We start from the raw sequence: 268,868 nt of genomic DNA, 5'->3' as shown, positions 1-268,868 counted from the left end.
CTCAAATTCCCATGTGCCCTTCCCAACCATTTACAGCTAAGTGTGCCAGCTCAACACACCACCACCCCCCGCCCCTCGCGCACACACACACATCGGCCCCACACCCTGATCCCACCTGCTGTCTGGATGGGAATTCCTGTCAGCCTGTGTGTGTGTCTGTGTGTGTGTGTCGACAGGCTGCTGTGTCATGAACAAGCTGCTGTCTGGACTTGATGCAGTTTTATTCCACGCTCTCAAAAATAATGTTACAACATGATACATACAGGTGGTTTGCATTGGCCCCGTTTCACGTAGTTTCCACTGTGAATCACCCGTCTGCATTGACACCATCTAATTGTCTCTGACTAAAGGTCCACATCAGCTGCTGGCATTGTGTTATACCGACATGACACCACAATCTGTCGCTTGGTCTTGTTGATTAAGCGAGCTCAAGTCTCTCTGGCGGTGTATGAAGTCCACAGCTCCATGACTTGAGTCAGAGTATTGATTCCACTGATCAAATAATACTTTTTAGTAGGGTTTAAGTACCAGAGCTAAAAAGCTCATAAAAAGAGCCATAAAACTGCAATTCAATAAGCAAATTGTCAAGTTTGGTCATGCTACACACAATGGACATTTGAAACAAGATGAATCTTTCAATATTTGTAGCTAAATGTTGAAACATGAATTTCAGATGAGGTCAGATCGATGGTTCATCTTTAACCAACACATCATTAGGAAACTGCCAGGACCAAACTGAGTTGTCCAAACATAACTGACAGTGTAGGTGTTGGCTGTGTGTGTTCTTTTTTGTTGTCGTTGTTGTTGTTTCCAGTGATGGAAAGCAAATGGTCTATCGCTTTTTCAAAATAAAAGACAATTCAATTGATTCTGCTGACTCAAAGCTCTGCTTCAAAATAAGAATACCTCATAAAATTTCCAGTGGAATATTAAAGCAGAAGTAAGCGCAATGTTTGTGTTAATATAAGTCTTAAATAGTTATATCTTCCGACAGCAATCACTTATATAGAGTGTTTGGTCTGAAACACGGGTCTGTCAGTCACTCTGCTCTGCTGTAAGCCGAGGAGAAAACTTTCCTTGTATCCTACAACCTTTATCCAATGAGGAGAGAGAACGGCATAAAGGAGCGGTCCTCTCTGTGTGTAGCCAAGGGATGCGCGTGAATGTGGTGACGTAGGGACGAGGGCGGGGACTGCTAACTCCATCGGCTGACAAGAAGTTAGCCAAAACGACCGGATCGCTTACTTCTGCTTTAAAATGAATGAATTTAATGAATTACAAAAACCTAGTTGCTGTCCACCGATGATTTAAAATTTGCTGTTTAGGCCTACATATTTTGACTAAAGTCAACCCTTTTATCAGAGTTAATCTATGATTGACTATGATGACTATCACTGGGACCTGTTCCTTTACTAGGGTGAAGTTTTGGCTAGTGTAGTATGACACACTCTCACAGACACACACAAACTCACACACAAACTCACACACACACACACACACACACACACACACACACACACACACACACACACACACACACACACACACACACACACACACACACACACACACACACACAGAGGCAGATTGTTTTTCTTCCTTTCCTTTTGTTGCCAGCCCTTTCACCAGCTGCTCTGTGACTGCTGCTGCTGTGCTGAGTAATGTCAGCATGTGTTCAAGTGAGAGCACGGCTGTGAAGGGAAACCAGTCCTGCTGACTTCAGCAGCTCTCTCGTGTGTTTGGGGGCTGGTTCGAGTTGTCGATGGCCTACAAATACTAAGAGATATTCACTGATTTGGAATCTGATTCAGAGCAGTATGGGGGGTGGGGGGGGGTTGTCAGGTAATCTGGCATTGTTATTCATTTTCACAAGCTGGTTGCTCTCAGTTGAATATTCGAAAGCTTGAGCAGCCTTTAAAGGTTACCTAATGTGATAAAAGCCAATATTTTTCCCCAAGATTACTCAACTGGTGAGTCTTATTTGCACTAGTGGTGGTTCTATATAAATGTAAGGGAGACAAGGGATGGTTGTAACAGGACATTTCTTCTGTCTGTGTCTTAACTTAGTGTGTTCAAAATGTAATTAACTACTGTTATAAACATGTCTGGTCAAGCCTCAAACACAAATGTGCCAATTCACCACATGGTCCAGGTTGGTTGTAACATAAACTAGGATGAAATTTGACATTGTGGTATGAGGATATTGCTATCCAGGTAGCAGCTGACACGTTAGCACCAACAACTGGCATGTAAAATATCTACATACATAGACTTATAATAAACATGAAATAAGTTTGAAGATGTTAACAACAGAGCAGGCAGTGTTATTGGAAAATTGAATAATGTAAAAAAAAAAAAACAAGAAAAAAAACAACAACAACACTAGGCCTACTTTCTCGTCTCAATTTTGTTTATGTTCCCCCTCAATAATCTGTCAGTTGTGGCCACGACTCGCTGGCACAGTTTACAACTAACACATTGGCATTGACAGCTAGCATGAAAAATAAACTTGAACAATAAACAAAATGACATAACAGTTTAAAGATGTGGAATAAAGTCTAAATTGAGCATGAAATTAAAATTGTTAGGCTACAACCAAAACTTGTTATCCAACTTCAGCTGCACTTTTGCCTGTTGCCATGATAAGCAAATGTAAGCATGCTAAACTAAGACAGTGACCATGTTAAACAATTTAGGCTACCCGTTGAACATCTGCGTGTTAACATTGTCATTTTGAGTATGTTCAGCATTTAGCTCAGTCAGTGTCTCTTTGCCGTGTTTAGGTGGAAACTAAATGCCAAAGATATCTTCATGACACTCATTTCTAATTAGATGTGTTTGTCTCCAAACTGGTTTCAGCTTTGTCTTGTTTTAAGTGTTGTAATGTTTTATTGTGTAGTTGATAAACAATGATATAAGGGGAAATTAATTCCTATCAGACAATCCTATCAAATACCGAGTCCTGCCCCTGATCAACATTCAGCTAAATAAATCTGGCCTATCCCAATATCAGTATAGGCTACTATTACTGCAGCTCCTGTACCCCAAAAATATAAATTCTCTCCTACATATTTTGAATTAGTTTTCTTTGTTACGTTTCCTTTTACTTTCCTCCTGACTTAGTAAATGTACAACAGAATTATTGACAATATTTTTATAGCCTACTACCTGTATATAGTATTTTTAGACTCATGCCAGTTACAAATGTTCACAAAGCGACATGATTGTCCCAGTGACCTTTATCTGTGTAGGAAAAAAAAAAAAAAAAGACAGTGACAGTGCGGTGTTGTGTGGCACCGCTTCCTGAATGACCACATTCCTGTTGAACAGATTGGCCAGGTAAACTCAGGCGCTCTGAGATGTTATAGAGCCCTCCCTCTCTTTGCTGTTGTGTGTGGGTGTGTACCTGCAGGCTTCAGGCTGTTGCTGAAACACACAGACACTTGCTTGGTGGAGCAGGAGGAAGGATCTCTGTGGAAATATCCTGCTTGATTTTGTAATTATTTCATCGACAGGTAGGAGCATTATTGTATGGTTAAAGACGCAGATGAGTTGAGTCCAGGTTTAGTCTACAGCTGCTCTGCACGTGAGTGGTTTCAAACTGGCAGAACACACAACTACAAGGAAGTGATCATTCTTTATTTAACGTATCACAGCTTAAAACTGTGTGAAGCAGTCGCTTACAACATGTTTTTTTCTCACAAAGTGAAAGTACCGAAACTCTTTTCTCTCACATTGTCAAAGTGTAACTTGAGGCACAGCAGATAACAGGTAACAGGTGTGATAGGTGGATCTGACTGCTAATGAGGTCAGAGTTTCAGGCCCGCGGCATGAACAACAATGCTGTCTTCCATCGCTGCTTCTAATGTTAGTGTCTTCACTATTCTTCTGATGAGTGGTCCCTCCGATATAAGAATTACCTCTGAGGATATAGTATGTTTGTTTGCATCACTGATATTGCTCTGTAGCTTCCCTGCTAACTACTGCACCGTTCCCCCCTTTATCTCTTGCTGTTTGAAGACTTGAACTGTGTTGACAGTAGCGACAGGAAAGCACTGGTTAATATTATGTGTCTGAAGGCGAAATCATCAAGGAAACTGTTATTTTGTTACTTACTTGCCTTTTAAGACTCACAATATAGCTATATCCCTGACATCAGCCTTTTTCCAAATATGGGGGACTTGTGACTTGTGACAACACTTGTGTACCTTTTGACCTCATAGGGTGGATGCTTTAATAACAATCTCCAGTAATAGGCCTATTGCCAAATGTTTCATTAGTTTGTATTGCTAATCTGTTGTTTGTGTTGTGTGTGCATATCATTCAGCCACAGTGAAGAGGAGTTATTAATGTGAATTTGATGAAGGAAAAAAAAAAAAAAAAAAGCGCAGCACATCCTGTCATTCATACAGGTCTTCAAAATATTATTTAGAATAACATGCACCGTTGTTTTGCAATGGCTTTTATGTGAATCACCAACACAGTTACAGACTATAAATGGTTTGGTTGATTTACATCATAGACTAACTGGTCCTGCTGGTTGGGGTTAGGTCACTTGTATTTCTTGTTCTTCTTGGTAAGTATAGGAGCAATTAGTATTGAGAGTAGTGAAATGATGACTACGGCTCAACGTGAGACATAATGTTTGAAAGGCAAAGTGACATAAATGAATTCAACTAAATTCATAAACAAAATGAACTTTGTTCAAATCCATATACTCTAATGCTGGTGAACTATCTATAGATCCTGTTGTGTGGTTGATATTACTGATCCAGGTTGTTAATTTTGTCTCTTATCCCATGGATGCTTCCTTTTTTCTCTTAAAGACTTAATAACACAGACAATAGCAGACATTTGATGTCATGCTACAATGACATTGTTTACTCAGCATGGACAGGAACAACTTCAAACACCCTCAGAAATGTCCACCATGCTTTAAAGATTTAACATTACAGAGGAGGGTTTTACAGAACAACATATTTTCTGTTTTGAAGATGATATGTCTTCTGTTTAGTTGACATTATCAAGATAACTTACCAAACTACATGGAGGACTTGTGATTGATTGTGGGCATTACTGATTTTGGTCAGTGCACTGTATTCCCCTTCATCACTTGTTGTTTGAGTAAGACTGGTCACTACTGCAACTACAACAATATAATTTAAATATTCTGTAAAACCAACAATGTACTAAATATCACACACATATTGTGAAATCTTTTTTTTGCTGCACATCATTGATGAAACTGGTGCTTTTCTATTCTCTTCTCCAGATCATCCTGAACGAACCAAGTCTGAGCATTTACACTCCAGGTATGTAATCAATCCTTGAGCTGAAATGTATATATATTTGAACTTTTTTATGTGGCGGATCCAGTAGCAGTAGCAGTTAGTCTATAGTTTCACCGAAACTCCCACACAAAACAGGGCACTATCCCTTTAACAGTGAGATCTGCTGATGATGAGGTTGTGAATGGACCAAACAATGAACACATCTATCCTCACTGAGTGACAGAGCAAAAGTCAACATGAGGATCGACCCCATGCTGCTTTTTTTTAATAGTTGTTTAGTTACACATAAACAGAAGAACGAATCAGGCAAATCATTTAAAAACACAGGTGATGACAGATCACGCAGGAGGTCTCTGGTCTGAACAGCTGTGTGTTTACAACTTCACTAATCAGTTAGGAGGGGGAGGACTGTTGGTCTTTTCCCCCTGGTAGTTTAGATCATCCTCCTGCAGTCGGCCCTTAATGAGCAGGATGTGTGTTAATGATGAGCCTCCCCCCTGTGTTTACTGTAGCTTTGGTGAAGTGACTGCTGGCACAGATTAGAAAGAGTCATGTCAGTTTAATCTCTGCTCTAATCATATAGAGAGAGGAAAAAGGAAGAAGAAAGGGAGTCTTAAGATGATGACAATGCTGGAATGAAGTGCTGATATTAAAGGATTAGAAACGGATCTACAACCCTGTGAGGAAAACAGATGAGATTTAACAAAGAGGAGATTGCTAGGTCACTATCTGGAGATGATGTCATGTAGAATAGTTAACGCTCGTTGAAATTTACTGACACCCTGTTCCTGTGAGGTAGGTGGATTTGATAATGTGCAGGATGTTCAGGGATGTTCCTGTTTTTGTTTTTTTTACTGGATGTTATGTTTTGTGATAGAAACCTGTGGCAATGGTTCAGTTTGCTTTATCTGCATGTAGTTTTGCCATTGTTCAACAGAAAAGCACAAGTGAAAACACATTTTCCTGACTAAAGCCTTTTTACTGCCCTTTAAACTAAATAAGGGCTTTTATTTTGTAGATTTCAGCTCCATCCGTGCACTCTAAGCAGAAAGAGAGAAATGTTTCTCACGTTGCTTGCACCACTTCCAGCACTGTTTATCTTAGTGAGCAAAATTTTGCACCTTTAGCAATTAGCCTACACCTTACACTAAAATGTACTATCTATCATACCGTATAGCATCATATTACGAATTCATAGACATTTTTTAAATCTTTCTTTTTTGATCATTTTGGGTCATAGTTGTTTTATTTTTTGCAGCCTTTTCCTCTTTTTTTTGTTTTGCCAATCCCTCTCCACAGCTTTGAGCCATTTCCCCTCATTTTATGTCTATATTTCCTTCATTTTTCCATTTGATTTATTCTTCCTCCTTTTAAACCTCTTGTCTGTGCATAAACTGGCACCAACAGTATAAAGCAGCTGCATGGAGAGAAAGAGAGTGTATTGTGTGATCCTGACCGGGGTCAAGTAAAGAGATTTCTTTTTAATAGCTGAGTCACCACATAGGTATGAGCCCAGTCTCGACTGTCTGTGTCCCACACCTCAGTGATTAATGTGTTTCCTGCTCTGCTCTGTTTTCCAGCCAAGGTCCTCTGTCTTCTATACGAGCTGCTATCAAACGAAGTAAGTGACTCGAAACTGACACCAATGATAAAGGGTTTATTCCTTAAATTGGCTTTGTGCTGTTTTATTTGAAGTATAACTCGGCCTATCAAAGTGTATTTGACAAAAATGTTGGCAGCACTTTTTTGTGGTTTTGATCTATAGTTTGTTTGTATGTGTTTTAATAATGTGATCTATTTTCTCCGTTCTGCAGCAAGAGCAAACTCTCAGTGTGACCATACCAGAGATAGACGGTAATGTAAATACAGTTTGGTCATGTTGACCTCTTCACTATATCATTTGATTGTCTCTCAGGTTTTTACAGCATCTTTGTGGTTTGTCTTTCAGGCGACCAGAGATCACCATCGTCGCAGCAGAACCTCTTGCCGGCAACAACTGGTTCCCAGGAGCCTCTGTGGTTTTCCCTCCTCCTCAGGCAGGCTGGTCTTCAGGCCTCCAACCCGTCTCCCAGGTAGACTTCATCTGACCGACTTAAATGAACAATGCAAAAAAAAAAAAAAAAAAAGCAAACTGAGCATAAAAAACATCAATAGCATGGCCATTGCTAGAGTCTTCCTGACACAAAATAGAAATTAGATTTTTTAAATATATATATTTCCTTAATATAGCGGGGTGTTCTGTTTTCATTTTTGTTCTATTTTTCATTTTATTTCCCAACGGGACTGTCTGACTAATGTTTCAGAGTCTCTGAGGGAAATTACATTTTGATTTTTTTTGGGGACCAAAAATAAGTCCAATATAAACATGCTCAGTATAAAAATACTAGACTAAGGCCATAAATGAAACCCCCAATGTCAGTGAGTCCCTAGTAAAACTCTTGACCTTAATAACCTCAATAGCACTCATTGTATAATACAGTACATTACTAAATTATCCCAACACAGTCAACATGTACCCATAAGTTTAAGATGTTGTAGTATATAGGAAAATAATGAAAGTGTGTGTTTGTGTGTGTGACTCAGCCCCCACCATCCTATGACCAGGTGATTCAAGAGAAGACCCAGGAAGAACAGATAGTCAAGCCCACCGCAGCCCCGCGCCGGCCCACCTGCACCACCACATGTGCCACACAGACTGACCCTGTGAGGGATGATACCACTACCACCACCAATACCACTATCACTGTTCCACAGTCGGCTGAGAAAAGACCTGATGGTGAGGCGTGAGTGTTTCTGTGTCAGTTTCCAGTTTTGTTTTGTTTCTGCTTCACATGTGACTTCTATTTCTATTTATTTCCAGGTAGAAAACCTCAAAAACCACCCAGGCCATCGCTGCCTAAACCAGTGAACAAAGAACCTGTTACTGCTTCTGATAGGAAGGTGGGATCAAACACAAAGACAACCACAACCACATCCACAAACACTGACAACCAAAGTGCCTCTAAATCTGACGTAGAGCAACACAGCCGAGCAGATCCCACTCACACATGCACCAGATCTGTCACTGTACACTGGGATATTCCTGCAGCCCCTGTCTCTACCCCTGCTGTTCCTGCTGAAGCAACTCCCTCTCCATCAGACTCAGAACTCGGTCAACGCCCCGTTCCACTTCCTCGTACAAAATCCCGAAAACAGGCGACTGCAGAACAGGTCAAATCTCCAACTTTGATTGAGCTCAGTGAAAATTGTGACGGTGCTCTCTCTGATCTCGAGGATACATCATCAAATACGTATTTAAAGGAATTATTGGAGGTATTCAGCGCAGAGAGCCAGTGTGAGGAGGACGGTGACATTGTTGACCAGTCGGACGAGGCCTCTCAAGGTGACGATGCGGTTGGCGAGATGAGCATCAACGGTCAACGTAATATTCGAGCCAAGATCCAGGCCTTCGAGAGCCAGACCAGCACCGACGACGGAGGTGTAGCCGAACCAGTCAAACCAGAACCTCTGCCACGAAAACCCAGCATCAAACCCCCGGTGGCTGCTAAACCTTCAGTGGCTCTTAAACCACAGTTTAACAACAATGCAGATGATTACTATGAGTACATATCATCTGCAAATGTATCCCAAGACAATACACCGGCCCAGAGACCTGAGCCCCCTAAAAAACCCGTGGGAATGTCCATAAAAAAGGAACTAGAGATCTTACACAGCAAAGCGGCCATCTCCAACAGATCACGCCCCTCGGTGCTGACTAGAGCCAACAGCATCTATGAAGACGAACCTTCACCACTTCCCCCCGTACCTCCAGTGAAACCTGCGAAGGAGCCTCTCAAACCCAATCTGAACATCAACAACCACAACTCGGCCTCCATCCCCTCTGAGAATGAGTTTATGAACACTGTATCAGGTAAGTCTATGGTGTAAGATTAAATATAGTGTGGTATATTTAGATTATTATTTTGGTTATTGATTAATCCCCTGTTTTATAATAATAGCAAACTAACATTTTAAGTAAAAATCCAGTCTGAATTTCTAATGGTTTTCTGTCTTCACCTCTCAGATTAGTTTTGATTATCTACAGTCATGTAAAATATGAACCACTTTTTGTCAAAAAAGTGTTTTTTCAAGTCACACTGACCTTTAAAGGGACAACGAGGAGTTTCTATTCGGTTATAAAAAAAGTCTCACGTTAATGTGGATGAATCTCCGCTACCCACACTTGTTAATGGGCCCATTTTCGATAAATATATCGTTCTGTCTCTATCGTTATTTTGTTATTATTAGTGGTGGCGGAAGTGCTGGTCGAGCCGACCAGCGTTTCCTTCGTTGCGAATCATGAGAATAACGCAGCCGCATCGCCGTTTATGGTCGGAACTACGGTGGTATGTGAACCTCTTTGAACCTCTGACTTTAATTATTGATGAATGAAAACATGAGTCCGTCTTGCGCCCGGTCAAAGAAATGTACGGTGCGCGCGGAGGCTCATAAATGTAGTGTGAAAACGCTTCGCTTTTCCAAAACTCCTCGTTGTCCCTTTAACCTTGAACTTTGTACCAAATCTGAAAGGGTTGCTTTGAGGAGTACTATAGAAATTTCATTTACAAGGCCAAGTGTCTCTTTGTTCAGATCATATCCCAGTCAAGCCTCAGCGTAACGTGGACAGCAATGGAAGCGTGGTCCCCAGACCAAGTGTATCACGGAGACCAACCACCATCAGGGTTCCCAGCAAAACCGGTTCAGGTCAGTCCAGCACACTTTATATGACACCTAAGATATTAACACTCATAATGTTCATTTTGACGTCCGTTTATGGAATAGTCGAAAACATGTTCTCAGTACGTTATGGTAATGACAGACTTCTTCTCAAACTCAGACAATTTTCAGGACAGTCCTCCGCCTCTCCCTGTCCAGAAGCCTGTAGGCTCATTAAAACGACAAAGCACAACACCCACCCTGCCATCACAGGTAAGACCTCCATCACTCAGTGCAGTTACAAACCCACTAACTAACCCTTACCGCAAACTGCATTTATGTACACAGCATACTCAAACATTAGATCTTTAGAATTAAAGTTATTTAACATTAACTTTACATGTATTTCAAGAATTAATCCAGAAATCTTTTGTCTAATTAAAGCAGAAGTAAGCGATATTTTTGTGTTAATATAAGTCTTAAATAGTTATATCTTCCCACAGCAATCACTTACATAGAGTGTTTGGACCGAAACACGGGTCTCTCAGTCACTCTGCTCTGCTCTGAGCCGAGGACAAAACTTTTCTCGTATCCTACAATTTTTATCCAATGAGGAGAGAGAACGGCATGAAGGGCTGTGTGTGCAGCCAAGGGATGCGCATGAATGTGGTGACGTAGGGACGAGGACCAATAGATCCATGACGAGGGCGGGGGCTGCTAACTCCATCGGCTGACAAGACGTTATGGTGCGTTCAAGGCAACTCGTAACTCGTGTTTTTCTGACCTGTGAAGTCGTACCAGTTTGATCTGGTACGAGTTCACGGGTCGGAAGTTACGAGTGGCCGTTATAGTGACTTTCACAGGTAAAACAGGTCGGAAAAACACGAGTGGGTTGCCTGGAATGCTACAAAGTCGTAAGTCGTGACTTGAAGCTGTAATTTATGGTTTCAAAAGCCTGCCTGGAACGCAGCATTAGCCAAAACGACCGGATCGCTCACTTCTGCTTTAAAAATGTTGTTTCATAAGTGTAGATCTACTTATACACAGTGATGTGGTGCGTTTGTTGCCCTGAAAAAGTCTCTGTCAGCTGAGGATATTACCTGCTTCATTTCCTCTGCTTTCCACAAACAAGTAAACTATTGTAGCCCCATGAACACACTGCCTTCAGTTGTGCCTGAATGTTTTGTGTTGTTGTGTGGTTGCCATGGTTTGCAGGAGTGTTTACTGGGTCTGTTTTAGTAATAATAAAAATCTGTTTTCTGCAGGAGTCTCTCCAGTTTGGGTCAGAGCCATTGCTTCCACCTCGGTAAGTGAGAGGCGTAGAAAAAGTTCAGTTTAAAATGCTGGTGCACTTTGTAAAGATGCAACTTTACTCAACTTTTTACGATGCCGTTGCTTCACAGGACGCAGATTACAAACAAAGTCCTCCCACCTCGCCCACCTCCGGCCAAAACAGGCCCGGGAAGACCCCCTCCACCCAAACTCAAGACCACAGGTCGATCTGCCTCAGTACCAGCGCCTAAACCCCAGGCACAGAAGCCCCAGAGGAAAGGCCTTGTCTTACCTCCAAGGCCCAACCCAGGCCACCGTCTCTACAACAAGTACACTGTAAGAGAAATCCCACTTGCACACCTGCGTTCTGGGATCACATGTCCTAGTACCAGCTTGGTGACATTTCAATTTTTTATTTTTTATTTTGCTTTCTTCCTCCAGTTTGAGCTTCCCCATGGAATCGCAGACTCGGACTACAATGGGAGCAACACAGGAGAACTGTCATTTCAGGTGACTAAACAGTTTACATGGCCTCTACATTAATGTGCATTACTTTAAACATAAACACACAACAGGGGAGACCGGGACGGTTATAACATAACATGAGTCACTTGTAACCCTTCAGTCAGGAACAAGAATTACCTAACTGACTCCATACCGTCTCATTTAGTCCTTACTCCACAAAACAACCTGTGACTGAGGATGGTTGGTTGGATGGTTGGATTAGCCTACATAAGGGAGGAAAAAACTAATTGAGATGATATTTTTTGTAACATCATTGCCTACTTTGTAGCTTGGTAGATAAACTTGTGTCATGTTGTATAAAGATATATTTCAGGTAAGCAGGCCTACTTTGTGCTAACGTGTTAGCTGTTATTTGTTATTTGTTTTTTTAGACAGAAACAACTAATTAAGCTGATTTCACTTAATTAATTTTTGTAAGAGGTGCCTGCTGCTTTGTAATTCATTTCTTCAAACTCATGTCATGCTTTATAGTGAGTCGAAGTAGATATTTTTCAGGCTAGTTGCAAGTGTAGATACAGTACATAGCTGTTAAAGCTAACTCACAGCTACTAGTGACATATTATTTTAGCAAAAAAAACTAATTGATGTATTTTATTCACTTTGTTTATTTTTGGTGCTTTGCTTTGTAGTTAAACTTTTCAACTTTGAAATAGAGATAGAATATTTCAGGCTCATTGTCTCAGCTAGTTCAGCCGGATAAGGCGGATAAGTGATTCACATTCAAAAATGCTGACTGAAATGTTAAAAATGTTACAAGCGTCCTCAGTCTACCCTACATTTTTTTAAGTCTTAGTGTCACAGCCTCCCTTCAGGAGCTAGTACTGTATCTAAAACCTGTCTGTTGGTTCTGTCAATAGAAAAATGAAGTGCTTCTGCTGCTAGAGGAGATTGACCATGATACATTTGAGTGCCAAGTTGGAGAGGCCAGAGGAAGAGTCCACAAGTCTCGCATGAAGGTTATAACACCTCTCTCCTCAGATGTGTCCCCACAGGTAAGTTGTCTGATACTTGAGCCTCACTTTTTCTTCTGTGCTCTTTAGTGAGCTCAGATACATGAACCTCTAGGTATTTTTTGTTCTCCCTCAGCAGGGTGCCGGACCGAGTGCACCAGGACATGGGCAGAAGGTGCAGGTTATACATGACTTCATCCCAGGTGAAGCATTTGTTTTTGTTGTTTTTACGACTGAGATGTGCAATGAGATGAAGATGCAATAGCATATTTAAAAAAGAATAGTTTGGCATTTTGGGGAAATACTTGCATTCACTTTCTTTCAGAGAAGTACATGACAAGACTGATGCCACTCTTATAAAAAACAATACTTCCTTGAATATTAAGGTCTTTAGTTCTGCATTGTTCATTTTTTAAATGTAGACAATGGCTGCTTGAAAACAGAAAATCAAAAGATTTGGAGGTTTTGTTTGAGTGTTGATTATTTTTTGATACCAATAGACAGCTGATGTGTGTTTTCTTCACATAGAGGGTCCAGGAGAGCTGGGTCTAAGAGCAGGAGACATTGTGACCGGTGTGGAGAAAGTGGACAATGAGTGGTACAGAGGCACCGTCAGGGGGTCTACTGGTTTCTTCCCAATCAATTTTGTCAAAGTCGTGGTAAGTTTCAGCTATTGAAATTCTTAGAAAGCACTGATTGGAGGTCTGTGACTTACAAATGTATATGATGGGAGTAAATCCATTTTAAATTCTTTTTGTAGTCAGACTCACCAAAAACCCTCCCTAAAAGGAAACCAAAGCTGCCATCTACAGTCAGGTACCATTCTCACTTAATAACATACTGTATCTGCATATAACCTTTTACAAGCTCACCTGAACTAACCTGAAGCGTCCCTCTGCCCTGTGAAGTGGTCCAAGGTGTGCGGCGAGGTTTGACTTTGAGGGGGAGCACAGTGACGAGCTGTCTTTCTCTGAGGGAGACGTGATCCAGCTGAAGGAGTACATTGGACAGGAATGGGCCCGGGGACAGGTCGGCGCCACAACTGGAATCTTCCCCCTTAACTTTGTGGAGGTGATTGAAGATCTGCCGCCACCTCCGAGCCAGCAGAAGACGCAGACTCAGCCTGGCAAAGTCGCGCTGCCTGGTATGGTACCTGAAAGCACCACAACAAAGTCACAAACAACTTTTTATTCATAAAGAGAAACTCAGTTGATTGTACTTTAATTAGCTAACTTTGACTTTGATATTTGCACATTATCCTACTGAACCTCAGTCAAAACAAGAGTGTTTGTGTCCTTCAGTATGGATCTCTTTCCATCCTTTTCTTTTGTGTTGGTTTGCATCTCCCTCTAGCTGTGGCACGTTAGGAATCCGTGCTTCTGTTTGTGTTTCATTAAATCGTTGTTTACAAAAGGTTTTTCTACATGAAACACCCACACACCACTATGTCTGTAGTCAGGAGTACAGAAAAGCTGTTGCGATGTCATGACTTGACATCCTCTAAAATGTTTAATTCTCTTTGTACTATGACAATAAACTTCCTTATGCTGTTTAATATGTACCTGGTGGTGTTTAAGGAGTCAAATATAATTTGTTTACAAAAAGTAAACTCCACAAAGTTGTACTTCCTCAAAATACAGTGGACTTCAGTGTCCTCCACTACATTGGCTTTAGATTAACTACCACAGAGTTGATTCACACTTTTATTATCCTGCCAGGATGTTTTATGCTTTTCATCTTTAACAACCCAGACATCTTTTCCCCCACAGGGATGACGGCTTCTTCAAGTGCTAGCTCTGGGGTTTCCAAACCCACTCAGGTAGCTAATATTTCAATGAGCGGTAACATATTGTTTTGTTAGTGTTGTATTGTGTAAGATTAATTTAATCGTGTTTACTTTGTAGGCGCCTCAGTCCAAAGTGGTCTGGGTGGTGGCTTTGTACGACTACGCTGGGAAATCAGAAGAAGACCTGTCCTTTCAGCAGGGTGACTGCATCCTGGTCACCCAGTGCCTTAATGATGAATGGAGCTGTGGACGGCTCCACGGCAAAGAGGGCATGTTCCCCACAGCGTTCGTCGAGAGCTGTGCAGGTATGAAGACCTCACCGTGCTGGTATGATGAAGTTAATGTCTTCTGCAGAGAGGACCAAGCTTTGGTTTTATCCTGAAGTACAGAAGTCAAGGAAAATAACTTTTTGTCCACTCATGACATATGTAAGGCCATTGGTGTCATGCTACACTTTTTATCTCGTCGTAAACACATATTAGATTATAATGCCCACATTTTAGGGTATTTGTCTTCATGTGCGCTCTGCAGGATGTACGATATGCTGCAACGACTGATTTCAGTATTGATTTGCCTGATTAGAATATGACTGCAAAACAACTGAACGGTAAAACTGCCGAATACAATTACTAAAGCTCATCTTCAGATCATTTACTTTGCCTGATAAAAGGTGCAAAACTTCATAAGACAAATTGCAAAATAACAACAAATAAGAATGTGGGAGTTGGTGTAAATCAGCTTTGTAAATAAAAAGTAGGCTAACTATATTGGGGTGGCAATAGAATAACCTGTTGCTCATTTTAACCACTCGCTGTTTCAGCTATGCAAGTTTACAGTACAAACATGATGATTCTTCATAAATTGACTGACTTTTACTGTGTGTAGCCCCCTCAGCAGGTCAGCAGCCGCAGCACAGCCACCAAAAGGAAGCAGCTGGTGGTCAGAGAGCCAGGGCGCAGTATAACTTCACGTCAGACTGTGATGAAGAGCTCTCTCTGCAGGTAGTAGGAGTGTAATTCACACAGAGCAAGTATCATCTCAACACACCACCGTCCACACAAGCCCTGATTTCTTCCTCTTTTACAGACGGGGGACATTATAACCAACCTGGAGTCTGTTGATGAAGAATGGTTCCTGGGTGATTTGAAGGGGAAACGAGCCCTGGTCCCTAAAAACTATGTGCAAGTCCTGTGATAGTGACATGTGGCCTGAAGACCAGAGGGGAAACAAGATCAGAGTCAGGTCTGAAGTGACCTGTCTCCAACTGGAATGCAGTATTTTCATCTCCAAGTAGTGCATCATATTTTATAATCTGCAGCAACAGCTGAAAGTGTTTACTGAATAATTTACCATAGCAATAAATGAATATTAGATTAAAGCTTGCTGGCAATGTACATATGCTGGACTTTCATTCAGTCTCACTGTGATTTCTTCACCATTTGCACCACCTAGTGGTTTGTCTCCTCCTTTCACACCCCACACAATTATTTCATCACCTCCACTGGACCACAGAGTTCACATCCAAACTATGTTCTAACCTATTATCACAAATTTGTCAGATTTCTAATTTGAACAAAAATTAGTAAACATACCTATTTACAGGGGTGCAAACTCATCAGGGGTAAAAAAGGTGACCAGATACCGACCCCCTAGGGGCGGGGGGGCATGCCCCCCCGGGGAATTTAAAAAAAAAAATCAACTTTAAAGGTGAATTTACAGTCAATTTTAGCATGAGACTAGGGTCCAGATTTACTCAGGTTTGCACAGCTTTTGCTCCTGTTAAACCTGCACAATCTGTCTCTCTGTGTTTGGTTTTGAAACATGTGAAGAGGGTCTTCAGCCTATGCAGGTTTAGCATGAGCAAAAGCTGTGCAAAACTTGGAGAATCTGTCCCTTGATGTCCATCAGATGAACCTTGCAAACCTTGCCTTCAAACTAAATAACATTTAATACAGACTGACTGGTTCATTGTGAAACATTTATTTATTGATGTAAATGTGTTTTCTGTAGGCTACGTAGGCTATGCTCCGAGGCAGCGCTGCTCTTTCTGTCCAATAACACACATGAAGCTTAAAAATGCCACAGGTTACATAAAACATATTAAGCGGCAGTATTTAAAAGATGTTCAAGCAAACGGTTCGGTTCACGGTTTTGTGGTCATGGTTTTCGGTTCGGTTTTGTATACTTTGATCGTTGGGAAAATCAATCATGTCTTGTATATTCAGGTTAAAACTGAAAGAATGAGGCGGTCTGACATCTGATACATCATTGTGACAGTCTGGGGTTAAAAGTAGGTGATCTGGTGGCAAGCGAGGAGACATTGATAGTTCCATCATGTTTTAATTTATTGGGCAAATAAAGTTATCTAACAAATGCTAAGAACAATTAGATATTCACTGAAATATATAACCTATATTTATTAATTGTGGTTCTTACAAAAAATATATCTTATAAAATATAAAAGCTAAAATGTCTCTTAAAGCTCTGCCCCTTTAATTAGTGCATACGAAATAATTTAACTTTAGCCTATACTACTTTTACAACCACATTATTTACCAGCAACATAAAGTGAAACAGAGGCAGAGGTGTCCTGCCACAGTCAGTCAACCTCCTCCTCCTGCTGCTGCTGCTGAACAGGTCGCACTGGAGCTAGTCTCGCTCGCCAGACCCTCCTCCAGAGAAGGAGACACTGGAGCTAATTAATGCTAAATGCGCTAATCGCTAATTGGCCGCGATCCCGATCATCACACACACGCGGTCCCATACAGCAGAGCAGACCTAAACAACACTGCTGGCGTATCTTCTAGCTCCGACTCTTTCACTCGCCATGCTCAAAAAGTCGCGTTAGTTAGTCTGTATTAAAAGTGAAGCTTCAGGTGTGTATTGCTGGACAGAAGAGGAGCGCTGCCACCACTCGTTGTCATCCAGATAAGGTGCATGCGCCTTAAAGAGACAGGTGCATCGGCTCGGCTCGGCTCGCCTCGCCGGACCCCCCCCCCCCTCTCAAATTTTTTTTATTGCGGATTTACACGAATCACACAAATGACCAATTTGGGATCCAAAACGGCGAATTTCGCCGAAAGGTGACGAGTTTGCACCCCTGTATTTAACAAAGTCAGATTTAAATACAGTTCAGGATCATTACGCTAAATGAATAGACCTGAACAAGTTCAACTTTGAAGAACTATACCCTCAAGAATGATTCGAGTCTCAGACTACGAGGCTTAGTTTCTGTCAGGCTCATGGATTCAATTCCATAGCTTGTACAAGTTGTGTGACCATGTGTACAAATGTTTTAGTCCCATTGACACAACACACAAATAACAGAAAACAGTACAGGATGTTGGTCATTTACATTTTTTATTAAATCTGTCAGGGTGTTTTTTAGACGGTCTCCTGGATGGGGGGCTCGTAGCCGTCAGCCCTCTCCACCTTGGCTCCAGTGTCGTCACCAGTTGCCTTTGTGGCACTGCCGGCACCGCCCTCACCGTGTAGCTCCATCAGTTTGCCCACTGCAAAAAAAAATAAAAATACAGACAAGAAGATTTTAACTCACTGATCTTAAATGCAAAAGGTCACTATTAAAAAGCTAGATGTTGAAAACACAAAAAACCGAGATCATTATGTCATGAAAGGGAACATCAGGTGATCTCAATGGTGGTAATCATGTGTTCATATGGGACCGAAACAGTTTGTCATCATGTGTTCCCACAAGTGGAAATGGAGGAAGATGACAGAAACTGTTTGTGCTGCAAAAATCACTTACACTCAAACTTGGGCTTCTTAAGCATCTTGACCTTGCGGACATAGACGTCGTGTAGGGGGTAGATGGACTGGCAGGCCTTCTCAATGTCCTTTCCAACACTGTCGGGGATCCTGTAACACAACACAATACACAACTCGATGAAAAACATGGTCACTAGGCTTTTTCCAGACATAACAAGTCTCCATTTATATATTTTTTACATCAACCGGCTATACATGAATGGATGCGTTGTCTGAGATATCTACAAGAGGTGACACTGTCATGCAACAACTGGAACATTTGGACAGAGGCTTTGTTTGAACATGCAACAAAGAAATCATCGATGTTTGATCAGGGGGCAGGAGAAACAGTTCAGGACTTACAGCTTGTTGACGACTTCCTTCAGGTCGTTGGTCTGAACCTCACGGGTCATGATCTCCATCATCTTCTTGCGGATCTGGCGAACCTGCTGGTGCTGGGCGTAGGAGGTCTTTCTGATCTGGTTGGTGCGCTTCTTTGTGAAACCCACGCAGAACAGACGCAGAAGGTAGCCGTCGGTGGTCTTGACATCCACGTGGGCTTCGATCATGGTCTAAGTGGAAAGAAAACATCCGTACCCGTTAGACTTCATGTTGTATCCCATCCACCACAGCCTGCCACCTTTTTATTTGAGATAAAGCTCATCTTCTCTCAACCAGCTTCTTAACTCATTTCCTCCACACAAAATACATTTTCAGAACCCCTGTCGTTTCATTCACTTCGTACTTGGGATGATAATTTATTTCACGCCTTATAAATAACATGTTTATGAAAGTACAGGTTGTATTAAGTTGGTGAGGGATGGATAACCTAACCTTTTCTCTCATTGCCACAGGGCTCAGCTACTTCCCAAACTCAAACCATAAGAAGCCTTTAGGTTGTACTGTGACTGAGGCAACTGATAATCAAGAGCTTCCAACACTGAGGAACAAAGATGCACAACATGGAGTCAACTGAAGACCCTCAACTTTGCTCCTGTAGAGTTTACATGAACACTCAACCTTACATTCACCATCATGGTTTGAGACTCAGATCTGAAGATGCAGAGTATAGTGCAGAACACCTTTTGACCAATGCTTACAGAGGAATAACCATCTTTGAGACATTACTCAACAGTTATCAGTGATATGTCACAGCCATCTTAAAATTTTAAGTCAATTTACAATAGACTCCAATAAAAAAAAAAACACAAAGATTTTATCCATTACCTAACATTCTTCCCATCACTCCAATCATCACTCCAAATCCATCACTGTGTGTGTTGAGATGATACTTGCTCAACCACAAATGGCTGTCACAAAATTTTACTTCTAATGCTTCTGCCAAAATCTAAATTAAATCATCCATGTCCTTTTCTGGCAATATCCACAAAGTTACATTCAGAAATTTGTCTGCATACTCCTCACTCCATGTTGACTGTAATGCTCATTAATTACATAATCACTGCCATGCCCATCAGATGCTCTCACAGACAGTACAACATTTTTTAACCAACAATTCAAAAATCATACTGCAGTTCCCCACTGTCACTGTTTTAGTGTACACTTTTTTCAATTACCTCTCCATAGTAACTAACCTGTCAGTATTTAATATTAAAAAACTGACCTTTTTGACACTGTGCCCTAATCATAACTTGTTGCGAACACACTGACCATAATGAGATATATTCAGAAGCAATGATCATAATTACCTGCCACTTCTTGACCATTGAGCACATCTTGTCACGGGTCAGGTCCATGCCGTGGAAGTTGGTCAGGCAGTTCTTGCCCTGAACGTCTTCAGTGATGAGCTTGAATTTACGGAAGGCGACCTCGTCGTTCTGCAGGTCAGCGAGGCTCACCTCGAACACACGTCCCTTAAGACCATCAGAGGCGATTCCTAGATGATTGAAAGACAACGGAGTTAAGCCAAAAAAAAATTAAAAGCAACAGAAAGGCTGAAATGGATGGCGATAATCTCTGGAATTGGTTTAATCGTGGTAAAGGGAAAATCAGCTGATCTCGTAAGTATAATCAGCAACCATCATTTGGGACCTAAACAGTTTGTCATCATGTGTTCCCATTTCATAACCACAAACATCCAATCACATGACAGGGCTCCAGACTGCCCCTAAAATTTGAGACATACATTTCTCATCTACTTTTGTGTAGGCAACCAGTAAATTTGCTGTTTTATTTTTAACACTAGTGAAATGTGGAAGGGATGACTCAAAGTATATAACATAACAAGGGGCAGGCCAATGTGTGTGAGGATCATGAATGAAGAGGAAATGTGAATATTTGCTTTGTAAGTCCATTTACAGTGTGCTCCCCTAAATTTTCTGCTTGCGCTGCTAAAAATTTTGAATTGGGGGCCACTGTACTCCTGGTATGAAAGGTTAGTCTGGGGCCCTGCATGAGTATCCCTACAACATGGTGAATACTCTATAGTTGTATCTGCAGAATAACTTAAGGTCTCATTAACACACTTATAAATTACATTCATCCTGTCCATCCCATGAAGCTTTTCTGTACTCAACACCAGCCTGACATACAGCAGACAGCTGACTAAACGTCACTGCACGTTTACATACACAATCAATCAATCAGTCATAACACAATGAAGACTTACTGGTTCCCTGAGTCCTGGTGACCAAGGTCTTGCCAAGATTGCGGATGTTGAACATGGCTGGTGCCTTGACATCATACCAGTCCTTCTTGGAGAAAGGGTCCACACTGTAAGAGAGATAGAGAGTCAAATACATTACATAGGAATAACTTATCAGGTTTCGCCACCAGCAGCGTCCATAATACGGATGAAGGCGTGCAGACAGTGCATGCTTCACCGGACCAACTAGCTGCCAATGACACCACCTCGGTTAGCAGCGCATGTACGGTTAGCTTTAATGCTAGCCGACACCTCCAGCGATTCACTTAACTGGCTTCACCATAACATCCAGACAGTTTGGTTGTGCGTATTGCAATTTATCAATTGGCTACCTGAGGTTTTGACTGCCATGTTGATGGCCAAGCTTAACGTTAGCTCAAGCCATGCTAACATTTGGTAGCCCTTTAGCCTGTAACATTACACTCTCTAATAGTGGGGGGCAGACTCTCACTGCTCTCCGTGTTTTATTTCAAGACAGAAAATCCTCAAAATAAAAAATACCAGTCGTGACTAACTCAGCTTAATGTGGACTAAACGAGTAAATGGGACTCAGCAGCGTGGTTTGACTCCATCCAGCGCCGCTGAGGCCGGCGGCGGCTACGACGAGACTAGGCACCGGCCTGAAGATTATCCATCTAAAATCGGCTTCATCCTCCACATTTTTCACACCGGAGTTACATCGGTGGAACACGCAAAGCCTATTTCGTGTAACCGTGTGTGAATTAGCTACTTACATCTTCTTTTTGGCACCTTTTTTGCCGCCTTTGGTCAGCCTCTTATTCTTGCCGACTGCCATGTTGGCTACAGGGAGTGAAAGAGGAGGAAACTCGAAATCGCGCGAGAATTAAAAGAGACAGTCCGAGGTCGTGAGATTTGTTTCATCTCGCGAGTCCTCGTCGCTTCTTTTTTTTTTTTCTTTGGCGCTCCCTGCTGGCAAAAGGTTTACAGTGTAAATCAAACTTCGTGGAGACAAAAAAATAAAAAATAAAATAAATACTTTGATGATTTTTTTTTTTTTTTTTTTTTTACAATTATAAGAACAACTCAATACTTAATTGTGAATATTAATGTCCAGGAATTTACGCATCTATTGAACATAGACCACACACCTACACAGTAAGTCAGTATGTGTTTTTGAGTAGGCTAATATAAGCGATTTGTATCACCTTGAATCATTTAAACAACTTTGGTAATAAGAAATTCATAATACTTGGTTAGGCAATACCAAAACATGAAAATCACAAACTTGCAAAATGAATCAATTGATTACCCAATGAAATAAAGATCACAACATACCGCCTTGCATTAAGGCAGTGAATGTTAGAACTACAGGCAATTAGGGATCATCAGATGTATAAACTCTTAGATGTTTTTAGGAGAGAGGCATTAATTACTCAGCCAGAACATCTTTAATAATACAGTCAGAGTCATAAAAACAATGCAATAATGAATATGGACTTTTATTAATTAGAAAACACCAAATCAATATTTGACAGTTGTTGTTTGTGCTTGGAATGAACTTAATTTTTAAAAAGAAAAAAATCACTCGTGTTTTTATGTCTCTGAATCTCAATTAAAAAATGTAACTTTAACTGAAAAACAAATTATCTCAAAGCCAGTATTCAATTCAATATCTAATTCAAACAACGTCAGTTTTTGTTGACACGCCACCTACAAAATTTTTTCATTTCAAATCAAAGTAACAAATATCGGTGATTCACGTGAATCACAAAAGGATATGCACCATCCTGGTCCAGCCCATCAGGACAAACCCGTCTGTAGGTGTGTTAACAAGTCGTGCAGGTATTATACAGCCCAACTGTTAATGTATCAAAGGGAAGATGATAATCACACCTAACTGAACTTAATGTCAGCTGCATCAGCTGTACATGTAATGCTCCTTTATTGAGGGTTTTTTATTTGTACGTTTGTATATTAGGGTTTATTTGTTGGGTTTCTTGAATCTGTTTGAATGGTTGATAATATATTGTTATGTTGTTATTGAACAGTATAGGATACGCAGCAGTGTTTCTGTTATTGAGAGTGTCTTCACTGATATAATAAACGACCATGCTACTGCAGGTAGTTTGTGTACCTGTCCCTTTTTTAGTATCTCCTTGTGTTCTGTGCCTTTTGTTTTCATCTCATCCAAATATCTGCTTTGTTGTTTAAAAAACATGCCATGATTAAACTGCTGGCTTTAATGAAAGGCTCTGACTTTTGAACATTTCCATTGTTACCAGCAATGTATGTTTTTTGTTTTCCGTATCTAAATGAGTCTTCTGCACTTTGTTTGAGACACTGTCTGAAAGTAAATATTTTGCATGTGCTCAGCAGCTCAGTGTTGTTTTTTAACACAAGAATTTGCAGAAATCACGCTGCTGGGATAGTAAGACTTCCAGGTGGGATGGCTGGAAGGGAGCAAAAGACGATTACAGTAAAACATTGATATGAGACTGCATGAGGTCTCATTACTGTATCTCCATAGAGCCAAGTTAGAAAAAATAACAAGGCAGAGTTTGTGCTCAGTTTAAAGGTCAGGAAAAGCTTCCTTCTCAAAGACTTATTTAAATAAGTCTACAGTGACCAAGTCTGCTGATTTCAGGTCATTACATCAGAGACAAGGCCGGTGTCTCATGGGTGGTGCTGCTGGCTTCCATGACTCCCAGGATCCCTGAGGGCTCCGCTACACTTTACTGGGAGGTCATAACAGTGACGCCAGCTGCCTCTGTGGCAACAACACTCGACGCTGCCTAGCCATCCTGCAGAGCGCACATGAAGTCAACAGAATAAGAGCACACAGAGAAGACAAATACTCTAAAATGTTATAATTGAATTTGTGTAGAGGATTATATCACTTTTCTAGATCATATTATCTTCATGCAATGATGGACACACAGAAGACACTCAGCTGTGTGAAGATCTTACGGGTTATTGGTGATTTAAAAAAGGCGAGCAGTGCAGAACTGTCACTTTGCTTTAATGTTTGGTTTCCATTGCCTTAGCATGCAGACATCTGTCAATGTGCGGGCGTGCAGCAGAAAAACAAAGTCATGCATGTATTTCAAACCCCCGCTCTGTGTTTTCTCACAGCATAAAGCTATGCCTGTGGTTGTTCTACATATTACATTGCCTTAAGGTAAAGATACAAGATTCCCTCTGGGAGTTCACAGTCGGGTAAAAATGTGTTTGTTTGTCATTTATGGGATTTTATTCATCTGTCATATTCTAAGCTGTGACTTTAAACTACTGTTTGCTAAATTTTCTCATAATTAGCCTATCTTTAAAAAAAAAAAAAAGGTTTTGTGATGTAATGCAGGTCAAACTATCACCCAGATCAGTTTCTTAAGAGCCCACGTTTCTTATTGCAGTGATGCTACTGTACAGGAAATGACACCAACACACTTCTATAAAGTCACTATAAAAAGGTCTTTATTGATGTTATCACAATCACAATCACAATCACAATCACAATCACAATCACAATCACAATCAAATGTTCCAACAATAACAGGCTATATCGTAGTCAATGTCAAATGCTTAACATCAAAATCAAATTAGCTTTCTGGGGGATTAGGCTTTCTATTGCAGTATTTAAAAAAAAATGCACTTGAACTAATTGACAGTGAGTCATACTGTCTGTAGGCTACTTTCATGGATATAAATAATGGGATAGGTAAAGTGTATCAGCTTAAAAGAGAATACATTTTAACTTAAAGCAGAAGTAAGTGATATATTTGTGTTAATATAAGTCTTAAATAGTTATATCTTCCGACAGCAATCACTTACATAGAGTGTTTGGACCGAAACACGGGTCTGTCAGTCACTCTGCTCTGCACTGAGCCGAGGAGAAAACTTTTCTCGTATCCTACAGTTTTTATCCAATGAGGAGAGAGAACGGCATGCAGGGCTGTGTGTGCAGCCAAGGGACGCCGTGAATGTGGTGACGTAGGGACGAGGACTGTTATGGTGCGTTCAAGGCAGCCCGTAACTCGTGTTTTTCCGACCTGTGAAGTTGTACCAGTTCAATCTGGTACGAGTTCATGGGTCGGAAGTTACGAGTGGCCGTTATAGTGCATTTTCACTGGTAAAACCATAGACTGTAAAAAGAATGGACGTAGCGTCCGTGACGTCACCCATTGGTTTGGAGGAGTCTGTTTTGTGCCGCTACTACGGGGGTTTGAGCCGCGCCATGTTGGATTCTACTTGCCATATTTGGAGCGGTGCGGCCGTTGGCCGGCCGAGGGCCCGCCCACTGGCCTCGTAGCAGCGGTCGCCGGACCTGTCACTCAACGGTTCTGCGCCCTGATTGGCCAGAACTTTAAACCTAATAACAGTAAAACTGTAGAGTTTTAAAAAAATTCACCCCCCTCAGAGTGTGTGCGGGGGTAGAAACTATCGATTGAGACCAAAAAAATGAAATGTACCAGGCTGTAAATATGTTTTTTAAAGCTGTAAAATCGGCTATTTTAACATGGGGCTCAACTGGAGTTGCTCCCTTCTGGAGCCAGCCCCCAGCGACAGCCGGGGGTATTGCAGCTTTTTGAACGCGGAAGTGAGCTTCACTTCTCAGACCGACAACTGCCCCCTTGGGTAAAACAGGTCGGAAAAACACGAGTGGGTTGCCTGGAACGCTACAAAGTCGTAAGTTGTGACCTGAAGCTGTAATTTACGGTTTCAAAAGCCTGCCTAGAACGCAGCATTAGCCAGAACGACCGGATCGCTTACTTCTGCTTTAACTATTGGGTTCTGCTAAAATGTAGCCTCAAAGTTGTCTCTTTTGTGAGTGTTTTTCATTATAATGTTGATTTTTTAAATTATTATTATTACTACTGTGGCATTGATGTATTCGTGTCTTTTTGTTGCTATTTGATTTACTCTCTAAAAGGAAACCCAGCTTTCAAGGAAGATCATTTATATGTATTTAAAATTGAAAATTACATAGAAGACAGAAGAGGCATAATATTGTTGAAATTGCACCTACTTTTTTTTATCAAGAAATTTCGGGTAGTTCATAATGTGTCTTGTAAAAAGATAGTCCATTAACTGTAAACATCTTAATAATGTAGCCTACTACTAAAACAAAGGGGGGAAAAATCAAAGTTATTTTAATTTATAGGTTATCATGCTATTATTTCATGGTCCGGGCCACTTGAGATCAAAATGAGTTTAATTGACATCCCTGCTTTAGACTAAGGCTGTATTCGAAACCGCATACTATACTGCTAGTACGTACTGATTTGGCCAAAATGTAGTATGTAGTATGCAGTATGCGAACAAAAGCAAAATCTGCAGTATGCGAAAAGTTCCCGGATGTCGTACTGATTCGGAAAATATCTCCAGTATGCATCTGACCAGTCTACATCGCCTACTGTATCCCACAATGCAATGCTCCCCTGACGTCCTAACGTAACCAGAGCGTAACCAAAGACGGTAGTGTAGCCGTGTACCGTAACTATAGTTTAATAAAATAAAACTTAATGCAGACTGATCGGTTCATTGTAAAATATTTATTTATTTTTTTGTAAATGTGGTGATTTCTGTACATAACGTTAGGCTCCAGAGCCCCGAGGCAGCGCTGCTTACACACAAGAAGCTTCACTTTACATTCAAACAAACTAACTTAATGCTACTGCCACAATTGTTAGATTTCATCAATGAGACCAACATTTTTCTCCTAAAAATAATTTAACCAGCCGGTGGTAAACCTTTAAAAACCTGCGGGTAAGTTAATTAGCGAGGGTTTTCTCCTCCGGAATGACGTCGTAGTGCTGGCCGGCCGAGCACGTCAGGAGCCGGGCTGCTGCCTCTGTGATGTCCCGGTCGCTGCGGAGCTTCACTTCTCCGAAAAACATCGGAGCGAACTTTTAAACAGCCGTCGTTTGGATAAACTGGCCGTATATTTGGGGTCTTAACAGTTACTTTCTCGCACGAAAAAATATTAAAACTTAATAAAGTTACATAATTACAGCGCTAGAGCGAGAAATAAAACAGCTTTTAGCCTGTTTTACAGCTACTGCTACCGGTTGCTGTGAAATGCATTCTGGGAAACTCGTATACTGCATACTGCGGTGATAACGGCGTCGGTCAGCTGAAGCAGCATACTGAATCCCACATTCAGTATGCAGTATACAGTACATATAACGCAGTATGTAGTAGGCAGTACGGTAGTATGCGGTTTCGAAAACAGCCTAAGACTAGGCTTAGGCTATAACTAAAAGACAAAAGGGGTCCAACAGCACGTTTTCGCCGTGGGGCCGCGAAACGAGTAAATCCGGCTCTGATCGGACTAACTGACATGTTTATTTTAACCAAGTCCCCAGTGTGTGTGTGTGTGTCGCGCTAGAAAAGCCACCTGAGCGACACACACACACACACACACACACACACACACACACACACACACACACACACACACACACACACACACACACACACACACACACACACACACACACCTGCCACCGACCGACCGGAGTATGAATAAACCCAGCTCCGCACTGCGCATGCTCCGCTCACTCAAGGGCTATAGCTACTGTCATGGCGGTGGCGAAGCTGAAGCTGCCGGGGTAAATCAGGAAGAGAAAGCGGCGGCGCAGCTGTGGGTCAACGCTGACATTTAAACCAAGTCCGTGGAGTTTGCCGGGTGGAAGAACCGGACCGGAGCGGACCCTCTCACCCGCGTCGCTTTTACCGACCTGTCCCGCGGAGCCGCTGACGGACTTACCCCCCCTCCACCAGCAGCACCGAGTCTCCACCAACCTCTCTCTCTCTCCAGTTTGTGAGTTTAATACAGCGCGTTTACCTGTCAAGTGTGTGGAGTCAGTGACAATAGCAACTTCCACTGCTGTGCGGAGATAGGCTATAGGCTATTACAAAAAAGAAAGAAAGAAAAGAAAAGAAAAGAAAGAAAAGTCTCCGTATCCTCGTTTGGCATTTGAGGTGGAGTAAATTGGTTAAGGACGAGTTCCGCTTCACCTGCGGCTCCCCTCCTCGTTACCTGCAGCTCTCCTCCTCTTCTCCTTCTCCTTCTTCCTTCCTCGCGGCTTTTTAATCCACCAGTCTGCTATCAAGTTACGGAGCAGGAGAGAGGAGCAGTTCACTGACTGACTGACTGACTGACTGAGGAGTGAAGCGGTGACATTTCCAGTCTTTACCGAATTCAATTTGCGCTCTCTCTGTCTCTGTCTTTTTTTTGTTAGGATAATTTGCTCCACTTTCGAGGTTCCTTTTTGTTTTTGGATGGGGAGGGAAACGATCTGTAGACTGTCAACAACAACAACTCAGCCGAAGAGGACATAGACTCCTCTTTTTTTTCTCCCCCTGCTGCTGCTGCTGCTGCACTGTCACCGCTGAGGGGGGAAGGTGAACAGGTGCCTTACCTGTGAACGCCACCTGTCCCGTCCTCTTTGCTTCCGTAGCAATGGCTAGTAGCGAGGAGACGACGGCGGCGGCTGCGGCGACGCGCGCTGCGCAGCCAGGTGATGGTGGTGATGGAAAGGACGGGAGATCGGGATCGGGCGCCATGGCTCTCAACCCCGCAGTGCCCATCAGGGGGATACGGATGAAATTCGCCGTGCTGGCCGGCCTGGTGGAAGTTGGGGAAGTTTCCAACCGAGACATTGTGGAGACCGTCTTCAACCTGGTAAGCTGCTTAAGTGAGCTCTCAGAATAGGCCTTAGAGATAGCAGCACTATAGTCACGGTGGAGGAGGACTGACAGTGACATGTAGACGCCTGGACAAGTCTGACATCATCTTTCACATTTATGAAAAGGTGTAAAGAAGAAGAAGAAAAAGAAATAGGCCTAGATGACATATTCTAGAAACACTTGTGTGTGTTTTTTTTTATAATGACTTACTGGTGAGCGGCCCACTGTGGAAATAGTACTAAATGAGTCACAGGCCAAATGTCTTCTCTATGGTTGCCCTTTTTATCCTTTTATGACACACTATTTTTATTCATCATAAGGCTACACACCAAATGGCACTGAGCTACAGGAGGGGCTGGGTTCCTCGGAGGACTTTAAGTGCAGAAACTACTCTTTTGCCCTTGTTTAGGCTGAAATATTAATATTGCACAGTCTCTCATTTGGGCACATTTGTCCTTTTTTTGTGTGTGTGGGTGGGGTGGGGTTGTTTCTTCAGACTACGATTACAACAAACACACTGTTCCTCACTTTCTAATTGAATCAGACATGATGAACATAATAGCAGAGTAGCTGTTACAGTTAATCAGACAGTGCTTTTTTGGATATACTGTATCCAGGTCAGTCATTGTGTGTGTGTGTGTGTATGCCTTATCTGTCTACTACCTGTTGGCCACCCTAAAAAAAACCCCTATCCAGCTCTTTCTGACTGCTGCACTGTGATATCCCTCTGGCTGCCTGAGTTATGAAATGATTTCGCGTAAGTGAATGAATGAAACTACTCCTAACAAGGAAGTTCAGCGTGAATAGACAGAGCATGCTCAGCTACTAGAGAGAGTTTGGCCGGTTGGCTCGCGGGAGGAGAGAAGAGGAGAGGTGAGGGTGAAACCTGCAAAACTGCTTTGTCACAGTGGCAACACAATGGTGTCCTTTTTTTTTTAGAGAGGCAGGCTCATCCTCCATGGCAGTAGTCATGAAGTTAACTCCAACACCAACCCCCACAGTGCAGGCAAAGGAAGTGTATTAGAGACCACGCTTCTCCTCATGTCATGTAGTTGCAGCTTTGTTGGATACAAAGCTATTCCATCTTCCAACTTATGTGAAAACCATCAGGTCTGTGTAACAAAAAAACACACACAGGTGCAGATTTTCACTAGCTATACTGCTTTATGTTCTTGTTTTGTTGCAGTCCTCTTCAAGCAGCACAGACAACATCATGTAGGTCTACAACCAACAGCCTTATGCATTTTGCTCATTAAATCTCACAATCATACGTTACATTACATTCAAACAATATTGAGGAAAAGCTGCACATAAATTAATTTTGTGCTTGAAAAATGAACCGCTTGGGAAAAACCCCCAGTTACAGTTAATTTTCTGTCAAGCTACTAATTGATTACTTGAGTAATAATGTCAGTTTTAGCACTGAGCGGTTTCACAGTGATGTGGTTCCTTAGTTACATTAATTGCATTTTATTGAAGATGACGCTCACTTTGTGAGTGGCTCATGTTGTGGTTTTCTGCAAAGAAACGTGACTGTGCCAATATGAAAAGAAATATCATCAGTGTTGTTTTCAGCTGCAAAATCAGCTACCAATAAATACATGTGTTATTATGTTTTTCTTTTTCGTTGGGGAAAAAGTCACTTGTATTTCACTGAAAAGAGAGGCAGGAGAGACAGGCACGTGTTTTGACAGACACATCAGAGTGCGGCTCAGCATGTGTCCCTGGGATGTTCATGTTTAGCATAGCCAGTGTCATTTTAGGGGCTTTGAGAGATGGTACAATGCATTTCATTATGCTTACCACCCTCAACACACAGTCTGTCATGCCCTTCACATCCACGGCTCATCCTCCACTTGGGCGATAATCTGATTCATCACAGAGGCCAGGGTCTTCTCTTTAGTTGTGTGTCATTTTGCAGGCTCACTGCATGAGTCCTGCACTGGCTTTGGCTCAGTTCAACATTTTCAACGTTTTCTCAAGGGGTTTTTTAATCTGAAAACATGAATAATGTGACTGAAAGCAGTGGTGGTGACGACTTGTGACACAAGGGGCTGGGGCTATAAACATTAGGATTCACTTGTTTGAAATAAAGCAGCTCATTATGGTGACTTTGTCTTTGCCTGGACTCAGGAGGATATTAAAGAGTCAGGATGAATGAATCTCATAACTGTAGTCAAAGGAGTGGTCTCTCGTACGTAGCTGTGGGTTTTTCTAACCCCCTCTTGGTACATGTGGTGGATACAAGGTAACATGTTGTGTCAGGTGAAAGTGAAAGTAAAGCAGGGTAAACCAGAGCTTCATGAAGCCTCGTCTTTAAAAAGACTTGACATTTGCCCTGATATCTATAATATTTCTGATTAAGAAAAAATCTTAACATGTCTGTGTGGTGGAAGTATCCAAAACACACAATCGCACATTAAGTGTAGTTACGGACTGTCTTATATTTAACTACCTGTTTAAAACAGGGTCAAAGGACTGGAAGCAATGAACTTTACCCCACGTGGACTTAGTATTAAATACATTTTTTCCCCCCATGCATGGAAATCAAACATAAGCCGCTTCTATCACAGTTTTTTTTTTGTAGTTTTCCAATGTCTCACTCGTGTGAATAGCATTTGGCATGTTTGCAGCAGAAGTTTGTTGACCTCAGGTAGTTATGATACACCTGTAATAGCCCATCCACACAGGTGCTTCGCCCTGGTCTCAGGTGTGTGGCTGTGTATGATAGGGCTGCTTAATTGTGGAAAGAAATCATCATCACAATTATTTTTCAGTCACATTGACATCATTTGGTATGCTTTACTCATTGATTTTGGAAGCACCACACGTTCATTGAATTTAAAAACTCTTCTTTCTTGAACTTTGATTATAATTCAACAGAAAAATAAATACTTATCATATTGAGTATCTCTTTTTTAATCAGCTACAAGCAATGTGTTTTAAAGGGCTATTCCCAACAGTGACAGATATGTGTAGTATTCTGTCACTGTTGCTGTTTATTTTGTGGCATCCCCCCCAAAAATGTTTGGGTTTAGATAAGACACTTGGCAGCAGGTATCAGCTCCTAAGATCACACAAACTGATGGTAGGATATGTTTCTTACACAACACAAGAGGACCGGTGAACAACTGCAGCAAGCCGCAGAAAACCACTGGAGACCTATTTCTGGCCACCTGTCAGATGTGAAGTCCAATGGTCACTGGTGTTTTGTGGCTGCGGCGAGGTGAGCCAGCTCCCAGGAATAAGAGTCGAGTCTTTTGAGCTTGGTAAATGTTTTACTTTGCTCACACCAGTCGCTCACACACAGTCGGTGTATTTGTGTGCGTGTGTGTGTTTGTGGGCAACTGCTTGCTTACAGCGCCAGGACTCGGTGTTACAGGAAGCAGCATTGTTTTGGTTTTCTTGGTCTAGTATAACTTAAACAATATGCTGAGAGCTGCAAGGAGCTGCAGCGTGTGAGGTGCTAAATACTCAGTCAGCTTTGTCTGCAGCAAACCTTCCTGACTGATGTCTCCTCCGTACACTCTGATGTCAGCCGGCAGAGAACAGCAGCACACAGACAATATTGAAAGTACATGTTTGTGCAGAGATAATTTGCCGTTGTGATGCATGACAACACATAATAGTTGTACAGGATACAAAAAGAGATGAGTCAGAACCAAAGATTTCCACTTGTACAATATTAGTGTTCCCTCGCTCTTAGTTTATGATCTTGTTGTAGGACACCACAGAGGCCAATATCACTGAGGCGTCCTCATGGAAATCCTGTAACCATGAAATGAAAATATGAAAGAGTAACACTCCGGTGAGCTTAGGAAGGCCGCTCATGGGACAGAAAACGTACTCGGAACAAGACTCTGCGGTATCATTTACCCATGAGATCTGTTGCTCTGTCAACTCGTGCTTTCAGGTGTTTATAAAACAAGGACGTCTTCGTCAGTCTGCTCTGACAAAAGACAGTAGAGCCTGACGATATCTGACCTCCGTTCATTCCTTTATGTTCTGAGATCATACTGTCATGCACATAAGTCGAGCAACAGTTTAACTTAACCCAGTTTCAATGTAAGGCCTGACAGACTTTACTGACTTCACCTGGTTAATGACTGAGTGTGAGAGGCAGAGACAGGACAGCCCTTTGTGACAAGTCACGTAAAACCTGTTGTATACAATTGTAGGTTTGGGATTTCTGATTTTCCACTCTCTATTCCCTTCCCTCACTCCCTATTTGCAAACAAACTAATTTTGTTGGATCAGATCTCATGAAAGGAGAATCTGAATTTATCATCATTATCATGTGGCCTTAGGACTGACAACGGCCTTGAATCGCCTGTGACTCTGTGTTTATACTGTCGTGTCCCGTCTTTTTCCCATAGTACCAAATGTTAGGGTTTGATCCTTTTGTGCTTGCTTGTTAATCGTTTTTCCTCCACCTTATTTCTTTGGTTTTATGGCAGTCCTTTACCTTTTTTTTTTCTTTCTTTCTCTTTTTTAATTGTGCTTCCAGGCAAGCCTTGGTAACCACAGTAACCCCATGTTTAATATCACAATGCTCTGAACTTTAGGTTACTTCTCTCAGGGCATAGTGTGCAGAAATGTGGAACGTGTGCACTTGGAGCCCTCATGTCCTGAATTGCACCTCTTTGTCTGAGAGTAGTGGGAGTGGGAGTGGGAGTGGGACCCTACAGACTCTTTTGGGGCTCTGTAAACCATTGACCAGTGGGAAGGTCTGTGAGGAGCCACACCCATCATCCCATGTGTCTGTGTGTCAGTGGAGCTGCAGCCGTGGTCCGCAGAAACCACAGGTATTTGTGCACATGGTTGTGTTTATGTTATTGTTAATTTCCCCTGAAGAGTTTTCTACATTACATTAAGGCTCTGTTTGTTTCCTCATGATGTCGAGTGCCAACGCAGAAAGTCTGTAACTAAGGGCAACCACTGGCTTAACTCAGTGATTTGTGTATCTTGTAAGGATTCACTTATTTCCATTTATCTCCATTTCCAAATGGACCAAATTTCACCAGTCCGCATCCCAGTGCCTCACAGAACAAAATTCTTCTGTTTTCTAGTAGATAAACAAGTCTTGTTCTAATAGATAAATGTTTTTTGTTAGAACAGGATTTGTATTTTCAAATGTTTAATGCCTAATTTTGTGTTCTCTTTTCTTTCTTTTTTTTTACTATTGAACACACACCTTGCACTTAAACTGCCAGCCTAAAGTCTGTGTATTAAATCTATATTAGCCTCTAGCTATAGCTTGAAAGTCTTCTTGTGTTTCTGCTCTTTAAATATTTCATATCATCTGCATGTATTTAGTTTCTTTTGGAAGAAGAAGTAGAAACCTTGTTTTGCTCTAGATTTCTTTTTCTGTAGTTCTATTTGTGTCGAAGAGAAATTTTGGATTCCTTTTTTTTGTTCAGTATTATTTTAAGGTGTCAGTCTTTGTCTCCGTGTGTCTGAACATGCACAGCATCAGTTTTAAGGTGTGTTGGTGCCCACTTTATCATCTGTCGTATTGATGTTGACTCAGAAGATCCTCCTTTGAGATCAGCTGTCATAAGTGAAATTAATTGTTCTAAGCTGCTTTTTCACTGTGTGTGTGTGTTTTTTTTTTAATTGTCTATTTAGTATTTGTATTACTCATAGCTGCAGGGAAGAATCATGCAAATAGGTCTGGGGTTTGTAATACATCAGGTCTTGATAGTGTGTAATTGATTTGAAGAGGATGGCTGCAATTGGATTATGAGAAAATGTATAAACCTGAGTTTTCCATGAAGGTTTAATGCAGCCACTCTAGATTTTTTATTTTTTGCCATTTTGAGGAACTTCATAACCATATTTTCCCACTAGTTTAAATGTTATGAGTGAGCTGAGCTTTTATTCTTCAATCAAGCTTTCTGCACTGTAGGGGAACGGCAAAGATCATGAGTTGTGAGAGATACGAATGTCCTTTTTAAAACCAGTAATCACAGACATAACATTAAAAATGAAGTCCCAGAAGATCAAGTCTAATGCCCAGCCCTTCCTATATGGATGCGCATAAGATGTGAACAGGAATGCACCAAGCGCACAGACTCTCCCTTCAGTTGCGCGCGTCCTAACACAAGTGTCAGGGGAGTGAGGGCGATCCTTGTCCTCTCTCCAGGCGTGCTTTGCCCTCTGTGGCGGTAACAAAGAGCCCCTCTAATCTGACACATGAATGAAACCCTATCTGCTTCTCTCTGCTTCTATCTGTCGCATCAGCCCAATTCCACGGTCACACCTTTCCCCCTCTTTCTGTGCTGTAGCTAGAAGCTGTTTGAAACACTTGAGGGCCGTCGTCTGAATTAAGCATGACGGGACACGTGACTGGTTTTATTTTCCACATCACCATCGCAGCTCGTTGTGTCTGTAAATGACCTTTTTTTTTAATTTATTCTCTGGACTAGAGAAGGCATTTTTTGGCTGTAACTCCTTGTTGACAGTTGTAGCAGCGAAATCAACACGATGAGCATCTTGAGGCCGAACACACAGGTTTGATCAGCCAGCTTGTTATTTTGCTGTTACTGGCTCTGAACTGTTACAACTGGGATGTCTGTTTTTTTTTTTTTGTTTACTTACACTGTGTCACTATTTAGCCCCTGAGCAGATCAGATAATGCCCCCATCATGCCTCATCACCTGCTGCGTGCTGACAAACAGGCAGATGGCCTTGGGATTCAACATCGTTTAGAAGAGATGTATGTAGGTCCAGGGGGCTGTGTTATGTAACACAAATTAAAAAAGATAATTGCATGAGAAAGCTTGAGTTACACTTGGAAAAGTGAAATATCTCTGGGACAAAAACTTGAACAGAAACTCTGATGTGACTTGTTAGCACTGTTGTGAGCAGCCCATATTGCAGACTGTTTGTTTTCACATCGTTCTTTGGACAGAGTAGATTGCAGGGCTTGTTCCATATGGCGGTTTAGTGCTTCGGAGTTGTTTTTGTCTTTTCCTCCTAATTGTAATAAGACTTGGACAACAGAGTCGATGCAGGGTTAAGGTTATTTCGTGCCTATCTGTCACAAAATTGCGACAATGGGCACAGAAAAATCAATTACCGTCATTGTTTTGACATGTTTCAGCTCAGTGAGCATGAGTCTAATTATAAATTTGCTTGAATTTTGAGGACTTATTTGACTAATTGGGTTTTTTGTATACACTCGCTAAACGTGTGCAGAATATTTTTCCATCAGACATGCTTTTCAAAAGTGTAAGTGTAGATAACACATCTGTTGTTTACTTTAACGTTGGTTTTAAAAGCCATGGGAATAAATCCCAATTGCTTAGGCGAGATGATTTGAGAAAAATCCACAATTTATGTCATTGTATTGTTTTAATGTTTGTGGCCTTATGTCCCTTTTCATTAGCTTTCAAAAATGAAGCGCTGTGTGTTTTTGAGTGTTGTACCTGCACCAATAGCAGGAGCTACTTTCAATTCAAGCCACTAAACTGCAGGTGTGCCGGTTAAATGGTTGCGAGTTGAGTGAAAGATTAACTTGTTCCAGTTACTCTCCTCTCCTCGGTGCAGTTTCAGGAAAGCTCGCCTGCCTCTTAGCCCACATCTCTCTTCGATTGTTGTTTCTTCTATAAACAATGCCAGCTCACAAAGGCATTTTGATAGAACACCACTGGTTGTGTTTGGAGGAAGCTGGGAACAGGAACTGTTGGTGGAAACCAGCAGCCTGATAATTAAACTCTACCCCTGAGTCAGCCACAGGGGCAATGAGAACGTGCACGGCCCCTGCCTCCACTGGAGACCACTGGGCTGCTGTGACGTTTGGAGACGGACAAGCCGAGTGTAAGAGGCTCAATATGCTGTGTCGGACTTTTGACTGCAGGTCATGTAAGAGAAACCCCACACCTTTATTAACAGAAAGGAAAAGATATCAATGTGAAAACTAAGAGGCAGAACAGAATTAAAAGGCTTGGGTATTATGTTACACAGTTAACTCCTAAAAGCCTTCCTCCTCTTGTTATTAATAGTGACACAACTCACTTCAAACTCTGAAGATAAACACTGATCAATGATAATTTGTCACCTCCTAAGTCGTTCTCTAATGTGCGATACAGTTTCCACACCCGTCGGTGTATAATCAAGTGAGTAATATCATATCTGATCTCAGAACAGTGGAAGCTGAGTCTAAGAGCACCTTGATGAGCACACAATGTATAGTAGGTACTGTAACTATAGCTTGGTTCCTGTTGGAGCCAAGGTTTATCCACAGTGCACAAGTGTAAATGTGGAAAAAAGAGAAAAAGCGCTCCTCCATCTTCTTGAGAAGACCCAGACTTTGTCAACCAGACACAGCTATGGCCATGAAAATGATTATGAATGGCTGACCGGCTGGCAGTCAGCCTATAGCTTCCAGACACAACAGCCCCCCTGCAGCCACAGGAGGGTCAGTGAGTTAGTGAGCAGTTCTGACATGTGAAAAAGAGAAATCGCTTTCACTTTGCCGTGGTTCTTTGTGATCTTTCCTGACTGCACATCACTGATGCAGACTAATGCTATACCATTAAGAGAATAGCTGCGGTCAGAGGAGGTCAATCCAGGTGGATCTGTCAGGCAGGGGGCGATAATCTCATCACCAAATAAAACCAAATCTGTCTGGAGGGTACAGGTTGATATTACATTAAGTAAATAAAACATGTGTAGGATGATTTCAGTACATTTTATCTTCCATGGCACAGCTTTGAAGACATGTTTTTAGGGTTTCACAGGGGCTCATGGCTGCACTGAGCAGATTTCACATGTTGGCAACACAAAAAGACAGTATGGCTCCATTCCTTGTGGTTTATGGCTGTGAGTGGAGAGCAGAACAAAAGTAGTCCTGTGCTGTTTTTGGTAATACTTAGACCTTTTGTCTTGATAAAATGCTTTTTTTGTGGCTGTTAATGGTTTTCCATTTCCCCTGTCAACGTTTTGGATTTTTTTCCCCTCCTGCTGAGTTCAGAGAAAATGGGAAACATGGAGTTTGAGAGACTGAATCGTCGTCTCTGCTGCAGCACTTTGAGTTTTGACTTAATGACTTGACTTCACTGGTGTTAGCCTTATGTATGGACACACACACATGCACACATGCACACACACAACACTTCAGTGGGCTTTTACATGATCTCTTTGACCTTGACTGTAGGGGTCATTGCTGACGGAAAGGTTGTGTACATTGAGTGGATATTAGATGCACCTTGCAATTTAATGAAAACACAGGTTGCACACGTACGCACACCATGCAACCCCTGTTGACATGTTGAGAAACTATACTGGCGCTTTTGGCTCAGAAAGAATTGGTATTAACCTCCTGGCCCACTGTCTTCTCTTCACAGTGCGGGGTGTAATGACATGCTAATGCTGCTTGCCTGTTGGCCAAGTTTCAGTGTGGGATGCAGGAAAAAAAAAAAGGTGTGAATATTAAAACATAATAAGAAATGCAGCCCCCTTTGTGAAAGAAATATAACGATGAAGCCTGAAGCTGCTGCTCACCTTCGTCCCTGTGGTGCAGATTTTCTCAGGGGAAGACGCTCAGTGCTGAAATCCCAACACATTTTCCCTCTCTTGTGTTTTGTGGCACCATATTCTGCTTCTTCCTTGATTTAATGCAAATTAATTAATACCGTTTATATGTTTAAGACACATTTCTTTCCAAATGTTTTATGAAGCTGCATCTTAGTTGTTGGTGTCTTGTGAGGATGAAATGGATTTTTAGTGGTCCTATTAATAATCTCACATATATCATGCCCCTTTTGCATTTTGCAGTATGACCCAGAGTTGTGCTTTTCATTTAGTGATGCCTCGGTGTTCTACTGAACGACTCAGACGCTCCTTTGTTCCTGCAGCAGTCAGATATTTTAACCACAAATAGCGGCTGTCTATTGTTGTTGTTGTTGTTGTTGTTGTTGTTGTTTTTTTTTTATCTTCTGGAGGTGTATATTTATTTATTTATCCTTGCCTATATTAATATCAATTTAAATCACTTGCTCTGAGCAGCCTACTCTGTTGTATGAAGTATCCAATCATGTTGATAAGTTTTGTGCAATGGTATGGAAATGTTTGTATTGTTTGTTAAGTGATGTTTGTGTTTTTATTGCGTGGCAAAGCAGTTTCCCCTTGGGGATCAATAAAGTTTTCTAATCTAATTTCAAAGGAAACCAGGATATATATCACTGCCATCACTGTTTTTCAATGAGTGTGCTTTATGCTCCTCCAGTGCAGATTTTAATAGTAGACCTTTCTTCACTTCTCTGCCCTTTGCTCATTTAATTGCATTAATCTTTGTCACTGACTTTCAACGCAATATGAAGGGGTCAGTTGCGAAACAAGAACACTATTTGTAGATGGCTCCTACTGGTGCAATGCACAGTCACACATCATCATTACAAATGGATACAACTGGTTTACATGCAGTCAGTAGTATAATGACACCTGCTTGTGATCTGGGAAGGAAATGGGGCATTAAGAGGTCAAAGGTGATTCCTCCACACTGGCGACAGGCAGGATCGGAGGCATTCTGCTTTTGTGTTGTACGTCGTTATGTCTGTACAGAGATATCTCAGTAAAGCCTTGAATTAATACAAACATTCAATAAACTGTTTGGTTTTAGAGGTCAGATGCTGCGTTCGAGACAAGTCGGAACTCAGAATCTCCCAGTTGAAAACTCTGTGTTCCGACTTCAAAGCGTTTGAGATGCACCACGCCAGAATAACCAAAAACATGGCGGACCAGGACAAACTTTGCATTCAAAGTGCTTCACATAAGGCATAAAAACATTACAAGGGGGCACCAAAACAATTAAAAAAGAAAGTTTTAATGTGTTTTGGCATCTAAATGCATTTTCATTGATGTTTTACCATTGCCGGTGTGGTTCTGCACGGGTGCAGACTGTTGTGTGATGTCACACAACTGATTCTCTGTGAAGTCGGGCTAGATTTTTTTCTCCAACTTCGCCAAGTGGGATCTCCGACTTGAGGGGCCGTTCGATTGCACTTTTTCAAGTAGGAGGTTGGAAACACCCAAGTTCCGACTTGTCTCAAATGCAGCAAAAGGTCAAGTTCACGGTGAACTAGTCTGAGTGGCAGAGGAACACAACCACATAATTCTGGCTTTTGCTAATATTCAGTTGATTTCCTATAGGTGCTTTCTCTAGTCTAGTCCATTATGTTCAATAGCTTTCACAGGATAGCTCACTATGCTCCACACACTGGGCCATGGTACGATTCACAGATAGGTGGTGGTGGTGGTGGTGATATCCAACCATGTTTTACTGCAAACAAATCAACCTTGTGTAACTGGGCTGTTGCTGAATACTGACACAATGGTCACCATTTAGGAGTTTTTTCCCCTCCCAGCATGTAAGCAAATGCTTCAGTGTCAGCTCAGCCTGTAGCGTACTCCTCTGTATTAGTCATGGGATAGACTGCATGATTCTGCTCCTCTTAAAGGGATAGTTCAACATTTTGGCAAATTGGCCCATTGCCATAATCGCTATAGTCATAGCAGTAGGTTCATTACCTTTAATTGTAGGTGTAAGCTATTTTCAGTACGGCGGAGCGCAGCAGCTGGCTGCTCAGAGCTACGCTATGGAGGCTAATGGAATTTCTTGGTTTCCCTCATTAAACTCATCAAATTCAACATCCCAAAACTCCACAGCGCTTTTGTAGACAGGTTGTGACCTGCACAACCACCACGCTATGAGATAATGACGGAACGATACGAAACGGAGCCGTTTTCGAGGTAAATACAGGGTAAATACGGAGACTGCTTGCTGAAAAACTGTCCCTGAACGCAACGCGCATCAGCGGTTTTGTATGAATTTACCTCGAAAACGGCTCCGTTTCGTATCGTTCCGTCATTATCTCATAGCGTGGTGGTTGTGCAGCTCACAACTTGTCTACAAAAGCGCTGTGGAGTTTTGGGATTTTGTATTTGATGAGTTTGATGAGGGAAACCAAGAAATTCCCTTAGCCTCCATAGCGTAGCTCTGAGCAGCCTGCTGCTGCGCTCCGCTGTACTAAAAATAGCTTACACCTACAATTAAAGGTAACGAACCTACTGCTATGACTATAGCAATTATGGCAATGGGCCAATTTGCCAAAATGTTGAACTATCCCTTTAAGAGGTCATTTGCTTTTGTTTGTCTTTGTCAAAACTTTTTAGTGCGCATTTTACCCAGCTGTGTAAATTAATAAAACTAGGTTACGTTGAGTTGAAACTCGAAGTGTTTTTTCAATTATATGCACGTTAGCAGGCTTTAACCTGCGTTGTGTGCATCCAAGACCATGATTTGTATTAAGTGTCATGACTCATTGGAATTTTAGATGTGTGACTGTCTAAACCTGTAGGAGTCCTTGTGATGTTCGTTCTGAAGTTGAAGAAGTCCCATGAAGGCATCACTGAAATATCGTGTCCAAAAGAATGAGACATATGGATGGATGGACAACCTGAAAACAATATGCCCATGGTTTAAAAACACTGCGGAGACATAATACAATCACTTTATTTTGATTTCCAGCACTGGATCTCTTTATTTTAGACACAAACTAACAAGAGAGACATCCATATTCTTCAGATGCTCACTGTGCACGCCTTTGTGGTTTGACCTAATATCTTGTTCAGCTTATTTAGGCTCCAGCAGTAGCTTACTGTAACTGTAGACCCAATTTTTTGATCTGGTCGACTCCTATGTCTTGGTCTATTACGGAGTCATACAGTACTGTGGGTCAAACCGAGCTGCTCCACAGATCAGTAGTTACACTGAATCCATGCCAAAAAGAATTAAAACATCCATGAAACGCCTTTTTAAAATCATCAAATTAATGAGCAAACAAATGCAAATGACCCAGACAGACGAACACTGAGGCCTGAATAGTCTTTGCTCTTCTAAATCTGTGTTGGCCCTCAAGTGAGCAGAGCTGAGACAGCCGGCCCTTGGCCGAACCCGACTGCCGACCCCTAGATGGTTCATCTCCCCTTGACCTGGTTTTGCACTCGCTGCATCAGCAATTCATCTGTTGCCAAGGTTTGGCACGCATTGGGAATACAAGCTACACATGAGAGATGCGGCCCCGTAAATAAGAGCAGCAGAATCAATTGTAACACAGTGTTTACAGCAGCAAAACCCGAGTTTCTGTCTTGACAGCTGGGATAGGATGTTTTATTTTGACAGGTCAACCAGATTTTTACATTCAGGCTTGATATGATGTCTTTGTTTCTTTTTTTCTATTGTCTTGGCTGTGTACAGTCAGCACTGCCTGACTGACCACACTATCCATCCCTTTTTAAGAAAGTAAAACTTTCTTATCAATCTGTTCCTTCACCGTAACTATCTGCCCTGCTGGAAGGTTTCAGTGGCTCACTAACCTCAGCAGGAAACTTCCCACTTCCTAAGTCCCATGAAATTTCTGTTATATCGGCTTTTTAAACAGTAATTGGTTCCAAACTAGTCAGTAGTGTCCTTTTATTTCTTATGATGTGCGTTCCCTCTTCTGTTACCGCAGATATTTAAGAGTTCTGACATTAACTGCCTTGTTAAAATAAAGTAAACTTACTGAATGAAGTCTTTCCATTTTCATTATTATTCTAATAAAGCCTCGGCACAATGTCTTTATTATATACACATAGCAGTTGGTTAGGATCCTCATGAAAAATGTTCTCATGGTTTGACTGCGGGCTGCACTTTAGGAGGGGGAGGAAGAGTTGAAAATATTTTGGCGCATACACTAATGAACTTGTTGGAGTAGGTTCAGTTTAAGGCAATACATTCCACACACAGATCTCCTCCTTTTCCTTGAAAAGCAGGAGATCACGTTTCGTCCCTAATGGAAGAACTTTTGCATATTTCAAAAATATGTACACAACAAATTCTGGCCTTGGGAATAAACTCCCTGAGAGTTAAAATCAGATCAATGTGAGTGTATACTGTATGTGAGACCACCAGAAACACTCAAGGGCAGAGTTACAGAAAACCTTTTTCCATTCAGCTCAAACTGAATACTTGTTTCCCATGCAGAGTGAAGTGCAACTTGTAGCTTGAGTTAATTTAAACTCACAGTTGATGCTTATGCGTGTCATTTAACACTTGTGTGGTTAGTCTTTCAAAATACATGTGGAAATGACAACAAAAACACCAGACTGAGCCACTACCCTCACTACCAGTGCTGCATGAATATGTGTTTAACAGTGTGAAGCTGATAACTGATAAACTACGCAGTTTTGTTTTCTTACCGTTGAAGTGATCCATTCGTCAGTGTTGCATCAGGTACCAGGCATCTGGTCTGTCAAGGAGGCTGAGTTACAGCCAGTAAATTACACAGCTGAGGATAATCGGCTTTCTTCTGATCTCTGGACCATTACCTGTGATTTACTCTGCTCTGTGCACCAGGGAACTATTTCCATCTTTCTTGATTTCAGGTTGTTGTAAAGGTGCTCTTGGGGAGGAGAGGGGAGGGGCTAACAAACATAACCGCTGCTTTTAAGCTGCCTCATCAACACAGACAGGACCAAAAACATCACCAAAGCAACTGGCATAGCCTATAGCCTAACTGTGTAAAACAACATTGATGTTAGTTTCTTGTTTTTTATAATAGTTGCCAGTTGTCAAGTGCTGCCAGGGTGTATTTTCCTCTAATGAATTAATGGTATTATAACACTCCTAATGCACTTGTTTTATGTTTTATTCTATTTATTTTTTACTTTTATGACAGAAGATGGTTTTTAGTTTTACATTCAATTGGTGTCTGTTGTACCGAACCCGTACCGAACCAAGACTTTTGTGTACCATTAAACTGCTAGAACCCGCACAATGTATCGTTGGTATATGGATGTAGTACAGTATATGTCAAGTGCAACAGACAAAGCACTGTATGAATGTGTGTGTGAATGGGTGAATGTGACCAACAGTGTAAAGCGCTGTTTGATCCTAGAGACTAGTAGGAAAGTGAAAGTCCATTTACCATTTAAATGAACTGTGTTTTTAAGTTTAGTCATACTGTTAAATTGATATTGAGATCAACATGACATTTTTAGCTCAGCATTTTAGCAGTGAGGCAGATTACGTTAAAACCTTGTTATTTCTCTTTGCTTTGCAATTGACGAGCAGCTCCTCGTCTCGTCGGCTGTCGACAGATGAGATGCAGCTCATCTGCAGTGTGATGATCTATGAACAACATGTAGAGACGCGAGCAGCTGTTTGTCGAGGCTATCTCCGAGTAAACCCACAAACTTCCCCCACAGGGGTTTCATTGAGACCGTTTGCCTTTTAGTCTGTTTTTATCATGTTCAGCTTCCGATGTCAGAGTCTTTGAACGAGCAACCATACATGAAGATGTTTGATGTGTGGGTATCTGATATAGTCTACTTGCCAGCCCATAGGGCCCCATTGTGAACCCGGAAATGTTGAGTACCCCAAAGTTTTATGTTAGTAATAGATAGTATGGCTCCCCAGTATTCAGAAACTGCCGGATGCTAATTTATATATATTGGGCAATTAGCACAATTGACATAATTAGCATAAATTAGCATATTTTGCCTATATGGGCAATATTTCATCAAAATTGACTTGGCTGATCTGGGCAATATTGGAGTGGTTTTAGGGGTTATTGATGATGCTGAATCCATTTCTGACATTTTCAAATTTCAAAATGGCTGTCTAAACCGGTAGTGACCAGATTTAAACCGCCAGTGGGCCGATTTTGATGGATTTCAATCTGGTCCCCTCCGGTTTAGACAGCCATTTTGAATTTTGAAAATGTCAGAAATGGATTCAGCATCATCAATAACCCCTAAAACCACTCCAATATTGCCCAGATCAGCCAAGTCAATTTTGTTGAAATATTGCCCATATAGGCAAAATATGCTAATTTATGCTAATCATGTCAATTGTGCTAATTGCCCAATATATATAAATTAGCATCCGGCAGTTTCTGAATACTGGGGACCCATACTACATATTTCTAACATAAAACTTTGGGGTACTCAACATTTCCGGGTACTCATTGTTGGCAAGTAGACTAATATGGGACATACACATACATGTGAAAAGCTACATTTTTTCTAATCAAATTTATGACTTAAAATACATTTATTAAAGTTGGGCTGCATCATTTTCTTTATTGAGCTACTTCAAATTATTGATCCTTTATTTAATTGTTAAATATATTGTCAATTTCTATTTATAAATTGAATAATCTTCATCTGTAATACAGAGATACCTATTTGCGGGTAAAGATTATTTATAGCCACTGGTGATGCTACTATTGATGCAATTACACAATATAATATATGAAATAACCAGCATCGGATCCTTTGGGGAATGTCAAAAGAATGATGCAGTAACCCATGAACCCAGGCTGTCTGTCGAGACGTCAGGCCGCGCCATCAAACATCATCAGGACCAACAGACGGGCAGAACATGGTCACAGACCACTGAAAGGAAATGGTAAAAGGTCGTGTGTGTTCATGCTGGTACATCACTGGGGTTATCAATTTGGCATCTTACATCACAGACGTTTCATTGAATTACGCCCAAGTCATCAAGGTCCAGCAGTTGGCGTTGACGTCTCGGAGGCGACTGTCCGCATATCTAAAACATCCAACATCCTCAGTCGCTACTAACTTTACTACTTGCTCATGCAAAAAATCATCCTTGTGTCCTCTCACTGGGCACCTATACACTCTGTGCTGTGTTCAGTGGCAGTCGAGGCTTTTAGGTTGGACGGAGGAAGCTGTGGTGACACGGGAAACCACAGGAAGCAGGTTAGAGTGGGGCGATAGACACTGTGTTGGGGATATGCTGCAGACAGTTTCCTGAGTCTCCATTCAGGGTTTCCCCCAGGAAATTGTTTAGTTGAGGCGCCAAGCCAAACAGATAAAAAAATCTTTTTGTCTCACGTTCGGCTTTTTAAGTAGATAAGCTAAAATATGTGGAATTTACTGTGTGAGAAAGTTAGATTTTTACTGATGGTTTAACGTCAAAGGGTTTTTTTTATGGTAGCAGTGGAGGCGTTTAAGGGCAGTTGTTTGACCTCTGGGATAAAACACTGAGAGAAACATTTTTTTTCTTTTTTTTTTCTTTTTTTTTACAAGATCAGACAAGGTATTATGATATGAATGCATTTTACAATTTGTATCATTGTAACTGTCTTGAAAATGAGAGGTTGTGTGTCGAGGTTATCCTGACACATCATAACAGTGGGTAAATTCACAAGTAAATCAAACTTCAAACGTCTTTCCTTACGACGTTGATATTTTCATGCGTCTTATTACAGTATGGATGTGTTCCACTGGCCAAGCTTTGTGCTGGGTTTGATGCTATGTAGGAACATCTTTCATGTCCTGAGCTTTCATTACCCATGACCTGTCGCTGTCATAATGAGACGGGGTACAGATTTGTCAGATCAGCAGGTCATTGGTATCACATTAAGGATCTCATACTGCTGAGTGTCACCTGGAGTTATTCCTCTTATTTTTCAGCTGCCTTTTATATCTTACTTGTATTTGAATGACAGCAAGCAATACTCCTCATCAATGATGGTGCTTATCTTAGGTCTATCTTATAGCTAGATCTTTACAACTGAGGTTATGGGGGGAGCAGCTTAACTAGAGGCACACTGACCACTTGTGAAGCAGTAGAACAGTGTTTTAATGAGCACTGGGGTGTACATGCATATGTTGAGTCGATGCATGTGTTTTCCACAGCTGCAGAAGTTACTGACTGCAACACAGATGGAAAAAAAAAGTTGCATATTTTATTAGGCCTGATTTGCAGTCAACATGTTTTCAAGACTGTGCGTACCATGGGTTGTGAATGTGAGAAAAACTGTTTACTTTTTAAGATTAAGTAGCTAATAACGGGCGGGTCCTTCTAGTCAAAATTCTCATTTTACTCCCCCATGTATCGGGACAAGCTGGAATTCCTCACTAATGTGTATCTCCTTCCTCCTTCACCTCCCAGATCCAGCTGCTATTTTTAACATGAAGTGCCAGAGCCAACTCTTCCCCATGTATTGCTGCTATGCAAACTATAATCATTAGCGTTGCTGTGTCCGACAATGAAAATCTTTGTTTACCTCATGATCACATCACCCTTTCACAGCTCTCTGCCAGGCGGCTCACAGTAACACACAAAACATATTCTTCTGCATGACTTTCGTTAATGGTGAATAACCCATTCCAGACAGACACCACATAAAGATTTTCTCGCGGAGAAAGCCGTGCCGTCAATGAGATCGTATTTGAGCTTTGTTTTAATTTTGAACATCTCATTCCAGAAGCAGACGGCTTCAGTCGGTCAAAGTGTTTTCTGGAGAGTTTGCCCTGAAGACTGGACTCTGATGTCTAATGAGGACCATTTCCTGACAAGCCTTTTCCTTGTTGACAATAGCAGCCACCCTAGCTTCAACTAGATTGCCAGATAGACAGTGCTAGTGTTAAAGAGAGAGCTGCTTTTTTTGGTTTTAATGTTAAAAAAGCTCAAAAGCAGCCTCGCATGTCATCGTAGCATGAACCACAGACGATCCATGTATAGAAATATTTAGAGAAATCATTCCTTCCAGTCCATCGGGCCTAATTCCTGCTCCTGGTTTGGCCCGTGCATTTCTAGTTCATACGAACGCATAAAGTTATACATTGAAGGATGGAGACTTATACAGGGATGCTGACGTAGTTGAAATTTCATCACAACTCACAGTGTCAGCAAGTGAAATGTACGTCACTCTGGACTGACGTGGCTATATACAGTAGAATAATAGAAGGATGGATAGTATCATAATCTTTGATGTAATCTAAATCCTCTTTCTCCTATTTGAATGGAAATATACTGTCGATCCTGATTATGCACTCGCTTTCCCTTTTTCTCGTTGTGGGTCCTTGATTCTTCCGTCACAGTAGATGAAAGAATTATATTCAATGTGAATCCAAAACATAGAGAGTATAGACATGCAAATGATACCTACATGTGTTATGTACACTTTCTTTATGATACACCAAACCCACGGTCTTAAGCACAACAAATGGAACGACAAAAGGAGTTATGTGTTGATCAGACTGCTGCCGGAGCATCGTCACGTTTAACGTGGTGTAAAAACGACTGCCAGCCAATGTTGAAACAAAAAGCTGGGCAGGTTATCCTTCTGAAGTTATTCTTAGAATTACAGCTATTTAAATCTGTCTCTCCACCTACTGCATGTACCTCTCTGTCATTGTTTGTCTCAATTGTTTGGCACTGATGAGAGAAAAAAAGAAAGTACTCGGCGGCGTTGGATGATTAATCCTCTAAATTGAAATTAATTAACAATGATGAGTAAAAACTGAAGACTAATTCAGAAATCAGAGCTGTATAATCAGCAGTCGTTCATTAATCTGAATGTTACCGTGCCACCAAGCCCATAAGGAGTGTATATAGTGGCACCATGAAATATTCATAAGGCAGATTTGTGATAACAACTCGTTATATATGAAGTGAGTGAGTTAAAAAGGTTCTAGTGGGCTGTGATCATTGAACCAGTGTTTTTCCATGGTCACTGCATGCATAATTGTCACCACTTTACCTTCTACTCCCACTTTGATAAATGTAGAGTGGTGGGCTCATCTACCAGGCACACTTCACGTCGGGTTTTCTGCAAAAATATTCTCAACAAAACAATCCGCATGCAGCAACGAGCCATATTGTGATGTTTTGTGCTGTGTGAGGTACGGTCTGAGTTTAAGAGGTGGTACCCGGGGACTGTGGGTGAGTTGTGGCAGCTGCAGACTGTGCAGAGAGCGAGACTTTGAAACACTTGCTAGAAATGTAATCATGACAAAAATATAACAAAAAAAAAAAAAAAAGATCCATCTTCCTCTGTTTGGTAGCACCTCTGACCCACTATGGAGGAAGGAGACTCATTTTCTTCCCTTCCCTTTGGCTTTTCTTCATAGTTTAAAGCAGGGAATTCCATTGTATGCTTGAACTTATTATAATTTGTCATATGAGGAAAATTGAGAGAATTTTTCATATTTTCTTGATTATGATCATTTTACAGTACGGAACAATTAACGAACTGAGATAAATGGTTTTTGCATTCACCCTTAAAATAGACTTCCTGTTGTTGAAGTGGCTCTAACTGATGTGTGCTTTGAAATTCAGTTTTCAGGCTCTTTAAATAGCAGACGGGCTGTCATAGTGGGGGAAACGTAGGTGTTTCTATCTATTAACAATAACAATGACTGTTTAATTTAAGCCTCCCAGTAACAGTGAGCGAGCATGCACAACAACAGGGCGGAAGCAGCTAAATCCAAACTTTTCCTACTGTTTCCTACCACCCTCTATAAAATGGAAGTAACTCATTAATATTATTGATGGTATTTACAAATGTATCCCCTATTATAAACATTTGACAAGAATAGTCTTACTGTAAAGTGGTGCTGAAATGCCTAATTTTAAATTGACCCAATTGTAGTGCAAAAAACCCATCTATTTCTAGGGGTTGTGCTTCTCTAGGTTGAAAAAACATGTAATTATCATTTGTGAGGCTTTGTTCAGTTTGCCCTCTATAAGAGGATGTTAAATACAGTAGGAGTGTAATAACAACCCAGCTTGACTGGGCTTTTCAGTCCATTTAAATACAAATCAAGGCAGCAAAATACTCCACAAACAGGCTGTCGGAGCAACTGTGCTTTCAACCACACACCACTGGCCTACTTTTCCAACAGCTCTCTCAACTGGATCTCTTTTTAACAAGCTATCTTGTTAAACCAAAGCAATTTGCCGTATTCTTCCATTAAGAGCCCACCCCTCACGTCACATCACAACACCCCAAACTGAAACATCCATCCCAGTGGCCACCTCGAAAACACGAGTCGTGATATGACAACATCTTCTAATCCCCTTGCTCTTCGCTGCTGATGAACGCTCACGTTTCCAACATGCTGATGTGAGATGCTGAAAGGGCTCCAGCAGATAGGGCGGTCAACCAAATAATCTGTCCCACTCAAATCCCTGCAGCAGCAGCAGCAGCAGCAGCAGCAGCAGCAGCAGCAGCAGCAGCAGCAGCAGAGATATGGTGGAATGAGCTTCTGATGCAGAAGATGAGGCGAAATAGTGAGGCGAGGCTGGGCAGCCAGAGTGAGGCAGTTTACTCAAAAGGTGCTGATACTGACTTCTGAAAGGATCTTTAACACTTTAAAAATTAAAGCATTTTACTAAAGGGCACCACTTGACAACAAGACCACCTTAATAAAGGATGATAACCTTTCATACACCCTTTAAAAAAAGGGCAAACTGGTACTGACAAGTCATATCACCCCCCCTGGACTTGTCCCATGTCTTATGTACATCCAAACTAACACGCAATATCAAGTGATGTATGTCATCATCATGTATACTAATTATAGAGCGCAATTTAATATTAGTCCTCTGACAAACAAGCGACATGCTGGTAGACGCTGGCACAGATTTGTCACAGGCGTCTCTTCCATTGTCTGTTTCTGCTCATGTCTCTTTGTGGCAAATGGCTTTACATTCAAACCATCTCACCCATGGAATTAATTATAGTTTCATTACGGAGAGAACTGAAAGATGAGCATCGACTCATACACACCCGATACACACACACACACAATGGACACACACACACACAGACAAGCTCATCACCCTGTAGCCATGGCCTTGACGACATCAGTGTTTCTGCCTGTTAATTTCAGCTGAGTAATTTTCCTCGGCTTTGGTACAGAAATGGTCATAATTTGTTGCTTTCTCTCGTCTTCAGCATCACATGGCCGCCTGTGATGCTTTTAGAAGTGAGCTCTCTCTCAGACCTCAAATAGCTCTGCCCTTTTTGTAAATCTTCCCTCGCTCTATTCTCAGTCTCACTTCCTCGCTCTCTGCCAGAATGTGTAATCTCTGTGGTTCGTAATAATAAGAGAGCAGAATAATTTACAGTGCGGTCAGGACAATAAGCAAAGGTCTGATGAAAATCCATACAGCAGTTGTCAAAACCACACATGCCAACCGGCTCGTCATGGCTCTAGGTAAAAAGTCAAGAGTTCCTAAAAGTCCGAGGGCTTAATCCTCTTCTGTAGACATTTTTATAGCAAGACATGAAAGATTGAAAAGTGTTACCGTATTTGACATTAATGTCTGTTACCTTTTTAGTAAAAGCATTCAAAATTGAAAACAAACTCTGCAACACATAGAAAACATGCACAATTTTCCCCATTTAACACACATGTAACAATTCAATACATGACGGTTAGTTGTAACACTCTGAGGTGACATGAGGATTGTGACCAAAGCAAGACATTTGAACATGATGATAATAATAATAATAATAAAGCTGAGCAAAATGTGCTTCAAAAATTGAACATTTTGTGTTGTTGTCATGTTGTCAGCCATCGACAAGCTTACAGCGCTAACACATTAGCATTAAAAACTAGTTTTAAACATATCTACATACTGAACAATAAACACAACATGAAGTTCTCAGAGACATATCTGTGCAAATACTCATCTCTAGACAAACTGATGAAGCCACTTGGATAAGAGGTGAAACGTCTTCAAAGACAAAACAAAGTCCAGTTGACTTGATTCAATTGCCTGCAGATGCCTTTGACCTGGACAAATGAGAACTTGCACAGACACGACATGAAATTGAAGAGGTTAATTACACAACAGGCAATGCTGTTACAAAAATAAATAAAAAACATTAGAAAAACAATAGGGTCCTCCCTCTGATTTTGTCTGTGCTCGAGCCCTAATGAGGTAAATAAATCCTCTATCTCAAGATGAGTTCTCCTGTGTCTGTCACAGGGTGTTACTGTCTCACATGTGGAATAAGGACTAAATTGAAGATGCATGTTCCTGATTGGGAAAACTATTAAAATTGACCCATGTTACAGGGAACCATCCCTGGTCTCCACCATATCAACTTTGTCACCTCAGCCAAGCATAAAAGGATTTTTGGCCTGTTTTGTCTTGATTCACTCAGTTTGTGCCAATTGAACTGAGTGTGTTAAACAGCTGGATGGAAATGAATCTTATTGTTTTTGACTGCAGTTTTCATTCAAAGCTTCATTATGCAGCAGCGTTTGACACTTGGATGGATGTGGTAGAGTTCAGTATTCACCTATTATCAGACAGTGTCATTGCTGACACTGGGGTAAATCTCAGCTTTCCAAGAGCATATCCTGAAAGCTGAAATGCTAGGTTAGCTCAGGCCAAAGATATGGATACTCACTGGTTCTGGCGTTGTGACATCCTCCTATGTTGTTCTCCATGGAGACCATAGAAGCCAGTTTGGGCTTTGTGTTACGGCCCAGTGACTGCTGGGCTGCTCAGCCATGATTAATTCAGGCAGGCCTCAGGGGAGAACGGCCAGGCTCGGTTACCCAGCCAGGGATCTGGTGTCTAGCTGCCACAAAGACCCTTTGCTGTAGCTGCGGCTGAGGCTGAGGCTGGAACTGGCATCCTTTCACACCTGTTCCTAAAATAGAGCAATGTAAATGATTGAACTACAGAAGAAATTGAAATATTGGAAACCTCTCTCCCATGCACCAATGGACACGTTGAATGTCCTCACACAGCGATAGAAAATTACATTTTAGTTTGAACTTGCACCAAGAATGTATCTGGCTGCATAATTCATTCGGTTCATCTGTTGTTTGGGGCTACTGGTCAGTTCTTACTATAATTTCAGTCCAGCATGGACCGACATGGAGATAATCAGCTGCTGTGCAGTTTTATACCAGCAGTACAAACACAGCTGGTGAAGATGGCAGCGCTGCGTTGTTCCAGGTTTAGAGCAAAGTGCTGCCAAGAGATAAAGTCCATTTGAATATGACATTTCAGTTTTAATGTCCACAAGCTCCTTCCTATTGTGAAAATATGACTTGAAAAACTGGATTTTTACCACAAATTGAGGAACAAACTTTCACCTCTTTGCATGATAAAGATACTGTAAACTAAACTAAAGAGCCGCTCCAAGCAGAATTTGATGTATTTTATGTCTGAGGGTGTATTTATACACAGTATAGGGAATAAGACGTCTTGTATATCCACCGGCTGGTCCTTGGGGGGGCCCCAGAATCGTCGTCTCAAGGGGCCCAAGGACTCTGAGTGTAGTGGGTGTGATGTATGAGCAACTGTGTGTTCAGCCGTCCTGCGTGACTCGCCAGTCACCTTCCCTGCAACTTTTCCACTCAGGTCGCTGAACCAACCTGTTATTTAAAATGATAAGACGCTTTAAATTGGGCTCCTGTTTGTGTTGGGCCGGGTGACAGCCTCATGATTAAGAACAATCCTGTGTTTCATCATCATTGTACTCTTTAATTAAAAATCTGTCAAAGTAATTGCTAATTTCTCTTAAACTACAAATCAGGCCCGACGTCCGCCCCTGTTGTCCTCGCCTGCGTGCCAGCCTGCCTGCCAGGTGTGTGTGTCATTGTAGCGTGGCGCTCTGCTCCGTCTCCATCCTCATATCTGCTCTCAGTCCCCTTGGTCGACTGACTGATGGATGGATGGCTCATGGACGGTGTCGGGCTCATAAATCAACTACCATTGTGGCAAAGTGGCGCCGGGCAGCCATTAATGGCGGACCTGGCTGCAGTCGGGGGCGTCCGCTCTGAACTTAGTCGACTCCACCGTGCAGACAGCTGTGTGATTTTTCAGTGACTTGCTAAACGGAGACAAAAATGTGAAGGAGTGAAGCATTAACAGCATGTACGTGTTATGAATGTTATATTTTATAGATCTCTGATTTGTTGGTAACAGGTAACTGTCATCATTCCTCCATTGGAAGAAATATTATAGCATATAAAGTAGCTAGTAGATCATTTTTTAGGTTTTATTTTTTCAACAGTTAATTCATCGACACAAAAATCTGAATTTTACTGGGATCTAACCAGTGATGTTTGTTTGAATGCCTCCAGTATCTGAGTTATCTGTATCTCTGCCCCCTCTCCCCTGAAACCAGTGACATGCTGTTTGTGCTATTCATAGCGTTGAAAACTGCAGCAGCAAAAGCTTTCATTGGAACTACTTTCTACTAAATAAATCCGTTGTGTGGATTATCCAGAGTAGCCGGGCCATTGTTTTTTCTGAAAACACATTGCTGTTGAATTTCTTTTGAATGCTGTGAGCACCACAAGTCTGCATTTAGAAATTGCACTCAGCTCCAGTGTTGAAGGGCGAGCAGCAACGACAACCTCTGATGTGGTTTCTTACATCCAGTTTATGTAAAAGCAAAACTCTGTATGACAAGACAACAGTGGGGTGAGAGGAACAATATGCATTTTGGTAATTTGGATAAACAACCCTTTAATTGATTTCAAAACAGCGTTAGAATTATGTTTTTTATGCAGACTAAAACATGAAAAATAAACAAGTCTCTTAGAAAGTCATAATTTATTATAGGAGCTGTTTCGTTCTCAAATATTGTTGTATACTGTGATCATTTATAGAGTGAAACTGATCAACCCCAAAATAAGATATGTGATTTTAAATCCACAGACTGTCTACACACGATGTTTAGATTTCTTTGTCAAAGAAATATTTTCACTCTAGACTTAACTGTGCGATCATAAACTGCTCTTGCTGTTTGTTGGACCTCTTAGGTTTCCCTCTATAATAAATGAAGGTCTTGACGTTATCCTGTAAAGTGCCTTCAGGTAATGCTTTACAAATGGTGCCATACAAATAAACTTGAATTGAAATAACTGAATCACCTGTGACGCTGTAATGAGAATTTTCCAGAATATTTGACACATATTTGAATATTTCGATGTTTAATAGTCAATAAATTAATGTGTATTGTAACAGGCTACTAAAGATAACACTGAACTGATACAGTTTGCTCTTGAATTGAATGTTAACACCGTTGCTGTCATAGTAACAATGGCTGAACATGCTTCTTGGCATTTTATTATGACAATTTTCTAACATTTTTACATTGTATCTGAAAACAAAGGCTGTACGGAGGTGATGGATAAAGGGAATGGGACCTCTTTAAGCAGAGGTGATGAATGACATCATCACTCTAATGCTGATACTTAACATGAAAGAATAAACAGTTATCTGTGAGATGAGGTTAAAGGGACAATAGGTGAGCTGTGTGTCAGCGTTATCGCCACCGTGTCCCCCTGTCTCCACAGCCTCACCCCCGGTGTCCCCTCGTCCTCTCCTATCTTGTACCCGGCGCTCACACACAGTGTTATTCCCACCTCACTCATTTTAATGGGACAGTTTCCATCCCCTGGACCAAACGATATTGTTTTCACAGGAAGCTTGTTAACTGACCGAGTACGACTATCACACTTTCTTTCTTTTTTTTCTTTCTCCAGTCACACCTCCTTGATTTTAAACATGACAGTCTTACCTACAATATTAATTTGACATCAACATTGTTATTTTCCTTATCTTTTTCTATTAGGCAGGGTTCAATAATAAAAATGTCATTGCAACTATTAAGAAAAGACAAATTATGACATTTATGGCCCATACAATTTATTTCCACACACAAAGAACATTCGTCCTCGCTGCCTGCCCCCCCCCCCCCCCCCCCCCCCACCCCACCCCACCCTACTCTGAACAAGCCGAAGCTGGAGATCACTGCAAAGACTGACTAACATGGTGGGATGCATTTACTTGAATAGACTCTTTTATTCAAAATACAGGCTTTATTTACAGGTTTAAATACAGGTTTTGCTTCTTCTTTCTCCCACAGCGCACCGTGAAACCCGTTCATGAGTATAAAACATGCAAATAAGCGGAATAACCATCCTCAACAGTGTCTATTAGGAGCCGCTGTTGTTCAATATAGACGTCAGGATGCGATTTTTATGTCACTCAAGCTGCATCACCGTGTGTTTTCTCTTGAAAATCCCATAACTGAGAATTAATTTCAGCCCATGTCTGTGTCTGCCAGCCCGTGTCAGATGCTGTTAGTATTCCAGTGGGTCCTACAGGAACAAAAGACCTCTAAATACACTTCTCACTGTTCACGTCTGTCTGGATGTCGGGCTTAGTTTCTCTGACATGGCTACTTGTTTGATATTTTCATGCTCGGAGTTTATCAGGGTGTCTTCGGGCGAGCTGTAAAAAGCACAGTGCACTGACAGTCAGACAGAGACACTGATGGACCGACAGGGACCCGTGTTTCTCCCCTGACCTTTAATCCACTTGGCTAGCAGCGGCTCTGATGCATGATTAATCATCTGTTTAGGAGTGTGCACACATAATAATGCAGTGCACATATGTATGCCCTTTTGAAGCTCATGGTTATGTTTTTCTGGTGATAAAAGAGGAATAAATTGCTCTTTTGAGTTTTTTTGTTGTTGTTGTTTATCGCTCAGTTCTGAACATTCTCCATCCCCCCTGCCCTCTCCCCCTCTTCTCTCCCTCCCTCCCTTCCTCCCCCTCTTCCCTCCCTCACCTCTCTTTTGTATGTGTCCTCCAGCTGGTTGGCGGACAGTTTGACCTGGAGATGAACTTTATCATCCAGGAGCCGGAGAGCATCGTGTGCATGGTCGAGCTGCTGGACAAGTGCGAGCCCACCTGTCAGGCCGAGGTCTGGAGCATCTTCACCGCCATCCTCAAGAAGAGCGTCCGCAACCTGCAGGCGTGCACCGATGTAGAACTCATCCAGCTGGTGCTGCAGCGCATATCCACCACCGACAGTATGATCGCAGGTACTGACAGGCAGAATCTGTGGAAAACTTCTCCTCTTGATTTACTTTGCTTTGGAGGCAGGGAACACAGCGTTTTCTCTTTATGTCACTGAACCATAACAGGAAGGTTATGGTGAAGAAGGAAATTCACAAATCAGATAAAACTCCACAACAATTTTTCCTATTCAGTCTTATTTGAATTACAGGTCATGGTTTCATCCTCCAGCGTTGCACACACACTGATGCCTTACGCCGAGTGAGGACAGAAATCATCCTGTACAGTCTCCCCTGAGTCTCAGTCTAGTCTGTTGCCCATCTGCAAATTACTACAAATTAATCCTACAGTGTTCGGCTCAGTGAACTTCTGCCAGCCAGAACAGCGCTGGCCTGGAGGGTTTGTGCAGTCAAGCAAGGACGATAGAGCCCCGCAGTAACTAGGCAGCTGAAAGTAATGGTTATAGTTAGGTTCACCAGTCTACAAATCATCATCTACTGTATTACTACTTACTTACTCTTGAAGTCTTTCAAAAGTGACTTTTTTTTTTGGGGTGTTTCGAGATTAAAATGCTTCACATATAGAGCTTTTGGCCCTTTAATCTCAATGACCTCCTGTTTTGTTACAGATTTTTTATCTTTCCCTTCATCTCTTCACATCATTTGCCTGAAAGACTAACTGCGAAGTACAGAACCAAACAGCACGGTTTTAATGCTTATGAGGAAAAAGACCTGCCAGATATATTTCTCATCCTTGCATTTGTGATGGTTTAAATCAAGGCTGGTCCATGCACACTCCAGTCATAGATCTGTCATTCTATGCCTCATCATTAGTCAGTAATAACTAATGAAGGAAGCTGCACAGTCGCAGGGACTCCCAGAGTGTCCTGTCTATTTTAAGTCCTCTCCTGTTTTTTTTAAACTTGGGTCCGGCTCACCCTACTTTTCTTGTTAAATATGTTCTGGTAGCTATGGCTTCACTCACTGCAATATCCATGTTATAAAACTGCTACATAAGATTTTGATCGCTCTGAGGTCACTTTTCTGAGTTAATTATAGCATTGTGTGTCAGCCTGTATGTCTGTATGTGTTTAATCCCTGCCCTCTGTCTTGCAGACCTGCTTGTGGACATGCTGGGCGTGCTCGCCAGCTACAGCATCACAGTGAAAGAGCTGAAGCTTTTCTTCAGCAAGCTGCAAGGGGAGGAAGGCCAGTGGGTGAGTCAGAGTCACGCCACGGCGATCCGTCTTTGTCGTCTGGGACCTGAATGAGGAATGCGCTAGCAACACTTCAACCGCTGCCGTCCCGCAGGCCAGTGCCCTCATCGTAGACAAGATAAATCACATGAAAAGCAGACTTCTACTCCACAGTGGTCCTGCATCCAGAGCAGCACTACATTATTGATATTGGGTAGTTCATGAGTTTCTAAATTTACGTCACTGTTTTCACTCTAAATTTTTACTATAACGCTGAAGTGGTCCGAGCCAAAAAAGACGAAGCGTTTGCACAGTTGCGGGACATTAAAATAGACTGACTGAGCTGAGCTGAATGTGGCTATTAGGAGAAGAGCCACCGTGAACCTAAGATGTATGATACCTCAGCAGAAGATAAGTTACTGCATCCAGACAGAGGCAGCGGCACAGAGGGAGAGACAGATGAAGCGAGGAAGAGAAGGAGAGTAACCCATTGATCACTGACACTAATCAAGTTGTCAAAGAAATAGGGCAAGTTGATTTTATGCTTCTAAATTTCACCTCACCCTCCCCGCTTTCCAGCAGCTCTCACCGCTGCTGCTCTGCTTTTCGTTTTTTTTTTGTTGTTGTTTTTTTGTGTGTGTGAAATATCCAGGGAGACAGGGTGGATGAGTGCAAAACTCTAAAGTGCCACGGTGCTGAAAACTATAAACTACAATTGTGTTTAGAAATGTTAAAAATATGAATGTCTCACTCACATTGATCTGACACTAGTTAGGAAAATACAGCGTGTTAGAGCAGCGTGTTTTTAAATGGGTCTGATCACTGAGACATTAAGGGCTCTGTTTTAATGGTCGTCGAACAACGACTTAGCAAAGTAGCTTCTCGGTAGAACCTCATGGAAAAGACATCGACGACACATGACAACGTTACACAACACACGACACAAACAACGATCTGACCTTCTGAGGCTGCGTTGTAACTTTCCGGCTGACTTATCCTGGCGTCTAAGAGCATTTTCAGCTCACTCTGCTTGTGTGTAACAGGCAGCGTCTCCTGACAATGTGCCGTCTTAAAGTAGCATTGCTGCTCAATCAATCACAATCACTTTTCCACTGACCACCTGCCTCACCCGACCACACTTCATTTGAAAACCAGCTCACCCATGGGTGCGCAGGTGGGTGCAGGTGTATTTGGTGTTTAAACAATGTGGGCAGTGGGCATGACAGTGACAACTGTGTTGGTGTAAAAGCAGCAAAGACACTTGCGTTGTTTTGCGTCAAGTGTAACATACAGTACAGCTCTGGGTCTGCTGCTCAGTAAACCTCTGTGGATGTAAATTTAGAACAAGCAGAAACTCTGCTTTTAATCATTTGTGGCTGCATTCAGGCTCTGTTTGTGTGTGCGCCTATTTGGACATTAATCACAAGTTAAGTCAAGTCACAGTTTATTTATGAAGAACATTTAAAACAACCTCAGTCGACCAAAGTAATGTACAGTTGTATACAAATACAATATAGTTGATCATAGACACTATAATAAATAAAAACAATACAAGGAATAATAAGAACTCCGTTTAAAACATACCACATTACCAGTTGTCTAAATTGATCCCTGCGTGTTTGTGTGTTTTTCCTCAGCCTCGTCACGCAGTGAAGCTTCTGTCGGTGCTGAAGTACATGGCTCACAGAAACGGTCCCGACTCCTTCTTCAGCTTTCCGGGGAAAAATGCAGCCGTGAGTACAGTACCACATTTTATAGCTATAGCTACCACTGCACTTCAAAATAAAATACCCCCCTCTATTCTCCTCCCCTCCCCCCACCCCACCATTCCTCCTCCCGAAGTGTGTTTACTGTTTACACAAAGGCAACGAGCTTACAAGTGAATTTAGAGATGACAGTTAAGAAAGGACTGCATCATGTTTTCACTGGCTGTTTCTCCTTCCCCTTATAAAGAAGGTTTCATAAAGAAACATCCTAATGTGAGGGAGACAGGCCGGACTTCAGATGCTGCGTGGTGATCTCCCCTGAATCCCTTTCATAATAAGTGCTTTCTGAGCTGCTTTCCACTGAGCCAGCCCTTCACTGACCCATATAATTTTGTCTCATTGATAAGCTTCACACATTTTCTTATTTATTTATTTTTGAGCCTGCCATCACAGCTCAGACCCTCCTCAAGCCTTAAAGGCCTGTGTACTCTTTCTGACATGTTTTGAAGTTTGTAGGAACGTAGCTGTGTCGAACAGCATGCTCTCTGATGAAACGGTTTGTGTATCACTTTAAGGTTTTAGCTTTTAATCTCGTTGTGCTGCTGTGCAATGACAAAATAAAATTCTGATTCTGATTGGTAAGCATGTGCTCTTTAAGTCTGCATAGTTAATGTGTGTCTGACTTAATAACTGGTGTCAGGGCAGCTCAGCTTTGGACTATTCAAATCCTGCTGTTGGGACTTTTTTTTTGTACTTGCTCATTAGTTTATTCAAAATGTCTGCTTTCACCTTGTTTCTTGTCATTAGTAGTGTTCTTTTTACAGACACACAATGTTCATTTATTATTTTTTGGGGGGAGTAAAGACAAAAAACACATCACAGCATCAGAGCTTATCCGGATCCTTTTTAAATATCAAAAACGAGCTTCATTTGTGGTTTAAGGTTTCTTCAGAGCTTCTTCTTTTTTTTTCTTCTTTTTTTTTTGTGTATTGTTCTCTCCAGTTTCGATGTTTGTCGCGCTCCAACTTTACAGAAGCATTGTTTTTCTCATGCATGCATGATTTACCACATTGAATGAGAGGTGCGCTTGTTTTTCCTCTTCCTGCCACAGCGCATGGTGAAGCAAGCCAGAAAGTTCATTTCAGGAGGATTTTCTCAAACCTTAAAACCTCATAATGACTCAATAGTATCAATAGTAAACAGGAACAGAGTGTTTGGGACTTTCAGCTCATAATCTGTTTCATGTCTTTAGGAATGATCTGTTTTTGTTGGAGCAAATGGCAAACGAATAATTGTACCATGAAGATCTTTGATCACCACACAAATGCATCTTCTTAATGATCTTTTCATTACGTGTGTATGTTTGTGTGTGTTTGGTTGATTGCCAGATTCTGTATGTAACCCTCCTTTGCTGTGGTGGTGATGGTGTTTTTTCTGAGTGCAGACGTCTGCCTTGTGGCTTTGGGTTCGATCTGGTTCATCTGAACTCTGTTTGTGCTCATCTGTGTGTGTCAGCATAGTGTTTGCACCTTCCTCCCCTTCCTGTGTTGCCCTGCTAATGAGATAGGAAGACCTGGGAGTACACAAACACGCACGCAGAAGACTAATTCAGAGCAATGGTTTTCTAACTTTTCCTCAAAGAAATTGCTTCATATTTGTTTGCTGAAGCCCTCTTTCTGTGCTGGTCATGTGACCTTCTATACTTGTTAATTAGGTTTTGTTGTTAATTTCCTGTCATTACACAGGTGGCCAGGATCCACATGGTGTATCATGCTGTTTTCTTCTGTCATTTCTTTCCTACCAGGCGATTGCTCTGCCTCCCATAGCAAAGTGGCCGTACCAGAATGGGTTTACTTTCCACACGTGGCTCCGCATGGATCCTCTCAACAACATTAATGTAGACAAAGACAAGCCTTACCTGTACTGGTAAGTAACATAAGAATGATATAACTCTATGGTTTACCTTTTATTTGGGATTCAAATGCTTGAATATGTGAAAAAAGAAAAAGAAAAAAAGGCTCAAGGAAGTGGGACACATTGTAGTGCTAAGAAAGATGAAAGATAGCATGGCACAGCTGGATCAGATTTAAGTTCTGTTTTTAAGTGTTAACATCGCCCCTGAAATGTGTTTGAAGCTTAAAGCTGTACTACAAAACGTATCCAGCCTCACAGACGAAATAAACAAACGGTTGTGCTTCCCTCCCTCCATCTTTCCCGTCTCCTCGTCCTTCGCGTCCTCTCAGAGGAGCGAGTAAATCAACGCTCCCGCTCATCTTATTTTCAACTAAAAATTAATTTCTGTCAGAAATCTAATTTACACAACGGTGATCTGTTTGGGCTTCTGTGAAAGTGATAACCGAGCCGGGCAGCCGACGAGCTGCTCGAGAGAGAATCTGTAATAAAAGCTCCTCTTGCCCTTTTTAAAAAGAGATTAATTCACTAAATCACATGCAGGGGCCCCGTCTCGCCGGGACACAGAGAATGATGGGAAGAGTCTGTGAAGTTGAGAAATTATTGTTTGCCATCTTTATCCTTTTGAGACCCTTTTTAAAATGTTTGCATGATATATTAGACACTATAACCCATGTTGCCCTTGAATGGAGACTGTGCGAAAGTGAGCAGCCTGGAGCTTAAACCATCGTTGTGTGTTTTTGTGTTGTGTTTATGTACTTTCCCTTCATTTCCTTCTTTTTCAGTTTCCGCACCAGCAAAGGCCTAGGTTACTCGGCACACTTTGTGGGCGGCTGTTTGATAGTGACCTCATTAAAAACCAAGGGAAAAGGATTCCAGCACTGTGTAAAGTACGACTTCAAACCGCAGAAGGTACAAAAGGAAAACACAAAGCACAACACAGGCTCCGGTTCGGTAACCCCCAGCACACCGAACATTCATGGTCACACAAGATGACAAATCCTAGAAATATCTCTGTAGATAGATCACTGAAATCATATGTCAGCACACACATAATCAGTCTCACACACACACACACACAGACACACTTACACTTACGTAGACACCCATGCACACAGAATAAATCTAGACCTTGCTCTATGAAAAATCTGTCACATCTCACCTGACTCTGGGGAAAAGTAAAACTAGAGGAAGCAGGAATGGGGGCGCTGGGAGAGAGGGATTATCCACTTCTCTCAGTCCCTCTCTCTCACAGACACAGTGAACACAGTGACGACCGTTGCAGGCAGCAATGAGAGCCTCTGCCTGTGGACAAATTGAAACTTCCTACCTCCCCTCCTGGGCATGAAGGCACCACCTTACCTCAACAAGCCTCATGAGGACACAGAGAACTCATTTTAGTTGATTTTTTTTTTTTCACTCTATTTTTAATGCGTGTTCCTCCATGTCCGGAGGTAACCATAATAACCTATTTCACAGTGGTAACTGTAGTCTGAGGCTGAGGAGAAAACTAGAAAACCAAAGTAGGTGGCATTGTAGCTGGAGGCGACCCAGTCCTGGAACGTGATGGAATGAGGCTAATTGAACAACTTATATCCCAATGCTGACTTATTGATCTCTAGTTGTGTGTGTGATTGATGCTCTGTACTGTGACAGACCCCAGTGTGAGTGTCTGTGTGTGTTTCTTGTTGTTGCAGTGGTACATGGTGACTCTTGTCCACGTCTACAACCGCTGGAAGAACAGTGAAATCAGCTGCTTTGTGAACGGAGAACTGGCCTCCTACGGAGACATCGCCTGGTTCGTCAACACCAGCGACGTGAGTATCAACAGTCCGAACGTGTTCTGATGGATTTAATAAGTGGAGGCCAACACGTTTCCCTGTGGTATTTCATTTTCAAACAAAGTGTAATTAAACTAGTCACCTGCTTGATGTTGTTTCCTCCACCAATTTTGCCAAGTTGCAGAAAATACGATGACATCCTGAGCCACAACACTGAATAACGGCCAGAGCTGTTTTTGCAGAAAACATAGTGAAGTGAAAATGTCATCAACTTTGTTTTTCCAATCAGACATTTGACTTGAATAAGGTTATAATTGATGAACGAATTTGTGGCTACATATCATTCCCCCTCTCTCTGCCTCCCCATTTCCTGTCTGTTTCTACTGTCCTATCAACTAAAAGCAAAATAAAATACTTTAAAAAAGTATTAGTATAAGCTCATATAAAAAAAGTGTTTTGTAAAGTCACAGTTTGACAGAAGTGATGAACTTCCCTCTGAGTGTTCCTGACAGCACAGTGTGAAATCACTGTGACCTTATGGTATGACCTTTAACCACCAAAATTTGATCAGTCCAAGTGAACATTTTTGCCAAATTTGAAGAAATATTCTCCAATGGCATCACAGAGATACAGTATCACATTCAGAAGGTCAAAACCACAGCGACTGAGACCTTAAAGCTTTTTTTTTTTATTATTATTATATATTTTGTTGTGCTTTTGCCTTTAATTGATAGGACAGTTGAGAGATACAGGAAATGGGAGGTAGAGAGAGGTGGAACAACATGCAGTAAATGGCCGCCCGATGCGGAATTCAAACCGGGGCCAACTGCAGCGAGGACTGCAGCCTCTACATATGGGGCGCCTGCTCAACCCACTGCTCCACACGACGCCCTGAAACCTGAAAGCTTTGACCACCAAAATATAACAGATTCATCTTTGAGTCCTGGTGAATGTTTTTGCCAAATTTGAGGAAGTATCGTCACGGCGTTACTGAGATATTGTGACAAAGAGACGCATGGACGGGCAACCTAGAAGCAATATGCCTCAGTGCCGGCAGCAGCCAGAGGTGTGGGAGACGTATTGTTTGCGATAAAAAATGTAATAAAAGTAGTAAAAGTCTGCACTGGGAGGTGCAGGTGTGTGTTCACATACAGCCTTTCTGTCAGATATCAATTTCAAATCCACATATTGCTGCAGGAGTTTGTACCAGAGCAGAACTGAGAAGCGCAGCCTCCGTTTCATGGCCTCCCTCTCTCTCACAGATATATCTAATCTGAGTCTTTGCTGTCAGAGGCCTTGGGGGTGAAACCATTCTCTCCGTCTTTTAGCGTGGATAGCACAGTGGAAAATGACTACATATACAGCCCGCGCCTCTTCTCACCATCACCATATGAACTCTCTCCCAGTCCCCAGGATTGCTTTCTGTCATGCTGAGATATGAGGTTTCTTAAATCAAATTTTGCTCAGGACCGAAAATGCCTCCGCAGCGTGCTATAATCCGCCAGATGTGTCAGGATGTCAGAAAGCAAATTAGCTACTTGATTGAGACGTGGCCTCATCATTTTCAACACTTGTGCTTATGCCTCGCTGACCATGACACGAGGAAGATGGGACGTTATCATATTAGCCACAGTACGCTCATAGTTTGAGGCTGTTGCCATTTATAGCGAGTGTTAACATGAATGTGCCTTTTCCCTCTACTTCTTTCCTGCTATTTTTGGTTTTGTTTATCCTTCCTTCTTGTCTCACTTCCTTATTTACTTTATCTTTCTTTCCTTCTTTTCATCTGTGTCTGTGTTTTTTGTTTTTCTGCTGCAGACATTTGACAAGTGTTTCCTGGGATCGTCGGAGACAGCAGATGTCAACCGTGTCTTCTGCGGACAGATGGGGGCAGTTTACCTGTTTGGAGAGGCGCTCAGTGCTGCTCAGATCCTGGCCATCTATCAGCTGGGTCCAGGTTACCAGGTCGGCAAAGAACAAAGCCTGAGACATCTGTGCAGTAGTAACATTTTCACAGTTTGCACAAGCAGATTAAGTGCGATGGAAATCAGATACGATCTGTAATAAATTTTAGTCTCTAATCTTTAAGCAGACACAGACACTTTTTTTTCATTTTTATTTATTTCTTTTTTTCCGGTTATTCTGCAGAACCAAACAGTACATGACACTAGACTTAATTATGAATAAATGAAATAAATGAAAACAGTTAAAATACCATCTTTCTTACAGGGAGGCATTTGCAGTTATCGTTGTATAGGAATATCTCGTTTTTTTTCAATGATCATCAATTCTAACAATTTAATTTAGGACAATCCATCTTACTCAGTTGAACACCTAGGTATAGTGTTACACTCTTGTTCCTTTGTGTTAAAGCATCCATCTTCAGTTGTAGACTCTTAGTCATTCGTTCAGTTATATAGACGCGTTTCAGTCTCAGTGTTTCGCACCCACTCGTGGTTGGAGTCACGGTTGGTGGTTTAGCATCTTTCCAATTTACCGTAATCATTTCTTAAGGTTTCTGTGTCTCTCATTTGCATCATACATCGCTTCAGGTTCAGCTCTCAGCGAAAGTAACAACGGATAAATCATGGTCATTTTCTTTTTTTAAATAATCCACATGATCTCCCAATTTGGCCACGTTTTCTCCATCTTAATTCCCCAAAATGTTGAAATACGGAGGTATGTTAAAACACCAAATTACTAATTTCTTGTTAAATTCTTTTCATAATTAGCTATTGATTCCTTTATAACAATTAGCATGTAGGTCCTCTCTAATAGTATTTCATTCTTGTTCTGATTTTCCTTATAGTTCAACATTTTGGCAAATTAGCCCATTGCCATAATCGCTATAGTCATAGCAGTAGGTTTGTTACCTTATTTGTTGGTGCAAGCTATTTTTAGAACGGCGGAGCAGAGCCGTGAGCTGCTCAGAGCTACGCTATGGAGGCTAATGGAATTTCTTGGTATTCCTAATCAAACTCATCAAATACACAATCTAACAACTCCAAAACGCTCTGGTGGACAAGTTGTGACCTGCTCATTCACCACGCTATGAGATAATGGAACGTTATGACACAGAGCCGTTTTCGGGGTAAATGCAGAGACTGCTTGCTGAAAAACTGTCCCTGAACGCAATGCCCATCAGCGGTTTTGCATGAATTTACCTCTAACCAAGAAATCCCATGAGCCTCCTTAGCGTAGCTCTGAGCAGCCTGCCGCTCTCTTGAACTATCCCTTTAACCTTTAAAGTTTTTTTTGGAGGGTGTAATCTCTTATATGTGCCAGATGGACAAAGTGTAAAGTATTTTTTTTTTTCTGTGATAATATGATATGATGAAATAGTCTTTATCTATTTGGGTTGTTACTAGACACTGACACAGTTTGTATGGTGGCTGATGAGGTGAAGTTATTAATCAACTCTGTCTTTGGTGTCTTCTTTATCCAGGGCACGTTCAAGTACAAGGCTGAGAGTGACCTGCTGTTCGCCGAGCATCACAAGACCTTACTGTACGACGGCAAACTGTCCTCCAGCATCGCCTTCACGTACAACCCTCGGGCCACAGATGCTCAGCTCTGCCTCGAGTCCTCCCCCAAGGACAACGCCTCCATTTTCGTCCATTCCCCGCACGCACTCATGCTGCAGGTGAGATGCCTTTGATGTAACATTGTGCTCGTCGAGGAGGTGATAGCCGATCCCAACTGGAGTTTATTGCTGGAATTGCTATTACTTAACTTTCAGCTGAAGCCACAACACCACATCGACATTAGAGCAAAGTCAGTGCAGATTCATTCACCACTTGCACGTCTCCACACTCCTTCCCTCCCACTGTGCTGCATGTACCACGCTTTAGTCTTCCTTTCTTCCTGCGCGGTAATGAAAGTGGCCCAGTTGGCATCTTTTCATTTTAATAGCCTCATGAGGGCAGAGGTGCAAATGTGTTGAGCAAGCCAGACTCCTGCAGCTGCTGAGAAATGCCATCCTAGTGCTCTAGTTGTGGAATTGGCTCTAGTGGTGCTTTTTTTTTTTTTCCTGTGAGAGGAAGGAGGTGAACTTTTGTGGAAGTTTTCTATATGCTGCGTGGATATACACACATCCACATCACACAATACTGTTCCTTCACTCACTTTGAGCTGTCTTCTCTCAAGCACTAATTGAGTTTTCTCTCATGCCCTCTCATCAAAGAAGATGCTTTGTTTCCTTTGTGAGGGAGGCTTTACTGCCACACAAACATATGCTCCCTCCACCACACACACACAATGTGAAATATGAATGACTATGTGACCTATATTCTCAGCTTTGCTATGCTATGCTCAAAAATTCCAATCCTATAGATGGGGAAAACTTTCGCCAAGCTAATGTTGGTGACACAACACCCGACACCGACACCAGCTCATGCACCAGATTACCAGAATATTTTCCTCATCTTAATTTTTTCCACATTTTCTAAATCATTAGTCAACAAAAGACACAAAACTAAAGAAACACTTGGACTTAAAGGGATAGTTCAACATTTTGGCAAATTTGCCTATTGCCATAATTCCCATAGTCAGAGAGGTTAGCTGCTCAGCTAATGCAACAGAGGCTCACGGTACTTTCGCCTTTCCTTTATCAAACTCATCAAATCAGACAACTCCAAAACATTCTTGTGGAGAAGTTGTGACCTGCACATTCACCACGCTATGAAACAATCATGTAACATTACAAGATGGAGTTATTTTCCAGGCAAATGCGTAGCCAGAATTACATTCCAGACACGGCTGCTGGGTGGAGTGATTTCAAAAACGCAAGTGGTTCAGAGTATTTGCTTCATGTGTCATGTGTAATGTTACATAATTATACGTTATTATTTCATAGCGTGGTGAATGTGCAGGTCACAACTTGTCCATGAGAGTGTTTTGGAGTTGTTTGTGATTGTGTGATTGTGTATTTGATGAGTTTGATGAGGGAAAGGGCGAAAGTACCATGCGCCTCCATTGCGTTGCTCTGCCCCGCGGATCTAAAAACAGCTTGTACCGACAATTAAAGGTAATGAACCTACCCCTAACACTATAGGTATTATGGCAATAGGCCAATTTGCCAAAATGTTGAACTATCCCTTTAACACTTCCTGAATTGTGTTCTTCCTCTCAAATATGAATATTTTTTAAACTGAAAGCTACTGAGGTATTTTGCAGCATGTATTTGATCACATGATCATTTAAAAACCGTCAGGATGCACCTGTTTCCTCATCAGCTACTTCTCTGGTCTGCTGCTGTGTCTCCAGTATATAAAATAAAATAATTCATAAAAACTGACACATTCACTTGATATCTGGACAGAAATTCAACTCATATTTTGATATATCCACCTGTTTTATGTTCACTCCTTGCAACCTGGCCGCTGTCATAGAGAGGCCATGGTTGGCTGGCTAATTATTACATTAGCTAACACGGTTGAGTAACATCGGTTAAAATTTTTTGCCCCAGTGGAAAGACGGGTGATGTTAGGTAGCTTACCATACGCCCCCGCCCCCACACTCACCCCTCAGCCAGTCAAATGCTCACATGCCTAAATGAGTTGTCTTGGAGACGTAGCCTCTTAGGAGGCACATCAGAATGATCTAATATGACTTAACTCCAAACACAGTCAGAATGAGTTCCCTCACATAACGGTGGGGACGTGATGTCATCACACAAATACAAACATACCCCACTGGATACAAGCTCACTGTAAGGCAGGGGGCTCCAACCTTTTTATAACTAAGAGCTCTTGTGACAAAAAAGGGGGCTGAGAGCTACTCATGTTTTATATTACTAGCAAAACACTGAAACTGATGTTTAAGGTCATTTAACAAGTCATTTCAACTCTCGCTGCTCACATTTTGTACCTATCTAAAAAAGCACATCAGACAAAAATGAAGCAAACAAACAAAAAAAATCATAATTCAATTAAGCCTGAACACACAGACACATGACACCTTTCAGGACCATTCTAAGTGTTTTATTTAATTTATTTAATTTTTTCACATTTGATGACATAACTCTGCACCCAATTTCCAATTCTTTTAGCGCACAGTTGCTAATTTAATCCACTTCACTGCAGTTATCAGTGTGACCCACATAACAAATGCCGATCATGTACATTGTGTGTCTAAGTGTGTTTCATGTGTGTTTCTATCTGTAGGACGTGAAGGCTGTGGTGACTCACTCAGTCCAGAGTGGGATACACTCGATCGGAGGCGTGCAGGTCCTCTTCCCTCTGTTTGCACAGCTGGATTATTGCCAGCCTTCCAGCCATGAGCTGGACACCTCTGTCTGGTAACCACGCACACACACACAGACACACACAGACAGGCACATACATACAGTACAGTGAACAATCTTTTGTATCATTCAGCCATTGTGAATCCATACAACAGAGTGCTGCTACTTTGGGCTGTAAAGCTGCACTGAAGTCCAGTTATGCTGCATAACCATTAATATTTAACTAAACGTATTATTATATCATATGATTAGTTCTTTTGCAGTAAAATAAATTAGCCTCAGATTGAAATATTATTTACATATGAAATGCTGAAAATTAGACAATTTATAGGTGTTTGATACAGTACATTATTTACTTGAATTTAAAATGAGACTGCACCAGGCATCACTGTATGTTCAGGATAATGTGGTAATCTATATAAAGATGAAATGAAGATATACGGTACTCAAACAACCTACATATATCCTATAAGTCAATATTTGCCATGTGTGCCAGCGTTTCAGTCCAGCACCTCAGGCTTTTAACAGACTTGCTGATGCTGAGAGTGAAAGCTGTTGAGGCCACCTCACTTGTAAACTGCAGTGTTGCTGTATCTGCTCCCCTCAAGGTGATGCTAAGTAGAATCTGTTCTCCCAGCACAATGGGGACACGACACCCTCATTCAATCACATTTCATGTAGGATATGCCCTTCACAGCCAGGGCGCCCGTCAGCAGCTTACATAGATTATTGTCACTGTCTAACTTCTCTGTCTCATCCTGTCTCTGTCTCTGTCCGTCTCTCTCTGTCTCTCACTCAGCTGCACTTTGCTGTCCTTTGTGATGGAGCTCTTGAAGAACTCGGTGGCCATGCAAGAGCAGGTCCTGGCCTGCAAAGGCTTTCTCGTCATCGGCTACACTCTGGAGAAGGTGAGACGCGCACAAAATCGGCTCAGCTCACAGAGAAATACACAGGAGGGCCATCCTCCCGCACCAGTAGCTGCACTCGTAATGAACCCAGAGCAAATAATGAGGCCGATCTCGACTCCCTCAACGCCACAAACACACCAACACGGGCACACACCACCAACACTTAATATGAGACAGATTTTGTTTTCCCTCAGCTGCATTTAGAGGTCACAGCTGGCTTGTGTGCTTGTTAGACAGAAGGAGAGCTCCTCCACTTCTTTCCCTGCATGCGTCCCTTCCCTCACCTTAAACCCTCTTACACCACTTTTTTTTGTCCCTCTGTGCCGTGACTCCTTTCACTGACATATTATCTCCCTCTCCTCTCACCTCACATTGTGGCTCTTTGTGCCTCGCTGTCTCCCTGTCTGAACTCCAAGTCTTCCAAGGTGCATGTGACACGACCCGTCCTGGAGATTGTGCTGGCCTTTTCTAGATACCTTAGCAACCTGCAGAATGGCATCTTGCTGCTCAAGCAGCTATGTGACCACATTCTGTTCAACCCTGGCATCTGGATCCACGCCCCTGCCAAGGTAACCGCAGTACACACCTACACACATACACACAGCAGCTCATTATTCTGCATTTGGTTATGTTGTCATCTCCTTCTCACTGGTGGTAGTCAGAGCCAAAGCCATATTGTGTTTTTTTAGGTTGTTTTGGGGTCATATTTGCTGGAAGGGTATCTCGGTAACACTGTGATGGAACTTCTTCAAATTTGGCACAAATGTTCACTTGGATATGAAAATGAACTGAGTAGAGTTTGGTGTTTTAAAGGTGGAGGTCATGGTGATTGCAAAACTTTTTAAGGTTATTTTTATTTTGGGGCATTTTATCTTTATTAATATTGTTATTTAACATTTGTGATGTGCTTACTGATTATACACCCGGGAGGTCAAACAAAGGGCTCCTCACAGTACCAAGAATACACCTTAAAGCAACTCATGGTGCCTTCAGCTATAATGGTCCCACTCTTTGGAACTCTCTTTTTTATGGAATTCGGTCGGCTCCAACATTTTTATGTATAATAGTTATATTAGTATTCTTCCTTTAAAACTAAGCTAATGACTTTCCTTCTCAAGCAAGATTTAGTTGAGGTGCCCTTGTACATATCATTGTCAGTGGTCGGCAAGATGAGGAAGTATGTCCTGTTATGTCTGTTATCATGTTGCTTTATTATAACCCTATATGTCTTTTTATCGTGTCAAGATCCAGTACTGTATGTGTTTTATTTAGTCCTTTGACTTTTCTGTATCATTTAAAGTACATTGAGTCTACACCTGGCGTTTGAAATTTTCTATATACTTACTTACTTATTCAGATGGGACAGTGGAGAGAGAGGATTTTAACCCATGATCACTGCAATTAGGATTAATCTTACCTACCTACCTTTTTAGGCATTACTCAAGACTTTACACAAATAGTTTATAGTTTGTTTGACTCTGGATAAACTGTGATGTGTCCTAAAAATAGTGGTGGAGGGATACAACTCTGAGGTGATGATTCTCACATGCACAGAAAACATACAGACCTGCAGAGTCAGAATGACCTCCTCCTGCTCCGTATATTTCTGCCCTAGTTTTTCTTTTCCAGTGTCTCGGAGTTCAGCTCAGAGTTCAAGGTTATCCCTCCATCTTTGACTCCGTGACTATTTAAATGAGAGTGGCTTGCCTACAACCCTTATGGGCTTAGAAGCCTCCACACTCCTCTCCAAGGAGCAAAAAGCTAGGACACACCAAAACCGGATTATTCCATTCAAACTATCACGTGTGTGTGTGTGTGTGTGTGTGTGGGGTAGTGCTTTCATCTGTGCTCTATCTTTTTGCAGGTGCAACTGACACTATACACTTACCTGGCGACAGAGTTCATTAGCACCGTGACCATCTACAACGCCATCCGCAGGGTGGGCACCGTGCTTCAGGTCATGCACACATTGAAATTCTACTACTGGGTTATCAACCCACAGGACCGCAGTGGAGTCATCCCCAAAGGCCTCGGTGAGAGCTCACACAGACACACACAATGCAAATATACTCTGTACAGTATATGTTTGCACTGCATACTATTCACTCCTTTGAATCTCACTGAATATATACTGTATATACATAATGCTCCGTTGTACTGATGTATGGGGTTCACTTATTAGCATGTACATAGAAACGCGGATTCCCACATAGGAACACAAAATTGACACAATAAAAACTAATTTCTCTGTTATCATAATTTCTCTCATTTCTCTTGTACCTTTGGCTCATCCATTAGCTGCAGTCATCATCATTAACAGCCATTGTTTGCTGTCCTCTTTTTGTTTTTTTCAGATGGTCCGAGGCCAAACCAGAAGGAGATCCTGTCTCTGCGAGCGTTTCTGTTGTTGTTTGTCAAACAGCTCATAATGAAAGTAAGTTCATGTCCTACCAGGGGCCAGACACCCACCTCTCCTAAAGAATCGCTTTAGAAAGAGGCCCATTTAGATGCCAAAGTTACAGTATGTCACACTTATGGTATGATCAGTGATATACTGTATGTCTCTATATGTGTTGCTGCTGGTGCTTTCTGATTGCAGGCTGATGCAGTACATACATATACATAATACATACAAATATAATACATACATAATGAGCATGATGTCACCAAGATAATGTGCAACACTTAAAAGCATTTACCTTGTGCTATTAATAATGTATATGTGGAGACTGTGGATATTTTATATATATATATATATTTATTTTTTATTTTTTTATTTATCAAAATGTTATTAAAGCTAGGAAAAATGAAAAATAAATTATAATCTGGGGAAACCAGATTTTATTTTTCACAAGAAAACCAATGAATGAATATTTTAGTTGATGGGTTTTTATGCTTTGATGTGATTTTTGGTTGTAGTCCAACCAAAAATGATGATGGTGTCACGTCTCATCTCCTCGTGCCAAAGTTAAATGAGCCATGAATGTGTCTCGCTGTTTGGTCAACATATTCACATTACACAGGATTTTTATGTCAGATATTATTTTATGTGTTTGGAATAACTTAACAATGCAATGAATCTACTTTAAGACATATAGTGATATTTGGAGTTAATTTAATTTACTGTTCCTTGGTGAAGCACCGCCTCTCTCTGGTAGCATCATACATTTGTGAAGGGTCTTTGTGTTCTTAAACATAATGATCCCAACTGTAAAATGATCTGTGTCATTATTTTTTCCAGGATTATGGGGTCAAAGAGGACGAGCTACAGAGCATCCTCAACTACCTCCTCACCATGCATGAGGTAGGCATGCTCACTGTTATTCTTGCAGCCGATGCCTCGCCACCAGATGGCAACACGACACCACGGTGCTGTGCTGCGCCGCCGTCGTCCTTCCACCATCTGATTCGCAGAGCAAGAGCAAACAGTTCCTGTTGCTAAAGGCTGCATTTCTGTTCCTCGTTATTTTTCCCCCCCGTCTGCCAGTTAGATGTCTTGACAGAGGTGGTTTTGTTTACAGTGGAGTGACGCATAACAAATGAATCAGTCAGATCAGTCAGTAACACAGAGATCCTTGTAAGAATAAAGGGTGATTACAACACGGCCTGGAAGAGCCTGCCACATGTAGCAGCCCTTCATTTTATAGAGCACATACTGTAATTCAGATGCTTATGATGGACTCCAGTATTTCTACTGGTTCCTGCTGCTACTGCCACTGGTGTACAAAGCAGGAATATAAATATCCACAAGCAACCGCACACATATTTCCCTTTCATCTTTTATTGACATATTCAGTTGGCTTTGAGGTCCTCGTAATTTCAGATATGCCCTCATAAGATGACTTCCTCAGTAAATGTCGTGCTGCTCTTTGTCCCCACAGGACGACAATCTCATGGACGTGCTGCAGTTGTTGGTGGCTCTGATGTCCGAACACCCCGGGTCCATGGTCCAAGCCTTTGACCAGCGCAATGGGATTCGGTAATGATCGCTGTTCGTGTTATCGGCAAAATGTGCTCATAGTTAATGTCAGTATGTTTTTACTCAGATTTTAAAAAAAAAAAGTGTGTCACAGTTGGAGCTGATTATTTTAATTGTCATAGTTTCGGTCTTGTGTCACACGTTAGATTACGGAGGCTGAAGGGTTTCATTGTTCTTTGTTTCAAACATAGAAATATGTTTGTAATTATAAACTTCTGGTGTCTTTTTTTGTTTTTATTTATTTTAAATGTATTAAACTGAATTGAGCTTTTTTCTTTTTCACAGTGTCATTTACAAACTTCTGGCCTCTAAAAGTGAAGGAATAAGAGTGCAGACGCTCAAAGTGATGGGATACTTTCTGAAACACTTGCCACCAAAGTAAGTGAAATGTCAAAGCAGAAATTCTTTTCACAATCTTATCAGACCATACAATTTATAGTGTGTTTTTCTCTGTAGTTCATGTTATGTAAAATATACATGAAAGCAAACACAGTAAAATCAAGAAATAAATGCAATGTTAGTCTCACATTTTGATAAATTTGATTGTTGATTCCACAGTTTTCATTCCTCACATTTTTCTTGTGGTGGTTTTGATTACTTCTCCACTTAAATTTGTTCATATAAGTTTTAAAACAATGAAAACAGGAAAATATTGTTGTATACAGTATATTGTTGTATTTCACAGAGGAATCTAATTATGCAGTTTAATCCCAACAACACTTTCAGAACGGGTCTATTCAGCTGCCACTTGTGCCTCTTTTGAGCTATTTTAGGTGGAAATGCCTGATGAAATTCAGGTGATATAAGAATCCCTTGTTATTTGTTACGTCTGACCATCCATTGCAGTGTAGTGTGAGCAGCTTCTGCTGAAATAGGAGCAACTCTCGGCATCTCCCACTAACAGCTTTTAGGGCCTTGTGATCCAGATGTGCGATGGATCCTGCGGCTATGTGCAAACATTCGGCAGTTTGCTGAGTTACAATGCAAAAATTGGAAGTGATCCATGATGGGAGATGAAAGCAACAAAGACTTTTCAGTGAAGCTCTTCTCCTACTTAGTCAGCAAGGATTCTTCTTTTTCATTTCCTACATGTCAAAATGTGAGCAGGAGCTCAGCTGATTTATACAGCTACACATTTCAGCTGCTGTAATTATTTGACTCATCAGAAACTCCAGACCTTCCCCCTCCTTGTTACTTCTCAACATGATTTTAAAAATGACTAAAACAGAAATAAAAATGACAGATGTGGAATTTGTGTGCGCTGGTGTCAAGTCAGTTTTGTATAGTAACATAACGCTCCAGTTTCGAGGAGGTGCTGCGTTGCTCTCTCAACAATGATCGGGAAAATACTGATGTTTTACTGACTGACCTCTGATCTCCCAACGTCCTGATCAGGAGGAAAGCTGAGGTCATGCTGAGTCACGGCCTCTTCTCTCTGCTCACCGAGCGCCTGATGCTCCACTCAAACCAGTTCACCATGACAACCTACAACGTGCTCTTTGAGGTCAGTGCTCTGCCCACGTTCACTCTGCATTATAGAATATTTATTTTTATTTACATTTTATGTGTATGATTCACAATAGTGCAGAGTTTGAAGTCGACACATGAACCATTGTCAAAAGTTCCTACTTAATATATGAATTTAATGAAACACGTGAAACAATAAATTCTACAGTTGATCACCTGTAATTATTCCCCAATATACTGCATGATGGTGAAACATATACATAGCAGTGTGTATCCATCGTGGGGTTTGTTTCTCTGTTATTGTTGGGACCGATGTAGATATTTTATGACTTGAATCCCCTCTCTGTCCCGTGGTAGATCCTTACAGAGCAGATCTGCACTCAAGTGATCCATAAACAGCATCCGGACCCCGACTCCACTGTGAAGATCCTCAACCCACGTAAGTGCCTCCTCTGAGCCACACAGCTCTCCTAAATCATCCCCTGCAGCGTACCCTCTACATACCTACTGCTCCATCCTGCGCTGGAGGGGATATTCCCCACGGCACCGTGCGATCTCTATATACAGTCAGACAAATGAAGGACATAAATTCAGCAGCCGGAGGTTATTTTCATACCGAGTGAACCCAGCACCACGACGGTGCGAATGCTTTGTGTGACAAATATACACACGTCTACTAGTTTTATTGTCAGGGTTAATTTACATATACAAGAATGATCAATGTAATGAAATTCTTATTTGGACTTTAATCAGTGTGTCATTACATTTCAGTGAGTTTAGAGTTTGTTCATATGAACTGCTTAAGTAAGATAATGTTGATACAGTATTTATATGTTCTATCCATGGAGTAAATATTTAATGTTGCAGTGTATATATATTTTAATTTAACATCAAACTTATTGTATCATTTAGATATTTTATATTAGATTTTACAATTAAAATGAAAAAGTAATTTAAACGGCAATTGAAATTTAATTAAGAATATGAATGAATCATTGTAGTTGGTCATAAGTTAATTCCAAAGAGATTTAAATCAAAGTAATGACTTAAACTGTGCATATGTATGCATATATTTCTGTCTTTTTTTCTTCATCTAGTGCATCATTACCATAAACTGAGAGACAATCTGATCTGCTTTAGATCAATGTTCCCATCCTATATTTTCATGCTGTTACTCACCTCCAATTTCATGTCGGCTCACAAAATGTTTTTGTAGAGTGAACTCTGGGGTATTCATTTCAGCTGAGAAAAGAAAAGAAAACATCCCTCTGTCTTTTCTACCGGTGCTTCCACACACACGCGCACACACGCGCACACACACTCTTGCAAAACAGCTTTAATCAGTTTGAAATCCAAGCACTTGGTGTAATCACAACCAAGGTTTACTTCCAACCAGCCTTAATCTGACAAGGTCCTGCTGCAGTCACACATTGATTATCTTAAGCCTTTATTGTGTTAAAAACTCTCCTACCCAACCGTCCTAGACAGGCGATATACATCATAGAAACCTTGTATGGGTTTGTACATGTGAGCACATTCTATGGAACATAGAGTGGTGGTCTGTTTCTCCTTTGCCGTGCATTCTCTTGATTTAATCTGCGACAAACTCCCAAAATGGCCCCCTGATTGCAGTCTTTAGTAACGTCAGAGCCAATCAAACAAACCGAGGAAGTACCGTTTCCCTCAAATTAACTCAAGGGAAAGGAACCAAGAGCAAATGGAAAAAAGAAGGGAATACGCCATCCCTCCATCCTCATTCCCGGTACATGCTGGGGTAATTTTCTGGCGGTAAAGGTTCAGCGACTCATAATTTGAGTGACTAAGGCGTAGAAACAACACAACCGTCTGCTGGGGCAAAGGGGGCAGAGGTTAGCGCCAAGGTCTGAAGAGACAAGTGAAATCCAAGCCCCGACGTCTCTCCACTCACAGCAAATGGACACTGACATTGTCTAGATAATTCATCTAAACAGTCAGTCTCTTTGGTTTAACCGAAGCCAAGCCTTCCAGAAGGGCCTGCGACTCGGGCTCCGTTTGAAACTATACCAAAACCATTACACTATAATAAAGATCAATGGCCCAGACTTTTTTTTCACTCTCCTCTGTTCTGTTTTTCTTACCAAAGGCGCACATTTTTAGGTGTGTACAGCTGGGAGTTGAGATAGTTTGTGACACAATGATTTGCACATGTTGAGGCCAATGTATGGTTTTGTTGTTGATTTCTGCCATTTCTGCCTCAGCATCCAAAAAGCAAGTGAATGTTGGAAAATCCAAACTTTTTTATTATTATTATTATAATCCTTGAAAATATAGCTTCCTGTAATGTATTACATTACATAATTGACAACACAGACACACATATCAGATGAAGAGGTATCGGGACGTTTTCAGGTTGTGTTATGTTCATTTTTACGACTCAGCCATTTTTCATTTCAGCCTCGGAACAAAACGGCTTTGTTTGTGTTAATATTTCTAGAAATCCTGAAGGTAATAGCTGCTCTGCTGAAGAACTCTCCCCCATCCCCTGAAAGCATGGAGGTGCGACGGGTCTTCCTGTCAGACATGATCAAACTGTTCAATAACAGCCGAGAGAACCGCAGGTAGGAATCCAGCCACTTCACAGCAGAGAGATTCTCTCACACACACAAACACAAACACAGATGCACACACTCTACTCCGCTGGGATTCACACACCACCTTCTCATCGCCGTGCACGTTTTTTGTTGCAGGAGCCTGCTGCAGTGCTCGGTGTGGCAGGAGTGGATGCTCTCTCTGTGCTTCATCAACCCGCGAAACACCGAGGAGCAGAAAATCACGGAGATGGTGTACGCCATCTTCCGCATCCTGCTCTACCACGCCATCAAATATGAGTGGGGTGGCTGGCGCGTCTGGGTGGACACCCTGTCCATCACCCACTCCAAGGTCAGAGCGCTCATTAAATCCATGCATCCCTCTCTCACACACACACACACACACACACACATGCTCACACACAGGTTAGACGCAGCTTTGTTTATCTTTTTTTTCTGTGAATCTTCTTCTTTCTCGCCATCTGTTTCGTTTTTACAGTTTTTTGGGGGGGGTTCCGTTTCTGTTTCTTTTCATTTTTAAATCACACACTCTTTATCTCTCTGCAGTAAACACAAGAGCATACACACACATACTTGCACACACACACACACACACACACTCAAATCCTGCTGCATTATGGTCAGCCTAAACATTCACCCCATGAGTGTAACCGTAGCCGTCCTCCCACAGTTTCGGTTCTCGCCAAACAGACAGCAGTATTCAGTCAAAGCCATCGACTCTGTCACCCATGTGTTTAGCTTGAACCTGACATAATGCAATTCATCAAGTAAGAAATTAGAGAGCATTATCGTCTCACAGTGTAGGCTAGCATAGTAATTGAACCTTGCCTCTCAATGCCCATCAGATTAGGCTCATGGAAGCTATACGGTGATTATAATTTAAAAGCTAGTTACAGTATAAACCGGTGGGAAGGAATCCACCAGCCCCCTCCACTCTTTATTTATGTATAGGGTCTCTTTCTTTCACATTGCACAGATAAAAATAAACTTCTGGCACTTCTTATTTCCAAAAGCTGAATTCAAAATGCTGCTTTAGAAATTCAGTGTTGATATCATATTACGCTACCCTGGTCCAAAGCAGTGAAGTAATTGAGGTTGGTGTCAGATTGTGGTCTGGGGGGTTTTTAAGCCTGGCAGATTGAAGGTTGAGTTAAAGAAGTGCTCGTGATATGAGACGCCTCAGCTTCACTCTGCTGTGGGGTTGTGGGGTGGGGGATGCTGTGAGCGCCGGCGACCAGTAGGGGGCACAGACAGACTGCAAGGGGGAGAGGATCAATGTGGAGGCAGCAGTTCGGCTCGACTGCTACATGTGTGTACGTCTGCCCCCTCTGCTCTGAATACTGTGGAGGTAACTTGCAGTGGTAGGGAAAGATAAAATGAACATACAATACGATGGTGTGAGGATGTTTTCTGTGAGCTGGTGTGAGGTAGCCGCAGGAACTATTGACTCGACACAGTGATGGAGAAACTGTAACAGCAGAAGTTTGCATGATTTATTGTATTGCACTGTCATTACATCACTGTCTACTGAAAAAGTCAGATTTAGAAAAAACAAAAACAAGCCCTGGGATAAATGTTATTAATCTTTCATGTTATTAGCTGTTTGTGAATGACATCAAATCAATGCAGGAATGAGTCGTTCCTTAAAGTTTTGTTTTGGTTTCACCTGTTAATAAAACAGAAACAGAAAGTGTTTTGTTCTTCCTGCATGGTGAGGCCGCCTGTAATTGCCCCTTTCCCTATAATTACCCAAGATTAATGCTGCTTCTTCCTGGCTCTAGTATCAATACCCAGCACTCACCTAACAACAGGATTTCACACGTACGCTGTGTGTGAGTAAACCCATGCACTTAAGAGTAAGATGCAAGACACACACACACACACTCGCAGAGCGGCTGTGAATCGGATAGTTGCATTGGGAGCTAGCCACCAAGATACATGCATCTGCTATAAAAAAGCTAAAGAAACTCAATTGCAATTTTATTGTCCCGTTTGATAGATTTCCTGCCACCTTTGTAGCACCGAAGCTGTTTGTCACTGTTGCTCTCTCCTCCCACTGCTGCAGGGCTGTGTATTTGCGCGTGATTGCATGTGTGTGTGCGCGTGTGTGTGCACTCGTATTTGTGTGAATGTGAGTTACCAGGCACATTTCCTCTTTGCCCTCCTTCTCTCTTGGGCTCTAGTAAGCCCTTCTCTCCGATCCCATTGAATATTCATCGGAACCATGCAAGAACAATCAGAGAAACAAGGCCTCATAAATACAACCAGCCCACTGGGGGCCTCTTGATAAGTGCATATATGCATTCAAAAATACATATATACACACTTCATCTTCACATGGACACTATGCTTTGCCTGTTGTCAACCATGGTAAAAGTGTCAGTCAGCCATGTGCAGAGATAATTTGCCTGATGCTGAATGTATGAGACACATTTTTCTTCTTCTTCATGTTCATCTTCATTTCAATTTTTCCTTTAATAAATTATTGCTTTTTTCACTGCCTAATTTTAAATTTTCTTGCATAGAGCAGGATAAGGAGCTGTAACTCTCAGTTTTAAAACATTTTTTGTGGAGCCCATCAGCCACCAGAAGAATATGAACCATATTATATATCTTTTTAGTTTTTGAACAGTCATACTAGTCTGTAGGTACAATGTGGTGCCTGTAGCCAGTTCGTTTTCACCATCTACAAGTTTATTGATAGTTTATTGATCATCCTGAAGTTTTATACTTTAATTTGTTTGATAATTTGGTAAAGTCCAGACTAGCGATGTAGTAACAACCACGTATTGTGACGTTTTTTTTTTTTTTTTTAAAGTTTGTGTATTGGGTTGTGTGTGTGTGCTTGTGTGTTTGCATGCGTACAGTGTATCCTTTTATGTCAGTCATCAGCGAGCGAGTGTATCTGCATATGCATCTCTCCGAACAGACAGATGTTCCTGCAGGTGGGCACGCTGACACAACAGCCCTCCCACTTTCAACCCACACACCCACCCAAGGTGCCCCTCGTCCATCTCTGCACACAAATCAGTTTGAAAACAAGGAGATCTCCGTGAGAGAGAGAGAGAGAGAGAGAGATCGGGGCGTGAAGGTCCCGCTGTCCTTCAGGACTCCCACTGTCAGCTAACTTCATTACACCTGTCAGACATTTTACCACAAAGATAAATACGAGTCCAAATGAGCCAACAGATCTTTGACAAAATATAATATACATAGAGGCCTTTTTAAAGAGCTGGTAATTTGACAATTAGATTTTTCAGCCATGGTGTTTACATTGTATCATTTCAGCCTTTGTCAGTTCATGATGGAATGCAAAATATTGCAGTGAGATAGTTTGGCTGGACAGTCGTGTCTCCTGGGTTTATTGAGACATTACACAGCAGATTCAAGCTGTTGTTCTTGGCAAAGAGTTTCAGGTAGATGCATTGACAAGTAGACAAAGAAAGGAGTGTGTGAATACACTGAAAAGCCAATGCTAGATAAACACCATGCATCAAGTGTCCTCACTAGTCTGATGGTGCTTTTACTGATGTATTTGACTTTTACATCTTATCATTCAGAAATAAATATTAAAATATAAAAAGAGAAATGTGTCATAACACGATGATGGATTTGCTATGAATTTGCTTGTTGGGCTTAAAACAATTTCAAGCACTTGTCCTCCTATAGCGATAGATAGAAATGACAGACTAAATACCGCAGGCATATCACTGGATCAGGTCAGCAGGAGAAAACTGAGAAGCAAAATGTTTGAACGAGGAGCGAGAAGGGAAGATATTGTATGTGAACGAGAGCAAAAACCGCACGGCCCGCGCAGCAGTTACAGATGACATTGATTTTGGAGGAGGAATTGCATTTAGCTAATCGGATTAGAGACACGCTGCCCTCCCCATTTCCCCTTTGTTTTGTGGTTGCTTGCTATCTATTGATCTAAATGTGGACTCCCATGCTCCTACTGTGGGGTCTCCCAAGATCACCGCTTTGCCACGCTGACCCTCACCTAACAGGTTGTGGTGTGGGGTCGAGTCTTTGTTCTGACGACGGCGACGGCGGTTGTCCTCCTGAAGTTTCTGAACACATCTGTCTCGTTTTTCTAAAAGTGCGATCGCAGCTGCGGGGAAGTTGTTTTTTCTTTGTGGGATGTGAACCAACAGAGACCCGTCGAGGCTCTGCAGTGTCCCTTATTTTTTTTTGTTTACGACAGTGTGTCCCATTTCCAGAGCGTTTCAAATCTCCATCATGATCTAGCTCTGCTGTGCCCAGTTAATACCATGTTACCTGTCACATTAGAAAAGCCCACCGTGTTTTTGTACATTACCATAACATTTTTCCATACCCCACCGAGGCCAGGCCGAGTCGTGGAGTAGAATGAAATTAGATTAGATCGGCGCTGATGTCTCAGCCACCCAGGGCAGTTTCTATATATTGTAGCAAGGCTGAACCCTGTTTTTAAAAACCACAGAGACATATTCTACCTCTGTCTAATGGTAACTGGATCTGTTGCAGAGCCGCATTTAAGGCCAACATACATCATCTTAATGTACAGACTGCATCCTGAATCCATGACGTTATACGCTGCACCGCTCTCCCGCATAATTTCCATGGCGGTGCACTCTGAATGCAGCCCCCCATTTTTAATTGCTAAAAATGCTAAATGTCAAATTAAGCCCAAACTAATGGGGTAGAAGGTCTTGCTGTGTGATCAGTGGGAAAGAGGGAGGAAGAGAGAAAGAGACAGACTGCTGGTGCATTTAGAACAGGCTGTGCACTCAGAAAGCAGCTATGGATTACCAATCACTGCTCCCCACTACAGAAGATTAATGAGCGCCCGTGTAGCAGGCTAATTTAGAACAATAACGCCTAATTAATTACAAATAATCAGCTTCTTTCTCTCCCTTTCCTTTCTCCCTCTCCCAATGACTCACTTTCTTCCTCTTCCTCCACTGCAGTTTCTTTGCAGTTTTATTTTTCTTCCTTTTGATCTCTGGCTCTCTCGTTTTCTTTGTTTCTCTCTCTCCTTCTGTCCAAATAGCCTCAGGTGAAAAAGCAGCAAAGTGGGTCTAGCTTCCCCACCCTCACCCCCCCACCACTCGCTCCAACCACCAACCCATCTTTGACTTTCTGTCCTCCAAGCTCAGTGATTAATGTAGGGTCTTAAATTAGGCGTGGGAGGATTTGCCGATGCTGGACACGCACTCAGCACAGCCAGCAGACACTTACTAATAGTATCTACTGCTAATCTATGACTGCTTACATGGATGGGCTCTTCCTCAAATGCCACTGCAGACCATTGTCGTTATAGACTAGCAGTCTAGTCTACCCATATCAGATGGTAAGGAGACTGAAAGGGGTTAATAGGCCGTGAGCCGATGAACACGAGAGAGAAGGGAAAGTTTTGAACGAGGCACAGTTTGGTTAGATGTTGTAATCACCGTCCAGCAGAAACTTTTCTTCACAGGGTGAGAGTGTGAAGCAGTGGAAGAGATGGGTTTATAGGAAAGTGTGTGTGTGTGATGGCGTCAGCTGTGGTTTTCTCTTGGGTTGTTGGTGGTGCAAGAAGAAGCCACTAAAAGTGTGTTGTTCAACATGTTTATGACCTGTATCAGTGTTGATCAGGGGCGGAGTGGCCATCGGGAGGACCGGGAGATTTCCCGGTCGGCCGGCGGCCAATAAACTCAAGTGAGCCGGCCGCAAGCTGCCCTGCGTGGCCGTGTGGTGCTCACGAGTTAAAAATAACTTTTACCGCACGCTACCCTGATAACCTCCATGCTCTACCTCTACACCTGTTTATGGAAGTCCAACCATTATTTTTACCCCTTCATGTCTCTCTACCTCTCACTCATGGTTGCGGTAGTGAATCAGACTCTTATCAATCCAGCCTGCTAAATGATTTTTGTTTAGCCTCCTATCTTTATCTAATTATTTGTGTTCAATGTTACATAACTTTCATGACCACAAAATATAAAATAACCAGCAATTTAATTTGTTTGTTTGTTCTTAAACTAATGTTGAATGGTGCAAAGCCTCATGGGAAATGCGTCAGCCTATCACTGTGAAAGTTATCATTGAACTAGCGGCTACGGCTAAAAACAGATCGACTCACGGAAGCTACCCAGCAAACCTTATCAGTCCTGCCCGTGTGTTGCGTTATCTATAAGTTATATTAATTTAACAAGACAACACAGTCCGTGCTTTACTGTAAGTGGGCGGCGGTACGCGGACCGCGGTACCGCTACGAGCCGGAACCTCTCACATCACAGCAGCAGCTACTCTGTCTCCTCCACGAGCACCAAAGCATGTTGGTGAGTAGGACAAGACCCGAAACGAAACCGCGGCGTTTGCAGCGCGCTGTCAGTAAAATCAATTTGCAGAGTAGAGTAGTTGAGAGGGGGAAATAAAGGAGTAAACATGACTGGATGTAATGTTATGGTCAGCAGTGTTAAGTAGGCTAAATCTGCTTGGGAGGCACTAATTGCAGCTCTTTCACATTCTGTCATTTCTTTCTTTTCTTTTTTTTTTTGGCTAGATAAAAGTAACAATGTGTTAAAATGCACCAGAATATGGGAAATGGTGTAGCCTTTATAAAAAAAATTCTGGGGGAGGACCCCCAGACCCCCAATTAAGTTGTTTCACCCGGATTATTTTTTTTTTTGCATCTGGCACTCATATATTTTGCCATATGGAATGACACATAGCTCTGTTTGAGCGGTGAGCGGTAATATGTAAATGGTGTGTGTGTGTGTGTGTGTGGGGGGGGGGGGGGGGGGGGGGGGGGGGGGGGGGGGGGGGGGGGGGTAGTTGGGCCGATGGTGGGCCGGTGCGGTCAGAATTTTCCCGGTACATTTTGGTGCCCCACTCCGCCCCTGGTGTTGATCTTCAGTTTAACATGTCATTTTAACATTACACATGAAATACTGTCTGTTCTGCATTTTTTTTCAACAAAAACATGCTCAGGGTTTTTAGATATATTTTTCTAGTAATTTTACAGAAGATACACCCAAATGATATTTCCAAGTTTTACTGTTGTATTTTCAGCTGCCGTTGTATTTGTATTAAGAAAACTTTTGCCCCCGTGGAACATAGCGCCCATTTAAAAAGTAGTGAGTTTGCCAAACTCCAAGGTCAACAGTAAAATTATTCAGATCAATTTCCAGACCAGACTTCCTGGCTGCATATGTTTTAAAATACAGTTGTTTTTCACGTTTACTCACTTTATTTCACCCCCCAATAAGGCATTGTAGATATTTTTGGAGTGCTTGTGTGTACAACAGTGTTTTTCAACCTTGGGGTCGGAACCCCATGTTGGGTTGCCTGAAATTCAAGTGGGGTCGCCTGAATTGTCTAGTAATTGATAAATAAATTACTGATAAAAATATTTTTTTAACTAATTATTATTCTTTTTCAAATTATGATTAAAAAAACCACACACAATCTTAAACAACTGTATTCTATACTTTCACTTTCTCTAATATAAATCGAGTTCTAATAAAATGCAGCATATAAAAATATAATATCTGGCACATCTTGATTGATGAGGTAGCCAGAAATTTGTGATGTCAAAATGGGGTCCCGAGCCAAAAAAGTTTGGGAACCATTGGTGTACAAGCTTCTTGGCTGTGACTGTTTTTGTCCTGTCAGATTTAATGACACTGTGTCTTAAAGCAGAAGTAAGCTATATATTTGTGTTAATATAAGTCTTAAATAGTTATATATTCCGACGGCAATCACTTACATAGAGTGTTTGGACCGAAACACGGGTCTGTCAGTCACTCTGCTCTGAGCCGAGGAGAAAACTTTTCTCGTATCCTACAGTTTTTATCCAATGAGGAGAGAGAACGGCATGCAGGACTGTGTGTGCAGCCAAGGGACGCCGTGAATGTGGTGACGTAGGGACGAGGACTGTTATGGTGCGTTCAAGGCAACTCGTAACTCGTGTTTTTCCGACCTGTGAAGTTGTACCAGTTCGATCTGGTACGAGTTCACCGGTCGGAAGTTACGAGTGGCCGTTATAGTGACTTTCACAGGTAAAACAGGTCGGAAAAACACGAGTGGGTTGCCTGGAACGCTACAAAATCGTAAGTTGTGACTTGAAGCTGTAATTTACGGTTTCAAAAGCCTGCCTGGAACGCAGCATTAGCCAAAACGACCGGATCTGCTTTAAGTCTGACTATTTATTTTGGCAGTTAAAAGGTTAACATAACTAGGTGAAATGATGCCAAAAAGTATTACTTTTTAAACAATAGTCCAGTTGTGTAGATTGCTGGAGTTTCGTGCATCTGAATGTGTGATGTTTTGTGTTTGCAGGTAACCTTCGAGCAGCACAAGGAGAATCTCTCCCGCATGTTCCGTCAGTACCAGCGACAGGAGTCTGGCGCCTCTATCGGCGCCATCCGAACCGTCTCTGGTGCCAGCCAAAGCTCCGAGACGGCGCAGTGCGTCAACGGGCAGCCTGCGGAGGAGGCCGCCCCCTCCACTGTCATCGAGCTCACGGTGGACGAGCTGTCCCAGAAGTCCCCTGACTCAGCATCTAGCTCCACCGTCACCTCCAGCCCGCTGGAGACTGCGGACGAAAGGGGACAAACATCCATCACTGTGTCCAACATCCTGGCGAGGCCCGAGGAAGAGGAGCTCCAGGGTTCGTCCAAAGATGTCTCGGGCGATGGGAAAGAAACCGAAGCAACTGTGACGCAAAAAAGTGACGCGGAGGAGCAGAGTGAGGAGAACAATAAGCAGGAAGAAGGGGCCGAGGCTTCCACTGACAAGGAAGGTGATAATCTACAAACGATTGCTAGCAACCTGCCTGAAACAACTGACACTAAACCTGTAGAAGTGGTTAGCGACTCTGCTACAACAACTGCGGGTGACGATGCACAAATGACAACAGGCGATGAAAAGTGTGAACACAACAAAGATGAATCCTTAACCTCCATGACAGATGACTCTTTAAACGACGGAGAGATGGAAGCACAGGTGGCGTCAGAGCAAGAGAGTAGGACGGAGGCCGCAGCCTGTCTGGAGAACAGTGTGCTGGGTGGAGCGTCCGTCTTCAACGAGGACCTGGTGGACGTGTCATCTGTCAGCGACCAGATCCGCCCTAGTGATGCTGATGATAGCCAAGAGGAGTCCTCGTACGCCTCCGCCGCTGCCGGAGAGGAAGGGGAAGTCTTAAAAAACGAGGAAGGTAAACATGAAGATGATGGAGGCAATAAAAACGATCAGGAAGGACAGGAGTTGAAAACGGAAGAAGAAAAAGATGAGAAGCAGGAGGTTAGCGTGCATGAAAAAACCGGAGGGAGTGAAGCTGAAGAGAAACAGGTGTCTACTCTGGAGGGTCAGTCTCCTCCGGCGGAAACACCTGAACAGAATGTGACAGAAGCACCCAAAGACAAACTTAAAGACGAACAGTCTTCCCCCACGACTGAAACCACTACTTCAGAGCAGCAGCCCTCAGATACCACACTACCTTCTGCCGCCCAGGAGGATGCAGCATCAGCCTCCGCCTCATCCGGCCAGCCTACAGAGACCAGTGGCACCGCTGGACAGGAAACTGCGTCCACTGCCCCACAGAGCAGCAGCAGCAGCAGCAGCACCAGCGCCTCAAGCTCTGACCAGCAAAAGAGCGCCGACTCTACCAGCAAGACCAAAGAGATTAAAATCGCCAGACTGGACGTGTCCAATGTGGCCTTAGACACAGAGAGGCTTGAACTAAAAGAGGCCTCCGCAACAGTACGTATCTGTTTATTCTGCACAGTTACGCTTAAAAATTCACTGAAATGTTTTATAAAAGATTCAAATGTACATTTTTAGCAGCTAATTTAATGGAAACATCTTTGACAGGCCTACATCATGTCAAAGCTCATTGTGTATTACTTGTTCTTCTCTGTAGGAAACGGGCCAAGGTCAGCCGGCAGCAGCAGCAGCAGCAGCAGCATCAGCACCAGCAGCGGCAGCAGCAGGAGGGGGAAGTTCTTCAGGTCAGCCGAGAGACAGCAGCAGCACCTCGGCTCCTCGCTCCACCATGTTTCGCATCCCGGAGTTCCGCTGGTCCCACATGCATCAACGCCTCCTCACTGACCTGCTCTTCTCCATCGAGACTGACGTCCAGATGTGGAGGAGGTAAGGAAGCAACAATCTGCCGACTCCGCCTTTAGCTAATGCTTAAGCTAACAATAATTTTCTCAATTGATTAATGGAATAAAGATTTATTGAGCTTGCAAGTCTCTGAGGACTGAAGCAGAACTTTAGATTAGATTTAACCCAAATGTACAAACCTATGATCACAGTTTTATCTTTAAGGTTGCTACGCACTGTGTTGTTAACACTCGACTTTGTGTTGTGTTAACCAAGCAAACCCTCTTTGTTTTCTCGTTCTCTCTGTCTCTCAGTCATTCAACAAAGACAATTCTGGACTTTGTGAACAGCAGTGAGAACGTGGTGTTTGTCCACAACAGCATACACCTCATCTCCCAGGTGGTGGACAACCTCATCATGGCCTGTGGAGGCATTTTACCTCTGCTCTCTGCTGCCACCTCCTCCTCTGTGAGTCTCCCCCCCTGTGTGTGTGTGTGTGTGTGTGTGTGTGTGTGTGTGTGTGTGTGTGTGTGTGTGTGTGTGTGTGTGTGTGTGTGGCTGCATATGTAGCTGATGGCTCCAATCACAGGAAGTTATCCATCCACATTGACCTTTCTCAATTGCATTAGACTACAGTTAGCTTCTCCCTAACATTGTTAGTTTGTTGTTTTTGTTGTCTGACCTCAGTGACTGTGGCTCTTACACGAGTCCTTGCCTCTGCCGGTGACCCGAGCAGCCTGTCCACCAAACGGCTTGACGTCCAATTCCATTATAATTCAGTTACATTCACTTTAGTGTGGTCTGTAACTACATTTAAAATAAATGTGAAAAATTACAACCATACATTGGTGTATTTCCAGTAAAGCTGCTGCATATGTACATAACTTGTTTATATGTATATTACAACCGTAAATAATCGTTGGATATGTTTAAAAAAAAAAAGAAGAAATATGCTAAGGCTTAGAACCAACATATAAATGACCTGTAGTGTTGTTGTTGCTAAAGACAAGACAGTACGCCTAATGTGAGCTTTAAACGATTAAGAATAATGCAATGCTATTAAATTATGACATAAAATTACAGTTTTTTAATAATGTATAGCCATTTATATCACTGAAAACAAAATTAGATAATAAAATTGATTAAATAAAATCTTATCAGTATCTGCATCTATGATTACACTTACCCATGAATTCAATTTCTGTGTCATTTTTCCTCTCTCTACTACCAGCATGAACTGGAGAACATCGAGCCCTCCCAAGGCCTGGCGATAGAGGCTTCAGTCACCTTCTTACAGCGCCTCATCAACCTGGTGGACGTTCTCATCTTCGCCAGCTCCCTCAACTTCACCGAGATAGAAGCAGAGAAGAACATGTCGTCCGGAGGCATCCTCCGACAGTGCCTTCGCCTCGGTACCTCGCTCATTCTTGCCCTCCCATTTTCCAGATGTTTAGCTGTCTTTTCTTCTCATCTGCGTCCACTCATTGAACTTCCGTCTTTTTATCTCCTCCTTTTACTAAGCCCTCTGTCCTCCCCCCTGTTCATCGATCCGCCTCATATCAGCCGGCAGTAGCCTCTGGTATAAGCCCCAGTCATGGCTCCCTGTAGCCTTTTTGACCCTCCCTCCTGTATTCTCCCTTTCCTCTCCTCCTTCCTCCTCTTCATCACCTTCTGCTGTTCTCATCCCCTCGCCTCCTTCACTCTGCTCGTATCAGCACTCTCTTATCTTGTTATTATAACCCCTCTGCGTGGCAACGCTCTAAAATGGCTGCTATCATGATGTAGTGAGTTCTCCATAATGGCCTTGGCTGTACTGTACTGCTGCGTAGCCCGAGGCCTTTTCTCTGGCTCCTGTTCCAGGCTATTAAAGTTTCCTCTGACAGCATCAAAAAGCTGAGCCTCGCTCTAGCTGAATAAAATATATTGAAATTCTTACATTATTAATTTTCAATGGTGAACCTTTTCTGCAAACACAGATCAACACGGTCTACGCTCACACTTGCTTGGAAGCGGTGCACTGATTTAAATAATTTCTTCCATGCTTTGTTCTATATATGTAATGGTGCATGTGCAGGTATCTGCTTTTGCTTTTAGATGCTCATTAGAGAAAATGTTTCATACAAAAAGGCCGTCAAAATGCAAACATGTTGTACGGAGAGCACTTCTCCTCTCAGATATTATCCCGCCGTTGCGGCTGCTGTTGGGTTTTTGCAGGAAAGCGATGCCACCGTACCACAAGTCCAGTTTTAGAAAGCAGCCGTTATGAAATGAATATTTGATGAGGTATGTGCTCCCCATTGCTGGCACCTAATCTGATTTTGGAAGACTGTAACAAGGTTTTAGCGTCTCCACCCCTCCCTGCCCCCTCTTTTTTATAAATGGTCGTATGAAAGAGTAGTCCTAATGGAAAAAGCGAGCCCATTTCCAGACGGAATAATTCCCTCCTTCGTAATCTAAATGGCTGAGAGTTAACATTTGTCAGTTGTCAAGCACAGAGCAGTGGGGGGTTGGGAGGGGCTCAAACAGGAGAGCAGTACATTAGATTACAAATGGTAAGTGTGCCAGTTCTGAACCCACCTAAACTTGTCAGAGCACAAGATATTTTTTTTGCGGGCGAAGGACACGTCTCGCTGCCTACTCAGCATGTGCACACCCCAGCAGTGTCATTTGTTATGGGAGCTGCACGGTGGATGTGATTCAAGAGCACACCCTTGCACTGTGACCTTGGGAGGAGAGGTGGAGCAGGGAAGAGTGAATGATGCTGCCAGAGTTGGCCAGAGCACTGACCTTGTTGTGGCCCCCACTTTTTCTTCCTTTTTGTTTTTGTCTCTCTCTCGGCTGCTCCTCGCACGGGTTTTCTCAGTTTTTTTTTTACGAGCTGGATTCTCACATTCTCATTTTTCTTTTACGCATTTGCTTTGGGTGTCATCTCTTTGGAAACAATGTCAACATACTGTAATTGGTGTACATAATTTCTCTCGGAGTGACTTTATTTACATTTTCTCTCCTAAAAAACCTGTTTCTCTCTCTCTCTCTCTCCCCCAGTGTGTGCAATGGCAGTGAGAAACTGTCTGGAGTGTCAGCAGGCCCAGTCCAAGCAGGGCACAGAAAGCTCAGCCTCAAACTACACGGCCATGCCCAGCACTGTGCTCGGAACGGCCAAGTCTGCCGCTGCACAGGCAAGTGATCCAGATCATATCCTCGCCTCATTTTTAAAAATAATTCTCCCTCAAAATGCAAAAATAACCCTGTACATCTCAGTGATCTTCTACTGGTCTCCCTTACTGGTTTTCCATTTGTGTTATTTTGCACTTGAAAACAGAAACATCCTTTTCCCGTACTCCGTGGTGAACCAGAAGCAGCTTTGTCCTTTGTCCCGCTCACCAACGACAACCAAGTGTTATTGCATTAGCTCATGTCTTATTATATTACCACACTGGTTGCTATTTGTTACACTACACTTGGATTTTGTCATTGCCCCTTTGATTTGATACAGTGACTTCCAGTAAAGTCATGTTGTTCTTCCCTGAACCGGGTGTTAAAGCTCATTTATAATGCAGTGGCTCTATAGAAAAGCCATTATGTTAAGGACACGATCCCAGGAGGAATGGCTTCCCTAAGCTGTGAAACCTTAACCTACCCCATGAAGTGCACATGAATAACTGAACATCCTGACTGGTATAGAAGTGAATGTGCTTTTGCGGACTTTGCTTTTGGACAGTAACATGTGGTAATAGTTTCATTTTCATGCACGCACGCAGAGTCCTGTCGATGCGGTGACAGGTGGAATGTCTCCGGTCAGGGACCTGGACCGGCTGCTCCAGGACATGGACATCAACCGCCTCAGGGCCGTCGTCTTCAGAGATATTGTGAGATGCCCACCGGACACATTCACACATATGTTGTATGCACATAATGCACCAAGCAAGGCAGCATCTATATGAATTTACTTTTCTGAAGAAGAAACGCACACGCGCAGTGCACAGATCGTTTAGTGTGTGTTGTTTGTTCCAGGAGGACAGTAAGCAGGCCCAGTTTCTGGCTCTTGCTGTGGTCTACTTCATCTCGGTCCTCATGGTGTCCAAGTACCGTGACATCCTGGAGCCCCACAATGACAAGAAACACCCACAGCGATCCCAGTCTGCCAGGAGCACAGGTATACAGAAGCTCTGGGGGAAAAAGTTCCACCTGAAATATTTATCCAAATAAAGAAACATTGTGGCGTGAAGCACTGCAGCGGTTTCCAACATTTCTTTTGCTCGTGACCCCTGAAATACAAACAAACGTTTCATATTGCAAGTCAGTCGTAGAGTGTTTTTCTCTCTTGTGGTGCAGGTTTCATGTAAATAATTTATACAGTATGATAAAACTGTACAATATTAAAGGGACAACGAGGAGTTTTGGAAAAGCGAAGTGTTTTCACACTACATTTATGAGCCTCCGCGCGCATCGTAGAATTCTTCGACCGGCGCAAGACGGACTCATGTTTTCATTCATCAAGAATTAAAGTCAGAGGTTCAAAGAGGTTCAGTTACCGTCGTAGTCCCGACTCCCGACCATAAACAGCGATTCGGCGGCGTTATTCTCATGAGCGTCCGCGAAACCGAAAGTAAGGAAATGCTGGTCGGCTCGACCAGCATTTCCACCACCACTAATAATAACAAAATAACGATAGAGACAAAACGATATATTTATCGAAAATGGGCCCATGAACAAGTGTGGGTAGCGGAGATTCATCCACATTAACGTGAGACTTTTTTATAACCAAATAGAAACTCCTCATTGTCCCTTTAAGTTATACAAAAATACAATAACCCCCTAACCCAGTGGTTCCCAACCTTTTTTGGCTCGTGACCCCATTTTGACATCACAAATTTCTGGCAACCCCCCCTGTCAATCAAGATGCGCCAGCTCAGATGTTATGCTCCAATTTATTTGAACTCGATTTATATTCAAGAAAATGAAAGTATAGAATACAGTTGATTAAGATGTGGTGTTGGTTAAAAACATATTATCAGTAATTTTATCAATTACTAGAAATTTCAGGCGACCCCATTTGAATTCCAGGCGACCCCACGTGGGGTCCCGACCCAAAGGTTGAAAACCACTGCCCTAACCCAAACCCAGTCTAGAAAGTGTACATACTGTTAGTTCTGTCCAGCAGTAGCAGTATTTTATTTTTCCACCTTTGCTTCTCCCAAGGTTCGGGAACCACTGCTGTTGTTAATCTTCCATATCATGTAACTCAAGTGCTCACACTCACACTTCATTATTTTTTTTGTGTTCATCTTAGACAGCGGTGCCATTTCTGCCGGACTGGAAGTAGAGAACGGCGTCTCTCTCCGGCGCTACGACTCTGGCATCGGTGACGACCACACCTCAGCCGCGGCGAGCGAGGCGGACCTGTCATCCTCTGGCGCGACTCACGGTCCAGACGCCATCTCAGAGGCCCTGTCCACGCTGTCGTCTGAGGTCAGATCCTCTCTGCCCGCTGATTCAAAGGGCAAGAATGTGAAGGACATCCTGCGCAGCCTCGTGAGCGCTCCAACTGATGATATCATGGTGGACCCGAGCCTGCTGCCACCGGCGTTCCTCGGAAGTGTGGGCGAAGCCGCTCGAGAGTCGTCGCAGTTCCTATTTGATAGGTGAGCGCACAGGTTCACGCTTAGTATACACACTTCTTGCTGCGGTGTCTGTGGGAAATCCTACGTCTCTGCTGTGCATACTGGTGATTGTGGGAAAAAAAAATCTGGACGGAAATTCCCCCTGTCCTTGACATGGGTGTAGTCCTGACAGCTTCATCAGTTTCTCAAGAGCCCATATGGTGAATACTCTAGTGACTCTCGGGCTTCACAGTTGACAGTTTCATGCCATTTATCCCAACATAACTGCAGGGTACTTTTGAAAGTCAGACCTTGAAGACATCTCAGCTTGGTATCCTCCGAGGAGGCTTTGTTGGATCTTGAAAAAACATTCTGTAACAAAAACCGTTTTGAACCGGGGGAATCTTAGTCTCCGACTCTTCCCCTCTTACTCCCATTGTTCTTTCTTTGAGCTGTCGTTGCAAGTCCTCATCCCGAGCAAACGGCCTTACAAAGAACCTGTCTTAAGGAAAACAGGAGTCATGTCTGGGATGGAGAGACGAAGCTGGCAGGAAGCTGTTTCTTTTCACTGTGTCACTGATATTTAACGATTTTCTTTTTCATCTCTCCTGCCGCTCGTCTCTCCCTGTCTAACATTCAAAAGGGGTCCCCCCCCGCCCCCCCTCCTTCTCTCCGGCATAAAGGCTGTATAATTTGCATTACTCCTGGAGGTGCTGTGGGGGAACAGTCAGGAGTAAAGGCTTCAAACGCAGAGCCGGGGTACTGAAGCCACAGACGGACCCAGGTGAGAGAGGATGGTCACCGGTCTGGTTTGCATTTGGAGCGTTGATTCTGAGACAAACGGCACAGGGAGGGGGAGGGTGGTAAAAGAGTGAGAGGGAGAGAGATGGGAGAAGAAGTCTCCACGGGGGTGATGTCAAGTCAAGGTTCTCATGTATTGGGGAAAACATTTCTCCGCTTCTCTCTCCTGCACTCACTTGCGCACACACACACACACACACTCATACAGACACAGTCGGTCTGCCTACCCCCAACTGTGGGAATTCCACGGCATCTCTGTGATCGCGTGTCTTTATCTGAGGAATGCTTTGTCAGGTCTCAGGGCGCTCCTCATATCAGGGGGATTAGACTGGCTCCTGTCCGCTGAGCACACTCAGTAGGAAGAGAGGACGTCAGGAGAGCTGGAGAACATAGACTAACAGCTTTGCTCGCTGCCTATGGGAGCTTTTTCATGAAAGGTATACAGCCCAGGCACAGAGACAAACCAAACCTTCACCCCAGCTTCCCTTCTTTTAAAAGAGGACAGCGACTAGTCTCTGGACACATGAACGTCTTGATGATTTTCAATAGCAGTTTAGGGATGAACCTCAGTAATATTCAACATTTTTTGTTTTCCCTTAAAAAACACCAAAACCAACAGTGTTCTTTTTAGTTTTCTTTGCAGCGACGGAGAGGGGATGAACAGGAATAAATCACAGTTAACAGGCTTTGACGGCAGAGACAATGCTTTGTTAATTGTGGTCTTTTTGCAGGATTTGCGGACAATATGAAAATACAGAACACCACTGGCCTTATCCTATAATCTCGCCATTTTTTTTTCTCCAGCTAATCCTCAAGTCTGTAAAATGTCCAAACACAGTGAAAAATGATGATCACAATGTCCCAGAGCCCAGGGCAACATCCTCAGACTGTTTCTTTTGCCAGACCAAATGATTTAAAACACCCAGTTTACTGTAATATCTCTCTGTCAAAATAACCCAAATATCCATTATTTTTTCTCCATTGACTTTAAATCTATATTATTACTTTACTAATCTCCTCAATTACAATTCGTCATCAGCCTGCAGTCTCTAGTCCTAACCCTTACAAATTGTACCCACCACAGATACAGCTATGTTCTAACGGTGTTTATTATCTTGTTATAATGGCTCCATCACTGTGCAGCGTCTCCCACTAACCAGTAAGTCATCCAGTGTGACCAGTTCAAACCAGTGCTGACATTCTGGACTGACATCTCCTGCCAAAACATGGCAACTTTCTGCTCACCCTGAGGATTGGATTTATGAGTCCAATGCATGTAAAAAGCAGGGATCTCCCAGATAAAAACTGGGCGGTGGGTCACAGGGTGAAGTATCCCTCCTGATTTATTTTCTAGTGGAGACCTGCTGGATTTCTCCCATCCATTTCTCAGCCATGCCCCTGTTATGACAGCCAGTCTGCAAATATTTGCTGACACTAACCAGAGCTAAACAGTGTCATTGTACAAGGCGGTGATTTAGACTGCATGGTTCAGCAGAATATGTGTGTGTGTTGGACACTGGGATATACATGGTGTAGTTGTTTGCATTCCTGGCAGCAGAGTCTGTGTGCATGAGAGAGCTGATGTACAGATGAGTTGTGTGTTGATGGTGAAGTGTTGTTAACGTACCGCTCAGGAGGAGAGGGTGAGCGTGTCGGACGCAAACAAAACTTAAACAGTGAAAACTTTCCTTTTTATATCTTGGTCAACAATTTGCAAAAGTGAGAGTGTGAGAAATTTACCACCGTGGATTCAACAGATTCACACCAAGTCCACCTGCTGTGATTTACTGAGAGCACACTCAGTGGTGATCCCACATGTAACCACAGCTCTTCTCTAACTTTATGTCACTGGCTGTAAAAATCTGTTATGTGGATTAATATTACTAGTGAATGATGGACGTGGTACTGTAGTAATGTGTGCGTAAATGCGACTGGCTTATGGAAATTAAATTATTATTAGATTATTAAACCATAAATAAAACCAAATGCAGCTAAAATATTTAATGTTTAAATTACACACAGATTGTAGTCTATTAATCAGCTATGCACTACAAGCTTCTTTTTCCATAAACCAAGCCAATGTTGGCTGTACAGACTTAAAATTTAGGTCTATTTCACCTGTAGTATTTTTCATATTTACATATAATTTATAAAAGTTAAATAGGGTTAGGGTTTTTCTGCCAGTCCAGAAAAAAATCTCATCATTTTCTATCGCTTTTTTAGCCTCTTGTCTGAAATAAGTTACATGCTGCCACAATACTGTGCAGCACACACAAAAACATTGAGAACAAAATATTGAGATGTGTGCTTTTCTCATGCTTCGTGGACCCTCAGGTCACAGTTGTTCCACTCATAAATCACTGATGGCATCCAGGTAATGTCCCTCCCACACCAGCCATCATCATCCAATCACAGCTGGACAGAGTGTCAGACGCCATCGTGGACTAAATTAGAGTTGATTTTGAAAGTAGAGCGTGTGTGCAAATGTTTCTGCGTGTACGGTCAGTGAATAACATTTTGAACATTTACATGCACATGGTTGTTTGAAACGAGGTGAAAGAGATCAAAGCTCTGCTGCCCCCCCCTCTCTCTCCCAACCCACCCTTTTACATGAGCTGTCTGTGAGGTTAATACTCTAGAGAGTGGTATTTTAACACACACACACACACACACCACTGACACTTCCTTACTCATTCTTGCACTTATTTAAGAAAAAACAACAGCCTGATATAGTGGAGATTACTGGAATCACAGTGCTTACTGCACTTATCCATTGTAGGTTAAAGCCTTTAAATAATTCAGCCTCGGCCTAGTGAACACACACAAACACAGAGACACACACAGACACAGAGACACAGACACATCCACTGCCCTGAGCTCCTGTTTGTGGGTTGAGTGGGACCGCTGACGGCTGATTAATCGACTGGGGCGGCCCACTCATGATAAGTGTGGCTAATGACCTGCTGAATAATTCACTGGGCCTTTGCTGGGGGAACAGATGGAAGGCCAAACATATACACGTACATGTTCACTGGCAGACTCGTACACACTTGTGCACTCATGCATTTATTTGTACACTCATATGCATATATTCAAATATTTGTGGACACACACACATACACACACACACGCGTGCACTCCCAGCCTCCACACAGCAGGAGTCCTCCGTGTGTCTCCTGCTGTTGACACCTGGGGTGCTTCACGTCTGCACCGCCCTGGTTCCCTGATACCACCACCCAGCCCCACTCGCTATCTAAACACAAGGAAAAAAAGTTAGCAGATAATTTTATCTCCAACCTTTCCCTGGCTATCAAAACAGATTTCATTCAGCTGTATCACTACTTCAGTTTTTATGTATCACTCTGGACCTTCTCAGTATTGCGTTTTGTATTTTAAACACAACTGTCAAGCCACTGGGATCCGTATGCAGCTCTGTTATTCTCAAATCATAGATCACTGGAAGCAAAGGTCAACTGTCAGGGTTTAACATTCACAGTAACTTTAATAGATCTGATCAGCTGCCTTAAATCAACTGAGAACAGCCTTTGATACTGCAGCCAGTTACCTGTCTGCACCACAGGGAGCCAGATTCAACTATCCCTTCACATAAAAGCATGCGCACACACTCACTGTGGGAATGTGCAGGTATGCATGCCAGCCCTGTTGTCTGTATGCTCCCAGTATTTTCTTTCCATATTTAAATTTTCTGCATTTGATGCATGCTTGCCTATCTTGATAAGCCCGGATTGGTTTGTGTTTCTGAGAGGGAGCAGTAGCCAGTGATTAGAGCCTGCTTCCCCTATGTCAGCACTGATAAGCAGGTCCAGGCTCTCTTTGATATGGCCAGTGGTCTGTCAGAGCCCTGGTTTAAACTGACAGCTTATCTGCATGCTGCTCTCCTCCCATCTGCTGTTCGCCGGATGCGACTTGAACTCCACTCAGTTGTACCACATCACTCCGCGAAACACTTCCTGTTACTTTACACCAGGGACGACTAAAGATGCAGCAGTATCGTTTCCCAGATAACTGTGTGTAAAAATGTAAAGTAGCTGTCAGGGATTTGTAATCATCAGAGTTGATGATCAAAAAATTATTTTAATTGAGTCAAAATAATTGTTCACAGTTTTAATATTTCTATTGATTAGTTTAATCGAGTATTGTGTTCGTAGTGGATTTTTTTGATCGTGTTAATTGTGAATCTAAATCCGTGTGTGCTAAGTTTGTATAACAAACCAAAATGTTTTTTTTCAGTTCTAACTGTTCAGTTCTCTGCTGAAGTGCTGGGAGAACATAAACATTGAAAGCATGTATCACATGATACAACTTTTATATTGATATTTTTGGTCTCTAGGGCTTACTTTAAATTTAAAAGGTATTTTATTTCTGCGAAGGACAGCAGCTGTATACTCTAGTCTAGTAATACAACAATTAAAAACTGATTAATCAAGAAGTTACAATTTGTTCAATTAAAAGGTGTTTTTTTTTTTTTTTTTTTTAAGAAATGCTGTTTTCTAAAAGAATGTATTAAAAGAACTATTGATTTTGATATTTGCACTAAAGCATTTGCACTGGTATCATTAGGCACGTGTATGAGCCCTATTTAGAAGGATTACATTCAGTTATATGAAATACAGCCTGGCAAGTGCAAGTGTACAAAATGAATAAAAAACGGCTTCATCTGTCTTTTGTATCAAACCAAGGTTTGCACCTAGTCTACACAGCAGATGTTGTAATGCTCTTATTTTAATGAAGGCTCTGTCTATGATGGATAACTACAACTACTGATATATTTTCACTGCATGTAAAATTAATTCTTGATTCCCGCCGCATGAAATAGTTCCCAGAAAGCCTGAGATACTGAGAGAGAGACTTTCTCTCTCTAGACTAAAAAAGCAGAGACTGAATCTGAACCAAAAACGTGTTTTCTTCACAAGGCAGGTGCATTTTATTGGTAAACACTTGGCACATTAGTGCAGAGGAAAGACTTCTGATACAAACTATTTTAAAATGATGCATTCATCCACAAACGTGGAACACCTGCAGAAAAGTTGCACAGTAGTAACTCTTCTAGTCTAATGGGGTGATGACAGAGTTGGTGTTCCTCCAGCCAGACTGTACCTGAGAGTCTCAACCATCAGCGTTTTCTCACGAAGAATTTCTGTCTGGGTTACAATTAAATTTACAATTTGTGTCTTTACAGAAGTGTTGCTGTTGCACCCAAGAAACCCGGCATGAAGCCATCTTCAGGAACGTCCACTCCTGTCCCAGCAGCCACTGCTGCATCGGTGTCTGCTGAGACGCCTATGGACAGCGTCGCTGTTGTGTCCTCTGGTGACGCCTCCCAGAGCGCCTCCACGGACTCTGCACCTAGTGAGTGTACACACACACACACACACACACACACACACACACACACACACACACACACACACACACACACACACACACACACACACACACACACACACACACACACACACACACACCAAGTGTTACTGTGAGGGACAGCGAAGTCATAGCCTGGATGAGTCGGCTATGAAAGGCAATATTTATTTATAGATTGTGCTTCTTTGTGCGTCTGGCAGGAAAATGTTGCTGTGTTTGCACAATGTAATCCAGTTATGAAAGGCTGGAGAGAACAACCGGAAACATTACAATTACACTAATTCAGCTATATTTTAGCTTTAATAAGATTATAAGTTAAGACTTCAGAATAAAAACATGTGAATATTTTAAAAACCTGAAAAAAATGCAAAAAATAAATATTATTTGTGTAAATACAAATGTTGGAAAAAAGTTTTTGTGTATTTTTTTTTTACTATAAGCCTGACATTAGGAAAATAGTGATGTCTGATACAACTGAATTTAGTTGAATGAATTAAATAATTGAAGACATTTATTTTAATCACAACTTTATGAGCACACTAACTCTCCTTTATTTACTCAGTCAGCAAGCACAATAAATAATGTCTAGCTTTTTTTTGTTACCTCTCTGCCTGTGTGACTGTGTATAAATGTGCAACGTTTTTCACTAAGGAGTCTGTGTGTGTTTAAGAAGCGGGAGAGGGAGTGTTATTTGTGGGGGGGAGATGAGATATTACATTTACTTGGATGGCGAGTTTGTGTTTGTTGCGTGTGCATGTGAATAACTGTTGAAGCTGTATGCATCAGTTTCCTGGTGTCAGTGAGCAGTGTTGGGTAAATATGCTTAGTGTGTGTGTGTGTGTGTGTGTGTGTGTGTGTGTTTTAGTGGAGCAGTGGGAGGACTAATGGAGACGTTCATTCACTCTTTTTTTCTGGTTTGAAGGAGCTATTTCAGCTTGAGAGGGACACTCTCACCAGGCCCACATGGCGCTGCTTAACACCTTACACACACACACACACACACACACACACACACACACACACACACACACACACACACACACACACACACGCACACACACACAAACGCACGCACAAACACATGCACATTCCAGCCCACATTGCACTGTCTGTCATTCCTTAAGAGTTATCCCCGCTTGGAGACTGTCCTGGCTGGAAAAACAAGCCCGCTGAAACACCAGAGGAATCCCCCTCCTCCATATTCAGCTGGGCATTAGCTTATTTATGAGCCATAGGGAAGCAAATTTACTGCCAGATCAATCAAACATGGACTTTGTACCTTGTGCTCCTCTGTTTCCAGAATGAAGTCGTAAAGCACCTTTTAGTTGTATAATGAAACAGTCACAAAAACAGTCCAGAGGGGTAAATTGGTATGTAATGACTTTATGAGGAAAAACAATTGGAAAGGAAAAAATACACAGCCATTTTTTTTTCATCATCTCACATTCCAACACAGGTGTAACACTAATGATAATACACACACAGCATTTGGAACAAATACTTGTCTATACACATTGCACATGTGTTTTATATATGGCTCTCAAAGAAAACAGCATCCAGATATGATCACATTGTTTAAAGTATGACTCCAGCTGACAGTGAAACCTTATCAGCCTTTCAGTGCGCAGCTTAAAGGTTTCCATCATGAAAACCTCATGATGGACATATTGTGCTCGGAGTACATCATCCACTATCTAACCATAAAATTATACTTGTACCCCCGATGTCCCGATTTGACCATAAATCCCCCTCTTCTATACATTTGAATGGAGACCATTGTATTATTTCATAAGAGGCATGTTTCCTTACAGGTTTATGTGCTACCATGGCTGTATAATGAATTGCTATGTGTATGTGTGAGTTTGTGTGTGAGTGCGTGCGTGCGTGTGTGTGTGTGTGCGTGTGCAGCGTCCTATTCTTGTCCAACATCCAGACTAATAACAGAGTTCTTTGGTTTCTCCCTGTAGCAGGCGGCCAGGTTCCAGCCAGCGCTAGCCTGCCATCTGTCCCCCCACTCTCCCCTGTGACCCAGAACACAGCCCCCAATATGAGGTGATTCATCTTCTTTTCTCCCTCTCTTTCCTTCTTTCTTTCTCTCTCTCTCTCTCACACACATACACACACACACACACACCGTCACCTATTTATGCACATGAGCACACACAGTCAGCTATTTATGCATCTTCACTGATTGTCGCTTTGTGCTTATTCCAATTTTTCTCTGTTCACATGAAAAACAGGTTTTATTAATTTTTTTTATTTTTTATTTTGCAATTTCTAGAATTTATTTGAAGTTTTATGCCAATTATTTTTTTGTTTTACTCATCACATGCTCTTTCATTTCCAAACCCTTTATTTTTAGTATCTCTGAGCGCCTGGAGCACGCTCTGGAGAAGGCGGCTCCTCTGCTGAGGGAGATCTTCGTGGACTTTGCCCCCTTCCTGTCTCGGACCCTGCTGGGCAGCCACGGGCAAGAGCTCCTCATTGAGGGCACAAGTAAGTCCAAAATCATGACGACACATCTCGGATGCTGGTTCACTGGCAGGCTACACCTGTTCCCCGCCGCTGTGGTTTTTTGTTTTGTTTTTGAGGATGACATGACATTGTCACGACTGTCCTTGCAAACCTTCAGGACGCTGCTCCCTATAAATACTGCCCTCATTTAAATTAACAACACATCTACGCTGTTGTTAGTCCAGCACTGTGATGAGTGCACGTTGGGCCCAGAGCTGGTAGTTGTGCTGAAGGTTTCCAGGGGGGGGGGGCAGGTCAGAGGCCAGGCCACTAATAGCAGTGTTTGGGATGTCTGCTGCCACCAAACAAAATGGAAAGTTGATTGATAGCTGCAGGGGTCCTGAAGAGAAGGCAGGGGGAGGTGTGTGTGTGTGTGCATGTATTTGTGTTTGTCTGCATGTGTGTCCATGTCATATGAAGAGCAACCGAAAGACCAAAGGCTACTCTGCCTTCTCACCGTCTGTGCTCCCACAGCAGACTCTGGACACTCTAGTGGCCCCCTGCCCTCTGAAAGCCTAGGGATTGCCATGAGGGATCAATGAAACATATGCTGGCCAAGTAATACAAGGTCCAAATATGTATTAGTTTACAGTAACATCATGTCAGCTCATTAGGCCCATCAATACTTTCAGCTCCCTTGCAGATGGCACAATGTTAGGTAATGCGAGTCTGTATGTGTGTTATTTCGTACGTTTATGTTTTCACAATTATCCAAGAAGATTAACAAAGTTAAAAAAAACAAAAAAAAAAAAACACACACACACAAAAATGATTGTTTATTCTCACTCACTTTGTTTCCTGTTCCTCCAGGCCTGGTGTGCATGAAGTCCAGCAGCTCTGTCGTGGAGCTCGTCATGCTTCTGTGTTCACAGGCAAGTCTGGCATCTTTATCTTTTCTTATCCTCTTCCTCCACTCCTCCACCCCCAGATCATGGCTCACCTTGAGTGCAGTAAATCCACACAGCACCACAGTGGACACAGTGAGCCGTCCAGAGTCTTATCTTTCCTCCACACTGCCTCGTCCACCTTTTCCACATACGCCCCATCCCCGAGTACGGGCTAGAGAAACCGGAGAGAAGGCATCTATGGCCACAAATATTGGTTTGAGGGTCAAGGGTGGCCGACCTGTCCGCATCACCTCTGACCCGAGCGCTGGCCCTCGTGGCCTCGGCCAAACTGATGAGGAGGGATAATGTAGATTTGATGGTGCTTTGCATTGATTATCCTTCTCCTCTCTGTTGTCTTGTGGGTGTTTTGTTGCCAAGTTTATTTAGCTGCTGCCGGATTCATGAATACTAATTCGAGGATCATAAGCAGGCGTGGGCAGATCAATGATCAGAGATGTCAATACATCACTCCAGGATGGCTGATTAGCATTAGGTGACATAAGGCTGCCGACGGCTGCTTCGTTTACTCTGTGTGGATATTTACTCGTCAATTCGTTTCTTACAAAAACTGTATTTATTCAGTTTAGAGACTTATTTTCATAGTGTAACACACAACTGCCCTCATATACACACAATGACAAGGACAACAGATAATAACTCCCCTCTGGCCCGGTTTGTTTGTCTTGGCTATTTAAAGCACCTCATGAAAAAATCAAAGATCTCCAATAAAACAAAAACACATCTGATTAATGGCACACCTCTGGCCACTGCGCGCTGCATTTTTTTTTTTTTTATCAGCTTTATTTTCGAGAAGAAATAGTGCCTGTCATCTGGCGTTGTTTCCTCCACCTTCTCCCCCTTTTTAACCCCTCTGCCCTGTTTGGTTCCCATTACTCACTTCGTTTCTTCTCTAAAAAAAAAAAAAAAAAAAAGGTAATACAGTCAGATTACACATCTGCTCTGGATGTCAGTGGCAGCGCGTTGGATTTGGGCTAGTGGGACACGCGGAGGGAATGTGAGCCCCATAATGTCCAGAGATGAAGGAATAGCACGAGTGAGCGCTAGATAGAAAACCAAAGAGAGAAGAATGACAGGCTCTAATGCACCTATTTGTCATATCTGTCAGGGTGTTGTTTAATGCTAATCTAATCAAAGGCAGAATCTTGGTGATTGCTCCGCTGCACAGCTCATGCCTCGCTTCCCCCTTTGGTCCCCAGCCCAAGCTATTTCTTCCTTTCTCTAAGCTCCAAGCTACCCCACCCAGTCACTACAACACACACACACAGACACACACACACACACACACACTGTCTCTCTCTCTTTCTCAGCGATTGGCCAGTGCAGTGTTGATTGCTTCAATAAATCATCCAACCAAATTCTCTCACAGCTAATGCAAATGTAATTTTATTGTTGTGTAAAGGGGGAAAGGAGGAGGAGGAGGAGGGGGTGCTGGTGATGGTGGTGGTGGGGGCGATACGCTGCTTCTCACTGGGGAAAAGAGGAAAACAGGGACAGACTTTCCTCTGGGCTAAATAACAATGTATAATTATTTGTGTGTTGGTTCTCCTTGTGGGGCAGTGAGAGTGAGCCGGTGCCGTGATTGATGACGTTATTTAGTAAAGTTTGTCGGGCCCTCCGGCACAGGAAGCACTCAATCCTCACACAGGAAGTGCCTCTTTGGCCATCTTGTGAGTCCTTCCTGCCTTCAAGACAACCAGTGGAGGGAGTAGATGGAGATGATTTTGATTGATTTTTTTTTCTCTTCCCCCCACCCCCCCCACACCTTCATCGGCGATGCGATGCGATACCACCTCTGTGAAATTTTAATTAATTTCCTGAGCTTTGAGATGGAGTGGAGCCAGGGTGAAGGGTCAGGAGACTAGGGACTGCAGAGCAGTTTTTAATCAGGGATCCTATGAAAGTTGCATTGGCGGCCACATCAGCTTGGCATTGAGGAGGGGATTGTAAACCGCAGTTTGATAGTGCTCCATTTCTTAACAACTACAACAGTGCTCCCAATTAAAGGACCATTTTGATCAGACATTAACTGTTGGGGTGGCACACTGCCTTGTTCTCCGCTGTAATATTGATCCTGAATATACAAAGTGAGGATTAATGATCATAAACTGGAGTTGTAACAGAATACTGATTCAAAAAAGGAGGAAGGAGCGTAGTGTATCTGCAGTTCACATAGTTTTTTTTTGCAAAGGCAGGATTAGGATTAGCAGTTTTTTCGAATAATCATTTCATTGATAACATGTTGGAAAACAGTAAACAATACCCTGACATGTTCACTTGACCACTTATGTTTTAATTGCATGTTTTATACAACAAACAGTGCAGAACCCTCAAACATTTAGATAACCCTAACCCCATCAAAAACTATCTAAAAAAATGATGAATCTGATATTAAAAGTTGTTGCATATTATTAAATTAAAACCAAAGTACTGTTTCAGATCTACTGAGAATGGCCACTTTATAAATGAGAATTATGTTATTTTGATACATACATGTTACTAAAACAATAATTGGATTGCAAATTACCAGTATTCACTCAAAGTCAAGAGTGATTTATTTCTTCTATTCTTCTTCCAACTCAAATTTGTCTACAAACCTCAGGTGTTAATTAGATGATTTCGTGTAAATTGCCAATGGAGATTTTTTTAACATGAGCATCAGGACAGTGTAATCCTTCCTTAAATACGATGGCCTCCCCAAAGGTCTTGCATATTACATGAATGAACCACGTCTGCTGAGGGTCTTGACGCGTGGATGTGAAGAGCCACTCTTCCCCCTCTCTCCATGCCCCTGATTCACTTTGACAGTTTCGCTCTCTCTCTCGCACTTGTTTTCTCTCGTCTGTGTCATATTTACGGCCAGCCTGTTGTTTCCTGGGTGCACTTCTTGAAGTGGCTTCCACCCAAAACATCTGATTAATAAATAATGTGCTGGGACAAGAGAAAGAGCTCTCTCTTTCTCTCTTTGCGCTCACTCCCGTCCGTCCAGAGCTTTTGAGAAATCATCTCATCGGATACTGGACAGTCCACGATGAGCAGAGGCCCATAAATCTCTTCAGTAGCTGCATTTGTGTCCTGTAGATCAGCCATTATTGTCCGGCCGCTCTGTCAGCCCATCCATCCTTCTGCCATTTATCAGCCATGCGTTCTGTACATGGAGTGGAAGGAAGGTAGAGCGAGAATCGTAGGGTGAAGGGGCGCTGGTTTTATGATGGTCAGCACCAGATAGGAGAGACTGCTCCTCCTAACCAGTGAAGAAATACACAAAACTGATTATATATTTTTTGTCTCTTTTGACATTCACCGTAGAGTTATAGCAACTTAATGCCCTGTAATATCTATATTGATTATGTTGTTTAGCTCTTTAAGGGTTGATTAAAGAAAACAACCTTTTTTCCCTTTACTAAAACATTACACTTCAAAAATATAACTACAAATGTCTGTTTGCAAAATTTCTGACCATCCATTTTCCACTGGAAATAGTTCAACAGATACTCCAATTTACATTGAGTAATGATTAAAAGTGATGCCGCTGTTGAACTTCTACCCATGCTACCATATACATGCCGCTCTGTCAGTCAGTCTGCCGCTTTGGTCCAGACTGAAATATCTCAACATCTACTGGATGGATTGCCATGAAGTTGTGTGCAGACATTCATGTTCCCTGGAGGAAGAATCTGTCTAGAGATCCGACTTCTCCAGTGCTACTAGCAGGTCAAATTTTTCCAGTCATATATCTCAGCATTTACAATGTGAATTTATACAAAACTGGGTACAAACATTCACAACCCCAACCCCCAACTATAAATTCTCATGACTTCTTAAAGTGGTTTCTTTAAGCACAACCAAAAGGTCATTATTCTAATGTAATTCTTTGGTTTATGACCAATTGCCCCTAAAAACAATAAATACCCCCCTCAGCTTCAACTGTCAGTGCTAATTATCAAAGGTTAGCATGCCCACGCAATAAACTGGCATGATAAAGAATATCTGCGGAACATGACCATGTTAAATTGTTATTGTGGATATATTAGTCTTCATTATATGTAGACAGGTTCTGATATTGCAGAGTATGCGGTGTGTTGAACCTCTGTGGTTGACTCATACAGTCTGTGATCTAAGCAAATAGCAGTTTGTTGAGGCCACTAATGCAGATAATCCCTTAATAGTAATTCAATAACATCAATGTTAACGTGCTAATCCAATGAGTCCACATTATCATACGTTCCCAGCCAAGTCTCACCAAAGCTAACCTGTTAAACAGATGGGCACCTCTCTGCCTCGGTCAGCGGGGAGAGAGACATTGACCGCCCCAAACACTTGGCTCCTCCTGACCCTTGACCCTCTGAGGGAGTGGGCAGAGGAGTCGAAGTCTCAAACCCTTCAGTCGTCATACACCAAATAGTAGTATAATCTGAGAAAGGAGGAAGCCAGTTGCTGGTTAAGTGTGAAAAGACAGTGGAAAGCAAACAAACAAAAAAGAAATGAGCAGCACATTAAAGCGTAAGCGGTCACTTTTGTATGTTTTATTACGTATTCATACGTTGCTTTCTTAGTTGCTCATTTTGAATGTGATGTTGGTAGAAGCAGGATCTGATGTTGGGATTGTTAAATAGTAATTCATATCTGTCAGTGGACACATTTCTTCTCCTCTCCAGCCAGTGAGGCTTTGATGGATCAAGAGCAGACCATGTTGTATGAACCACTTGGGGAGCTGAGAGAGGTGAGAGAAGTGGCGAGGAATGTGATGAAGCCAAGGGACAAAAATACTTTCCCCATCATTTTCCTCACAGTCAGACCCACACCCCACTGTGCAGTTAAAGAAGCACACAAGGTTCAAGAGCAGTGCAAATCAAAGTGTTATTTTTTTCGATCCCTCCCCGCTCGCCCCCTCGCCCTGTGATCTGCTCCAGCACGGCTTTGCAGGCGTGCCACTCGGCCCGGGGTCCCCCCACCTTCACTCTCCAGTTCAGAGGATAATATCATGCTGTATATTCTTTGAAAAGGTGCTCTCCTGTGAGACGTAGAGAAAACACCGCAACACCAACTGGCACTTAGTCGTGCAGGCTCCCTATCGTTGCCAACTATGCAGGCGGAGCGGGGGCGGCGGGGTGTGTTGTGTTGGAGGAGCTGCGGGTCAAGGGGGGCTTCCTGACAGGAAGTGAAGTCTAGCTGAGAGGGGAGAATCAGACGAGAGACTCCTAAAAAATTGAGTGCCTTTTAATTTGGCTCCCAGCCGGTTTTACTGTGAGCTGGCTTCAAGCGGCTCAGGACTGGAGGGCCTCAAGTGGCACGAAAAGGTTGGTTATTTATACACAACATATAATCGTGTTTCAAATAAATGAATTTCCCTGACAGAGCCCTCTCCTCCTGACAAGGCACTGTAACGTAATGTTTTTGTACGTGACAGGTCCCAAGTTATAAGACCTTGGAATGTATTCTTATGCGTCTCCCCCTGCTATCCTCTCTCAGCCATCCCGCTGATAAAATCATACCCTGGCCTCTTAGCTCACAACTGCACATTTGATGTAGTCAGAGAAATATTCAAATCTTGGAAATGACTTACTTTTAAAATAGGAAATTTCAATCTCGTTACACCCAATCAAGTCCTCAGAGGCCAAATCCAGAATTTAGAGTTTGAACAAAGTCATTTTGACAACCATTGAACAGTTTTTCTGATATTTTGATTGGGCTGTCGATTACAATCAGTCAGTGGTAGACGGCTACAGACAGGTTCTTTGGCATTGGCCTGTCCGTGCGCATGTGATCAGACACATTTGGACTGTGAGCTACTTTTTAAAACAGCTGGTATTAACAGCTTTGTTGACTTAAATGACAAGATGCATTGATCTGGTAAATGTAATACACACATGTTTATGCCAGTGAGATGAGTCCTGGTTCCAGCTGTATGGATGTGCTCTGTAATGTGTTTCTTGTGGACCAAATGGCTTTTTAAATACTTTTGTCTTTGAAGTAAGCCAACATGTGAACTGCACAAGTAGAACAATTTAAACAATTATTCAGGCGTGGGAAAAGTATAGGCTCTTGGAGATTCAAATAAAAAACCCTCAGGACCTTCTCCTTGCACGATGGACTGCTACAGGTTGACAGCACTTTTGCTCAGGGAACTGTATGTTTTCGCAAACAGCTGGATAATACTTGTATGATTATCCCAAAACTGACTCATTCTGTCATTTCTTGTTGGATCCCTTTGTGTCACACCCACTACAGATTCTGAATAATTTGTAATCATCCATTGTTTAAGTGTGTGATTAAGATAGTTGATAATTATGTCTTCAAAAGAGATGACTGGAAATTTGTACTGAGCCAAGTTGAGAAGAGACAAACAGATGTTAGGACTCAGTATTGTTAGAAACCAATGTTAAAAGTTATTTATCATTGCTCTACTGTATATAGTTAGCATCTAGGAATTTATCCATAGTTGTATTCAAAATAAATAAACGCAAACAAACACAGCCATGAAATCTATGTTGCTAGATCTGTTGTTGGCTTCATTAGATCCGAACATCTGGTCCAGTTGGAGATGAAACAGCTGTACAGTGTTGCAGTATTGTTATTCTATGTCTTTAAAATCTTAATTTTTTTTTTTTTTAAAGAGGGAGTCCTTTTTTTTAAATTATGAACTAGCTGCTCGTTAAATTTACTGTATATATTTGGGTTTTCCCCCTAAACATACTTTTCCTTCACAGTCTTCGTACTTGTCTTTGGTTTGTCTGTTTGAAGTGTGCTGAGGTTCACTTCCTGTTTTCTTACTCTTTGTGTTGGTCTAGCCTTGAAAGTGTGAGTCCATGAAGCTCTTGGAGACCCTGCAACATAAATATTTGCAAGAGCATAAATATTTGGACATAAGTAAATATTCTCCCGGTTGTGAATTTGATCACGCAAACACCAATATGAGTGTCTGCAGATACCACACGGACACGCACATGTGGACTGTTGAGACCTAGAGTAGACACACCGGTGTTAAGTTATTCATACACACACTGGCGTTTCAGATTCGGCAGCATGAATAAGCAACAAACGACTCGGCCTCTGAGTGAATCAGTCGGAAGAGCGATGATGAATAACGTTTTGGATAGTTTATACTAACAGTAACTTTTTTTTTTTTTCTCTCCATCTTGCTCATCGGCACACGAGTGCTTCTCTTCAGTCATTGATGATATCAGATCGCTGGTCATAAACATCTGGGTCACACAGCTACAATAAACCATTTCCACGTCTGCTCTTTTTTTGTGGTCATCGGTGCACAAAGGTTTAATTCAGATTGTCAAGATTTGCCACCACCTTTACGTCACGGTGCTCACCGACAGGAACTAAACGCACGTCTTTAACATGTTCTATTGATTCAAACAAATATATCTTATCTGTAAATCCTCTCCGTTGACTGGATTTGAAGAAAAAAAATCAGTAGCTCTCAGCCTCTTTGGTTTTGCTTCTGCTGCACTGCCACATTTGACATGAGGATTTATGCTTTTGTCGTCTCATCTGAAGTTCCAATTCCCATAGCCTTTCAAACCAACAAATACTTGTGATTATGAGTGATGCCACCGAAAAGCGCAACTGACTTATTTATTATTTCGGGAGAGCTGAGACGTTTCTTTCTTCGGTGTTGGAAAATGCTTTCCTTGTGTTGTGGCAGGCCTGATGTTTGAAAGGCGATTTTGCTCGGGAGGTCTGTGTTTTCTCACTAGTGGTAGTGGTATATTTAGATGTTGATTATGGATAATCAGCTGTAATGACGGAAGTGCATGGCATGTGTGTTTAGACTCAATGCCATCATCATGGAACACAGACCAAACAGAGCTGTCTTATTGACTTCAGATTGAGACCGGCATTTTCATGAATAGAATTAAAAACTTTCATTCATACCCCACCCTCGCACGCTAAAAAAAGAAAGGAAGAAAAGCAACAAAAACCTAGTCCCTATATCTAATATTGGCAAAGTGTCTGTCCGATGAGTAGTTGGCAGAATCAGGATCAAGGGACGGCCCCTCTCTCTCGCTCTCGTCGTATCATCTGTTAGGAGGTCAGGTTAAAGGTGAGGGGTCACAAATGGCTGCTTGTATCCTCTCATCAGGAGAGCTGTGGTCATGGCCCCTATCGCGGCCATAAAAGCTGTGACACCGCTGACCAGGGGCGGCCAAAATCCAATATTCTATCACTGACCTGTCCCTGTTTCCCTTTTTGTCACCGGGAGATGTCCCTCAGATCAGGGTCATTGCTTTTTTTAATTCAACTAGAAGAGCCATTTCTTAGCCCATAATGACACCATTAGTCTTGCTATCACCTTTGTCCGTGTCCGCGTAAATGCCAATGGCCTCCACGCCGTTCATCAAAGCTAATTTGGACTCTTTTTTTTTTTTTTGTTTCTGCTGAGAAAGCATTTACTTATATGTTTTTAAGACCCCTGCATTAAAATCCCAAGGATTTGAAAAGAAAATCACATAAAGGAAATTGAATGTTACTGTTTTTCTGCCCCTCGCCCCCCAGAGAGTATGACTCTATTTACAGCCTCACTTCCTGTGGTGTTTATTTGAAATCCAGCTAGCACAGTCTGTCCCAGCCTGGATTATCCCCACAGCCACAAGCTAACACTCATGGTTAATGTCCTTCAACTACAGTCTATGCTTCAACTAGAAGGCCCCAAGGCTACTCTTACACACTTCCTCCAAAAGCAAGCCCTAGCCGCAAAATCCTGTGCCAGTGCTCAACTCCAAAACACTGTTTCCACTCCCAGGCCCAGACTTTTATTCCCTCTGTGCCCTCTTTATTTTGAATGTATTGTAAACACGGTCAATGCCAATATGGTCCTGGAGGACAAAAAGCAGTTTTGAATTGAGGTTAAGTGCCCTGAAGGTTGTTGTTTGCGTGACGTGCAGTTGGTTACAGAGCGACGGTACGCAGGCGTTTTGTTTTATTTTTTTTTCATGAAGAATGGTTTCTCTTGGCTCAGCGTGTGATTGGTTGTGATGGTTTTACATTTGTTGTGCTGAAAGGGCGAAAGCGTATGGCTTTAAAATCATCACATATGTACAAACGTTTTTTGGATGTGCGTTAGAAATTCTTGTAAATTGATCTTTCCTTCCTCCTCGTAGCGCTGATATCCTCGTCCCTGTGGGCTCTCTAGGTTTACTGAAAGTCCAGGCTCTGCATAAACACACGGTTTCCTCTATCAGGCCAAGAGACGATGACAGCAGAGTTTACGCTACACGTACACATACACGTACACACTGCATATCTTTCACTTTGTAGTTGTTTCACGACTCATTTAAATCGACTCAATTGAAATTAGCTTTTTTTTTTACACAAGAATATTTGAGTATGAAAAGAATGTGCCTCTTCTGAACATGCTCATTTATCAATAAATGACATATTTAAATATGTATAAGTCTAATTATGGAATGTACAGTGAGTTCAAGCAGTGATGAATGATTTTTTTTTTTCTTTTTTTTAGAGCAGTTTAGTAGTTTCAGTGTCTAACCTGAGGTTTTTTTGTGCATATTTCTTCGTCTCCCTGGAGAGGAAGAAGGGGGAAAAAGCGCTGTGAGGTTCAGACAGGCCCCATGACCTTGTTGCTTTATTATTCTTTTGACGGTTGTGTTGAAGGTGTTGAAATATTGAACAGAACATGAGAGACGATGACCGCTGAGTTTCCCCTCTCTCGTTGTCCCTTCCAACGTCGAGGATTTAAAGTCGCACACGGCTGTGGTCGGATTGTTTAGACTGACACCTCAAACCATAACGTTAGTCAAAGAGCGGAGGAAATTTGTGTATTCGCTTGTGATAAATGCACTTCTCAACACAGCATTTCCACTGTTTGGCAGCTGATTATGTCACCTGTGTCCAACAAATCAGTTGTTTCTTTTTAGATCTAGCTTAATTGAGTTATGAATTATATTTGAAATGGCAGCAAAGCTTATAGAAAAACGCCTAAACCACTAACTCGCCAGCAGGTACCAAAAGCTTCCCACAGGCTTTATTAAATGATTTGGGATTTTATAAGGGAAAAAAAAGTTGATTCATTGTATTTCTGTTTATTAAAAAAAAAAAAAAAATTCAACCAAAAATGTCAAACCTTCTCTATAAAATCCTAGTTGCATTTCTCAAATGTGAGAATTTCCTCTTTTCCCCTAATCTGTTTAATTATGAACTGAATGCAGCACAACAGAAGCAGTTTTGGAAATGCTGCCTCAGGGTTTTGGACATTGTGATGGATGTTGTGTGTGCGAGCGTCTGATTTATGAACAAGTGATTGGATGATTATTTGATTTAAAAAAAAAAAAAAAAAAAAAGTGGAAGATTGTATAACTGCGTCATTGTTTTTTTTGTAGCTTTTTATACTAGGTCACATTTTCTCCAGTTGTTTTTTATTTACATTTAAAGCTGGTGGAGTGATGAGGAGTGTATTCATAAATTAGGTTATTAATATTTCCTGCATTGAAATGTAGTAGATTTATTTCATAACTTACATTTTGATGTCACCAGTGACTGATTGGACCATGTGTGAAATTAATTATGCATGACTTGGTTATGTTATTTCAGTGCAGTCATTGATATTGTGTGTGTTTTTCCTGCAGGAATGGCAGAACTCCATCCAGAAGAATGCAGGTCTCGCCTTTATCGAGCTGGTCAACGAAGGCAGGTGGGTAACACTGACCTGCAAAGTGCTACGTCCCCTCTCCCTCCCGGCAGCAGCATTTCTTCATTGTCTTTCCAACCTCAACCTGTCGGTCGCTTTCCTATTTCCCCATCCCTGGATCACATCACAGCCCCTCAGGCCCTCAAGGTCCCTGAGGCCCCTCTGATGGGGTGGCTATTCAAGATTCTGGACAACAATCAATGAGTGGCGGTGTACTGGGGCTCGGGAGTGTGAGGATGGAGGGCCGATGAGTTCAAAGCTTCATTCAATATCTGCTCATCCCAGAGGGATTTGGGAAAAGGAGCGGGGCTGGGGAGAAGGTGACAGGGGCTCTGATCGCTGGATCCACCGTGACACTTGGGAAATCGTTGTTGATTTCCCACTGACTCTCTGTCAGTTTATGTCTTTCTGGTTGAGCCTTTATCTGCCTGTAATCATCTCTTCTGTCGACTATTTGCCTTTTTTCTTAAATTGTTTTGAGCTTTTCCATCTTTTCTCAATAAGACTCTCGTTCCCACTTCAGCTCCTCTTACTCTTAGATCTCTCATCAGTTTCAGATTTAGAGGGGCCACCCTTTCCATTATTGATCCTCAGCTTTTAGAGTTGGCAGAGGCTAATCCACAGTAATGCTAATGAGACTAGCAATGTAGTCCTCTGACTTGTTTGTGGAGCACAGGATTTGTAGTTCACATTGATGAGGTGTCTGTTATGTAACCATCAAAGAAAGAGTGGAGGTATATACCTGTGTATATAGACAACACAGATGCATGTCTGCTTTAAAACAAAAAAAAAGATCACCTGGCCTGGCTGATTATCAAAAATCGCTCTATACTCACCAGCCATAATTCTTATTTATTAATCACACTGAGTCACTAATTAGTTAAGTAACAGAAGTTTAATCAGTGCAGTTACATTTACCATATATTTGTTATATTCAGAACTGCTTCTTTATGTTAAAACAGACTAAAAATATTTATATCTTATGACATCAATTTGAAGACATCAACTTTAGATTAATGACATTGTGATGATTTTTTTCCCCCACTGTTTTTTAAGTTGTGGCTGTATTAGATAGGGAAGTCAGCCCAGTTAGTCTTTAGTACTGTATATTTTGAGCCATTATTTTCCTTTTTATTTCTGACATTTATGTTAGGGGATAGAGTTAGGGGTTACAGTCTAAAGTGACATCGGCTTCATATAGTAGCTGCGTTTGCACAGTCTGGTAGAGGACTTGAGTTCATGTACAAAAAAGAAAAAAGAAAAAAATCCCACAACTCTGTTCTGTCCATACACACAGTTTGAGTATGGAGCACCATAAAGAAGAGCAGTATTGGGTTATTGATAGCTCAGCCTGGACAGAGCCATAGAGGCTGCAGAGGCCCCAGCACCTCCGCTCCCCTGCTACCCTGCGCTGAAACAGAAGGTTTAGGTTACAGTCATCTCCTGACCCCTAAACCCCCACCCCTCAATCAGTCCCAACCTGGGCCCCCACCATCCCTCCTCTCTGGCCCCTGGTCTGTTATTGTTCCACTTTGCACAGTTCTGACCTTTAGGGGTGTAGAGAGGTTTCTTCGACCTGTACACACACACACGCACACACATACTTACACACATAACATGTTTCGTCAACACTGATAAGAAGAGGGAGCGGGGTAGACTACACATGTAGCAACATGAGCACAGATCCTCCCTCCTTTCAGATGCATATCGTTAACAAATCAATTAGCACCTGCACTCCAGTTAGGAGATAGACTGGTTTGGTTTGGTTTGGTTTGGTTTCTGAATTAGATTTTCTGCTGATTTTTCACGGTTCTTTTTCAGCATTTTATGGCTGTTTCATGGCTGTTCTCTCTCTCTGGGGGTCATCATAGTGTTTAACAGATGTTGCAGATACTCTAAGCATCTGACCTCCACTTTTTTTTTTCTTTTTACTGAGTTAATAACTCTGTCATTAATGTTTAAAAATTGTAATAAGTGTTATCAGTACTTGAGTGGCCTGATTTCCATCTCCCTTCTCCCCAGGCTGCTGAGTCACACCATGAAGGACCATCTGGTTCGTGTGGCTAATGAAGCCGAATTCATCCTCAGCAGACAGAGGGCTGAAGACATCCACAAGCACGCAGAGTTTGAGGTAAGACGCTGCACAGCTCGGGCGATCCATGCACAGTCGCACATACATCACAACAAAATAACCACATGACATCATTTCATGTGAGCAAACTTAAGGTGTGGATTTAAGATATTAAATTCCTCAGTATATTGATTTTTCAGGTGTTAGATTGCAATCCGTTGTGAATAATGATATTCTGAAAAATGTAACTTTCCAAACTGTTAAGTATAGATATTATAGATATTTTATATTATACAGTATATTTTATTATATAGATGTTTTACTATATCTCATTGTTGGTGATATGCACTTAAAGTGTGATCTGTTAACCTGATAATGAGGCATGCATAAAAACTGATTTGCTGAAGTGAAGAAGTTGGAAAGGCAGATATTTGCACTTCGACAAAGACCAGAATTTCTCAGTAGAGGAGTCTCTCCGATGTCTTTTAATGGTACTCTACCATACACATGAATATAAAGGTACATTAATAGAGGAGTTTGACATATTTCATCTTTAATTGGTTGCCTCAGAAGGATTGGAAAGTAAAGGAAAAGCAAGCATAATTTATCTGTCACATATCCTTTGAAATCCCAAGGAACTTTAGGCTTGATATGTTCAAACAAACAAAAAAAATCCACGTTTTGCTTTAGGACTAAGACTCCTTTGATAGAGATGTGTAATAGTGTTGATACTCCTATCCTGGGTTGGCGATTATGTGTAATGAAAACAGGGAAGAGGTAACGGTCAGTGAGAGCAGAGGGGGAGCGGATCCAATGACTACTTCAGACCTGTCCATCAAGTTTCAGGTTCTGTCACAGCAAACCTACAGGATAAATGTTTACTTTTCAAACACAACCCTCTGCTAATCGAGAACACACACACACACACACACACACACACACACACACACACACACACACACACACACACACACACACACACACACACACACACACACACACACACACACACACACACACACACACACACACACACACACACACAAACACACAAGACTCCTCACGCACACACTGAAGCAGTCTGAGGCTGGAGATCATGCTTGGCACATATCACTAACCAAACATTGTGTAGTGTTAATTTATCCCTGTGCCTTGCCCCTGAAACATAACTTCTCCCCCCTCCTCTTCCCACCACTTCCACGCACAAACGTTGCCATTCACGTGTACTGTAGCTGCCGGGCCAACTCTATCCTGACCCATGGGCACCCTTTGTTGCCCCTTTCCCAGTCCAACTACTACGCCAACCCCCCCACCCCACTCCTCTGCTTTCTAGATCTCACCAAAATCATTTCCTGTCCTGCTGAGATCCTGTCCATTATACTCCCGCTGGGGGTGTATTTTGCCAGTGACAGGAATATGGCATCCTCCCCTCTCTTCCATCCTTCCCTCCCTCATTTCTCAGGAACCTGCCAGCACTAAAAGCTGCAGACAGACCTGAGAGGTGCTGGCCTGAAGGGCCGACTGTGTGTAAACCCACCGACTCCACCTCCACCTCCACCTCCACCTCCACCCCCGGCCCTCAGCCCCTCGCCCCTAGCCCCTGGCCCCCACTTTGCAGTAAAATGTGATGCTTTTTTAAAGGTTCAAGGAAGGGTCTCTCTTACATTCAGCTAAAGTAAATTCCCTCCAGAGTGTTGAAAGTCAATCGGAGGGTGGGGGCACAACTCTTGCACATCAAAGTTTCTTCCCAGTGTCGACTGCTTTTCTGTCTGATTGGCATCCTCTTTTACTCACTCTGCTCCAAGTGTCAGTCATTTGCACAGTTTTATCTGACCTTATCATTATCCACACTCAGCTCAGAAGTATGATTTACTTCTACCAGGTTGATATAGCAGATTATTTTACTCCACTGAAAGACCACTTTTAGTAAAATCTGTACAATATTTATGCTCTTGCAAAAGTACATGTACAGTATGTCACGTTAGGCAGCTGTCTTCATCTGACACAAGAGCAACACAAGTAAAAAAGGCTTGGAGTATGTTGTCTGACTGGCAGACAGACGGACTTGGCAGCCAGTCAACAACACGACAGCCTCATATGATCCGGCTCTGCCTTGGCCTCTCGCTGTGGCCGCAGGCCACATGCTCTGTGTAACCATGTCCCCACCATTCTCCACTTCCCAAACTCTCTGGCATTAGTCTCTGGTTCCTAACCTGGTGTACAGTAGTTTGGCTCAGCGTTGTTCATAACAGAATGACTGACTTGAGCTTTTCAAACATAATTGACTGGCTTTTTTGTTGTTGTATTGTCTGTCTGTTGTTTTTTGTGTGCTCCGTTTGCTTTCAGTTCATTCTTGAGCTGAATTCTCAGTAGACAGGTTGGGGTAACAAAACCTTTATGTCCTTAAAATGTGCACCTTCAGTATGTGTACTAAATAAAAAAGAGTTGGACATGAAACTTAAGCGACTTAACAGACAGGAGTCATATTCGTACATAAACCTAGAGTATGTGTTTGATTAGTAGCTTGCATATTAACATGTGTCATATTTACATGCTTGCTAGTCTTTAATGCATGTTGAGTAATATCCTATTCCATTAAAATATTATGTTTTTCTACTCATGACTCTACCAGATTTAAGATATAAATATTAGACAATACTTTCTGTATTTTCAAGACGGTGTGCACCTACATTAGTACAGTACTCGGAGTCGTCTAAAAGGGTTCAGGTTTGTTATGTTTTTCAATGAAGCAATACTATCAGCCACATGAGCTATGACTCGATTACGAGCAAAAATACGACTAATGGAAAGCCATAACTTTCCATTAGTTGTATTTTTGCGATGTCATTTGAAACTTATTCTTCGTTTGCAATCTCCCAGACGTCCTTAATCAAGATACCCACCATAGCGCGTCCCAAACTATGTTTCACAATTGAATTCCCCACTTAAATGCAGTTGTTCCTCAGTGACCTCTGAGAAGAAGTGAACCCCTGATAAGTCTTGCTCTGATATTGCTGTATTGATTTTTGCCTCCATACAGGCTCTGCTTGAGCCTGCTGGAGCCAACGGTTTCATTTTGCACTGCCACAATAAAAATAACAGGCCAATGAAACATCCCCCCCGAGGGCGGGGGTGGAGGGTTTTGAAATAATTTTCAGCTATGTCCCAGTTTTCCGAGCACTGTTCCTCTGTATTGTGTTGTGGTGACACTATAGGTTGGTTATTGTTTTGCAAGAAATGGAGAAACATAGGCCTGCAAAATGACTCATTTTTGGCTGTCACTGTGTTGCACTGGGAGTGAGCAGGTTTGTCATCCAGCACCAATTGCCAGAACATGATCTGTATCCTCCTCCACTGCACTTGAGAAGTTTTGTTTTAGTTAAACAGCAGCAGCAGATCTCAAGCAAAAGCACCAGAAAAGAGAATAATTCAATACATGAAAACAAATTTATGTTTGCTCCCTGTCAGAGTTCATATCCTTGGGAAGGCATTGATAGAGGAGTCGTTTGATTTAGATACCCGTTTGCCTCAGAGACATAACATATGCTTTCTCTCTCCCTCCCTCTCTTTGCTGTCTTTCTCCCTGTCTCGCTCACACTCTCTCTGGCTCTCAGTGGGACAGAATTGAGTTATCTTTGGCCCTGAGAGTAAGTTATTACAGTGGGCTTAGGGTGAAACAGAGATGAAGATAACTAGGGGGAAATCCAATTACCTTTTAGGGTTCTCTATCTAATAGGATCCTTAATGTGAAGGAGATCTGCAGATCGGATGCTGCTGCCCAGCACAGCAAATGATAGACTCTGATATCTTCCAGAGGAGCAGGAAGGAGTGGGAGCCCCAGAGATAGAAAAGGAGGCGAGAGAAATCGAACTCCCTCTTTTTATGGGGCTGTTCATTAGGAGTGAAATGTGGTGGGCTCAGGGGCACAAGGGCAGATGAGAAGGTCCAGATAGGGAAGAGTGAGCAAGACCCAAGTCATTTCTATTCTTTCTTACCCTTCCCTTCTGCACAGTCTTTTCTTTTTTCCTTTTTTTTTTATATACCCTCTTGATTCATCCGTGGCTGTTATATGGAGTAATTGAATTGACTGTCTGAGAGATTCTGTGAAAGCCAGACGATAGCGGCTAATTAGTGCCTGGCGTCATTGTCTTCTCTCTGCTGAGCTTGTAAAACGATCCGGCCTCTCTCCCCCACGTTAATGACATTAACATTGAGCTGATGCTCATTATGTTCTATTATCATAGCACCGGTCTCTGGAAACTTGTGCATCACAGACAATCTCACAAGAGCTGCTCATCTCAGAAAGAGCCTGAGCAGAAAGGTTAGGTCATGCTTTGCAATTTAGACACGAACCATCAGACAGATCAGTTCACTGATCACACTAAAAGCTGTTTAAATAGATTTTTTATTGTAAAACCAGATGCAGCCTGCTAAATAAAAGGTTATTCAAACACACACACAAAAACACAGAGCTCCCAAAGGCTTTTCACACCACATCATCCCAGCACTCGGACTGATGGCTGCCACCAACTGTAGCTTGCTGTCATGTAGTTGTCCCAACTGTAATGCAGTTTGTCAGCAGGGCTGGATGCCCGGGCATCTCATTATGGACAAATCTGCTGTCGAGAGAATAAGAGAAAAAGAAACAGGAAGATGTCTACATTTGAAAATGACTTGGTGGCACAGCCGACAGGATGGGGATCTTTTTTTTCTTTCTGTTTTAAAAAATTTTTTTTTTAAAGAGCTAATTTCACATAATAGTAGGACAAACACTCACATTTTGGTCTTATGTTCTGTCCATTCTTGGTAGATGTGTGTGTTTGTTTCAAAGGAGGTTAAATCGAAAGCAACTGGACTTAGTTATTTGTGTGTGTTTGTTACAACATAGATGGTTTCACTCTAGACATCAAGAGAAAGAAAAGGAGAGGTTGGGGTACAGAGGATGGTTGGTGAGCAGTGGGCTCAGTCGCACTGTCCTGTCAGCGTAATGAAGTCCCCAGGTACCTCGTCTGCAGCTCCCATCATTATGTGTGACCAGCTAACACCGAACGACTTTACTCCACACTTTCCCTTTGTTTCTGTCTGACACAGTCTCTTTAGTCACCAGGAGATCGTTCTCTTGATTTCTCTTTTTCATTTAGTTTGAGCAGCTGAAAGTGAGATCACGCCTCTAAGGAAAAGTCTTCACAGGTGTCTGAGTTTGTTATGGACATTATAGGCTTTATGCAGTTTATTTAGGAGAGTATTTTTTATGCTTTAGATTCCTCGTTGTTGGTTTGTTGTTTCCACATTCAGTCCTAGTATATTGGAAACACCCTGCATCCATGATTTCAGGCAACAGCCAACACAGAGGACATGTATTTTTCATCTGGTCACGTCCTTACTTCATTTAACTATTTTTCACCTCCAGACGACAGTTTAACACATATGATTTTTCACATGGCATGACCTTGAAGCCGAGCCGGAGTCATCTTGTGGAGATGGCAGCAACGCAGACTGATGTGGTGAGAGGAGGGCGCGGTTTTGCAGAGACGAGAGGTTTTTCGTGGTAGGAGAGATGAAGGGGCTGCCACCCCAGCATGGTGACCAGTCCATTAAAGATCAGCCACAGACAGTGTGAGGGGAGGAGCGGAGGAGGAGGAGGAGGAGGAGGAGGATGAGAGATACTTTGATAAGTGTTGCGCCTGCGTTAACCTTGATGGCCACGAGCAATGGGCTGATGCCAGCAGCAGGGATCTGTTTCAACTGGATTAGATTATTTTTTTCCCTCCGGCGCTCGAAGAGCAGGAAAAAAAAATCAATACTTGGGAGCACGGCATGACAGGAGCATCATTTCAGAATTGAAGTGGCTGTCAGGCATTGTCATTTGGTGACTTTTGTTCGCCATTGTACTTTTAAGCCCTCATTTTTCTCCCCCTCCTCTTCCTTTCACTCGTTTCTTTCCGAGCCCATTGTCTGAATTCCCCTGGTGACATTTTATGTTGCAATTTGAAAACTCGAGGGCAAGAGATCAAGTGCAAGAGAATCTCTTTGAAACCAATTGGTGGACTGGTTCGGCATCTACTTTTGTTTAGTGACCCCCATCCTCCTTTCTCATTTCATCCTCTTGTCTCCCTAGACCTCCAATGTGTTCCAGGAGGAATTTATTTGTAGTATATTTGCATTCTCTGATACCAGACAAGGACAAGCCTGATGTCTCGCCTTCCTCTGGACAGTTTTTCTGCCCGTTTGTAAATGAAACCCTCAGGGAGAGCTTGTCGACGGATGTGAGAAATTGGAGATTCTCTCAGAGCGATAGCCCAGCCTTGGAGAATGTGTAGCCCTGATGTGCCACCAGTGTCAAGAGATTGCAAATCAAGCGCTTTAATAACATCTCTGCTTTTCTTTTTCTTTTTTGCCTCCTGTTTTCCGACGGAACCACGAGACCCTGGCTTTGTCAGTCGGCATGTTGAAGGCTCGTTGTGGCACGGCAACACCGCCAGCCAGGCCTTTCTCTGTCACTCTAATTGATAAACATAGGGCTGATTTCTTGTAATGAGCCTCCATTCTCCAGCCTATTATACTGGTTAACCCTCTCAACCCACACACGGGGGAGGAGGAGTGGAGCTAAGGCATCATCTGACAACAACTACAGCATTTAGATAAGGCTGACACTGGTACAACAGCACTGTGAAACTCCTCTTTTCCTCCTCTTCTCTTTTCCCTGCTCATTATTTATAGAATCAGCATGAAGGAGCTGCAGTGATAACAACAGTTTCTTATAGCAGAAAGCGTGTGTTTGTTATTCTCTGGTTCAAAATAAGGTTTAGCTACGTGATTAAAATACATGTGTTTTAACAACATGGTGTGTATAGGCCTGTGTGTTATTGTGTGATTTTTTTTTAGAGATGATTGCTGTTCTTTCCACCACCCCCACTTTCACTCCTCTTGCTCAGCCCATTTCCTCTCCAAACTCCGACTCACATCCATATTTATTTATTTGAACTCTGGATGAATTGCGGGAGACACGACTCAGTGTAATTGACTCGATTAATGCCAGCCATTATCATTTCGTCTTCAGCAAGCTGTCTCCTCCGGCGGAGCAGGCACCCACGCCGGCCCGACCCTGTCAGCCAGGCCATGTAATGGAAGGTGCTGCCCATGATTACAGTGTCGCAAGTCATAATGGTCTCACGGCCAGCGAGTTGTGCCCTGGTGGCTGTCTGGGTAGGAAGCTAACGGAGCGCAGCCCGCCGTATCTTTTCCCTCAGCTGCACTCGTTTAACTTGGTCAAGGGAAGTGCTTAGATCTGAGCATGTCTTTTTATGGTTGTTTCCTTGTCAAAATACGCACACCGACTGCCTCAGTCACTCCAAAGGAGGCATGTTCCTATTTGTGAAAAGGGAGCAGATACTTTTAATTGACTTCTTATGTTTCCTCAGGATTCCTCGAGAGGAATGAAAGAGCAGTTTGTTTGAAAATATACCCCCAAATGCCCCCTTTTTAGTTTCTGTCCTTTATCCTGTCAGTGGACGTGGATGGAAGTGAATTCAGGATGGTGCCATGGCAGGGAGGTTTAGTTATTCGCTTTAACCTTCATAATAACATAACATAATAAGTCCTTCATAATACTGGAGCATATTCTCTGACTTCACATCAATGGAATGACCCCCAGAATTAACAGTGACTTGTCTTTTCCACTTATAAGTAAACCCAACTCTAGGTTTTAATGGCTCTACTTATGTGTTCAGCTTTTTTTTGGTTGTTATTTTAGGGGTGAGTCTGTGAATTTGGCTTTTTCTCCAGCAGTCGACTTTGGCTTTGGATATAAGAAAAGCCCATTACAACATGGAGGGTTTGGGTGTTTGGGCAGGCTCAACACACAGGTGATGAAGTGTTTGTTTATGGTTATGAGTGTGAACCCAGCACTGTTGATTAGTCCTGCAGACTTCACATGTCTCAGACAGGGGCACTTGCAAATGGACTCTTTCTAGGCCAGCTACTTACTATATCTGTTTAAAGGATGGAAATCCACATGAGCATTTATTTTGAGGAAAATACACAATTCCTATTATCATGTATACAATTTATAGATCTTAAGGGGGTGATTCTCTGCCAGTATTCCGTATTTTCATATTTTTTTCTGTATTTTTTTGATATTGAGCACTACTTGAGTTTGTTGAACTTTATACGTCATGCTATGAGTCACTGTCTTTGGTCCTGCTTTCCTCTGTATCCCACTGCTGCTTGCCTTTACCTTCGCTGATCAAGATTAATGGGCATGCATCACACACACACACACACACACACACAGTCACACAGCAAAGCCAAGCCGCTCTCTGGTTTAAAATCTGGAACATTTACCCAGCAATTCCTCTTCCATACTCCCTTCATTTTGCAGTTTCACCAGGTCATTGTGCTGGAAGGTCAAGGCCCACTTTAATGCCACACAAAGAGACACAGATTGATAATTAAGGCCCAGCAGCCTGAAGAGAAAGCCCCTCTAATTTGATTTATACCTATAGATTTTCTGTCAGATATGAAATGTTGTCGTTCAAATTGAAGAGGAGGACCCATTATAAAGCGCTTTCCTGCTAACTTTGAGAGAACAGGTTGCATTTGTTCAGCAATGGATCTGGGTTAATAGTCACTGTGTGACCGTCAAACCAATGGGGGGTAGAAAAAAAGTTAATTTGATAAGGACAGAAATGTGCAAGCAATATTAATAATTGAATGTGTTTCATTGTTAATGCTGCCATTTGCTTTTGAAGTTTTACACAGAGCGTGCAGAAGATAATAACAAAATGCACTATTATAGGCCTGATGATGCTCTATATATACATAGCCATGTTTTTATCTCTGCCTTCAGTAAGAATATCACTTTGAACGCAGTCCTTTCAGAGTAAGCCACGAGCGCAACGCCAGCTGGGAGCTGAAATTGGTTGTGAAATAAAGATTGGAAATCAAAACACTGTTTCAAATTATAGCTGTTATTTTCAGAAGGTGTTTTACTTTTGCCATCGCTGCGCAGTTCAAAGGCCCATTCTGATAACAAATTCCGACAGAGAAAAATGTCCTCCCTGTGCATTGTGGGTATCGTGTTATTTGGTGCGCCGGAGGGCATTAGTAAATACATGTCCACTGTTATTAATCAACGTGACAAGAGGACAGAAATGACCCTATGCTTTTCATTTGGTTCTACTCAGAGTAGAGTTTCTATACACGAAACACTGTGTGCTGGTGTCTGCTCTGTTTCCTCCTATAGACCGGGTTTGGTTCTGTATATTAGTCGCAAGATAATACATTTAGTAATATATGCTGTTTTAATTCACTTTTTTGTATACACTTTTGTAATGATACCTTTACTTGCAGAATGTGTAATGTATTGTTTCACCCTCCTTTTCAGTCTAACTGCGCTCAGTACGCGGCAGAGAAGCGAGATGAGGAGAAAATGTGCGATCACCTTATCCGAGCCGCCAAGTACCGAGACCACGTGACAGCCACACAGCTCATCCAGAAGATAGTCAACATCCTGACTGACAAACATGGAGCCTGGGGAAGCTCTTCCATAAGGTAAAACAAAAGTGTGAAGTCTAAAAACGAGACCAAGAGATTTTCTTTTTTTAATATATATATTTCAATATTCATCATAATAAGAGGAAAAGGTTTTAGGTTTTCTTTTCTCACTTACATCACTTTACACACACATGCACCTAATACATAATGCATTTTACATTGTACATGTTTAATCCATTCTTTAGAGCATTTACCTCCGTCTGCACAGAAAGGCCTTCAATCAAGGGGATACACCTGTTCTGTTTTTTTTTTTTTATATGAACAGTGTAATTTTCTATGCCTTGAAAATTATTCAGACCATTGTAATGGTTTTAATCTCATCATAATCTTTCTCACCCCCCCAATACTCATGACTTTGATTAAATTAGATTTGCAAAGGTGAAAATGTCAGCTGTGGGTTGAATGATGCATTGACTCGGGAGAGAGATGAAAGCCATTTAAACAGCTCCGCTCCCATTAGGAAGAGAGGGAACCTTATCCTCTGTGTTTGTTTCGCCAAATAGGCAGCAGAATCCAATGCAGCTATTCCCTAATGATGGCTGTTTGTGCAGGTAGTGTGTAATAGTGAGCCGCAGAGACGGCCGCTGGCTCACGCTTGTTAGACTGAACCAACTCTCTGGAGACTCGTCTGGCGAGGGTTAGTTTGTTATTGGATCAGGAGTCTATCTCTGGCTGCCTTTGTTTTCTTTCTCTATGTTGTTCTCTTATATCAGGATGTGGTGTATTATTTGTCATATTTTTCTTTCCTTGATCTCTCTCCCGCCCTCTCCTCCTTCCGTCTCTTGCTTTCTATTAGTCTCCATGTGTACTCACACGAGGCTGTGCTATTTACTATGGAGATTGTGTTCTCCTGGCTCTGGCCAGAAAAGTCCCCCATTACTGGTCCTTTATGCTGCTGTGCTATTGATGGTTTTCCTAATGGCTGCCGATGGGCGCAGGGAGCCGTTGGCACTGGGCCTTGGAGTGCAGCGCTCTTTTAATAAATCACAATCAGTCCTGTGCCATTACATCAATATTTTTGGTCAATTACTGTGAAGGTCAGGTGGTGCAGCTTCGCACCAGAGCCCGTGGTATGCGGGCATGGGAGAAACATCTGGTGTTGCTGCAAAACCCCCAGAAAAAGAACAATTAGGAGGAAAAGATGGACACAGAAAAAAAAGAAGAAAAAAAACACTCTCATGCACACCTGGATGCCCGCAAGCGTATGAAGAGCTGTTCTGTCCTTAAGTCCACTTGTACACAAAGCGTGGTGGTGAAGCAACATCCCTGCCTGTAAATAAGAACGGGAGGGGAAGGACAGACACACAATGAAACCCACAAGCTTTTTCCAGCTGTGAAAATGAAATCCAGGAGCACAAAGACAATACACAGCTACGATTACGACCTTTTGTTGCTAGGGTGTAAAAAAATCCAAGCCCGCCTGCTCACATGCCATAAAAACGTATTCCCCAAAGTTTCCATTCAATAAAGAGTCTGAAAATGAAAATATTATTTTCTCACAAGCTGATGGGAATTGTTGTTTCCTCACGGCAGGCATCTAATATCTTCTGACACAGTGTGACCTGCCTGAATGCAATTTGTGTCTTAATATCCAGCTTACAGCGGCCCTGGCCTCTGGAGGAAAGAGGTGTTAGGTGATTTTCTCTTTTCCATTCCCGAGCTTTGTCTCTTTCGTCTGTGGTTCTCTCTCTCTCTCTCTCTCTCTCTCTCTCTCTCTCTCTCTCGTCCTTTCTCTTCATCACAGCCACAATTTCTCTTTCTCTTTCTCCCTTACTCTGTGTCCTTTGCTCCTTCCTGTTCCACTTTCTACCTCAATTGTAACACCGAGTGTCCAGGGAACGGTTCCATCCTCCAGACAAAGACAGTTTCTATCTGTCATGTAGTGTCAAGACGTAGACGGATCCACAGCCAGACAGAAAGGGCGACTACCTGTCTGTCCATCCACACATTCTTGTCCCAGCGCCTTGAGCCTCAGGTGTACAACATGCCAGCCTGCTGTCTTTTTAAGACGAGGGGGAAAAAGTAAATGAACAGGTAGCAAGATGGCCACAAATGAAACAACTGGCAGATGTCATTTTTTTCTCCCCCAGTCTCCACATCTCTCTAGTTTTTTTTTTACCCCCCCCCCACCCTTTCCGTTAAGCTCAGGTCCACTGAGCACCCACACCGCTGTGGTGTTTATTTGGGTCAGGAATCATCTTTCATGTATATGACACCTAGACAAAGTCGACGGACAGAGAGGGGAGATGAGGGCAGATGATGGAGAACGCCAGCTCTCAGTCTCCGGGGACATGCACTACTCTTCTCTTTTTCCCCTCTCATACCTTCTCTTTATTGCATTCTAATAGGCTGACTAATGTACCATGGAAATTCACTCTGGATGCAGGAAGCGGGGAAAGTAAAAGGAAGGTGACTGCAGCTGAAAAAGGTTGGGAGTGTGATGTAGGAGCTGTGTGCACACTCTTTCTTTTTATAAATCCAGAGCTGTTGTTGACAGTCTACTGATGTAGCTGGTCTGTTTGAGGCAAATGGAGATATTCTTCAAGATGCAGCGGTTTAGATTTACTCCCCGGCATTTGCTCCTCTCATACTTTGTCTTCCTCTTTTTCTTTTAAAGGCTGCATCAGCATCCTTTTTATTCCCAGTTTACTCTAACAATCCTCACCTACAGCTAGCCCCCCAAAACATACACACCCCGAGCACCAACTCCTCTCCCTCTGCTCCTCCTCCCTCATATAAGCAGCTCATTTTCTGCAGCACCACAGCTCTAATGGACGCCCTTAGGCTAGAGGCTTCCCAGCCAAGGGACATCCATCTTTTGGCACGTCAAACTCCCGCCCGGCAAAAAATCTTTGTGATGTGCACTCCAATTTTTCTTCAGTAAATCAAATCTTCCTTCCTTCAGAAAGATGAATGCTTTAGGGTTGGAGTGTTATAGAGAAAATCAATGCCGGCAAAATTGAAACAGTATGCCCCCGTATTGATCGGCCTTGTGAGATCGAAAAGGAACAGCTTTGTAACTGTTCCTCTGGACAGTTAGCTGACCTGTAATGGACAAACTATTGATATTAGCATTACTATTTTATCCTGTGCTATGTCATTTCACCGGTGCACTATTGAGGAAAAGAAGCCGGAGCAGAACATTCACAGTTTGTCCCAGAAAAGGATTTTTCCTCCGATCCACTAATGATACTGCAGAGGACACTGACTGGTGTCTACAAAAAATGCCAAGGATGCTTTTGTCTTACCACATGATTTAATTTTTTTTCCACCCGTTTTTGTTAGGTTCTCTCTTTTTTTTTTTTTTTTTCAAACAAAGAAAAATGAAAAATTGTGGTCAGAGTTTCACAGAGCTAAACATGTATTCAGTTTACAACAATGATACAAAACAGAAAAGCAGCAAATGCTCAGATTTAAAAAACCTACAACTACTGACTGTTTGGTCATTTCTCTTCATATTGTCTAATGACTCACACTAACATACACCTTTTAAAATTATTGTTAGGTTATTTTCTATTGATTGACAAGTGGATTAATTGTTAAATGGTGAATATGGTAAATAAAGGCATCACAGACAAATCCTGCAGAGCAGAAACAGAGTATATAGACGGAGCAAATGGTGCATATGTATTTTTCATGCCATACGCTCCCCATGTGTCTGCCTGTGCTTCCTGTTAGGGCTGCAACTCATTTTTGTTGTCATGATCAGTTAATCTCTTGATTATTATTTATTTATTAAAATTATAATTTGGTTAGATTTGCAAATAGTGGACAATGCCTGTCGCAACCAGCCACAGGATCCAGATTTCTTATTTTGCCTGACTAAAAGAAAATAGATTAACATGATAACTTGATATAAACTGAATATTTACAAAACCAGAAACTGGCAAATGATATATCAATTTTTCCGGATCCAGCCCCTGACGACTTTGAAATGTGAAGTACTTCCGTGTAAAATAAATAAATGAGGCAGAGTTATAATTATAATTTGGAGAGAAAACATGCTCACAATAGAAATTGTTTATTCTGAGTTTAAAACTTTCGGTTTAATCAAGGCTGGGTGGGGTGTGATGAGCTTCTGTTGCAATAGGCACCTCCCTGGCAACACAAACAAGCAACCTCGCAACTGTCATCATATACAAATACTGCTGAATCCTGACTGGTGCAGAAATATGTGACATCACCTTTTTTCCACCGTCGCTCCACCTTCTTCAAACGACCGAGCAGACCACAGACAAAAACACAAATATAGGAATCTCTCGAAATAACAAACACGGTGCCATCTTTGCCACAGTTTTTTATTTGTATGCAGGGCACCATCCCACATAAATGAAGAAGATGATTTAAGGGAATTGGTTTTTCAGTATTAATGAACTCGCAAATTCTGCTGCTCGTTCTTCAGTCTTCAAGCCTTGTTCGTTTTCGTCCCAGTCATTGAGCCTCCTTTTCAATTAATAACCCACTGATCACGGCCACAGAGAGGACACTCATGTCCACTCATGTATTTTCTTTAAATAACTGATTGCATGAGAATCAGCGGCAACCAGATTCATTTCTACTTGTGTACTTTCATTCCAGACTTAAATCACAATTATGATACATAATACTGAATGTAATGCATGTGTTAAAGCCGAGGTCTGCACAGTGTCCGCCCCGGCTTGCGTGCATGTTTTATGGACACGCTGTACATTACGGCTGCGCTGCTGCAGTGCACGCAGAGCTGAAAAAGGAAATGAGACTCGAGCACGTCAGGGGGAGAATATAACCATAGGAAACAAGAACATAACTGTTTAGAGTACACTGGCTCTCGGAAATGCATGACACGAGATGGGGCCAGGAAGACAGAGCGAGAGAGAGAAGGGGCGATGGATGGAACGAGGAGGATGAGAGAGAGATATTTGTCATCGGAGCATCAAAAGCTGAGATGGAGACAAAGACGAGACGGGACCATTTGTCCCCCACATCCTCTCCTCTAGCTGCAGTATATTGTAAGCCATGCTGATGAGTGATTACGAAAATCTGAATGTAAAAGGCTGAGAGTGTGTCTTGTTTGCTGGATGGAAAACTCTGCAGCTGCTCACTTATCTGGCCATCAGATTGTCTTTGTTGTGTTTGGGAATAGAACAAACAGTGTTAGAGCCTCTTTTTCTTTCTTCTTGATGCTGATTTGCACTGATCTTCACAAGAGTTTCCAATTGTCATTCCTGACCTCTACATATTCACAGAGCAACTGGATCTTATTTGTACTGTCTATTATTTGTACTATCTTTAAGGTTTCATAAATACTTCTCCTATTTTTTTTTTTTTTTTTTTTAGTAAAATATAACAACATGGATTCAAGATGGTTACAGTAGATAATCTTTGTGATGAGTCCTTCTTTATATCGAAGAAAGTCCATTACTTTTGCACTGTACATCACTGGTCATTTTTAACCGGTAATGGCTTCTGGTTTGCTTATAAATACTTGCAGTCTAAACACAAACATGACCCGTGGTGCTGAGCAGTGGCAGCTGTGGCAGTCTGCAGCTCCTGTCTCTCAAGGCAAGAGACAGTTGTTTCCTTTAGGTCCACGTCCCGACTACTTCAAAACCAATTAGCCGGGACTCGAGTTGCGATCATCCATCTGCCTTCATACTGTCATAAACATATAGCATAAACATACAGTACGAAGGAACGCAAAGCTGCCCGCAGTTATGTTCATCTTTTGTAAACGAGAGTCCCCAGTATCATGCAGGGATCTCCAGCTCCGAAGTCCTTAAACGGGGTTTAATGTGAAACCCTCCACCTCATTTATCATGCGCAGTGACATGTGTCTGGGACAGAAAAAGTTGTGACGGAGACAAAAAGGATGTTCCTTAAATCTCTAGGGGGGGGGGGGACTGTTCAAGTTTGACCGACGTGCGTTCCATCAGTTCCATAAAATAACGTGCCACAAAGGCCCTACCGTGCAGTCTGGCTCATGGACATGAATAAGAATATAGCCTTAATGATAACATTTACTTCAACTGTATATACAGTACAGTGGCTGGGGCCGTAAGGAATAGTAACAAAGTGTCATGGTGGAACATATTAACAGCTGATGATGTCCATATGTTAGCATGGTTAAGTGTTGCCGTGTCGACCGAGACTCCCAAAAAAATTACACTCAGTGGGTCCTTTAAAATGACTAAAAAGGCAAGTGTTGAAGTGAAAACTGTGATTGTGGAATTTTTTTTTTTTTTTTTTTTACAACATTTACAAGCGGTTTCCAGTCGTTGTTTTACCAGCCCTTATTAGATGAGCCCAAATATCTTTATTTATTGATACTACCACTCATGTTCCAAATAAATTCATTTAATTAGTCAATATAAAAGTTGATCTGCAAGGCGTCTTTTGTTCAGTGGCTACAGTTAAGCTGCATAAGATGCACAAGGTGGATATTTCAACCAGTTATCTAATGTTTCTCTTTAAGATGTGTTCTATTGTGAGTCTATTGCTACAGTAAATATATAAAATATCATATCAGACCTTTTAAAAATCCTATTTTTGTGTAAATTTTTCTCTATGTGTATACGTTTTTTAAAATCTAATCATAATTCTTATTTTATATTTCTATGTGAAGGATATTTTGTTCCTCACTGAGTTAAAGTGACTATATAATGTATATATTTTGCTATAGTTTGTCACCTAAACTGGAAGTGAAAGTGGACAGGAGGTTTTCAGATTAACCAATTTACCGTAACCCATTCCCACTGTTTGGATCCCCTTCTTGGTTTTTTACCCCATCAGTATTGTCCGTCCTCTTCCCAGCAGCTCAGAACTGTAATGGAATCCTTGTTATGAAGTATGAATGAAGGCGGCCATCCCAGAAAGACCAATTACACCATCCTGCCTTGCTGCCTCGCTGCTCACAGCTCAGTGTGACTCTGTAGCAACTCTCAGATTTATGAGTTTCATATACCCTTAAGAAAGTATATGGCCTTGGTGGTGCAAGGTCATGATAAAAGGGTGCTGATCAATATCTGAATGAAAAGCCATTTGGGAAGTTTTTAGGGCTTTTTTTCCCTCCTTTCTCCCTGGATGCAATATCTGCAGAGTATCGATTGTCCGGGGCCAGTAGTTAGTCAAAGGCTATCTCCTTTGACTAACCCCTTTGCAGCATGTCAGCCCCCCCCCTCTCTTCCTCGTGATAGATTGGTATGCTTCTAGCCACTGTAATTACACCATAGGACCAGCAGGCCATTTATTTTGTGACTTTCGCTATTTGCCAAAAAATCGCCTTTATCTTGAGAATCCAGCACTTTCTTGTGCAACTAAAGCAGGAAAAAGGACACATAAAACACTGATGTTCCCCGGTATACAGGCTGGAAGACTGAGGATCATCCTTTACTCGTAGATCTTCAGCTTTTATTCTTGCTAAAGATTTACTTTACTCACCCCCCACCCATCCACCCACCCAATCCTGTGTCTGAGTTCAAGTTCAGCACCACCACCACCCTTAGTGAAAAAGACCAGGGGAATGGATGTTGAAGCTCTGTGATCTCAAGGAATCTATTGATAATAGAAATAGTGAAATTCTTGCTGTCTTTACTTAGTGTAGCTGCAGATTTTATTGCTCATTTGGCGATGGAAATATTTTGAATAGTAGAAAACAGAAATGTTTGCTTTATACACATCTTCATTAACAAAACAATACAGCAGGTCTGTTATAGATTCTATACATTTATTATTTTTCATTTTTGTTGTGAAAGTGGAAAACAGACATGTGTAATTGAATTCAAGCATTTTATGAATCTGAAAAAAAAAAGTTAATAAGGATCATAACAGTAAACATTCTGGCTGATCATTTGCATTAGATTGCATTATTATGCAGCAGCTAAGTGTTTATGGGCTATTTCTTTAGAGACTATAATTGTACCAAGATTAAAAAAAAGAAAGAAATTAATCACCATGGTGCAATATAACATCAGCATTCATATGGTATGAAGGTGTGTGAAACATCCAATATCAACCACCTGATAAATTATTCAATGTGTATGTATGTTTAACATTTAAGAAGAAGGGCTTTATATGTATTGGTGCCAGCCTATTGTTGATATTGCCACTGTTTTCTTTAGTTCATACTCTCAGATGAAGCTGTAACTACATGGCCATTATAGTTAGTTAGATTTCTGTGCACATTATCGTCTCAATCACCTTGCAGTGGAATTGCTGCACTTGACTCAGACACACATGCACTGTGTTGTAAGTGCAGTATAATGGGCACAGTATGATGGAGAGAGAGGAGGAGGTGCTCTGAATAGCAGACAGCTTTGCTAGATGAGATTGCCGAGCCTCGCGGTCCTGTATCGCACTGAAGCCACACACACACACACACACACACACACTACAGACATGAGTGATTTGTTTAATAAAGTAGTCAAGGGCTAACAAGCAGGATGAGTTTCATTTTATTTTTAATTTAATGCAGTCTCATGAATTAAACTGAAATTTGTGATGGTTGGATTTAAAAAATATTTAATCATTTATTTCAAAATCCATAACAACCCATAAGCCAACCCCCTTTTTTTTATTATTATTGTTATACAAAGCGTTTTACTATGAGGCTCCTTAGCTGGTTTTGGCATTTAGAGTTTAACATTAAACATGATCCCATATACTGTATATGTGTGTGTGTGTTATAAATGTGGACTTTTGGACTGAAAAAAAGAAGAAAAAAAAACCTCCCTAGACCTGACCTTGAGCTTCTGCTCTGTTTTTCTTTTGGGATGTGTAGGAAATGTGGGTACGAGTTCAGATTTGTCATACCATTCAAGATCAGCTCTGAAAGCTAGAGGTCAGAAGATTATTACAATGGGCCAGTAATGGCAGAATTATGCAACCCCGGTCCAGTGGATGCCCTCATTACCTCGCAGTGGTGGTGATAAATGGCCTTAAATGCATGTTGTCAAAATCACAGGAAAAATGTGGCTCTTCATCAAAAATACAGATGGTACCACTTCAGTGCTGTAGCGGTGTAAGTCTGTATATACTATTTATTATGTCTTTGATGCTTAGATAATATTCATGAGACAAACACTGAAGCTATTTTAGCATTAAAGAATGAAAACATTTTTCATTGGAGTGAAATAGCTTTTCACAGCGTGTTAAGAATTCCTGTCCTTTGGTCAATATTTACCACCTTACTAAGCAACGCTTTAACCTCCCATGAAATCTGATATAATCAGTGTGTAATGTTCTGCCTTTTTGTTGGTGAATTTACACTGAGTGTAATTGCTGCTAATTGGAAGCTGCACACTAAGCTGCTGGTAATTAGGGCTCCATTTGCATTATTTCATTTGGCTGCACTGCATTGTGGGGAGTTTGAAGCCTTTTGCCTCCCACCCATGGGAGCACTTTGATCCTCACAAGCCGGTGATGTTGCAGAGCTGCAATATCACTCCCTCTTTTTTTTTTCAGATCGCTTTTTGAAAGCTCTCGGATAAATTGGAGTTAATTGGGAGGAGTGGTAGGTGCTTATGTTGTCTTGGTAATGAGAGGGCGAGCACTCCTGTGTGTTCGCTGCAAATTCAGAGAAAAGGGAGTTAACAAGAGACTGATAAAAATAAAAGATGTAAATGTATGTAGACTCTGTTCCAGTGCGAGTGAATTTTTTAGCTCATGCCTAAGCCACAATTTACATTTTTCATCACAGATCTGATCAGTCATTGCACAAAATTAAAATTCATATAAAAATAGACAAATTAAATCCTGTGATTAATATTAAAGATGAGCAAAATTACATATGGACTATCATTTGAGAGGATAAGATGGAAACGTTGGCGGGTCTGTGACCCTAACATTACCTTGGGTAAATCTTGTAAACAACATTATATTAGGCGAGGTGAATTAACATACACACGTGTAGATGGTCTCATGTAGATCTCATTGGAGAGGGAAGGATAAGCATTAATACACATATAGAAAATCACTTCGGCAAGACTTAATCATGCCAAACGATTTCAGTGGGAAGGTATTTGGTCCTGTTTCATTTTAATTTAAGTCTGGAGATGCCATCCGAGCGATCACTGCCACCGTTTGACAAAGAGCCAGTGCTCCAGCAACCAGTCCTCAACATGACAAATCCTCAATCTATTCCTGCTCTCCCGTTTCTTCTAAACACATGGTTTATGCAAATCAAAAGCAAAATGATCCCGGGGATAGCAGCAATGTTTGAGCAATTTGAGGACTGCCAATAGGAACTGGCATTAATATAAAATAAGCAAGGGGAGAAATCTGTTCTGCATATGCAGGTCTCATTGACTGTACCCAAATTAATTTAGCAGAAAGGTTATGAATGACTGTTTATGCCAAAGTGCAGTCGCTTGTGGTGATATATGAAAGCATATTCACTCCGCATGTCCTGCTTGCTATGATAAAGGTCGTGTTATCATTTACATAAAATCAAATGCTTTGAAGATAAACCCATGCAAAACAGTTGCATGTTCTTCACCTTCCCATATACTGTATGCACCAAAAAGTCATTCCCAGCTGGAAAAGCTAAATTTAAATACAAATAATGTAAAATAACAATGTTTTTTCCCTTGTCCTATACATCTAATACGAACAAGAAACAAATAGAAACCTTAAAAGGCTGAAAACAGTGAGGAAACAGTGAAGTGTTTGTCTCTGGACATTCCTGTCTGATTGGATGTTGATGGATGACGATCATTTGTTCTTGTCAGCAAATGAACAATCGTCACCATTCGAAACAGCGGCGCTATCAAACTTTCAGGAGCTGCAGAAACCATCTATTAACACGTTTAAACCGGCCGTATGATTATGATAAGCAGCAATACTGCCATCGCACACAACTACTCAGAAAGCCACTAATCTGAGTAATATGTCATGATTAATAGAGGTGACGTGGGTTGTGATTGTTTATTTCAGGGATTCTTAATGCATGATTAGTGATATATTTAGGATAAGATTAAACCTTAATACCACCCTAGGGAAATAGGATTGGGGCTGGAGGAAACTATAACCATTGGCGACAAAAGAAAGAAAAAATCGCCTTGAATCCTAAGAAAATTTTTTTTTTTTCAACATTTCATAGCATTTTAGCCTACAACCTGTACCATTGGCTTTCTAAGTTCAGATGGGGCGATTTCAGTCACCAGCTGTCAAGTCATGATACATTCGTTTGAATGGATGTGCTTCTCGCTTGTTATTTGGGTAAACAGCGCCGACGTGTCAGAATAGTTTATTATAGAGGCCATGGTTAATGTAGCTCACTTGGCCCTCCACTTTTCTAAATGCTGTTCTTTCCAAATAAGCATTTCATTAATCGTGAACCGAACACTCTGTACGATTTGTTTTGCATGTCACCAAGCGATGCCAGATCTACTTGGACACCCGCTCTGTTTTGATGTAAATGGACAATTTAGTAGCACAATTGAAATCTTCAAGAACCCACCAGTAAAATATCTCCTCGCAGCGTGTTGACGGTTTGTGTTGAGTTTATTAGATTAAAGGCAAAACTGTTTTGTTAACTGATTAGGGAGTAGGAGCATCAGGGCTGCATAAAAAGGAGAAACCTGATCCCTCCCCCCATTCGTCGTCTGTGTTGGTAAACTTCCTCAAATTTACAACTCTAGAATCCTGAAGAGCATCCAAAAGATGTTTAAAGAACAGAAAGGAGGGGGAAAAAAAGGTAATTACTCTTTACTACCTCACATAAAACTCTTCCGGGCCGTGTTTCATCAGTAGCCAATGTGGTCTACATTAGAAAGGTTTGGTATGGTTCAACATTTTCCCCTTGACACACACAAACGCAGAGCCTCGCAAACAGTGATTCAAGCATTCATACGTTTTTACAGAACACACACACACACACACACTCTGTCAGTGCCTCCATGTGTGTCTCTCCCCCACTTTCATCATCAGACAACAGTCACTTCAGACTTAACGAGCGGCCCTTCCAGACACCTTTTATGACCAAACTAATTACTAATTACACAAGTGGTTGGCGTGAGCCACAGCACAACGCTGGCCCTTTGTTATTTTAATTGTTGTTATTTTGAAGAATGGTGCTTCAGTAAATTCTGCCAAGGATGCCCTAGGAGGATGGATGAGCTCTGAATAATTTATCATCTTTGTGGAAACACACTCAGCGTACGGTATGGGGGGTTGCATAGCGCCGCACAGATCCATTCTTGTTACGGCGGCCGCTCTCATCAGGGATTGATGACGAGGTATCTTTCATCGTGCGTCCACCTCTTCTAGCAGCCCATCATTAGGACCTCCATTGTCGCCTGTTCATGGTGCGCTGGATGAATATGACTGGCAGAGGTGGTTCTCCCCCCCCCCCCACCACCTCCACCTCCCATGCTGTGACTAATTACTCCAGGCAATGGTTCCCCTCCTGATGGATTAATGTGTATTGTGTGAATGGGAATGAACCCCCCCCCCCCTACCCCCACCCCACCTCTTCGAGTGCATCCTGATTCGGAGCTGGCCGCCGTGCACAACCTTGATAATTATTTTCATAGATGAATACCATTGCAGGCAGGATGATGAAGTGGCCATTTGCGTTCAGAGGCTATCACATGCAAACATGGAGCAGGGTCTTTGTCACTGCTGCGAAATCTGGTCCTGCACAGACCACCGGCCCCCGGTGTCGCTCCAACTTGCATTCTTCACACATTCACACACAGTCTCTCTCTCTCTCCGTTTCCTTTTTTCTTCTTGTGAATATGCAAAATCTATATTCATCATTTCTATTGTTTTCATTTCCCTGAGTTTTCAATTGTGAAACATTATCATAGTTAAGTATTTGTATTCAGTGGCTGTCCCGCATGCGCCAAAGTAAATGCATTCAGCAAACTGCTTTACATTCAGACTTGAGATATGAGCAGCAGCAGCCACTCCACTCGTCATCCAGCCTTTTGGGACTGATTTTTTTATTTATTTTTTTGGTCCAAATGCATCATATAATCAACGGTTTTCATTAGCCAGGACATACACGGTTTTAAAGGGCCCGCTTGGAAATCGTATTTGTTTGCTTGTGTAAAGCTCCTTTCCCTTTTAGAGGCCCCTGTGTGATCATTGGTGTTGGACTGAAGATTTGTGAGGAGCCCCCAGCCAGAGCAGCGTTCAAGAGTAGCACACATAAAGTATGCTGGGGTTCGCCCGTCATAGCTTATGCCACTGAAACCATAAACCGTGTCTTCCTACACCTTCACAGGATACACTGCAGCTACTTATCAGCTACCTGGTTGAGATCTTTTACATTTTACTTTAGAAATCTTTAAACCACTGTTTTATTTTTATTTATTTTTCCTCACACATTCATTTTGACACAAATCTGGTTTGCTCTGTTAACTTTAAAGGCTTCAATACACTCAAGTGTCGGCCCACGGGAACAGAAACAAGATGTTTTGAGGTGGTTCGCTTATGCAAATGTAGCACATCCATGCTTAATGAATCCATGTAAGCTGCAGATCAACTGATTTTCAAATTTGTCACAGTGGAATTAAAGAGATTTACAGTATTTCACCAAATACTGTAAATTGTAGCAGAGGTTTTCATATCGAAGCCCGACCACAGCGCAACCTCATTTCAGGCCTAGACTGGGATTTTTCCTCATGAGAACATTTAGTTCAAGTAAAACAACCATTTGACTGGAGTCCAACTGTCAGGATTTAGTCTCACTGAGGATCCAAGTGCATGTTGTTTCTCCCTCCCCACCTGAGTTGTTAATCATTAACACATGAGCAGTTTTTACATTCTGACAAATGAACAGCTTTGTTGTACGGTTGAGTTTAAATTAAAAAGAAAAAAAAAATCGCTAATGTAATGCAAAAGTGATTTTCTTATGCTTTGTTGTGCCTCAGAGCCACGGGTAATGAATATTTTAGATTATATAGTAATTAAATCACTTTAAAAAAATGGAGGCGATATTTCATTATGTGCAGGTACACAGTACACAGGCACAATGCTATATGTCAGCCAGTCCTCATTAAAACTTAACACTTTCTTTTCCTTTTCGAGGCAGAATGATTTACCGAGCAGGCCTGGTAAAGGGAGATGTAAATTGGTAAGAAAAATGGAGGCTATAGACATTGATTAATATTGGTAATGCTCTCCACCCCCTCCTCTGTGTTTGTAATGGCCTTCTCCTTATCCTGCTAGCCCTGAGTCCTGACAAGAGGTATCCTGCTGGGCTTGAAATGAGCCTCGAATGGAAGCACGTGCCACAGAAGTGTGTGGAAAATGATCACACTGTCAGTTGCTCATTCCTCTGTGATGGTACTCAGTGCTCAGTTCACCTTCCCAAAGAAAGAGAGAGAGGGGGAGAGAGTAGGGGGGGGAAAACTGTGCAAATAGAGGGAATATCTCGGCCTCTAAGGAGGAGATACTGTCAGTGTCTAGGGCAGGATGCAGTGATTTTTGGGTCTAAGCTTGTGTATAAGTGAAATGTTTTAAAAGAGTGATATTGAGGGTTAGAAGAAAAAAAAAAGGGGGCCAAACACAATGCCGGCTTTATGTATGCTTGCTCGGACCGAGTGCTAATGCTGGGCTGCTATACCATGCTGGCTGGTAATTGCTAACACATGTGCTACTTCTGTCTCGTTGCAGCCGGCCGAGGGAGTTCTGGCGCCTGGACTACTGGGAGGACGATTTAAGGCGGCGACGTCGCTTCATCAGGAACCCCTTTGGATCCGCTCACTCAGAGGCTACGCTCAAAGCCGCGGCCGAACACGGTCAGTCGCCATCCACTGCCCCTTCACCTCTCACCCCCCCCTCCTGCCTGTTGTTTGCACTCCCTGTTTTACTCGCTTGGTGGTAGCACCAGGTACAAGGCAGTAAAAATTAGTCCTCCCGTTGCAATAAAAGATTTATTGTACCACAAGACACAGTAAAATAGCACCCTCATTTGAATTTCACACAGGTAATTTCATACCCTGCCTCCCATTATGCAAAGCTAGACTAATAACCAGAGTGTTAGCATGCTTTACTAAGAAGCTCAGTCTTGAAGTGAGTGGCTGTGAATCCATGAAATGTGAAACTGTGTCACTCTTTTTTCTTCACTGCATCACAGTGGCTGATATCAGTGGTAAGTAACATTCACACTCTCTCTCCTCTGTTTGTCCCTGTTGAGGTTTTCACATACCAATGAGGGGTCATTTTAGGATTTATGCCTTTGATGCAATTCTTTGTAGCATGCAGTAATTGTCTATATTTGGGGTAAATGATAAAATATACAGATATCATTGTATTATTGTAGTCAAAGTAAAATGTATTTTGACTGGTATAATTATGGTTAATTTATTGATTTAATGTCTTATATTGTGGGACAATAAATGTTGCATTGGTCCTTTAGGTCAGATGTTACACATGTGAAATGCAAATTGCAGTCTACCAAACATTTTAGGTGAAGAAAGAGCCCACATTGTTCTCAGGACCTCGTCCAGATTAAATGCGGTTTGGAGAATCGTCATCAATACTCTGCTATTACACTGAGTAAAGAGTTGTCGTTAAAAGTAATAGCATTGATTGCTTTTTCCTGTGGAATTGGAATAGATCCCATCAGTGCTCCCCTCTCTCCTTTGTTTCTGTGAACGCCTCCATAAAGACAGGTGCAGATTTTCAATAAACCTCGTCTGAGAACAACTTGAAATTCCCAGCAGTCACTTACAGCCACAATATCTAAACGACACAGGCCCCTTTGCGTTAACACCAGGAGTCGCATTTCTCTACTAGGGCGTATGTAATCCACTGGTTCTGCAAAGAAATCCAGCACACACCAGGGTTTGCAATCACCGTCATGCTGGGCCCACATTTACCAGTTCAATCAATTACACTCTCCAGTAAATGGCCGTTTCTGCACCGAAAAAAAAAAAAAATCCTCAATGTGTCACCTGCGAAAGTCCTGTTAAATGTGACATCATTCTCAAAGACAAATGGCAGGTGGGACAGGAGTCAATAAGAGTGTGATCTAAAAGCAATAAGTGTTGAGGATCTGGGGATCCTGGGAGACTTCTGGTCTGCAGTAATGGCTGCAGAGTGCAGGCAGCTGGAGACCGAGGCCACAGTCCAGCTGGTCGCTGTTCTCCCGCAGAAGACCTCTGAGTTTCACTTTGTTTCTTTATTCCTCCTTGTTTTCCCTTCAACTACATCATGACAGAGAACAGACACAGCACATATTTCTCTGTCTTTTAGAAAATGCGTCGAAGGCGTTCTGTGAGTTGGTTACTCAGGTATTTGGTCTGGTATTCAATTTTATTCGAAACTCGTTCAGCTTACATGCAGAATATATTCATCACTGGGGGGAGAAAAAAAAAAGACAAATTCCTGCAAACAACATTTGGTTTCAAAGTCAAGTCTGTGTAAAAATAGCCAGCAGCCAGTTGTGGCAAGGGTATGCTACCTCCAGAGAGTAGGCTGCCTGGCTGAAATATGGGAATATATCATTAAAATAACTCTTTGACATTGAAGCCTGACGGCATCCATTTTCTGATGTAACCTTTCGTCTTGTTTTAGTCGACCCGACATTTGTTAAGGAAGTGCAGCTCACGATGAGAATGCAGGGCTGAGTTTTCAAACAGAGCACAAAGGTCATATCTGGCTGTAATTATATTCATCAGATGCAGAGGGGAAAATGCAGTCTCACTCCCTAAGAAAATATTTAGTATAAGATCAAGCTTGAATTTACCCTAATTTTCTAGCTACTTGTGGCAGCGCTTTTCAAATCTCACACAGGATCATACAATTAGACACAATGGAAAATATTTAGCATTTATTTACATGGCGGTCTTCAATAACAGTGTTTTATTTTTCCTTTTTAAGATGAGGGAAATGTACGTCTTCTCAGCCATGCATGGAGAAAAATGTGCATTTCTGGATTAAGGATATGGACAACTGTTATCATTCATACTGTGCCAAGATGATTTCCACAGGAGTGTGTGGCTGCCAGTAGGCTTGAGTAGGCTGTTATGTATTTATGGCTGGAAAGAACCATCTTTTCTGGGGATTGATTCGGTCTGGTCCGGGGCGCGTGTACCAGAGGTGGCAGAGTAAATACCTGAAGACTAATGTCTCTGTTCTGGTAATCAATACTCGCCTCATGACCACACTCCTGGCTACGCTCCCGTTAAAAACAAATTTGTTAATTTTGACAATTTAATTGCTGCGACCGTGCATGCCTTGACTTGTATAAGCAGGTAGTTGAACCTCTCAGTCGGGAAATGGGGTCTTGGAAAAAGTGTAACCTGTTGGGATTTATGCACATTTCTGCTCCCTGCATGATGAGTGATGAGGTTGAAGTGCCCGGCGAGATTTTTTTGTTAATGTTGCATGACTTCTCTTTGCATTGATTGTTAAACATTTTAGATTATACATTAATTCTAATCATTGCCGTAATTTTAAAAAGGAAATGATAGTTGTGGATGTGAGTCTAATTTTCTTTTTTTCTTTTTTTACATGTTCAATAAATTTTAGGGTAATTTTAGTATTATTTACAATAGTTTTGCAAAATGTTGGGAAATTCTGTAACTTACAGTCAAATTAAGTTGTTTATGTCAATGCTCTGTTCCAACAATTTCATGACTATGCATATTCCACGCAGTTCCTCAGCCACACACACACACATGTGCAGACACACACACATACAACACCACCAAAACCTCAGGGTTGTCAAATTAAAAGAAAGAAAAAATAAATAAACAGTATCAACATTAGGAAGAGGAGGAGCAGGAAGTTAGCACATAGCTTGTCACTTGTGTGCATGTTTCTTTTATGTATGGCTGCTGATGAGTGACATAACTCTGGTCAGAGAGGCTTTTCTTTGCTGGTCCAACACTCTCAGCCAAACAATATGCTGACGGGTCATTATTTTGCTTGCAGTTATTTTACTGTGTGTTATACTGTGGAGCTATTAATAACTTTAGGGGTTGAGGGAAATGAGCCCCGGTGACGAGGTTTTAGTTGCATCAGGCGGCATCTCGGCCAGGCTCGATTCTGTACAAACTGAACACACGAGGTGAGAACTCCTGAGCATGTTTGCAGTTAAATGCAAAGACGTTGAACTACATCTCTGTTTTCTAAGCTCATCTGACAAGTCCCCTGTCCATTTGCTTGGTGTGAATGCAATGGCATGTGGTACGTATTAGGGGAGCTGGTAGTAATTTCAGTGCTGCTAACTAAAGAATCCTCCAGGGAGGCTTAATTACAGGAAGACCATTCTAAATATCAGTGAGCTGCATATTTTCCATGACAAGAGATTTTTTAGCTCGGCTCTCCTCGCAGTTTCAAAGTATATACCCACATGACGCGACTGTGCATTTTTAGGAAGTGCAACTGATCTCCCCTCAGGTGATGAATATGAATGTGAGAAAAAGGAAAAAAAAAAGTTATGTGTTCAGCGACTCACTACTGGATTAAGATGCTGGATTAGAAAGCATGCATACATGCACAGAGTGAGTGAAAGCTCTCACTTTAAAGCCAGCTCTGTTTACAGAGAGGGAAAACTTTGCCAGCCAAAAGTCTTTGTATTGTGGACTTGTGTCTGTGGATCCTTACCATACACCACTGGGGAATGCAGAGCTCTGTAAATGTTTGCAGATTACCATTTTTCTTAAATAATCCATTCGGAACCTCAAGTCATGTTCGGTTGAAATCAAAACGGGCAGTGTGCGACTCACATTTTTGTGTCTGGATAATCTTTGTGCGAGTGGTGTTTGTTTTGATGTACATTAAAGAGCAAAATGAATTTAGCTTGAGGAGCATTGAGGATTATGTCTCGGTTTGTTTGCCATTTTCAGTTTGCGTGTAACACTGCAAGGCAGCATTGTTGTGAACCGGGGAAGCAATTATTAGCAGCACACACTTAAAGATCAACTTTGCAAATACTTGTATCTCACGGTCAACCTACTATATTTTACAAAATTTAAACTTTTTACACCTACATGTTTTTAGTCTGTATCCGCCTTTGGAACTTGATGAAAAAATAATGACCTACTTCACTAAAGTGACAAATGTGTGCATGAATGTTGTTCAATTAATGTTGCTTATATATATTTTCATTTACTCTATAAGTCTGTGTGAGATTTTTATGTCAAAGGAGACAGAATTTTTTATTATCACTCAAGTACTAAGAGCTGTAGTTTAAATCGAGGCGGCGCAAAATGAAAAAAATAAAAAGGCTAACTGTCCTTTCACTGCTTTTTTAGTAAAGCCTGGAATGAAGAATGATACAGCATTTAATTTGTCACATTTTCTACTTTTCAATGGTCTTCTCTTCTTTTTCATGAGAAATAATGTCTGATTTGACTGCTTGGTTTTAGTTGAAAATTAAATCTGCTCAAACTTTGAATGTGCTCAAACTCTGCACTGAAATAAGGTCTAAATAAAGTTTTCTGTGTTAACTTAAAATAAAAAAGAATAAAACTAATCAAACACAAAAACTTTGCACATGAAGTGTATTAAAGGAAGTCCCTTTTCCTCCTCAGCGTCCGAGGAGGATATTCTCAAAGGCAAACAGTCCATCAGGGGTCAGGCTCTGGGAAATCAAAACTCGGAGAGTGAGACATTACTGGACGGAGACGATGACACTCTGTCCAGCTTGGACGACAAGGAACTGGAAAACGTAACAGGTAAAGAACCAGCTCACCCTCCTCACTGTCACCTCTGCACTTCTGCACTATACTGTCTTTGTCCTGCAGCTCGAACAGAACAGAGAAATAAAGTTATTATAATTTTCACAAAGCATAAGGTTCCACATATGCATATGCTTTGTGCAGAGGATTTCATATGCTCCCTGTTTTGTCAAGTTGCTTTTATGTTGAGGACATGGTGCCTTTTTTTTCTTGTGTTTTATGTAGCATATTAATTGTTGACCTCCTTATTAAGAGGGGAAATCGAGCCTTTTTAATGAATGGGTATCACTCTCTTAGTTCACAGCATTATATGTGTGGACAACACTTTCAGTTTGGCTCCACTATCCTGGGAGAGTTGCAGCTGAAAACACAGTATCTTTCAGTTGCTCTCTCAGCCACTGGAGGTCTGCTTCACAAACATACACACAGGCCTGAGTAGCAACTCTGTAAACATTTTTTTTAATCCAGCAGTAGCAGAGTTTATCCCAGGATACTGCGCACCCTGAAATGGGTCATTATCTGATTCAAGGAAAAAGCAGCATTGCCTGAATAAAACCCCCCCTCAGACTCCACGAGTCTATATCAGATCAAAGTACCACATCACGTCCTTAAATTTAATTCTTTGCAGCTCACGACGCTGTGAACCCTTTTGTCGCTATTGACGTGTGTATTATTTAAATAATGTTAATTAAATATCATATAGTCCGCTAATCGGATTGCAGTATAATCCGCATTTTCCATGTGCAGTGACAGCGCTCACAGGACTAAAAAGTGCATTAATGAGGCTCAGGGCGCTGGTAAAATAGCGCACCCGGGCGACAATAGGATTAAAGGTTGAATCCTGTCTAATAAAGTGACGTGTGTACCGCGAGAAGAGAGCGGAGGGTGTCGGGAGAGGTTCAGCGTCTCCTCTTAAGCAGCTGTCTGCTCCAGGTGTAATTGAATGTCTGTGAGTGAATGGAACAAAAAAAAAAAAAAAAGTTATTTCAACCCACGGATAACATGTCAGTGGGCTGCTGACGGGGTCCACGAGAGGCACAGGGATGAACGTGTATATATGTTGCAGCCATGTGTGTGTATATGTGTCTGTTTATTCCATCCGTCCGCAGGAGTGTGTGAGGGTGCTCGGGGAAATCAAACCGGGGCTCCGAGCCTCTTTTTTTTTTTTTAACTCCTCAGCGCACATCTGCAAATACAATGGCTCATATGCGCTGAGCCCGGGCAGAGCTTCCACCCACAGCTCCCCTGAGCCGGACTCTCATTGTCATACTGGCATAAATTAAGATTGATGAAAGATTAAACAAGAGCTTCACCCTGCAGCCCGCAATCAATTGATTCTGACGCACTGTCGATTTTTGACGTGCATGTCTATTTTATTTTTTATTTTTTTTATTTTTAACGATGTTTATATTGCAGCATTATGCAGCTTTATAATTATTGTTATTCCAGGGGCTGTGAGGATTATGTCACATAATGGACATAGCCCTGTGTTTATTAGTTTATCTTGAACGACGTCCTTTCATTGCGGAATATTAATTAAAACTACGAATTCTGCAGTGTCTAAAGTAGCCGAAATATTTATCCTCTTCTGCAAATCTAATGGCATATATTTGTGAATAATCATAATAAAAATAAGGAGAAACGGTCTCCACTTTAAAAACAGGCGCAAAACTGTGGTTGAGTTTTGCTGTGTTTATCTTCAGCACCGGTCAGATTCCCTCTCTAATGAAGCGCGTCCACGACTCAAGGCCCACTGTGTGTTTTTAAAAGTTATCGTTGCAGGCTCACACTCATACAACTCGGTGCAAATCCCTTGTTGACTTTTATACGTTTATCTTTACTGTTGATGAGCTTGTTATTTTATTTTTTTTTACTCCATATTTTTGCACCTGGAGAAGAGGACACACTTAGCTTGTTTTCTCACTGTGTGTGTGTGTGTGTGTGTGTGTGTGGTGTGTGTGTCCTCCAGGCCCAGTAAACTTGAGCACCAGTGCTCAGCTGGTGGCTCCGGCCGTGGTGGTGAAAGGCACCCTGTCCATCACCGCCTCCGAGCTCTACTTCGAGGTGGACGAGGACGAGCCGGGCTTCAAGGCCATCGATCAGAAGGTAAGAGACCGGAGCTCCATTGATCACGTCTCCCAATTGTCACTAAACACGAGCCAGGCTCCAGTTTCCCACCGCAGTGCAACAAGCTGCTCGGCTTTACTTTTAACGGGACACTAACGAACATGTCAGGAGGCCTGTTGGTATATGTGTTGTTTTAAATGAGAGTAAATGCTGCTGATCGTGTGTCTCCAAGTTTGTCTTGACATCTGATGCACAGATCCAGTGTGTTGTCAGCCTGTTGTTGAGGTTACAGCAGGACTACATCTGCCATTAGATATGAAAAAAAAATCTAACAGTATTTTTCTTATTGAATCTAATTTAGTTCTTTAAAAAAAAATATATATATATATATTATGTAAATAAAATGTAACACCACAGAAAAGCTGCTTATTGTTTACTGGTAGTTGGTAAGAAACTACAAGTTCTTTTTTTTCCTAATAAATAAATGAATTATCAAACTGTTTTATGAGAAAAAGCATAAACAGCTCAGCGGTGTATCAGGCCTTCCGGTGGTCAATGAGGATTTTTTTTTTTCACTTTTAGCACATCTCCAAAAATAATGAAACACATTTAAAACTTCTGTTGACCTATACTTGATTGTGTTAGTTCAGTATTATCATGCATGAAGTCGTGTATTTAAATGGCTAACTTTCAGCAACAGCACAATTTTTTTTTAAAACTCTGATTAAATATCAGAATTAATTAAATTAAACGTGACTGTAGAGGTGTCACATCAGCTTCAGTGCATTACCTAAATGTGGCGGCATTAATCAGGTGGAGGCTTGAGTTGAGCTGCAGCAGGCCCTGTGCTGCTGCTGCTGCTGCTGCTGCTGCTGCTGCTGTTAAAACACAGAGATGCTCCCAGGCCTATATATTAACAGCACTCCGTTGATTTACATTCATTGGAAAATCCTTTTGAGCCTGTGACGCGCTGTAAAAATAACATACAGCCTGAAACCGGCGGTGCACATTCCTCCTTAAAATTTTAGAAAAAGCGTTTTTTTTTCTTTCCTTTTTCCAAGTGTTGATCACAGGTTCGAGTTCCTCTTGACAGAGAGGGAGAAAAAAACGTGACTAATTGAATGATTCTCTTCATCAGACAATGGACAAAAATAAAGTGCAACAGGTTTGCCTGTCAGCTCAGCTGTCAAAACACGTCAAGACACGAGGCCAAGTTGTAATTTAATTTGCAACATTTTATTAACATTTCTTTTTTTGAGTCACATAATGAAAAAATTGAACTTGGCACGCTACATTTTATTCTTTCACTTAACGCTTTTTGTGCATATATTTAAATAAAAGTTTCTTCACTTTGTGAAAACATTTAAAGAAGACAAACTAAAAGTTATTACATTTATCTGAAAATGTACCTTCACCTTCTCTCTGGCAGTGGCCCAATTGCTCAATTTTTTAGAAAAAGAAAGGTTTTTTTGTGGTTTGCTTGCTGCATTATTTTCTTACTGATTTTTTTTTGTTGTTGTTCACATTTCTTGGAGAATCAGTTTGGAGAATCGTCTTTGTCCTTCTCTGAAGTTTTATCCCAAAATGTCTCTCAGACTCTAGTCTCGACAGTCGCTTTATAATTTGTCCAAACTCTTAGCATTAGTGAGGATTTCCCTCGCTAGTCTCCACGTCTGCTTAGCAGCAGCCTCCAGGGCTGAGTGAGGCTTTCCCTGAAACAAGTCCAAGTTTGGCAAGAAGTAGTGGGGGCATCTGCGGCACTGCAGACAGGATATGAGCTGCAGCAGGATGCCATTCAGTCGGTCTCCGAGGCAAGACTCGTCCCAGTCGGTCTCTCTCGGGTGTTTCTCGCACTCGTACAGCAACAGGGTCTTCATGTGGTAGTTGTAGAGCGGCATTCCCGGTAGCTCCAGGTGACGGTCCCTCAGCGTCTTCAGGACGGACAGACACTTCTTCCTGCAGCCGCCCATCAGCAGCCGGTTCTCGGCCTCGCTGAACTGCAGGACCCACGCGTCGCTCTCCGCGGAGCTCTGCTTCCCCGTTAACGAGTAGCACTCTTTGGAGAGCAGGTTAAACCCCTCGGCTTTGACTTCTGCCACCCGGTTAGGACCGGGCCAGGGGATGTGGGGCATGGGCCACTGAGCTGCGCTTCTAGGCCAAATCCCAGTGCACTTGAACGCGGGGGTGATCTGCACCACGTACCTCTCCCTGATCCGTAGTTTGACCTCGCTGGTGTCCGCCACCATCTTTACCACGTCGCGGTAGCTGCATTTATCCACGGCCTGCGCCACCAGAGTCTGAAACCTGGAGCGGATCTTCCTGGCTGACAGGTAGCCCGAGGCGGTGATGAACTCGACCCACAGCGACATGCTCCTTTTACGACCGTCGCTCAGCTTCAGCACCGCGCAGCCGGGCAAGGAGCCGTCGTCCACGAAGTTGAACACCCCCATCTGGTTGAGGTACAGCACCACCTCGAACTCGTTGGGGGCGATGACCTCCATGCCCTCGTAGCGCGCGTCTATCTCACTGAGGGAGCTGATAAACCGCGGCTCCTGCACTTCCACCTCCTTCAGGACATCCGACACCACTTTACAAACCTCCCTTATAGTCTTCGCAATGGCCGCTTTGCGAGACTGGCATCTCTCGTTGTAATATTTGTTGAGCTGGTAAACCAGCTTTGCCTGCGTCGCAATCATGTTTGGGCAGAGGTCCGGGCTGTACACCGGAGAGTCGCAGTAAGTTGACGGATCCAATGCTTACCGGTAAAGCCAGAGGCAGATGCTTCCCCGTGCTGGAAAAATGTGTAATCAAAAGTTTTTTTTTTCTTTTTTTTCTTTGCTTTTGCAGCGGATGGACGTCAGTGTGAGGAGGAGGAAACGGATAGGGATGCAACGCAATAGCCTGCTAAATATCAGTCCAACAGAGCACTTCCAGCACGGCTAGGTAGATTCATATTCAGGTCGGGGGGTTACCATCCGTGTCCTGGTGCTGCAGACACTAAAGGCTAAAACACCGTCTGTGACCACTCATCTCCTCTTGCTGCTATGCTCTGCTCTGTGGCCCCGCTCACTTTTTCGTCCACACTCAGCTGTGAGCTGGACTTGTGTAGTTTATGAATGGTTCCTCTAGGAAGAGTGAAGGGGGTCGGGCTTCTCCTCCTGCAATCATGTGCAGAGCTGTCAGTGCGCGCAGCCAATCAGAGCGGCCAGCGGCAGACGCTTCTTGCAGGGAGATCTCCAGTCCGCCTCAGCAGCATCTGGACGCACGGAGCTGTCCGCTGCTGCTCCCCGGTCGACACGGGGAAACACAAACCTTTAGGTTTATACGGGCAAACGCCGGCGTACACTCTCCTCCAAGCCAGCAGTAAAACACGTCTCCTCCAGACAAGTGCTGCTCTTTGCGCCCGGTGCGTTTTGAGGATTAGGATTGTAGACACAGTGTGAGTGACAGTCTTTAACTTTAGACCTGCTCGTATTCTGCAGATAAGTCTCTTCCTTTCTCTTTCTCTCCGTGTTTAAAATTTTATGTGTATATTATCGTGTTTTACTCCTCTGAAAGGCTCAGTAATATCAGTGTTTTTCCATTTGACTCATTCTTATCAGCATGTCCTGCTTTTTCTTATAAAAGTCCACAGAGCTCTGTGGGCTTCACTTAAAAAAAAAACTAAACAAAAAAAACTTCTGTCTGTTTTACGGATTGATGTGTGATTGTTCCCTTTTTTAAAGTGAAGATGTGGCTCTTGGATATGACCACTTTTTCACATTTATTTTAAAATAAAATAAAACTTAAAGTGAAAAAAATCAAGCATTAACCAGTTTTTGTCATTGATTTTGAATAATTCCCCTCCGTTTAAGGTGAATCCAAATTCATCTTTGTTTCCTTTCATATTTGCATTTTACCACATTCAAGTGAAATTGTATTTTTTTTACAGAGTACCTAAATATCTGATGGCGTTAAACGTCTTTACACAGGCTGCATTTAAAACAATGCCTCGTGTGCACCTGCAGCTCAAGCTCAGAAAAGCGTCAGAGTGGCCTGAGCTTCAGTTTTACTGTTTATCCTCCTCATCCGCTTCTAAATTCATCTACCGCATATTGAAAATGTATTGATCGTGCTGTTCAAATAGCCGATATTTAGTTTGCCTTCGGCTTCTCTCTCACACACACACAAACACACACAGACGCGCGCGCGTTAATTTGCCGGTGGCTTTATCGCCGTGAACCTCGTCCATACTAAATAATTTACGCAGAGGTCTCGGTGAGGTTGTGTAATTGAAGTCCCCTCGTCACCCAGACTTGTTGTTGGGGGACTGAAGAAGCTGTTAGAGCCTCTGAGACTCTATCAGACATGTAAACACGGTGGAGGAAACAAACGCTGCACAGAAACGCAGATAAAATATTTTTAGTCAGTTTGCTGCTGCCCGGAGCCTTTGCAGTCCTGTCACACGTGTCCGCTGCTCCGGGTAATGAGGTCACGGTCATTAGGCCGGTGAATTGACTTAATTACACGTTTTTTATTTTTTATTTTTTTTGCGACTTTCAAGTCTAACTTCAGTAGAGGTTTTTTAAATTCAGCTCAAAGCTGTTCTCATCACTACCTCGCTATTATTACAGCGGTTCAATTATGGAGCCAGCTGTTAAATACGATCCAATCATTTGCGTAATTCCAGGAAATAAATTACAGTAATAATCCGGCATCATAATCAGTCTGTGCTGGTGTATCCTGAGGGTCATGTCTTAATGTAAATGTTGATCAGAGACAAGGAGGCCTACTGTGGATGCAGCATAGATACATAGTGGAAAATGTCGGTATATATGTTTTCTCTGCAGTCTGCTGAAGCTGCGTGTTTCCCATGTTGCTGAAGGTTAAGAGTAGCTATAGAAAACAGGGCATGCAGACTCTGTGCAAATAAAAATGTAAAAACAAAAACAAAACATGACCACATATTAAACTTAATGACATTTGTCAGAAAAAATAATTTTCCTTATGACAGAATATTGACTCGGTAATGAGTTCCAGAAACTCCCTCACTGATATGAAGTAGCCAAATATGTGGTGGATTCTGAAATAAGCTACAAACATATCAGAAAAGGCAAAGATTAACGAGCTCCCCTTCATAGTTGCTTCATCCTGGACTTCATCATTTGGTTTTTTCCACATGCACTGATGAGGCTTTAGGGAGTGTAAAGTAACTCATGATTAAATAATTTAGTTAGACATGAAAAAGGCTGTGGCTGTGGCTATTCGCCTTTTTGAGCCCATGCAACAATCATATACATTTGTATTCAAGGACCGAAGTGAACACACTCTGATTTGGTTTTGCTTGATATCACACACAGCATATTTGTTTCATGTGGGCTAAAGACAGCGAGTTGTCCTCAAACTACATGTTATATCATTTAATTCTATGATTCATGGTTCCATATTATTCACAGTGTTCATTAATTACAGCTTAGCAGGACTTGTCTTCTCACCAAGAACAGTTAAATTAGCTTTGGCCACAGTGGAGAGGTTTAGTGTCAAATTAACTTGTCCCCACGAAGAAAAAACATTCAAGGCGAAACATTATGGGCTGCATCTGCTGGTGTGTCATGACATTTGAATTTGATGCACATGCTGCTAAATGAACACGCAGTCTTCTTCCTAGAACTACCAGAAGACTTGCAGAAACTATGGCAGGGAGAAGCAACAGTTGACCTTGATTTATAGTGAAATTTAAAAGAAATGTTCAAAACTGAGATCTGGCATTCCTTCCCTCAGCATCATATTTAAGTAAAGTGATAGTTACCCTAATGTGGCTTTGGAATTTTGAGAAAGATATAGAAACGGAGAGAAGTCAATGAGAAAAAGTGTCTGGCTGATGATTTCAGGACTGTTTATTATCAAGCTCACAGCTCCAGAGAGATTAATCGACACTACTTGGAGAGCAAGTGTCCAAATATTATGAAGGACATTCTAACTGTAGCAGTCAGGCTTTTATAAAGACATTATGAATCCATTCTGGCCCACTTATCAAACCACTTGTTTCTGAGCAACTGTGTTCATTTTTTTTTTTACCACCGTGAAAAATGGAAAACAGTGGATTGAATTTTATGAAATATTTTTATTTTGGCAGTTGATGTGGAAAGGTTAGCCATATCTCTGAATATGAGCATTAACATTGTGTGTGTGTGTGTGTGTGTATTGAGCTAACTGCCTGTAACTGTCTGCAGGAGCAGCTATAGAAAAACTTTGCGAGCCTAGCATTTAGCATTTTTAGCTTTGTCACTCAAACTTTTATTGTCACATGTATAATGTATAATATTACATACATGATACACACATTATAACCACTCCGACTTTTGGGCCCCACCGTACACGTAGTATAAACCTAATGACAATGGCCGACTGACTGTCACTCACTCATTCATCCGTCCTCGCTGCTTCTGTTGTGCCCTTTATGTCCTGAGAAGATCCAGAATTATCTGTGGTTCCTAAAGAGTTCCCCCCTGGTTTATACTGGCTGGAGAAAAGATCAGGAGCCTGTCAGAGGGTTCTTTGATCTTAGCCCGTGTGACGACTTCACAGTGATCCCCTCACGAGCACAAAACAGTGTCCATGCCTGTGCAAATCTCTGCCAGCTGATGAGTAATCTCACTGCTTCTCATCTTTTTTTCCCTCTCCCTCTCTCCTGGCTCTGTCTTTCTCTCCTACTGTCTCAGCTTTGTTCTTCTTCCTTTCCGTTCCTACCAGATTACGCAGACTACCCCCAGGTGGCTCAGCACTGTGTATACTGTACTATTCTTATAACATAGTTAACAATTAGCAGAACAACCTCTGAGACAATATTTGCCTTTTAAACTAATTTAGCCCCTTTTACAAGGATATTTTATGTAAGTGTATTTTAGTTGTTGTTCAGCACTTTGTTTGGCAGCCTGGATCCCCTACTTGTTGAATCTCCTACCTAAAGCAACAGTATATACTCCACATGTAGCTACGCTGTGCATAACAGTGGCATACAGTCATGTGGTCCATGCAATATATCTCTAAAAGTAATGGCTACATTTTATGATCTGGCATGAAGACGACATTAGAAGAAATGGTTGGTTCTGCAACAAAATGTGCAAAAGTTTCATCTTGCGTCTGCTGGAGTCTTTCAGCTTTGTTCTTCTAAGTGAGTGATAAGGGAGGGGGATGTCAGAGCTTGGCATTTTTAGGTAGTGCTCTTTTCCTTTTCCTCTCTCTGGTAACATGATAGCCGCAGGAAAAGTGGCTCGCTGCCTCACAACACACACCGCCATGCACATGTGCACAGAGACCAACATCAGCACACACATGTGAGCTGAGAGAGTACATTTTTGATGTTCTTGTTCACACATTTTCTTGCTGTCTCGCAAACCCCGGATGGACCCAGCTGCTCCCTCCGTAGAGGGCTCAAAGAAAATCATCGCAGGCAACTAATTGCCTGGCAGGCCCCTGCATCTGTTCGGCAGATAGCACAACTGACGAAGTCACGGAGCAGATGTGTGTTTGCCGTGTGTGTGTGTGCGTAGGAGAACCCTCTCTGTGTTTAGCCACAAGCCATCAATATTGCATGTGGAGTTATTGTTGCAGAGCCTCTCCTGGAGACTACTAATATTGCATGAATGAGGAAGTGAAATTCGCTCTGCCTCCAGCTGATTGGTTAAAGGAAAAGTCTGCAAAAACCTGATTGGATGATAGTTGTAACACTCCCTCAGATCAGTATCACACTCTGAGCCCATTATGGATTATTTCTGTGTCCTGATAGAAGACACTTTCATACTTCCAGTTGTGTTTTAATTATAAATGTACACATTATTACAAATGTATTATTCATATTTAGATTTTTTAAGTAACTTTAAATGGACACAATCCACTAAATATTGGACATGAAAAGCTGCCTTTATCAGCAGTGGTACAGTATGACAGCTGCAGCAACAGATGGAAAAACAAATTAGGCAGTTATTACAGTTGAGGTTGTCATTTGTGAATTAGTAAAATTTTCAAATATGATTAGCATTTTAAATCTGCTTATTGAGACTGGCCAACAACTTGTTTACTGAAACTTCTGGTACAAAACAGTTCAGTAGCTTTAATTGCATGTGGACTAAGTGCAAAAATGTTGCACTGTCAACATTAATACACTGTGTGCGCTTTATACTCTCACAATGTAGCATGCTACTGTGACACAATGAATATGAATATATATATTGAACCCACTGAGACACAGCACTGTAAAAATCAAATCATAGAATAAAGTGAGTTATTGTCGTTTTATTGGACTGGGTAAATCCTTGGGTATGTTACAATGACATACACTTAAAATTAAAAAAAAAGAATAAATGCTCACTGTTCAAAAATGAATTTGTTTTAGATAACATATCATATTTGCCTCATGACGTCCCCAGTCTGTTTGTTATGGAAACTTTCACTTAAACATAAAAATGTCTTTTATTTCATAAAAACTACACGCTGCCAAGTTGTCAAGTTGAGCTGTGCTGTTGTTCCTGTATCCTGTGGATATCTACTGTGTGTTTCCAAAAAAGTTTCAGTTGAAGGCCAAGCAGAACAGTGTTTTGGGAAAGAAAACCAGTAAATTTCACCTAAAGGTCAGTGTCCAACCTTGGACTATGCAATGATAAAACCCCCATTGAGAAGACATTGGTAACTCTAATTAGTGGGGTGGTGACGGCTACCCGGGGTTAGCAGGAGTGGATGAATGGATGGTCACTCAGTCAAAGAAAACCACCCTGGTGTTATGTAGCGACCAGTCTCATGTCGTTAAGCTCTCCCTAAAGTGTCAAACTGCTGGGACTCCTCCCCCACCCTCCCTCTGCGCGCTCCTGCTCGCTCCGCCAAACTCTCATGGTCGCCAGGGACGACCTTCGGCTGCAGCTGCCAATCACGAAGAGCCATGGCAGCGAGAGGTCTCTGAGAGAGGAGCCTATTGATTTTCCAGTTAGAGCCTAAGTAGTGTGTGCTATAGGACTAACGGACAGCCCAAGCAGGTATGTCATTATCAATGAGCCCACGGAAACAGATTCCCTCACTCTCACTCGTTCATATTGGCCTCCTTCCCTCCCTTGTTCCCTTCCTCCATCTCTCCTTCGTGCTGCTCCTCCATCCATTCCCTCCGCTCTCCTCGTCCGCTCTGACAGAGTGCATCCTGGGATGGTCAATAAATTGCTCGGCGGCAGTACGACAACAGCTTCCAGAGTGATGAGTTGAGATGACCTTCTTTCTCTTCTTTCCTTCACTCTTTCACTGTCTGAGCACCCCTGCTTGTCTATGTACAGTAATTATGGCACCTAGAGGACGTGAAACCTTTCCCTACACGAGACAGACTTGTTAGTATCATTATGTTCCCCTCTTGGATTTTCCAGTAACCTCAAATCTTTAAAATCGAGACTCAGTTTAATCTTTAGCATCATTCCCTGTTGACCGACTCCTTAGGCTTATCCAGTCATCAGTAAACCCAATTATTATCATACCATTCTTCTGTCTTTGTCTCACTGTCTGGACTTTGGGAGCTTCTCGGCATAAAAATGTGTAAACAGTTTGGAATAATTTAAGCCAATTAGAGGAGATAAGCCCAGACAAAGGTTGAAAGCTTCTTGAAGTGTATTGCTACGTCCCAGTAGAGCAGTTAAGTCGTGTTACCTTCCTTACTGCCTTTTATCTCTTTCTCTCTCACACAAAATGCACATGCACCCCAACTCTGTTGTTTCCTCTCCAATTTGTGTCTCAAACCACATTGATCGTTGTGTAATAGTCCCTCCAGTTGTCCGAGGTTATATCAGCAATGTTGAACTCATGCTGAATGGATGATGTCAGTGGTCTCTGGCCAGATGTGGGGTGTTAGTATGATGGAAGAAGATTTGTTAATGATAGGCTTCAAAGCTTTGAAGAATCTGAGACTGGCTCCTGGGCTATATCTCTTCTACGCATATTTGTGATACTATGAGATTGAGATCAAGGGCCTTCTATGTTTAAAATTTAAGTTGTTTATCTGTTTATGTGTAGAAAGTTGGTCCATCTGTTGGTCCACAAGTCTGATATTGTATGACACATCTTATAAGAATAAAACATTTTCTTAGTTAAAGATGTGTCACATTGCTTAAGTGCACCATGCTCTGACATTTCAACCATGCTGGTGACAGCACTTGGTTCAAAGCTCTTTTGAGGCTAAGTATACTCTCACAGAGCTGCTAGCATGACTGTGCTAATATCTAAGCATCAGACTGCAGTTTAGTCTTTAATTTGCTGTTTTAATCAAACAGCTGCAGCTCAGTGAGGAGGGGATTTCTTTTTTTAACCTTGGAGATGTAACGTAAACCACTGAGGCTTGTGCAAAACAGTCTGATGAATGTCTGCAGAGAGTGGTAACCAGGTAGGACAGGTTGAGGAAAGACGATTGCCACATTGGTAATCACATAAAACCATTAGAGACAGTGTCATCTCACCACCTAATGATGACTAATGTCTCCCTTTCAATTGCTCTTGCCTCAAACACACACACACTTACAAACTACCACGCCACAAATAAACATGCTCAGCCTCTCCCTAGCCCGCTGTTTGTGACCTGACTTTGGACCTTAACACAACCACAGACCACTGTGGCTGAGACCTAGCTCGCACTTAACTAAGCACCTCCAGACAGAGAGCTGCCACCCCCTTTTTGCACCTGAGCCTAGCCCCTCCATCATGCTCCATCTCGGGGCTTGACTGGGCCAGTCAGGGGGCAGTTGCCTCCCCTCCCTCCCTTTGATTGATCCCCTCTCTCCATCATTTATTCTCTTCGTCTGCCTCTGACACACGTGTCAAAGGCAGCACACCAGCCTGATGGATAGGCCTGTTTATGGATGCCAGTCTGCCTGGTAGGCTACTGATATTACAATCAGCACCTGTGTACCTGCTGTTCACACAAGCCTCTGTTATTCAGCTGAGGTCAGACAGACACTCGGCTCCAATTGAAAGATCGATGTCCAGCGCAGCGTATTGGAAATTGGAATTGTAAATGTGCTCTTGTTTTGTCAGATAGCTCTGTGCTGCATATCAGATGATAACACCAGGTTCATATGTCATAGATTTTGAGTATTATTTGCTACCTTTCATCAATATTTCAGTAAATGCAAATGAAAAATGCTTGACACAATTTTAATTATAGCTGTGAAATCCTAAAAGAAATCAAGAGGTGGTCTGATGTATTTGTTTTTGTAAGGTAAGCTGAAAGCATTGATGTGCACTCTGTGTAAAGACATCTCCTGTGCCGGAGAGCAAAATGTTACATTGCTGAATCCTGGTGCCTCCATCGCCATTATGGTTAATGACCCATCCAGTCTGGTTGAAATGGCACATCCATAGGGACGTCCTGCAGATTACTTAGTCATCCAAGACTCTTTTCTAGCAGACATCAGCACAACAGAGGTTCACTCCTGCTCTGTGATTTAAAGACTGTGGAATCAGGATGTAGTTTAGATACAAAAGCAACAGACTATTTTTGATATTTTAGAATTAAATTAGAGGATAAATAGGTCTCGTTGAGGGGTTTATGACTTCTCCAAGCCACTGGTTTCATCCATCCTGTTAGCTCAACAAACACAAAAAATGTATATCATGGTGCACATTCTTTTCTTGCATCATGGACTTTCATTTCCATTTATTTAATGGCTCAAGTAAAATTTGTTTCACTCCAGCAATCACAGTCATATCCAATCTTTGTAGTAATGAAATGTTGAGGCTGGGTTAAATTGAACAATAAAATGTCTGAACCTTTATTTTATATTTTTTGTTTCTCTCTATAGCTGCACTAATTGAAAATTTTAACAAGGGTTCACATGTTCAACCTGCAGATAATTACTATCAAGGACTGTGCAGTTCCCATTTCCTTACAGAGTATTAGCTTATTTCAGCTTATTGTTTTGGCTTTGTAGCTCATAACTTTGCTGTTCTGGTTTGGTCATATCACTGTCCTTAGCGATGTATTCAGCTGCGACTGTTTTCAAAAAGCAAAAGAGCTTCCAGTGCAGGCTACCTTCACAAAAGTGCTGACAAACATAATGTAACATTTAACAGCTTAAGAGGCAGACATTAGCATTTCAGAAGACAAGAAATGAGCTACAAGGAGAGTGAATATTGGACTTGGATTTGTCAGGTGGCCAAAGCCGGATTCCAAATGGATGATAATGTTTCTCTGTGTTTGCTTGATGTGCAAATAACCTTTACCAGCACATTTGTTTTACCAACTGAAGGATTTTAATGTGTCTAAAGTTGCTTTTGCATCTGGCTCCATTTCCCATCACTTCGTCCACTACACTTCAGCAACCAAAACTAATCAAGCAATGAAAAAAAGAGAAGTGATTCTAGTCTTTAATTTACCTGCCTCCATTTTTCCAAAAATACTTTCTAATTCAATTCACTCTGAAAATGCTTGTCACTGATAAACCTGTAGCTCCAATTGAGTCACCTTCAAATTCTCAAGTCTCCACAACCTTTCCTTTATACAAGTCCTATTCTCTCTCTCCTCTTTCACTTCGGACAACCAACCTCAAATTCCCCAAGAGGGGTGTACTTTTCACCCCACACCCACTTAAGCCGGTGACAATAGCCGGATTAGAAAAGAATTTACTTCAGCGAAGCCTCGCACCAACCCCGAAAAAAAGCCTATCCATCACTAAATAGCAAAATGGGAGAATGAAGGAGAGCGGAGAGAATGCGATAGGAGCCGGTCAGCAATCTTAACCTGTCTGATGTTTGCCATGGAAGCTTACAGGCAGTGAAGGGCCAATAGCGTTGAGTTTTATACAGCTCCCCTGCCTCAGCGATAGCTCTTAGCTGTCTCTTTGATTTTCTGAGTGTCAGTGAAAAGCATATACATTCTCTTTCACCTTTTCCTGATGTGCAAGTGTTTAATGATGAGCTTGACAAATCAAGGAACACATTTAAGCTCTTTCAATCCAGTCTCAACAGGTGCCAAGTGACACCTCTGTGCCAAAACCCCAAGAATCTGAAGATTTTTTGATATAACAGCTCATATTGCCATGATAAGCAGATGTCTAGTCCTGATTTCATCATACATATTGGTCAAATATCTGGTACTACATATCCAGATGCTAGAATTTACCATTAAGATCTTCTATTTTTTATGTGACGGATCTGTAATGCAAAGCCGACCTTGGTTTTTATGGCTGATATTTGTTGATATGATATGTCGTTCAATTAGCAGGAGCTGAGAAAAAAAAAATCAAACATCAAACTTGAAGCTGGTTTGAAACATGTATTGTGATAATTCAAAGATAGCAGACAGGATCTTCTCAATTTGTGGATGTCTGCTTCATTTCACACCCCTCTTCCCCTCACTTATGTACCCTTATCCCCTCCTTTGTTCCTCATCACCTTTGAGCCATAAACTCTGGCCTTTGTGCCTCCAGCCTAAGCTGTGATGGGGTAAGAAAAAAGGAAGCGCTGATCTTGATGATTAAAAAAGAAACACTGGTGCCGTTGAGTATCCTTTGGCATCCCTGAATGTGCTATCTCTGTGCAATTTCACTAAAACTAAAATGTAAGACTATAAAGACTTTAATATTGTCACACCAACTCTCTGAGGTTGAGTTGTGCTATATTCAACATTACATGTTTATGTATTAGTGTTTCATGTGGCCACTTTGGCATCTTATTATGTCTCGGGGCTCTTCTAAGGCTTTTGGCCTCAGAGCTTATGCCTGAAGGCTGAATGTCTAATGAGTTAATGCACTGAAGTCTTCACTTCTCTACCAATTAACCCCAAGACCACTGCAGCATTTCCCTAAATCCACACAAGACCTTTTTTTTGTGCTCACTTCAAAAAGGCTAAGTAGCCAATGAAAGGAAAGGAGAAAAGGCTAACCAGTTAGCAAACACTGAAAAGAGCCAGAAAGGGGTTTAATCCTTATTAGGCTAAATTCAGACTAAGTGCCCCCAAAGATCCTTTCAAAGGGGACTTCTTTCCAGCGAGTCCAAACTCTTACCGGGGGACTTTTGGACTGAATGCTTTGAGCCTTTAGGCTTCATAACCTTATACTCGCTGCAAGCTGGGCTTGTTTATTTTGCTTTAGTTCTCTCACACTCCAGCACAGCTTCTTAGTTGTGTTTATTTCTTTTTTTGACCTTGTAGTTTGTTTTACTCCCCCTGAGGCAAATAGAGCTTTATGTGTGACCAGTGATTACATCTTGAATTAGTTACAAGATGGTGGAACAAGTGCTACTATCAATCATCAGCAAACACATATGGTCTTGACTTCTGATATTGAAGCATGTTCACAGCTGTTTTATTAGCATAGTCTGTTCTAGCTTACAGACATCTCTATGGATGTTTACTTATGGATATAAGTTTTAGCTGTTAAGTTATTTTTGTCTCTTAAAATTACCAATAATAATGTCAAAGGGATAGTTTAACATTTTGGTACAAGTGCTTATTCATTTTTATGGTGAAAGTAAGAGGAGTCACTCAACGCTGTTCAGTATGAAGCTAGAGCCGTCTGCCAGTTAGCTTAGCTTAGCATAAAGACCAGCCACTGCTTATATTTAGTTTGTTTAGGCCACACAAGTACACAAATGGCAATTTCTTGTCAACCAGTGGAGACTCCAGAAATCCAAGTGTCACTCTTCTTGTAGAAAAAAACAGGAAAAGTGTATTTACCAAAATGCAGACTTAATTAACTTTTTAAAGAAGGTCATTTGGGTCTGGAAACTATATTTTTGTATTTTCACAGCTCGTCCCGCTGCACTACTCCCATAGTTCAACAGTCATGCACATGGCCACTTGCAAAAGGCGGCATACCTTTGCTCAACCCCAGAGGCTTGAGGGAAACTGCTGAAGTGTGAAAGCAGAGTCATGTGGCTGCACTGTCTTAAGGTCATATGATTCCAAGTTCCTTTGATTAGTGAGCATTGTTTTCCCCTTGAATGGCTCACCTGTTTTACTTGCAGAGCAGCCTCCCAACACCTACCCACTACCAGCGCCCCCCTGTTTAAAGGACATAACACATTTCTGACTAAAAACTGCTGATGCATTTGTTTTTATTTATTTCTAGTACCTATGGGGCCCACAGTTGTTCCCACTCCTTCTCTCCATCCTTCTTTTTCTGGCTATCACTCAATCTCAAAAGCAAAATCTGTCTTAATTGGCTCCAGAGGGCTCGGGGAGGCTTTGTGTCAGCGGTGATGAGGGTCCTGATTGGTCCAGAGGCACAGGCAGCCAACAGACCCTTGTTAGTGTGCCGGGGCCCTTTGCTTGCTCGTTAGTCCGATGAACTCATTTACTGATGGGGGGTGACAAGGGCTCGTTTACCAGTGTGGAACAGGGAGTAGCAGGGGGGGCAAGGCAAGGGGGGTTGGGTGGCTGGGTGGCAAACAAGAATATGGATGCAGGGAGAGCAGAGTGAAGGATTATAACAGATCTGAGCTCCCGTGTTGTTGTGGATGCACCGGATGAGAGTGTCAAAAAGCTCTTAAATGTCAGTTTGGGTTTGTCTGTGCTTTGTTTCTCATTTGCTGCTGCAGTAAAAGTGCATCTGGAGTTTCGGTCCACTGAAACCCTCTTTATTGTAGACGGCTTGTTCCTGCGGTCAGCCAAGTGAGGGGAAAAAATGACAAACAGCGTGGCAGTGATGCAGCGGTTCACTTTGCCTCTGCGACTTTTGAATGAGGAAAAAGGGAAATCTCATTAAAGTAATAACAACCCTTAGGAATCTGTTACCTCTGCCCATTGTTTGCATGTTTAAGTCATTTCGTGACGAGTGTGGAGTCGAGTGTTGAGGGGTGGGCGGCGAGTGGCTTTCAGAAAATGAAAAGCAATACGCAACTCTACACGCTGATAAGTCCACAGGTTTTTCTCTTTTTTTTTTAATGAATTCTATCAATTTTGCCCAATACCGCTTGTCCCTCGTTTCTGTTTTGATGTTGATGGATCACCTCTCTTCCTCCCGCTCATTAATTTCATCACCTTATCTCCCACACCACTTCATTTGACCAAAAGGTAATAATAAATCCCTCATCCATTATCCTTTAACTGAGGCGGCCATGCGGAAATACTTAATAACAGGCAACAAATTGAACTTCAATCACCTCATTTTCCTTCAAGGATGCACAGCACATTACTCTGAACCAGCAAATATGCATATAGCACTTACATTACACCCCTTATATGCAGTTTGAATAAACTCTAAAACAAAAAAACATTGGTACTTCAATTACTTTTTTCTTCATATTTAATGGCAAATATAGATTTACTTATTTGATAACTGGAAGTGGTTTCTTTCCTCTTCATCCGAAGAGTCTTATCAGCCCAAAAACACACACACACACACACACACACACACACACACACACACACACTCAACCTCAACCTAGCCAATGAAAGCCTCATCTATCTTCGACCTAAGCTGCTGATAGTTGCTCTGTTGCTCCTCTTTCTCCTCCTTAATCCAGTGCAGTTTCAATTAAATTTCATCCGCGTCACTTTGTTCCTCCGCTTGACTTTACCTGTGTTTCTAAAGAGGCATCGGTTGGTGATGGAGGCTGGCCTCGTAAAGGAAAGCATGATGGGGACGGTTCACTGGCAAGGACTGTCAGTGGTGTGTGTGTGTGTGTGTGTGTGTGTGTGTGTGTGTGTGTGTGTGTGTGTGTGTGTGTGTGTGTGTGTGTGTGTGTGTGTGTGTGTGTGTGTGTGTGTGTGTGTGTGTGTGTGTGTGTGTGTGTGTGTGTGTGTGTGTGTGTGTGTGTGTGTGTGTGTGTGTGTGTGTGTGGTTATACGCCGCAGCCACAGTCACCCGTCCCCTCTTCATGTGTCCCTCTTCATTCTGCTGTCTTTTGGGCATCTGACAAAGACAAACGATGGTGCTTCAGAAATGAGCAGCAGCCCGGCGCACAAACAGGTTGAAGGAGGAGGAGTAGGAGGAGGAGGAGGGAGAGATGAAGAGAGGCAGACAGAGGGGAAAAAAAGCATTGCAATCAAGACCAGTTCCTTTGTTTTCTGTTTGGCTGTGTCCTCTCGCGTGACGCTTTGAAATTGATCTCAGGGCACACCAGACCTGAATCCACGGATATTGTTCCACTTGAAATGAAACATCAATAAAACTGTGCTTTCTACTCAACCAATCATGTTGACGTACAAGCTCTTGATTGTTTCAGTTTTGTTTTTCTTGTATTTAAACTGAACAATCCCTTTTTTTATTCAAATATAAAAATGTAAATACGACACAGAGCTAGCATAGTCTGGTTTTGGCAAGGTTTTTTCTTATTCTTCTGTAGTATTGCCATCTCTTTTGAGCCTGACTGATCCAGTTCCACTGTTACTATTTATCACAGAGGAAGCCGGTGCAGCCATAACTCCAGCCCGGACAATAACCTCCACACCACTGTAATTTGTCCAGACGTGGTCAGAACAGCGAGAGCATTACAGCACGGATAGTTTGTCACACTCCTTGTCACCCGCTCAGCTATTTCATCTGCAAGGGAAAGGGCGCCGCAGTTAGGGGCGACAATCTTGGGAACACACAGTGCTATTCACCGCGTTCCACGAGATTCATCGGTCCAGGGGAAAATATGATCTCTGGCTGCCTCCGCTGCTGTCATTTCTATCTGTGGAATCAGGGGACTGCAACTTCATCAGTTCAGTGCCGGGCATCTTCTTGACATCCGTCGCGAGGTCTATGAGCTTATGCTCCTGGGGATGAAATGAGTCAACCACTCCCTTTTGGAGGTCAGAGGTCACTCACCAAGTACTCACTCATCATACACCTGAAGACAGTTTTGATCAACTAGTAGAATCATTTTCTTCTTTTTTTCCAAAATGAAAGAAAATAAAATTATATGAAAGTCTCTGTGGTCCAAGATGATGTGTACTGGGATTTTTTCTGCAGGGCATGATTGTCTTCATAGCAATCATGTCTGTCTGGATAGAAAACTAATCATGTGTCACAGCCTGTTTGTCGTCAAATCTCCCTAGCAGTCTGTTTTATAGAGATTCTGATACAATTCAAATAAAGACAAAATGTTTGTTTGACCTAAAAATAAAAACTCATACAGTATCTGCACTATGCATCATATGAAATTGCAGATAATGTTCATTTCATCTTCTCTTGAACCTTTTAATCCTGAAATCTATCTATTACTCCAACTGACCTGATATGTATAAAGTTTAAGAAACTTGTCTTTTCTCTGAGTGTGAGCTGCTCCTCCTTTTGTAAATTGATGAGTTCTTCTGGACTTGATTAGTTTTTTTAGTAAAAAAAGTAGCTTTTAAATGACATGTATTTATGGGAAGCATGATGTTACCGCCAGCTACCAGCTAACTTGGCTTAACATACCAGCCACAAAAGTGGCAGATTGATTGTGTGGCTCATGTCAAATGTAACAAATATTTCTCACCAAAGCAACTAAAACTCCCACACTAATGTGTTGCGTCTTGTTTGTTTAGTCTGTGAAGGATTGTAAGTTTAAAAGCGGTCAACTTTGTCAACATCTAGACTTGCAGCAAAAAGAGTATGTTTTCAAAAATGTTGAAGTATTCCTATAAAAAAAATTGGCCTATCAGAAAGGTCCTGATTTCTTTATTTGTTACATTGACATTTCTATATTAGGATGGTATAACATTTCCTCAAAAATATTAGTTTGTTCTTGTTCCTTGATGATTAAAAAAAAGAAGCTATTTACTCCAGTGAGTGTTGATCTTTGTGTACTGGCTACAGTCTAATGGCTACTGGTGTAGTCATCTCAAAGTCCCTGTTAAGGAAGATAGGAGTGTGGTGGATTCAGACCCAGCCAGCTTCTCCTGGCCACTAATCCACATTTAATTGAACTCCAGAGACTTTGAAGTGAGTCTGTGATGCAGGCAGGTTTTATTCCTCAGAGAGATAGCGAGGGAGAGGCTGTCCCCAGCTAAAGGCCTCAGCTGGTCTGCTCCGCTTGTCCCCTGCCTTTAATGAGCTCCTTTAACTTAACACTAGGCCTGGGTTACAAGCTCGCATTTGAATATTTGTGATTAATAACACAAACTCTGAACCATGCTGTGACAACCTTAAGTGTCCCTTTTACCTTTCCACCATATCCCTGTACGCCCCCCCCCCCCCCCCCCCCCCTGTCAGCAGACGCCTTTGAAACCGCAGGCAGAGGGGGAAACAAACACCTAGTTAACAAAGCAGTGCTAAGTAGGTTAGCAGCAAACCTAAACGCTGGATTAGTAGGAGTACGAATCACGGGGGCAGAGCCGATCATCTGGGTCTGTCAGGCACGGTGACAGCCATCAGAACAAGTTACTCTGACAACCACCGCAATCTCTACAGGGACAGATTAAGCTCAGCTCATTGAAGCATTTTCAAATCTAGAGCCAGCTAACATAATGTTGTTTGACCCCTGTCACAGTTACCGCCATGGAAATAGGAAAACGGCCCCATCACATGTTTAGCATAAAATAAGTCCGTCCTTGTCACATTGAATTGTCTCTGTACGTTAAAGCTGTTTGCTTTTTTCGCTCATCTTTGCTGTGATATCCTGATATTCATCTTCACCTGTGTGCTGTAATATGGATGATCCTTTAGTGAACTAAACGCTTCCCTCACTCCTCCTCCATTCTCTTGCTGAAGGTATCTCTTTTTCATTGAGGCTGATCAATATAAGACATTAATCGTGCTGCTCAGGCCGTCACACCATCACCGCGTGAAAAATGAACTAACCCGAGCCCTCTGTCTGCTCTTCTTTCTCTCCACCCCTACTTTCCCCCAATCTCTCGTGTCTCTTTTTTCTGTAAATTTATTTTCCTTATTTCTTCTTTTTTATTATTCCATTCAAATCTACCACTTCCTTCCTCCACCCCCCTGTTCCCTTTGGTCTCTTTCTGATTTCCCTGTCCTGTCTTCCAGATTCTAGCCTACACAGAGGGTCTTCATGGAAAATGGCTGTTCACAGAGATCCGTGCCGTCTTTTCCAGACGCTACCTACTACAAAATACTGCTCTGGAAATCTTCATGGCCAACAGAAGTAAGACAGCACCCATAATTACTTATGGTATAACTGGTCCACATTTTTACTGTAACCATGATGGCTATACAAACAAAAGGTTTTGGGTGTTATTGAATTGAAAAACACAGAAGAAATGTATTTGAAGAAGTCAGTGACATGTATTTATGATGATAACCTTCAATAAAACAAGGTATTTCTCTTTGTCTCTTTGCAGCTGCAGTCATGTTCAACTTCCCAGATGCTGCAACTGTAAAGAAGGTGGTGCACAGTCTTCCTCGAGTTGGCGTGGGAACGAACTTTGGCCTTCCACAGACCAGGTGAGACACATACTGTACATACAACGTTTAACTTTTGATTATTAATGCTGCAGGTTTGTGTACATCACCACCAGGGCGGCTGTGGCTCAGGAGGTAGCGAAGTGTCCTTGGGCAAGACACTGAATCCACACTTGCCCTGATTGTGAATCATCGGATGTATGAATGTGTGTGAATGATTAGCCCCCAAGCCTGTCTGTGCACAGAGCTGCATGAATGTGTGTGTGAAACAAGTGTAAAGCGCTTTGAGTGGTCCAAGTGACTAGAAAAGCATTTTATAAGTGTAAGTCCATTTACCATTTTCCACCAGAAAATAAAAGTTCAGAGTGAAGCAGGACTTCATGATTAGTTTTACAGTAGATGATGGTGATGGTGATCTTGTACAGACATGCTTTATCTGCAGCTCTTGATGCTGACTACCATCTCAGGTTCATTACTGATGCTCCCAACAGTCATCATTGCATCCTGTATAAAAAGGCTGGCAGATCCTCTCACTCCGAAGGGCATGATCTGCATGTGTATTTATTTATTTATCTTACATCCCATGGACTAATGGCTGTCTGATGCTCATCAAGTTCACACTGAGCTTCCTTCTCTGTAGCATCAACCTGAACCCACAAGAAAGCACTTTAAAAATTAGTTTGTCCTAACCTTTTATCTTTTATTGGTATGCGTTTTAAGTCATTCTTGTTACATTATTTATGTATTTACTGTATTTAGATGTTTGTTTTAATTTTTTTTTTTAACTAATCATTTTTTCTCTCTGTAAATGAAATCTTTGTCCTCATTGATCTCTGAATTTAAAAGACGTACAACTGTACGTTGTCGTTGCATCACAAACCTGTGACCTGAATTTTTTTCCCTCCTTCTCTTCCCGCCACTTGCACACATGGGCTGAGCACTGATTTTTTTTTTTTTTTTCCGGCATCCCTCCCACTCTCTCCTCACCTCCCAAACATAATTGGCTTCACACAAACATAGTCCCGTTCATTTATTTATTTCCATCAGTGTGAAGCAAATAGTTGCTTGTAAGCCTGCAGGGCCACACCCCCAGCCTCCCCCACAGCCCTGCCTCCCTCACATTATGTCTGCTCTGTGTCCGGGCTGCACTAAAGCCAACCCACCCTAACTGCTGGCATATGGAGAAATAAAGGTAGTGCCCAGGAAGTTCTGTCATATACATGAGTTATGTGATACATTAGGCAGTGGAATATTTTCTCAGTGTTTTGGAAAGAATATAGATGAATATTCAATAGAAAACCTGCAAAGTGCAAATCATAAACAGGATGACTGCAGGTTTTCATAAGTCAAAATTTAAGGAGTTAAACTTCCAAACAGAAAACAAATTCAAAGACATGAGGTATAAATCTCTCTGTGCAGGGATTTGTTTCACTTTCATTCCTCATATTGTGAAATTTTAGCCGTCGTTAATCTGAGTTACAGCAGTCGCTGTCTGGGGGGATTTGTGAATATTCTGGTGAAGTGTTTGTGGTCAGAGGGAAATATTTGCTCAATATTAACAAACACAAAACACGGCATGTAGCAACAACAACAACAACAACAACAGCGAGGGCTGTGCAATCAGTGCATCCAGTAATGAATGTAGTCAAGTGTGTGTGTGTGCGTGTATATAATGCAAGAGTTGGTGTGTGTGTGTGCTGAGCTCATTAATCAAGCTAGTTTGCAGGCCAGGGACACCTTGGCTCTTTGACCCGAGGACAGCTGTGCCGGCCAGCTCAGTGTATACACACACACACATACACACAAACAGCCACAGCCACTACAACACAAATTTATTTCCTATCCAGAGTCCCACACCCCATTTTATTCTACTCAGTATTGATCAAATGCTTTCCGTCTTTCATCCTCTAAATATTTACAACTGTGATGTAATCCACAGGAAATAAAAAGAAACAATAGAAATCTACAAAGAAAGCACATTCATGCATATTATTGCTTCTAATATCAGATATAGTTTGTGCTGTAGTACACGTAGTACACAAGTTGTTTTTTCACCTTTGAGGGCCCTAATGACCATAATCTTGCACCATGACAGTGATTAATTCCATCATTTTCTTTTGTTTTAATTGGATTGTGGGTCATTTGTTTTCGTCCTACAGCATACATCACGCTCTGGGGCCTTGTTTGTGTGTGCACACGTGCACACAAATATCTGCATTCGACCCAATTTATGGCGTATTTGTCTTCTTAATTAGCAACAGTGTAACTTCAGTAGATTTTTCATTTAATGACATGTGTATTACCAAAGCCTAATAAAGCTTCAGGCTTTTTTCAGCCAGCTCTGCTCTAGTGATGTTTAGACTGATTTTGTCTCTGTGCTGTTTGGTATAATTTTTTCCATGAGATCACCAGGACAAAGAGCATTTATGTGATCACAGCTGTTTTAATATGTGTCACCCTCTGTTTGTCTGTATAGGAGAATCTCCCTGGCCACACCAAAGCAGTTGTTCAAAGCGTCCAACATGACCCAGCGTTGGCAACGTCGGGAAATCTCCAACTTTGAGTACCTCATTTTCCTCAACACCATCTCTGGTGAGGACACCATCACCCATCACCTGTGTAGTGCTATTGTGTGGCTCAAAGACAGAGACATACATAAAAACAAAAGCTTTTAATTAATTTAATGAATTAATTCACCTTTCTGTCCACCAGGTCGGACCTACAACGACCTAAACCAGTACCCAGTCTTCCCGTGGGTTATCACCAACTACGACTCAGAAGAACTTGACCTCACTCTGCCCAGTAACTTCAGAGATCTGTCGAAGGTAAGACACCAGCAGCACGTCTCCCCACCCCACCCCCCACTGGTCTGTTTTTCCTTAATTGCAAAGAGAGAGGGATTGTGTGTGTGTGTGTGGGTGTGTGTGTTGTCCATTTAGTTGCGTGTAATTGCCATTGATCATAGTTTAGTGAACCAGCTCCTTAATCACTGATCGCTATCTTGACACAGGTGTAGTGATGTCGTTCTCATTCAATTACTCATGTGTTTTAGTAAAAAAAAAACTGGACATTACTGTTTAACAGCAGAATAACTTGGACAGGTTTTTTTTTATCACTTCTAGTCTTTCTTGAGAATTGAGTTGTATCACATAAATATAATAAATTAAGGAGATAATGTTGAAATTCACTAAAATGCCAGCTGATGTACATTATGGATAATCTCTATGATTAGTTGGTTGACAAAGTCCCGCCCTGCTGCAGTTAAAGCAGATTTAAGCCCCTCGCGTTCTCCCTCTGTGATTCCCATATTCTTGCTTATAGCTATTCCTTTCAGTGCGTAATTGAAAGTACATAATTGAATTCTTTCAAGGTTGACCTTCTGCAAACACCCCAGGAAGTGAAGTAGTACTCCCTGGTAGCTCCTGGCATCAAGTGATTGGACTTAAAACAATGAAACCTGCCCCGAGATGCTCCCTGGCACATAAATACACACGCTCACACTGCTGAAATTGCTTAAAAGAGACTCCCACATATTATAAGTAGACATGCAATTATTTACTTGCATGAACTCCCTCCCTTACACATGCAGAAAAAAGAAGGTAAAAAACAGACTCCAAAGCTTTCCAGCTGCCCTTGTCGGGGCTGAGGATCAGTTGTATGTAATGGTGTCCAGAGGTGGGAGGACGGAGGATTAGCTCTAGAGTGAGATGATTGAGCGACTGTCGAGCAGCTGGAACAAAATGACTGAATAAATCAGCCACAGAAACAAAAAGGCATGCGTTAATGGACAGAGGATACATCGGAGGAAATGCATTTCAGAGTTACACTTGAGGGCATTTGTTCAGGTCCTGGGGTCGTCCGTGCTCGTGCAGGGTGAGGGCGTGGCGGTGGTGCTGAGACAAATGGAGGAAAATTACACTTAGACTGTTTTATAAAAAGGCAAAGAGCTGTGTTGAAGTGGTTGTGGTGGTACTAGAGGTTATAATTTTGTGTACCTGTGTTAGTTGTTCAGTTATCTCTCTCATGTTATGTACCAGACAGATTGTACACCGTTGTGTGTCCCATCCACAGAGATGCTGTGACAGCTTTTTCACTATGTGATTCTCTAAATGTCATAAAACTGCACAGCTCTTTTATAAACTGTCACATCACGACAGTCATTTTGCAAAGTAATACTCAAGGAATGTGCCCTTGCCCGTGTTTGACTGGCAGCCCGGGATGACGTTGCATTGGTTTTCAACAAAAGTTGAGCCAGGTTCTATTTTTTTTTTTTTTGACAGACGACATCGGAGCTCTCTGTGTTTTGGCAGCCTGGATGTGATTTAATGGAAATGAGTGAAAAATCTTCCGCGTCTCTTTTTCCTTTCAAAAGACAGAGCTGTCAAGAGAGTTTTCAGTTTGTCAGAATTCATGTGTCCCCAAACATTATGTGATGTGAATATAGTTTGTCTTTGCAAACAAACTAGAAACTCAATAAAATCCATTAACTCTTTTAGGCGTTTTCACACCCAAAGTTAATTTGCTCTGGTCCACTTCACTGGAGTTTGTAAACTTGCAGAATTTTCCCCTCTGTTCAGTTTGCTTCACACAAAAGAAAATTCAAATGAACCAAAAACTGCATCATTGCAAATCACGTAAGAACGTTTATTTTATTATTTTTATTTTAACCCTAACCCTTTTATTGATAGGAATGTCTGGCTGGACTTGGAAAGAAAACAAAGGTAGAAGGTTACAGGAACCGTCTAGCTCAAACGTATGAGTTAATCTGTCAGTGGGTTCGGATCAGGGTCAGAACTCTTCTGCAACAGAAATGAAACTGCACTAAAGTTCTATATATATTCATACGTATGTGTATCTGCCCCGGTGAGTTGAGCCAAAGGGGAAAATGATCCAGGGTTTGGTTGAAGTAGACGACGAAGCGCAGGTCTGGAGTCACCCTTAGGAATTGAAAAGGTTGAAAGATGTTATCGGTACAGTGTGATCCAGTGTGATACAATAACCCTACATAAATATCATGGCTGTCAAACACAGGAACACATGAGCCATCCACTCACAGGTCCACTCTTTCACATGCTGTCATATACTTTCAAACACCCCAACAGTCAACACCTCGTCCCTTCAGCTCTGCTCAGTCCTGCCCCCACCTCTGGTCTGCTCCTCTGTGTCTCCATCCTCTGCTTTTATCCCTCCCAGTGTAGCCTTCCCAACTGTATGAGGCTGCATAATTTCTCTGTTTATCTGGCTTCATGTTGCCCAGTGGGCTGAGGTGTGACAGTTGTGCTCTCTCTCCACCAACACACATACACACATACACACACACGCTCACACAAACATGCAGCCCTCCTTTAGCTTCTTCCCTCCTATTCTGCCTCCTGCTTTTCTCCTCTGCACTGCCTTTTGGAGTTTGGACAGCTCAGCCTCTGTGCTGCTCAGTCGAGCCTCGCAGCCCCAGGGACTAACTGGATGAAGGGGGGGAGATGGGTGAAAGGATGAGAAGCAGAAAGACAATCGAGGAGAGAGTCTGTAAGAGAGAAAGAACAACATCGTTCTCCTTTCTCCTCCGAGGGTGGGATAGCAGCAGAGAAAGGAGGGAGGGGAGGGGAGGGGAGGGTGCGGGCCAATCTTTATTATATCTGTTTTATTCATGTTGTTGACACGTGTGTGAAATCAGTGTATGACCACTGGACCGTGGCAGACTGCAGCGTCTGGAAAAGGGCAAGCAGCACTGTGCAGCCCCCCCTCAACTACCCCCACCCTCCAAATCAACCCCCACCCGCCAATTCTGCACTCGAAATCATTTGTATTCTGTGTTTCTTTTCTTTGCAGCCTGATGTTTTCTGACCGTTACAGTTCATTCTGTGTGTGTGTGTGTGTGTGTGTGTGTGTGTACCATTTGCCACCTTGCTTTTTCTCTTTTCTTTCTGTTATCATTCCTCTCTCTCGCTCCCTGTTTTGTCTCTCACTCTGTCTCTCTTTCTCACCCTCCACATATCTCTTATCCCCCTCTTATGTCACATTGGTGGTTGTCTCTTATAGAAACAGGTCATCTGAGAAGCCTCCAGTGACATTGAGAAGCCAAATTGCCATGAATGTGTGTGTGTGTGCGTGTCACACACTGTCATCATCCCCTAGCACAACAGAGGCCACACAGAATTTATGTTCCTTGCTGCCAGAGCCGTTCTGACCCCGGGGACTTTCTTATCATAAACTCTAACCTCAACCTGACATCAAACGCCGACCCCCGAGATAACATTGTAGTCACGATAAGCTCACACCAGAACAGACTGAAAGTGTGTAACTCTGTTTTTCTTTTTTTTGTTATAATTATTGTCATTATTATTCCTCTGCCCTTTTCCTACATCTGCACACCGTCACAAATCTCCTCACGAAAATGCACTTGTCCTACATATATATAATAATATTGGGCAATTCAGTGCAACATAAGCCAAAAACATCTTCACTCATGTTGCAGAGCTTTTAAGAGAGCAAACAATTTAAAGAATTGTTAACCTTCTAACTATTCATTAGTTTGTTTTGCATTTACATTGCGACAGAAATAGTGAGGATTTATTGAGCGTTCCCTGTACCTTTGTGCTATAACCTACTACTCACCGCCAGATCAGCTAATGGTGTATTGATTTCACCATACGGGCCCCATATGTTTATCCCCCAGGCCCTCCACACTATTTTCACTGTTTAAATAGGACATTATACATAAACACTCCTTTCAAAAGGCTCTTTTGATTTATGACTGAAAGCCCCAGTGATGCTCAGATCGTTGGTAAGCTATTATACTTCATCACCAGTGACCCATTATTGTTTTAAAAGCAAAGTAGCACTTGGTAATGTTCCTATAATAGTCCACAGGAAGATCCTTCTCATTCCTGAAGGCAGCTTTTCTCTCGGGGTAAACACACCCATTGTGTGGGATCATTTAGCAAAAACAAAGTTAATTTAAGATAACTCATAACAGATACATTGACACACCTGCAGCATTATGTGACCTCTATACTGTCAATGACCATTTTAACGCTTCTCTGCATGCAGTGCTTGTAATTCAGTGATCTTCATACACTATAGTTTCAACCAACAATCTGTTCTCCTTTTGTGCAAAATGTGTAGATTTGTTTTCCATTAACTCTATTACCTGCATATTAATGGCAGTGTCTGCAGCTTTAAATGGCTCTGAACACCATCTCCTCTGGATGAAGAACTGATAAGGACTAATCCAAGATTAATTCTCTGATGTTTACTTGCTCGAAGTGGCAGCACAATTTTGCTCTGTAGCTTTCTCTCTGGTCTAATTAAGACTATGAGATTGGTTCATTTATCTGAGAGCTCATCAGAGCGCTATTCTTTGCCACGACATATTAGGCCAATCTCTGGTGGGGCAGCAGCAGCAGCAGGCGTTCCATCAACACGCTGCCAGCCGCTCTGCTCTGATGTACGGCGCCGTCACCGCCGCGCTGTTGTAGCTACTGTAAGCTGAGAGCGCCAGCCTCACTGTAATTTACAGCAGTAAACAATGCTGTGCGCGTGCAAACCAACAGCCCCCACGTGCACTCACACACAATTCTCTCTCTCTCTCTCTCTCTTTCTGTCACTATGGCACTTTCAGTCTTTTTTTATTTTATATGCCTCCTCTCCCTTTTCTTTTTTTAATGAGCCGACTGTTATTAGGGCTATAAATCAGACCAATGGGTGTGATGTATAATTCACTGTGTGTACTCACCCACCCCCAGTGGCCCTGAGGAAGCCCACAGTGTATCACTGTCAGCACAGAGCCGTGCAGCGTGGTGGCAAAAGGCATTTCGCTGTGTAAATCTGCACAGGCTCAGGAACACTATTTTTTTTTTTTTTTTTTACAAAATGGCATCAGATATGCACACGCTAAACTGTGGAAGGCAAGTGACTTTGTGCAACCCTTTTGTGCACCACTCCCACACTACACACAAATACATGTACACAAGCATGCTCCATTACACCCACACAAAACAGTAGCCATATCGCAGATCAATATAAAAGCCAGGCACTGGATGAGCCTTGTTGTGACAGGCACCCTATGATATGAAAGAGATCCAATTGATCCACGTCCTACTAGGCCCTCGTCCTCAAAAGGCCATCATTCCATTACCATTGATCTGCTGTGTGTGTGTGTGTGTGTATGAGAGTGGGAGAGAGAGAGAGATAAAGGGGGGTTTGAGAGAATGAGGCACAGCCAGCAGAAGACTAATAAAAATTGAACCAGCCTGAAAGTGATTTCTATAAATGAGTATTTAAATAATAGCAGAGTAGCACTGGATTATTGGTTTTTGGAGAGCGATGGAAAATTAATGCAACTTACCCATTTTTCTAGACTGCAAAGAGGGCCAGTGACCAGTGTATTAGTTACAGATTAATAAAAGTCGAAATTAGAGGAATCCACAGCCTAGCTATTGATATTCCTAGTGGGCACTCTTTCATTGGAGCACATTAGTTTTCTCTGACAGATTACAGCTGCAGGGGCCCTGTTTCACAGCCTATAAAAAGCACTCTGTGGGAAAGGATTGATCTCTGTCTGAAGGGAAACATCATCTAATATTCATTTGAGATTGCACAAAGGTTACTTGCTTTCATTTGCCTTGCAACGGTTCTACTGCTAGGAGTGGTTCCTGGATATATACTATATACACGGTACAATTCAGCACTGCCTCCTCGCTTTCCCTTCGCCATCGCACTCGTGTTTGTCATTTCTCGTCTTTATCTCTGCTTTCATGTCAAGCTGCATTTCAAGGAAGTCACAGGTTATTTATCACTTTGTAACACACTGAAAATGTATTTGATGTTGATGAGTATTTTTTTTTCTCCCCACAGCCCGTTGGCGCTTTGAATCCCAAGAGGGCGGCGTTCTTTTCAGACCGGTATGAGTCCTGGGAGGATGATCAGGTGCCAAAGTTCCACTATGGCACCCACTACTCCACCTCCAGCTTCACAATGATGTGGCTGCTGCGTATGGTAAGTGCATTTCTAGATGTACACAATTTTTTAAAATCGCTGGTAATTCACAAACATTGTTAGAAATTGCTTTGATTACACTATTACAAGAATAAAATGAAATTCCTCTTCAGCTAATGGATGTTACAGCTCACACCTCAGGGTCAGGTTTAACAAAGACAGACTTTGACCCCTTGCACAAAGCAGTTTTGTTTCTTAAGCTGCACTGAGACAATTAATTCTTGGTGAAGAATTTTTGCAACAAAAAAAAAAATGGCACCACTAACCACTCTTAAAAACTGATTTCCATGTTACCATAGCAACACTTGTCTTACTGTAGGCTTGGGTTAGCGGGGAGGGGGGTTAAATGTCTAATGGTTTTGTCTTAAATGAGTCAGTCTTTATTTTTGCACAACAATATTGGTTGCATTAGACAAATCTATGAGCAGAATTAAAACAGGCCTTTGTGACGCCACCCAATGCAAGTGTAGTTACACACAGCAATATGCACATTAAAATAATTAGTCAAACAATCTTTATTGATTTTTTTTAAATGTATGTTCATTACTTGCTTTGATTTACCTTTTATGATATCTGTAACAAATATATTTGTATCAAATTTAGAGTATTCACTATAGATGCTAAATATTGCATCACATGTTTATTGTTCCTCATTTAATGTTGCATATAAATCATTGCACAATATGTTGTTTCCATATACTAATATAACAGCCACAAAACAGAACATAAATTCTCAAGAATCACATGTATTATCTGTGATTTGATGTGTTTTAGAGGAGCCTGTGTGGTGCACGTGGTGCACGTGGTTCACTGGAGTGCTCTCTTTCGGTACCTTTGAATGGATGCCATCAATCTTTCCATACTGCACTCATGGGAACGGGAGGTTACTAAGTTTCTCCGATGTGCAGTTTTCTGCTGTTATTGTCCCAGTAGCTCACTGTCTCCGTGACTCCCAGTAGAGTTACCTCATTGATCCCTGCACATCATTAGAGGGCTTATTCTAAAGCCACTTTACCAGAAACCCGCCGCTTAAAACTCTCACTTAAAGATCAAACCTAACATCAGACAGTAACTGAAAAACTGCTCTATTCTCTATTCTCGTGTCATGGTTGTCGCTCTTTCTGTGCGTTGCCGTGACACTTTACAGTGCACTCAGTCCTATACTGCTGCTTTAAATGCACAATGAGATGATGGGAATGTGTTTAACCTCTTGGACATTTTTTTGTTACAAATGAGCCTTACGTAATTCCAGGCTGAACTTAATTAGCCATATATACAACATCAGTCTGTAGCTGCAGCCCAGCATATTGTGTCCATGTCACTTGGGGGCTGTTGCGTCAGAGAGACACGGCTATTGATCGGTTCTAACAAGATTATACATGATTAGAAATGCATCAGTAACACGAGTGTATTGGCTTTAGTCACTCACTGGGATTATTGTTATTTCACTTGTTCATTTTCTGGACTCCAGTTTGTTAGAGGGTGTGTAAAAAGACCAGATTTGATTCAGATCTGTTTACATAGTGTTGAAGCTTAACAGACTTTTATTGTGTTTTTATTGCACAACAGAGGATTCTATTATTGCAATCACAATAGCTGTTGTTAACAGTTATATCAGCCGTTTTAGAGCTTTTCTTTTGCTTGCTAATCAACAGGAACCCTTCACCACGTTCTTCCTCAACTTCCAAGGAGGAAAGTTTGACCATGCTGACCGCACCTTCTCATCAGTGTCCCGGGCCTGGAGGAACTGCCAGAGAGACACATCTGACGTGAAGGTACTGTACACACTGATACACACAATAGATCCCCACCACCAAAAAGGGTTTGCGTCTTTTTAGAGGTAAGAGATAAAGGCCTGTGCAATGCAGGAGGATAAATCCCCATCCAGCATCCTCACAGTCAAAGAAGAAAAGGTTTCAGAAAACATCCAGTCACAACCAATCATTGTCCATTTGCAATGAAAGCTTCCTGGTCTTCTGATCAAAGCGTTAACTAATCCTCATCTGTCCCAGTCGTCTGTGTCAGATTCAGCCAGCTATAACCGGGACTTGAATCCCTGCCCATTGGGCCCCCAAACTCTAAGCTATTGGAGCTGTTGGATCTGCCCTGCAACAGCACAGGTCATTCTCATACTGAAGGCCTTCGAACTCCCAGTGCACACTTTAACTGCTCCCCTAAAACATTTACGACTACAGTCAAGACATTCTCTGTCAAAGCCGGGCTTTTGCTTGGTCTCCTGGCACTCGGTCACTGGATGGGGGTAACGGTGGTGGTGTCGGGGGTTTTGACGCTTGATTGCGTTTACCACCCCCCCCCCCCCCCCCCCTACCCAACATCCCACCGATAAAACATATGGATTGTGTTACTGCCTAGCTGGCCGATGCTTGATTGCGAAAGCCCAACAAGAGCCCTCGTTTGCTCTCCCGGTCTAGACCTGTCATTGTGGATCAAACTGTGAGAGCTCAACTTCAGATCAAAACAAAGGGGGAATCTGGACCACATCACTTTGTTTCCATGTTCAGTTTGAATCTTTAACATATTTTGAATGAAAGTCCGTCGACTTTATACACTCGGACGCACACATTCATGTTCTAGCAAAAGAGGAATTAGCCATTAGATGTATCAATTTGGTATGCTAAGTACACCATTTAGCTTTAGCAGTGCAGTCATTGATAGCGACTCTGTCCCTGCCAGAGGGCAAAAAAAGCACCAGTGTTTTCATACCACAGCGGTAAAGACGGGGTGATAATAGGTTACAACACCCAGATTCAATGTGTCTCTAGCCTGGGTGACGCTAGCATGACCTCCATTCCCCAATCCCCTGACCCCCAGCCTCAGCCCAAAGGCATCACAGGGGGATAGAGGAGAGAGGGGGAGGCTTAGAGGTAGCAACAGTGGAAGTGTAGTAGGTGAGCCCGGGGGCCAGAGCCCCTTCCAGTGACCCATGACAGGACAGGATTAGGGATCAGAGGGGCTGGCCTCTGACCAGGCCAGAGCAAAGGGGCCACTGCACATAATGGTCCATGCAAGGCGGGCTGAGTGTTGGGGAGCGGAGCCCTCAAAGTTTTGTTGAAGTGTGTGTGTGTGTGTGTGTGTGTGTGTGTGTGTGTGTGTGTGTGTGTGTGTGTGTGTGTGTGTGTGTGTGTGTGTGTGTGTGTGTGTGTGTGTGTGTGTGTGTGTGTGTGTGTGTGTGTGTGTGTGTTCTGCCACCTCCTGGTCAAATTTACAGCAGTGAACCTGGGTGAGCTTGAGGCCTCGTTAAGAGTTTGACCTTTCGTTCGAGGTCAGATTTTGTGGAGTGAAGAGATTTCAGAAGTGAGGAAGTGCTGTGTTGTTTTAAACTTGTGTGTTTGCTTGCTCATTTGATTGGATGTTTTCACCACATTGATGAGAGGCAGATGTATTGTGCCTCTAATCTGATAAGAGAGACCTGTAATTGTTTGAGTAACAACTTTTTGTATCTGTAGAGACCATGAGCCTCTGTGTAAAGAATTCTGCTTAAACCTGCTCCTCGGCCTCAAGTTGCAGCACAAGTTGTGTTTACAGGCTGCCTGCCACGCTGTCAGATGTGCTGCCGGCCCGACGGGGCTGCGGCGTGTCAGCTTGATGTCGACGTCGGTCTGCTCATCTCTGATGTCAGACTGTCAACATGTTTGTATCTCTCTGTCCCTCTTGAGAGGACCAGTCAGCACTTGGAGTCGGTCACACAGGCTTTGTTCACAGATAAGAAGACCAGCATCACAACCTTAGAAATAAAATACTGACCCTGTATCATTTAGTCTCAAAGATGGTACAATAATGATTTAATGATTACACCATGAAACTAAGACTGGTATTAGAATTATATCAGACTGATACTGTAATTATTACATGCTTTTATTTACAATGGGGTCCAAATGTCTTAGATACCACTGTCTGTTCATGTCTATATAATTATATTCTATTTGTGTCCTGACAAATCATGATATACATTATCTCAATGCACGTACAGGTTTAAGGTTTAAGAGTTTGTGAGGAGAAAGAGGGCGGAGGAGCAGAGAGACCATGAAATACTTTGCTGACTGATGTTAATTATAACAGAAAATAAAGTAATGGCATTAGTATATGGAGTGATAATCAATATCATTTGAATTCTAATGCCTTGACCTGCTGATCGAGAAATAGAAACACAATAATACAGAGTAAATTACATGAAGTGGCACATTATAAATGCAGAGAGAGAGAAACCAGTGCATTATGGGAACAGTAGCCTAACCAAGGGATGCTGCAGGACTCTCCTGTATCAGCTCAAACTATAAGCTTTATCAGAGAGGGCGCCTGAACTCAAACTCACATCTGTCTGTACACAAATGATCCAGAAGTGTAAGAGTAAAGGTGTCCTCTCTATTGTGAAGTACAGTACATGTCAAGTATTTTTGTCTTTTGCATAGAGCAGTAAGAGCTGAGAGCTGGTGCTTCAGTCTGGTGTGTTGAGTCGATGAGACAAACCCACAACAACAACACTGGAGCTTATGCCTGCAGGACAGTATGGATTCAACTACATGTTTTTAAACTCCGACTCGATCTTGATGTTTACGCTCATTGTGGCAAGTTCTGCATTGTTAAGAATAACGAACAGCCAAACATATGGGGTTACATCTCCTGTCATAACTATGTTTCTCTTTGGGGTCGAGCAGTTAGAAAATACTTTGTGTTGTTTGAGACAGCCAAATAAAATCATCATAGTTTGGAAAGAATTTGGTAGACTGTTGGCCTTTTTTTTCCTCTGTTGTTGTGGAAGATTGACATGAGGGCTGCTCACATACAAAGAAAATTAGGGCACTGGAACAGAGGAAAACCACAGTCGAGAGCACGCTAAGAGGTTTTTGACATCCTGTAGTGGCTCAACAGAGAGGCAAGAAGCAGACGAGCAGTCGGAGATATGATTCCCATTAATAATTATACAATTATACAGTTTAGAAAACATTGTCTTGTTCTCCTTTATGTCTGTATACTTTTTCATATCCTGATTTACCATTTACATCTGACACTGTTACTATAGTAGCACTGGCTGGTGATTTCCCTGAGCCCTCTGTTACCCACAAGCTAAGTCTGAGTCAGCTTTTTAGTGGGAACTCTGAATCGTTACAGATGGTTTCACTGTTTTGAAAAATGTGTAATGAACCACTTTGAATGTGTTTCTATGCTTTGGCCTCACAGGAGCTGATCCCAGAGTTTTACTACCTCCCCGAGATGTTCAACAATGCCAACACTTACAACCTGGGAGTGATGGAAGATGGCACCGTGGTCTCCGACGTGGAGCTGCCGCCCTGGGCAAAAAGCGCAGAGGAGTTTGTCCGAATCAATCGCCTGGTAAGAGCCGTGACGCGTGCTGGTGTAATGAGAAAATGGATCAGCCAGGTTCAAGCTACTTCACCTGGGAAATACACTTAATACACATCATTTAGAACACATATACAAACACCTGCGACTCTACGTGTATCAATAAAGTTTTAAATGATTATTTAGTATAGTCATGCTGCACATGCATGTTTGAAATATGTTTGTAGTATCTATTACTTGGTGTCACTCGAACACACAGACATTTTTTTGTGTCTGGCTGGCACATATATATATCACCGAACCGTGACTGACCAAAAATCCTGTCAGAGGTTTCAGCCTCTCCTTGTACTAGCTTAGCTGGAAATGCTAATTCAAAGAGACAGTGTTATTTCCTGACTGTCTCACAGTTCTTCCTGTTGCCTGAGCCTCCTGCCTCTCTGACATGCCCCAGCTCTCAGATTGCTGCGTTGACCAAGTGCTCAAACATCACCTCACCCCCCTCCCCGTCCCTCTCCACCTCCTCACCATCTCTCACTCTCTCTGCTCTTGCTTCTTTGTTCACATGCATGTGACATACAGTATGTTGGTGTGGAAAAATAACGCAATATCGTGATTTCAGATCTCCTCTTCCTGCCCGCTCGGCTTAGAAGCAGAAATATTCGATGTACTGTATGCTGGATCTTGTCAGACTTGCTGTCATATTTTCAATGTAGATCTTTCCTCCTCCTCCAGTCTCACTCTTTCACACACACACACACACACACACACACACACACACAGCTGGGGCACTGAGGTAACTCTTCAGATCAGATTACCCCGCTCTGCTCTAGAAGGTCAAATGGCACCAGATACTTTTACTATTTCTGTTGGGCCTTGCTGGAAAAGCTTGTTTTCTTACTTTTGGTACTCGAACTTCAAACACTTTTTGACTTCATACTGTTAAATTTATGGAGTTTTACTGTTGTACCCTTAAAGACCAGGTTGTCTTGTAAATGAAATCTAGATCATTAAGACCCTGCCCTTTTGAACATGATAAAATAGGTACAATTGGAAGAATGCATACGTATAACCAAACAGGCTGAAGTGTCATGTATATGAATAAGTCTGTAGAACTGTTGCTGTGTGGTGTTTCTTTCACAGATGGTTTTATTTTATTTTATTTTAGAGTAAAAGCAGTTGTAGTTACCCATGTGATGGGTGCCCACGGTAGTTATGGGTGCTGATGAGGCTGGGTGTGCTCTGTGACCTGTGCAGTCTTGTGGTGGGCTCTGTTAACCAGCCTGCTGATATGACCAGGCCCCTATCATTAATCACACACTTCTCTCTCTTGGGCTGTCAGCAAAGTCCAGGCCGAGGTGGATGTATTTGGAGGGGAGGGGGCTTCTCATGGTGGTGCCCTGCTGTTTTGCAGAGTCCCACCCACCCAGTCCACTGGAGTGTACCCTCTCTTAATGATAATGTGAACATAAAGGAAAATACTTGTTGATTAGATTTTGATTAGTGTAATCTCACGCACATCTTACTGATGTGTCCATGTCTGTAGTGGTATACTATACAGCTAATAATTAATTTATATTTTTAAAAAAGCACACACAAACATTAAAGGTATACGTTATTTCTGGTTTGTGCTGGATTGAATACATTTATATTTTGGACATTTTGGGCATATGGATACTTAATGGACTTAATAGATTTATTCTTCATTCTATTGTGACAAATTGAACCTATTGATTGATAATGGCAATAATCCTCAGTTGTTAAATAATTCATATGTTTGCTGTATTTGCCTCATTTTTCACTGTTTCACTCAGTAGCAGGTGTAATTTCCATCTTTAATACTCCTGTGTAGATTTTGTTTAAAATGCAGAGGTGGAACACACCCACTTTAAAAACACACCTAATTTGGATCATATTATTGGATAAAACTAAAGATCTGTCAAAAGGGAATATGTGGATTAATATGCTTTGTGCTGCTGCGGCCTTTCATTGCCAGTTTAACTGCACCAGTCTCATCTACGTACCTCTGCTTCAATTTCCTCAGGTCCTTTCCTTTGTGTCCAATTTAGGTGCTGCAGGGGCAATTTGGACTTATCCAAACAGTCTATACTCTGGCACAGCTGCCTGCTAGTTACTGTGTTCAGGCTGCTACAATTTCAGTCTGCGGTTTCTTTCTTTACCGTGTGCAAATTGAGGTATTGATCCAGCACTGCAGCTGAGCCCAGCAGGCAGGTGTAGGTGCACAGACACATAACAAGCTCAGCAGAGCAGGAGCCGTTTTGAGTCTTAACCAGGGATCTAACAACATGAATATCTGCTGCAACTGAAATTATTAATCAATTGATCAATTAGTAAATTGACAAAAAATTAATCTTTCATGATCAATTTACCTTTTGATCATTTCTAAAACAAATAATAATTTAATATTCATTGGCTCAAGCTTCACCAATGTGATGATTTGCAGCTTCTCTATATAATATCTGATAGAAACCTGAATATCTTTAGATTCTGGGATGTTAATAAACTAAGCAATTTTGTAATATTTTATTGACAATATTATTAACGATTATGAGAGAATAATTTGCAGATTAATCAGTACTGAAAACAATGAAAATCCTCCAGTGCTGCAGATCATACAGAGATAGAATGGGAGAGACCGAGGTAAAGGAGGGTGGACAGGAAGAATAAAGGAGAGAATGGGCCGAGGACAAGGTAGAGGGAGGGATGTGTGGGTGGACAGGTCTCTGGTCATGACAGATAGCTGGCATTAGAGGGTGTCAGCTGGCAACTGTGGTACTGTTGGGAGAGAGATGAGCGTGGTGGAGAGGAGAGAGGAAGAGTGAAGGAGTTAATGGGCTGTTTGGCTCTCTTTAGCTTGTCTGCTGCTAATGGCCTCGCAACACAAGGATAGACAGCAGGAGAGAACACGCAAACACAATCAGATGCACACATGGTACAAACACACACACGCGCCTGCTGTCTCCACTCTGGTTATGAGCCCTAGATGATTAACAGCTAATTAGGGCCCAATCTGGAAAGGCCATTAAAAGACTCTCACAGTAAAGGATTGCGCTGCTGTGCAAAACGGCAGCTTGTTTTTGTTGTTGGGAGTGAGAGTTGTAAAAAGAAAAAGGAGAGAAGAAGGGGAAGAAATCCAGGAGAAGGTATAAACATCACATCAAACTTTAGCCTGGTTTGTGTTGCTGTGCCGTTAGAAGTGTCGTAGTTCATCACAGATGTTTAGTAAAAAGTATGTAGCACAGGAATGGATTTATTCCAAGTATGTGCCTACACAGATTGTTGTTTAACCTCTGGTTTACACAACACTGAAGGCTCAAATGATGAGTTTGAGGTGCCGGGAAACGGTTGGATTTTTGACAGACTCACAATGGAGACGAAGCACCTCAGCACACAAAGCTAAGCATGCACCTTCCTTCACCACACTGAAGTGCCTACAGTATACTTAAACGCCTGCTTGTAAAGGCACACTCCCTTTTCCTCGGTCCATCACACACCCGCACACACTGAGACACTGGGGTCTTGAGGCGGCATGCCACAGAGATCAGGGGCTGCTTGTTGTTTTTACCAGGAGGTCGAAGGAGAGGTTAAGAACTTGATCCCTCCTCCACCAGATAACTACATGTCTCTGGGCACTGTCAACCTCTCTGACATTCCTCTATATATGACCACATCTCACTTCTCTGCTCTGCTAGCCATTAACACGATAGCAGGTGACGATGATGTGTCTATGCTTGTGTATTTCTGTGCACGTCACCGTTGACCTGTGTTATGTAGCACCCTAAACCACAGTCTGGTGCAGTAGCCACATCCTCTCCTACTGTGAATAGTCTAAGGGTGGAGTGGACAAATGGATTTTCAGAGGCTGCAATTTACACATGAAATGTAAATATTCAATAAATCTTGCATTTTAATTAATTTTGAATACAACACCAAGAATTGAGTGTAATAAAAGTGTCAGTGTGATTGTTTAAGAACAGTTAATTAACTAAACAAGTACATTTTAACATTGATCTGTTCAATCAATACTTTACAGCATTTTAAAATGAGTTTTTCCTTCCACAGACGTGGGCTGGTGCAATCACCATCTCTTATTCGAGCTCTTCGGGGCCCATTTGCTGCTCCGCGCGTTCACGTTTGGTTTCTTTCAGTCATCTGCGCTCTTGTAGCGCTGCTGACAGACCTGCAAACCACACACATGGGACAGATGGGCAGCACATTACTTTTGGCCTTTCCCCCCCTTATAAAGCATCTGCTCACTCAAAGCAGTGACAGAGACATCAGCTAAACTGCCCTCACAGAAGGAGAGGGAGACTTTTCCCTCTTGTTGAATGGGCAAACCCAACTGAGTGATAGGTCAGAAGCTGATACTGAGAAGCTTGACCACAGATCACCGCCGCATGTGGTAAAGCCTCACTGTAACTTGACATCTCTGCTCAACGGACATCAGACACCAGAGCTATCTGTGTGAGTCCGTACAAGCAAAATACAGTTTTCAGCATGTGGCTACCCAGTGCATTATTACTGAATAACTTCTTTGTTAGAGTATTGACCTTTGGGATATTGGAACGGTGAAAGGCCGTGTTGTTATCAAAGAGATTGATACCTGTGCTCTGCTACAAGCAACAGATGTATATGATATGTGATTTTCTGTAAAATGATAACATGCTACCTGACCTTGATATTGGGGTTTATCCAAACTGCAATAAGAGCTCAGACATCCAGACTTTGTTATTTGATCTTTTCATTTGGGGCCGAAGCTTTACTCATCCCTCCCTGCAGCATCTGAAAATGATCCACTGATTTGAGTACAATGTGAAATCTCCAGATCAGATCAGGGCCTATATCACATGAGATTTCAAAAATTGAATCTAGTGGTTAGAGAGCACGTCCCATGTTGGCATAGGCTAGCTATATATACTATATATATATATCCTGCACTGTAGTTGAGTGCTTGTTTTGTGATGTGCCCATGTGTGTGTCTTTAAAATTGTAGCTTTAATTAAAACGACGCTCTCTTAATGATCATTTCTACTGATGTGTTTGATAGAGTTGCACTTTTGTCCTCCCAGCTATTGTCGTCATAATCGCCACAGTAATCTCTCCTGCAGAGGTAAACATCAACGTCACTGCTCAGTGTTAACAGACATGTGTCATATTAATATGAGCCAAATCACCTTTACCCCCCCAAAAACCTCATATACTCACACTATCACCCTCTTTGAAAGTCCTTCTCTGAGGTCTGTCACTTTGATATGCTGACAGCTCTTCACAACTATGTCATCATCCAGCAGACAGGTCCATTATCGTAACAGGTTATGATCAAATGAGGGTATGAGGGTATTTTTTTTTTCTTTCTGATGGGATGTTTTGTAAATGACCAACGCTCAAAGCATTTTCAGATCTTCCGTGTCGTTATGCAGAGTTACCCAGTGGCTCTGTATGTGAAACGTGAAGGAGAGCCGGGCACAGAAGATGAAAGCGTGCCTCGCATTTTTTCCCACAAGACGTATGTAGCCAGACATGATAGCTCCCCCCAAGCTCAGACCACCAGCTACACCAAGTCAAAGATCATCGCTGTTTACATTCACCTCTCATCCGCACCGCACTCTCTGATCAGACACCAGCTGGGACGACGGACGCACGTAATACCGTTCCCACCAGCCCTGCACGTCGTTTTTTTTTCACAGGAACCCCACAGGAATTCATGTATGAGCTGAGGTAAACCACTGCAAGGACCAGTCACTAACCGCTAAGATACACTTACGCACTTGTGAATGACTGAGTGAGTGAAAATCTTAACGTTGTCTGGCCCAGCGTGGCCTCATGTAACAGAACACAGTTTACCATGTTAGCCTAGTGCTAATCTATTCCCCTGGTGTCTCCACTGAAAGCCTTGTTGTTGGATGGGAACTAGCACGTGGGGTAGGAGGGGGGTGGGGTGGGGGGGTTATCTGGCTAATGTCAGGCAGCGCTCACTGTAGGAGTATTGTCATGCATAAGGGTAGACATGTTTACTGTGTGCTCAGTGTTTTACGAGCTGTCCCCCCTTCTTTTCTGCCTCCCCCTCTTCCCTGTCCATCTCCCCCCCTCCTCTCTTCTTCTTCGTCCTCCTCTTCAATGATGTAATGGAGGAGACCGATGAGAGCCTGAGAAATGGGATGATGTACTGCTGCTGACATACTCACTCACTAATGTTGTCCTTCTCCCTTTTCCTGCACTCCTCCACGCTCTCATTTTACTTCTGCCAAAGTCTACAGAGATGCTTTTTTGCAACATGCACTGTTTTCATACTCCTTCGCTCCACATCCGTCTGTCTTTGCCTCCAAAAAAATTGTTGTCATCTTGACTTTGTTTTGAAAGAACAGTTGTCTTTGCCCTCTGCCCTTATCCCAGTCTAATGTGTCCATTCAAATCAGTCACAAATTTAGATATTAATTTTCTTGTGGACATTGAAACATATAATCATGATCTTTGTAGCTGTGCTAGTGGCCTGGCTCTAGGGATGGTAATGTTGGTCTGTTGGCCGTTTTGGTCCAGACAGAAATATCTCGACAGTTATTAGATGGATGCCATAAAATCTGGTTCAGACATTTGTGTCATCCAAAGGATAAATTATAATGATTTGCTTATCCCTCAAATTTTCATTTTTTGCTGCTGCCACTGTGGTTTATGAACAAACTCTGTAAACTGACACTCGGCTATACTTTTTTTTTATGTCTTAGTACTTATTTTATATTTAGTATTTTTTAACATGCTGTATTTTAGTATTCAGCTCAAAGCATCACTCTACCAAAGTATCAGTTTTCGATAACTTTAAATATGAGTAACAGGCATTTTTAGACATAATTAATCCTCTGCATATATTGTTATGATTAAATTCTGAAAACTGTTGACAGACAAGACACACAGACACACACAGACAGTGTCAAGCTGTAGCGCCACACAGCCCAACAGCCCAATAACCTCTCCTAAGTACACTCAAGCTGATCAGCTGAGTCATTCATCCTAATCATCTCCACTCTGCGTTGAAAGCCTCCACACCTTCAGACGGGCGAAGAGACCGCTCGGTCCTCCAGCCGATGTTGTAATCATCCATCTGAGACAACAATGCCCCTCTCAACAGCTATCCAAATATCCTCCTCAGTGCTTCTGTGTTTAATCAGCTCCGACTGTTGACTTAGCTTTTGCTCCTATTGTGGATGAGTCGTACAGCACTGGTGATGCATTTTCTAGCTTGTTAGCCTTGAGAGAACGCGTGGACGGACAGTTACAGTAGATTCTCTGCTTGTTGACGATTGTTGAGATATTGGGAAGCAGTTATGAAATAGTAGTTTTAGTATTTATTTTAATGTTATTCCAAATATTAAGAAAAATGTTCCTTAACATCGAAATTATTTTAACATTTCTAAACTTAACTTCCACCTTTACCATGTAATTATTCATTACTCAGCATCATACTGTTTGTCACGCATCTGCATTAGCTAAACTAAAAGAAGACAACAGCTACAGTATCACTGCCTTTCATTTTCTTCAGCCATTTACCTCTCAATCAGTGTTGTTTATTCTGTTGTCTGTGCTGTAAATTGGACCACTTAGTGCATTCTCACAGTCTACACCGCGCGCCATTTGTCGTCCTAAGACAAAAATCCACCGTGACATGTTTGTTTTGGGGAGATACTTTCCCAATCACTGCTCATTCTACTTCTTTTCACCCCATCACACGATACTGTTGCTTTTCAAGTGGGCGAGGGATAATAAGGAAGATGGAAGGAGAGCGAGTGGGAGAGCATTGAGGTTAGAGTTTCAGGTTCCACTTGCCAGCGAGTGCCTCCGTTGACCCATAGCCAGAACTCTCACGGTTGTGACCTATCTAATTAGTGGAGCAGGAAGGAGGGGGGAACTAAAGTAACACACAACCCATCTGGGGTTCTCTTGGTGTGTGTGAATATGAGAATAAAGGAAATGGTTTGTTAGCTGCACGGCTGCTCTAAGGCTCTCATTCCTTACGTCACCGTTTCTTTTTTTTCTTTTTCCTCTTCCACGTTTGGGGCCCCCTTTCTCTGGCTGGCTACAGGCTTCCTCTGCCTGCTTCAAAATGACACTCGGCTTCTCATTTACAGCGAGCTAATAAGCCCTTTAATCAGAGTGCTTGTCAACCTCAGGGCAAGCAACTCCAGAGGAGTTGATCCAAAGGATCAGATGACTGGAAGAAAGAACAGGAGGGGGAAAAAAAAGGAGAGTAGCGGTGAGAGTGAGAGAATATGTAAGAGGGAAAATAAAAGGCGGCTGTTGAACTTGGAGGAGGAATGGAGTTAAAACAAAAGGGGATGATAATAGACTGGCTTCTGCTCAGGATGATGATGTTTGGTGCACTTGGAAAACGCGTAGATCTAATGGGATTTAATAATCTGATTAAATAAATTGCACAATTAGAATATAATAAGACTAAACAAACCTTGATTTAACTGCTGCTCCAGAGTCATTGTGTTCAACATGTGTGATTTTTCACTGCCACATGCTGAGCGTGCTTTTCAGGATGTTTTGATCAGCTCATTCTTAAACAGTCGTTTTACTATATACAGACCTGACAAGTGTTTGCTTTATTCATCCGTAATCGATGCAAAAGAAAACAGCCTGCCGCTGACAACACTCCGCATACAACATGTGCATTCAATTACACATCCACACCGTCAGTGACACACATACACGGCCACATGCACGGACGCTCACATCGCCGCTTGCATGCAAATGATTGGATTGATTTGTTAAGTGACATTTTAACTTCCTTACAGACAGCTCTCCATAAGTCCTTAAAAGGGTTTTTTAGGACCAGTGAGGGTTGGAGGAAAGTGTTCAGTGTCACCTCGTTAAGGCCGAAGTGAAATCCAGCTCAATCCAGACCATAAAGCTAACCACAAACCACAGCGAGGCACACAAACCTCACTGATAGGCCCAGTGCAGCCTTGCAGAACTTGTGGCAGTCGCACACTTTGACTTTTGAGCAGGGAAAGCTAAAAGATCAAGCTAAAAGTGAGGTGCAAAGAAAAAGGGATAGAAGTAAAAATACACCCACTTGCAAACAACAAAAGCTTTCTAAGGTGAGGCTGAAGACTCGCCAGCGGCAGAATCCAGATCAGACATTTCAGCTTTTTTCTCTCCCGAGGACTCAGAGTAAGCTTTGTTTAATGTCGAGCAGCTGGTTAATTGCAATCACTCTGTCTCCCCACTCTGATGTCTGAAAAACAGATAACATTGTTTTTAAGTCTCTTTTTAAAGAGTAACATATTGACAGGCACACATTCAACTGTCATCCTTTGTAAGTGTTTTAGTGTGTACGCGTGTGCGTGTGTTTCTTTTCTCACACTCGAGCCACAGATGTTTCAGAGAGGAAGAGAATATGAAAGTAATCTGAAACTTGCACACGGACAAGTCGTATTGATTATGATACATTTTCATTAGGATTCACATCACAGCTCAGAAAACTGGCACGCAGGCAAAACAAGCATGAAATTCAGAAAGAGAAAATAATGATACACATTTGAGTACTTGGTGGTTTTCATGAGGGAGAAAAGCTGATTACTGTAAATGATTACATTTCTCTACATGGGAGAATAGTCCAAATTATTGTTGCCATTGGAGACGAGTCACAGTACACAACAAAGGGGAGAGACCCCCCATGCTTCAAAGGTGTACTTTGTCAAATGTGTAACAATAGAAATGTGGGATTCCAGTGACTTCTACCCCCTATCAGCATTTACATAAAGGCATGCTAAATTATTCATTAATTATCAGAGAGTCCCCCGTGGATGGGGATGACACACACACTGGCTGCTAATTGGCCCATCAATAATCCTGCCTGGTTCTCCTGAAGTGGCACCAGATCCCACCTCAGGAATCTGCTATCTGCCCCAACCTTCTGCTCAACCATTTCCACAGTGTGGCTCTACACGAGGAGACATTTCCACACCTGCTCACCTGGCACGTTGCTGATGAGATATCAGAACGCGCCTCTCACTCTCTGCATTTAAATGTCTCGTCCAACAAGTAGCCTCAATTATTCACAAGCCGATTTCATGGTAGAAAAACAATGACCGCAGTGTTGATTTAATCACAGTGTCATGTTATTGAGGCTATAGTAGCATGCTGTTGTTTGTATTTGTTCACACAGGATCATGTGGTCTTGTGTGAGTCTCAAATATACACACAAAAAAAGAAACAGCCTCTTAAAGCAGCTGGGTATTGTAGTGTTTAGGATGGGATGGGAGCCAAGTTGCAGTAAAATGTGAATTTTTGGGGGCTTTGGGACTTTTATCAGCTGCAAATGTGTTATGCAAGTATTTGTAGCCACAGGCCAGTGACAAAATAAACTACATCCCCCTTGTTCAACATAAGAAAGGAGGCAGTGCAATATTACAGCATCATGAAATAAGTAAGTAAAGTAACAAATTATTTTCTTTAGAGAACTCGATTTTCAGAATGTTTTTCTAATGAGTGAAGTCTGGTATATGAAACCGTGGTCTAGACTAAAAGTGAGAATAAAGCTGTCGTTTAATTATATTCTGATCTGACTGTTGTCACGGTGGTGACGTTCTGCTGGTTTCTAAAAAGCTTTGAAGAGACGTGATCAAGGCAGTTCGCCGTATCTCTGGAGGCAGAGGAAGATATTTTTTTGACTCTCTGATATTTAGTCCTCTGAGGTTAAATTTTTACACCTAGACTTCAGTCACACAGAGCTACTGAGCATTTTTGTCACACAGATGGAGACAGACAAAACAAATACAATAGTATACAGACACCTATGTATATACATATCATCGCCTCAGAAAGAACTCAGAGCCCTGCACATTTTACCACATTGTAGAATAAATTGATTAAATTAGTCTTTTCGCCCATCTGTCTACACTCAGTAACCCGTAACAACGAGGTGAGAACATGACTTTAAATTTTTTTACAAGTTCATTAAAATCTTTAAATGATAGTTCTTCCAGTGCCAAGGCAGACACACACACATATGCACGCTCACTTATTCCATCTCCCTCCCATTTCAAATGGTACATGCAAGTGATTTCCATAAAGGCGGGCCTCTGGAGAGGGAGCTGCAATAACATGGCTCTCTTTGTTTCCCCATGCTGATTGACAGTAGATTGCAGTGCACATTAAATGCCCATCAGGCCCAGCTTTAGTTTTAGAAACAGGGGAGCAGGGCCTGTCAAAGGTCAATCCTAGCGCATAATGAACTGATCTCTTTCTGCCTCACACACACACACACACATACACACACACTCACAGTCTGCCCACTATTAAAGTGAGCTTGAATAAAGAGGGTTTCCCTGGCTTATAAATGTAACATTAATAAAAAGGATTGCCCTGTGACACACGCCTTTAAACACACTAACATACTGTGAACACATTGATGCCAGAGGGACACAGACATGGAGTCTAGACTGTCTTACACTCTGGGGGTGTGCTGGTTTATTTTAATGCTTACTGTTAGTTTTGTTTTGTTTTAGCATGTCCCCATGGTTCAGCCCCTTAACGCTGTGAAGGGAGTGAGTCACATGAAGTGGAAGAGAAGAGACAAATATCTCTCCATCTGCTAATTCTGTCAGGTCTACAGCTCTCAGAACAGTGCTTGAATCTAAGTGGGGCATTGTCCAAAATGCCAGTGTGTGTAATAACCGTAAACCTACAGTACACACGGATTAGTTTTACACCTATGACATAAAAGCTATATACAAAGACTTTTAATACCTCGCCAGGGGAATGCTCGAATGATTTTGATAATTAAGCCATTACTGTACTTATGACGCTCGCTGTTGCTACCTACTGTGATATAAAATCCTCGCCTTTAAGATATTGCTTAAACACAAGCAATTGTACAAGAACATTGTCAGAATCAAACTGAGTAAAGGTGGCAAAAGTTTGAGCAAACAAAGAAGGGATAAATACAGTAAAAGAGAAATAAAAACTCAATCAAAAAAGAGCGTTGGTGCAGAAATTAAATATACTGTGACTCACCGGAGATAGTTGCAAGTTACATGAAAGGAAACATTAAAATACTGGACATGACAAAAGCCAGTTATGACATGTCACCAAAATATAGAGAATTATGAACAGTTATTGACAAATCTCTTCTGTTTGTTACGCTCCTACATGGTGCGATATGCATGGTAGCCAAGTGTACTGTTGTGAGTCAACATGGTGTTTTTACACATTTCCACACAGTAAATCTAAAAGTCTTTCAAAGCTTTGTCTGCTGCATTTGTTTCCCCTAGTGTTTCCTACTCGTGTATGATCCACACAGGATTTTCACTGCAGAGCTTTTCATCAGTTCAGATCATGGAATTTGTTACAGTATTAAAAAAAATGTTTTAGTCAGTGCTCAAGTTGCAGAGAAAACATCATAGTACCACACACAGTCTCCTCTTTATACTCCTGCCCCCCCTCCCTCTCAGATTGAAAGTTGTAATTAAGAGAACGGGGAGGAATCCGATGCTGAATGAGCTGTCAGAAAGTCACATTTAAATGAGGGATGCGCTGGTCTCTGCAGTAAAAATTTAAATTATATAAATTGCCATTTAAGTGTAGCACAGGCTAATGTTTTGTCACAAATTAATGTGACACAAGGCAGCAATGACAATCAAGGGCTGCCTCATTTTAATTTGGTCGTGTTTAGAGGGCTTTTGTGAGCCGACAGCTTTACACAAATTAACACAATTGCCTGTTTTTATGAGGAAACCATAAATGTTTTTTCCCTCCTTTGCCGGCTAATGAGGAGAGAAAACGGCTCGTACCTCAGCGTTATGGCGATGCAGCGACGTCTGCAAGAGAGCAACACGGTGCTTTTATCCACCCACAACCAACAGAGAAAAGAACAAAGACAGAGAGGGAAACGGCTCCCTAATGAACTACAAGAGTCTTCTAATGTTTTGATGCTCCCACATGATCAGATATGGATTTGCTGCGCTTTTTGCTCATTACAGAAATCATTGGCAGATTGTGTCACAGGAACAATTAGCAGAGAAAGTCTGCTTTCTCAGAGGAGTTCATCTCGGAGAGACATTAGTGATGAATGCACTGTTCAGTAATGGGATGAGGAACATGTTAGGGGGGGCAGCATTTGGTTAGAGTATGGTGTGTAAATGACATACATCTGTTGACATTGACAATACTTCTAATCCTCTGTCCTCTCCTCCATTTGCAGGCTCTGGAGAGCGAGTTCGTGTCCTGCCAGCTCCACCAGTGGATTGATCTGATCTTTGGCTACAAGCAGCAGGGCCCAGAAGCCACCAGAGCCCTCAACGTTTTCTATTACCTGACCTACGAAGGCGCAGTCAACCTCAGCTCCATCAGCGACCCCATGCTCCGAGAGGTGAGGCTGCTACACGATACATTACATATAAAGTACATGCACTTGAATGCACATTTATGTACTGCGTGGCTGATATAATTCACTTGGCAGATCATGCTGAGTAAGTGGAAAATACCATATTACACGAAGTACACTTGAGTATTTGCACTCTCAAATGGATGCTTAATCTTACTATATTATAAAAGCATCTGTCCATTCTGTGCATCTGTGTTTTCACGGTGGATTTTGATGCCATTAGCCATGTTAAATTGTTTGTCCAATGGCATAGGAGAGCCGAGCTAACAACCTACTGGCAGGTATTGCTGAGCTAAGTCTTTTCCCTGTGTGATACGTCTGAAAGCACTCCACCAAGTGCTCCACTTTAACGCCTTAAAACCTCCTCCTTGGCTTTCATTCATTATTCATCCCCCCTCACTTTGAACTGCTGCACACACGAGCTGCCGCGGCCTGCCCGACAGCAAACGCACAAAACACAGGGCTGAAAAGAAAAACACAGCTAGCCTGCCCTGAGCCAAACACCAGCCCTGACAACTTCACCAATCTGCTGTAAAAGGCAGCTAGCCAGCAGCAGCACCAGTCGCCGTGGTGGCTAAAAATGGCGCATATCATATTTTTATTCTTGTCAGAATTTTCGCACGGGGCTTTGCTCAGGGTTTCTCTTATGATAGTTTCAGTGGAGTAAAACAAGATTCTTACCGTCAGTGGTTGGCCACAAAAACTGTACATTTTTACATTTGGAAACATGGCGACATCGTAGGAACAAGATCTTGAAGGCAAAAAAGATGAGCCGTCACACAGGTCAAGAGTTAAATCTGATTATTGAAGATTTCTTTAAAAAAAACGACAATAAGATTATGTCAAAAGCTTGTACTGTATGTAGCAGCACCGTGTATGGTCAGTGATTTGGGACATAGTTGACAAGTGTTGTTGAACCACTGTAAACAGCTGGTGTCATTGTGTTGTATCTGCATTCTGCCTGTTGTCAGGCAGTTTTATCCTTTTATCTGTTTGCTTCTCAGTCAGTCACAGACGTTGGTGTTTATAGAGCAGGCCCCTTTGTTGCGGTCCAGCCAGAAAGTGGCTTTCTACAGCTTGTTTGTGTCTCTCTGTATTGTAGCATTACAGTACTGCTACGTTCCCTTATCTTAGCAATTAAAGATGTCAAGAAAATGTTGCTGTCGCCCATAGGAATAAACGGACAAAACAATGAAAACAAGACACAAGTTGTAATAAATCAGAGTTATCCTGGAAGCAAAGGTCCTCATAGCTGTGAGGTGTAAATGGAAATGAGATCAGTGTCTATCAAACGGCTGAAATGCATTTTGCCTGCTCTGCTGCCCTTCATGCTCGGTGACTGGAGCATCACGGGCACCAGGGGTAGTTCCCTGATTTATCACCTCATTCAAACTAATTCCCATCCAGATGTGCTTTGGCCTTTAGCTACACACAAACACACACACACATGCACACATACACAAACATACACATGCAGATTCATTACCAAGGTGCACCGGTCATTTCCACACTCACGCCGAGCCCATTACCCACTCTACTGGTCAACACACACACGCTCACACACACACACACAAAGAGACACACCACAAAATTGGATCACTGGCGGTTCAGTGTTTCTGCCAAGCAGTTCCAGTGACCATGGGATTGATAAATCCACATACATGCAGGACATCAGCAGACTCAGGTGCATGGGATCAGTGGTATCAGAATAGCACATACTGCCTCACTATGAATAAGAGCAGGAATTTAGATTTTGCATACGCATATGTGGTATTTTCAGTAAATTACAAATTGTGTTACATTTTGTGGGAAGCTCGCTGCATCATTTTACAAATAAGAATGAAAGGAAACACTTGTTTCCTCTTGCAAATCAAGTGAATTTGTGTCAATTGTGTGAAGTCCTGTATGAATAGAACAGAAATGTTTGTTTCACTCCCGAGACATGAAAAAAGGAGAGAGTTTGTTGTTTTCTCCTCCCACTCCCTGCTCCGATGCTGCCTGTGAGTCCAATCTGCTGGATTTCACCTCCGACTACGCCGTCAGTCTGAGCACTTTAATTAGTTAAATAAACCAAAGCAGTGTTATCCCTGTGAGCCGGGCCAAGGCTCTCCTTCAACTGTGTTTGTGCGGAAGGAAGCATGCCCTGTCTGTGCAGAAGGTGGAAACAGAGTTCCAGGCCTGGGCCTTGTCATGGCCGGGAGCTGGGGGTGGCTGCGGCCTGCAGGAGCTTTGAGACTGTGGGCTTTGGGTTTGAAAGTGTCCCCAGAGTCTGCCATTACTGAGTGACAACTGTTTCAGCCTGAGCTGTGGTCTGGGCCAGGCTAGGCCACATTAGGACAGACCCCGGGGCTGTTCAATGTCAGGGGGATGGGTCACAGACCTATATGTGTGTGTGTGTGTGTAGGTAATAGACTGGGGCAGGGGGTTCTGTATTCCTGGTTGGCTGATTCTGTATTCCTGTTTGGCAACCACTAACTCCCGCTCGCTGCAAACGACCTCACACACACACACACACACACACACAAACACACAGACCCCAGAGATTTGTATGGATCATACCTTGATATGTTTGTACGTACACGTTGTATGTATACATGCATTCACTGGTATGTGTATACCTTTGTATATTTACGTGTGCTCATCAGCATAAATGCACATGGCTGTGTGTTTATGTGTGCATTTCTGCTCAGGGAGAGAGTTTGGAATATTTCAGCGCAGATTAGGGAATGCTGTGGAGACCGCTGCTGTGTTTTTCAAAACCATGATTACTTCCTGTCCTGCCTCCGCCGCAAGTCAAGAGAGCTGTGTGTGCTAACATGCGTTGGTGTGTTCGTGCGTGCAACCCTGTGCGTGGCATGCGCGGACATCTGTGTTGCTTCTCAGTGTATAAAGAGAAACACGCCCTGTGTTGCCTTCTCTTGGTTGTACAGGGCTTCCCCTCTTTCACATGTGATTATGGAAAATCCCACAGCCTCTTACCCCAGTAACAAAACACAGAGCCCCGTCTGAATTGTATAGTGTGTGCGTAATTCGGCAGAAGACGGGAAATATACCCACGCGAGTGAACCTGCTTTTACACTCGGCCAAAGTCACTCACCAAACACCAGGCCTACTGGTTTATTTTCTTTGGACAATTTGCCCTTGACTGCATTTCTTCTTTTTTTTTTTAAAGCATGGACATCTAAAGCGGAAGATGCAGAGTATGCTGCTGCGCTGTTTGTCACAGATACAAGGCCATTGTAGTCTGTTGATAGAGTGAATGTTGTTGGGTTGATTTGCATAAAAACTGAATGTTTTACATGGAGATCCATCTTGTCGAGTGGCTGAGTAAATCAAAGGGCAGGCTGGGACATCTGAGCCGAGGGCGTCTCGGCCATTTAAATGTATAGAATATAGAAAACCCTCATCAGACATGGGCCAGCGCCCCCAAAAGAGATTGGCCTTGTGGATGGCCCTTCATATAATCACCTGAGCATTGCATTGGCATATAGGGAAAGGACATGCTGACCTAGACTCAGACACTTTTCCGACGTTCCACAGCCTCATAAATGTCAGAGCTGAACTTAATGAAGATAGGTTGAGTGGCTCTGAGGAGCCTCTTCTACACATTAGCTTAAGCAAAATGCTCGGCTCTGCAGGGCGGAGGAGAGGGGAGGCACTTTGACCTTGAATGATGCACTGATGTCCCCGCACTAACAGGCCAACTGTGGAAGAGATGGAAAACGTTACGATTCTCTTTCATGATCATGCTTCAAAAAAAAAATGTAATCCAGTCTTGGATGTGCATCACACAATACTTTTTTACTCAAGTTATCATCACGCTAACTGTTTGATGTAGCATGTCTATATATCATATGCCTTTTATTCTTTAGACAGCCTAATGAGGGATAGTGGTAGATTTACATTCTCTGGTGCAGTGGTGATTACAGTTTATTATCCTCCTCAAATAGACAGAAAGATTCATGCAGATAAAAAAAAGGGAAAAATTAAAAGAAAAGAAAAAACACGCAGAAAATACCGATAAATATGTATAAAAAATTTGGAGTCTGATTCTTGACCCTAAAGAATCTCGTAATGGACGTTTGAGATCTCTCCCTCTCTGCGTCGCTCTGGTCTCTGGTTAGTTTCAGACAATGGGTATGAGCAGACTAACTTCCCAACCTTTTTTTTCTCATGGAAATACCATATGCAGGCCTCAACTATGAGCTCATTCTCACAGGCCTCGCCAAGTCAGGCTCAAACGTCTCAGCCTGCACACACAAGCTGTCACTCCCACACAGCCAGTCACAGTGCACACCAACATACTGACAGGTCTGTCATAATTTTGTTTTGGCCCTTTTCTCTCTGCCGGTCACTTTTATAAACCATCTATCACGCTGTATCTGTTTCACACCATGACGGTTTTCTTACTCTGAGTAATTTCTGCTCAGCATCGTTATACTTGTGAAACTTCCGCTGGCCCTTTCTAATATTTGGTCGTTGCCCAGATTTTCTTTTGTACCTTTTATAAATCAATTTTTGAATGTTGCCTTTTATTCTCTGCCTAAATTTAGTTGGATTAGGGAATCGATTAGGATTCTTTTTTTTTCCAAGATCATGTTGAATTAAGCAAAGCAAAGAAAATGCACTTCTGATGTTAGCATTGTTGCTTGATCCCTAAGTATATCAACGAAACATTTTTGTACAATGATTTATGTGTTTTATCACTCACTTAAAGGGAAAAGTAAAAAAAAAAAAAAAAAAGCTTTTCTCTGATCACAGTTAAACATCTGAATTCTTCACAGAAATAACATCCAACTTGAAGGCGTTACCAATTTATCAGTTAATCAAAATATATCAACATGATTTTGAGTTTATACTTGTTTTCTTTTGTATCTCAAACAACAGTAGGATAGTGTAGAGTGGTGGGATATATAACCCCATAGTCCCGTACATCTATACGCTGCAGTGGGTGTGTCCGGTCCTGTGCTGGTCGGTCTGACAGTGAGCGGTGTGATGATGTCCAGAAGCTGCTCGGCCGGCGTCTGCTTTGACATTTATGGTCCTATACCTCTTCATTAACACCACCTAACCAGCCAACAAGCCCGCCTGTCCCAGCCCTCCTCTGATTCTGTGTGTGGCTCTGGAGGATAAATTGATGTGTGTGTGTGTGTGTGTGTGTGAGAGAGAGAGAGAGAGAGAGAGAGAGAGAGAGAGAGAGAGAGAGAAAGAGAGGGAGAGAGTGTGTGTGTATATCTGACAGTGAAAAAGTGTGTTCACATGCATGTGTGCTGGAACATGAGTGCAGCTTTTTTTTTCTCTCTGTTATGTCTTTTGTGTTCATGTCTGTGTTTTGTTTGTGTATAAACACAATATTATTAGATTGTTGAATCATCTGTCAGGTAGTGGTGTGATCCTTGGAAAAGTTACAATAATTAATGCACATAGAAAAAATGAAATGTAAAAAAAAAAGCTTAACTCTTCTCCTCTCTTTTTTCTCCCTCAGGCTGTGGAGTCTCAGATCAGGAGTTTTGGACAGACCCCCTGCCAGTTGCTTATTGAGCCACACCCACCCAGAAGCTCAGCCATGCAGGTGGTGAGTTATGCACACACACACACACACACACACACACACACACACACACACACACACACACACACACACACACACACACACACACACACACACACATATATTTATGCAAACAGATAATCATAGAAACACACTTACTGTACCAATGTGCTTAAAATGCTCCAGTCTGAAAATACGATGATGGATCAGTAGCCAGCAGAGCTACAGTACAGTATCATCTTTTGTGCTGCCTGTTTAACGCCCTCTCTGGTTCCCCGGCCGTCCTGATGTTGGCACTCTGCTTCACATAAGTCTCAATATTTTGGCTCATTCTTTTCATCCCCCATGTGCCTCCTGTCCTCTCTCTCCCCATCTACAATTGTGGGAAAATAAAGTCTCGGGGTTTGAAAGCATCTCCTCTCTCATCATTAGTGAGGTGTGTGTGAAAGGGAAAGATCACAAGCATTTGTGTGCATGTGTGTTTAGTAAAAGGTTTGCGGGAAAAAGGCACAGCTCCTGGCAGGAAACCTGGGTCTGAGCCAGATTTTCAACCTGAGCTGGAGGCAGAGGAGATCAGCGAAGGAGAGCAATGAGCAGCAGTTCCTGAAGGCGCTGCTTTTTAAGGGCCAAGGAGTGCAGTCAGTGTGCCTGCCTGTGATGGACCAAGGCCCCATGAGTCCCTATTAGTGTGGTGTCCCTGTGGCGCTGACAGCTGGCTGTAGACCACCACCCAGCGCACACATGTACACACAGACACAAACTCAGACTGGTGCTTTGAATACACTTCACTTACTCTATGGGGCAAATTCCTATGAAATGTTTTTATTTTTACTCCACCACATATACTTTTCAAACATAATATTCAGATTGCTGCATTTTTCTGAGTCCCGCCGCAGCCGGTCCGTTTTTCCCTTCAGAACACGCTGTTCTCTCTGCTTTTACATGTTCTTGCTCTTTACTTTCTCTCCATCCTCTCGCATGTGAGTGTGTTGTCAGAGTGTCGGCATCTGCCCATGCTGGTGGTAATGATACTGTCAGTACGTCTGGTTAGCTGTCAGACACACCGGATTTACTCAGGTCTGTTCCTGATGTTAAACACTGATGTTCTTCTTCTTTACACGCGAGGAGGAAAATGGCTCCGTGTTGGAGAGCTGCTTAGTACAAACACTGCGTAAATGGCTCAATGTAAGCTCCTGTCTCACCAGAGGAAACTCTGTGATCGGCCAATGAGATATCTTCTTTATGACTATTTTATAGTGGGTGTCTCATACTGGGAAGAAGTAAAGAGCTGAATGCTAATGCAGGGTTTATTATTTTCATCAGTATTTACACTTTTTCCATACATTGCCAGGTAGTTGTGAAACAACAAATTATCCAGCATCAGTTTTGAAAATTAATTAGTCGTTAGAATCATGTATTGATCACAAAAGGTCAAACATCTCCTGCTTTCTGTTGGAATTTTCTTCTGCTTTTGATTATTATGATTTAAATGTCTTTGGGATTTTTAAATCAAAGAAAGCTGCCTTCTTTTTTTTCTTCTTCTTTTTTTTCTGACATATTTTGGCTAAAAAAAAATCACAGATTGATAGTTAAATAGTTTAGTTGTCCTGTTTTTTCCTGTAATCTTTTGCCTTTTCTGTCCAAACTTTAACTAACTCTTTTTCCAGTGCATGTCTGCTGCTCATTGCTGTGCTGCTCAAGCTTCCTAACTTTCTGTCTTTCCTTCTCTTTCCTCCCTCTCCCTCTGTTTTTTCCTCGCTAACACCGACTGTGGCTGCGTCCCTCGTTTTTCGCTTTTTACTCTCTTTCCACCACTTTATATCTCCTCCCTGCATCCCGTTGTCCGTCCCGGCGGCCTGAACAGTATCTTCTCCTGCAGACCCCGATGATGTTTACGGAGCAGATGCAGCAGGATGTTATCATGGTGTTGAAGTTCCCGTCGAACTCCCCCGTGACCCACGTAGCAGCCAACACCCAGCAAGGTCTAACCTCACCTGCCATCATCACTGTCACCGCCAACCGTCTATTTGCCGTCAACAAATGGCACGGCCTGACAGGTGAGAGGTTTATGTCTATACACACATGCACATACTATACATGTTTTATGCTATCAAAACATAAATGTACATTAAGTAAAAGTGTTTGTTCTGTGATTCTGCATCAGTAACTTCAAGGGTTTTTTGTTCTGGTGAAATGTATCATTTGCTACCACAGAATAATTTTCATACTCTCTCTGTTCATCTCTCCTCCACACTTAGTGGTGTTTAATTAATCTAAAGATTGACCCGTCTCTTCTCCACGGGATGGACGTTGATTTGGGAGACAGTTGACTGTGTCTCCTGGATAGCAGTATCAAATGTGACACATGCAGCAGCCAGCATTAGGTCTCACGTCCACCTCCATACATCAGCCGCTCACTTCACAAAACCTTATTTACTCAACATCCATCCTGCCCCGGAAGAAACATTAAATTTGATATCTGTGAATTTATTCGGATGAAGACTGATCGGCGTTCAGTAGAATACAACCTCATCCATGCGCACCACAGACCAGATGGATTAACCTAAATTGTTTAGTGAGCTGGCATAATAAATAAAGATTTTTTCATGCTGCTGTTAGAAATAGAAATATGTGCAGATCTAACATTCAGGGACAGAGCAGGGGATTTCAAGTAGAATCAAACGGTGTTTATGAGCACGTTGAAAACAAAACTTTCACATTTTATGTTTTATTTTTCCACTGGATGCAGTAAAATGTAAAATACACATACTATACCAAAGTACACTATCGGTTGATCAACAGCAAATTAAACAACAGTTTGGTGAGATGAAATGTTGAGGTCAACTTCTTCAACGTTAGAATTAACTTCTCTATGATTTATAGTTTTGTAAATTGAAAGTCTTTTGGACTGTTAATCAGACAGAACAAGCAATGTGAAGTAAGTATTTTTTCTGAAAGTCTATAGATTGAAAAGGTAATTATTAGTTCATCAGGTAATAATACATTTAATCCAAAATTATTTCAGTAGTTGATATCAGTGGGAACAAATCTAAAATATTAACACATTTTATGATCAAACTGTTGATGGGTAATGAAAATAACCACAAGATGCAGCACTATATCAAACTATCTGATTATTATTCATTTGCCAATGGGCTGAAAAAAAAATTATCTCCTGCTTTTACACAGAGAAGTCCGTATTTTTAATCAGTTTACCAAAATGTGACAGCTGCCTGGATCGCCTGTGTAAAGAAATGTATATTTAGCTCACACTTAAGCGTTGAGGAATCATTGTCTCTATGGCCTTGGTGGCTTTTTGACATAATTGATGTCTAATTCCTGGAGGAAGTCGCGGGTCGGTTGGTGACACTGACTTTTTATGGTTATAATTTTACAGTGTGTTGTAATGAACCGAAACCCAGCATCTACTTCACAAGGCCACGAGATTACAATATTAATCCAGTCTGTCTTCTTCTCTGTCAGGTCATCAGAGCTCAACGGTGCAGGACCAGCAGTACCAACTTCCTGTGGAAATTGACCCGCTGATAGGTACGCTCTCATTAATGACTGCAAAAGAATCCACACACGCACACATGCATATTCTTTACATAGTGTGAGCTTACATATGCATGGAATGATTTTTTTTTTTGTGTGGATTTATGTGTGATTCCTGCTGGCATCTTGGTGACTCATGGCAGGCTGCAGTGCTGTGTCCCTGGACAGTAGATTAGAGTTGTTTCTCAGCCTCTGCCCCAGTTCACTCCTCATGATATAGCCCCTGCTCTCACACTAAACCATTTGCATGCAAATTGGAATGCAATGAGCTGTAGCCTAGGCCGGCATTTCATCATCAACCCCCACCACCACCACCCCTCCTCTCCCTCTCTCCGTCGTTCCCCTCCCTCCCTCCCTCCCTCCCTCCCTTTCTGCATCCTCTTTGGTTTAATTTGAGCGGAGGGAAAGGACGCGTGTCAGTGGAAATGAATATGAATGTGGTAATAATGTGTGATTGAGAATGCACGGCGGACGGCTGTCAGGACAATATGGGCGCCTCTCATCCTTCACGACTTGTTGATGAGCGGGAGAAGAGTGCCGAGCCGCAGTGATGTATGGGATTCAATGGTGGAGCAGGGAGAGACCAGCCTCTTCTATCTCCTCCCGCCTTCGCCTCCAGTCGCTTTCCTGCAGACTCTCGCTGTCTCGCGCGCTAACTGCAAAGGGGCTGTTCTTCCTCTGTGAATGTTGTGGTCGCTCTCTGTCTCATGAGACCTATCCCACATACGTTTTTTTTTTTTCCTAGCACTTGACTACTGAAAGAAACCAGGCTTTATTCTAACGTATTAATCCTTATTTGCACGTAGTGTTTCTCCTAGCCCCCTGTGTAAAGTCAGGATAAAGAAATGTTTGTGCATCATTGTTTATACATTCAGTGCATGTTCTATAGACGCATTTCAGTGGGTGTATGGTGTCGGAGACTGCACATTTCTCAGGATAATTATATCTTTTAAATCTTTAATATTTTTTATTCTATCATTCGACAGTGTTGTTTTCTCCTACCTTGCACTGAAGCATATATTATGCTCTAAATAATATATTTTTGTGTTTGTGGGGGAGTCGGTGAGTGTTTTGGGGGGCAGTCGGGGAGATTTTGTGCTTGTCAGTAATATATTTACACTGTTTGCATTCCTGGAGGAGTCTGAGCTAAACACAGTAAATTGAGGATGAGTGCTGAGCCAACTGTGGCTTTGGAGAATGTTAAAAATGGGCTGAAATATTAGTTGCAGCAGGTATACTGGACTTTCTCAGTTTCCATACTTAAACAAGCCTCCTCGACACCTGTTCTCCAGCACTTTTGACCCCAACAAATAAGAAATACTTCACAACGGACACAGCTCTCCAGAAAAGAGAAAAGATAGCACTTACGGAAGAGAGAATGTCAATAAATTTGCTCTCTAAGTAACCACAGGCTAAATTACACAAGCAGGATGAATTTGCAGTGTGTGCTCTGACTCGAGTGGAGCACATATATTGTGAAGACTATGCACGCTTTGTCATCGCTCTGACTGTTACACTCTCACGGAAGATGTGAAGTCCTGTAAATCTGTCCTCCAGGATTTTTCTTTTTTTCAGTGTTCTCGCACAAATCTTTGCACTGCACTGTGAAGCTTAGATTTCTCTCCTCTGCTCTCCTCTCCTCTAACCAGCCAGTAACATGGGCAGTCACCGTCGGCAGATCTCAGACCTGCTGGACCAGAGCATTCAGATCAGCTCGCAGTATTTCGTCATCACAGCCGACAACCGCTTCATCCTTCTGTGTGGCTTCTGGGACAAGAGCTTCCGGGTTTACTCCACCGACACAGGTATGGTTTGTCCCCAGACAACCTGCACATCATGTCATGTCCACTTCAACCCTTATTTCAATTCTGCAGATTTGTCAGCATCCTTATATAATTTCTCTTTGATTTCACAAATAACATGAAACACTCACTCTGCTGCGTGTATTTGTGTCTAAAACACATTTATTAAAAACCTAATTTGCCCTGGTTGATACTTGTTTTTGGTTGGAAGAGGAAATGCATCTATGAGTTTCACAACCTCACAGCTCTCAAGTAACACGTCCAGTATGAAATTAGGGATACATGTACTGTAGCTACATGCCAGAAATAATGAACCCCACAATATTAAATCTTTGCAGTAGTATGTGGCTGCACGGTGCTACTATGAAACTGGTTTTACATTCATGTTATACCTGAAGCATAAAGACTTCCTGTTCTCGTCTGGTGCCACTCTCGGGGCCATGATGTCACAGAGAACATGAGCTGTTCATAAAGTCGTGAGCAGATTGCTTTGAAATATGAGGAAGACATTAAAGGAATTAAGCTCTTTAAAGTTAATGAAGCTCCATGGGCTTTCCTCTAGCACCATCCTCAGGACACTCCTCTTCCTCTCAGCCCCACAAAAAAAATAAATCATCCTCCTCATGTGTTTGTCCGGTGCTTTTGTATTATGTCATACAATGAATATTGCAGCTGCTTGCAGCCTTTTAGTATTGACGTATTTCAGATCCTCACTTTAATAAACAGTAGGGTTTACAGTGTGCTGTTGGTTCATCTCTGCTTTACTGTATGTTCTGCACTGGACTGTAGCTGTCCCAGTGCAATTGTTAAAAATTCACACAATTACATGTAGCAGAAAGGCTCTTTATTTTCTTTTGACTTCCTCTACCAGTTGGAGGCATGTGTGCTGTCAACACCTCTTTGTAGCTGCATATAACATCAGCTGTTCACTTTGAGATTCTTTCAGCTGTGGCATAAAGCTCTGTTCGCAGGCTTGAAGCCATTTTGTTGAGCCAATTGATTTACTGAGTGAAGTCCAGTGTGAGTTTTATTTTCAAAGTCCAGAAATTGTAAAATGTTAATACTGTTTGCCTTAGTATAACTCCTTGAATTTGAATACACTGTACAGTCTCACAGTGGTATTGTGTGTCTGATACTTGCATACACACGGATGAATACAGACATTTTACACACACAGCTCACACACATGGAGACGCCATCAGGTCAGGGGTCCTAAATGAAACTGTCTGAAGCTTCATCTCTGTACCCGGCTCCTCAACTCTCCTCCCCAGCCCCATTCAGAGTCCTCCACACATCTATACAACAAACCCCCGATTCAATTTCTGCAGGCCAGGCCCTCTCTGTCTTTTAAAGGAGGAGGGAGGGAAGGAGGGATGGGAGCACAGAGATAGCTCTATTGTGCGACTGCCACCGGGGTGTACGACTGGAACGTGAACACAGTTTAATCGCACACGCTCAACAGCTGCCACCAAGGGTCCCTAAAGCCCCCAGGTTAAAGAACTCAGGGATTTTATCAATTACAAGACTTGATTGGTACACGTGCACAAAACACATAGCCTCATACGCATGCGTGCACACACATCCAATTTGATTTGTCTCTGTGCTTGCAAGTATGTGTGTGTGAGCAGATGAGTTCTCAATACGAGGTTCATGGTAGCTATTATCGCTGCAGCCATCATTACATATTTTCAGTGTTTATAAATCTGTCAAACATTTAACATCTTTGATGTCTCTGTTCTTCTTTGGGAGTTTACTCAGTGATCTGCCCACTTTCATAATAATCCTCATCTTTTCACCAAGAAATGGCTCAATTATCCAGTGGACAGTGATTTTGACTCGCAGACAGAAATGTCATGTGTTGCACACTATTCACAGTTTGACTGCAGAGGTCACACCATGAGGAGCATAATGAGTATTAGACAGCTAGACAGTGGAGCTGTGGTCTGGAAATCTGACAGCAATTACCCTCTTTACATATACACATGGACTGCACACTGCATAATGCACACACACACACACACACACAGAGTTGGAACAAAATATTTATTCTTGTCTGGGAATTAGTCAAAGTCTGATCTTGTAGTACAACTAGCCAAGCAGACAGATGTACAACAAACACATAGTGTAAAATCCAAAGTGGTTTCTAACAATACATTTCTGATTTATTAATTTATACTTACATTTTGTGTGTGTATGTGTGTGTATATGATATAAATTTAAAATGTATTGTCTGTGTTTTTATATAAATATTCAGCTTGCAGACAAATTAATACTGATGTTTAAGAACATGTGTGTGTTCTTTTGCAGGCAAACTGACTCAGATAGTGTTCGGGCATCGCGACGTGGTGACGTGTCTGGCTCGCTCCGAGTCGTACATCGGAGGAGACTGCTACGTCCTGTCAGGCTCCAGAGATGCCACCCTGCTGCTGTGGTACTGGAACGGAAAGCACTGCAGCATTGGAGAGAGCCCAGGCAGTAAGTACACTGGCAAAACCTGGCCTATATGTGAACACACACACACACACACACACACACACACACACACACACACACACACACACACACACACACACACACACACACACACACACACACACACACACACACACACACACACACACACACACACACACACACACACACACACACACAGCTATTCTCTGAGTGCTCACTCTCCCAGACAGTTCTGACTCTGTGATTTACGGCCTCCTTCTGTAAAGTAACAACTAGTTTCGTCTGACCAGGCCAGGCCTCCTGCATACAGATTGGATTTCGCGGCACTGTCGCACCAGGAACAGCTTTCGATAATGTGTTTGAGATTGTGTGTGGGTTTCTGAGAGCAGATATTGTGTGTTTGTGGGTGTCCGTGTGTGTGTGTGTGTGTGTGAGAGAGAGAGAGAGAGAGAGAGAGAGAGAGAGAGAATCTGTCTTTAATGTTAGTGAAAGTGAGAGCCACTTAGAGACGTTAAATGTGATGTTGGGGGTCGTCGGCCAGCACGTGAAAGTTCACCACCATCTGAGGGCCACGGGGTCACGCCAGTCGATAAAAGTGAAAAATGTCATGGGCCTCCCTTATGTTACCATAACATATGGCATTAGCCATGATCAAAGGCTTGCACACACATTGCTCAGTACTTAGCCCGCTCTGTGCTAATTTGGTCAGCGTACATGTTGTTAAGTGATCCATTACAAATGGGCTGAAATTTATGACAAATTGTGATTTGGTTAATAAGCTGCACTGGTTTTTGATTTGGGGGACGGAGCTTGGATGAGCGTTTGTCACTTACCTCATGTACGCTGATGTGGGACGCTGGAATCCAGAGACAACATTTTTATTCCCACAAGTTAATTCATAAGGATTTCCAAACTATTTCTAAGGAGAGAATAAATAATTCTAGGGTTAAACATAAACCACATGAACTTTCTCTGGTCTCATTTTGTATTATTTATTTCTGTTTTTTGATGATTTAATTTTTCTCAATAGAGAACATAACAAGTAACGACTTGATAAAAAGTAGGAGGACTTCGTAGTGAAGGATCAGCCACAGATTTTATTTTATTAGCTGATGTTTCAGCAGCACTGCTGTGTTGTTGTCACTGTCACAACCTACAAGTCATTGTTGACTGGATTTGACTGAATGTTGCAAGGTTACACTAAGGTTTAGATTAACTGAGTCAAATGACGACATCACTGCGTAGAACACATCGGAAGTACGAGTTTAACTATAGATTTATAAGAAAACACAGTAATTTCATTGATTCATAGAATTATTATCTGGCTAAAGGGTGTGTGTTTGCATTTGTGTGTGTGTGTTTGTGTGAATAGACATGCATGTTTTGGACATGTTCTGGTAAGCGTGTGTGTGTGTCAGTCTAACCTCAACTGGCTCAGTGCAGTCACCAGGCTGTAGCTGGAGGAGCAGACAAAGCAGTCGTCATTTCAACCCCTCACCGCCACAATGTGATGCTCCATTGCCCCAGACCACAGGAGGCTCTTCCAGACTTGAGGCCCTGCTGTAGACACACACACACACACACACACACACACACACACACGCACACACTCTCTCTCAAACACACACACACACACACACATACACACTCTGACACACTCACCCTCACATGTATTCACAAAATACATACAGACAGCAGCCTTTTCTTTATTCCTCTTCCAAAAAATGAAACACTTTCAAGCTTAGTCTCCACATTTACTTGTAACGGAGCACATGCACGCTCAAGCACACATACACACACACAGACATACACACATTCCTTTTCATGCATAATCCTCTGTGAATATCCCACTCACTTCATAAGCTTGACACAAATGCCTCTGAATGGCTGATATGCACATGTACACACTGACCTACACTCTCTTGGAAGTGTGTTTTCACAGACAGCACTGCCATCTGCTGGTCACCGATGAGATGACACTTCCCTTTAGTTCTTGTTTTAAATGGACTGAACTCTCGGAAGTGATGAAGAACATTTTCGATTAAGTTATGAAAGCACCAGCAATATAACAAATAAAATAATTTGTTCCACTATAAATGTTGTTAACATGTAGTAGTAAACACTTTTTTGTATTCACACCATCATGTATTTATTATTCTCAAATATAAAAACACACATAGTCTCACACACACACACTGGATAATTTAATAACACGGTTGGGTCAGTGTCAATGAATTCACTGAGGTCAGGCTGTTGATAACAGGTCACAAATGACTTGACAAATGTTGTGACTTTTAATACACAACCCTACACACAAACACACACACAGATACACACACCTACCCACCTCGTCCACACTTGTCCCGCCAGTTGATCCCCTCCTCAGTGTCTCAGCTTCAGTGTAACACTGTAATCGGATGCAGCCCCAATTCAAAACAAATGGCAGTTAGAGGCTCAGAAAGGTGAAGAGATACAGCAATAAATCAGATTTATTGATCCTTTTGAACAAAGTCCAACGTCATTATTAAATCCACAGATTTAGAGAGTCGGACTCAGCTGTGGCCACCTGGTTTGACCAGAGTTTGTGCTGCTATTGAGCACAACTGGATGTAGAAAGTTTAAAACACGTGTCAGGTTAATGATTATTTTACTATGGATATCCCACTCCAATTCAGACATGGATTAGCCTTTTCTTTTGTTTTTAGATTTTATTGATTTTTTTTTTTTTCTTCAAACAAGCTATTTTTCAATCACACTCACTTTATTTATTTATTGAAATGTCCCCTTGGATTCAGTCATCTGATTATTTTGAAACACTGCCTCAGTCTTCACATTTTACTATGGATATCCCACTCCAATTCAGACATGGATTAGCCTTTTCTTTTGTTTTTAGATTTTATTGATTTTTTTTTTTTTTTTCAAACAAGCTATTTTTCAATCACACTCACTTTATTTATTTATTGAAATGTCCCCTTGGATTCAGTCATCTGATTATTTTGAAACACTGCCTCAGTCTTCACATGTGTCAGGATTTAAACTTGCCCTCTACTTTGCCTTTTTTTACAAGGGTTCAGCGAGCAGTGTGTGCTGTATAGAGTCTTTCTGCTAAATCTAATTAAGGCTTAACAGTAGCTGTGGCCTTTGTGAAAAAGTATCTGCCTTATTAGTGAGCCTGTGTTGAGTTTGTCATATAATTGAATTAAGGAGAGAAAGTGCATTAACAGACTCCATATTTGAAACCACAATAGTACTTCATAAAAAATATTGTATATTCCTGCGTTTTATTGTAGGAAATTAAATAGAAGTATCTATGTTAAACTACATTTCGCTATAAGTATGTGTGGTAGAGGAATGTTACAAAGCATTAAAACTTGAATCATGTACTGAGTGTCACTGCTGTGCTGCTCTTTTTGAGCTGAACTTGACCTCTGACAGAAGAGGAGAGGGTCACTAAAGACAAGGGCCCCTTCCTGAGCAATAAACCCTGATGAACCCCAAGCTCCAGTTCAGGGATGCTGCCTCTCTCTCTACTAAACACACACACATTTCTGCTGGCCTCCAAAGTTCTTCTGTTTTCACACTCCAATTGGATGAAAAGTTGGGAAACGGCATCTGTTGTCCATCGATTCATTTGTTTAAAAAAAGAAAAAAAGGATAATGCTGAAAAGTCGAAACTCCATGCCAGTGTGCATTTGTGTGTAATTGTGTGTGCATGCGCGCACGGGCAGAGAAGCAGAAAGTGATTTTGTTTTGTCGCTCGGCCTGACAGCTCAAACCAAAACAAAAATCACACACAAACTTCATGGCTTGGACCGTAGCGCGCTCTCTCTCTCTCTCTCTCTCTCTCTCTCTCTCTCTCTCTCTCTCTCTCTCTCGCTCCCTCTGGCTCTGCTTCTCTGTCTGATGCAGAAACATCTGGATCCAGTGAAGGCGGTCATGGGGAGAAGGTTTTAAAGATAGGGAGAGGCGGTGGGTGACAAGTGCTGGAGAGGGAGAGAGAACGAGGGGAGAAATGTGTTTGCAAGATAACAGGCTGAAAAGTCTGTGCAACAATGCAGATGTACAGATGCTGCCATGAAGAAGCAGAAAACAAACAACATATTAATGACCTTCTGGTTTTTGTGTTTAATTTCACACATCATTGTGTCTTTTGTACATAGTGCTTTTAAAAGAACAGCAGAATAGAACTTTTTCGTTCCTGGAAACACAGAGTTAATGAATATGTTTTTGCTTTGTGCTCCCTCTAGTGACCAAACGGGGATATACACTTTTTGTGCTGCTGTTGGTGACACACAGATGTGTTTTCTTTGTGTTTTCCCAGCAGAGTTCATCACACCTCGAGCCATCCTAACTGGCCACGACTGTGAGGTGACGTGTGCGAGTGTGTGCGCCGAGCTGGGTCTTGTCATCAGTGGTTGCAAAGGTAAGACTCAAGTGTTTGGCCTGAGTTAAATGAGCTGTAATTAAGATTTAAATGTAATCACAAGCAAATAATGCTGATAAAATGTGGTGCACACTGAGCGTCTCCTAACATCTTTTTGCAGAGGGTCCTTGTCTGATCCATTCCATGAATGGGGACCTGTTGCGGACCCTGGAGGTCCCGGACCGCTTCACGCGGCCCCGCCTCATCCAGTCCTCCACAGAGGGACACTGTGTGATCTATTACGACAAGGGACAGTTTTGTCTCTTCAGCGTTAACGGCAAACTGCTGGGACACATGGAAATAGAAGACGGCATCAAGGTGAGGAAACGTAATTCTGCATGTGAATGAGCCTGCGCACATGTGTGTCTGCACCACATCAGCGTGGAAAAGCCCTCGCACTGATTAATGCCTTTCTTATGTTTGGAGATGTGAGTGAGGTAAAGGTCGGCTCGCCTCGGGGCTGACTACAGTTTCACATCTCTTTTATTCCCCCTCATAAGCATACACCAGAGGAAACGCTGCTTTTGATCCAGAGCCCCGTTGTCAGGTCAAATTGCGTCGGCAGCAGTGGTAGAGAACATTCCTGAGAAGTGGTCAGCTCTGGACACCAGCACCATTAACCACCCTCCGGCGCAGGACGACACATTCCCCATTTCCCACATTTCCTCCCTCGTGGCTAGAGTGACACAAGATAGCGGCTACTGCCTTTGGTTTCCCGACCCGTTGTTTCCGGTTTGGCCTGGGAATTGTAAGCTCGCTCTGACAGACAGCCGCACGCCTGGTTCCTATTAAGAAAGCTCTCTGGTGCCCAGGCCTCTAACCTAACAACCAGCCTTCTCCTGCATGAAGCCACAAGTAGGATATAACACAGTGTATACTGTAAACACAAATATAACCCGTGATTAATGACCACACACACACAGCCACATCCTGACTGAGTGCTCTGTGATTTGTTTGTAAGCTTTTCAGCACTTTATTCGTTCATTAAGAGACATTAATGATGCTTCGGATACCTGCAGAGGATTGTGTTTTTTCCCAGAATTCCCTCAACAGATGTGAGGCTGTGACTTGGGAGCAGTACGTACCACTGTCGGCCTTGTCATCTCTCCTCTGCTGCTGTAAATTCCAGCCATGTCAAATGGCATTAGGGAAATCCTAACATCTTTGAGTGAGGCTGTTAGGGTCTCAGCCCCCCACCCCCACCCCAGGTCTGAAACTCCAGCAGTATTTAGTGCACTCGTGTACTTACCAGAATCAATCTTCTCAGCCCTCAGAGCCTCAGCACAGTATGGCTCCTAGATAAATAAGTGTTTGTCCTGGCCTGCAGTATCCACTTAGAAAGAGACAGTAAAACTGAGAAAGAGAGAGAATGAATGCACTGTGAATTTACAAGGGTCTGGAGTCAGAGGTTAGATGACAGGCTAACAGTCGGCATCCTCGTCTAATAGCAGAATCAAGTGACAGGAGCCATACTGAATGGATTACAGTCTTTTAAGTACTAGTATAACTCAGGCAGTGTAACCATTCCAGAGTTTTTTTTTCCCTGCCTGCGTCCATGTTACAGGGGCATTAATAGCACCATAAATTAAAGTTTTTACCTTCCTGAGTCTCAGAATCCACCCACCGTTCCCCGAAAGAAGTAGGAAATATGGGCTTCAAAAGTGCATGTGTTTCTGCTGCAGTCATTTTTTAGTCATCCGAGCCCGGGTAGCCATCTTAGCTCCCACAGAGCATCGGCCATCTTGTTTGACCGCCCAGTGGCAAAGGACTGATTTATAATGTCTGTCTGCAGCCTCCTACCTGGCCGGGCTGACATGTCTGCCAGCTCTCCTGCCTCCTGCTGGGCCGCAGTAAGGTCATGGACTCCGTCAGTGGATACACAAAGTACATACAACACAGTAACACACTGGTTAAGTTCTCATGGGCCTTCAGTTTTTTGTTTTTTTTCCCCTTCTTTTTCTTCTACAGTTATTGTGCGATACATCATCTATTCATGCAAAAATAACTACCTTCAATTAATGATATTCAGATCAGCACCAATATTTTTTTTTATATTAACAAAAGAGTTTCTTTGTGTGACATGGAGGGGATCGCCAAAAATAATTACCACCCAGTTCCCAAAAGCTCTACAGAGCGTTTTAGCTTCTTTCAGCTCATAGTTTTGGTTTTCTATTGTTATGGTTCAGCCTCATTTCCAGCAGCATTAGGAAGTTTTCAGTGTAACATATTTAACGACAGCACTGTACACAACCTGGCCAATGTCAGGCAGCAGAGGAAGTAGCTGGTGAACACATTTGACAGCTGTACAGCTGTTTTCCCCATGACTTGGTTGAGACCAAAACAGAGCTTAAAAGAGAATTTAATACATGACTCGTGTTCATCTTGTGGCCAAAAACAAGACTCCAAAAGAACTTGCTGTAACTTATCATAGGTATAATGGATCACAAATTTTTTCCCATGTACCCTACACACTACAATTCAGTACATTGATCATGATTGTCTGAATGGAGCATTATCTTTATCGTTGTTGTCAGATTAACTCTTAATGTTGATACACAAGACAGTTACTGTACACACAGAGCAGGCCCACACCGTACAAATCAAAACAGCTCTGCACTCGGTCATGCTCCATTCCCAGCCATTTTGGACCATGATCTAACGTGGCAATTAGGCTGGATTGATTCTGGAGTCAGTGCTGCCAGTGAGTGCATCATCGTGTGCCCGTTTCATATGTGTCTATGTGTGTGTGTGCGCCTTCGCATGCGAGTCTGTGCCTATCTGCAGTGCGTGCATCATGAGAATGAGAAACAGATCTCATTTAATTCAGTGTGGTAGGAAATTCCACAAAGTGTTTTTTATACAAAACATTTGCCTAATTTAGACTTGTACTTTTTCTTGGTTCAATCCAGTGTGTGCAGCTCTTGAAGGGTTATTTATGTTTTCCTTAGTCAAGTTTCTTGAAAATGACTTGTTCCAGCTTCAGAAGTGAAGTTGAAGTTTCATTTTCCCATTTAATACGAGCTTGATTCAACACACATGCTGGCGATGATTGAAGTGTCTCTTGCCGAATCACTGCAAAGCGGCTGCAGCTGAAAGACGGCCGAGCTCGGTGTCATAAAACCGCAAACGAGAAAAGCTCAAAATTAGTGTCATTTGCTGCTTTTAGAACTTATATTCTGCCTCGTCATTTCATCAGCTACAGTTACTCGCTGATTGATGCTCCTGACTGTTTAAGTTTCAGCTTCCACTATGCACTGTGCACATAATAGACTCCAACACACGACTTGATTTGTGTACGTCTGATTCCCGCGGGACCCATTCAGCTGTTACAGTTTGCAGGAAAAGCAGATGAGACGAGTAAATCTCCGAGCTTCGCTGTGGGGAGCCATCTTTGTTGCAAGTCAGTGTCTGTGTACAGAAAGCCCTCAAGGATAGCACCACTGACCTGGGATATTTTGTTGGATCACATGACCTCACAGTGTGAGCTTTACTTTTGACATGAAAGATAAACTGGTCCCAGCTCACCAGTCCTATTCGGAGACAATTTATGCCTGTGGTTCCAGGTTGAATAGCTCTGCTGCTTTTTCTGTTTTGTTTTGTTTTTTGGGGTTGGGGGTGGATGGGCACTGAGGGGCAGTAAAGAGATGATCCAACAAGTCAGGTAGTATAGAAACTGGGGCACCTCCCAATGAACCATATGCTTTATCACTGGAAAACTAAAAGCAATGCCAAATTCTTATTTCATGTAAAGGTTGTTGTAAATGTCGATTGTGTGTGAGTTTCCAGAAGCAAAGAATAGAAAGTTAAACTCTCTTTTTCTCTGTGTCTCCTGGACAGGCCATGCTTCTCAGTCGTGATGGTCAGTATCTGCTGACAGGTGGGGATGGAGGTGTAGTATCTGTCTGGCAGGTCCACAACCTCAAGCAGCTCTTCACCTACCCCGGCTGTGATGCAGGAATCCGCTCCATGGCCATGTCACATGACCAAAGGTAACAAGCGCACATGTAAACACTTAATGCAAGTACTGTATGAAGGGACCAATTGTGGAAAAAATATTCAGATCTTCCACTTTGGTGAAAAAAAGCAACAATACCACACAGTATAATAACAGCAAATGTATAAATCTTTGATTATTTAGTGAATGCCAGACTTTTACTAATCAAAGTTACTGTATGATTGATGTGCTTAGAGCAGCAACTTTTGAAGCATGAAAGTATACTTTTTTCCTCCTTACAAATTAAAGAAGTGGAATTTCTAAGCTGTAAAATGCCCTGCAAAATTCACAGACTCACTTGGTGGCTGATATTTAATTCTTGAGTTTGTTTTACTTTTTTCAGCCATGTTTTTTTTTCTTTTTTTTAAATTTACTGTTATTTTGTAAACCACTTGTTGGATCTACCTGCAGCATTATACTGCCTAACACTTAGTAGCTTTAGATGTCAAATAAACTTAATACTCTGTCTGACACACAGAAAATAGAAGTTATGTCATCTCAATTAAATTCCTATTCACAACAAATAAAAATCCAAAGACGTATTGTAATGAAAGCAAACAAAACCTCATGATGTTCTGTCCTGACTCTTCTAAGGTGCATCATCACCGGCATGGCATCTGGAAGTATCGTGCTCTTCTACAATGACTTCAACAGGTGGCACCACGAGTACCAGACCAGGTACTGAGCCGACGACAGCGACGACAATGTGACTGACAAAGTTGGACACTGATGAAGAACTCTTATTAAAGGCACTATTCTGTCTATCCTGATATCCTGAATGTATCTCACAGACAAAAAAAAAAGAAAAGAAATCTGTCCTGTTATAGTAAAAGAATCAAACTATTTTTAAAAAGGGGCATTGCTATATTTTGTAGATCAGATAGAAAATTTTCATATAAATCATAGGGTGGGGGTTATGTTATTGTACGGTTAAAAACAAATCTATTTTTAGCTGTAAGAGTCTATTTTCATCTCCTCCAGAAAAGAAAAGAGGGATTTATGGGGAGCTAGTGAAAACCTTTTTCTCTTGACTTAAAAATCCAAATATTTGTGTACTTTAGGGTGAGTGATTTTTTTTTTCTGTAGGTGTGTATGTGGGGAATAATTATTAAGCTATCATTCAATTTTAACATTTTGCCATTTTGGCAGCACAGTCGTTAGATATATGTTTGAATAAATAATTAATGTATTGGACAGAAGGATAAATGAAGAGGGAATATACATATATATAAATGTCTATATATATACTGTTTAAATGTAGTCTTTCATATTTAAGATTTCCATTCCCTCTGTACCTCCGTGCTTGCTAAGAGATTGCGTTTCTGTGCATGGCTCACTACTCATAGAAAACACATCAACGCAGACTTATCTTGTTATCATTTTAATAATTTAACCATCAAAAGCACAGAACTTCCCTGCATCGGTGATGTTGGAAATGAGTTTTACGTAGAGGACATCAGGACCACCATATTGAGGATTACGGTTCTTTCACATTGACATTTCTGAATGACTGAATACGCAAGCGGTGACTCCTTTTTTTTTCTTTTCCAAAAATTGATTAATATCAGTGGTGGAAAGAGTGTGATGGTATGAGATCAAAGTTTTGTACTACTTTACTATTAATAAATACTCATGTCATATCATACTGAGTGCCCACACCAGCTTAGCATCTTCAGAGTCCTCTTTGAGTCCTGTCTCCAGAGCAGCTAACAGCAAAGTGAGATGTGCAATGAAAGGAAGGACTTGCTGCGTTTCAGTCTGAGGTTCCTTTTTCTTTCTTTTTCTCTTCTTCATCTCAAGCAGTCCAGATCACAGGATGAGTGATTATGTTAAGATGTGACTCAGCACTAAAATGACAATGAGACATTTTCCTTTGATCCTCAGTAAAAAAAAAAAAGACAAAGAAAAAAAATTACGTCCACTTGTATCTTTGATTTTTGAGGAAACATTCCTTTTGGCGTTTGAGCTTTGGTGTGGTTTGGATCTCCAGTTATATGACATCTATTGTTATCTATCAACCATTTTCTTTTCTTTCTTTTTTTGCAATCATATTGGAGTGTTTTGTGTGCTGAGTTCTGACAATAAAATGGAATTTTATAACTTGAATTGTGTTTTGGTGCTGCTTGATGTATTTTTCATAAGCAATTCTTGAGACTGCACAGCCCCCTCTAGTGGGCAACTTCTGGTAAGACAAATACACAAACCCAATCATTTCAAGTCTTTATTGCATTTTTATTTTTTGCTCTTTGCTGTTTCAAAATAGTGGGACATTAAAAGCAGTCACTCTATGCCTAATAAAAACCATTACTCCAGTTTGACACAGATGATCTACCTGTTTTAAAACTGTCTCCATACAAATTTCCCTTTACAAACTGCTATGGCGCTCTACTTTAACTACAGTACATTGGAGGAGCTGTATGTATATGTGTGTGTATGTATGTGGGGTTGTCTCAGAGGGACGCAGTAAAAGGGAGGAATTAGTATTCATGCAGCTGAAAGCCCTGTAGAGGTAAAGAGACATGTTGGGTCCTAACACCAGCTCTGTTAAATGCTGTGGAGTTTAAAACAGGTACAAACGAAGACAAAGCAAAACACTGAGAAATTAATTTAGGATGCACAATTTTGAGATCCCACTTTTCAGCCAAGCTGGTTTTTAATAAAGGCATAATTAAGCTATGAGCTGTTAGCCAGTGGTGAGGCACAAACCTGTTGCCTTGACAACACATTCACTCTTACTGTGGTAAATCCAACGCATCCAAAAACAAAGAAGCATTGATTGTATATTTAGACTAACGTCACGGAGCCCACGGTGTGGCGTCGTCAGTGGGACTTGACTAAAAAAAAAACAGAAGTAAATCTTGTTGGAGTAGTTTTACAGTTGATAAGCAGCGATAAGCAGAAGTAGAGTTCATGAGAAACTGGCCCACAGTTTGGTTTCACGTCTGTTGGATCCACAAGATGTTTTGTAGCTACTACAGTTATGACTCTGAGCGTCGTGGCTGCTCAGACACAACACAGGCAAAAACAAACCTTCAAGTTTCAGGTGGACAGCTAAGGTTCTTCACACTATGTACAACTAGAGTTCACAAACAATGTGACAGTGGGGTGCAGTCAGTGTGTGAATGAGTGTGTCTGTGACAGAGAAAGGACAAAATAATCTACCAAATGGACTTTTCAAGCATTATATTTGACCAGATTGCGAGAACTTTCTGTACCTTTCTTGATAAAATATCTATAAGATATACAGTATCTTGTTTGTGGTTCTTACAGCATTAAAGATTCACACTTCAAATATTCTACTGTAATATCTTCTGGACAGTTACTCTCAACAGTGAGCATTTTTTTTTAATTAATCTATTTCTTTTTAGGTTTTTAAGGGGCAAATATCTTTTGCATATCTGCATGGTTATGTGGCATCTGAGCAGTTATTCCAAACCTGGTGCTGTATGATACGGTGTAAGATAAATCGGATAATTAAGATGACAGGGAAGCAGAAAAATTCCTGTTACACGTTTTTTTAAGTAATGGACTTTTTTCTTTTAGCTCCTAAAGCTTTTTAAAGAGAACGATTCAAGTCTTTGGTTCAGATGCTCACTGGGCATAGACGTGCACTTTGTGCTGATGAGTGGCTTTAGTGTTTTGAGGGATCACCAGGCAAAAATGTTGGAAACAACTGCACAAGAGACGACAGAAAAAATAACAAATCTATTGTTTGTTTTAAACCTGAATGTGGACAGACATCAGTGTCTGATAATCACTGTTTTTCCCGAGAGCTTGAACAAAGAATTTTAGTCATTTTTAGAGTAATAATCTGCTTGGTTGTTTGGTAGCTGTTACTTTATTTTGTCCAACCTCTGTACAACCTGTTGTGTAGTAACATTTGAAAGGAGATATAGACTTGTGGTTGTTGCCAGAGAAAAATACTGATGGTGGTTACTGTTAGCTTAATGAGATATAACTGTACCAAGGGTTGTGCACTAACGGTAGCTACAGTAGCTAATGAGTTCTGATATGCTGAAGTGTTTGTCTTATGGACAAACTGTCTCTCTGCTAAATCAAAGGACAACACATCGGAGTGTGTTTGTGTGGAATGAGTAACTATTTACAAAAAAGAGCCACAGGTGGTCCATAAAGTGGGATAATAAATAAAGGAAAGGATTCACATTAATGTGATACAGTGATCATGACTTTCTATAGACAACCACTCAGAACAGTGATATTCACTTCATTCCCTTTCTCCACATCCTCCATTAATAAATACAAACCTATATATACACAATCAACAAACTCTTAGAAAATGCCTTGTATCCTCCATTCTGGAAAATGAGTGGGGTAAAAATGATGAGAGCAAAATGTGGACACAGCAGTCACTGGCTCAGTTTACAGCTACTGGAAATGCTCAAAAGGTGGAGGATCATTCTCCTCATCCCATGTCTAATGATACATACGTGACAAGTGGAGGGGGAGGAGGGGGAGGAGGGGGAAACTGGCTACACAGACCAGACTTTTTAAACCTTCTCCATGAGCTCCTCAGGTGGTAGTGGGCTGGGAGAGGGGGAGCCGGCTAGAGAGGGAGGGGATGAGGATCTCGGGGGTGTGGAGGGAGGAGAGGGAAACAGAGTTGGGTGGATGGGGGAGGAAGGGGAGGAAGCTCCTGGTTTGGCTGGGGAGGAGAGAGGCAGGAAAACAGCGGGTTTGAAGGGGGAGGCAGGGGAGGGGGAGGCTCGCTGTGTGGGAGAGGAAGACCGAGGCGTCACATCTTTGGTAGGAGACGATGGGGAGGGACAGGAGACGGGTGTAGAGGGAGTGGTGCAGGTGAACGGACCAGCGGGGCCTGAGGGTAAAGGAGCCTCTAGAGATCCGCAGGGAGAAGCAGAGGGAGATGTAGGCGATGTTCTTATTTCGGGAGGAGGGAACGCTATCGGCAAAGAGGTGACGGGGAAGGTTTCGGCCGAGGGGGAGGGGGAGAACTGAAGGGAACCTACGGGAGCAGAGGGAGCGAGGTGAGGCGGCTCAGCGGTTAACGGATCGTTCTCACTCTGGGGTTGGGAGCAGGGAGGAGCATCGGGCGCAGCAGTCTCTGGGGTCTGGGTGGGTTTTGATACTTTGGTGCTTGACGCTTGTTTGGTGGGAGAAGCTGGTCCCGGCTTCGTGGGTGAGGCTGGTTTGATCGGCGGGGCAGATGGGACTTGGACGCCTGGACAGCGACGGGCGGTGAGCTGTAGGGTCTCCTTATCTAGAGCTGTGTTCTGGAAAAACAGACAGACAATCATCAGCTGGGAGCTTTTAGAGAGAGAGAAATATTGTAGGTCAATTCCAGACTAAGGACAGCAGACCACTAATTTAGCCTAAAGGTCACCAGTGATTGTTTGAAGCTTTTATCATTAACTACTGACCCAGTTTTAATCATTTCTGTGATTAATATGAATGAACAACGCACATGATGAGAGAGTCCAATGGGAATGGACATGAACAACTGAAAGATGATGAAACAAGAAGACAATATGGTTCACACAGTGGTATGACCCCACAAGAAGGCAAATCAGATCAAGAAGTGCTACTCTATGTGCAACGGAAGGGCAAAGGAGGAAGTTGACATTTACTTTTTCATTCAGCAGATAAGTAGGTGGTGATTTTTTTTTTTCCCGGAGCAAAGCCAATGATGCATTTGTATGCGAGACAGAAAATAAGTAAATGTCACATTCCTCATTTGCCCTTGTGCTGAATCTCAGCGGCGGCAGCAGAAGAGACGAGGCGTAGCGTTAAGTGTTAGTACATACCATTGCCTTGGAGCTAATTCAGAGGGACGTAATGCAGGGAGAGGGGAGAAGCAAAAAAGGGACAGAGACTAGTCTTACTCACAACTTCACAAAATAATGTCAACACAACAAGCATGACGGCAAGTGGACAGTTGTTCCAGCTCAGTGCTGATCTTTAGATGTCGTCATTTACTTCAGATCATCATTCGACATTTTCCAAACCAGAATCTGAATTTGAAACGACTGAGTTGGAACAAATTGTAAAACTTTCTTCTAAGTGGCTATTTCAGGCAGAGACACATGTCAGTGAGTGTTCAGCTAAATTTTAATAATGTTCAACAAAATGCAGTGGTGAGGTGGGATTACATGTGGATTTGATTGAGGTCTTTTAAAAGATGAGGCTGGTGTTATTCTATATATTTCGTATCAAGAACAAATCCCATGGAAAGACTAAAAGTAACAATGGCCTGTGGCCTGTTAAGCATGAGCCTGATAGCTCAGACTGTGTCATAAAAACATGCAGCACTCTTGCATACATCTATGAACACAGACACTGAAATTTACTTCGTATATATCTGCAAGAAATACTCACTAAAGCACAAAAAAATGCATGTTAATCAAGGGCTGGCAGTTCAAATGTAATGTTTTCTAAAAACTACTCCACCCAGGATTCTTCAAAGGAAATTTATAAGTTGTTTTGAAATATAAAATATTCATTTTGTATTTTTGTCAAGTTATAGATTTTGAATTTTCATGGGATTGGTTGGTAACAAGGAAAACATAGAATACCATCATCCTTATTGTTTAAAACATGCTGGTGAATCTTGTATCCAAGGCAATAAAGCCACATGGTTTGTGTCCCTCTCTGCTAATTTGAATAGTGCCACTGCAGTTCTTGATTTTCACCACAAGGTGGCACCAGAGCACCATAAACAAGGTGTAAGTGCTGAGGAGCCAATTGTAGAGTTAATGATCTTTAATGAGATTTGATTTTTAAGGAGCCATCATGAATGACAACATAAATGGCAGAGAGGGAGGCAAGTGACGCTGCTCTTGCACTAGCTGGCTCTGTAAACATGCTTAACGACCATAGTGACAATTTGAATAAACAAACACATCCCTCAAAACAGATGATTACTTTCACATCCCATACAAGTTTTTGATGATTGGTGTAAATGGATTGAAATGTGACTGAAGCAGCTGAAGGAGTAAGTATGAGCAGAGTTGTCAGGGTGAATCCAGGACAGAGAGCGGGTTGGGGGAGAGTTAGCGTGGTCCACATCAGTTGGTTATTGTTACTGCTGCCGAGGGGAAAGGGGCCTGAGAAAGACACAGGAAGGGAGGGAGAGGAGGAAGGGAGAGTAGTGGTTGGTGGTAGGGGGGTGGGGGGCTGTTTCAGATGTAGGGAAGAGGGTGAAGGGAAGGGCGATGGCTGGGAAGGAAGAAGGGAGGCGGTGGGTGGGAGGGAGGGAGAGAGGGAGGGGTGAAGCGTGTACCCGGCTTTCAGCTCCAGGCGTCCCCTGTGGTCCTGGGTCGGGTGTGAGGGAGGGGTGAGGATGAGGGAGGAGGAAGTGGATGGAGAGGAGAAGGGGGCCGAGGCCAGTTGCCCACACGTTTACACCTCAAACTGTCAAATGAAATTTACAACACGATGAGGGTGGTCGCAGTAAAAGAGGGGGATCAAATTCAATTTCTAATCAAAGAAACTTCCCCCTCCCCCCCCTTTTCCTGCCGTGGGCTCAGACGGACAGACTGAAGAGAGTGCGCTATAGGCTGATGAATGGTGTGACCTGATGAGATGAGGAGAGGAGGAAGTCCCACTGTACAACAGGAAGTGATGCAAATGGGTCTCGAAACAGACAGGGTGGAAGGATGTGAGAGCTACAGGAACAACTTCCTCACTGCTCTGCTTTCCCATCTCGAAAATCCCGTCTTACATGTTCGCAGCAGCATAAGTTGCTTATAACTTGTCGTCTTTATTTGGGTCAAACATTTTTCCTGTCACACTGTCCGCATTTTGGAAAAAGGCCCAACCTGTTCAAGCCTCGCGACCCCTTTAGTGACGACTAAACCCATGTCAAAACATCAATATTAGAGATTTAGGAGGTTCACGCTGAAAGTGAACATGACCTCGTAAAGGTCAAACTATCAAAAACAGCACTGCAGTAAATCTCTGAGGATTGGCGCAAAAAAAATGGATTGGGAATGTTTTTGGGTGCTTACCATGATGACCGCCACACCAGCTGTGGTGTTGTTGTGCTTGGGCGCAGTGTTAAAGTGCGTCTGCAGTTTACCTGTCACCTCCATCTTCATATTGTTCTCCATAAGTGCATCGTCCTACACACACACACAGACATAGAAAGTGTATCATGGTTTCCTACACAGGAAACTATCTTAATGCACAGATTACAAATGTTTTATTTATTTAAAAAAATATATATATAATTACAACTTATACAAAGAGCAGTGAAGACTGAAAGGCTACAGTAAATCAGATCAATATTTGATGACTTCCCTTTGTAAACACAGACTGACTCCATGATGTTAGATCAGGGTCAGACCATCTGTCCTAGGACTCCTTGTCCTTCTTATTGCTGAGGAAAGTTCTTCATGACTCTGGCTATGAATCTTTTAGTGTAAATTGAAACAGGTAGACGACTGTCAGCCTTTTCTTATTTTTGTCCAGGCATCTAAAGCTCCTCATATGGAATCTCAGATAGAGCTCTGTGAGCAGGAGCCACACCCTGTTATGTCTTTTTAATTGACTGTCAATGCTGAACTATTTCTTAAAAGAGACTTCTGCATTCATGATAATCTGGGTTCTCCTATTTGAAGTAAACTGAGGGTTATTATAAAGCTTCAGGATGAATATGATGGTGTTGTGTCTACAGTTTAGATTCCACACATGACGCTTTGCACAGTATTGCACATGAAAATAAATGTAAAACAAAGAGTGTGATAAAATACCGTGACCCATGGGTGGGAGAGGATATCTTGTGCGGTGTAGCGAGCCTCGACGTTGACCTGCAGCATCTTTCCAATCAGCTCCTGAAACAGAACACCACCACAGTGCAGGACAAAAACAAAGCCATCAGTCCTCTGGTGTTTTTGTTCTGCTGGCAGTTTTGCTGAAAACAGCTGTTGTTGTGGTCGATAACAACGCTGATTGCAGCAAAGTTGTGGGTCATAAAACCAAAATGAAACTGTAGGAGGGGAAACTGTGCAGTCAAGTGATAATTGACAAACACCTTTTACAGCCTTTTGGTGCATAGTTATTATGTGTGTACTATGTTTGTCATTCATCATGTTTACACATTGTTTCACACTCACAAAGTAAACACACGGTGTGTGAATAAATATCCGTTGAATTAACACCTGCACAGCCTCAGAGCCGGGAGAGGAGAGGCTTCATGCTGTGGTGTCTGTAACTGTGCTCTTGTCTGCACTGACAGGCCCCTGTAATAGCAGTGGGTTTAATTAGCAGTTTGGCCTTGCATGCTGAGCGTGGGCTGTCACCTTAATACATGACATTAATTTAGTGGGTTGGAGGGGTTTCTGTCCTTCAGCAGACAGTAGTCATTAATGGAGTGGGTTCGCATGGTGTGTGTGTGTGTTTCAGTTATCTAACATTTTAGATCCGACTCAGGCTATTTACTGATGCTGCATTTGGTTGGAGGTGGTTACATTTAAAACATGTTTTGGTATTGATAACCCAAAAAATGAGGTGTCAATATGATATCATCTATATATAGTCACATAAACAAATTGTTGTGTGTGTGTCAGTGGTCCCAACCTTGGCTGAGTCAGTGATGTTGTCCCAGTAAGGACTGGGAAAGTCCAGTCGCCCCAGAAGGATCTGGTCAAACAGGTCCTCCTGCAAGTTGCTCTCACTTCATGGAGCGAGAAAAACAGACACTTGTATTATTCAGAACACATGGTGTAACTATAAATCAACATTGTAATGACTGATGAATACCAAATCACCTCATCTTTAACAGTATATTCACTAAAATAATAAATGAAGCGCTGCTGATTAAATGTGGATTACAACAATTTAGGTCAAATTCCTTTCACTTTATTACTGCTGAATGATGATGGTTTATTTAAACAGTCCATAAGAAATCAAGCTCCAACATAATGTGATTGACTTCTTTGCTCAACGTTGTGTGTATTATTGCTTAGCTGAAATCTATCACACATGTTTATTCATGGCAGATGAAGCTTGACATGAATGAAGTGAGTACCTTCTAAATGGAGGAAAGCCACACAGAAGGATGTAGGTGATGACACCTGCAGCCCAGACGTCCACCTTCAAGCCATAACTGTGGAGAGAGACGACAGAGAGGGAGACAGAAAATGTCAGCGGAGGACTAAATGTACCTAAATTAATTAAAAACAGGAAAACATTTCCATCCTCAGTCATCTTAGAGCTGCAAACACAGCAGCTGACTGACTGGACATGAAGCAACAACATAAAGTACATTATGACATTTAGGAAAAGACAGAGTTCAGACTTCGATCTACTGTAATGATATAGAGCTAAATAAACCAGACACATTGTTTATGTTGCTCTATATAAACTCATTTGCCTTGTAATCTCCATACAGCTGATTACTACACAGCCGTACTGCAGACCCTCATTTCTACTCTGCTGTTGTACGCAGAACAGATGTTTCCATTTAAAACCAGCTCACAGATCAGTAAAAAAAAAAACGTACACTTTCTCAGTAATGAGCACCTTCCCCCGTGAAGCCTCACATGCTGCCAGAACACCCAGCTTACCCAGACTCTGCAATGATCTCTGGAGCCACATATGTTGGAGTGCCGCACACGGTGTACAGAGGTCCCTCCACTACTGTGGCCAGGCCAAAGTCCCCGAGCTTCAACGACTTGGTGCCGTCTGGGTACTCAAACACCTAAAATAAGATATATATGCTCAGTCCAGCCCCACTGAGCTAGTTGGAGCAGGAAAACAGGACGTTGTGTGTGTGTGTGGATGTTTACCAGCAGGTTCTCTGGTTTGATATCTCTGTGGACGATGTTCATGCTGTGCAGGTACTTGAGGGCTCCAGCGAGGTTGTACACCATGATGCCTGCGTCTCTCTCTGTGTATTTGGCCGAGCAGGTGATGGCATCAAATAAATCCCCTCCCTGTGCCGGTGTTAAACACAGTGGCATCACTTCAAAACGTAAACAGAAAGGAGGAAATGTGCAGGGGACGCTGACACAGAGCCTGTACTCTTACCTTGACCAGCTCCATCACCAGGTACAGCTCAGAGGGAGTGTCCACCTCCTCGATCAGCATGATGATGTTGGGGTGCTTCACTCTCCGCAGCACCGCAACCTCGTTCTCGATGAGGTGCTCCTGGGAAACACACAACCCACACAGCGAGTCTGTTACAGTGCACTGCAGCACACAGGATTTACACTGAGTCATTATGCTCAGGTAAAAAAAAGAAAGAAAAAAGAAGCAGCTTTGTTGATTGAATTTGAATTGGTGTCAAGGGTGTGTGATTCAGAGTGTGTCATTGTGTGCATGTGAAAGTGTGAAGATAATTTGAGTTAAGGGATAAATAAAACATTACCAGCCTAATCTATCTAACCATGAGGGATAAGAGGATCAGAGACAGAGGTAACACAGTGTTGTACGTGGGTGTTAATAATGCACAGTGGAACAGTAAAGTATGGTACGCTTCCTTACATCTGTTTGAGTGTGTGTGCGACTGTGTGTGTGACTGTGTGTGTGTGTGTGTGTGTGTGTGTGTGTGTGTGTGTGTGTGTGTGTGTGTGTGTGTGTGTGTGTGTGTGTGTGTGTGTGTGTGTGTGTGTGTGTGTGTGTGTGTGTGTGTAGGTCTGATGGTGAAATAGAGAAAGAAGATAGGATATATGAGAAGGAGGTGGTGAAACCTTTCCACTGCACTTGGCCTTGTCGATGATCTTCAGTGCAAACTCTTTTCCTGTGGACCTGGACAGAAACAGAGCATTTTAGGGTAAACCAGAAAAAAAACACCACTGGTTCCACAACACTGTAAATCAAATCACACCCTCACCACAGAGACTCAGTTACAGTGTGCAGCAGCAGCAGCAGCAGCACTGCCGGTAAGCTACTGGAAAGGTATGTTAGCTGTGTGAGCCAAGTTTACACAAATTGGGCACGGAGCCTTTTGTCAGCTTAGCTGTTGGAAGACAATAGCTTTAGGTATCAGAGAAGCCAGCTCGCTAAGTGTCTTTAAAAGAAAGCTCTTTACTTTAGCCTTTAATACGGTGGCCCTGAGAGTTCAACGCACTACTACTTAAGAAAACATGCAAATACACAACACTGCAAATTCAGAAAACATGTTTTCACCACATGTAAATTTCATCACACATCCTTTGGAAACTTCTGTGGTGGTGTGAGTATTCGCAGAATCACAGCTAATGTGTTGTCAAACTGATTAAGTTGTTTTCTTAATAGTGCTGTGTTTTCTTATATTTATACTGCAATTAACTCTCAGGGCCACCGTACTACTAATCATCTCTGTAATTTTGCAACATGCAATCATTTTTTTCAAATAATTTCAGTTAAGTTCAGTATTATTTCGATGTTGTGATTTTAAGTATGTTTTTCATCTCATCACATTTTCATTGGCCCATTTTATGCCACATTTCCTGTATGAAAGCTGCTGTACAAATGATGTTATGTTTGTTATTATTGCTATCACCCACTGAACAGAGACGTAAAGCAGATACAGGCTCAGTAAGAATACGATTGTGACACAGTAATTTAACACCTGGCTGAAGATCAGCATTTCACTGGCTCAAAGTTTCAAGTTTGTTCCACCTCGGACAACGCTCAGTGCTGCTCCTGGGTTAGGGGCTCCGTTACACCCACAACCACAGTCAACAACCAGGAGCACACTTCAGTATCCCTGCAGCAAGGTGGGAATTTAGACGACCGGAGTCCAGTGCAGAACAAGTTTTTAACTTACTTGTTACAAAATATACAGCAGAAGGCATTGTTTGACCTCCGGTGTTAATATGGTGCAGACATGCATTCAAGGACGCATGTGATGCAGTGCACATTCCTGCCAACAGGTTCACACTATTCCACTGATTAAGAAATATAGCAGTGAACAGTCAAGGACGGGAAAGAAAAGGACTGCCAGCGTGTGTGAACAGATATAGGGATTGCTGTACATCAGAAAAATCCTTCTTGACCTTTGGAAACAGATGAAAAAGAAGGAGTTGACAGTTACATAAACTAAGTCACAGCAGACTGAGAGCACAGAAAACCCTGAGTGGCCACTTTCAGAAAATGCTGCTTTGTAAATGTCATTTTGAGGAGGTAAATGCTTGTGCATGTTTACTGGCCCTCATATGGCACCTTCCAGTAGTTTCTAGGAAGGTGCATCAGATTATGAGAGCGCACACCGACAGGCCTCCTCTCCTCATCATCTCCCCTGTCTGCCTGGGCAGTGTGTTGACTCAGAGATTAAAAGGCTAATGAAGCGAACTCACCACTGGGTTTAATCCATGGGATATTTCTGTCTCCACAATGCCTGTCATCAGGACTTAAACACCCCGATGGAGCAGTCTCTACATGTGATGCACATCTCATTAAGCAGTGGCAACAAGGCACACTGCTGTGCTATCGTCGCAGCCGGCTGCCAACTGTGCATTACACACCTCCAGTCTGATTACATGTGCTTCACGTACCTCTCCACACACTCCTTGACCACGGCGAAGTTTCCGTCTCCGATGACTTTCCCGATTTTGTATTTTTCCAAAATGGTGGAGGCGGGCAGGTAACGGTTACCATTAACTGCTGAGGAGAGATGAAGGTTAGGACAGGCAACGGAGCCGCCCTGCTGTTCAGCACAAACAAAGGAGATTTGGCAGAAACTCAACCAGTTCTCAGACTGAATTAATTGCCCACATGCTGCGGCACAAAATAACACTGGAATCAACATGCAAAGTCATCTCTGCTCGTTCTCCTGCAGCAGTTAGAGCACTGAGCAGCAATATTATGTCCCCCTGACACACACACACACAGTTGTAACATCATTAAGTTCAGTATTTGCTCACACAGCAGAGATACGTTTCACACTTATCTTGAAAACATGGCTAACTGAGCTACTTCTGTTGGATAAGCAAATTCTCTAATCTGCTGCAAGAGGACAAGATGAGGATCGTTTAAATGTTACTCAATGTCATTGTCAGATGGAGGAGAGGGAAGGAAAGGAAAAGGAAAAGGAAAGAAGATGTACCCTCTGGACTCAGTCGATTGCTTTTCTCTTGGTGGTTGTTCGATGAACCATTTACATTCGGAGAGGAAACGTGATGTGATGGAGGTATCTGCAGGATGTGAAAAGAAACAAAAATAGGGATGAGCACCCAGCCTAAAGCAAAATAAGACGAATCTCCATGGCAACCTTTGGCTTTTAAAAGCACCCACAAAACATGCTATACATGGATAAAACATAGCCGAGTTATAATTGGTCTGTGATTTTTCTTACTGGCTCTAACTATGGATTTTTATTTATTTTTTTGCTTCAGACAACCCCAAAAAAGGACAAAATCCCACTGTACTCACAACATTTAATCTTAATCTTCGATAAAGAGGTTTATGCTCAATTATTGGTGACTAATTTTAAAATGCTGGTATGCGGTATACCACCTGTGAACATATGGTACAGTAAGATATCCTGTGGGGCCTATGGCTCACAAAAATAACCTTCATGTCAATCCTAAAATAAAAATATTTATTATTTAAGTAGTGAGTTTGGTCTAAAATTAGTTTGCCCTTCAAAGTGGACAAGGTGTCAGAGCTGCTGGAGTAGACCTCCTCCACATCCACTTCTCATCACTGCACATAAAAGCGTTACAGCTCTAAATGAATGATACATGTATGAAAAGGTAATTTTTGTAAAGTGTCATTTTCAACATCTTATAGGATATTTCTTAAAGTAGTGCTTCTGTACCTCTCTGCACCATAATGTACAGTGAGGATCTATTATTTAGCCTAAAAGCAGGGTGCGCTGGACTTAAGTGGAAGGTGTGAGAGTTACGGGGTCTCCTTTACAACTGGGTACATTAAAAAGCTTTTTCCTCTGATAAATAACTTCTTCATGCTGCTTTAGTTTACTGAGCCAACTCCACGTGACGGTTTCCGTGAGGGTGAACGACAGAGAGAAAATATGTCATTAACATCCTTGTACTTCCTCATTTATTTTTTTTCCCAAATACTGCTGCTCTACTAACCCTCTTTAGCAGTGAAATTTCAAAGCCGTCAGTAAATCATAAAAATCTAATATCCTGCCAAATTAATATGGGTGGATAAGTCTTTGACTGGGCTTACAGAGAGGAACTGTGGCTCTCTGGAGGAGGTTTGCCAGCTGGCTGCAGCAGTTACACACTCTGTAGTTTGGGACTAACACGCATCTTACTGAAGAGCCCATCAATAAATCAGATTAGTATTTCAGACCAAAGATACATCATAGAGCTGCTACATGGCTGTCAGTCAGTGATTTGATGACTTGACATAGATTAATTTCATCACTTTCTATTAAGTAGGTTGGAATTATCTTGCCCTATCCCCCTCCTTTAAAAGTACCACCTTAAAGGAATAGTAAGACATTATAGGAAATGTCAGTGTTCTCATTCCCGTTCTCACCAAGAGAGAGAGATTGATATCACTCTCACAGTATCACTTTAGACACAAAGTTCATTACCTGACACATCATGCGTTTGCTCACACAAGTGTAAATGTATAAAAAGATGTGCTAACAATGTGCATCGTGTGTGTGTGTACAGCTACTATATGTGATTAACTGTGTTACCTTGAAGCCTGGGATGGTTCGGGGGCTGGTGGGAGACGGAGTGGACGACTTGGTGGACTTTGGAGTGGACATCTGGCTACTTGAGATACCGTTAACTGTGTGGACACAAACACAGGGAGGAGATTTACACGAGTCTCTCTGACTGTGACACTGTTGTTTCGCCTCATTCACTTGAACTCAAGGATGAATTGACTTTGACATTAAATTTAATGACAGAAATTATTTTGGTGGTTAAAAGTTACGGTGACCTTATAAAAACACATCAGTTGGATACATTTAAAAATAACTGCACACATTTCACAAATTTCAAATAGGAGAACTTAATTTGATCTAAATGTGAACACTTAGAGCATATTATTTTTTCAGTTAATTCAATCTTTGTAAATTTAATTATAATCCTTTGAATAATTATACATTTTGAATGAGCATTTATGATTTAATTTAGAAGACTGAATTATTTTAACATAAGGAAGTTAATTTAATGGAGGTAAACAGCAGCAAGGTGTTTGTTTTGTTTTTGTAAGACACAGATGAGAAAGTGTTGAGCCATTCATTCTCAAGACCAGGCTCTTTCTGCTTCCCTCTCTCTCTCTCTCTCTCTCTCTCTCTCTCTCTCTCTCTCTCTCTCTCTCTCGGTTTTTGGCACAAATACAGAGACATAATGCGTCAAACTTAAACTCATAGTCGCTCTTCATCTGCATAAACCCAGCAGAGCTGAGAAAAATCATTTCACACTGCCTACAGGCTGTGCCTTTGTCCTGCTGTTTCAGAGTTGTAGTACATTATTGTTCCACTGCTGAGTCATAAAAACCCAAGACTTAAATCCATTAATTCAAACCAAACTGTCTTCTGGCTATTAAAGGCAACTCTAAATCAATATTTGACACAGCGGACATTACACCGCCTAATGTTTCTTTAAAGCGCCGTTTAACTTTGAGCACCTCCGCTGCTACAGATAAAGAGCCATGTGATGTAACTGCTCAGTGAGGGCAGGATTTAATTGGCACAGCTGAAGAGTGAGTCTAATCATCAGTTCATGGCTTTACATCAGTGGATTCTGCAGCAGCTCGCTCTCAGATTAGATAGATTAGATAGATGTCTACAGTTCCACGGCTTAGCTGAAGCAAAGGAGAGAAAGAAGGTCAAAAGAAATGGACTGGCCCTAGTTTACTAAAAACTTTTAACAGATGTATAACTCAGAGGATACTGCCATCACTGGATGGACTGGATGAAAAAAAAACACTCTTTGGCTCTAATGCTATTTTTAGATGTTCAGTGGAATTAAAAATTTAAAATGTCTGGTCTGAGTAGCTATGTTGTTACCGAACTTTAAAAAATCAGCCGCTTGTTTAAAAACCACCGGAGGCTGATTGCATACTTACAGACTGAATAAAACTATGCAAATGAAGCATAACTATATTACTTATTATTAGATTTGCCTGTTAGCATAATGCACTTGGAGTTAACATGTCAGCAGGTCAACAATCTTTTGCTTTTAATGTTTAACGTTAGCATGTAGCATTTGGCAGTCTTTTTAATTATTTTGAATGAAAATTTGATTTTATTATTTTTTAAATTATTATTTCAGGTTATTTACTGTTCATTTACTGGCATCTATGTAAGTATCTGCACTTCTGAGGGAAGTATCATCATTCTCAAGTAGACCTGTTTGTTGTGTCCTTTTGGTGGGGCTGAAAAGAAGTCTTGTGATTAAACAACATCATTATGTAATGTCAAGAGCATGAACCTGTATCTCAGCACAATTTTTTTATTTGTCAGGATATTTCACTTTGGACCTACGCAGTGTTATAGTAGCCAGACACAGTATTTATCCTACAGGAGAAGAAGAAACTGTGAGAAGCTCATTTTACAGTACTCACTTCCTGTGAACTAATTAGCAGAGCAAAAGTGATACGGCAGGTAAAGTGTATGACACCATCACCAGCCTCACCTGGGGATTTGATTGGAGACTGGGTGGTGGAGTAGTGGACAGGTCGCCTTGCTGCAGAGTCCCCCCAAAAAAAAAAAAAAAAAAAAAATCACATTACTACGTACTATGAAAAACAGCTGAACTTCTGAGGCAAAACTAAGGCTTCAAATTGGCAACCTCTTAAATACCTCCTCCTCAAACTTGGCATAACAGCTTGTAGAACACTAATTGCTCAGCATAATGTCACCATCTCTCAGTGCAGCACATAAATTGCTTAGTCACTCGTCACAGCTGTTGAGCGTTTAGGATGAGGCTACAAAATAAAAGGCTTTTACTCAGCCTGTCAACCACTAAACTACCCACAGTGGTGCTCTGGCATTAGATCAATGAAGTGTACTTTAATACAACCGGAACATATTTTCACACCTATATTGTAATATTTGCAATTTAACCTCTTTTCAAGTATCTGTTCTTTCGTCTACAATATATGTAAATGTCTCTTTTTATAACAGGCTAACAGACTGTGTCTAGACTATTTCTAATGTGCGTGTGTGTGTGTGTGTGTGTGTGTCCGACCTGCACCAGGGGACTTGCTGCGTCGTGAAGGTCCAGGGCTCTTAGCTGTTCGGTTTGGGGTAGCAGAGCGACTGTACGATGACTTCAGCACTCTGCATTCTGGAGACACGACACGCTCAGGGTCAACATCGCATATATTAACCTTCCCCTATCAACAAACCCTTCTTCAAGAAGCAGAGTTAATGTAGCAGCACTATTCACAATGAGCTGCTGTATGAGAGATATGACGCTGGTAAATGTTATTTATGGGGGCAGATTTCATGAATGCTGCTTGATAATGGAGACAGGGACGCGACAAACAACAGTGGGAGACACGGTTTACTCAAAGCAGGTTAAAAAGCTCAGAGAAACAGATACATTACCTCACACCATGACCCAGTTAGGGCAGAGCTACAGCAACATCTTGGGACTACATGACTAAAGATGGCTATCCCTTCGTGTGCAGGATTTATCAGTACTAATACCTCCTCAATACATTACTCATTTGTTTTTTTTTACCAATACTGAAATGATACTTAAGTGGTTTCCATTTCTTTGCCTTTTTTGAAAACGTTTCTCCATGGTTCAAGGTGCCCTCTCAGTTTTTGACAACTAGTAGTATTATAAAAGATAACAATTTGGTTTTTGTCACACCATCTGTGAGCAAACACAAAGCCTACAACAACTGTGACTCATGGTGGGGCATTTAATGACATCCAGCGAATGTTCATGCATGCGTGATAATTCTGATGCCACATTAAAAAAAAAAGGCAACACCTGTTGTCCTGCAGTGAGCGAGCCACATGTTTCACTACTTATCAAAACTGTCAGCATTCAAGGTGTTTAGACCAACTGGAGCAGCCGAGGGGTGTGTGTGACATTTGCAGGTGCGGTCAGACGTTTTGGATTATTCTAGTGATTCTAGTGTAACATTTAAGGACAGAATATCTCATCCACCTCCAAGTAAAAGAGTCAGTTGCTGCTGCATGGTTTAGTCCCAGCCTCACCTCTCTAATGATCTGCAGCAGTACAAAAACTAATCTAAACATATTCCTGAGGGTCCAGGTGAGGAGCAACATGAGCTCAGTTTTGTTCATTTACGCAGCCTTTGTGATCACACCAACCATTTCCTACATTTTTATTTTTGCCATGTTTCAACAGAAGAGAGTGTCCTGGGCCTATTTGGGAGGAGGAAGAGCAACCCCTGCACCTTCAGCAGAGAGTACACTGTGCCTTTTTTTGTTCTTTCAAAGACCTAATTCTTGAAAGTGGAGCACAAGAGTGTAAGTGGGACAAAATCCTCCAAACTATCTCTGAATACGACCCATCCACCATCACTCATCCTGAGCAGTAGTTAACACAATGTGTGTGTTAGAATATGTCTCCCTGTTTGTTAGCTAACCTGACAAAACAACGTAAAAAGAAAAAAAAAATCTAACAGGATGTCAATACTTTTGGTACTAAAATAACCTCCTTCCTTCCTGAGAGGCTGTCCAGTCTTGGCTGAGGTGCTGTGCAGCTGTGACGCTGAATGGATCTGCTGGTTTTAAAAAGAGGTCATGTGTTGTCTACGTGTTCTCAAACTTTCACCGCCTCTCCAGCAAGATAAAGAGGAAGATACCAAACTGTGGGTGTGCATGATGTCATGATATGTGTACAGTACAATACAATGCATACAGTAGTACAGAACACAACATGAACACAACCATGGCATTCATATAAAGCAAACACAAATCTAATTCCACAGAGAAAAATGCAACCACTTTTCCTTTCCTGACAACAAACACGTGTGGACATGTAAAGCATTAATGTTTTGTTCATTTTTTTGTCAGTGCTGGAGTTAAATACTGTAATAAAAAAATGGTACTTTCTACTATTATAATTAAACTAAATATAAATTAAATATAAATATTTGGCTTTATTTTTTATTGTATACACACAAATCTCATATCCTGCTGTCAGCTTCCGAGAGGAAAAGAGTGTTGCACTTGTGAGAGAAACATTGGAGGAAGGACACAGAAGCTAACACATATACACACCCACATCCACACATCCACACACACACACACACAGCAACACAGATGTGAAGTTAGTCTTAGTCAGGCCTACCAGTCACAAAGGCTGTGGAAGCCTTACCACTGTGATCCAACAGAAAGTCATCCTGGGCATAGCGGTGCTTCTCCGGACCGCACGCTATGAACACGTCATCGTCCCCAAAGAAATCCTGCAGGCAGGTAATCTGGAGGAAGAAGGGCAAAAATACACATGAGTGGAGCTCACTCTTCACTCTGCACAGTAACCTGGAACTTCGGCTTTGGGATAAATGTAGTACAGTAAACAAAAACAAAAAAAGCGTTGTGATGTATCATCAGAGTGTTTGTGGGGTACGATAAGGTTGTGACTGTGATGGAGTGAACAAGTACAGCACAGATCAACACTCTTGAGGTCCAAACACCCAAGTTTATACTGCAGAGTCAATGCAGAATCATAGGAGGAAAGTGGAACAGTTAGCGTTTGTGCTGCAGGGTCATTTGTCTTCTATTCTGTCTCACACTGATCGTCATTTTCTCTGCAGCTCCCTGCACTTTTCCTTTTTACACCCACCACCACCACCACCACCACCATCCCCACCCCTGGAGATGGAGAGAGGAGTTACTTTTAGATTATGGTGCCTACACACGCACACACAGATTATCCCTCTGTTGCTGTAGGTGGACATGTAGGAAGACAAAGAAGGAAAAGATCCGTTCATTATCCCACCCCCCCAACCACCACATGCAAGTGCACCCACACACTGCCAGACATATGCGAACACACACACACACACACACACACACACACACACACACACACACACACACACACACACACACACACACACACACACACACACACACACACACACACACACACACACACACACACACACACACACACACACACACATGAAACAAGAGCAAGAGGGGAAGTACAGCATGGCTGAAGATTATGGGCAGATGGATCCTCTAGGGGAGATTGGGGGCCGACACAGTGGGGGTAAATGTGTGTTTCTGCGTATGTGTGTGTGTGTGTGTGTGTGTGTGTGTGTGCGTGTGCGTGTGCGTGTGCGTGTGCGTGTGCGTGTGCGTGTGCGTGTGTGTGTGTGTGTGTGTGTTGAGGGTGGGTATTAGAGGAACTGGTGGTCCAGAAAAGCTAAATGGCCACATGAAGAGCAAAAACAACACTGTAAAAAGAAGAAATGGAGGCAGATATACGTACAGTATGGTGCACACACATACAGTATATATTTATACATATCAGTCAGTGCACTCAACGACACATCCATCAATAATAAATAAGACAACTCACATGACACTTCTGCATGTCCTACATTCAGACACCATGAATTAAAAATGAACAAGGATGCCGTATCCGTTACATTCTCATAAATTATCAAAAACAGTATATCATGGCCTCAATGTGGCCCTGTTGTCTAATCTTTGATCATCTACCTTCTTCACAAGCAACAGATTAACAGAGTGGAAGTAGGAGAGGAGGGGTGTCAAGTCGACTGTATATGAATGTGTGCGCATACCGGAGCTGTGGCACATTATCAAAGGTTTGACATAGCTGGAGTGAATGTCATTCTTTAGATGAGCTCCCACTCAGGAACTTGGCAGCTGATCGGTGGAGGCACAGAATCACCATGGCAACAGCCCACAGGGAAGGTGGGGGGGGGGGGGCAGTTCGACGTATGTGTCAAAAATGGACGCTGGTGTAGTGCAAGCTGTGCCAGTGAGAGACTGATAGAGGTGGGTACATGGCACGTTTTCTCATTGACCTTTGACCTTAACCCACACACGCAGCTTTCTCTGTGGTGTGGAAGTTATCAATGACAACGCTGTGCTGTGTTTTTCCACCTACTCAGCAGGTTGTGTTCGTACTCTGGACAGTTGCTGGAGGACAATAGGAGACAGCAGCACAGTGGCAGTAGAGGTGAACACTGTCCCCTGGCTGGGAAACCACTAATCGTAATGAAATCAGCTGTCAGAGGCGCTTAGAGACAGCTTAAATGAGTAGGTTCAACACTGGAAAGTGGATCCCCAATTTTGGAAACCACTCTCTTGTCTGACTTATCCAGTACATAATCCCTGTTAAAATGTTAACTATTGTTTTCACAACTTTTAAAAAGATGAAACGAGCAAGATATATTGTTTTTCTCACTGCATCTCTAACTAACTATAGTACACACATTAAAGGGATAATTCAACATTTTGGCAAATTGGCCCATTGCCATAATCAATATAGTCATGGCGGTAGGTTCGTTACCTTTATTTGTCGGTGCAAGCTATTTTTAGAACGGCCGAGCACAGCCGCGAGCTGCTCAGAGCTACGCTATCGAGGCTCATGGGGTTTCTTGGTTTCCCTCATCAAACTCATCAAATACACAAACCAAGAAATCCCATTAGCCTCTGTAGCTTAGCTCTGAAAAGCTTGCCACTCGGCTCGGAGTTTCTAAAAATAGCTTGCACCGACAGATAAAGGTAACGAACCTACTGCGATGACTATAGCGATTATGGCAATGGGCCAATTTGCCAAAATGTTGTACTATCCCTTTAAGTAAGATAACTCAACTAAATTGCAATTTGAATCAATGCTTTAACAGGCATTTGCTAAGTCATCCTGCCGTTACCCTGGTAGATGCTTGTCCCAGCATCCCTTGAGGCAACAGGCTTATGGTGAAGAAACAAAACTCAGGACTATGATGTTACTCAGCTTTTCATTTACTTTCACCCCATGCATACGCCTCTCTCACCCTCACTCTCTGCAAGGCTGGCACTGCTGCATTCTGTGATAAAGTACTTTTCAGCTGGACCTGTGATGCTCAGGGGAATGCTGGGAGATGAAGACAAATGGTGCCTAAAGGGACAGTTTTTTTTAAGAAGCAACAATGAAAGGAGGCCAAATGGTTGGTAAATTGGGTTCAATGACAAAGTCTGAAAAGAATGGCATTTTAACTCAGATGCACCACTTACAATGACCTGGAAATGACCTTGATGGTTTACTTACATTAAGAACGGAGGTCAATCCTCTGTGGAAAATGTCAAGTGGTTTGTGATTATTAGCAATTAAAGTGGAATTAGAGAGGAGAGTGAAAAAGTAAAAATGATTTTTGCATTAACTAAACAATATATACATATGACCACTATTAGGCTCAGCAACTTCTAAACTGACAAATTAAGGCAAATGTAAGCATCAAGTACCAAAAACTGCAGTTTCTCCAATGATAGTGAGTCAATCCCCATGGACTCTGAGTTAAAATGTAGAAATAAATATGTTTACAACAATGTTGTACTTTAAGACAACTGTATGGGGACTGGGAGGGTTAGCGGTTCCCTTGTTTACATTTCATCAATGCTTTAAGTTCTGTATAAGCTGTAATGTGCCACCTCTGAAAAGTTTTATTTTTGTTGGGAGCTGGGAGCTGAGTCAGGCACTGCCAAGAGCAGCTCCCTCTGAACTTCAAAACTTCTCTTCAGAAACCTGTGGGTGATGTCACATGGGCTATGTCCATCTTTACTTCATTTCTGTCACTTCATGAGGAAAATCTCTGGCTCTTAAGCTTCTAGATGTTCCACTATGTTCACCAGCTATAGGTGATGACTGTGACTGGATGCAGTGGATTCAGGCAGAGGACTTGCCATGTTGAGCTGTTTCCCTATGACCACCAGATATTCATGAGGAGGATAAACTGCTCTCCAACTGCTGCTGTCCCTGCAGTACTAGAGTCATAGTGCAACATCCAACCTCACCATCACTTATTTTTGTTACGTACGTATTTTACATCTGACTGAAATTAGCCTGTTGGGATTCACATAACAAATTCAGTCAATAGTAAAATCCTGTGACATTAACACCCCTAAAATATTTTTAAACAATGATTCAACTGTTAAAACATAAAAAGAAGCTCAGTCTAACATGGAGAATGTGTGGAAAATAGTGCAAAAAAAAAAAGCAACATTTCTGCAGAGGCTTATTTGATATAGAGTAAAAGAGTCTATGAATGTCAGACTGCATTGTCCATGTTTCCCTTTGCTCTTGTCAACCACTGCCAGGATAAACAGCCAATGGCACTCCATCGCCAGCGCCATCCTGCTAGGCCTTGTCTCAGCCAATCAGTGAAGTGAACTGTTTGAGGGTTCTGTATTGGCTGGGTGACGTGTCTTGAGGGTAAACTGAAGTTTACCCTCCAAGATGCGATACGCCCCCCCCCCCCCTCTCTCTCTTCTCCGTCTCCCTCTCTCTCGTATGTCTGAGTTTCTCTTGCTCTCACCGTCCGTCTGTGCCCTTCAGTTTGCCTGCTGTACTTTCTGCCCTGCTTGGCTTGGCAACACAGCAAATAGATACAGGCCAAGGGCTTGAAGTGTGTTCACATTATAAAAGTGTGGGAATTAATTTAAGTTTATAAGACCAGTTGCAAACCTTTAACTTTAAAAAAAACAAACATTTTAAACCTATGTTATGACTTACGAGGCATGAAAACAAGCCGAAAATATCTACTATTCAGAAATATTCACCACATACTGTACCAATACACTGCATCTAGATCTTTAGAGGGAACAGTCTTCACTTTAAATAAGGGCTTTGTTCCAAATACAATTGCCACACAACAGCAGGAGCCGAGTATTTAGGGCAGTGGAGAAGACGACAAACGGCTGGAGGGGAGACACACATGAAAGTGGAGGCTCTGCTTGCTTGCGATGGCTGACGGGATGATCACTGTAATCATTAGATATCATCAGCCCCATGCAGCTCCAGACCCCCTCATTGCTGCTCATCACCCTGAGCCAAATGAGCAAGAAGCGAATAAGGTGGGTGGAGTCCGGAGGGAAGGACAAAAATAAAAAGACAGATCAAAATCGCTGCACCTTTCGCCGTGTGGAGAGCCCACACACACACAAACACACACAAACACACACTTGCTGTTACACAAGGAAATTATCTTTTATGTTGAACCATGTGCATTCTTTACACAGGGTTAAACCCTCGCTCAGAGCTGTTACTTGAGAACATGCAGATAGCTAGATGCCTATTAAGTTTGTCAGGGTGATGCTGAAGCTAAAGCCAACCAGGTTATTAACTCCGTTTGAACTCTCACTCACAGAGACTCCTTCCTGAGATGTTTAATTCCTCTGGATTAGAGAAGTAAATCTCAGGCACGTGTAACAACTAAGACAAGGCGGCGACGGTGTCGGCATGAAGAAAAGCAATGAGAAATCTAAGCCCGTCATTAAATCACTCCCACACAAACCAGTACCTGCGAAACACACCGATGTTAAACATCCAAGACACCAAAGCACTGAAGAAGAAACACAATGAAGTAGCATAGATGTCTTCTTGGGTTTGAAGAGAATAAACAGAAACAGGACATTTCATCTGGAGGTTAAAGTGGCGCTGAGAGCTCCAGACACTGCATCTTGACTAAACACAGCATGCAAATAAACAAACATCTTTAGAAAACACCTGCATCAATTTGACAGCACAAGTCCTGCAACTCACAATACGACGGAAAAAATTTCTAGGGGACAATAAAATGTGTTGAACCTGGCTGGGATATTTGTCTAATGGTTTTTAACATAGATGAAAGGAGATTGCAAATTGCAAAAAGCAGCCATAGTATGAAATAAATGGTTTACACTTCCTGTCTCCTAAGCGGGCGCAGTCATGATTGCTCCTTCATTCAAAAACATAAAAATATTTAATACGACACTACGTACTGTACAGTGTGAATTTATGGCTCATTTTGCTGCTTGTTTCTTAATATTTGATCAGCATTGCATTATATTAGTCTTAAAATATTATTCTAAGAAATAAAAGTTTTATTTCAGTTCGCTTTCAGTTCATGGCTGCACATATCGTAAATCGATGAATGCAGCAGTGAAACCAGAACCAAAACCGACAGAGAGAAGAGATCTGTGTACCAGATCTGGTGGGAGTGTGTTGGCAACACAGAGACTCCTCCTTTTTCTGTCAATATTGAAAAATGTCAAAATGAGCAGAAAAGATGTGGCTTGTGAAAAAGGGATCCAATACTAATCTCTGTTCCTATTCACTTCTCCCATTTGAATGAATAGACCTGCTGGTGTTCTCCTCAAAGTGGCGAGGAGGTGGACAAAGCCACACGACACAGAAACAGGGAATGATTTTAAATGTCTTTCTAAACTGTCTCTGCTTTTAACTTCAAAGGCCCTCTTGTGTGCGCTAGGGACACTCCTGTTGTGAGTATTTGCAGCACACATCTGTTGGTCAGATTGATGAAGATGTTTCCTGAATTTGTTTGTTTTATCTATTGCATGTGCTTTGAGCTCTCGGGGCCACCGTAGGAGACAGTAAAGGCACCTCAGAACAAAACAGGCATTAATTCAAAGGGGCAGTTTCCCTACATTGGTAGACAATGTGGGGAAACTCCACAGCGCTGCAGTGAACTCTTCCTCACACCAGCCTGTGGCGGGTTGGTCTATCACACATTAACACAGCTGTCTGCCTCTCTCTCCCTCTCTCTCCTGCAAGTCACAGTCAGGCTGAGAGACAGACAGACAGTACATAACCTCAGGGTGTCTGAATGTACATGAGTGCTGAGCTCTTGACGACTGAGCTGTGTAAGACAGAGTGAAGGAACTGGGAGTAAAAGCCTAAAGATGCTCACACACGCACAAACACACACAGCTTCTCTCCCAGATGAGCTTCAGTAGATTACTTCACTCATTTAGAAAATGAGACTTGCAGAATTGCTGAGGCTCAACAAGATCCACAAGAGATGCATAAGGTGTTTGTTTGTGTTGCAAATTATCATAATCCTCTGTCTCCAATTAAAAATCAACAAAAAATTACTGGACTTAAAAGAGCCATTTAGCAATAAATGCTCAGAGTACAATATTGCAGCTCCAGTAAAAGTCTCCAGAGATGTACATTAGTATCTCTTAGTGCATCCAGCATCTCATTGCTATGCTACTCGGAGTCTAAATGAAAAACAAAAACTCTCCTAAAAAAGCCCCAGTTACAGAGTTACACCTCAAGACAACTGAGACATGAGACACTGTTTGATGTGTAAATGAAACTTCACCATCAGTATCAGATACACGCTACAGTTGTCAGCATCACTTAGATGAATCTCACGCTCCGCCCAACTCAAAAACATTCCTCACATCAACATGCCAAATCTTGCTGAGGTAATCAGGCCTCGCCTGCATGATTAAACTCAAGTAGACAAACAATAGTGTTGAGGCATAACCATATCATGATGTCAACTCTCCTGTTGGGGGAGAGAAAGGCCTGCTGCAAAGACTGGAGGAGAGCCAGGCCTGAACAAACACAACCAAACAAAACAAGCAGTTGAGATCACACAGCACACAATGGACAACCCCCCCCCCTCCCTCTTCTGAAGCCTCCACACGCTCTGCACAGCCGACAGCCCCGTTGCCCCCCCCCCCCCCCCCCCCCCCCCCCACACACCCCCGGACACCCCGGCTCTCTGTCGTCTGCCGGCCTTTTGTTTTCCTGTCTGTCAGTGCAGGGTATCATGCCAGCACTTGTGAAAACAGCCACTTTTGCTTTATAAATACAATGAAGTATGTCCGATTCACCCACCAAGGCTATAAGAACAAGCATCAATGCAGTGTGCGCTTGTGTGTGCGTGCTCATGGTTTTGTGTGAAAGCCATCTACTATAGGGCAAGAAAGAGGAGTTCTGGATTTGTAGGTTTTTATTTCCAAAGGCCAAACAGCTACCAGGCTATGCCAAGGCTTGATCTTCTCTGACTTGCACGGATTTCATCTCTGACTGCCAGGCTTTTATTTTGAAAGACAAGTCAAATTTATTCACATCATGCAAAGTTAGGAGTGTGACAGTTTAACATTTTCTCTCCAGATACTGTTTCCAATGGCTCAAATAAAAAATATCTACTAAATGGTGCCTCCCCGACGCCTTTTCTCTCCTCTTCCCCTAAATGTGTGTTCACACATAACTCATTTTAAAGTTCACCTTAGATGGCTCTGCTACAAAAGAAAAACACAAACAAACAGGTAGTACACAACCAAATGGAGAAAACACCTGACGACACATGTACAGAATACCACTGCAAATGCACACATGTTAAACTTACGTTGTATAGAAGAGCACAGTATCGTATATAATAGATACACAGCACATACTCCTGGCTGTCAGTGCTCTGGCGTCAGATGGGGCTGTATGCTAATGACAGAACGGTACAGAACAATAGGTGCGCATGCAAATTTCATGGCTGTTGACCTAAATGGTGGCGTTTAATCCAGACTTGGCCCTGAAAACAGCTCAAGCCTGACAATCAGATGGAGCCCTTGTGTGGCCTTGCCTCTAGCTAGTCAGAGAGGGAGACAGTGGTACTAATCTGTCTGTAACTGCCAGCAGGTTCCACCGTCCTCCTGCCTGATAAAGATAGCATCAGTATGATAAGAGGGTGAGAAGAATTCAGACTCCTTGATGAACCTAAAACCCCTTTAATTGTTGAACCGACATGTCCACGCTGAACACACGACCTGCACGCCATGGACTGGTTTCATGTATTGGGGTCACGGGGGCCATCATCATCATTAGGAGTGTGTCATTCGAGGTGATGCCACGATGCATCAATGTCATGCAAACCAGCAACCACCTCCCACACACACACACGCAACTCTGCCCTCAAAAGTCAGCAACACAAGGAACGATGAACTCTATAGATGTTGTGAATTAAGTTTTACTAGGTTTTATCTCATCACTGCTCTGAGCACAACTGTTGCCATTATTACACATACTATGTTTTTCTCTGACAAAAACATATATGAAAAACTAAAATAATATACTATTAATTTGAAACAATCGTGATCATAATGAATTGATGAACATATGAGAAATGTAATATCTTATTAGAAATTTAGCATATCTAGTTATATATTCTAATAATAGCATGTCTTCAGTTTAATATTCACTGCTAAGAGGATTGCTACCACATATACATTTGTTGCGTATTTACGTGACAATAAAGAATCGGCCTCTTCAAACTGAGCAGATCTGTCGAGCAAATTTTCACTGTTGCTGTCGAGAAGTCACTAATATTTACTCATCTGGAAAAGTAATTTGTGGAAAAGCAGGTTTTTAATCTACTCAGTTCTACTTAGCCCTTTAGTTTCTCTTTCAGGGTATTTTTTCACATGTGTTTGTGTTTCTGATGATGATGATTTTCCAGTTTGGTAGCTTCTTTTAGGACAGTTGGCAGTAAGGTTAGGTCTACAATGCACCTTCTAGACACCGAGTGTATTTTGTTGGTGACTAAATGACGAGTTAAGTGGAAAACTGTGGAGCAAATTTCCATTAGAGCCACTACAATGCCTGGAAAGAGACTGAGAAATGTCATGGAATAAGTCTGAGTTATTTTTCCATTCCCAATTCACGTCTACAGGAGTGGAGAGCCTTGTCTCTGGTGAAAACGACAGAAACATTATTTTAGATTAAGTGTTCAGTTTTCAGTTAGACTTTTCCCAGTGTGTACTGTCCGCCTGCTGCTGACTCACAGCACGGTGTCACATTCTTTGGGACTGGATGAAACTGCTGCAGTGCTCAGACCTGTGAGTGACCTTCAGCTTTTGTTGTGCACACTGTATCCGTGCAGACGCCCTAATGCGCTTGCCTCTAACAATTTCACTCAAACCCACTGACAGGACAGAGTGATACAGATTGGGAGGTAGCAAACAAAAGAGATGAAAAACCAAATTAAAGCCCTCGGTTTATGTAATTGAATTTCTTTCATAAATCAAGATTGCTTGTGTAGATTTTTTTTTTGTAGTACAATAACTTTCTCCTCAGTTTATTACCAACGACACAAAACATCCAATTAACTGTGAAGATGTAAATAAAAAAGGAAAACATTACATTTGAGCCATCTGCCGAGTCTGATGTCCTCTCCCATTCCTCAACTTGCTCTGTGCACTGAAAAGGCCTTTAAAGATTTTCCGAGAGAGACAAGCATTTGAGCCCTTACAGCTCAGCAGTCTGAACGGTCCAGGTCTGTTTCCAGCCCCTGGTTAATGGGCAGACTGGCTGTCATCCTGATAACATCACTGGGGAAAAGGATTGTGAAAGGCAAATGTGTTTCAGGATTTTCAATGCAAACTGTTAAAAACAGTAAAAAATCATTTTATAGGGAGAAAAACAATGTTCGACTTGTTTAAATTATAAGACAGATCTGTATTTCCGTACTGCTTTTGAAACCAGTGCACACTTACTACTACCTTTCTACTTTCCACTCTAACTGTTGATTGATTGATAATGTATTAGATATGTTAACACTTGTTCTGAACTCCACACATTTTTATGATGACTTATATTTGAAAGACTGAGGCTCATAGAGCAAACAACCTCAGACCTGAGCTGCAGCATGTACAGCAGTGGTCAACCTCTTCCAACTCATGGCCTATTAAAAATCTCAAAAAAGTTGGCGGCCCACATCCAAACCCCAAACGATATGGTATCTGAATATTGTTGAATACTCTTTTGTTTGGTGAAGACAATCCAACATTTAGGACAGATCAAAAAGCAAGCTTCGTTTTTGACTTGTTGACCCACATCTGCCTCTTGAATGTCTTCCTTTTGAATTTTTCCTGATGCTTTTCAATATTTCTGAAGATCATAAATTAGTTATACTGTACCTCTTATCCCTGCAGGGTCACAGGGGGGTTGGAGCCGAAGCCATCTTAAAGATAATTCCGTTTGAAAACATCTAAAGATAATTATATGTTTTCACATAACATCTCTTGACAGAAATTGTACTGTTTTGCAAATGATATGTCTTCATGGCTCAGCGGTGGGTCTACTGATGTGGGATAAACTGAGTCTACTAGAGGAGGCCATATGTGTTATATAGTGGACAACAAGATTGGGGGACTATCAATATTAATCGATTGAGGATTAAAACATTTTTGTATAAACACCTTTACGCTTAAATACGTTTAATCGTAATGTGTTACACTTTTTACATTCAAGATTCCAGGTTGTTTTGCTCTCAAGCTTTGTCAATGTCAGATCAAAGAACTGATCTGTCACTCACACACCATGCACTGAGTGTGGTGCGCCACATCGATCACTAATGTTTTAATAACAGCAGTACATGCAGGCTGCCTTTTCTCACCTACTATGTGACAGGGTCACAGAGGGCTGAAGGCTACAAGTAGGGAGAGAGTCTGAATGAAAATCTCATGGACCCAACATCTCAGAAACACTGACAGAACCTCAAAACAAACACTGTAACCACAGCAAAGAAGTACTACTTTTTCCCTTTGTCATGCAAATTTATGTGACATTCCACATGAGCAACACTGTGAATGTGTTCTGGGAGAGACTGTCCTAACATATCCCATATTCAAACAACACCCTCCCCTCCATGACAGCCAGCTTCTCACCCCGTCTTCAACTGAGGCTTCTCAGATCAGGTATGAACATTTTTGCTGTTTAACGATGATTCAACTTAATCAATTTCAAGTCTTGCATAACCCCACACTACACATTAAAACAGAGAGCTGCAGAAAACTAAACTTAGATCTAGGTATGTATGTGTAAAAGTCAACACCATGATGACTTGAAAGCAGAAACTGCCTGATTAAACCATCACGACAACTGAAGCGAAACTAAAGCTGCTTAAATGACAGTAGTGTAACCACAGCACTACATCAACAATGCAGATAATGTGTAAAGTATATTTCGATGAAAAATGCTACAGATCCCCTTATCATTAAATTTTAATGTGTATTTGAGCAAGCTTAATGAATTGCCAGCTTAATGAAATTATTCTAATGGCTACTCAGTGTACAGTTATATGCTCACACTTGCTGCTTCTCTTCTTAATCACATGGGGCCCATCCCCTTTGTCAATATTTCTATAGTTCCCTTGAATCATTCCTGAAAGATTTCTACATAAAAAAGGAGAATTTAGCAAGTACTGGACTGCTAACTGTTCCCCAAATTAATGAATGCATTGATTAAACAATGAAAAATAGGGAGATCTTATTTTCTGCCTGCCCAGTCAGCTTTGAGATGTAAAACAGGGTTTTCTAAAAAGCAGCAGCTGATTCTGTTGGCTCTGATAACCACCGTCTACAATTAGCATTCAGTCTGAGGAGCAGCTTTGAATCCAGAAAGGAGAGTGGACAGAGATGTGTTGTGTGAAGATGCACATCCATGAACACACACAAACACACACACACAAACACACACCTGACAGCTGCACTTTAACCCTCCCTTCCAGTTTATAAGTCTAATTATCTGGTGGTGGCCAGGGCTTCAGTGGGGGGCTTCTGTGTGTGTGTGTGTGTGTGTGTGTGTGTGTGTGTGTGTGTGTGTGTGTGTGTGTGTGTGTGTGTGTGTGTGTGTGTGTGCATCAGTGGGAGGGGGGCAGACCGTGTGGCTGGGACCTGTGATTTGATTTTGGAGGAGCAGATGGCAGGCTGCTGCTGGAAGGCATTTGGTGTGTGTGTGTGAGAGGGTTAGAGTGAGTCAAGAGCTTTACTTTCTAGGAGTGCAAAGTAAAGCTTTTTATAGATTCTATGGGTCTTTGTTCAATCTGGTGCTAACATGTGATTTCCCATAGTTAACTGCTGGGACTCATGAAGGCAGCTCAGTTAATGCATTCATCAGCCAGTCACCGCCACACACTTGACCTTTGTGCAGTGGATGTCCAAACAAAAGTGCAAGCGTTGCTCAGTACTCAATTTTATTAAGAAGTGTTCTATTTTATAGCTGGGAAATGTAACTACAGACAATGATGAAGGAGGATAATTACGTTATCACTTTAAAACAAAATTTCACCTACACCTACAGTAGGAAGACAGATGTAGCGGGATACAGAAGAAAATGGGAGAAGAGTTGTAATAACTGTGCTGCTGTGTACTACTGTAAGCTACATAGCTAGCTCTAAAATGTAACCTATTCTTTGCAACTGTATGTTCTTAAGTTATGTGATTATTTAACCAATATAGACAAAAGTAGAAAAAAACATAGCCACAGTATACTTTTTCATTTTGGTGTAATGTACACTACACTAACTATTACTGGGCTTCCTGAACATGATATTGATCCGCTGGTCTGACTTAGTGGTTTGAAGGTAAACAAGCTTCCCAAAATGTCAGTTTCTCTTTAATAGGAACCGACACAAGGAAATTCCCGTCCTTCACTACAGCCAATATACTGTATAAAACCCTTTCCAATAGCAGTGAAAGCAATGTGTCTCAAATTTGATTTTGAATTTTTTTTTAAAGCCCCCCCTGATTTAAACTGAACTGACTGCTATTGATGTGGACAGGAAGCTGTCAGGTATCCGGCTCTGGTCACAGGATCAGGTTACAGGCTTAATGGGTTAAACCTCTGCTTTTGGATTTTTAATTTGATTGAGTCAATCATACTGAGGCAAAGAGAGTAATACCTATAACAACCACTCACTAAGCAATTTTAGTGCACATCTTTACCAGATCTAGTTGCACTTATTGAATGGCTGTAGTGCTAAGTGCTTACAACGAGCGAGGGCTCCTAATGCACTGAGGCTTTACAGATATCCCTCACTTGGTAGTCACTTTTTAGTAAGAAATGTGAAGTCTAAAGTAAAAAGTCTTCCTTTCAGTCATCATTAAGACAATATGCCAAGAAGACACCTGCCAATTTTAAACAATTAACATTATCACGTTAAAGATCTGTTCAGAGTAGAGCTGAAAAACTAGGCCATAATTTTATTTCTGGAACGCAACCTAACAAAATTTTGGCAACGTCTGTTAACAGCAGCGGGTAAGGACCATAGACTGTAAAAAGAATGGACGTAGCGTCCGTGACGTCACCCATTGGTTTGGGGGAGTCTGTTTTGTGCTGCTACTACGGGGGTTTGAACCGCGCCATGTTGGATTTGACTTTCCATATTTGGAGAGGTGCGGCCGTTAGCCGGCCGAGGGCCCGCCCACTGGCCTCGAAGCAGCGGTCGCCGGACCTGTCACTCAACGTTTCCACGCCCTAATTGGCCAGAATTTTAACCTAATAACAGTAAAACGGTAGAGTTGAAAAAAAATTCACCCCCCTCAGAGTGTGTGCGGGGGTAGAAACTATCAGTTGAGACCAAAAAACGTAATGGTACCAGGCTTTTAACATGTTTACTGAGGACGTAAAGTCGGCTATTTTAACATGGGGGTCTAAGGAGAATGCTCCCTTCCGGTACCAGCCCCCAGAGGAAGCCGGGGGGATTGCAGTTTTTTGAACGCGGAAGTGAGCTTCACTTCTCAGACCGACAACTGCCCCCTTGGTAAGGACAGGATATTGCAGGAGAATTTGTCAATATGAATTAATCATCAAATCATTTCGAATTTGATATATGTAAAACAATATTTCCCTTGTCTAGTTTGACACATTTATATCCTGTGTCTGGATATATAGAAAGGAAACAGCTGGAGCCGGAGCCAAAAGTTGCTTTTATCCAAAGGCTACAGTACTACTGCTATAGAGGACTGAGCATTTGCTAACACCATGTAAGATGAGTAATAGAAGAAACTCTGGTCTCCATCTACATCTTCTTGGCAGATTGATGGATGGATGTGTTTATGTTCTAGCAATGACTAGACATCATCTATCAAGGGAGGATAAAAAAGACAGCTGTGACTGAAGTCTGATGTGTTTATCATTAAAAATCCTGTGGTGAATATCTGAAGACACTCAGCATGAGCTGTGTAATGTGTCATCTGTAATATACAAGTTTAATCCTCAAACATAGTGTAGTACATGTCCCAAATCCCTACTAAAAATGATTGATTCATGAATTTAATATAAAACGCTAAAAAGGAAATCAAATTCTCTGCATGAAATCTCACTGAATTCCTTGTGCCATTAACGCTGGTGTTATGTTGGGGGATTCAACTGGCTGTCATCCATCTTCAATCCAATCCTCAGTCCAATACAAGAACATTACACTTGCCTACCAAAAAAAACCCCCAAAAAAACCCTGTGCCTCTGTGTGGTTTGGGATTTTTCTTAAATGACTTGCCCTTACTGCTAAATCACATTAGGAGCTACAATCATTTTATGATGAGTATTTTGTCTTCTTCCTGGCCATATCATGGTATAGCATCTTTACAGTCCATTTATGAGCAAGACTGAAATTCAGCCATGAATAATATATCAATTCATTTCAAAGTCTGAATGTTGGACAGGCAGCTAGGATGTTTTATGCATGTAGTGCACACTGAAAAACAAAACATGGATTGAACATTTGAGCCCCCAAATACTTGAACTTACAAGGTGTTATTTTTTTCCATAGGTTTTATAAAATGAAACAAAAGTCTGGTTGAATGAAGGACAACTGTGACTCTCACTCACTGCAAACATGTGCTTAAAAGGTTGTGACGCCATCGTGGCCTTCACACTAACCCCCCCATGCAACTGTTGATGCCTGGGTTAAAGAAGAAGGGTGTGGCGTCACAGTCCAACATTCCTCCAGCCTCTTCTCAAAATTATTAGATCAAACAAATAACTCAACATTACAAAGTAGGGCTGGGCGACTTTGTCTCTGAATGACTATGAAAACAAGATAATGGGGAAAACAATGACTGGCATGTAATGTACATGGGAGTGTATCATTGCTGGTTCACAGACTTTGTATACTGTATGTCAGGAGACATCAGGTTATGTTATTAGTGAGTGTAAGCAAGAGTAACAAGATGCTCCTCTAAAAATGTCCCAGTCAGTGATTGGGTGTTTTTCAAACTTATTTCAGGGCTGCAGCTCATTCTTTCACTCCAGGCAGAGTGTAGGATAGTTGGAAAGACACAGTTAACACCACGTTACACTGACAAAAGTTATCGTATGTGTGTGCAGCCCATAAATGCGAATGTCTGCACTCCTCACAGGAAGATGGAGCGTGACATAGCTGACATGGTCTGCATGGAATTTACTGAGCGATGGGAATAGAGACGTTATCAATGCTTAAGGCCACAGATATTAGACTGAACTAGTCACAGTGGAGAACCAAACTAAAATTTCTCTCACAAAGGGAAAATTTATATGTGCAGCTGTGGACAATGCATTATTTATTAAGTGATGCTCCTTTTTGGCACCATGTCTTTCAACATTTCAACATCTTGAGTCTACACTAAGTATGCAGCCATATCTCCCCACCCAATGCAGCTAATTATAAGCAAAACATTTTGGGGGGTTCCAACTTTAAATTTGGCCACACCCCATTCAGTGATTTCACAGCTGGTGTTTTACTCATGACAACTGATGGAAACACCTGCTGTAATACTTTGATTGGAGTCTAGCCAGAGATGCAGCATGCTCTACAAGTTTAAACACAGAGAGGACAGCTGAATTCTGTCCTTTGTCACTTGGTGTTTATTTATCATTTAAAAGTATAATATAATATAAAGTATAATTTAATAATTTAAGACTCAAGTCTAAGAGCATCCAGCACAGGAACACTTTATGCCAAGATAACGTAAATATAATAATAATATTCTGGACACGGTTACATAATCATTAGAGACTGTGTTCCTGTGCACTGCTGGCCTGTCAGAAAGGATGCTGGGCTGGCTCTGTCAGAGGTGATAAGGATCACTATTCTCATGAGTCATTTGTCTGGACTGTCCGGTCCAGAAAGTCTCCTGTCGGCTCACAGGAAACAAACATCAGCTGCTTTTGCTTTTCAAACTCTGATTCTCACTTTTAACCTTTTAATATTTGATGTGAAGAGATCCTTTTTGTCACCCCTCACTATTCCAAGCTCTGTGTAAACTACAACTGTCCAGATAAACATTTTCACCCTGTATCAGAAACAACCTCTGTGCAGACCACAATGCAATGCAGTTTTCAAACTAAAAAAGCAGTGTTTTCAAAACTCAGTTTTTGGTACTTGAAAACTTCAGATCTTTCATTCAAAATCTCACCGATGTTTCTGTTACCTTGTACACGATCATCAAATCAGGTTATTTTCAATGAATATTCACCAACACCTCTATACAAAGGAATTGTTAATTTAAAGGGACAACGAGGAGTTTCTATTTGGTTATAAAAAAGTATCACGTTAATGTGGATGAATCTACGCTACCCACACTTGTTAATGGGCCCATTTTCGATAAATATATCGTTTTGTCTCTATCGTTATTTTGTTATTATTAGTGGTGGCGGAGATGCTGGTCGAGCCGACCAGCGTTTCTTTACTTTCGGTTTCGTGGCGAGTCATGAGAATAACGCTGCCAAATTGCCGTTTATGGTCGGAACTACGACAGCATGTGATCGTTTTCGAACCTCTGACTTTAATTATTGATGAATGAAAACATGAGTCTGTCTTGAGCCGGTCAAAGAATTTCACGGTGCGCGCAGAGGCTCATAAATGTAGTGTGAAAACGCTTTGCTTTTCCAAAACTCCTCGTTGTCCCGTTAAAGAAATACAATCTAATCCAAGTGAAAATGAAACAAGGTGAGTTTTTAAGTAGAACCAGCAAAGCTATAATCAGGTACCCAAAAACAAAACTTTGTTACAACCAGTGGCTTTTTATGAGGAAATGTTATGCATTATGAGGAAATGATATGCATTTCCTCATTTGTGCAGTTTCAGCTATGTTTGGAGTGACACATAGCACAACATACTACCATCAAACAACCCACAGAAGTAAGCAACAAACATTAAAAAAAAGATTTTAGTGCAGTCTTTGACAGTTAAAACTCCAGTGGAAACGCAGTTCATTGGCCACTTCATTTGCATGCCTCTCACACATGCACCCGTAAAGCTTTCCATTTTTTTTTTTTGGTATTTGTTTATTGCATGTTTTTACAACTACACTGGCAGTAAACTCTGCTCTGAAATCCACTGGTGCACGAATGTGAAGAGATAATGAGGTAGTTTGCAGCTACTTAAAGAAAACAATCATAAGTTGCATATTTTAGTTTTCTCAACAAAGTTGTTTCAGAATCGATAGTAGGCAGCATAACAGGCAATCTAAAGTGAGATGTCTGAAATGAGGATACAACTTTTATTATTATTACTACTACTACTACTACGTATATGCATTTTTGACATTTTACTGCTTACTTTATTTTCCCTATCATTTACTATCTGTTACATTAGCTCATCTTACTCATCTAAAGTTAATTAATTCTGTCTGCTGACTTAAACCCATATACAAAATAATTATCATGTAAGACTTCTCCCAGATGAGGCAACGTTGATATTAATCTTTTTTAAGGAGGGGCACCATGTGTTCAAGCGCACCTCGTGAGGGACCCTCAATGAGAATTTCAAATGGCATCGTTACTATAGTATATGTGTCCCAGGTGGATAGGATTACGGTGAAAACAGCTCAAATAGCTTAATAGGGTTGGATGAGGCACGGAGGAAACTATACTGATGGATATGGTAAAAGGTCTGAACTCTAAAGTGTATTCATTAGTGCCTTGTTGAAATAACTGTGGCGTGTAATTATGTATGGATGATTAAATGGGGTGTAATTACCTAGACTGCTGACACAGCTGAAGCCTATAAATCACAGAGGTTTTTGGAGATAAAACCATTGGCTGAGAGGCTCAGCCTCGCAGTTCCATCTGGTTTTCATAATGCACATTGTCCAACCTCAGAACAATGAGGTTAACTCCCTCCAACTGTCATGTTATGTAATTCAGTCTGAACTCATAGTTAACGGACTCACCTGCTTGCCCTCTAAGGTGTACAGTCTCCTCACAGCTCCAGAGTCCAACTTGATAGCATCCGTGATGTCCGTGAGCACCTGGTCAAAGGAGTGTGCCGTCTTCTTGTTAAGCAGTATCCGAACTGCCTTGCGGGGTTTGACGCCGCTGCGGATCACCGTGACGAGCTTGGGTTTGATGAACTCCTTGGATTCCCGCTGCAGTTCATTCTTCAGCGGGATGAGAGAGGAGAGGGAGCGTGATGTGCCGGTCTTGATGCCCACTGACCAGTTAGGGTTGACATTCTTGGTGTAGTCCACACGTCTGAAGGGTTCGTTGGAGGCACAGACATAACTCTCACCTGCAGGAAAAAAGAAGTTGGTAGAACCGAGCAAAAACATGAATATCTCAGAAACCGTATCGACATCTAAATTAGACATTAGAATTTAGAAATGTTGTCATTTCTGTGGGTCTTCAGCAATGGCTACAATTTGTCTTTTAGCCCCAGTGGACATTTGTGCAAAATTTTAAAGGGACTCTCTTGAGTATTTCTGGAGAAATTGTATTCACAAGGTCAAAACAATGGTTTTTGATATCACCAACGTGACCTTGACCTATGGCCATCAAATTCTAGTCAGGTCATCCTTGACTCCTGGTGTACATTTGTACCAAATTTGAAGAAGTTCTGTCAAGGTCTTACCGAGATATTGTGTGCACAAGAATGGGACGGACCGCCAACCCATAAACAACACACCTACATGGAAAATGTTTACTATGCACCATGAAATGCTGCTTCCACATGGCATTAGGGCAACAACAAAGAGTTAACATTCCTCTGCTGAAACAAAAAGGCACACAGTGAGGCCAGGCCAGCGCAACACTGTCCACTCTCCCTTTCAGCTGTTGAGCTGCTGCACTGGCTTCTCTCCAAAGCAAAGCATTTTGTTTTATCTGCCAGCATTCCATTTGAACTGTTAACACGCAAATGTTTCCCCTTAAGATGAGAGTCATGTGACATGTAGCCGGAGGTTTGGCCGCTAAACGAAAACCACGGCAGGAATGTCTGGTGATTGTTTAGTGGAGGCTGAAACTTCTGCTCATCGATGCCGTTCTCTTCCACTATGAGTAAGTGAGGGAAAATGGCAGATATTTTCTCTTCAGGCTGCATTCATCACAAAAGTATTCACAAACTGTGAACCCCCTCTCTCCTGGGCAACACTTGATTTAAAGAGAGTCATTGTATTTAACAAAGCGTGAATTGTCCTTCCCGACTTCCTCTGTCTTTAGTAAGGATATTTAAACATCTCGTGAACAAAAAAATCGGAGACAAGCTTTCTGCAAAAACAACGGCATGCACAAACTGACGCACTGAAAATGTAGCTTGTTAATACGATGTCTTCCCAGCATAAACAAAGCTCACTGGAACCAGTAACACACACAGTACTGTGTAAACAATCACATTACAGCTCAAGCCTGCATCAGTGCATCAATATCGTGATAGTGGCTGTGTATACTGTAGTATTATTAGAGGAACTGCATGGTAATGAGAGTTGGGTTTTAAAAGCTGTGCAAAATATAATCCTGTAATACATGCCCCCGAAATACTATATTAACTTGTATAAAACTTGTTCAGTGTCTTTAGGTAAAAAATAATAACTTCTCCTGATAAAGGATCAATCCTCTCTCTGACATTTTGACTGTTGGATATGTGTCACGATAAATGAATCAAGCCACAGCGTAAGAAGGCCACATGAGACAGGGAGTCCCACGATACCTGGTTTTATTAAGCCTGCAATTAACCACAGGCTAATTAAAAGGCTAGGACACAGCTGAGGGGACTGAGCTGCTCTTGCGCAAAAACTAAAACAAAACATAACTGGGGCTGTCATTCATCTGCGCAAAAGCTGACAGAATACTGAGATGCCCTCAGATGGCGACCGGTGACACGTCCATTCCCCAGAGTGCGTTCATCTCAGGTGCAACCTCTTTCCATTGATGCGAAGGGCGCCTCAGCCACCCGCCACCGGCTGCTGTCCTCATGTGGACAACAGATGAGGTCAAGCTTAACAGAGCTGTCTCTCACCAGTCTGGCAGCTTTGACTGCAGCGGTCACAGAGCTGTCACCAGCACAAAACCAATAGTCTACTTGCCAGCCCATAGGGCCCCACTGTGAACCCGGAAATGTTGAGTACCCCAAAGTTTTATGTTAGAAATAGATAGTATGGGTCCCCAGTATTCAGAAACTGCCGGATGCTAACTTATATATATTGGGCAATTAGCACAATTTACATAATTAGCATAAATTAGCATAATTTCCTATATGGGCAATATTTCAACAAAATTGACTTGGCTGATCTGGGCAATATTGGAGTGGTTTTAGGGGTTATTGATGATGCTGAATCCATTTCTGACATTTTCAAAATTCAAAATGGCTGTCTAAACCGGAAATGACCAGATTTTAACCGCCAGTGGGCCGATTTTGATGGATTTCAAAATCTGGTCACCGGTTTAGACAGCCATTTTGGATTTTGAAAATGTCAGAAATGGATTCAGCATCATCAATAACCCCTAAAACCACTCCAATATTGCCCAGATCAGCCAAGTCAATTTTGTTTAAATATTGCCCATATATGAAATTATGCTAATTTATGCTAATTTTGTAAATTGTGCTAATTGCCCAATATATATAAGTTAGCATCCGGCAGTTTCTGAATACTGGGGACCCATACTATCTATTTCTAACATAAAACTTTGGGGTACTACTACTCAACATTTCCGGGTACTCATTGTTGGCAAGTAGACTACAAGGCCATTTAATGAGAATCAAAACAAAACAGTGTTAACATGTCTCCACCATCCAGTGATAATAGTATTGATTACATATCTGTCTATGTGTGTGTGTTTTTTCTGCTGTCCAATAAACTCATTTAATTGTGCTTCAGTGACCACAGAATATTAATAAAATGTCATACCAACGTGCAATACCAAGACTCAGACAGAGGACTCCACCTTCAAGTATCCATCAGGATACAGCCCAGTTTTAGCCTGGGGTAACAAATTAGACACAAATTAGACATTCAAAAATATTCATGACTGAGTGGCTTTATCAGTCAAAGCTGATTTAAAACACAGTTTAAACTGTCTTTAGGCAACAAGGACAAATCACAGGAATTAATTATTTAAGTCAGAAACGCAAGTCTCATGAAAGACAGCAACAATCGCCGAGGCAGAGGCATAAACATTTACTTGCTTAGATTTGAGATGCACATTAAACTGTGACCTTACCGTTCGATTTGACAGCTACAATAACACAGCTACACAGTTACAATAACACTGAGGTAGAAGAAAAGATTATAGCTATATGTATTAGTTTGTAGCCATCCGTGGCAGCAGTGAGAACAATGAGGCAGCACTCCAGCCATAGCGAGGAAGACATTATGGGGCAACAGGGATTTCACGTGGCTTGTATCGTCCCAAATGGCTGCCGTCCATTTAAGAAAGCCATGTTTTTTTATTCCTCACGCTCCTGATATGCAGCAGAAAAGTTCAGCATGAGTTCACATTTGTGGTTTTCTCTTCTTAATGAACTTTATGAGCAATGAATTACATTACAGGAAATTAAGAGTTTCCTCAATTAGTGCAGGACTGTGATTCGTAACATTTCCCCACATAGTTGCTGATGACAAGACATAAAATAACTTCATATCTTTAGCCAGTTTGAACATACTGTAAACAATAAAAAAAGGTTTCGATTTTACCATTCCGTGTAAATAATCCCTTTGACTTGCAAAGTTTTTGTCCAACCAAAGCTCCTCTGTCAGCAAATCAAGCGCCCCCCCTATATCCACACAGTAAACTACAAAGCTTCAGTACGTGCTACCTCTCTGTGTTGTTTTCCACAAGCACAGCAGTTCAAGTCCACTGGTTGGCTCAGTAATCCCATCCAGCCATACGGGGCACACATGTGAACGGTGCTTGATTGGCTTTCAGCACAAAAGAGACCCAGCAGGCCTCAATCAATGGAGGCAAACTGCTGAGCTGTGCAGTAATGTTCCTTCTCTCTTCAGATGGGGAAGTAGACAAGGACAAGACACCAGTGCCAGGCCCACCTGCAGTCTGCCTAATGCTTCAGAGACTTTGGTGGGAACTTAACAGTTTGCATTCATTGCTTCTGATTCACACAGGACAATCAGGTCATCAATAGTGTTTTCCCTCTTCGTCAAGATGGAATCTGACCATGGAAATGATTTCACTTGTCTGTGCTGAGGGTTTTAGATATTTGCTCGACCGTCTGTCGCCATCGCAAATGACCTGATTGAAAGGAATGTTATTGTTATGTGCTAACAGTATTTTAAACAAAAATCTCATTTCAAGAACATAAACACATCTTTCCAGAGAAAATATCCTGGATAATCAAGATAATTCACAGGGTTTCCTCTCAGTTCTTTCTTTTTTCAATCAGGAACTATTGTGAAATATTTTAATGGTGAAAACTGGTAACAGTGAAATGAAAAGAATGGCGCCAGTGAGGAAGGATGTGCATTCCTCAAGAAGTCTTACTTGTGGCAAGCCCAAGGATTTTTGTGTGATTTGGGTGAACTGACCCTTTTCGATCTCAGACAAAAGAAGTTGTTGCAGCATCAGGCTGAGTAAAACTCAAAGTCAAACTAATGTGTCAAAAAATGAAGAAGAAAAAAAAGCAACTTTTGCTCAATTTACCAAACTGGTGATGCTACAGAATTCAGATCAGGCGCTGGCCTAAATCCTCCCCGGTCTCTCAGGGGATGGGGCAAAGGAAATTAATGTAGCACATGAGACTGAAGTTTTTAGGAGGATGTGGGCTAAAAATAGACCTGCATATAAGGACAATGACTGCATCAAGAGGTCAGTGGATCCTGAGTATGCGTGGCCAAGCTTTAACCCCTCGTGTTGGAAGAGGATTGCAGGCAGGTGACGGTGCAGACAGACAGTGTCTGGGCTGAACATGAAGATTAACTTATTACTGAGGTCACTGTCCCTGCAGAGAGAACAACACAGCAGGAAAGTGAAAGGGTCACTGCCTGTGCACCATTCATGTCTGCAGTGCGCAACTGTGTTTTAACACTAGATTTGTATAGGAACTACTCTCAACCCCTCTATCTCCTCAGAATGACTAAACTGATCACACAGCAGTGGGAGGCCCTCCTCTGTGGATAATATTTCTATGTTTTATTCTTTGCTATTGGTCAGTTTCAGCAATTTAATTACATTTCCAGTCTTAAAAGCCATTAATTGACTGCAATACTGCAATGCAATAACAGATAGTGGTTGGGGGGGAGGGAACGTTTTGTTTTTCAAGCCCCCAGGGTGAGATCAAGATTTTAACAGCCAATGAACCCTGCAACCACAACAACACAGTCATCAAACATTTATTCCCAGACAGGGGGGGGTGGTACACATGCCCACATAAAGTCAGCTCACAAACAAAGAAAGTGGGGGAACTTGAACAGGAGAGGCCAGATGAGACCGATCTGGAGTGAGGAGGGGTCTGCTCTGTTCATCCCCATGCATGACGGCACTGGGTCAAACATGTCAGGAGAGTTATGTCAGTGATGTAAATTATGTGAACGATGCGAGGAGAGCTCACCATCGCATTCATTATCCCGTGATGTTCTCCAGAGATGAATGGATGGATGGATGGATGGATGGATGTCTGTACAGTGGATCAGGAGAACTGACCTCAAAGTCACCTTTTGTAAAACTTTCTCCATACAGTAGATAGCAAAAACAACAAAAAACAGTCAGTTTTTAACATGTGAATATGTTCTGGGTGACCCTTTAAACTTCTGGTATAACTTGCCTAAGGGGAGAGTGAATCTGCACGGGGCAATTAGGCCAAACATCCAAGACAAAATGTAGCTTTAAAAAAATCAATGGCATGCCTGAATCAATGCACATTAGCCGAGCATCAATAAAACCATATTCAGACCCCCAATCATGATTTACGTTGACATGAAGAGGTTGTTACATCCATCAGTACTCTTACCCTCCACTAACTCATCCAGGCTGGTGACCTTCCTGCCTCCATCCATCATGTACAACGTCCGGACTCCTTGGGGAAGGTTGACGTTGTCGGACAGGGACCTTGTGAGCTCCATGAGCAGAGCGTCCAGGGACCGGAACCGGTCGTTGGACACGGCATACACCAGACCTTTAAAATATTTGTCCCCATTGCGATAGAACCGCACTTTTCTGGCTTTCTTCTCGGTTGTGAGGGACTGGAGAGTGCGTGTGCGGTAGAAACTACAGTGCGCGCTGTGCGCCGGGCTGGGGACCAGACCGTTACCTCTGGAGCCGGACTGGGACCCGGAGACCGAGTTGGTCCTGGGCGCCCGGTGCGGCTTCTCTCGTTCTTCAAAGTGTTCAAATTCAATACTTCTGCTCAGCGACATGTTGTCTTCCAACTCTGGACGAAATCCAAAACAGAAAAAACTACTTTTATCCAGAAGGCGCTGAAAGGTCGAGGAGTGAGGAGCCGGCGGAGGAGGAGGAGGAGGAGGAGGGAGGATACACGTGTGCGTCTCCAGTCTCCACAAATACCGCTGTCACCACTGACAACTGAAAACTTGGTACAAGTCTGAACGCTGCTGAAACACAGCGTCCAAAAGTCGAGAGTAAGTCCGGAGAGAGTGACTCCCGTCCTGACTGAGCCGGTGGGCTGATCTCTAGCTACAGACGCGCAGCAGGAGCAATAATCCAAACGCCAACTCGGGATTATCCGGTTGAAAATGTGTCGAATAATGAGCAGCCGTGTTTGACAGACATTGCAGTGGACTTGTCGCGATCTTACAAACAACTTCTTTTAACAAAACTTTGGCGTACCGCACCAGAACCCGCAAACCGCCTCCTTCTCGCCTTCACATCCTGTCTTTGACTGGTCGTCCGCTCACGCTGTCAAATCAATGGATAATGAGAGAGGCGGAGGCCTTCCCCGCCTCAGGGTCCTAGTGCACCCTATTGTTTGGCTGCTGTATTCACGACCTGGAAACAATGGAGTCTGAACTCCCCTCCTCCAGGACCCCAACACTGTACGAACTGTACACATATCTAAATGATACATTACCTATAGGTCCACAAAATTTGGGTCATAGAAACAGGCGTATCTGGAGATATAAAGATATCAAAGAGAGTATATATCAATACCACCACATTCAATATGTTTGCAGGTGCACAATGAGAATAAACTGGAGGCTGGACTTTGAGGCTTCTATGGCATACAGTCCATGTTCTATGGTAAGCATTTTGTCAAACTGTACATTGAAGATACTGGAAAACAAAAATAAATGGCAGTGAAAGATGAGATACCGAACATACTGTTAACAACTCACCACTGTTCCTTACCAGGCTCTTACCTCCCTGCGTCACCCCCTGGCAAACCTGAGCCATGCTTTCACTGCAGAATGTCAAAAAACAGGGCAAAACAAAGTAGTAATGGACAGAGTTAACCCACTTTTCAACTACAGTAGCCTAATTCCTGGAGCCAGTGCAACAGAGACTGAGTCATTCTTGTCACAGTTTATTAGTACTTGTTAGCTGCAAGCCAGTTTTAAAGACAGAGCACTAATTTCCTTAGAGTTTGGCTGATAGATGAAAAATCTGCATTTTGTGTACAATTGGACTTCCACAAAGAGTTTGCTACTCTATTTTGTGTTGTGACAAAAACAACAAATTTTATAATGTCAATGGAAAAAGAAAAGGTAGACCAAGCATGTCCCTATTTTGGTGATGGGTGGCCCTTTTTATAATACAGTATCACTGATTGTGTATATGAGGAAGGACATTTTGATTGTAAAGAAGCTAAATAATTTCAGTGACATATGTCCATTGGCCGATGTTTTTTTTTTATTGATTATTACTTCATTTATTATTTCTTTGTATATTTTTTCATCAATTTCATTCAAATCTATATTAATACCAGCAATATGCTTCCACACACATCTGAGGAATTCCTCAAATCAAAAGACAGCTGTGTTGGAGTTATTGTTTGAGCAGCCTTTGAGGGAGGAAGTGGCTGCGCAAAAACCAAACAGGAGTACTTTTCTCCCGGCAAAGGGAAATCCTGTACAGAATGACAAAGCAGAAAATCCCTCAATGACAAGAATCCCCCCCTCTAAAATAAAACTAACAATCAGGTTGGCGGTAATGCTTAAGCTTCCTCTGAGTGTTTCTCTGGGTACTTTTGCTAAGCTGCTAATATAATGCACTTTATGAGGGATTTGGGGAATAATACTCCTCAGGCATTTGTATGAAAATAATTTAGCAAAACAATCCTGTCTTAAGAAAACAATGCTAAACATGATCACTTGCAAAGCTCTGCAGGTTTCAAAAAATCACATGCCTTATGAATAGACTACTCTCATATATACAGTACATACAGTATATACTCTCATATACACTATCATACAGTATATGTAGGTATATAAATCTTAAAATTACTTGCAGGTGTATGCACATGGACATGTATGATTTTCATGGCAGAAACCAGGTGCAACACCACTTTGCAATTTCAGATTAATGTGTCAATAAAAAGCAGGATACGGTTTTGGGGTCAAAGGTCAAGAGAGAAGAAGTGAAGCTGCAGCTGAACTTGAGAGATCACATCTGTGGGAAAGATTATATGAGTTATGGCCAATTTTAACAAATCCCACAAACATCATTGTTCTGGTCACAGTGAATATTTTAAGCTCTACTTTGTAGATGTGTTAGACATAAATGTGATGGTTACAACAAAGTCTAAACATTAAATAATTATAGTCACTTAGCTATAACAGGAGACTGATTGGCATCTGAATCCATGATTGGTTGTTTTGTTTTCATTAGGTCAGGGTCAAAGTAATTCTTGTCAAACCTAGTGACAAAAGAAAGAGGGGAGAAAAAAATACTCCACTGCCCTCTAGTGTTCACCAAAGCTAAATAAAAAGATTGACAAATTCTATTCAGTGATAATCAGGACTTACTGAATAGAAATGTAATCTGTGTGATATTTTTCAACAAAAAAATGTTCACATGAACAATTTTAAATTGTGTATGATAGAATAATTATTTAGGATACAGGAGCTAAAGATGTAAAATTTGATTGCAGGCAACAATTCAAGTATTTTAGTTTATTTTACTCTTTAATCACAATTCTGACCCATAGCAAGGACTTTAAAACCCCTGGTTGATTTCCCTTCTGTATAACACTCCAAAGCTTTACCCATGTTAACTGCTTGTTGATCTTATCCTCAATTGTGAACATGAGTGTGAAATACTGTGCTTGAACTTCATCTGTAGGTGCTGCGGCTGTGGAGTTGAATGGCCTCAGACTCAAGGAGTGTTGACTGTTCTCTGCTCCTTAGCACCTCTAACAGTGTGCAGTGGAGGTAAGGGGTCAATCGAGCCAAAACAACTACAATCGCTGGTAAAAAAAAGTACAGATGAAATCCCGAGGTTATCCTGGTAGACACACTCAGCTCCTGGGCTTCGTCCAGAGAGTTTCATTAATAGAACCTGGTGACAAGGCAAAACCTTTTGGGGGCTCAACGCCAATGACACAGCACTTTGTCAAGTTATATAAGGACTGAATGTCTTATATATAAAACAGGTTCCCCACATTCGAGCAGTGCACTGGACAAGACACCTTGGGGATATGACCCAAAGTCCACAAAGAAACTGTATGGGGAAAAAAATCCTTTTGCTCCCAACTCTTAGTTTGACAGTTACCCTGTCAACGACAACAACTTTGCCCCAGTTGAGAGCAGAGTAACCACCTCTGCAATGAAGGCTTTGTCAATGACCACTTGGTGTACCCATCATTTTCTCTGAGCCACAGGGAACATTTCTCTGTCAATTTCTAACGTCTGGAGGACTGATGTACCTCCAAATCACAGCTTTAGAGTCCCTAAACAACACCCTCCCAACCTCGCCTACCACAGACTGGCTCAGAGAGAAGGCCCTAGTACACACGGTCTCCACTAGGTGGCTTTTACCCCATAGATATTATTGTACATGCAAACTTTTCTCCCATCCGGGACCAGTTTGTTTTGGCCTTATGCATGATGGCTATTCTCATATGCATTGAAACCCACGGGACAAAAGCCAATTAACAGCATTTGATTGTACCAGGAGTACAATTCAAACAATTCTGATTTCTGTTAAACACAAAGCTCTCCAAGTCATTAAAATCCTATCCCCATGAAATAAAATTTAAACCGACAAACTCACTTGCAAACAGCAGTGGTCAGTGACAAGTTCCCGCTCCTGGAGGGAATTCAGCTGGAAAAACGCAACTCGATTCTTTCGTTCACCTGCACAAAAGACCAACTATTCAAATCAGACTGCCTGTTGGAGGTCCTGTGGAAATACTTCAGCAAATCATTTTTATATTTTTTGGAGCTGTCCCTCTGTGGCTCCATTTTGGAGAGAGGTTATTGACGTCCTTGAGGCTGGAAAAGGAAAATGATTTTACATTTCAAAGTCATGTACCTGTGTGATCTGGATGGACTTGAATATACAAGGCGGGACAAATATCTTTTGAGTGTGTTGTTAGTGGGGTGTAAAAAGGCTTTCACCAGAAAATGGCTTAAGACAGACAAGCCAACAATAAATGAGTGGATTGATATCATTTATAATATATGTGTTATGGAGAGAATTACATTCAAACTAAGGAACCAAACTGATTTTTTTTTTTTTGAAGAGAACTGGTCAAAATGGCTCAGCTATGTGTCAACTGTAAGGCCTGAGATGGCAAGGATAAGGTCAAAACCTTTATTAGGAAATGTTTTCCCCCTATTTTCAAGCAGCATCTTTACATATTTTTATGTATGATGTGTTTATGCTGACTGCTGTTTTACTTAATGGCCAAATCCTCCCCTTGTCATGTTACGTTACGTTACGTTACGTTACATTACGTGCCACTGCCTAGCTGGCACACGTGTAAAAGAAAACAAATGAAAAGTAAAAAAAAAAAAAAACTACAAACTCACCCTTAAGATTTGACCTTACAATCGGCAATCTCCCATACAAATAAGGGAAAGTTTTTTATCGGACTACATTTCTGTCATAAGTTTGGAAAGTTTGGACATTTTGTTCACATATTCCACTACCTCTGTTCAACCATTAATGTCTTGGAATATCAATGATTTATCTGAGTCTAAGCTGGAGAAATGATGAAAAAAAAATACACACAGTATCTGCATTTTAATTCCCAATGTCATAAAAAAAAAACGCAAAAATAATGAATTCATGAACATGGAAGTGCAAAATGAGTGAATGGTCCTCTGACTCACAGTGAGTTTAAATGTTCAGTTTGAATAAAGCAATTACAACTACTAATATGCGTGTCTCTTCAAACAGTGTGCGACAACCGTAACGTGGACGAAAAAACAATCCCAAGCCATGACCCACAGTAACCTTTATGAGGATAATGAAAGTATGAGTCACACACTACCACAGTAATTTCACTATGTAAATCTCTTGCTATAGGAATGTAAAGCATTCCCCAGAAAAAGAAATGGCCATTGTCTATTATTTATTTGGTATCATGCCCAAAGTTTAAAGAAAAATGCACACAGGAGGAATTCATAAGCTTGTGTGAGCACAGATAAAGGCATTGTAGGTGCCAGACATTGTGGACCAACTAGAAACCTTCTGAAATGAACCGAGTACTCCTTCCACTACCCAGACAAATTGAATTATAGCAGGTCACTTCAGCTTTTACACAGTTTGGCAGCGGTGACTCTGAGAGGCCATGTTTTCCCACAATGACCCAATTCTCTCACACTGTGTTAAAGGTAGAGCAGCCGGTACCGCTGCCAGGTCAGCTAGCACGATGATGCTACAAGGCCTCAGATGTGAAGAAGTGCTGATTAGGAGCTATTAATCCCCTGTTTAGTTCAAGAATGATGTGCATTGGAATCTGACTGATTGACTGTTGTTAATGCGTAGCATGCAGTGCTTGTGGTAAAAACAAGCTGCCGGCCGGGCAGACAGAAAAACAACAACTTCACTCTGGAGGGACATTTTACACTGGACCAGCAGTCAAATCTGCTGCTTCAGGACATGTCTGAGGATGTCCCTGGGTGGCCTGGCTAAGAGCAGGATTTCGATCCATATCCACCCTAAGGCAGAAAATAACTTGGCAGCTGCTTAAGGCCTGTCTGCTACCAGAGTGCCATCACGCAAGCAAATCCTCAGTTTGATAATTTCAGTATATGAACGAGTTCTTTGTTGGTTTTGTTATTTTTCTTTTGGCATTATTTACATTATTTATATTTGGAGAGTCCATGAAAATCAAACTGTTCATAATGGATATAAAAGCAAGTATGTTTATTCACGTCATTTGAACTGTTCTTTTCCCTTGATTTTAAATCTTTAAATTTGGTTAAATTCACTAACTTTCTATCTACCCAGAAAGGCAACTTAAGGGCACATAGAGTGGACACTAAATAAAACAAACTAATGCACAAAGAGAACAAACAATCAGTGCAAGGAAAATGCTATACATATACACATTATTAGTCCACTTAATTTTTTATAAATCATAAAGTTTTTACAGGTTTATTAAAACAGAAAAAATATTAAAATAAAATCCGTCTACTAAAAGATGTCTTACATTTTGCATCAACACACACACATCTACAATATCTATGTAAAAAGTGACATCAAAAAAATACAAGAGACAAGGCTGAAGGTGTGGTCTCTTTAAGACCAACACTTTTCAAGTTTGACCAGAAGATGGGGATCTTACATTTTCTTTTCACTGCAGCTGTACCGATCAGTTCAGACAGAGTGACTTATTTACTGACTGAAACACTGACGCCCTACAAATACATTATGTCTTCATTGTATTTGAGGGAAAGAAACATTACCCGATCCTGTGCTTCTTTAAAATTACAAGTGACTTTACAGGAATACATCAGCACAATTATCACCAAAGCCATTCACTTTAACTCTTTCTTCAGGTTTTGTTCCAGTGGGAATAGAAATACAAAGAGAGGTAAAAGAGACACTGAGTAGATTTTTAAGAGGAACAAACTAGTGTT

At 42.0% G+C, this 268,868-nt stretch overlaps 5 protein-coding genes across 11 annotated transcripts; 2 read left to right on the top strand and 3 right to left on the bottom strand.

Moving 5' to 3' along the window:
• Positions 1-3,307: 3,307 nt before the first annotated feature.
• sh3d19 (SH3 domain containing 19) lies at positions 3,308-15,918 on the top strand (the record flags this gene model as incomplete). The annotated part of the gene is made up of 22 exons (XM_083989418.1): positions 3,308-3,339; positions 3,460-3,515; positions 5,273-5,312; positions 6,872-6,912; positions 7,106-7,145; positions 7,240-7,363; positions 7,875-8,067; positions 8,152-9,201; positions 9,921-10,034; positions 10,168-10,259; positions 11,252-11,292; positions 11,390-11,594; positions 11,700-11,768; positions 12,641-12,775; positions 12,870-12,936; positions 13,262-13,392; positions 13,494-13,549; positions 13,642-13,877; positions 14,503-14,552; positions 14,638-14,824; positions 15,405-15,520; positions 15,606-15,918. The coding sequence occupies 22 exons, from the start codon at positions 3,308-3,310 to the stop codon at positions 15,711-15,713; spliced, it is 3,183 nt and encodes a 1,060-aa protein (XP_083845544.1). The 3' UTR covers positions 15,714-15,918.
• A 1,944-nt stretch (positions 15,919-17,862) lies between these two features.
• On the bottom strand, positions 17,863-21,782 carry rps3a (ribosomal protein S3A). The gene is made up of 6 exons (XM_083983549.1): positions 21,684-21,782; positions 20,914-21,017; positions 19,994-20,181; positions 18,648-18,856; positions 18,286-18,395; positions 17,863-18,031 (listed from the first exon to the last, which is right to left on the bottom strand). The coding sequence occupies exons 1-6, from the start codon at positions 21,743-21,745 to the stop codon at positions 17,904-17,906; spliced, it is 801 nt and encodes a 266-aa protein (XP_083839675.1). The 5' UTR covers positions 21,746-21,782; the 3' UTR covers positions 17,863-17,903.
• A 5,696-nt stretch (positions 21,783-27,478) lies between these two features.
• Positions 27,479-219,123, top strand: lrba (LPS-responsive vesicle trafficking, beach and anchor containing). Of its 7 annotated transcripts, XM_083982697.1 has the most exons (58): positions 27,479-27,730; positions 28,152-28,594; positions 56,046-56,277; positions 57,367-57,467; positions 59,084-59,179; positions 60,957-61,078; positions 61,849-61,975; positions 62,761-62,880; positions 64,663-64,809; positions 66,290-66,487; positions 69,009-69,142; positions 69,888-69,996; positions 70,413-70,565; positions 71,861-72,029; positions 72,351-72,430; positions 73,238-73,300; positions 73,878-73,975; positions 74,261-74,353; positions 75,371-75,479; positions 75,800-75,881; positions 77,916-78,039; positions 78,169-78,361; positions 86,335-87,756; positions 87,917-88,146; positions 88,416-88,569; positions 89,333-89,513; positions 91,147-91,280; positions 91,863-91,970; positions 92,116-92,257; positions 93,395-93,746; positions 99,706-99,875; positions 101,858-101,942; positions 102,253-102,386; positions 103,215-103,276; positions 113,908-113,972; positions 115,992-116,100; positions 125,426-125,592; positions 140,194-140,318; positions 140,657-140,671; positions 145,065-145,208; positions 147,181-147,317; positions 167,177-167,294; positions 167,491-167,593; positions 170,028-170,143; positions 170,264-170,376; positions 176,405-176,545; positions 178,201-178,320; positions 181,745-181,897; positions 195,090-195,257; positions 200,758-200,847; positions 202,703-202,880; positions 204,307-204,372; positions 206,028-206,183; positions 208,488-208,655; positions 212,956-213,057; positions 213,179-213,375; positions 216,895-217,046; positions 217,646-219,123. In XM_083982697.1, exons 2-58 carry the CDS (start codon positions 28,373-28,375, stop codon positions 217,734-217,736), a joined length of 8,940 nt encoding a protein of 2,979 aa, XP_083838823.1. In that variant the 5' UTR covers positions 27,479-27,730; positions 28,152-28,372; the 3' UTR covers positions 217,737-219,123. The 7 variants fall into 7 exon arrangements, with proteins under 7 accessions (XP_083838823.1, XP_083838824.1, XP_083838825.1 ...); XM_083982698.1 differs by having other exon boundaries at positions 27,485-28,594; positions 92,119-92,257; XM_083982699.1 differs by having other exon boundaries at positions 27,485-28,594; positions 212,959-213,057.
• On the bottom strand, positions 148,895-149,974 carry mab21l2 (mab-21-like 2; the record flags this gene model as incomplete). The annotated part of the gene is made up of 1 exon (XM_083982763.1): positions 148,895-149,974. The coding sequence occupies one exon, from the start codon at positions 149,972-149,974 to the stop codon at positions 148,895-148,897; it is 1,080 nt and encodes a 359-aa protein (XP_083838889.1).
• Positions 219,124-222,132: 3,009 nt separating the features above from the next.
• dclk2a (doublecortin-like kinase 2a) lies at positions 222,133-262,238 on the bottom strand (the record flags this gene model as incomplete). Its single annotated transcript, XM_083982752.1, has 18 exons — positions 222,133-222,300; positions 224,307-224,437; positions 225,034-225,147; positions 225,778-225,858; positions 226,604-226,700; positions 227,055-227,132; positions 227,593-227,726; positions 227,815-227,961; positions 228,056-228,175; positions 228,718-228,775; positions 230,506-230,614; positions 231,057-231,144; positions 232,629-232,723; positions 234,580-234,630; positions 235,135-235,233; positions 237,223-237,352; positions 255,831-256,168; positions 261,833-262,238. The coding sequence occupies 17 exons, from the start codon at positions 262,236-262,238 to the stop codon at positions 224,426-224,428; spliced, it is 2,157 nt and encodes a 718-aa protein (XP_083838878.1). The 3' UTR covers positions 222,133-222,300; positions 224,307-224,425.
• Positions 262,239-268,868: the final 6,630 nt, after the last annotated feature.

This window comes from Trachurus trachurus (assembly GCF_905171665.1).
Source record: "Trachurus trachurus genome assembly, chromosome: 1".
In the NCBI taxonomy this organism is placed as follows: Eukaryota; Metazoa; Chordata; class Actinopteri; order Carangiformes; family Carangidae; genus Trachurus; species Trachurus trachurus.
Note: the sequence above shows the minus strand (reverse complement) of the source record. Positions and strands in the feature narration are given on the sequence as shown.

Excerpts from the sequence above, each read along its gene's own strand:
- rps3a (XM_083983549.1), bottom strand. The coding sequence starts at position 21,745 with ATGGCAGTCGGCAAGAATAAGAGGCTGACCAAAGGCGGCAAAAAAGGT. Across the intron at positions 18,857-19,993 it reads CAATGGTCAAGAAGTGGCAG|ACCATGATCGAAGCCCACGT; the intron begins GTAATTATGATC and ends CTTTCCACTTAG. Across the intron at positions 18,032-18,285 it reads TAAGAAGCCCAAGTTTGAGT|TGGGCAAACTGATGGAGCTA; the intron begins GTAAGTGATTTT and ends TTTTTTTTGCAG.
- lrba (XM_083982697.1), top strand. The coding sequence starts at position 28,373 with ATGGCTAGTAGCGAGGAGACGACGGCGGCGGCTGCGGCGACGCGCGCT. Across the intron at positions 75,882-77,915 it reads TGTGAAGATCCTCAACCCAC|AAATCCTGAAGGTAATAGCT; the intron begins GTAAGTGCCTCC and ends TAATATTTCTAG. Across the intron at positions 195,258-200,757 it reads GCGACCCCATGCTCCGAGAG|GCTGTGGAGTCTCAGATCAG; the intron begins GTGAGGCTGCTA and ends TTTCTCCCTCAG.